Source organism: Arvicola amphibius, chromosome 5, assembly GCF_903992535.2.
Source record: "Arvicola amphibius chromosome 5, mArvAmp1.2, whole genome shotgun sequence".
NCBI classification, from domain to species: domain Eukaryota; kingdom Metazoa; phylum Chordata; class Mammalia; order Rodentia; family Cricetidae; genus Arvicola; species Arvicola amphibius.
Window position 1 is genome coordinate 65413493 of NC_052051.1, and position 288358 is coordinate 65701850.

Genomic DNA, 288358 nt, shown 5'->3' on the forward strand with positions numbered 1-288358 from the left:
ACAATCTCTTGTACGCTGGGTGTAAACACCAGGCTGTCTGGCCCTGTGAGTTTCTGGGGTTCTCCATCTCTGCTTCTCCTCTTGCTGTAGGAGAGATGAGAGATGGAATGATAGCTGTGAACTACCCTGTCCCACTTTACATGGGTCTGGGATCTAAATTCAGGTCCTTATACATCTACTGCCAGTGTGTTATCCACTAAACCATCTTCTTAGCCCTTGAGTCAGATCTCATCAGCTGAAAGACAATAGAAATGCAACCCCGGGGTTCTGTGTAAAAATCCACTATTTTGAATACAACCAGATAATACAAAAAATTTCAAATGTGTCAATGGGAACATATTCCAAGGTTAAATGCAGCCCATAGGCCCCGACACGTGAGCTCTGGCATCATCAATAGTTTTTGTCATCTAGGGCTCACTTATATTGTTTATGATTTCATGGTTTTAGATATGAATTAAATAAACCAAACTTGATTTTGCACGAAAATACATTCATGGGCTGGGCTTGTGTTGTGGGATATTTGTACACTTTGTGAAGATATATTTGCTGTGATTGGTGTATGTTTAGTGTTTTGATTATTATGAGAGGACTTTTTTTGATTCAGTCTATGTGGTGCTCTGTAAGCTTCTTATATCTTCATAGGCATATCTTTCTTTAGGTTGGAAAGGTTTTCTTTATGATTTTGTTAAATATATTTTATGTACTTTTGAGTTGAACTTCTCCTTCTATATCTGTTATTCTTGGGTTTGGTCTTTTCATGGTGTTCCATGTTTCCTGGATATTTTGTGTTAAGCTTTTATTAGATTTAATGTTTTCTTTCCCTGATGAGTCTATTTCCTATATTGTATCTTCAGCACTTGAATTCTCTCTTCCATCTTTTGTATTCTACTGTTTATGTTTGCATTTGTGGTTCCTGATCATTTTCTCATGATTTCTGTTTCTATAATCCCCTCAGCTTGTGTTTTCTTTATTGTCTCTATTTCAGTGTTCAAGTCTTGAATAATTTCTTTTATATGTTTGATTGCTTTTTCTTGGTTTTCTTTACGGGATTTTCTGATGTCTTCCAATCTTTTGTTTGTCTTTGCCTCCATTTCTTTGTTGGAATTTCTCATATCCTCTTTAAGAGTCTCAAACATTCTCCTGAAGTTATTTTTTTAGGTCATTTTCTTCTGCTTTATCTATATTTGGTTGTTCAAGTCTTGCTGTTGTAGGGTCTCTAGACTTTACTGGTGTCATGTTTCTCTTTGGGGTGTTGCATGTGTTCTTACCTTGTCTACTCATCTTTTCCTCTAATTAGTGTGGTTAGGACTGTCTTTGACTCTGGTGATTAATCTTCTAGGTGCCAGTGGATACAAGGCTTAGAGGTTGTTCCTTGTGGTACAGTCAGTGTCACAGCTCTAGTTACCCTGTTGGTCACTGTGTTCCTGGAGGTCACTCAGCATTCTGGAGGTTTGCTCAGCTTCCATGGACTTAGCTGTCTCAGGCCTGCTCTGGTCTAGGTTGCCAGCTCAGACCTGTTTCTGTAAATGTTCCTGGTTTGGATCTGCTCCTGCAGAGGTTTCTGGCTTGGGGTTGGTCCTGCAAAGGTCTCTGGCTCAGGCCTACTCCCCCAGAGGTCCCAGATTCAGGCCTGGACCCGCAAAGGTTTCTGGTTCTTGCCTACTTCCTCAGAGGTCCCAGACCTATGCCCAGACCCACAGAGGTCCTGGCTCATGCCTATTTCCTTGGAGGTCCCAGACTTACTCCTAGACCCACAAGGCTCCTGGCTCAAGTCTACTCCCTCAGAGATCCCAAATTCATGCCTGGACCCATAGCGATCTCTGGCTCTGGCCCACTCACTCAACCGTTGCTTCCCTGTACTTGCGCCTGTGGAGTTCACTGTATCAGGTCTTCTCCAACCGAGGTTGCTGGCTCAGTCCTGCCTCTACAAATGTACCCGGTCTGCATTTGCTCCCCTCACATGGAGCTTGCTGTCTCAGGCCTGCTTCAGCCTAGGTTGCTGGCCCAGTCCTGCTTCTGCAAATGTCTCTTGTCTGCAACTGCTCCTGCTCCTGTGGAGTTCACCTTCCCGGGCCTGCTCTGGCCTGGGTCACTGGCTCAATCCTGCACCTGTGGAGTTAGCTGCCTCAGGCCTGCCCTTGCTGGACATTTAAGTGTTTCTTGCCCATTTGAGATCCCTCTGCTGAGAATTCTATTTATATATGCACCCCATTTTTAATTGGATTATTTATGCAGTGGAGTATTATTCAACTGTTAAAAACAATGGCATCACGAAATTTGCTGGCAAATGGATGGAACTAAAAGAAAACCATCCTGAGGTAACCCAGACCCAGAAAGAAAATATGGTATGTACTCACTTTTAAGTGGATATTAATGTAAATTAAAAGATAATTATGCTACAGTCCACTGACCCAGAGAGGCTAAGTAACAAGAAAGGCCCAAGGAGGGATATAAAAATCTCCCTGGGAAGGGGAAATTGATTTCACAGGTGGGCTGGGGGAAGAGTGGGGTTGGGAGCAAGAGAGATCCAGTTTGGGTTGAGAGAGGGAGAAAATACTGGGAGAAACAGCTGGAATTGGGAGCATTTGGGAGGTAAGGTGGAAACCTAGTGCAATGGAAACTTCATGGATTCTAACAAGAGTAATCCTAGCAAAGACTCCTACTCCTAGTAGTGAGGAACATAGAGCCTGAACTGGCCAGCTTCTGTAACCAGGCAAGGCCTCAAGTGAAAGGACTGGGACACTACCCCAGCCACAAAACCTTTTACCTACAGTTTGTTCTGCCTGCAGAGTATTCTGGGACCAGAGCCTAACAGATTTGTCCTCAAAGAAACCAGAGAGACTTCACCTAGCAGCTGTTGGGAGCAGATGCAGAGTCTCATGCCAATCACTAGGCAAAGTCTGGGGAGTCCTGCAGGGGAGGAGGATAAATTGGAGGAACCAGAGTGCTCAGGGACACTGCAAGAACACAGCCCACAGAATCAACTGCAAAGAACTCAGAAATCAGGGATCCTGCAGTGGTCTGACCCAGGTCCTCTGCATGTATGTTATGACTGAGTAGTTTGGTGTTCTTGTGGGACTCCTAACAGTGGGAGCGGTGACTGTCTCTGACTTTTTTTTTTTTTTTTTTTTTTTTTGGTTTTTCGAGACAGGGTTTCTCTGCAGCTTTAGAGCCTGTCCTGGGGCTAGCTGTCTCTGACTTTTTTGCCTGCTTGTGGGACCCTTTTCCTTCTCCTGAGTTGCATTTGATATGGTGGTATGTGCCTGGTCTTATTGTAGTTTGTTATGCTGTGCTTGGCTGATATCCCTGAAAGCCTGCTCTTTTCTGAGGGGAAGTATGTGTGTGTCAGGGGGGGTGGTCCTGGAATGGGGAGAGAAGGAAGAGGGGGGAAGAGGTGTGGAACTGCCGTTGGATGCAATATATGAGGGGAAAAAATCAAAAAATTATACATTTAATCAAATATTATTTAAAAGTGTTCAGCTTTGCCAAGCTTTGTCCAAATATTATATAGTAGCTAAAACAATCAGGCTAGTGAAACTGACCTTGGTGTCTCTTAATCATATTTGGAGGTCTATACTTATGCAGTCAAGAGGGATCAAGAGAGACAGTCTTTGCTCCTTCTCCTCTGTAGTGGTTTGAGTGGGTATAGCCCCCAAAGGCTCATTCATTTGCTTTAGTCATCAGGGAGTGGCGCTATTTGAGAAGGATTAGGAGGTGTGTCCTTGGTGGAGGAAGTGTGTCACTGGAGGTGGGCTCTGAGATTTCAGGGACCCAAACCAGGTCCGGTCTCCCTCTCATTCTCCTTCCCTTCTTCCCTCCCTTCCTGCCACCCTGTCTGCTTGATACTTTCAGTTTAAGATGTAGAACTCTCAGCTCCTTCTCCAGCACCATGTCTGCTTGTGTACCACCATGCTCCCCTTTATGAGGATAACAAACCTCTGAACCTGGAAGCAAGCCCCAATTAAATGCTTTTTTGTTTTGCTTTGTTTTGTTTTTTCGAGACAGGGTTCTTCTGTAGCCTTGGAGCCTGTGCTGGAACGAGCTCTTGTAGATCAGGCAGGCCTCGAACTCACAGAGATCCACCTGCCTCTGCCTCCCAAGTGCTGGGATTAAAGGCGTATGCCACCACTGCCCGGCTTAAATGCTTTCTTTTAAAAAGTAAATAAATTTAGAAAATTTAAAGGACATGAAATAGAGAGATATTAGGACAGTTAATTATAATAGAACGCAACAAGATTAAAGAGAAAAACATACAAGACACTTGAGAACAATAAGCCCAAATCAGTAGATTAAGGAACTAGAAGGCTTCCTAGAGGTATTCCTGACTTGAGACTTAATAGATGCTTTAAAAACTTTATCTGAGTCTAAAAGATAGCATTGGAGAAGGTAACAAGTGAGTTCTTCCAGGAGGAGGAGAGAGAACTAAGCACAAAAGCAAAGTATAGAAACAGCATGATGGGTGGGTAAATGCCATCTAGTAAAAGTAAGAAGATAAGGATAAGACTAGGGGAAGTGGGTGAGATCAAAACACTGAATTCAATTTCAGGGATTGAGCCCCTTAGTAAAAACCTATGTATCAGAATGGGTAGGAGCAAGGTAAGAGAATGGAGTGCAAAAAAAGGATGATGTATTTTTCAAGCTATAAAAGCTGAGTACTTTTACAGTATCTTGACTCCTCCCCCAGGGAACAAACATGCTAACAATCTTTGCACAGCACTCACCCAGGATCTGTGTTCTGCTGGTGGATGCTGTCCTTAGGGGAAGGGGAAAACAGAATGGGGCCTTGGAAAAGCTGGAAGCAGAGCAGTGTAACATGCTTAGATTTGTTTCTGAGAAGTCACCCGGCTGCCATGAAGATAAACACTAGGGGAATAAGATTAGACACACAGTGACCAAACAGGAAGCTGGTGTGGTAATCTAAGTGAGAAACGACTGGCGTGATAGTCGGAGGGAGAAGTGAGAGCTGAAAAATACTTGGAGGTGGTTTCCTAACTTATCGGCACAGTGGAATCATTCCAGAAGCCTCCAATGAGCCTCGCGATTTCACAGGTCTGAAGTGTGGAGTCTGGCTTGTGGAATCTTCCCGAGACAGTGCTAGTGTGCTGGTATGTGGAAGGAGTCACTGATTTAGCGTATTAAATCAGCAGAGATCAGTTACTAACTAAATGAAGGTGAGAAAGTGTCAAGGCACCAAAGACATATAAATTCCTTCCTCCCAGCAGGGAAAACCCGGCAGAGCTGAGCCATTGACTAAGTTATCAGGACATTGTATGACTGACGGCCCACGGTACACCCAGTGCACATCTGCTGAGTGAATGAGATGGATGAACAGTGCATGTTGCCAGGGGAGACAACTATTTTAGTCTGATATATACTCAACTTGGAGGTATAGGCTTCGTTCATAGATCTCGCGTTGCCTTCTTTCCAAACCTTCCTCTTCTACCCCAACTTGGCCCTTGTTTCCTGGCATATGCCCGTTCTAGGCCCCTCTGAACTCACCTCCCACAAGCTCCATGCTGCTAACCAGTGTTAAATTAATTCTAAAATACAACTTTCATCTAGTCACTGCTGGACTCAAAAATCTTATTTAACTCAACATGCTGCTCAGGTTGACACTGAAAAATATCTTTTGGCTCCGTCTTCCTTTTCTCGTTTCCCTTTCATAGTTCTTACTTAGACTCGTGTAAATCTAGTAAACAGTGTCTCACCAAATTGGATTAGGTCTTCCATGTAATCATTGTTATCCATCCCCGAAGGACCCAGCATTGTTAAGCTTGTTTTTCAGTTGTAAAGTGAGGCTTAGGGGAACTGAAAGCCTGCAAACCTGCAAACCGTATCATCCAGTACAAATGAATCTCCAGTGTTGTCCTGACCCTGGCCATGTCCCTGCAGGAGCTGGTCATAGCTTATAAGATGCCTCTGGGAGGCAGCTATTTGTAAATCTTGCTTGTTCTCCCAAGAGGGAAATGGTGTTCCCCACTGGCCTTACTGGATGTAAGTAACAACCAATGTCTGATTCCCAAAATGAAAGTGAACCACACAGAATAGTAGAATCTAAATAGTAAAAAGAGGTCTACAAGATCAATCATTATAGGGTCTTCATTGGGCAGGTAAGTTGGTGAACATTTCCTCTATTGAATGATATCTAATTAACTTGTTGTGGTTTGACTAAGAATGATCCCTGCAGCTCATAAATTTGAATGCTTGGTCATCAGAGAGTGGCAATTCTTGAGAAGGATTAGGAGGTGTGGCCTTACCAGAGGAAGTATATTACTGGGGGTGGACTAAGATATTTCAAAAGTCCAAGCTAGACCTAGTGTTTCTCCCTCTGCCTGCTGTCTGTGGATCTGGATGTGAAACTCTCTGCTGCTTTTCCAGCACCATGCCTTCCCTGGTTGCTACCATGTTCCCTCCCTTGATGATAATGGCCTAAGCCTCTGAAACTGCAAGTAAGTCCCCAATTAAATGTTTTCTGTTATAAGAGCTGCAGTGTTCATGGTGTCTCTTCACAGAGATTGAACAGTAAGATACACATGCTGGCATTTTTGTCTCAACCTACACTCTTGTGGAATATTAATTGGAGATGTGTTATATTCACTTATGCTGTGGAATATTTGTTTAATGATACAAAAATGTATTGCATTCTTTATGTTGCATGTGACTCTGTAAAGCTGTTAACTCTGCCTGCCTAAAAACACCTGATTGGTCTAATAAAGAGCTGAATGGCTAATAGCTAGGCACGAGAGAGAAAATGGGCAGGGCTGGTGTGCAGAGAGAGTAAATAGGAGGAGACATCCAGGAAGAGGGGATGTGAGAAAAAGAGAAGGAAAAGAGAATGCCAGGGGCCAGCTACCCAGACAGTAAGGAGGAAATAAAGATTTATAAAGAAAGGAGAAAAGGCCAGAGGGGAAATGTAGTTAAAGAGAAATGGGATGATTTAAGTTAAAAAAAAAAAAAAAGCTGGGTAGAAACAAGCCAAGGCCAGGTATTCATAAGTAAGAGTAAATCTCTTTAATTTAATTGGGAGTTGGGTGGTCAGACCCCATACAGGGAAAAAATCCAAAAACTAAATTCTCAAGCCTTGGCTGAGAGTATATGAGTTGTAGGGAGGTGGGAAATGAGTGATCAGTTATGTAAATCTATTAAAACTAACAAAACACCCCACTTCCACACGTATCCTACACTGCCACCAACAAGCAACAGTGTTAGCATCCCTCTGTCTCTGGCTTGCTGGTGGTCGCTGGAACCATGAGAAGGGTAGGGTGGAGAACCTCCTTTTTCCATGTTCATGTGCAGTATGAGAGGGAAAGCTGAAGAAGGCATGAACACGGAGACTCCTAGGAAGAAGATGGAATGGTCCTTGACGACTTCTGAACTGGAGGTAGTGCTTTTTCCTGGTGTGCTGTCTCCTTGATTTAAGGGAAATCCACGACACCACTCCCTGCTCTGAAAGCTTTTCTCAGGCAGATCGCCACTGTCAATAGCAGTAAGTAAATATTTCCTGTACAGTAACTTCATGGGTTTTCTTTTCTTAAGCTAACATAAGAACTTAATTTAAGATACTATTTAAGATAGTATAGTAAGCACACAATATTAGCTATATTCAAAAAGTTTTTGAAAAAAATTAGCTTTTAGTCACAAAGTGTGCTTCATCGGCATACCTGCTCTCTACTGTTATTTACCTGGGCCATGTGTATAAGCAAGTCCACAAAAGTGCAAGCTTTTAACTCCCAATTATAGAACTAGCAAATTTATTTTAATAAATGGCTCCATTTGAGATTTTGGGGGCTATGATGGTGTGTTTTTGCCATCAAAGTTCAAAGTGTATTTTCCCTTGGAATTCTGTTTTCTTTGCAAATGACTAAGAATTTGGAAACTCCAGAACTCTTCAATAATGTGTTATTTGATTCAAGTTGCCTGAAAGACACTTTGCTGTTCAAAGGCTGACCTAAGACCCATCATTGAAAGACTGTGTGCGGAATCACCAGCATTCTAAACCTATTTATTCCTTTACCCCCACACCCAGCCTTCGGAATGATCACATTCTAAGTTTTGTTTAGAAACTTAGGGGGCCTTTGGACCTGCATTTTAGATGAATTGCTTCCTCCTGAGTGTTCATCTTGACCCCTCCCTCCATAAAAGGCTAGCTACGTCCATATATGTTTTCATAACTTGAGCTTCAAGTAAATACCACTTCTCATTCAAGGAAGCAAACTTGAACAGGTCTCAGATTAAATCGGAATTTTAGATCCATCAAAGTGCTAGGAACATGGTACTAGAAGGCATCACTCCTGCACCCAAGCCATGAACAGTAAGTACATGCTCCACTCTTCCATTCGTGCCTCCTGCTGGTGGGAGCCCTTGCCTTCTGGCTTCCTCTAGCAGCTTTCCTTCCTTGCAATCCATCCTAGTTCATTTCTTTGCTAGCCACATGCTAGGCATTTAATAAACACAGATTGAGTAAATAAATCAAAGAACATCATAGTTCAGATTCTGAATCCTTGAAAATGCTATTCAGCTCCATAGCTTCAATAATTACATTAAATTGACAAGGCCTAAGAATCTACCATTATGACATATGCCTTTAATCCCTGCAGTTGGGAGGCAGAAGCAGCAGATCTCTGAGTTCATGGTCAGCCTGGTCTAGTGAGTTCCAGGACAGTCAGGGTTACACAGAGAAATACTATCTCTAAAAACTAACCAAACAAATAAAAAAGAATCTATCATTAAACCAAATTTCTCACCTGCACAATAAACCTGTAGTTCTACAAGTACTTTGATGTTGATGCTCACGTGTAAACAGCAGATCATTCTCACAAAATTATCTCTCTCTTCTTTTCTAAAAATCTAACAAAGGAATTTCTTTAAGAAAGAAAAGTTCAAGTCCTCATGGGCAAAGAGAACAGAGGATACGATGACTAAAAAACATCCAACATCCAAAAGTTTGTTCTTTCTTTCCTTTTTCCTTTCCTTTTCTTTCCATTTTTCAAGACAGGGCTTCTCTGTGTAGCTTTGGAGCCTGTCCTGACATTAGCTCTGTAGACTAAGTTGGCCTCGAACTCACAGAGTCCACTGCCTCTGCCTCCTGAGCACTGGGATTAAAAGTGTGTGTCACCACTGCCTGGCTCCAACAGGTTTTTGAGTGGTAAAAATGTAGATAACATTGTAATAACTGATCTTGGAGAGAGTATGGAAATAGACCTGTCTTATCTGTCTCTGTCTATAATTTCCTTCATGAGTCACTTCATTTCTTTGCAATAGCTTTAGGTGTTCTCCCACTGCTTGCATGTTTATCTCATGAAAACATTCCATGTCCTGGGCACACATATATCTGCGGATGATCAGAAAGATAACTTCTCTGTACACTGTTACTCAGGTAAATAAGAACAGCTTTCCATATTACAGTGAGAAACTTGGAAGCCTGTTCTCCATCATCAGCCTTACTGACAGAGCAAGTTGGTCAGACATGCATCCTCTGGACAGATCACAAATGGAACTTCCATAGTTCCATTTTTACTCATGAAATTGCGGTTGTCTGGCCTTGTAGGACCTAAGCCCTTCGGAGGATGTATGGTGAACTAGGGAGAGACTGCAGGTGTCTGTCCTTGTTAAACCATAGTCCTTCAAGAGCTCAATAGTGACCTATGTTGCCCTAAAGTTCCTTCACTGGCACCTCCCTGCTCTGACTCAAAATAACAACACTTTGTATCAGCTTTTGATGTAAGATTTTAGAATCAGTAAACTGGTTTTGTTTAAGTCCTGAGATTCAGGTGATAAGAAAGGGCTGTTAACTGACTATGTCCAGATATTATTAATCACACTTAAGAAATGTAAAAATAGGGCCGGGCGGTGGTGGCGCACGCCTTTAATCCCAGTACTCAGGAGGCAGAGGCAGACGGATCTCTGTGAGTTCGAGGCCAGCCTGGTCTACAAGAGCTAGTTCCAGGACAGGCTCCAAAGCCACAGAGAAACTCTGTCTCGAAAAAACCAAAAAAAAAAAAAAAAAAAAAAAAAAATGTAAAAATAATACACGTATTCTTTGCCATTTCTTTAGTTCTCTCAATGGTTTAGTTTTCTCCCATCGTAACCTGTAGTGTCCCCTTTAAGAAGTAGGTGGAACCTTCACAGCTGCAGCTACAGTCTGTAAATTAGCTGGTAAGTTTTACTACATATCTTCACAGAATACCTGTGTCCCTGACAATCTGCCTTTGTAGTCTTTTTTTATTACTAACAAGTTGCTAATGTATGTGTGCTTGGGAATTTGTAAGGGCAGAAGAGTAAAGAATAAAAAAGAATAAAGAATATAGAAAAATGAAGAAGAGAAAAAATATAAAATAATTAGAAGAATGAATGGACTGGAATAGAAATTTACAACAGAGAACTGGAATTGGAATTAGAATTGAGAAAGAATTGGAGCTAAGAAATTATAGACAATTAGGACAAGAAAATTAGAATTAAGGCAGAACAATAAAGAGGAATGACTGTAACAGAACACATGTGAGTTCATTCCATAACCCCTTAAACAAGAAATTTTCTAAGTTCCCTTTGCTAAGCTGTAGCCTCTGACCTGAACCCTGTGAGTTTTGTGAGCTAGACTCACAAGCTATCGATATTCTGGATACCTCTAAATTTTTTTCTGTTCTTATTTACCCTCTAAACATTCCTAGATACTGAATTAAATGCTTTTAAAGGGCCAGGAAGATGGCTTGGTTAAGTGATGTACTTACTATACAAATATGAGCATCTGAGTATGGATTCCCAACACTCAAGTAGAAAGCCAGGCAAGATGGCTTGATCCCAGTGGTGGGAAACAGAGACAAGAGAGGGCTGCAAGTCTCACTGGCCTGGCCAGTTCAATTGGTGAGCTTCCAGATCCAATCTCAAAATGATTTGATAAGGTGGAGGATCAATCAATGAGATGGCTGAAAGTAAAGGCATTTGCTGTCAAGGCTGTTGGAGCCAACTCTGGTTTATCCTAGAGTCCACATCATCAAAGGAGAGAAGTGACCTCTACAGGTTGTCCTCTGACCTCCACACTCACATTGGTGGCTGTATATGTGTGTGAGCACACACACATGCACACATGTGCATGTACACACACATATACAAAATTTAAAAATAATAAAATAAAGCCTAAAGAAACCACAAATAATAGTTCAGAATACAGATATCCTTACTCCCATCCCAGGCACTGAGGAGATCATAGCTTATACACTATCTAGAAAGAAAACTGCAAAGTGAGTTTGTGTAATTAGCTATGATACTCACAAACACCTTCCTAGGACAGCCAGGCTTCTACTGCAAATGAACACCCTTAGGAGGAAAGGCTCTTGGGTGTCTGAAGGTCGCCAGCAAAACCTGAAGTCCAGCATCAACCAACAGCCCCCATGCTAGACACTTCTATCCAGCTCTTCCATTATTCCATTTGGGTAGGGAATGGCACTGAGAGCATCAAGTGAGGTAGGATTAACAAATGTTTGAGGAAAATCTCCAAAAACAAAAATACGAGTGGTGAAAGAAGAAAGGTGGTTCCAGAGGAAACAGAAATCGAGAAATAAAAACAATTTTAGCTAATGTCCTTAGAGAGGGTATGTCCACAAAGTAGAATATAAAAGAGAAACAGAAAAAAAAGTCTAGAATTTAAAACAAGGAACCATCAGAATTACTCAAGAATTAGAATGACCAAGCAGTCTTGCACACCAGGGTAGAGGATGGGGCAGTGAAGGCCTGGGTTTTCTTCGACTTTATTAGAGGCTCATGTTTTAGGATCTTTGCTGTCTACTTGATGTCAGCTCCTTTTTACTGCCTAACATCTTCCTTGGGAACCTGATCAAGTTCCTTGTTGATGTTGGTATTGCAAATTTAGCAATATCTACGACAGATTTCTTAAAGACCTCCCTAATTCCCGAATCCATTCCCATTTCATACCATGTAGCTGTTGCCACTTTAATCCAACCATTATGACGCATTTGGTAGATACTGCCAAAATCTCTCAAATGTGTTTTCCTGCTTCTGTGCTTTGTCCCACTACAGGCCAACCTCCCCACAACAGCCAGAATAATCACAGAGTATAGACGAGATCTTGACAACACCTTGCATAATCTTCCAGAGACTTCCCATTACAAACTGAATATAATTAAGCTTCAGTGACTAATAGCTACATAACTTCTTGAAAAATAGTATGATTGATACTAAAGAGTTAGAGCTAATAGCTAATCTTGTCTGCGAAATAGGTTTATAAATGTATCTAAAATGTCTAGGAAGTCAGGTGTAACTATAAGAATATTGCCACCATGGAAAATTATCCATCTTCCATATTCTCTCTAAATGTTTGTTCAAATAGAATGATCAGCCCTCTAAAACTTTTGACCTAATAACTAAATCTTAATTATCTGTCCCAAATCTGTGATGACACAAATACTCTTCAAAGACGTTACTGGTATTTCCTTACCAAGTACTACCATCAACCACCAGAAACTTGACACTACAAATCTAGCAAAAACAGATATATTTCAAATAGAAATCATATTTAAATAAATTTTCATTTCTAGATCATCCCCTGAAAAACAGACATCTAAAACAAATGGAGATTTTGAGAACTTATCAGAAAGTTCTGAGTTTTACTTAACATATAAAGTGGCTAATATTACAAATAATCTAATGTTAAATCCTAATTTCAAAGCTAGCAATCCAATTATAATAAGTATATGAAAAGGATTTTATATAGTGTGACAAAATATTATCAGTGCCTCGACATTATGAAAGTATCAGTCTCAAAGCTACAGCACAAAACAGTATTTTAATTTTCTCTCAAAAACTCCAACCCTTATTTCTGTGTTGTAGAGAAGTCTTTCAGTTAGTTTTTAAAAAAAATATCTGCACAAGGGACCAGTGAGATGACCTGGCTGGTAAAGGCGCTGCTGTGCAAGCCTGGTGACCTGAGTCCAGTCCTTGGGACCCACACAGCTCCCAGTCGTCCTCTCATCCCCACACCCGTGTTGCAGCACATGCATGCCCACAGTATGAACACGCCTACAAAAATAAACAAACGTAAGAAAGAAATGAAAAGCTTAGAAATACCTTCATGGAAAACTGTACTAAAAACCATTAACAGACATTATAAACACTAAAGTTTATTACTCTTGGTTTCTACCCCATTGAAGTAAGCTTTAAAAGTGCTTGTTTGAACAAATTAATCTGATGTTCATAGGTATAAATCACAAGCAAATAACGAGTACAAAAGAACACAAGAAAAACTGTTGGTTTATTGATATTACAGTTAGTTTTAATAAAAAGTAAAATACAATCATTAGATCAACCATAACGACTTATAAAAACCAAAAAGTAAAAACTATCTTTAGCTCTAAGGATTCCATATACAAATTAAAAATTTGGTACCTGTCAATTATCACATCAAATGTTGACTTACTGATTGAGAAGTGCTAAGCAAAACTGTTCTGAGTTTCCTAAGAAGTTCCAGGTAGAAAGGTATGCTATGTCCCCATGCTCTATCTCTGTATCTGGCACAGAGTTCCAAGGCAAAGGCAGCTCTTGGCCTTATGAACTGCCAGAGACGATGATGTGAGTGGCTGGCTCGTCACAGGTCGTTTACTCTTCTTTCCCGTTCCACTCTTAGCTTCTTTTGGAGGAGGCATATGAATTGGTTTCCATGGAATTGGGTTATAAAAAGTTGGTTCTGGGTAGGAATTTCCACTGTAAAAACCTATCATCATTAAAAAATGAGAATAAACAATAAATAAAATTCTTAGATCAAAGAAATCAATTATTTTTAATTGCTAAAAATATTAAAATGGCAACAGGACAAAATATCATTGATAAATCAATATACTAACTTAAAACTTGAAGCCTGAAATGTTTTAAAAGAAATAATATTGTTCTAATATAGTACTGTGTAAACAGAGACTCTGCTTTCATTTTCTGGCCACCCAGACCCGAATAATCACACAGAAACTATATTAATTATCACATTGCTTCACTCAAATGCATTCCTAGCTAGCTCTTACATCTTAAATTAATCCATTTCTATTAATCTGTGTATCACCACAAGGCTGTGGCTTACCAGTAAGGTTCTGACATCTTTCTCCTTCGGCAGCTACATGGCGATTCCTTTACTCTGCCTACCCTCTCTATATATCTCTGTTCAGATTTCCCGCCTGGCTTTACTCTGCTAAGCCACTGGCCAAAACAGCTTTATGCATCAACCAACAAAGGCAACACATACACAGAAGGACACCCCACATCATCACTGTGGCAAACATTAAAAATTGTGAGCATTTGAATAATACTGTGAAAACCTATCTAAATAAAAATATCTACAAAAGTTTTACTATGTAATTTCTTTATAACTCTTAAAACCTTTAGGCAAAGACAAAAAACTTTATGCTTTTAATTCAGGAAATGGCAAATTGTGTGATAGCTTCTATTATCAGATACTAAAGTTTATTTAAAAAAAAAAAAAAAGACTATTTCATATAAGTGCCCACAATAACTCAAGATTCCTACTTAGAACCACTCAGCTTCTGCATTGCTGTCAAATTAGGATTCTGACCACTAGCTGGCATTCATTCTGCTAATGCACGCCAAGTGTTTACAGAATGGTGACATCTGACAGCCCATGATGGGGTGCAGGGAGAACACATTGTGAATTGCCTCAGAGTCCTCCACTCACTGTGGAGACAGAAATTTCTGTACTGTGTAATTTGTAACAATGATATGGACATAAAGAACGGAGACAGGAGAAGCACAGTGTTGGCTGAAAAACAAGCTGCGTGTGAGAATTAAGTTCATTCAAATTCAAAAGCATTGAGATAATAATCCATTATTTTGGTAATTAACTTCTAGTCAATATCTCCATTCTCACTTTACTATCTGGTCATTAGGTTAAAATAATTGCTTATCACCCTTTTTCCAAACAATTTTTTTTTAATTTCAAGGCGTATGTCATGCCAGAGCTCAGTATCCATACTAGATGATCCTGTGACATATAAGAGAGGCATAGCCCTGACAGCAGGAATGTGTCTTTCAGACACTCCCAGTCCACTTTGACTGCAAAGATATGTCAACACATACTTCACCAAGACAGTCAAAACAAAGTCTGCAGTATGTTCTAGTGTGTGAACAAAACAGAATGGGAGTATTTAATAATAAATCACTTAAACAAGTGAAGGCAGCTGTCAGCAAGGTATGAATTTCCAACATGAAGCACAAAGAAAAACATGCATTGCCATTATAATCAGACCAAATCTAAGGGCAAACTGGGTACATTTGGTCATGTGCTGGCTAGTATTCTGCTCTTCAAAACAAATGCACTGGAACTGGAAGCTCTGCTTTAGAGACTGGTAGAAAGAGAAACAGCAAAATGACCCTGGGAACAACCTCAGTTGAGGTTCGATGGTCCAATGAATAAGATAATTTATTTTGGAGTCCTGGGGCCTGAGCGCAGAGTCAGGCATATGCTAAAGTACTGAGCTACACTGCCAAGTGTGAGAATTTTTGTTTGCTAACATTAGAAACCATTGCTTTAAAATGTAGGTTTGTGGCTGGTCAGTAGTGGCACACAACTTTAATCCCAGCACTAGGGTGGATCTCTGTGAGTTTGAGGCCAGCCTAGTCTACAGAGTAAGTTGAAAGACACCCAGAGCTACAAAGAGAAACCTTGTCTTAATCCCGTGACCTCCAAAAAAAAAAAAAAAAAAAAAGTTAAGTTTGCAAACTGTAATGATGGGTGCTGGGAAGACAGGGTTATACAAGCAAAAGAATGAAACCACAACCCCTTTGCACACCTTGAACAAAAAAATAAAACCAAAATGGGCCAAGAGGCTTTAATGTCAAACCTGAAACTTTCAAAACTGCTAAAAGAAAATGCCTACAACACATCAGAGTACAAGCCCAGGCAAGGACTTTCCAAAAATGATGCAGCAACACAGGAAATAATCCCAAGAATCAACTATTGGAATGACACAAAATTAAGACACGTCAGCACAGCACAGGAAGCAATTACCAGAGCGAAGAAACAACAAGCAGAGTGGGGAAGCCTTTGCCAACAACACAGTTTCACATGGAAAATACACAATATTAATCTAAAAAGAATTACAAAATGAAACACCCAAAGAACAAAACATCCCATCAATAAATGGGCTTATGAAACGAAAAGGGCATTCTCTAAGTATAAATAGCCACAGGAATTTGACAGAGCTGCCAGCCAGGCTTGCTAGTATACATCTTAATTACAGCACTTAGGAGGCAGAGGTGGGTCATCTCTGTGAGTTCTAGGCTTACAATGAGACTTTGTCTCAAAAATATAGTTTTTAAGTTCTCAGCATCCTTAGTTTTGAAGCAATTAAGATCACTTTGAGATCTATCTTACCCTAGTCAGAATGGCTGTCATCAAGAAAACAAATGCTGGCAAGGGAGTGGGGAAAGAGGAGCCCTCTGAGGGTGGCAATGTAAACTGATACAATCACTTCAGAAAGTAGACTGGAGGCTTCTAAAAAAGAGAGAGAGACAGAGACAGACAGACAGAGACAGAGACAGAGAAATAGAACTTCCATATGATCCAGCTCTGGAGTATACACCCAAAGGATTTAAAGTCAGCATACCATAGAGATACCTGTACATCCATGTTTATTGTTACATGAATCCCAATAGCTAGGAAATGGAATCAGCTTAGATGCCCCATCAAAAGATGAATGGATAAAGAAAATGTGGTTCATATGCATAATGGAAATTTTATTCCAGCAGAAATAAAAATGAAATCATGACCCTTTGAGGAAAATGGATAAAACTGGAAGTCATGTTAAGTGAAACAAGCTAGACTAGGAAAGGCATTAGCATCTGTAAATCCTTAAATGTGAAGCCTAGATTTAGAACTCTGCAGATGTGCATGCTGTGTACACATCCTAAGAGGTGATCACGAGAGGAAAGGACTACATCTCAAGGGGTGGGAGAAAGACAAAACAATGGAACACTTGTAACAGAAGAAAGAAGGAAACAGGAGCAAGACAGGAAGAAGACCAATGGGAACAGGGTATATATGTGTGAATACCTGTGAGTCCAGAAGGTGAGACAGGAAGACTGGAGTTTGAGGCCAGTCTGGGCAACAAAGGAAGATTGTTTCAAAGAAACATTAAACAAACAAAATGTAAAATCAAGTGTAAGTATGCAGTTTCGTAAATGTTGCCTTTAAGAAATATATTTGTATATTAAATGCAGAGAATAATAAATTTACAACAATTCTTTAGCAACACACAGTTATAGTATTCTAGAAAATACTTTTATACATTTCTATTTCTATCAAAGAAAAAAATTTATACAGCATTTCCTTCTGCAACCATACTTACACAATCCACACAGCATAAAGACTAACCTGTAAGCTTCCCACTGGCATAACCATAGCTCTTTGCAGCTGGACGAGGTTTATTTTTTGCATTTTTCAACCATTCCTTAAACTTCTTTTCTGCTATTTCCTTTTTCTCTTGTAATTCTGCTTGCCGTTGCTTTTCTTTTTCCTTAAAATGACAAGACCAAAGAATTCCCTGGGGTATTCTGTGACTAAATATTCCAGCCAAGTCTTAACTGTTTGTTTGTCTTCCCCGCAGTTGCTTTCTGCCCCAGTGACACACTGGCCATAAAACTGAACTATGTTTCTATAATCAAAGAGCAAAAGTAAACATGATCAAGGAAGGCATTAAAGTGTCTCCCAGTGAACAACAATAAGATATCAAATCCATAAAACAAAACAATGCAAGTCTGTCTTAGAGAAACTTACAGGCAGTAAAACGTCTACTAAAAAACTGTCAAAAATGGTTAAAAACAGTAATAAAAATTTTGAACCTGGCTGATAAATAGCCACAGGCTCATTAATAATTTTCAAGGAATACCACAAATGCATATTCATTTTTGAAGCTTAAACATAAAATAACAGAAGTAAGGCTAATATGTGTATTTTATACTAAAACAGTGTTAACTAATTATACTTGTTTCTAAAGTACACATTTAAATACCGAAGTATGCATTCTGACTAGCCACTTTAATTAATTAAAATACCTTCTCTTTTTTCTTTTTCTCACATTCTTCAGCATTCTTTTTCTTCAACCATTCTTGGTATTTTGCTTTTGCTTTTTCTTGCAAATGTTCTTTCTCCAGTTTCTTTGCTGCTTTTTCTTCCATTTCTTTATTAATTTTTTGTTCCCTTTCTTTCCTTTCCTTCAATAAAAATGAAGGAATTTTAATTGAAGTATTTGTAATTACTTTTATAGAAGGAAGGCTCCTCAGAGCTTGGGACAGTGACTAGTAGGTACTCAAGAAAGACTAGCTGCGCTGGAGAGATGGCTCAGACGTTAACACTGACTGTTCTTCCAGAGGACCTGAGTTCAATTCCCAGCAACCACATAGTGGCTCACTACCATCTATATTGAGATCTGGTGCCCTCTTCTGGGGTGTAGGTACACATGCAGGCAGAACACTGTATATAATAAATAAATAAATAAATCTTTTCTAAAAAAAGAGAAAGACTAGCTGCATTACCACATAAAAGCGACAATCTACTGAATTTTAGCATGGTTTCATTGGCATCCCTTGCACTCTGAATATGAATCACACATGCACACATTTCCTCAATAGTCTGCCAGTGCAAATACTTGTATAAATCATCACTATCAGTGAGTTACAGAGAAAAAAAATCCACATTGCTTGTTTGGCTCCACAATCCCTACATAGATTCAAAGTCAATAGCCAGTTCACACCCGTCATCCCAACATTTAGGAAGCAAGGGTAAGACTAACATGAACTTGTTTTAAGTCTCGGCTACAAAGTTAAGTTCTAGGCCAAGAGAAAGTGAGATAGAGAAAGCAGGGGAGGAAAAGAGAGAAGAGGTTGGCAAATGAAGGCATAAAAGTCAAATATGTTCTACAAGCTTCCACAATTGTTTTATTGAAAACGTTGCTAACACAGACAAATCAAAACAAACAAATAAGCAATCACCAGAGCGAAGAGACAGCCTGCATAAGGAGGAAAAACAAATTTTGCCAACTACATATCAGACGGCTTCAAATCTAGAATCTTTAAAGAAGTGCAAAAGTGAAAAATCAAAGAATAAATCCAATCAATAAATGGGCTGATGAACTCAAAAGACAGTTCTCAACAGAACAAATAAAAGTAGTCAATAAATACTTGAAAACAGTTTTAAGCATCCTTAGCCATTAGGTCAATGAATTAAAACTTATTTGAGATTATCTTATTCTAGTCAAAATGGTGGTCATCAAGAAAACAAATACTGGCAAGGATGTGGGGAAAGATGAACCCTCCCACTCTGATGGTGGTAATGTAAATTAGTACAGCCACTATGGAAATCAGCCTGGAGGGCTCTCAAAACAACTAAAAACACAACTAATATGACCCAGACCTCTAGCTGCTGGGTATATACCCAGAAGACCAAGTTAAAATACCTTAGAGATACTTGTACATTCATGTGTATTGTTTCACTACTCACAATAGCTGGAAAATGGGACTAACTTAGATGTTTGTCAAATCATGAATAGATTAAATGTGGTTCATAGACACAGTGGAAATTTTATTCTGGCATAAAGAAAAATGAAATATAACATTTTCAGGAAGATAGAATTGTAAGTTACAAGCTAGATTTAGAAAGGCGTTTATCACACGACAACTCTTACAACTCTAGATGTAAAGTCAAATAGGTAGGTGTGTGTGTGTGTGTGTGTGTGTGTGTGTGTTTGGTGAAACTAGAAAAGGGATCATGAGGTGGGAGAAATAGTCTACAGGAGGAAGAAGAGAAAGAGCAATGACTACATCTGACATGAAATGGAAGTGGATAATATGAAGAAAGCAAAACAACCGGAATGATGTGGGATTCACCTCTGTATGCTATGAATACCATTGGTAAATAAAGAAACTGCTTTGGACCTATAACAGAGCTATAGGGGAACAGAGCAAGGCAGGGAAAAGTAAACTGAACGCTGGGAGAAAGAAGGCGGAGTCAGAGAGAAGCCATGGAGCCGCCACAAGAGATAGACATGAGCTGTTAGCTGAAGCCTTGCTGGTAGGCCACGAGCCTCACGGTAAAATATAAAATAGTAGAAATGGGTTAATACTAGATTTAAGAGCTAGCAATACACTTAAGTGATTGGCCAAGTGGTGATTAAAATAATATTGTTTCTATGTGATTACTTAGGGGGTCTGGGCAGCCAGGAAATGAATAAGCAGCCTCCTATAACACCAGAGGACAGGCTTAGAAGTAGATGGAGAACAGTTAGGCAATGGGAATAAATTAAAACAAAATGCACTGACTCTACATATGAAAATACTGTCATAAGACCCATTATTTTGTATGCTAGCTTTAAAAATTAAAATAAAAACATAAACCAGGGGCTAGATAGATGGTTTAGAGGTTAAGAGCAGTGGCTGCTCTTTCAAAGATCCTGAGTTCAATTCCCAGCAACCATATGGTAGCTCACAAATGATCTATAATGAGATCTGCTAACCTCTTCCGGCGTGTAGGTATACATGCATGCAAAATACTGTATACACAATAAATAAATAAATAAATCTTAAAAAACAAAAACAAACCATAAACATTAAAATTCAGACCTGGAGTCATTCCTTAGTGGTCAAGAGCACTAGCTATTCCTCAAGAGGACTCAGGTTCAATTTCAGAACCGACATGGTATCACACAACTGTCTGTATAAGTTTTAGGAGATCCAATTCTTTCTGCTGGCATCTGTGGGCCCCAAGCATGCATGTGGTGTACAGACATATATACAGACAGAACACTCATATATATTAATAATATGTGTGTGTATATATTAATTTTTAAAGAACAATTAAATGGTAAAAAGCATTTGAAGCACATATATCAGCCAAGGGACTTGTGCCTGGATAAAAAGTTCCAAAGCCAGAGATTTCTCTCAAAGCCCTATACTGGCATATGCATGTTAAATTACCAGTACTAGAAAAACAAAATCCAGAGACAGGTATGGTAGCACAGATGTGTATAGTTGTAGCTGCTCAGAAGAGGAAGAGAACTGCTTGGGTGCAGGAGTTCAAAGAATACATGGATAATATGATAACCCCATATCAAACAGATATGAAATCCTATTTTTATATCTTTAGAAAGAGGATGAGACTGGGATTAAATCTAGACATTTATGCATGCTAAGTAGAAGCTAGGTCACTGAACAAAATTTTTGCATGAATAACAACTTCTTAATACATTCCAAAAACAGGCAAAAGATACACAAAACAAAACAAAAGTCAACTACAAAAGAGACAGCCAAACAGGGTTACTGACCTGTTTTGCTCCTCTGCATTTCTGTACTGCTGTCATAATTCCAAGCATTATTACATTTAAGGTAGCTGAACTGAAATGAAGTCATAATGGTGGAATCTGTATCCTATAGTATTAGTGTCCTTATACGAAAAGGAAACAATACTGGGATGTACCATGCAAGGAACAAAACACAATTGTTTTTTTCTGCAAACCAAACATTATGAATAGTCAAACCTGTATATCCTTTCTTCTAGATTTTAGCTCCCAAGTTATAAGAAACTTAACTTCTATGTTTAAAAAACACCTAACTAGACTAGTAAGTCTCCCAGTGAGATTAATACAATAAGAAAAAAATGCTAAACACCATTACATTTCTTGATGGCAAAAACAGCAACGGTAAATCACTACACATTTATTAGAGAAGGACTTAAAATAAAAACAACTGATAAGATCAAGGTTGACAAAGGCATAGAACTAGAACTTTCCTATGTCAATAATGAGAACATAAATAATGAGAAAATTAATACAAGCATTTCAGAAAAGTTTGGTGATTTCCATAAAGTTAAAACACAGCTTCCATGCAGCCTAGTAACTGAGCTCTAAAGCATTTGCCTAAGACAAATGGAAACAAACATCAATTTGTGTATGAGTACAAACTGAAAACAGCCCAATTTCCTTTAGCTAGTGGATGAATAAGTAATTTGTGCAATTCCACAGGATATTAGAATAACAGGGATCAAGAATATAAAAAATACTATGATAAAATTAAAAACAAGAAAATTAACTCAAAGGAGGTATACCCTGACTTGCAGAACAGTATTAGTTTGCTGCCCTTTTGCTGGGGTCTCCCTGGGGTCAGGAGCAGGGTGCTGAGTGTAGTGGGCACGGGGAACTTTCCAGAGTGACAGCAGTGCTCTTGTCGCTGACTGTAGTGCTGCTGGGTCGCTTGCACTGGTATATAGGTTTATAAAGTGTCAGAAACTTACAACTGATATGTAATATGGAAATTATAGCCTAAAGATATAAGACTGCAGGAGAGGTTACAGCAATGAGAACTGGACAGGATCAAGTAGATGACAGGCATGCAGAAAAATGACACCGTGAATCCAGAACTCTGAATAAACATGCTAATAACAAGTTTGGAGGTAAGGAATATAAGCATACATACACTTTTTAAAAGTTAGACAGGCTGTCACCAGGACCTAAAGAGAGAGCAGAAAGCCTGTGGACAGCAGAGGAACAGAGCAGGTATTTTCTACCCAGAGAGTGAAGCCCACTAAGGGACTTCAGCATTTTCTAGCACACTGAATCCTACATAACCAGGCACACTAGACAGTTTACAGAAGAAAACAATGAAACTACCTACAACTTTGTGGTTGTGAACTCTACTTCCTTTAACAGCGCCTGCCCCACACAGAAGAAAGGGTGAGCAAACACAGCTGACAGCTTGAAGGACACACTGATAGCACCACCATCAGTCACAGGTCTTGCTGAGCTGCAGCTGCAATTCACACAAAATATCACTTGTGCTGGAGAGTTAAAACTCGTTTTATTTTTAAGTAACCTTACTGTACTGAAAATAAAGTCCTTTCTCACAAAATATGTATTAATGCTAAAAACTAAGTCAAGGAAAAGAACTAGCACAACAACACATATATAAAGTTTCAGATGAGATATGTCCTTTGTTTAAAAAGAACTTAATTTACAGTTATAAGGAACCAACTTTGCTAATGGATTCATAAATTCTGTTGTCTGATTTTCTGATAGAGTACAGTGAAACGACAGAGTGGGCAGCAGGCTAGGGCTGAGTGAGCCTGAAGCTGAGGCAGCAGAGGACCACACACCATGAAATGTAAACACAGGAGCAAATCCGAGATGCCAGACTGGAAAAGAAGCAGGAGAGTGTCTTTCCAAACAGAGGTAAGTGTAGGGAAGGCTGGATAAAGAAACTCAGTAGTTTTAAAAGGAAAAAGGAGTGGGGGAGCAGGAGGAGAAGGAGAAGAAGAAATGAAAAAGAAAAGAGCCATCAATTATTCCTTAACAGGCACAAGTTTGCTATAGAATACTGGTTAAATACAACTTTTCAGGGTTTATTTTTTTTTAACCAGTTCTCAACCTTCTGGAACAGCAATTTTATCAGGACAAGCTTCTTTGTCACCCTACTCCTCACCAAAAAAAAAAGAAAGAATAAAAGGAATTATTTTTTTCCCCTAATTGGATTAGGTCTTCTATCATGACTTAAAACAGCAAGTATGGCAAAACTAGCTTAAAGGAGTTGAATACAAAAGAGGCTGGGTGAGAACACAGCACTTTGCACAGGTAGAACTACTCTGACTGACAGCTGTGAACTTCTAGAGTATCACCTAAGGTTTTGTTCCAGTCACATACTTATGTTGATCTCGGCATTTATTCACAGAGACTATCTTTTGTTATATATATTATATATGGAAGAAGCAAGCAAACAAAATCTACAAATGACTTCTGAAGGAAGGCAAAAATTTGCAGATATACACAACTAGCCAATTCCTTCTGATACTCACACCCACCTGCAGCTATTGGTCCTCTTACACAACTAGGCATGAAAGTTGACAGTAAGGACAGAATTATAATTAAGCATTTTAAATCTATGTCCTACAAATTAAATATTTGTTTCAATTCATAAAAGTAGATTATAATCGGCACCATTATAAATAAAAAACTACAAGACAAATTTACAATAACATTTTATTCATTTATCTCCTCCCCCACCCCATTTGACTGCATGTAAGCTTGCCTGCTGAGGAGTTAACTCAGGGCCTGCATACTCAGGCAAGCATTCTATTATTGAAATAAACCCCCAGCCCCAGTAGCTTAAAACTTTCTGACATATGATCCAACACAAGTGTGTAATAAATTGAAATAGGGGCTAAGAGTACACAGCTCAATGGTTCACTGCTAGCTTAACACAAAGCCCTGGGTTCAATTTTTAGAGCCTATTTTTATTTTAAAAATAATTTTAAAAAATGAAAGGAGAGCTGGGAATGTAACTGTATAGTAGAACACTTGCCTAGCATTCTTGAGGCCCAGGGATTTATACACACATTACATAACACATACACATACAAAAGAAAGAATATAACCATTAGTTTATTGAATAAAAAGCTCATATATCATAAGCAAAGCATTATTATTATTTATATTTTAATGTTATAATTTAATATAATATTTTAAAAATATATTATATTTATCCATTATTAGCTAAATCTAATAATGGATAAAAATAATTCATGTTTTAAAGGATCTTGAAAATAAAAAAGTGAAGGCATGTATATAATATAAAAAAGCTTTTCTGGCCGGGCGGTGGTGGCGCACGCCTTTAATCCCAGCACTCGGGAGGCAGAGGCAGGCGGATCTCTGAGTTCAAGGCCAGCCTGGTCTACAAGAGCTAGTTCCAGGACAGGCTCTAGAAACTACAGGAAAACCCTGTCTCGAAAAACAAAAAAAAAAAAAGCAAAAACAAAAACAAAAAAACAAAAACAACAACAAAAAAAAAACCAAAAAAAAAGCTTTTCTGGCAAATACAGACATACACAGGGAGAATATATAGCAAAGTCACTAACAGGGCTGCAAATTTATCAGATTCATAAGAAAGAATTTTGAGCTGGGAAGTGATGGCACATACCTTTAATCCCAGCACTTGGAAGGCAGAGGCAGGTGGATCTCTGTGAGTTTGAGGTCACCCTGCTCTACAGAGTTCCAGGACAGCCAGAGCTGATACAGAGAGAAATCCTGTCTCTAAAAATCAAGGGGGAAAAAAAGAAAGAAGAAAATAAAAGAAAGGAAAGGGAAAAACAGAATTTCTACCATATCAAAGGAGCGTCCATCTTGATGAGGTACTGTGTACAGCAAGAATGTGCTGATCCCAGAAGCCTTGGTTATTCTAAGAAAATCCCAATGCCAGGTGGGAGAGGCCTTCAAACTGTACAGATAATACCCACCAGAGTAGGATGCTAAGACCCTTTTGCTGAAGACACCACACACTTTGGTTGTAGAAAACAAGCAGCCATACCAGAACTGAGGTGGAAGTGTCCTCCCTGCTGTCTAAGCCTCACAGTGCTAAAAGATGCTCTGCAAGCAACTGGGGGAGCAAAGTCAGAAATGGCCCTCCCAAATGCAAGTCTTTACACGCTACATGTAATTAACTACACGCTACTAACTTGTCAGGTAAAATATGCTTACTAGCTTGGTAGTGACATAACTGTTATCAGGGTAACCAACTTACTTTATACTGTATCTGAGGCTTGCTCGATAAGAGAGCTGTGGACCTGGTCAAAGGCCTATGGCTGCAAAGTTCATAGGCACTGGGGAAGAGCCCATGACTTCTGTCTTATTAAGTGGACATGTTATCAAACTAACTCTTAAATATTTATGCTCATAGTCATATGCTAGTGCTGTCTTCAACCTTCATCCAAAAAGGTTTCTCTTTGTAGCTCACAGCAGTTAAGGCACTACCCACTAGTCAAAATGCTGAGAACAAATGACGTGCTCAGCACTAAACAAGGCAGTCATATATATGTACGGGGAACACTGAGCCAGGGCTGAAAAGGATGTAAGAGGTGAACCATAGTTAGGAGAGCTATGAAATGTCTTATGAGCATAGCACAGCTGTGACATGCATGTACTCACAGCAGCGGTTGCCTGCATACAGTCCATACAAGACTAAACCAGTAATAGATAAGGGTTCATGAGGCCTGTCCCACCCTGCCCCAGGGAATTAAGAGCAGTCAAAGAATGCTGAAAAAGAGGAAATCATTATTTCAACATAGCAACTGGCTAGTTACTCATGCTTCAAAGGATAGTGGCATATTCAAGCCCATTTGAGTGACCCGTGTCAAACCCAGTGGGACAAAACCAAAACCAAAACAAAACAAAAAGACATGAAAGAGGGATGGGAATTTGGTGGGAGGGAGAGCTGGAGAGGGCGGAGAAAGGATAAAAGAGGGGAGAGAGATGAATGTAACGAGAATAGGTTATCATATATAAAACTGTCAAAAAGTAAATAAATTGGAAATAAAAAAGCAAACTCAATAAAGTCTGTTCTATAAGTGCTTAAAAACAAACACAACAATAAAACTAAGGTGTCTAGAAAGATGTCTCAGCAGTTAAGAGATTCTGTTACTATTTCAGAGGGCCAGAGTTCAATTCCCAGCACCTATATCAGCTATATCAGGCAGCTCACAGCCACCTGTCACTCCAGGTTCAAGGGTTCCGATGATCTTTTAGCTATGAGCATGTGTGTGCATGTGCACACAAACACATAGATACACACCACACACACACACACACACACACACACACACACACACAAAAATCAATCTTAAAAAAAAATCCTAAGGAAATGAAAAACAGTAAGAAATGATGCATTCTCAAAATCTCTCAGGGGTATGTATTTATTCCTGGAGGCTAGAAAGCACAGACAAAGCTCTATACTAATACTATAAGACAATGCTCTTGTACACTGTAAAGATTTGTCACTTGTATTGGAGTAATAAAATGCTGATTAGTTAGTAGTCAGGCAGGAAATACAGGCAGGGTGACCAGACTAGGAGAATTCTGTGAAAAGACAAAGACACCGTTGCAGGCCAGACGTAGAGGAAGCAAGATGAAAATGGCTTACTGAGAAAAGACACCAAGCCATGTGGCTAACCATAGATAACAATAATGGGTTAGTTTAAGTTGTAAGAGCTAGTTAGTAATAAGTCTGAGCAATAGGTGAAACAGTTTATAATAAATATAAGCCTCCGTGTGTTTATTTGGAACTGAAATTTCCGTCTACAAGACTAAATTTCTAAAAAATAAATAAATAAATAAATAAATAAATAAATAAATGCTTTATTTCTTTATCTGTGTTTGCTTTCATATAAGCCATTTTTTTTCTCTCAAAATTTTCCGTAAAACTATCCTAAAAGAAGATGGGCTGTGGCTATCTCATGTGCTCTCCAACAGAAGCCAAGCAGAAGCAAATCATAGATAAAAGGGAAGCACACAAGGGAGAAATGCTTAAGGGGAAGTCTGGATCAGAGAGCACAGTGCAGTGTATTAACCAGCCAGGCTGGAGTTCTAAAAATTTCAGAAGACAGAGAGGAGACATGAAAACTAGGGGATGCCATTCAGACTTCAGCAAAAATAATCAGGCAGGGACAGATGACTGTGTTCACTCAGTACTATTTCCGGGTAACTCATCTGCAGTGCTGAGCTGCACCACAATAAAAGATGCTGCAGAATGAGACAGAAGACCTTGAGCTTTGTTCTAGAGCAGGGGAGGGAACAATGATGTTCAAGAGGCAATGAGACTACTCAGAAGCAGTCATAAAAAGGAAATGTTTAGCAACAAGAATTATGATTATGTCTCAGTAACTGAGACAAAAGTAGTAAGAAAAATAAAGAAGCTGGAAGATTCTCTACTGGGATAATCTTCTTGTACACTGTATGAAGATGTCTGTTAAACCTCACCTGCCCAAGACACCTTCTGTTTGTCTTAATAAGAGCTGAATAGCCAATAAGTAGGCAGGAGACGAAGACAGGTGGAACTTCCATGGAGAGATAGGACTTTGGGAAAGAATTGTAGGTGCGGGAGATTTGCCAGATATAGAGGAAGTTGGACATACAGTATTGAGAGGAGAGGTGATGAGCCACATGGCAGAATATAGATTAATATAAAGTTTTTAAGAGTTAGTTGGGAACAAGTCTAAGCTAAGGCCAAGCTTGCATATTTAACAAGAAGTCTCTGTGTCATTATTCAGGAGCTAGTGACACAAAGTCCAACTATAGCTCTATAAAGGGACAATGGTGCCTTGTCTTTGGTTGCTCCAGGTGTTACAACTTAGAAGTACCAGTTTGCAAGTCCAAGACCATGAAATTCCACTAATTCCACTAAAAAACCCGCAGTCATGGCAGGGAGATGTGACTAGTGGAAGTCACAGGAAGAGAAGTAGAAGGCAAAAGGCAGAAGATAAGACACTTGATAAGTGTCTATGAAAATAGGGGGGAAACCCAACAAATCAAAAACAAAAAGCAAAAGATGACTAATCTTAGATAATGGGGGAGGAAGAAAGACATTGTAAAGATGTGAAGTGTGTACATGTATTTGTATTTCTTTTTACCTGTTTATTTTTCTTCTGAACCCATTCCTTGTGCTTTTCTTCAGCGATTATCTTTCTTTTTTCACGTTCTTCCATTTCTTTTCTTTTTTCTATTTGTTGATTTAATTCCTATGGGATTTTATTTCAACAAAGAGCAGCACTTAATAGACATACCCAAATCATATAACTGAAAAAAAGTCTGAGACTAAATTAAACATGAACACAATTTCTCTTATAGAACATATACCATAGTGACAATATTTTAAGTAACTGTAGGATAAAAGAAAACACTGGTACAACACTTAAGTCATTCTGCAGGAAGACAAACAATTGGTTGGGAGCAAAACACTAGTTTCTTAGACTAGCCTTCAGCAAAATTACCCGAATTGAAATCAACTTTCCCATGCATAAATTTTGGCATTAACTGTGAGCTACTGGCAATAGCTCAAGAGAATTATAACTTTCACTTTACAGTTATTTTAAAAAAAACTTAGATTCTTGATGAAAATAAAGGATAAGAATGAAATAATCCTTAAATTTTTAATTCATAGCTACACTAAAGAAATGTAAAGAAGCTATTTACTTTCTTAGAGGAAAAAAAAAAGGAATTTGGAATTTTCTTCATTGATTTTTCAGCTGCTAGGATATAAAACAAAACCATGCTCAGATCTCAGATTATTGAACTGTCACTAAAATTAACGTGTCTGGGCATTTCCTTGGGAGAAAAAAATGAAACTCTGGCCAATAAAATACCATATAACCTGCTACTCGTCAGTTAAATCTATGCATTGGTTAAGAAAACTACTCAAACTAGACTTCTCTTGGACTCTCCATTCAATCACTGTTATCTGTCCTCTCTCTTTAGTTATTAATAATCAGATGCATTTACACACCTTCCATTGGTCTACTCTCTTACCCAGCCTCCCCTTTCCCTGAGACCTACCTCTCTAAGCATATAGACCAATTAGAAGGGCAATTTTCTCCCAGACTAATTCCAGTATCTTAAATGAAGATAAGATGTAGACAGAAACAAAGGTTTTGAACTTCCGAACAAAACCACAAGCTGTCTATCTTTCATGAGTGCTTGTCTAAATTCCACTGGATAAAAGACAGCTGCCTCCTTCACTCCATAACTCTCAACTTTTAAACAATGTCCCTTTAAAAGCAAATTTTTATCTTGGTATTAAGACTTTTTTACTAACTAGCCATTCCTTGATTACTCATGCAATACATTTTTATAGAATGCTTGCTATATAACTAACAAGAACTGGGTGATGGTGGTAGTGTGTGTGTGCGCGCGCACATGTGTGCTCACATAATGCATGTGTGTGAAGTGTGGGCACATGCATGCCACTGCACACATGTGGAGGCCAGAGGACAGCTTTCATGAGTCAGTGTACCCCTTCCACTGTGGGATCTGAGGATCAAACTTAGGTCATCAGGCTGTTAGGCAAGCCCCTTTACCCACTGAGTGAACTCACCAGCCCCACCTTGCTTTTTTAGGTTCCAGCTCTGCTTCCCTAGCACTGGACTGATAAGCACATTCTACCACAAGTGGCTTTTTGTTGGTTTGTTTGAGATAGGGTCACTTTTAAAATCATTTATTTCATTTTATGAGCATTGATTGGTGTTTTGCTTGCATGTATAGCTGTGTTGAGGATGTCAGATTCTCTATAATTGGAGTCACAGACAGTTGTGAGCTGCCTTATAGTACTGGGAATTGAAAACCCTGGTCCTCTGGAATCATAGAGACATCTCTCCAGCCCCCACATGTAATCGGAGACTGTGCTTTGTTTCCTGGCTGCCCAGACCCAAATACTCCCACAAAAACTATATTAATAACAACACTGCTTGGCCAACTGCTTAGGCATATTTCTACCTAGCTCTTATATCTTAAATCTATGAGTGGCCTTTCCTTTTTTTTTCTTTTCTTTTTTTCTTTTGGTTTTTTGATTCTTAGAGATAGCTCTGGCTGTCCTGAAACTCACTCTGTAGACCAAGCTGACCTCAAACTCACAGAGATCTGCCTGCCTTTGCCTCCCAAGTGCTGGGATTAAAGGTGTGCACCACTAGCGCCCAGCACGAATGGCTTTTTAAAGATCTGGGAAATCACACTCAGGCTTGGGTATTTACTTGCACAGTGCACTTTGTGGACAGTGCTATCTCCTCAACCAATAAATTACTCTTAAAAATAAAATCGGGGATGTTATGGAAAATTATCTTTACATAACTATCAAATCTATATGTAAAGACTTGTATCTGCATATGTATTCGTATGCATATACACATGAGTGTGTAAACTATATATTTTCTCCTGTTTTCTGACATAACTCCAGATGGTCTTCCCCTTATAACATGTACTTCAGTAATTTCCTAGTCAGTTTTCCTCAGAATAGTTTTCAAGCCATAATCACTGTCACCAGCCTTTGTCATTGAGAAGTCTAAATCACTCCTTTGCCATGAAGTCTTGCTTCATAGTGTTCAATTTATGCCAGTTTTCTCAAAAAGAAGAAATTGATACCACTCTCTACTTTTCTAAAATCTCCACCCTACCATCTTGCCCTGTAAAGCCATGTCCTCGGAGTTAAAAGCAGTTTCACAGTGTAGATGTACAACTAGGTATGAATGATCATACTTGTATCCTTTTAAAGGTTCTTTGAATAATGAACAATTGCAGAGGGGGTTACTCAGATCTTATACCTGTTTTATAGTTGTCAATTTTCAGTTAATTTAAGGGCTAAAGAAGACCCAGTAATACCTAGAAAATGCTACCACTGACCTACCTAGTGGTCTAATTCCAAAGGATCTGTTTTAATCAATTTATTCTGTACAAATTAAATAATTAAATAGTTAAGCTAACTGTAGGAGCTTACTAATCAAAATCCCCACATTTGGAAGGTGAGGCAGGAAGAACATTGAGTTTGGGGTCAGGCAGGATGATTAGCAAATTTGAGGACAATCTGGGACATAAAAAATACACTGAATATTAAGTAAATATTAAGGCTGACTCATTTACTTTTTAAATATGTCTTGATATTGTAGGAAAATGCACTTATATTAGTAATAAATTCCAGTCCTAACTTTAATACTAACTGAAACTTCAACCAAGTTACTTCTCTATCTTCCTGATTTTTTTAGCTTTAGTAGGGTCGGCCTACATGTTGATATCCCTGGCATGCCCGAAATATAAGATTCAGACAAAAATGCCTTAGTCATGTAAGAGTTAAGTAATAAGGTAGCATGAGAAAGGCCAAATAATTCAAAACATGAAAAGGATTTAATCCTTACAAATAATTATACCCTCTGTATGCTTAATCATTGTGGAGTGGACTTTATATTAATTATCGCCTTTCATACTCAATAACAGCTAACCTGTATTGAGTGCTTTCTATACATTTGGCCATATCCCAACAGCTTGTTCTCCACTTTCACCAGAGCACTGAAGAATATGCTCAAAGTCTAAGTTTTGAATGTAAGACTCAAATGTATTCTATTAACCAGTCCTCTATTGCTAATGTCTGATTTGCAGATGAAGAGCCCAAAGCCAAGAGAATGTAAACAACTTTCCCAAGTTAAAATTTCAGCCTTACCAGGTAAGACTTTCAGTGAAAGGACTGGGACACTAAACCAGTCACAAAACCTCTGACCTAAAATTTGCCCTGTCTATAAGATGTGCTAAGGTAAAGGTGGCCAATGACCAGTTTGAGAGCATACCATGGGAGGAAGCCCATCCCTATACTGCCTGGAGGGCCAGGACCCAGAGCATGGACAGTCCAGAGACCTATGAGAGAACTAAACATGAATAGAAAAAAAAGTCAGTGGCCTGATGCCCAATGGTATTCTGCTGTACTCATAGATTGACGCTTAGTCCAATTGTCATCAGAGCTTCTTCACGCAGCAACTGATGGAAACAGATACAGAGACCCACAGCCAAATGTAAAATGGAGCTCTTTGGGGAATCCTCCTCAATACGGGGAAGAAGGATTGTAGGAGCCAGATGGGTCAAGGAAACTACAAGAAAACCTACCAAATGAACTGACCTGGGCTCACAGGGGTTCACAGAGACTGAAACCAGGGAGCCTGCATGGGGCTGACCTGGAGCCTCTGCATGTGTGTTACAGTTGTGAGGTGTGGTCCTATGCGGGACTCCTAACAGTGGGAGCAAGGGCCAACTCCGACTCTCCGATTGCCTCAGCCAGCCTCAATAGGAGAAAGAGCATAGTCTTACTGCAACTTGATATGCCATGGCTGGCTGATATCCACTGGAGTACTGCCCTTTTCTGAAAAGGAGGATGAATCTATGATAGGGGGCGGTAGGGGTGGGGGAGAGAGAGTAGTGCAGTTGGGATGTAAAAAAAAAAGTTCAGCCTAGTTCTATATGACTCCACAGTTCAGATTTTCTTACTACTTTTCTCTAATTTAAGAAACTTCTTGTTTTATATACTGAGTAAAAATAATTTGAAATAACTCCTTTTTTCTTGACAAGTAATTTGTTGGAGGGTCCAGACAAAGTCATAAATACCTTATTGACCTCTGTTTTACCACAAAGTCATAAATCAGACCGTGAGTCTGATATCAATTCAATGGGTTAAAAACAAGCAAACCCAAAATACATTATCAGCTGTTGCATAAAACTGAGACATTTCGGATACATATGTATATACATATTCATTTTCTGTGTGACAAAAAGAATAGAATTGTTACTATGGGTATTTCTTAAAAACAAAACAAACAAACAAAAAAACCACCACCAACAACAAAAACAAAACCTCCTCCAGGTGACAGTGAACTTCTGATCCTTCCAACTCCACTTCCTAAATACTGGAATTGCAGGTTGAGAAACAGGCATGTGCCATCATCACACCTGCAGAATGTATGCCATTCTGTTAAAGGACCCCAGGGCTTCATGAATGCTAGGCAAGCATTCTACCAATTAAGCTACATCTTCAGACCTGAACAAATATTTTTAAGGGTTACTATGGGTGTGGGTCGGTAGCAGAATCTTTTTTCTAGCACGTACAGGATCCTAGATTTGATTCCCATACTGTGAGGGTAGGGAAAATATGCTAGGCTAAGAAGATAAGACTCTCATCTGGGGTCTCAAAAATACAAATTAATATGCAAAATAAATAAAAAAGCACTAAGATCATGATGGCAATGATACAAATAATACCAGTAAAAACAAAACCAGTCACCTTCACACTTGGTTTCATTTAATCTTTACAAAAGTCCTGTGACAAGTACTATTTCATCCCTTTCGTATAGATGGCGAAACTGAAGTACAGAAGGTTAGAAAACTTAGCTAATGTCAACCAGCAAGTGAAAAAGCCATAACTAGGGCTCTTATTAATCCTTCCTGACACTAAACTATAAGGTCTTTCTTAAGTCCTGTTAACAAGGCAGGGCTTCCCTCACAGAGCGCCCTTCCAGGAACAGATCTACATCCTAGGATACAGAGTAGTCTATAACAGGAATCAGCCAAGTGGATGGGTAGCTGTAACCATTTGAGTTATGCACCTGACTTGTGACTGTCTACCTAGTTAGAAATTTAACACAGAAATAATTAGTTTTAAAACTGATAAGGAATTATTCTAATACTATAAAGGCTTTAGTTTCCATGATTTTGATGTTAACATGTTTACTAACAGATGAAAATAAACTAAAATTTCTACATAGTGAACAAATTTTGATACAATAATACATTCTCTATATTATCAGGAAACTACTTTAAAATGATACTAAAAAATATTAAATAAGGACTGGGAGTTTAACACAAAGGGAAGAGCACTTGGCTAGCATGTTTAAGGCCCTTGCTTAAATTCTCAGAACAAAGAAGTATTTTCAATGATATGGAAATATACTGATATCTAACTGATGGCAGAAAATGCATGTTATAATTTGATTCAGCTACGGCGGTGGTGGCACATAAACCGGGTAGTGGTGGTGAATGCCTTTAATCCCAGCACGTGGGAGGCAGAGGCAAGGGGATATCTGTGAGGCCAACCTGGTCTACAAAGCGAGTTCCAGAAGAGCCAAGGCTGTATTTCACAGAGAAACTCTGTCTCAAAAAATCAAAAAAAAAAAAAAAAATCAAAAAGAAGTTTAATTCTATTTCCTTAAAAATAAGAAGTACTCTTTAATATTCTTTGACATCTATGTTTAGATATGAAGAATTAAGTAAAATAGAAAAAATAGAAAAGTTGAGTGGGCATAGTTGTGCATACTTTTATTTCTTGGACAGTCAGAGCTCTATAATGAAACCTTGTCTCCAAAAAGAAAAAAAAAAGGATAGAAAGTTTGGATAATCAGTTTGGAGAATGTCAAACTACACAAATCTAAAACTAATTTGTTGTTTGAGTCTAGACAGAGTTCAAAAAAAGATTCGCACACAGAAAAATGTCCATGAGCAATGCTGAGAGCAGAGAAACAGGAACACCTAAAACCCAGCAGGTGCCCAGGACACACCCACTTTAGGACGCGCTCTTTGTGAGGGGTAGTTGTCTCTGTTTCAGCTTCTCTGTCATTTCTGTACTCATTATACAGTTAGATTTCTACTAACTAGAATGGACATACACTAAGGTTCCATTTGGATATGCCTGTTTATACACATTAGTACATAGCTTTATATCACTGATTTTATGATTTCAACTAAGAATGGATCAAAACTATACAGAGAAAATTGTGCTCATATCTATTATAGACAGTTTTTCTTATATCAGCCCCTAAATACAGCATAACAACTACTAACACAGTATTTACATTATATTCAATAATATAAACAATCTAGAGATGATTTAAAGTATGAAAAGAGATGTGTATAGGTTACTAATAAGTGTTATGCCATTTTGTATAATGGACTTTCATATCTGTGGATCTGGACATCCTTTACAGTTACCAATGAGTTACTCTTTAATTTACAAAATGAAAATCTGGACTGCTACATGCCATAATATCAGACTATTTATCCACAGGTGCTGAAAAAGGCTCATTTCTTAATGGTACTTAGCTTGTTTTCAGACCCTCTCTTAATGAGAAAATAGTCTTTTTCCCTTTCTCTCTTTCTCTGGTTTTTTGAAACAGGGTTTCTCTGAGCAACAGTCCTGGTTGTCTTGGAGCTCCCTTTGTAGACCAGGCTAGCGTCAAACTCAGAGAGCTCTGCCTGCCTCTGCCTACCAAGTGCTGGAATTAAAGATGTATGTTACTACCACCTGGTGAGAAAATATTATTCCTAGGTAAGATTTATTAAAATTCATATAGTACTCCCCCACACAAAAGCACAGACATTATTTCAAGGACAACAGCATTAACACTGATAAAAGTAGCCAATCTAGGAACTCAGGATTCAGTGACAAGACTGTCATGTAGTTTTACCTCCAGGACTTTCTGTTGTAGTCGGCCACGCTCTTCTTTTTCTTTGCCAACAAACCACATCTCCCACGGTGTCAGGCTGCTTTCCTGTAACTGCATCTGCTTCTGCTCTTGTGTATCCTGGGACCCAGCTTCACAGCTACAAGAGAACAAAGCGCAGCACTCACTTTTTTAGAGTACAATTCACTTAGCTGTACAATGGAAGCAAAATGGGATATGGCTAACCGCTTGATTTTTACAAATCCATATGAATTACACATAATTTCTACTAAAATTATAAAACTCAATCTTTGTGTTAGTTTATCATCAAACTGCCTTTATTTCTAAACCACACTATTTAAGAAGCCACAGGAGTATCCCAAACCTAATCCATCTGTCTCAACTTAGGCAACATTTTATTTTGTTTTTTTAATCTTTAAAAGCAAATTTTTGCCTTAAATTTCTAAAAGTCCTATTTAGACAGCTAATTACTACATGTAATCCTAACCAGACCTTTTCCCTTTTCCTTCCTTAAACCATACAAGGGAAAAAATAATGTGCACACACACTGAGCAAGCATAAGGCAAATGTGCTAACAATCAGGGATTCTATGTATAAGGTAAACAAAAAATTTTAAGATTCTCTTCCAACTTTTTGTAAATTTGAAATTGTTTTAAAATACAAAGTTACAATGAAAATGACAATTCTTTATTACTACCCACTTTTCTGTTTTCTCTAAGTTTTGGTGCTGCAAATTCAACCCAGGGCCTGGAGCGTACTAAGTATGCAGCATGAACTACTACAAAGAAATACACCAAGGTTAATATTATAGTTGATTCCATTTGCCAATTATCTTAGAGCAACCATAACTCCCCAGCCTAGTGGTCTCCTGTCAGTTTACCTTTCCACCATATACATCTACTGTAACTCTTCTGGGCAAGGACATCTAAGCAGAGCAACTTGGCTAGATGCACAAAACTCACAAAATTTAGGGAACGCTTAACAAACTAGACTCCAGTGAGAGACTGCTCAGGATCCAAAGCAGCCCCAAAGACTTTGTTGCTGTTAACTTATTGTTTATGTGTATGTGTTTGTATGTACATGTGAGTGCACATGAGCAGAGTGCCAAGAGAGGCCACTGGATGCCCTGAAGCTGGGTTACAGGCAGTTGTGATTCAGCTGTGAATGCTGGGTACTGAAGTTAGATCCTTTGTAACAGCAATGTGAGCTCTTAACCACTGAGCAATCTCTCCAGCCTCCTTTTTAACTGTGTGTGTGTGTGTGAGAGAGAGAGGGGGGGGGGGGGGAGAGAGAGAGAGAGAGAGAGAGAGAGAGAGAGAGAGAGAGAGAGAGAGAGACTGATGATTAAATATAGTACTTAGGCATTCTGACAGACCCATCTCCTTCACTCCTAAAATCAAGTTTATTATAGACTAGTTCCTTGTCTTTTATATTGTTCCTTCTAGCAAACAATGGCTTTAACAACTGCTTAATATAATTTTTTTCTACCTCATAAATCCAGTTCACTCATCCTGCTATTATTCATTTATTCACACCCTTATAGAATCTGCATTCTGGTAGGAAAGAGGTATCGCTGATGTATTATTTATACACCTCCTGCTTTCTCAGTTTTGCAGAATGACCTTACCTTGTCCTACATCACCAATATCACACATCTTCTTAGTCCCACACTGGCAATATAGCTCTGACTTTTACCTTGGGTTCCAGACATTTTCCAATCACCAGACTATTAAAATCAGTATAAAATAATTTCAGTCATTGGAGCATTCACTCTTCAGTCTCCCAATAAAAGTTCACTTCTCTTAGAACCCTTACCAGCACCCCCACCTAGCTACCAAAGCCAGAAACTCATCCACTTGTTATGTCGTCTCTACAGCCTTCATTATTTTCAAGTCATTCTCTTCTCTAACCCTATAATTGCCCTGAATATAAATGGTCTCTACTCTTTCTTTCAAACCACTCTTAACAGCTATATTCAGGTTCACCCCTTAAACAAACCCTTGTATCATCTCAATGTTCTTTATTGTACTGTATTACCTTTAGCATACAATCCAAACGACTAAGCCCGACACTCATAAATTGGTTCCTTCTCTTGTAGCAAAATGATGCAGGCTTCCAATTTCAGCTTTGCTGAACTGCAGGCTGATAATGTGTTATATCATTGTGTTGTCTATAGCTTTCCCCTAAAAGTGAGATTCCTTTCTGTAGCAAGCTTTCTTGTCATACTATCTTTGGATCACCAGCCCACAAATAACTTGGAGTCTTATTATCTAAGGCTTGGCCTTAGATTAGTTTTTTTCCCAACTAGTTCTTATAATTTAATTAACCCATAATTCTTATCTATGTTTAGCCATGTGGCTTGGTATCTTTTCTCAGTTAGGCATTCTCACCTTGCTCCTCTGTACCTAGCTTGCGACTGCATCTCTGCCTTAACTACTCCTTTGGCTCAGGGCTAAAGTGTGAAAGCAAGCTAAACTTAGGTGCTATCAGCTCATTCGGTTTTTAAATGAGACCCAAATATGCCTAATTCCTCCCGTGTACACTCCGTTAGTTTTCTGGCTCTTTGAAGCTAATGCAAATCTTAGTAGTTGAGCTGTATTCAGATGGCCTTTATTCCTCCTGCCACTCAACTATGACATGCTGCTTGGTTCTTTTAAGTATTATTACAAGGTATTTTTCAAAGCCTTCAAATTGATTTTTTTTATGTGCATTGGTATTTTGTTGCCTACATATATGTCTGCGTGAGGGTGTCGGATCCCCTAGAACTGATGTTACAGAAAGTTGCGAGTTGCCATATGAATGCTGGGAATTGAACCCGGGTCCTCTAGAAGAGCAGGCTGGGCTCTTAACCACTAAGCCATCTCTCTAGCCCCTCAAATTTACTTATAAAATATGTGAAACCCACTCTGTACTGAAAGCTCCCATGAAAAGACTCCTAAAATTCTAATTCAAAGTTCTATCAGGCTAATCAGAGAAGGCCTATTTCCGGTTGCTATCAGCAGTCTGGAGAAGTGGCTTACTTGCTTACTCTATGTGACCACCATCCTCACCAACGTACACTTTTCACCTCTTACCCTTACCAAGTTGTTCATGCATTTGAGTGACTTCATGTGGGTCTACATCGAATCCACTCTCATATGGATGCCTTATACTGAAGGGAGCTGTCTTGCTGCTTATACAAAAAGCCTGAGCACCCTGGCCTGAGATTCTTAGATCTCCCATACTGTCCCTGAGACCCCTTGACATTCAGAAACTTATAAGTACTTCCTGAAGAAAACACAAGGAATATATCCTAAAATGAAGCTGTCTTCAAAAATACTACTGCAAGGACAGGGTCTTTGCTCCCATTTCCACATACCCAAGAACGAGGACATAGGTATAAGGAAAAGTGAACCTGACCGGGGAACCCGAGTCTGGACTGCTTGTAACTGTTTGCCTTTGAGTCAGGCCTAGAAACACATTATCTTCCTCTGCCTTTTAAAAGGTTTGCTTTTATTTATGTGTATATATGTATATATGTAAGTTTATGTGCATCAAGCGCAAGCACGCAGGTGCCAGCAGGGCACCAAATGGTGCCAGATCTCCTGGAACTAAAGTTACAGGTAGTCGTGAACCACCTCAATGAGGTACTTGGAACGGAACCTGGGTCCTCTGCAAGAGCAGTTAGCCCTGTTAACGACTGAGCTCTCTCTCCAGGCTCAAGTCAGACCTTTTATCTGTATTCAGATACATTCCTGTTATTTGTAAATTGATCGATCTGGGCTTTCATTTCGATAGTGAAAGCCTTGTATAGCTCGTTTATCGTCCCTATACCTACACTAATATTTGGCAAGATAGTAAATGTTTGCTGAATTGATCAGTGTAAATAAAAATATTAAGATGGTGTTACACTTGATGAACATACACTATCCCATTAAATGTCCCTGTTCAGTGTTAACCTGTCCCTGCAGAGTAAGAACATTACTGGCTGGTGATCATACTCAGCTCTTTATATAAAAGCACCTAATCATAACCTCGTACCTACTACACATTTTGACAAGCGCTCTGGAGTCAACGATATGTGCTTTGAGGATTTTTAAGACCCTTGGCAGCAAAGTTTTGTGTGCTCGTTTCTATGTACAGTAAGTTTCCATGGAGATTGCAATAATCAGTCTCAGGAAGAGGGACGAAGAATCATGGGAAATCACTGGTCCTTTGTAAGAATTTGCCCAGCACTCCAGTATGGATATGCAGACTTAGAAGGCAGGAGGCGGTGGGGGAAGGGTGGGCGGTAAAGGGTTCTGAGCACCAACTCTAAGGAGTCTTGACAAGGGCTGTGAGGGCCGGGCCTTGAGATTACCTGGAGTGCCCCTGCAACTCCGTTGTTCCTTCCAGGCTCGCCACCTTGGCCTCTGACTCACGGGCATCTTCGTCCACTGCCTCTTCATCCTCCCCTTCACTGTCGTCCTCGCCAAAAGGAAAGCTCTGGTGGCCAAGGGGAGACAACAAGGACAGGGTGGAGTTGCTGCAGCTCAGAGGCGGCGACAAGCACACGGTCAACGCCACCTCCTCCAGTCCTGGGCCCTGGGAGTCCGCTATGAGGTCGGCGACAGAGCTCGAAGAGGCCCGGAAGCCCGGCCTGCACCGGGCCAGGAAGCGTGTGCGCGGGACGGGAGAGACAGACCGCCATGGCCCCGCCGCCCGCATCAGGCCCGCCAAGTTCAAACGGCCCGAGCGGGACCGGAGGCGAGTTCTCCCAGCAGGCACCGCGCGCGGCCGCTGGCCAATCAGCGCCGGTCTGGTCCCGCGTTGTCATAGCAACGATTGGAGACTGCGAAGCGCTTTGTCCCAGCCTGTGGACCAGGACTTCCGCAGTCTGGAGCTCCAAGGATCTCCCTGATAGCGTCAGCTCAGCGCCTACCGGGTCGCCTGCCATGTCCTGGCGTCCTCCTGACTACGGTGTTTGCTGTGGTGCTGTAGGCCATTTGGTTCTCTACACGTGTCGGTGTCACTAAGGCAGATCCTTTTAAAGGAAAAGGCAGAAGCGGGAAGCCATGATTATTCCTCCTCCCTCATAGAAGGTCAAGATCATAAAAACTTAGCAATCGTGATTATCTGTATTTGTTTTGTCTTGACATCAGGATGCATTTTAGGGAAGAAAACTTTATCCGAGACTTGTCTTTGAGCACCGTCTTTCACTGTATTGGCAGCGACTGTCAATGCAGTTTGTCAGGATGTGTGAACTTTCTGGACTTTAAAAGCGTTTGTGTCCACACTCCAGCATGTTCACACCAGAGCAACCTTAAAATCCCTCGTTCTTTTTATAACAAAAATCCACAAAACTGTGCTGCAAGGTATTTTTCTAGGACCTCGGGGCACTCTCCTTTTAAGGATTGGGGATCTAGATGAAGCGCTCGAGGAAACTGGCAGACATTGAAACTGGGCATGTTATTCAAGCTCGGAAAAGTGCACAACAGCTTTGTCTAGCTCCTGATGTATATTACTTTCAGAAACAACATAAGTGAAAAATGAGACTGACACAGCGCACAACTTTAATGCTCAAAGATACAAAATCTGATGAAATTTGTATGTGCAGACTTTTCACAGGGCGTTGAGATATGATAAAAAATATCAGCACGCAAAGGTGAAGCAAAGGCCACAGTGACTACAACATGACATGCTAGCAGGGTCATATAGCCCTGGGGTACAGCACTATTTGTTCAAATTTTCAGAAAAAAAAAGACAGTGACATTGGAAAGAAAATTGTACAGCTAAGGAAAGTGACTTAGTAGAATTATTTTCATTCTTGAGTCATTATGGAGTATTGACATATCTAGTTAATACCTTTCATCAGAAAACACCCTTAGTATCAGTAACTCGAGACACTGACTGCCTTACAGCTTCACAAAGATGGAAGCTTGAGAAACAATCTACTAACAGAAATTACCTAATGGTGTTGGGGAAGGGGAACGAAACTGGCTTTGAACCAGTTTCCCTCTTAATAAGTGTCCTTAAATAAGTTATTTGACCACAATGATTTTAATTCAATCATCTCCAAAATAAACTACCCGACTTCCATATTTTTCTCATTAATTCTCAGCTACCTCAGGACCTGGCATCTATAACGGGAAACCCTCTTAAACCCTGGCAATTTCCCACATTAAACCTCTTGGCGTGAGAATCTTATATACTTTCTTTACCCACTTAATGTTTTATTAAAGTATTCTTGATAGTCTAGGATCTCTGTGCCCAACAAGTGCATTATGCTTTAGCAATACGGGAGCCTTAAAAGCCACAAGGCTGTTACATGGCCTGAGGCTATGGTTGTGTGACTGTAATGTCTATGGTCTCTGTTTACAGTGCTATTTGTTACTTGGGCTGAGAGGCAATAGTCAAGATGGGTAGGAGTATACAAATGCACAAATTAGCTCTCCCCTGAAGTTATAAGGTTCAGACTCAACAATGTCTTCTTCGTATTCATTTATTTTTCACTTTAATCAGCTTCTGTAAAAGTGACTTATGCTTAAAAATATGTAATTATATTACAAAACTAATACCTTTGTCAGTTAGCCTTATGACAGTTCTATGCTATGGCTTCAAAATGTCTTTCTGCACACGCTGAAGTATTAACAAATGAAGTAATATGATGTTTTAGCTTGCCTCAAAGTAATCCCGGAGGCAGAGGGATTGAAGGGGTTTAGTGAATGTGAAGATGCAAGATTTATTGTGTGCTGTGGAAAATTGTCAGAGCTGTAGTGGGTCCTTGGTGAAAGGTGTTGTCGAAGGGTAATTAATTATACTGTGCTTTCTGCTATAGAGGTTTCCAATATTCAGAGTTTAACTCAAACTCACTACTAAATCCAGAATTAGGATGAATGGGACTGGGGTAGGATTTGGTCAGTAAAGGGACTGCCTACCAGGCAAGCATGAGCACCTGAATTCAATTCCCAGCACCCACTTAAAACTGCTGGTATGGCAGCAGAAGCTTGGGCCAGTCAGTCTAGCTAACCAGCCAGTCTAGCCTAATCAGTCAGGCTGACTAACCAGCCAGTCTAGCTTAATCAGTCAGTCTGGCTAACCAGCCAGCCTAGGTTAATCAATCTAGTTAACCAGTCAGTCTAGCTAACAAGCCAGTCTGGCTAACCAGCCAGTCTAGCCTAATCAGTCAGTCTAGCTAACCAGCCAGTCTAGCCTAATCAGTCAGTCTAGCTAACCAGCCAGTCTAGCCTAATCAGTGAGTTTCAAACTAATTAAACCTGTTCCAGTAGAGGTGGGCAGCCTCCCCGAAGACGTCAAACTTTTCTCCAGACAAGAGTACACCTGCATGCACCCACCCTTATAAGATAAAATATAAACACAGAGAGAATTGGGTTTGGGTCTTATGTTTTTTGAGGATTTACTGAAATTCTCTATGATTTGACATTTATCTTCTCATTTGAAAACTGAGGGCTGTCCTAAGCAGCTAGGCAAGTGATTGCATTTAGTACCATGCAGGTTGTTAATCATTTGCCTTTAAATAAAGATCTAATTAATAGTATTATCGTTAACACCATAATGTGTTTGTAATTGTTTTTATTGAGCTATCCATTTTTTTTCTGCTCCCCTCCCTTCCACAATTTGTTTAAAGCTGTACTTTGGATTTGGGATAATGTAGTGAGCAGCTGCGGGCCGCTTCCCACCGCCTGGCTCTCAGACGCCTGGCTAGCTTATGCCCCGAAATAACAACACACAAACTGTATTCATTTAAACACTGCCTGGCCCAAAGTTTCAGCCTCTTATTAGCTAATTCTCACATCTTGCTTTAACCCATATTTAGTAATGTGTGTAGCACTACGAGGTGGTGTCTTACCAGGAAAGATTCAGCATGTCTGACCTGGTGGCTGGCTCCATGGCGTCTGTCCCAGAGAGCAGAGGCATAGAATCTGCCCGAGGCGTCTGCTTCACTCCCAGCATCCTCTTCTGTCTACTCCACCTATCTAAATACTGCCCTATCAAAAAGCCAAGGCAGTTTCTTTATTAACCAATAAGAGTCCTCCATCAGGATAAAACTTTAGTTTCTTCTCAATTTCAATACAGTGTCCTATTATAGACATCATGAAAATTGTGTTTTCAGTAGTTATCACCAACAATTCTTTAGTGTACTCTACTTAAAAACTTTATGTAGCTGCTATTCTCTTTTGTTATATTGTTTTGTTTTGACACACAGTCTCTCAACATAGCCCTGGCTGGCCTTGAACTCACAGAGATCCGCCTGCCTCTGCCTCTGGAGTGCTAGGATTAAAGGTGTGCACCACCATGCCTGACCTATTTCTTAAAAGAACAAAAAACATTTTCAATAACTTGAATTTTAGGAAGAAAGCCTTTAATTGGGATTTCCTTACCAAGTTATGATTTAATATTTATCAGATGTGTAAATATATTTTATTTAAGTTGTAAATAGACGACCTTACAAAATTACAACACACAGTAAATAAATCCCTCCCACATTTTATACAAACTACATGATTTTGATATACAAAGATTCTGTTTTTATTCCACTGACAATGTACAACCAAGAATATTTACAATGTCAAAAAAAGGGGAAAATAAAAACCACACACACACACAAAAACACGTATATAAACCACAATTTAACATTCTGCTACTGGCAGCCACTATAGTTTAGGAGGTAGCTTTAATTAAACAAAATGAACAGAAGCCACATTTCCCAACCTGTGTTCTAAAAATAATTTACATAAGATAAAAATTCATCATATGCACAGTATATACAGTTTAATCATCAAACTGCAATCGAACTTAAGTTTTCGTGTTACCAGGATAACTAACATGGCAGTGAGTTTGCTACTGACTTAACACAGTGTTAAGTCTCCTTACAGGAACACATCAGAAGCCTACAGGTAAGAATCAAATCAATTAAAAGAATTTAAAGACAATGGACAAGCTTTGATCTCCCTGCTCTTAATATGTGTTCTTGTTTAACCAAAGCATCTGAGCTACAAGGTGGGCTTAAAAAAAAGATTACTGGATGGAAAAAATATATAGAAATTTTCATGTAACACCACAGGAGACTCTAGCTCACTACAAAATAAATGTAAGTGCTTTGTGTCATGATTACTACCAATTTCTTCCAATTAAATATAATTACCCAAATTTACTTTCTGTATCATCCAAACTACAGATAACATGTCAACAAAATTGGAAATGTCAGAGCAGCCAGTGGCATTAGGAAGTGTCTATTAATGCGAACGTTACATGGAGCCATCAAACCCCTTGGATACTATTAAAACCTCAGTATCACTTAGTAGTTCGTCATCTCTACTAGGGCCACATAGCAATTTGACTTGCTTTGTCCCAGTACTGTGATTGTAAAACACGAGGGGGGGGGGCATCACTGATTTCACCAAAGTAATATATAATAAACAAAAATAAATGTTCTGCTATTAAAAAAAACTAACAGCTGTTAATATTGTCTTTAAAACATCTTCAGGTTTTAGATTTATAAATCATTCGAGCAGAACCTTTGATTTATGGACACAGAAAACACATGAGGGTAATGCCTGTTGGAACTCTCATAGCTCTAGCTGGGAGACAATCCCTTTTTTGGCCCTGAAGTAAGTCGTCCTGAGATTAATGATGAAACATTAGGTAAAATTAGCAAGACTTTTTCTCAGTTTTATAAATTCACATTTTCAATTAAAAAATATTAACAGCTGTCCTTTATCTTGTGCTTAATTCAGAAACAGGTCGAACTTTGCACCTGATGATTCAGAAAAAACCCTAATTTTATATTGCTATGCCATATATCAAATCATTTTAAAGTTGTATTTATTTCAGAGAGACCACACATCACCGGGGCATGGCAATTCTTTTTTCAACAACATATAATGTAGGCACCCATTCTTCTTCACAAATGTCTGGTTTGAGAAATAAACTGCCACCGTCCTTCCTCCTCTTCTGAGTGACTCCAGGCAGTGATTACAGAAGTGCTTCCCAGATGAAAGATCAAAGACAGACAGCTCTCTCCGCAAGCGCTGCGATTTGGTTGACAGGGGAAATGGTCAGACACAGTAGTTCAGTCTCTGACTCTGGGTAGGTTGTAAGCGTAGCGCACCAGAGGGAAGCCACGACTCTGGTAGAAGCAGGCTCGTCCACAGACCTGCACCTGGTCAGAACTGTCCGAGACAAAGGAATCCTCTTCATCCGCATAGTCAGAGTGGGCTGACTGTGTGCCGCAGTCAGACCAATAGCCCTCCGGTCTTTGGCAAGAGGCCACTGTCAACACAGGACAACTGTGTGATTTTATTAAGTGTTTGCAGGATACTGGTTTTGTCAAGAGAAATGACTCACAGCAGTCGCACACGGTCAGGTTCCCCTGCAAGTGGGAATACATGCCACAGTCATAGTAGAAATCCTGTTCCCCACAGCCACCTTGGCTGCTGATGGAAACCGAAACAGATCCGTGTTTCCTGGTCACGCGCCGTTTCAGTAGCTTCCAGTCTTCCTTAAACTTTGGGTTAAAGAAAACATAGAGGACTGGATTCAGGCAAGCAGGCAAAGGGAAGAATATCAGTGTAACAGACTTCATTATTTCGGGGCTGATCGAGATTGCCGTGATCAATGGTGCAAACGAGAAAAATGCAACAGGGCAGAAAAAGATGCAGTTGGTGAATATCAGCCAAGCCACGTGCTTAATCATGCTAGACTGTGAGTTTTCCGACAGGTCTTCCTTCTCCAAGTTGCAATACAGTTTCGTGTAGATGATGGCCATTAATAAAAATGCTAGTGAGTTTAACAGCACTAAGGTCACGGTAAATCCTAATGATGATGTTTCCCCAGTAGGGAACGGCAAGCACAAGGGAGATGCAGAATACTCCCCTCTGTGGAAAAGGGGGAAGCAGCCTGCTACAGCAGCACCGAGCAGAGCTAAGAGGGCGGCAACCCGGAAGTGTTTAAGGTGACTGCTTTTCCCGTTTTTCATTATTTCCTTTGCAGATAAACTCCTCTCCACGGCTGCCAGCGTTAACAGGAACACGGCGCTCTCAGAGGAGAAGACCGCCAGAGACCCAGCCACCTTGCAGCCACTGCCGGTCTCCCACCAAATGCCAAATTCAGCAAATCGGCCCCAGGACACAGCATCAAGAAAAGTAAGGATGCCAGTATAGATGCCCATGAGTAAGTTGGACACAGAAATCAAGCCTATGAAGAGCGTGGAGGCAGGCAGTGACGAGCAGGACGCAAACACGGTTACAATGACCAGCGTGTTGAAAAGCAAGGCAACCAGGAAAATGAACCACACTGTAAGGCGGATCATCCAGCTCCCCAGGAGATATTCACAGGGCTTGAAAGCACCTAGAAACGAGAAAGAAAGGATACAGTGAAAGACAGTTGGAGACCGCTGTGGACCACATGGTCTGGCTTAGCAATTAAATCCGGAATAAGCCTGCTACCTGCAAAGTCAAAGATCACCACTTCTAAGATATTATAGTCACAGACTAGCTCATTAAAAAAAAAAATAAGCTGCCCTTAATTTTTGAAACTAAATATCTGGTAAAGTCACATGGAGATAACCGAAAGAAATTTTACTTTATGTAAAATTAATACACATAGTGCAATGTCCAGCAAATAAAAGGTACTTGGTACAGATACTGAAATCTGTAATCAGAGGGCTTGTATCTTGCTGTCCTTTCTCTTAGACTGTACAGATTCCATCCTATCCCTTGTGGACCATTGCCTGTTCATAGACTGTGCGGCTTACACAGAAGCAGGCTGAATAGTCTTAATCAGCTGCCAGGTGGATTGTTAACTTCAGTAAACACTGGCTCCCTCTTTTGCTGGTCTCTACATATGTATGCACACATATTTTGCTAACACATTTCTACCTTTCTCTCATGGCTTTCAAAGGCAACCCAGAGAGGAAGATTAAGTTAGGTACAGTTATCCTGATCTTCAAAAAACTGACATTTGAAAGCCTTTAATTGGCTTGACGAAGACTACTCACTAAGCTAGTATAGCTAAGATTAAATCACACAGATATTAATTATTTATAACTAAGCTTGGTTTAAAAACGGACTGTGTTTCAATGAATACTCATTTAGTAGCTGAGCTGTTTGTCCTGTTTTTTTTCCCTTAGCCCTAGCTGTCCTGGAATTTGCCATATAGACTAAGTTAACCTTGGACTCACAGTGCAGCCTGCTTCTGCTTCCCAAATGTGGGAATTACATCATTCTAGATGAACTATTTATCTTAGTTGTTAATTTTCATAAGCTAGTTATATCACAAATAGTGTTTTGTTTAAAAATTCAAAATAAAAAACTTTGACTATGAAGCTGAGCAAAACTATACACCGTAGCTGGTTAAAGGCGTATTTAATTTTCCTGAGCCGTCATAGGAATTTATACATCCAATAAAGTATCTTATTTTTAAACAATATATTTAAAAAATTACATGTGCATTTATTTATCTTGCATCTAGAGTGTATGTATGACATGGTGCAGGCTTGGAGGTAAGAGGACAACTAGCCGTGATTCTGTCCTTCCACCATGTATATCCTGGGGACTGAACTCAGGTCATCAGACTTAGCAGTAAGTCCCCTTACTCCTGAGCCATTTAATCATCCCCATATTAATCATATAAAGTCAATTCTACACAATTTTTTATTTCCATTTAACAGACGCTTTTGAACTTGTGTTGTACCATCCTTAGGAAGTTCTACGAGAGAGTACTTTTTTTGCCTTTATTTCCAAATCAGAACTCAGAGCTCTATAAAAATAAGAGCAGATCTGGGCAAGATGGAGCACCTTTAATCAGCAGAGTAAGGTGATTTCCGAGTTTGTGGCCAGCTTGGTCTACACAGTGAGTTCCAGGCAACCAGAGATATATAGTGAAACCCTACCTCAAACAAAACAAAATAACAAACAGGAAAAACAACAACCACCACCACCAACAACAACACAAGCCAGAAGAGAGCTCTTCTGGCAAGAACACCACCCTTTGGGAACTGCTTCTCAGACGGGTGGGGCTGCTTTCCTAACAATTGGACTCTGTCTTTGGAAGCCTACTGCTTCTTTCAGAAAGCATCTGATTTCACAGAAGGATCTGGAGTTTATTGCAAACTGCTTCTGTCTTAGGGTATCTGTCAGGATCTCTGTGTTTCTATAATTCAGGTAAGGAGAAGTCCATCTTCTTTGGTATATTAGGCAGAATGTGCCACTATAAATCACAACCAAATAAATGGCAGCAGTTTGGTAACTTTCGCAGAACTAATAAGATCAAGGAAGTATCAGAAAGAAAGGCAAATTTGCATTTAAAAAAAATTAAGACAGACTGTGGTGATGGCACATGCCTTTTATCCCAGCACTTGGTAGGCAGAGGCAGGTGGATCTCTGTGAGTGTGAGGCCAGCCTGGTCTAGAGTGAGTTCCAGGGTATCCTGGATTGCTACACAGAGAAATCCTGTCTCTGAAAACAAACAAACAAAGAAATGAAGGAGCAAGGGAGCTACCTCCTCTGGTAGAGTGCCTGCGGCACAGGAACGTGGAGTGGGATCTGTATCCCAACATCCTCATAAAAAGCCTGGCATAGAGGCTCATGTCTGTTACTCCCACACTGGAGGGGGTGGCGGCAGACAGGTGGATCCCTCCGGCTCAGTGGCCAGTTGGTTGAGCCAAGTCAATGTATTCCAGGTTCAGTAAAAGACCCTGACTCAAAAATTATAGTGGGGTAACTCACACACACAGACCTTGAGCATATCCCTGCTGAACCCCGAAGTGACTTACTGAACTAGTTCTCCAAAGAGCATTAGGCTGAGTTAGAAAGATGGCTTTTATCAGGTCACCTAACCCCTCCTCTACCTCCGTCCATCCACAGACATTTAGGTCTATCTACCCAGTGTTACTTAAAGTGAGAAATGACAGCCACATAGGTTGGGCACTACCTGTTGAAGGTGTACAGTGGATAATTATCTGGCTATGTTCTTCATTTTCAGCAGTGCTGGTGACATTTGCTGCATCAGCGGCACCTGAACAGAAAACAAAGTACATCCAACTCAAATGATACACAGTTCAACAGGAACCAACTTCCTGACAATTCTTCTCTGATGTGACTAGTGCAAGATCAGCTTATAGAAGGCTTGATAGCATTCAAGACGCTGGTAAAAAGTATTGGGGGCAGGGAGCCAGGGGGAATGGGGAGGGCACTAGGGTTAGATATCTATCTACAAGATACATTATAAAAATGTATAAAATTGTCAAAGAATACATAAAATATTCTTTTTTTATGAAGGTAACACAGTAAATGCCACTTTCCTCACAGATTTCATTTTGATCCTTTTCAAACTGATTACAATACAAGATAGGCTGATTAATGCCTTAGGGAGTTCTCTGTTTCTCAGAGTGGACACACTTGCCTTTCTCCTTTGTCACACTGTGGTCTTGGAGGCTGTTATCATCCGTGTTTAAATTTGCATAAGAGTCACACCCCCAAAATGCACAACACTGATAAGCATAGGGTACTGATAGAGACCTGGGAAAAGAACCGTAAAACACACACTGAATTCCAGATTCGCAGACAGGACTTAGTCCAGCAAAAATGCTGAGCCCAGCCAAGGCACCAGACACACCTGGCACATGCCTTCAGTTGGCTATGGACCCTCCCCAGACCAGTTTCCTCACCTGTGAAAAGAGTTCTGGCAAACCTTAAGAACGCAGCTGAGAGGTCCCCCTTTTATGAGTTGTTTCTTAATATCCGGATGCAAATCAAGCCATAAGCTAAAATTTCACAGCCATGCAGCAATTTAAATATCTCAGTGATCCTTTTATTCATGTCTGAACCATGCCCAGTGTGTCGTAGGAAATGAAGAATTTATTTAAAATCAATACCCCAGGTCATCTGTTACTTTACTCATATACATGAAGTGAACGTATTCTCTGTTTGTACAAGAATATGCTCAAGCCCTTTGTGTGCTGCGTCTAAGGAGCCCAAAAATGTGCAGTCTCTAGGACAGGTGATGGCCCTGTGCCAGTTTTCCTGTCAGGTCGCACATAGGACATTTCAGTATCTTGTTGCTGATGACAAGTCCATTTAAAAAAAGGAAATCTGACCGGCATTATCTGAGAGTGTCCAGAGCTTAATTCATGCCTTTGACAACGATGGGACACTGCTCTCATGTTCTATTTTCCCCAAATTTGCAAGGGTAGAGGTAGTAGAGGTAGAAAATACTCCTAAGTTAACAACCTACCAGAAAAACCTGGAAACCACAGGGGGAGAGAAAACTAGGAGGCTCAGTAATTTGGGGCCTACCATAACTAAAAGAAGGAAGAGTGGGCACAAACAAACACACCTGAGATTAGCAAAGTCTCTTGCTGCCAGGGCGCCTTTCAGCTTGAAGTTGCCCACAAGCTTTAGCTGATTGAGTCCATTCAGGCCTTCCGTAGGAAACGAAGTTAACTCATTGAAACTTACATCCCTGAAATACGAAAGATACTTCACGTTAACCCTCCAAGACACAAGCCACATGCAAACCTCTCCATCAGGTTGCCAAGACAGCTCAGCTGATGGGGCGCTGTGAAGCCTGGCAACCCGAGTTCAATAATAAAAGAAAAATCTGTGCATATATATTAACACTGTAAATAGATATTTATGATATATAATTTTATCTTACTTAGGTATAATACTATAAAACTATTATTTATATCTTAGATAACTAAAGTGAAGCTTAGATGTGTTAAAAACATAGACCTAGCATAGGCCTTGACATTTAAGAAGCTGTGACTATACCATCACAGCTTAGCATTCAGATAACGAAAGAACTAAATAAATATTTGACCTGACCACAGGTTTGATAGGCCGTTCACTCCTCGTGATAGTACTGCACAGGCTATTCATTTACTCACAGGTTAGTAATCGTCCCAAGCTTCGCGAAAGCTCTGCTGTGAATCTCACTGATTAGGTTTCTGCTCAGATCTCTGCAACGAAGAGCAACATGTTAACTATTTCAAAAAAAAAAAAAAACCGCTCCAAACTCTAGGCAGTTACTCAGACTACACTTTATAACCTGGGGCAGCAACACAGCATCCCTTAACCAGATCTTCCATCTTGTCTAACAACCCTTTGTAAATGTTTACAGTCTCTTTCACAACAGCCTTCTTAGAATGTGTTTCCTGTCTCATTAATTGTACCTGGCATCCCTCTCGAACCAGTTGTGAATTTTCTCACTTTATCATCCTGGTACCAGTTCCAAAACAGTGTGATATGGTATCACCTTTGATACTATTAACCAGGCAGGAAAAGCCCAAGTCCTGACAAAGCTTTAAAAAAAAAAAAAAATGGGCTTCATATTGTTTGCCTTCCCGAGGCCTAGTTGTGAGGCCGCAAGAGAAGACTAATAATCAATAAGCAAACAAGAGCACTCAAAAGAGCTTCCGATATCATTCTTTCTCAAAGCAGGAAATAAAACTCCTATCAGTGTTAGAGCCAGCCTTGCTTCACAGGGCACACCCTGAAAACTTCTGATACCACAGCACTAACAAGCCAGGAAATAGTGCCACATTTAAATCAGACCTTATCGTCAATTGAAAGACTGAGTAAGTGTGTAACACATGCCCTGCATAACAAAAACCCATGAAAAGAGCAGCTTTTGGTTGTTGTCTACAAGTGCTCTAAAAGTGATGGCAGATCGAAGCTGGTCCTATACACTGAAAAATGAACTCAGTATTCTGTGTAAAAGGCAGATACAATGCCACCAAGCCACAACTCCAGCCTGTTTTTCTTCTTAAAGGGAACCCACTAGAAAAGCACATTCAATATGTGCAATTTCTCCTTAGTGCCAATTTTTCAAATCTTTTCTGTATTTAAAAATTGTGCATTAACTGAGAACATTATATTTTCTGTCCTTAGCCACCTCTATATTCCCAGGCTTAGTAGAGCGCCAGGCACAAATATGCCCTTAAATTTAGGTAAGTTTTTAAATGGGTACATCTGCTGTGAATGTACTATATTTAACAAGACAGGTACTCCGGAACAGGGCCAGCAAACTTCTCTTTGCCGAATGCCAAAGAGTAGATCTTTTCATCTTCTGGATGACATGGTTTCTTCTGCTACTGCTCAATTGTGCCTCAGCATGAGAAAAGCAGCTCCAGTCAACACTTCAGCAAGAGGCCTGGCTATGTTTCCACGATATTCCTGACTACAGGAGGCAAGCTGCAGATAGCACACGGGCTGGGGTCAGCCTTCCCTTGCACTAATGAAGCACCAAACCTCACTGTAACTTGAACAAACAAGTTCCTACTTTGAAATTAGAAACATTTCATGCCTGAGGACCAATATCATAAATGAGCTATGAGGAAAAGTACATTCTTTATAAAGTATCACAAGGTAAAGTCTAAATGTTGTTTACAAGATATCTAACATATTTTATGTGTTATTAATAACATGGAAATCATTGTGACAGTTTTCATTGTCAACATGACACAATATGGAATACTCAGACAAGAGTGTCAATGAGGGATTGTCTACATCAGGTTAGCCTCTGGGTGTATTCATAGGGCATTCTCTTGATTCAATAATTGAGGTGTGAAGAACCACTCACTGTGGGTGGCACCATATCCTGGGTAGAGGATCCTGGACTATAGAGTGGAGGAGACTAGCAGGTCAAGTATTTATTAGCATCTCTGTCCTGGACTGTGAGGTCACATGACCCAGACTGTTATGTCACATGACTTGGGCTGTGGATGTCATGTGATGTGGACTGTGGTGTCATGTGGCCTGGACTGTTATGTCATGACCTGAACTGTGATGTCATATGACCTAGAATGTGAGGTCATATGGCCCAGACTGTGACATCATGTGACTAGCTCTTTCAGTCCCTGCCACCTTGACTTCCCTGTAGTAACCACAACCTGGAATTTTTAGCCAAAGAAACCTTTCCTTCCCTTTGTCAGGGTAGTTTACCTAACAGAGCAGAAGGAAACCTAAGACAATCATGAAATGTAAATTTATAGCTTGACAAAGCTTTTGTCTTTAACAATCACAGAAAAACTTACAGAATCCTTAGGGATGATAGGCCTTGAAAAGTGTTTTCCTTTATCAGGTAAATTTGATTACGTTGCAATGAACTAAAACAAGGAAAGAAAGAATGGGGAAAGAGAGGGAAGGTAGGGATTAATAAACAAGAAGGAAAAATTCTATGTTGAAAAATAATGTTCTCTGTGGTTTTTTGCCTTTAAATTTTAATATTTATATATAACACTGACCTTGCAATTTCTTTATCTAGAAAATGAAAAAGTTAGACTAACTGATATTACGTCTCAAGTTATACTGAGAGTTAACTGGTACCCTATCTAAATTCCCACCAATCTTATTCAGATATGAGAGAAGAAAGATGGCTAGTGAGAAAAGATTTGAGAACTTGTATAACAAGTAGCATAGGAAGAAAAAGGAGAGCAAAAGAAGAGTAAACAGACTAGAAGAGGAAGGGGTGAAAGGGGAAAGGGGAAGGGAGGAAGGGGAGGAAGGAAAGGGAGAGGAGGGAAGAGGAAAGGGAAAGGAGGGGGGGAGAGGGGAGGAGAGGGGAAGAAAGGAGAGAGGAGAAGAGAGAAGGGAGAAAAGGGAAGGGAGAAGATAGGAGAGAAGGGGAAGGGAGAGGAGGGAAGAGGAGGGTGAGGGGTGAGAGGAGAGAAGGGTGAGAGGGGGAAGAGGAGAGGAGGGGAGAAGAGAGGAGAGAAGGGAGGGGAGGGGAAGGGAGGAGAGGAGAAGAGAGGACAGAAGGGAGGGGAGGGGAGGAGAAGAGAGGAGAGGGGAGAGGAGAAGAGAGGAGGAGAAGGGTGAGAGGGGGGAGAGGAGAGAGGAGTGGAGAAGAGAGGAGAGGAGAAGAAAGGAGAAGAGAGGAGAGAAGGGTGAGGAGAGGAGAGGAGAGGAGAGGAGAGGAGAGGAGGGGAGGGGAGGGGAGGGGAGGGGAGGGGAGGGGAGGAGAGGAGAGGAGAGAGAGAAGGGTGAGGAGAGGAAAGGAGAGGGGAGGGGAGGAGAAGGGAGAGGAGGGGAGGAGAAGGGAGGGGAGGGGAGGGGATATCTTCCAGGTAACAGAAAAAAAACCCATTGTTACAAATCATAAAAGAAATGTTCACTGCAGTACCACATCAGACACATGACATTTTATTTACAGGAACACTCGACTATTAAACTTCTGATTTCTTGTAACAATTCATTATTTGAACTGACTAGTGACCTAACAGTATACCACAGCAAAATAGAGTAAGTCAAAAGCCAACTTACATTTCTTCCAAAGCATGACAACCATTGAAACTTGGAAGGTCTCTTATGTTGTTGTAAGACAAGTCCCTAAAAACAACAGAACAATTTAATGCCATTATTAAAACACTACATTAAAAGTGCTGTGCCTAGAAGCATTGAAATCAACCCTAAGGTCTTCCAGAGAGGGTAGCCGGGCAAGAAAAACCAGCTTGGTTTTCCCAGATGCTTGCAGGCCTCTACCACAAACTTGAAATTTATAAAGTTAAAGAACGTAGTGCTGAATGTAGACAATATAAAATATGCTAAGCTATATTAAGTTCTGCAATATACATGCAACATAACAGGTGTGTAAAGGTGTGTTGAGTAGTAAAGCAACAGATTTCTAGAAAAGTTATATTTTTCCAGTACATTTTTATGTCATATGCTGTTCTTTAATTAAAATGCTTTGCTGCATCTTTTAGATCATTTATGTGAAATTATGTCAGAGTAGTTAACGTTTGGTGCCACTGGGTTTTCTGTCCCTCGCGGTCATCATGTGTTAGATTGAGAATTAAGTTAGAGAATCTGCTATAACATGTAATTACTCAGTCATCTGTCATTTATTTTGTTACCTCCTTTAAGTACATACAAATCAGGATCCAACTGTTTGTTGGGGTGAGAGTTTTACACCTTTGCTTTTAACTTCTAGGTCAGCTTACACATCTGTGAAGGCTACAATTAGTTCCTTCCTGACTCAATGCTTCAGGATCTGCTTAGTTACGGATGAGAAAGAAAATGTGTGCGCATGTGCCCGGGGGTGACGCCCAAGTGGAAACCAGAACAACTAGTCTTCTAGTTTACCTGGCTCCAAATAAAGTAACCAAACAATTCATACATAATAACATAATGCACAATCCTAAAATCAAAATTCAGATGCATACTCACTGTGCTGTGAAATAGTAAACTCCTCACTTACATGAAAGGAACCAACAATAAATAATCAAGCATGAAGCCATCTTATGAACATAGTTCATTCAAAATAAGTGAGCGTCTGTAAGGCACATAAAAGGGAGGCCTACGGAGAAGGAGAGAATCACCCAACTCACAGAGTTCTCAGCATCTTTTGGTTCTGGCACAGATTATCAGGTATGCTGCTTATCTTTGTCCCGGTCAAGGTTCTGTGGAAAAACAATTGTCCATCTAAGAGACAGTTCAAGTCAGGACAGTAAATGAAACGTTTCTCTCATATACAATAAGTGAACGATGGTACTCCAATACATAGGTGCCTGTGCACCCCGCTGCCTAATTACCAACTGAAGGTAGGCAAGGGGAAGGTGAACTAACTCTCAACACATCTTCACAGAAATGAAAAAGAGCTGTGGCCCAGTGTTAACACTGTCCAGGTAACAGGCTTGATTTCCTCCAACTTGTCATTTCTGCTCACACCTAGCACATTTGAAAGTACCCTGAACCCAACTGCAAATCACATTTCTACCTTTTCCTTCTGTCAGGCAGTTCCGCACTCTGAAATATTCTTGCTCTTTCCTTTGCTTCTTTTCCCACTTGTAGTCGATCACCAGCTATTTCTTCTAATAGAGTATGCTACTATCTGACCTTGCCTCTCCTTTCTTTTTGCTGCTATGTAGATCAAGGGTGAAATATTTCAATATTTCAGAAAGCAAGCAGTAAAAGAATCTGATCATGCCCTTTGTTCTAGAAAAACTCCAATATGGACTGAATGCCTAGAGCACAGTTGACTGGTGTTATCTAGTCCCTGGGCTTTGGCCATGACATCATTGTTCTACACCTTATCTCCTTACTGTACACTCTCCTCACTCCACGTGGTCCAGTATTCCCAACATGCACAAACTACCGTAAGGACCAAATTGGAACTCTTTCTCGGTGCTTCCCAACTTCTTTTATTCCCTACATGAAAATCTTAACACTAAAATAGTGCACCAGAGTAAAGCTTCTACAGATAATAGCCCTGGGCAAATGCCCAAGGTGGCTATCTGGTAGGCTGAGGGCAAAATCTCAAATGTACCTATACGCCATTCACAGGGCACTGACTAGGAATCTTGTTTGTAGCCAGATGTTCAGAAGCTCAAGATTTGGACATTTTAAAGTCTTGTCCCAAATCATTTTCCAAATGTCTTATCCTACATCCCATTCCATTATAAACATGTGATTCTTATCTATATTTAATCATCTGTATGCTGCCTTAGTATGTTTTTTGTATTTGTAGTCTAATTATGAAAATTTAATTCTGAAAGACTTGACATTATTAATTTTCATATACTGCAACTCTTCCATGGTGGTTTTGTATTTTCTGTTTTGTTTTGTTTTTGGTCCTACTTTTGAATTTCTGAAGTTCTGCTTCTAATGAGCCATTTAGTTGCGACTTCTTATTCTCAGTAACCTTTTCAGATCTGTCCATAATGGATGGAAGCTGCACTCTGCCTGAGCTACACAACGTCAAGCCTAATACACTCATCTTGACAGTCACAAAAGTTTGTAAGAATGGCCATAAATCCACTGCCACCACTAAAAAAGCCACTGGCTCTCTGCTAGGACACTGGACTACAATGACATCTTTCCATGACCCGGCTTTAAAGCACCCCACATACAGACTCTCCAGATGGCCCGTTCCGGTCAGATTGGGGAACCACTGCACCAGGCTTGCACCACGAATGACTCTAAGAAATTGGAGAGAGAGAGAAAAAAAAAATTAATTTAAAACAAACTTTGCTTTCATAGTATTTTCATTTTGCAATCTCGAAATTACATAAATTACATAAACATATATAACTGGTTTTATCTCTTGGAGGTTCTTAAACATGTAAAAATTTGGTGAAGTACTCACATAAATAAGAATACTGTTATGTTGTTAAAAGTTATCCTTTAAAATGCCACATAGAGGGCAGGGAAAAGGTATTTGCTTTATGAAGCTACAACAATGCTAATTCTTGCTTTTTATTTAACAAGCTGCATAAATATTCAGGTGTGTTTTTAAACTTGCATAATACTTACAAGGAATGCAGTTCAGACAGGTTGTGAAATGCTGAATTCCCCACAAAAGACAGCGGATTATCATACAAATGGCTGTGAAAATATCCAAAAGAGGCAATGTTTTCATATGCTGATGAGCACTCTGAGATTAAATCTATGTCCCCTGCGTCCATATATCAGAAAGACCTAGTTTTTTACTTTTGATGCTAATGTCTGGCATTTCTAGACATAGCTGTGCGTGATTATATATTCAAAGAAACTTTCAAAAATACTTACATAGTTCTTAACAGTGGATTACCACCAAATGCGCCATCGGGGATAACAGAAATAGAATTGCTGTGGAATCCCCTAGAAGGACAGGAGAAAAACACTTAGAAACCAGTTAAAACCGGAGTGCCCACTGCTGTTCAGCATCACATAAAACAGAACGGATAATGCTAACATAAACATCGTTCAAACTGAGAAACCTGCATTTTGAATTCCAGGTCATCATTTACTTCATTCTTAAACCCTCTCTTCAGCCTGGTATCTTATTGGTCTCCTGTTGCTTCACCATCAAAGAACTTTATAGCATGAATATCTATGGTGAAATAAGCCCCAAATCTCCATCACAGAGGCCTGCATTTTACCTCTGCATTAGGACTTTTCAACTCGTGACAGTCTCTGCTGTGCCATATACATTCCTATCTCCGTTCAAGACAAACCCAGCCTCCAGATGCTCTCTCATCCATTCCCGTCTCCATTCAAGACAAACCCAGCCTCCAGATGCTCTCTCATCCATTCCCGTCTCCGTTCAAGACAAACCCAGCCTCCAGACGCTCACATCCCTTTCACGTCTTTAAGTTTTCCCACCCTTCAGGTCTGGTCAAATTCCTTTCTTTCGGTGATTTATCTTTCAAGGACCCCAGGCTTCAGTGAGATCTCTCTGTGGAATGATCTGTCTTATTTGTTCCCACCTGACTTCTCTATGGAAACAGTTATGTGCTGATATTTAGGTCCCGCCTTTCTGGTGAGGCTGAGACTGCAAGGTCATCCAGGCAGCCTGTACCTCTCGCTTTTTAGTTTCTGTAGCCTCCATCCCTGAACAGTAATCTATGCTCACAACCATTTGTGCTGGCTAATACTGTCTGATTTGTGGCCTGGCTGTGTATGTATCTGTGTGTGTTATAGATCTAGGTAACGAGAGAAGGATCTGCTCCAAGACCTAATTACTAGAGCACTGAATGGTGAGTTCCAGCATGCTCAGCATAAGGAGAAAAGCCACACTTACAGCTCTTTCAGGCTGGGAAGGGCTTTAATAGCCTGAGGAAATTCATCCAAATTATTATAATTCAAGTCCCTAGGGAAAAAAAAATAAGAGAGATATACAAGAATAGTGATTAGCTGTTATAATTCATAAGACATTCTGGTATAAATGCATGTTAAATGATCACAACCCATAGTTGGCAATCTTTCTTTCATAACTACAATGTCATTTAAAACCATATAGGAGCTTAATTTAATTTACAGATATTTAGAAAATATTAAACAGGAAAAGTTATCTTTGTGTTTTTAAGTTAACACATTCACAAGCTCAGGGAATTGTCACATCATATGCCACGGAGGACTGACCACAAGAATCTTGTGTCATTTCTTGGAAAATTTGCCATCAAGTAGAATTTATTGAGTATCCATGTAAGAGTATGAACTGAGGCTTCCCTTGGAGTAGACAGCAGATCCCTGCAGTTCTGGTATAAGTAGTTGAAATGAGAAGCCATTGGAAAGACCAGCATTGTTCCCATGCAGGTCATGAATTACTGACAATGGTATATTCAGTAGGGAGAGATTAAGCCACAGTGGTTTATAACAAAACAGGTCTAGTTCTGAGAGTAATTAAATTTTAATTTCTCATAACATAAAGAACATGATGGCATTTGGTGACTGTGAATGATTTCAGAATGAGAGAGAAAAGAAATTGAGAGCCCAGCTCCTTTGAAATCTATTGTTTTCCTTTTCTACATAGAAAGAAAAATGGCAAATAAAAGTTGAATTGACTTGAGGAGATTTAATTTTAATATAATTTGAACAGCATGCATGGACTAGCTTTTATTACTACTTAGGTAAGTACACTTAGCAGAGGAGACCTGAGTTTAGAGATCTCTTCCTCCATTTTCTCAAATATCCACTGGTGCTTATTATGTGTTTTGACAGGAAGGTTGATTAAGGTCCTATGAAACTTGAAGTCTTCTCAATAGCTCACAGTTAACTAGAAAATTCAGGATATAGGTAATAATGCAACTAATATAAACTAAAACAAGAAAAAACAGTCTATTCTCAATTACACATAGTTATCCAAGGTCTGTTAGTTTAAGACTGGAACAACGTGCAGCCCAAATAGCCAGAAATCCCTCTTCAGCTAGAGGAAACACAGAATCATGCAATATTTTAAGATATTATTTTGTCACATGTCAGCATTTGAAAGCAGAGATGCTGTTCCAACCCAGTTTAAAGAATTAGCTAGGTTACTAAAATCATGGAGATTTTAAAGTCAACAATAGCAAACGATCCCAAATAGAATTGGGTTTTAGAAATGTCAAAGTTCGCCGGGCGGTGGTGGCGCACGCCTTTAATCCCAGCACTCGGGAGGCAGAGGCAGGCGGATCTCTGTGAGTTCGAGGCCAGCCTGGTCTACAAGAGCTAGTTCCAGGACAGGCTCTAAAAAAGCTGCAGAGAAACCCTGTCTAGAAAAACCAAAAAAAAAAAAAAAAAAAAAAAAAAAAGAAATGTCAAAGTTCCCAAACTGTCACCAATTTAACAAAATTAACATTTTTGAAAAGTATAAATCTTTAGGGGAGGGTTTGAAGTTCACATTTAAGTATCAGTTTTGAATCATAAATTGAAATTATTTTTTTCACAAGTGGGTTATTAGATGGTGAAAACTGAATTGTTAATTGAAGCGAATTAATAATGAGCGATTCTCAACAAGGTTCTCCCTTTAACTGCGGTAGGCTTAAGACCATACTATCCCAATCACACTGTGATTGTACAAAATGTAAATGTACTCACAATGTTTCCAGGTTATCTAGTCCATCAAAACAGTGTTGACTGAGGCTTTTAATTTTATTATTATGAAGATGCCTATGGGGAAAAAAAAACACCAAAATGACATTCACATCTCTCAAATGCAGCCGCTATAAGCTTAATGTGTCTAACTTGGTACGGCTGAAAGCAGAGGTATAGCTAAACATTTCCACACTCAATTATAGAAAGCTGGCAGTGGCCTACTACTTAGACACCCTGAACACAGAATAGCAACATTTGGGGAAAGCTAATGCAGAAAATGGCGACACATTGACGATTACTTGATTTTGGTTCATATCAAAATAAAACTTTTGGTTAGCTGCTTTTTCATATGAAACAGAGCACTGGTGCATTCTCTGATGTAAGAAGGCAGTATTATGGACTTTGCATCACTAAGGAAGGAAATAGATTCTAAAAAGAAATGAAACTGTCAAGAACAAAAAGGGGCAGAGGTGCTGCATGCCTGTAATCTCAGCACAGGCAGGTGGATCTCTGCAAGTTCAAGGCCAGCCTGGTCTACAGATCAAGTTCCAGCACAGCCAGGGCTTTTACACAGAGCAACCCTATTTTGAAAAACAAAAAAAGAGAAAAAAAGAAAAAAGAAAGAAAAGAAAGAAGGAATGAGACTGTATTATGTCTACTGAGCTTTGGAAGATAAAAGATTTTATACCTTTCAAGAACTTTCTGAGCAGAAAAGATGGAAAAATAAAAAACATCCTTTGAACTCATTTCTCTGAGCATTTCAAAACAGTTTCCCTTCTTTTACTATTGAATAAACCAATGCACTATTAGGATAGAAACAAAGGTTTTACAAAATTATAAAAAAGTACTTGATGAATGATCCATTATTTTTACAAGATGAATACAAGTGGCTACTTATTTTTAAAAGACTCAACATCTTTGACTAGATATTATTCAAGAAGTTAGCATGTTTGAGCTTATCAAAGGCTACTCCCCCAAATACTAACTGCCCACGAGCAGGACCACTGGGCCACTTTTATAACTTGTCACAAGAAATCCATCTTGCCCCCCAATTAACATAAATATGCAGTAATAAAAGGGTGGGCCACATACAGAACCACCAGGCTGGAAAGGTTGGTGAATGCAAAGTCAGGAATGCTTGAGATGTTGTTGAGAGCCAAGGTCAGCGCCTGAAGAGTTGGCAGATTGCTGAGAGGACGCACAGGCACTTCCGTCAAGCTGTTGTCGTCCAGCCACAGATGCCGTAGCTGAACAAGTCCTTCAAAACTGTCCTCGGGGACTGAGGTAATATGGTTGGCATCTAAGCGTCTGAGAAACAGAAACATCCACAGTGAATAATGGAAGGAGTCAATCCAAAGAGCAAAGCTCTAGAGCTTCCAAGCAGAAAGAAGTTATAAAACTAGCCAGAGCCATATTGACCTCTCTTTATTCAACAGTAATAGAAGTCTGGACAAACAACAACAAATGGAAAACTTCCAATGCCAGTACATCGGAGTTCTTTCCTGGCTAACTTCATTACAGAAGGGTGTCCTTAAAACTCACCAAGCTCACGCTGGGGTTTATGTTTCAGAGTACACCTACCTGAGATACAGAAATAAGGCTAAAGAGATGGTCTGGCAGTCAATGTGTGTGCCCACACACATACCCCACATGAAAAAAAGATACACGGAAAACAAAAAATGAGGCTAAACAAATAATCTACTTTACCTCCAATGTTACAGTACAGCCAACATTTTAGACTGAATTTAACTACTACTCTGATTTGATACCAAAAGGAAAAATAAGAAAATATTTACAATTTTTTAAATAGCAACTAAACCATTTCAGTAGATTCTCAACTCCCTTACCAGATCAGCTAAAACATGTCCTATTGGTAAAGCAAACTTCTCTAAATATTTAAATAAATATTTAAATATTTAACTTCTCTAAATATTTAAATATTTAAGCTTGCCAAAGCTAAGTTCCTCACAAAGGGTCAGATTGTTCACAGGAAAAATAAGTCCAATCAACGCTACTGTGGCTTTAAGGTTTCATCTTTTTCAGAAAATTCTGGAATTAAGGGGCACCTTATTAACAGGATTATTTAGTGTTTAAGTCTCCATCTAAAACCCTGGAAAGTAAATCCCATGTATTTCTTTCTGTTGCCATAACCAAGTATAATTGTTATAATCACTTTTCAATATAAAGCAGCCTGGTGTTAGCAGGATGAGGAACTGTACAAGCCAGGAAATCCCAGGCTTCCTCATAATCTCTTGCTGATGTTTATCACATGCATTCCTGCCTCATAGCCTTGGACCTCTCGGTGAAAGTTAGGGAAGAGGAAAAAAATTGATAAGAACTCAGAATGGCATTTTTTTTTTTCAGAATTGGCATCTGGCAACTTTAAAGTTCAAAACTTCTGTGTTTTAAAGAGATTTCCCCGCCTTCTGTTCTTTTTTTCCTGCTCCAACTTACTGGTCTACCTACCACTCCCAGCTACCTGCTCTCAGCCCCAACACATTTTCTCTCCTGAGGCCTGTTAGCAAGGGCTAATGACCATGGGTCTTTGTGGATATCTAATGGACATTTTCTTCTGATAGCATCAACACTGAAAAGAGATCTTAAAAAAACTGCACAGCTGCCTTATGACTCCACTAGCCATAAAAATCTTTAGGTTTATATGTTCCTTGTGTATTTCTAGAGCTTACCCATGAAGAGAGACTAGCATCTTCAACATAACAGACTGGCAATGTACGAGACACACAGCTGTTTAGTTGGCCAGCTGTTACTTACGCCTTAACGAATAGATAAGAAAGTGTTCAAACACACAGATACAAGTCACAACCTCCGAGAATCTATTTCTTGAAGAGACTCTAATCATAATCGTACAGATTCACCACACGATGTAACTGAATTACACCTGTAGATGATCTGATTTGCTGCAACTCACTCTACATTCAAATTGAGCATCTTGTTAGACATAAAGGATTTGGGAACGGCATAGGGCATTCCTTTTGGGAGACGCTGAGAGTAATAAATTACCAAGTGAACACTGCTGAAAAAGTGTAGCGAAGTAAACAGTAGGATGGGGATTAAAAACTGATGGACACTGGGAGCAGAAGGAGCCACCAAAAATGTACATGGTCCAGATAATCATCTTTTAAAAGATGATATTTCAACTGGAGCCTAATGAATTAGCAAGGGCACGAAGAAGCAGTAGTTGAGCAGAAAGCGTTTCAGGCAAATGTACATGGTCTAGATAATCATCTTTTAAAAGATGATATTTCAACTGGAGCCTAATGAATTAGCAAGGGCAAGAAGAAGCAGTAGTTGGGCAGGAAGCGTTTCAGTCAAAGATTAAGGCCAACAGGAACAAGCTTGGTGAGACCACACAGCTCCAGAAGGTCAGAGTGCTGGGAACACAGGAGTGGACGGTCCAGGGAAACACACCTGTGACTGTAAACAGGTCCAGACTCCACAGGCCTCACAGGCCAAGAAAGAAAGTTGGATTGTATTTTGTTTACAAATTAAAATTCTTCCCCAGTTTCTCAGTGTCACAGCAGTTTAAGAGTTCAAATAGCTCATTTTTATCGCTGATGCTCATTTGTATTTCTATTTAATAATGCCTGGAGGCACTTGCAAGAGCCAACAATACTCCACATTGGTGTATTCTTGTAATTGGTGGACTCTTGTAAAATAAAGGACTCAAAGAGTTTAATCTTTGTACTCAATGCATGTGGGCATCAGCGACACACATATAACTGTGAAGACTAATACTGGGATCAAAGCTTTAAGGAAAAATTTTAAATATGGTTTTGTGTAACTTGCGGGTAGACCACTTGGCAAGTGTTTGAAAGGCTCTGGGTTCAAACCCTAACACTATAACCAAAACAGAGAAATGGGGCTGTGTCCCAGTGACGTACACTATTAACAACCCTCATCACAGACCAAGAATCAGTACAATGGACTGTTACAGGATGCTAAGCAGCACCCAATCTCACACAGCGAGAAATTATAGGAGCTTCTGCCGTATGTTCTACCATCAGAACTCCATACAGTATTGTGTATATTAACTTTTAAATCTTATAAACAATAACAAAAACCCTTTTTAAAAGGTTAGCTATATATTCACCATATTTTATCTTGAAAATGTTTATTATTAATTCTCAGGAATGCATTTTAGCCCTAAAACTCAAACTCACATCTTTTAAATTTTTTGCCTTAAATAAAATTATAGTGATAAAATATTGCATATAGTTCTGTAAGGAGCTGGGCAGATTCCACACACTTCTAACACCTTGTCTGACCATCTTGTAGGATCTGACCAAAGCCCAAAGGATGTGGGTCAGTGACAGGCAGGAGCACACTCCGAGTCTGACTGCCTGGATGATCATGCCAGTGGCCTTTCATTCAAACTTTAATCTCACACCAGGAGCCCAACGTCAGGACTTGTGGGTTCACTAGATTTCTACGTTCCTGTTTCCAATGTTGCCACACTGAATAAATCTCCTTTTTCTGCTTCCCATTATTGACTCTTAATTGGACTATCAAGGACAAATGACTGAGTCCGGCTTAGAGCACAGCTTGTGACCCCATGTTCTACAACTGTTCCAGTGCTGAAAAATTTGCGATCAGCAAATATTCTATGTAATCAAAAGCTCTCTTCCCTAACCTCTCAGCAGAGCAAAGAGGATAGTCATAGCATACTTTTGAAGTGTTTAAGAAATTCAAGGACATTTACTATTTGAGATCCTTTAATATTCAACATAAATGTGATGTGAAGGAAAACTACCATAGGGCTCATTCTGAGCCCCATTTTGATATTCTACTCTGTTAATGAGTCTGTGAGAGGCTGCTCCACTATCTTTTTATTAACACCTACATTCACCCTGACTTTACAGTCACCATCAAGCACACACTTATCTCAAACGCCTTCTGGTCAATTGCAACGCCTAATGAACTTTGTTCCTTTTAAGGTCTGTGGCGAAACCACAAGGAATTCCTTACTGTAATTCGGGTCTGAAGATCAGATTTGAAAACTGACTCAAGTACTGATAAGGCTGTTTTACACCAGGGTAGGATTTCAATGATATCTCACTTGACCACAAAACCCACTGTGCTAACAAACCCAAGAACACTTCTTAAATACAGCATGCCCGCCTGATGCAGAGTTCCTCCTATAGTTTCTGTTACATATGAAAGCAGACCAGAACACACACACACACACACACACACACACACACACACCATGTATGCCTTAGTTGCAAGAGCTTACTTAGCCAATCTCTGTATTTTTCTGTAAAATTTTGAATATTTCTATAGAAGCAACTCATTCTGACTCATTTTGAGTCAAATGTGCTCTGGTAAGCAACAAATCCTTCTATTCCAGAACTTCCTACTTTTGTAAAGTGAGCTACTTAATACACATAATCTTAACTTCTATTTGAACTAGAACTTAAATGGCCAACACCCAGGATACTACTCCTTGTTTGTGACAGATATGATTTAAAGTTTAATTTTTACAACGTATGTTTTATTAGTAGGTTTCTACTCTAACACTCACTTCACACTGATTACTAGAATCTCTGCTAAGAAATTCAGCTTAATTAGGACTCTAAACAGGTTTGTCTGGCTCTGAATCCCCTCTGTGCCTTTACTAGCTGTGTGCTGTTAGGGGAGCTACTTGAAATTCTCGCTGCAGTCATTTGCTCATTACTTATCAAAAATGCCACTGTAAGAAAAGTATTTAGAATCCATTTAAAAGCCAAGTTCTTTGTATGTAAAGAATGTAAGAAAGCAAAAAGTGGTATTTGAAAAAGCATTCAAAGTTAATTTCAAAGTTAATGACTGCTCACAGAAAAAAATCCAAGAATTCAAACTCTAAATATGTATAAAACCAAAATTTCATCAAAAATTAAAAAAAAAAAAAACAGGAAAAGAAGGCAGTTCAGATTGCCAAGTTATACCCAATAAGTACTTCGAGCCCACAGGTCAGACACTAAACTCAATGTATACCAGTTACTGCTGCCTAAACCAGAATCATAGTGACTATTAGGATACAAGACACCAGTACTCCTGCACTCATTTAACCTGGTTTCGAAGGGCATCTGAAGCCATGTACACACTGATAGTAGTATACTTACAGATGTTCCCCAAGCCTCTGAGTCAAGAAAGAAAGTAACCTGAAGAATCACCGTATGCCTCACCATGGCCTATCCTAATAACAGCAACTGGCCATCCCTGTTGTCAAACCAGGGAAGAGGAGAAATCGCCTCTGGTCTTGGGGCTCCAGTTTTACTCTATAGCAACTATCACGGCTTTCCAATGACCCAAGAAAGAAGAAAACAAAACACTACTTACAAAGACTGCAAAGCACTCAGTCCGTGAATGGCTTCACTGGGTACTGTTTTCAACTGGTTATTCTGGAGTGTTCTGAAACAAAATTATTGGTTTATAATTAATAAGCCATTGTTACTATTTTTCTTTTCATATAAGAATATGACCCATTTTTTTCCCTAAAAAATATTTCTAATGGCATCAGAAGTGGGGTGTGTGGGATAGAAAGCATCCAAGGCAAGAAAATTGTAAGATGTCAAAAAGCATTTGCTCTAAACACCAAAATGAAATTTATGCAGCTATCTTAGGCCATCTCTTAAAACTACTCAGCAGTTCCCATTTCCAGGGCTTGTTTCATTCCTGGGTGCCTAGTTAATGTTCACTATGATATATGATTTCTAACACCTTCTCACACTGGAAGAAAGCAGAGCCCAGAAAACTGGGCATTGGCCAGAGAAAGGCAGTTTTTGCAAGGAAAGCAGACATTGGGCCTTTGGGGAGCACCAGCAATGTCTTCAGGGCCCGCAGGATAGGTAGAAACATAATTACACCTCAGTCATTGTAAAGCTGGGAGAAAAGGGGCAGGGAGCTCTATGGAAAAAACAAATCTTTTCCATTTTTACCTAAAGTTACTCTTTGTCACGCTGATGACTATTTAACATGAATCATAACCACTGAATAACAGAAGTAACAGGATCACCTAAAAAACCGAGTCAGGGAGGCCTGGTGACTTTGCCCAGAGCAGTGGTGGCACGGGAGGGAAAGTGGTGGCTGTCAACGCTCCAGGCTCATGCATGGCCAGAAATTTCCCTTCTGATCTCTGTCTTCATAAAAAATGAGCACTTCAATTTCTTTGGCTCTAAAATGCTTTTAAAATGCAAAGTGCTTATCTCTCTCTCTCTCCCTTTAGGGCTGACTAATTCAAAAACCCCTGTAGCAGCCATAAAGTAAGTCGAAAGAAATCCCACCAATAAAGCTTAAATATGGTTTCCATTCAATACATTAGCAGCATACAAAGTACGTGATGCCCGGGAGATCAGAATACTCACTATTTAGATTTTAACCTTTATTATCTAGACCCAAGTTTGCCCAGACCAACCTCCAGCCTGCTCCACTACCCATTGGCCATGCCTTAAATCTTTTAATCCACAACAAAAGAAAGTGTGCTTAACCTAGCTCCAAGCATGTTGACTACGCAGGAAAGAAAATACACAGTCAGCTGCAAAGTTCGAAAACCGCATACTTACAGGACTTTGAGCTCCTTCAGCCCAGACAAGGCTTTTGGGTGGATAAAAGAAAGGTCGTTGCCAGCCAGTTGTCTAGAAAAGAAAAGTAACAAGAGAAAAAAAAATAGTAATTCAAAGTTAAAATTCAGAATCCACAGTAACCTAACTGTGATTAAAACTCTATACTAAACATTTCTCAAGATGAAATAACATTAAATAGGGACTTAAACTTTTGCTAAAGCAGTCCCAAGACTTCCAATGAATTAAGTATCTCTAGAATTTTTTTTTAAACTACCAATACAGTAATTTAAGTAGGCACATTTTTTATTCTGGTGAGGTCAAGCAAGCCAAAACATATTAAGCCAAATGAAGTTTGCTATTCAGGGTCACTGTGCAGTGTTTTCTGAGGGCCTCCTGAACACAGACTACTAGTCAGCAGGCAGGGGTGTTTACAGAGTGGGCCAAACCAGTCTGTCAAGGAAGAAAGCTTTCAGGAGGCAAGTCAGCCTGTTATCTCCACAGACATCCAGGACATGGTACTCCAGACAAAAAGGAAGTGTTGTTGGGAGCCTAGATTTCAAATAAAGGCCAAGAAATGCACACTTCAAGAAACATTTTCCAGAAAAAGAAATGTGAAATAGACATTTAAGCGGGGGTAAAGTGAAAAAAAGGATAGGAATTCCTTGGGTTCATTCCTCATTTTCCTCCCGTTTCCTCAGGCCTATAGCACAAAACTTTCAAAAGGGGGTGGGGGGGAAATAGGAAAGAAACTCATATCAAATCACCTGCCAACAGGTGACCTAGAAAACTGTTGGTAAATATGTACAACTAACTGGCAGTCGTGTGTCCCTGTCGTGGGGCAGAGTACTCAACACCTCTTGGTTCTAACCAGGGTTAGTCTTTAAAGTAGCTGAATTCTATAAATGATTTTTTCCCAATTTATTTATTTTTATTCCATGTGCATTGGTATTTTGCCTGCACGCATGTCTGTGTAAGGGTGTCAGATTCCCTGGAGGTAGAGTTACAGGCAGTTGTGAGCTGCCATATGGGTTCTGGGAACAGGTCCTCTCGAAGAACAGCCAGTGTGCTCCTAACCACTGGGCCACCTCTCCAGCCCCAATTTTCTTTCTAAATAGTCTTTCCATGTATTTAAAGGAAGCTTTAACTACTCTCCTATTTACAATTTAGTTTCAATTAATTTTTAATTGAATAAAATTTATAATTTCTCCTTTTAAAGGATCTATTTCCAGTCAGACAGCACATTCCTGTATTCAGGAGGCTGAGAGAGTATAATCTCAAGTTCAAAAAATATACAGTGAGACTCTTTCTCAAAAATAAGAAAACAGGAGCTGGACAGATGGGTCAGTTATTAAAAGCACTGGATGTTCTTCCAGAGGACCCAGGTTCAAGTCCCAGCACCCACATGGTAATTTTCAACTATGCATGACTTTAGTTCCAGGGGATCAGATGCCCTTGTCTGACGTCCACCAGGAAGACATGTGGTATACATACATACAGACAAAACACTTATGCACATTAAAATAAAGTATCTAAAAGAAAAACATTAACTCCTTCTGTTCTCTACAGTCACTCTGTAAGCACCCTACTTCCCTGGGCCTTGTTTAGGTTATTCATTCCCAATCAAGTTCTAGTTGCTACTGAGTGCCAAACACTCAACGTCTTTCTCTCTTCCTAATCGGCTACACTTACCTTGGTTTTAGGGACACAGGGAAAACATCTTTTCTAACTAAAATTCAAAGTTAACAAAGGCCTGAAGTTCTACCATACAGCCTTGTTTACTGCTAAGGTTCTGTACCACTTGAAGCGCAAACAGCGTGAGAAAACCTGACTCTACCTGAGCTCTGGTCCACAGCAGACTTATGTTCTGAAGATGGGCATGGTGAAATGACTCAGAAATTCCACAGAAATACATGATAAATAACTTCATTCAGAGAAAAATGTAACAGCGCAGGATTCTCAGTTCAGTTACAAGTTTAACACGGGGTCTAGACCCTGCCCCTCACCATGCCCTTCTGTTCTGGTAACTGTACTTACTACATGGTCTCTGGGGCTTCTCATGGTTTGCATCTCACATGCACTCCACACCATCAGCCTTTTAAATGTCATCTAAAATGGTGTCACGGCCTAAAGAATCTGAGCAGGCAAAGCCAACCAGCTGCTTCACCAAGTGAGAAGTGACTTTAACTATGCTTACTTTGCAAACATTAGCAAAACTTGAGCTATATTTTATAAATGCCTAAATTAAAAAACAACAGCACTTAAGCTCAATGCATCACAAGTAGTCAACAATAACTGTGTAGGTGTTCGTGATTTTTCAAAAAAAAAACTTTCTTTGCTTTACTTCTATGCTGGGCCAATGAGATCTCTTCTCTTGCATTTCCTCAGTGGGGCTTCAGAACCATTTCTGGTGGGCAGCTACCTAATCTGTGAGTTGTTGTTTGCTCAAAACAATGCTTTAAGGGGCTGGGGAGATGGCTTCAACGTTAAGAGCTTGCACTGCTCTTGCAGAGAATCTTAGTTCAATTTCTAGCCCTCACTGGTATCTCACAACCTCCTGTGACTTCAGCTTAGGGGAGCCTTACACCTCTGACCTCCACAGGTACCTGCAATTCATGTGCCGCACCCATATTGAGACACATGCCTGTATGCATAGCTAGAGAGAATAGAAACAAATCTTTTAAAAATTCACTGTATATTAGTTTGCCTTTTAAGAGCATCATGGCCATTCACCACGGAGAATTGGTATACAAAAGAAAACGGTTTTATGCCCTTTTCCATGCAACCATTTCAAAATATTTCTCCTCTTATTTCCAAACTAGTCAGCTTCATGTAAACCCTTCACCTTGTAAGCTCATTGCCGTTCTTTAAATACCCAATGGTAGTGCTTCTTTTCTTGGCCTGCAGAAAAAATCCAGCACAAAAATAAATGTTGTTACAGGCTACCTTCTGGCTCTTGATTGCACACGAGTCTCACGGGCCAAGTACAAATGCTGCTCAGAATGGAGTACACATCCCTCCCTTTCATTATCGCCTATGAATATGCTGCAGCATTAGCTACAAACATCTCAGCTAGGAGGTCACTAGCTGTAGTGTTCTCGGATGGCCCCTCATAGCATCAGAGATGTAGCTGAGAGCTTGCCTAACAGGGGCAAGGCCTTGGGTTTAATCTCCACGATAGCCAGCAGAACAAATAAAAGGCAGGGAAGTTCTCTGCAAACACTCCTTGTGCCAATACACAGCTTCCTGTGGCCCACCTCTGTGCAAGCCCCACATGAGCAATGAAAGGGTTTGCTCCACTCGGGCTCCCTCATTAACCTCAACTAAGGGTGCTCACAACTGTAACACACAATACTTAAAAGACCACATTTTCAAGGCTCAAATTGTACCCTAAGAGCCTTAAGTTGCAGTAGCCATCTTTCCCTGAATGCCTCAAATAGTCCCTGTAACCTGGCTCCTCCCAGCTGTCCTTAAAACCTGTGTTAAAAGCTAGCATCTGCCAAAAAAAGACATTCTATAAACACAGTGAGCTTTCCAGAATCCTTCACCCCTTGTCACTGACATTAGGTTTTACCATCCTAATATCCTTGGGCCTTCCTTGAGGAATTTACCATTCTGTGTCATGCCCACGAGAAAGAGTGCTTTATTAAGTAACCAAGGAAGTGGCAAAACACAGAACACCTGATTATCTTAACTTGTCAACAAAGAAGGCTGTTTAACCACATTAGTCAAAATATTTGCTTCCTTTCTCCGAAATCTCTGCCTCTTTATAAACTATGGGAATACTAAAATAACCTGGCTTCCAAAAGCATTCCGCTTCTCCTCGACTTGTCGTTAATAGAAATGACACAAAGAGCTCTGAGCGTGAGGCTTATCCTGAAACACAAGCCAACGATCTGGAGAACTGAAATAAACACAACGAGTGTGCAGGGGATGGGAGACAAGGCCGCACAGGAGGGCAGGCTACTAGACAACTTTGTTTATGGGGGGGGGAGGGGACACCACGTGTAGCCTTCAGGAAGGCATCTTCCTGAAGTTTGCTGAGCTGCTGTGTAAAGGAAGGGCACACCGCCCGCTTCGACAGTCCCACCCTCCAGAATCTTTTCGCAGACCACTCAGTATTCAGTCTTACGTGCCAACACTTCTCGGAGCAGCACATCTTGGAGGTGCTTCATGTCTCAAAGAGCAGATCCAGTAAAAAGCAAAGTGAATATAAATGATAGGCCTAGGGCTGAGTCCCCAAATCCTTAAGAAGCAAACACCTAAGGTCTTAGCAGATGCAGGGGTCAAAACAGATGGTGTACACAGGCCACCTTTCAGTTATCAGAGTGCAACAACAACCCGGCTTTTCTAAAGCACCCAAGAAGCTAGGTGACTTGGCAAAAATCGCACAGCTACAAAGTGGAGGAGCCAGCATTCTAGTGCTGGACTCACATCTCGCAATGTTTATCAACTTGTTCCTGACCTCAGGTGCTTCTGCGGTGTCACCAAAAGATTAGGAACTCATTCTCAGAGGAGAGGTGGAGCGCTATGGACTTGGGCAAGCTAAACAGCTTTGTTTGAGCATCAACAGCTCTCAGGTGGCAGCCAAAGCGGACAAGCTCTGCCAATGCATTAGGAGCACTGAGCTGCAATTATGGGGGGATTTCCCGGCAGACTTCTCGCAGCCAGAAATGCCCAGAGGGAAGGAAGTGGGAAAGGGACCCCTTGCACTGGGACTCTTCCTGGAACTATGCAGTTTAGAGCAGTCTATTATCATTTTTGTTTGTTTTAGTAATTTTCAAGTAAAAAAATGAGGCAGCTGATACTCAGGAAGAATTAAAACCAGTGATGTTTTCTTTAGCAAAGACCAGCTATTTCCCATTCCATGCCTGGGTTTGTACCTCTGTCTCACAGACAACAGTTCTCTTTAGAAGCAACTTGGGGGTGGGGGGGAGAGCTGGCTGCATATCTCAGAAAGCCTCAATTCACTAAACAATGACATTCATAAATTTTATCCCACAGGAAATATCTTTATTATCCACGTACTCTTCGAATGCTATGAATTTCTAAGGAAATCTCAAGGTGAGAGCCGAGGGCAGATGTGGTATATAATTTTATGGAAACCCATGCTTACAGTCCCAGGCATCATGGCTCCCACCTGTACGCCAGTAGCTTCTAGTTACCAAGATAGTGAGGATCGCTCTACAAGGTCTCAACCCATGAACTACTCACAATCTTTCTGTTGTACGACTTTAGGCTCTCATTGCTTTTTACCTGGATTATTGCCATGAGCTTCCACAAGATTTCTGCCTCACCCGACTTAATTACAATACTGGGAGGGAGCTGCTGAGATGGCCGCAGTTAAGGGCATCTGTCGCTCTTTCAGAGGGCCTGGGTTCAGGTCCCAGCACCCACACGGTGGCTCACAAACATCCATCCATAGCTCATTACAGGGGATCGGACTCCATCTCTGGCTTTCTTTAGCACTATGCAAACATGTGGTGCATATATATCCAAATGCATAAAATAACTATTTTTAAACTATATAATACTATGAACTCTAAATCTTTAAATATACAATTCTGATAAATTTCTCAAAGCCTCATTTTCCCCCGGCTGAGTTTTCTGGACCTTCAATATAGCTCTCTCCTTTTGCACCTTAATCCAGTATTCTTACTTCCTATAGTTTCCCACTGACTGTTACACATCCAAACATGCCAGGTTTTCCTATGGAGCTCACCACTCACACCATTTTCTTCACCTGTAATTCCCCCATGTCCCAACCTTAGCCAACTGAAATCATGCTGACTGCCTGAGTTGAGTATTAGCAACATGAAACCCTATGACATCACCTTCCTTTGGTTCCAAAGAGTCTTAAATAAAACTTTCTCACCGGTGCCTCTTAGCTTACCTCTAGTTACTGTTACCTCCCCCACCTTCCTCTGCGGCATTATGAGGCTCCTTATGAGTGGGGACTAAATCACATTCATTTTGTATTCTTGCATGAGACAATGCACGCGGTAGGTATGTTGTAATACCTCAACTAAGGCCCAATATAAGACTCTGAGAATCTAATACTGGTACTTAAATAAACTGGAGAGCTACCTGATTATATTTCCTATTCCTCTTTTGTTTCTACTCCTTTACTCTCCTTCATACGCTTCACAGAAAAGACGTACTTGGCTAGCCTTGAAGGGAGCAGGTGCCACTACAACTATCATCTGTCTTAACACATGCGGCAAATGCTAAGAGGAGCTTCAAATTGGAAAGAGTGGTCCGCAGGTCAACAGTAGTATCTCAACTCACTGTACTGTGTACACAAACACGAAGAATTGAAACAAGTCCGACAGCACTTCAAATAGTGAGCTCAAACAGTCTACCTCAGGGCAGGTTTTATTTACCCTGCTTACTACAAGAGTCCCAGCAGCAAAGAAAGCAAGGGGAGAGAGGGAGAGAGAGGGGGGGTGGAGAAGGAGAGGGAGAGAGAGACAGAGAGAGAGAGAGAGAGAGAGAGAGAGAGAGAGAGAGAGAGAGAGAGAAGAGGGAGAGGGAGAGGGAGAGGGAGAGGGAGAGGGAGAGGGAGAGGGAGAGGGAGAGGGAGACATCAGGCCACTAGGCTTATGCTCTCCCAATACACCTGGAGCCATTTCATGAAACAGGGGCCAAGTGATGCAGTTGTGAATGTCCTTATGAATCTGTTTTGTGCTTATTACTCATAAGCACCATGAGTTCATATTAGAAACTTCTTAGAGGGGGCACAAGAGTTTTCCACAATGGCATCTACTCTTAATGAATATACTACATAAAACTTCCATTTGCCAGAAGGGAGAGGACAGAAATACTGAAGGTTAAATATGGGTAATGGGTCGGTGAAGGATAGGACTAAGCAAGCCACATGTCAGGAGTGAATGTAGGCCAAAGGGCTGATACCTTCATGGAGTGCACCGAAGTGTCTGGGATTTCTTCACTTGGAAAGCAACTGAAACAGACAGTTGGAGCTATGAAGATAGCTTGGCAGTTAATGGAACCCACATGACCGCTCACACCTTGTAACTCCAGTTAATCCAATGCTTCTTTGACCATGGCAGGTTCTTCCACACGTGAACGGATACACACTCAGGCAATACACATACACATATTTTTTTTTTTAAAGAAAAGGAAGGAAGCAACTGTGAAACACAGAGTAAACCAACTGGAGTTATCTGCACAAAAGCACTGCTTTAGGGCCATTATATAAATTTCATGGTGGCTAGAATTCGAGTCAGGAATTAGGAGAATAAAGACTACAATCTGCACAATGACTAGACATTGACTAGGTGGAGGGGAGTGTAGCTGAGGGCTTCTAGCAGCTGCTCTGAGGCGACATGGGGTGAAGAAGGGACAGTGATACCACAGCAACTGTGGAGGGGAGGCAGGAAACGTGTTCGCTGCACAAACAAGAGTTCCAAAGACAGCTCTTCTCATGTCATGGTGAGGCTGAGAAGCAGGCCGCAGAGCCTGCCAGCCACTCATGCCCCTAGTCTTCATTTTGCAGCGATTACAAGGTGGCCTGTGGTTGTGCTCCTGTTACCCCTCACCAAGAGCACCACAGTACTGCCCCATGGTGTCACTCACTCTTCTGCCCTCAGCAATGTCTTCCCTCCTCCTCACTGCCATGCCCTCCACACCACCTTTGAAGCTGAACAAAAGGAAGCATTACAGCTCACACTCAAACGTGTCCAGGCTGCCTCCCCTGTAATGCCATTGATTCCCTCAAGTGGGCAGATGGCCAGTGTCAGTCATACCGCTTACAAAGGACAATAGACCAAGCCATCGGCCTGAGATGCTTCCTGTAGAGAAGACCGTTCTTAGTCAAGACTGAACTAGGCAAGCATGGCCACCAGGAAACGTTTGACGGGAGGCGCGTGTCGTTCTTCTAAACATTATTTGAAAACAGGATGTAAAATGCTAGTGACCATTTTCAACAGCAAGGAACATTTCTATTATTAATCCTGTGTCATATATGAATTTGCTTGTGAAGGTCTAACTGTGTTTTTAGAACTACGGGGCTTCTGTGAAAAATAAACCCTTGAGGGATTTGCTGGCTCCCATTTAGGCTATCTGGTATTAGAAAAAAAAAAAGCTGAAGACTCATTTACCCCTTTGCATTTTCATTATTTGATTATAGTGGTCCTTAATATACCTCAGGAATTTATCACCAGTGGCTCCTTTTTTAAAAAATGGAGAACATGAGCTTCTGTCCCTGACATGCCCAGCCCAGTATCCTACAATGCCACTAAATAACCCAAGTCCTAGAAAACAATGTAAATCCCAGAAGCTGAACACTAACTGCTCTTTGGTGTTTTCTACCACTAACTTCAAGACAGCCACAAGAAAGAAATACTTTTGTAGTGGACAAAAAGGCCAGTAATTAAGCAACATTCTTTCTAGATCCCTTGGGACCTTCTTGCTAAACCTCATTTGATACAGTACATCAGAGTATTCCGAAGTCCACTAACCACGCCTGGTTTGCTCCCCTATTGCCTTTTCTTCTTTACCCACCCCAATCCCAGTGCTGGGGCTTAAACCCAGGGCTTCAGGCATGCTGAGTGACAGCTCTACCTCTAGCTGTCATCCCCATTTTTCACATCTTAGGAAGGATTTCAGATCTTCATGCAACTATTAAAAACATGTATACATAATATGCATAGATGAATATATATACATACATATATATAAGCTAGAGGTGGTGCATATGTATATAAAATATGTGAATAGAAAGTATATGTGCATTTGTGTATATGTACATATAAGCTGGAAGTGGTGGTGCACACCACTAGCCATTGAGAGGCTGAGGCAAAAGAATAACAAGTTTGAGATGGTCTTGGAGGAAACAAGTACTCTGTAGGGCATCCTGGGTTCTGTAATGAAGCCCTATCTTAAAAAGCAAGAAAACAAGCAAAGCATTGTAAAGATGCAGTTTTAAGAACACACATATATATTTAGATCCTTTTCATGAAGGATTGCTTATGTTTTTAAAACAGTTTGTCTTTGCAAGAAGGAAGAAATTTTCTCTCATTCTCTCTCTGTCACACACACACACACACACAAATACACAGAGAGAGAGGGAGGGAGGGAGGGAGAGAGGGAGGGAGGAAAGGAGGGAGGGAGGGAGCTAAATACTAAAGTAATCTATAACAAAAACAATTACATCCCTGCTAAAACTTGGTATGAAGGCCGTCTAATACTCTTCCACATACTAACGAAGTTTACTTAACTAAAATGTAAGCTTCACCTGTACCACATTGGCCTCTTGTGTCCCCCACTTCCCCAGAGGAAGCACAGCAGACTAGTGTAGAGGTAAGTCAGTAAGAACTGTGGCAATGGTCGTGGTTCCGAGCACAGCTCTTCTAGCCATGTAATCATTTGTCTTTTGATGATAAGCACATATGACACTCAGCCACGTGAGGAAATAACCCACGCTTGAACACTATGCATATCCCTAGCACCAAGCAGCAGGTTCCTACTGCTTTTCTACCACCGGAGAGCAAAGGAAGCGCTGTTTTTTCTCAGTTTCTCATCTCATTTAAGTAACAATAAGTCCATCAATCATGAACTTCAGCAGAATTAAATTTCTTGCATCAATAAATCCAAAATGAGAAGAAATTCTTTTCCTTAACATCTCCTCCAATTTTAAGTTTAAAAAAAAAATATGATTCCTGAGCCAAGAAGATGACTCAGAGTATAAAAGCACTTGCTGCTAAAACTGATGCCCTGAGTTCAACCCCTGGATCCCATGGCGGTAGGAGAGAACTGATCCCAAGTGTAGGCCTCTGACCTCCAAATGGAAGCCATGATGTGCACACCCAATACTTGCACATATAGATCACACACTCATGTACACAGTAATAATAAGTGAATAAAGCTTAATTTTAAAATACAGTTATTGTCACTATGAGTCATACAGAAGTAAGAGGGCACAGTACATACTAACTTCCTGACTTACCTGGGTCACAAAATGGCAAGACACAAAAAGCTAAGTGATAAGCAGTGGAATACCAGGGCAGGTTGGGAAAGGAAGGCAGGGAATGCTTTACAAAGCACAGAGAGCTCAGAAAGAACTGCATCAAATGGCTCAGATCTACAGCCTTCCTCTACTGTAAGAGTGCATCTCCTACTATTTAAATAGGAATTGAGTTCTGCTGCTGGCAGTCAAAAGTTTGCTTTAACTAATTGCATTGCCAATAAACATTCTTCTTTTCTTACCTAGTAACAGAATCCTGTCTTGAGTCCAAGTGTCAAAGCTCTTTGCCAGCATTCCCTGTTAAAACCCAAGTTACTAAGTACTGGCCAATGAAATGTCACAGGTCCTGTATGATATGTTCAAGGTGGCTTCTTAAAAGAAATGGCCTAGTGGGATATGACCACTGCCCCCTCCTTCCTCCCTCCTACTCTGAGAGGTGAATGTTGATGGCTCCAGCTCCAGCCATGATCTGGACGTGAACACTATAAACACAGGACTGCAGACTAGAGTACTAAGGTCTGCAACTCTGCTAATGTTGTGATTCTCAACAGCAGCTCCTGGTTGCTAGGCTGCACATTTCAGATGCATGCAAATAACAGAAAGCATTAGGTCTTTAAGTCTCTGTTACTTGGAACTTTCCACTACAGTCAAAGATATTTCCAATTCAAGAAATTTAGGGAAAGAGCATGCCAGGCTGTAACAAAAACAGCACAGTTAAAGACAGTAAGTAAATTAAAGGCTAGGGAGATGGCTCTGTGGTTGAAGTGCACTTGCTGCTCTCATAGGGAACCTGAATTTGGTTCCCAGCACTCACATCAGGTGGCTCACAACTCCAGTTCCAACTGACCTGATGCCATCTTCTGGGGTGTGTGTGTGTGTGTGTGTGTGTGTGTGTGTGTGTGTTTGCGCGCACGCAAATATATTAAGTAACATATTTTAAAGGACAGTACCTTAAATACACAAAAACTAGGTAAAGAGTTTCTAAAATTATTTACAATAGATAAGCACAGGAACATTGGGAAATTTGTTACATAAAATGTGAAGCATTAACATGAAAATATACTGTATATTCATTAGTAGTAAAACCTAGATCTATCAGAAAAATGAGCATAAATGAGTAAAATGAGTAAAATTCTATTTTTAAAAGAAGTATAATCCAGGTGGTGGTGGTGTACACCTTTAATCCTAGGACTGGGGAGGCAGAGGCAGGCGGATCTCTGTGAGTTCGAGGCCAGCCTGGTCTACAAGAGCTAGTTCCAGGACAGGCTTCAAAAACTACAGAGAAACCCTGTCTCAAAATGCCAAAAAAATAGGAATATATTGAAAACATATAGGATACATAACAAAAAAACAACAAAAATCTCTCAGGGATGAGATAATGATGAGTTAGTCTTCCTTTCTTTTCTGTATCTTTCTATAGTTCCATGTTTTAAACACTGAGTTCCTATTAATTTTATAATCAGCTTCGAAAATCTAGCTTTGGCCAAAATGTTTCATGCTTTATAGTTTTATAACCATATATGTCTTCAATTCACATTTGCAATGCCTCCCACATGACCATCTTCAAAATACAGATAGCGCCCACAGTAACTGTTGGTGAACAGAGAAGGTAAAATACAAGTGCTGAGCCAAAGTTCCTATAAGTGAATACAGTATTAATAAACAAAATTCTGAATAAGAATGGCTCATGTAAGAGTAGACAATGAATAAAAGAAATGGTTCAGCTTATTACCTTGTTGGGAAACTTAATCATGTTACTAGAAAATCAAATTTTTTTGTTTTCTTGTAACCCCTATTATATTCAGACAAAGAACAAATAACCATCACTGATTAAAATACATAAAGGAACCAACTAACTGCTTTTATGTGCTTCTCTACAACTTCCATATCCAATGTCACTTTACCAGTGAACTGCTTGGAATTGACATTTGATTTCTTCTACCTCTCTATTAATTTCTGATTTACTGTACCCAAAGTCAGACAACATCACATTGTCTTCACCTCTACTCATGGACTACAAAGCACTTACAACAAAGTTACAGATGTATTTTAGTGGAACTAGCTAAATTGATACCATTTCCTATTTAAATGGAATAGTCTCTGACAATACTTTGTTCATTTCAGATAGATACATTAAGGACACATTGCCTGCAGTTGGGTTTTAAAAGGCTCCTCTCTGCCCAGGGTATCTTCCTGCTCACTTTGGGGGACCACGTCTACAGTCTAAGTAGTTCTATTAGGGATCACTGATGAATCAGGTTAGACCACACCATCAAGCTTTAAGAACGGGCAAGGGAGGAAGACTGCCAAGTCAAGACCTCCCAGGCCTCTGCTTAGAGCAGCAGGAGATCCTTCCGATATTCATGTGGGATTATAGGATGCGGAGACTCAGCTGGGACTACTGACTGAGTTACAGTCCCCACTCGATGAAGACAGGATATTTACAACAGGAAAGGAACCGAAAACACAGAAGTAGAGAATCAAAACTAAACCACAGAGCACATTTGAAAATTCTAATAACATTTAAGCCTCAAGCTCCAAAGCTAGCTGAAGCAACTCCATCTTTAGACATTTCTGTTCTCCAAGAAACAATTCTCTACTGTGCTTCAATTGTGCTTGTGTCTTAAACCCAGTGACCTCTGCTAAGATACAGATCGTATAAAAGCTTTATCCACTTGCCAAAACCTAGAAGCTATCTGCTAATAGTTCCCCAAAACCTGTCACTTAGAGAACTTCTTTCCCCAAATGGCACTGTTCCCTCTCTACTGAAACAACTGTAAAGCTAATTAAGGCGACTGAAATCATTTTCTCAGTGTCCAGCTATAGGCATCTCTCTTGAGTCCTTGTTTCATTGTAGAGACTTCTCCTTCCACAACTCTTGGGGAAGAGTTCTGCCCCAGTTCTCACCTGGCACTTGTCTTCTTCCCACACCTTGTGTCAAGTGTTTCCCAAGGAGTTGTCTTTGGCCCTCTTCCCTTCCCTTTCTTCTGCCCTCTATCCCTTGGCAAGCTTTCGCAATCTCAAGTTTCCATTAATCACCTCAACATAAAAGACTCTCAACTCTACACCCATGAATCTCTATTCTGGCTTCCATTCACCGATTTCCATAGGCCCCTATCTATAGTCTATGTAACTCAATGTGCTTCCTTCAAATTAAATTAGATATTTTCTCTTCTGGAACAATTTCTTTTCATGTTGTGTCTAATTCTAATAACTCCTGGAAATACTAAAATGAAGTACTACTGTTACTGGCATAGCTCACATATTCCTAACTCTATTTTGCCTCTCATCTGCCCTAATACAGATTTACACAACACACACACCACACAAACCACCCACCCACTCACTCACTCACTCATTCACTCACTTTTTAGATAGGGTCCTCTCTATACAGCCCTAGCTGGCCCAGAACTCACAGTGTAGAACAAGCTATCTGTGAATTCACAGAAATCTACATGTACCTATATCCTGGCTAAAGGCATATACCTCCATGCTAAACACAAATTATGGTAAGTCTCACCTACACGTTTACAGTTAGGTAGCTCCATTATCTCCTATCTTCCCGATCTCTCTCAATTCTAACCTCTCTGCTATGAAATTACATTGACAGGAGACCCTACCTGATTGAACTAGTCCCTGGCTCAAAACAAAAACAAAAAAACACAATGGTCACTCAAAAACCCCTATGTCTGGCTCAAGTAGACAGTCCCCAGTCTAGCTCCAAATGCTTCTCTAAATTTCCCTTCCACGGCTGCTTTCAGCAATCCAGCACTACTTCCCCTAACGTTATGCTACCTATAACAGTCCCCGTTTCTTGACTTGAGTTTCTTTGCGTATCTCCTCATAAATAACTCCCAGCATCACTCAAGGGTCCCCAGAAATGCCAGCTCTTTGATGAGGTCTTTTCTTTAATCTTTCTTGCTAAATGTAATTTCCCTTTTCCTTTGAACTCTCCTAGCTGGAGTACACTATTCCTTTCCCTTGAAGCCAAGAATCTCATTTAACTCACTGCTGAACTCTGCTTAGCTGACATTGGGTTACTGAATTAGTGAGTGGTGTACCAAGTCTTTCTTTGGCCTTCCCACTTGTACAGGAGTCAGTCTTATTACCCATAGCAGGTCCCACTACTAATGAATTCTGTCACCTGGCAAGGTGCTTCTGTGAGGAACAGTTCAACCTCCTCAAAGAGTTTTATGGGTTAAAACAAAAGCAAGAGAACATTTTGTTATTGTTGTTGTTTTGTTTTGTTTTGTTTTTGAGACAGGGTTCTCTGTGTAATATCCCTAGCTGTCCTGGAACTAGCTCTTGTAGACCAGGCTGGTCTTGAATTCAGAGATTCGCCTGCCTCTGCTTCCCCAGTGCTGGGATTAAAGGTGTGCACACCACCGCCTTCTCAAAGGACATAGTATAACTATTAGGTCCCAATCAGTGCAATCTCCCTTCCCAGATTCACTTTCTAGTCTCAGAGTTCTCCAAATGACCCCTTATAGAAAACACTAAGGATCAGTCAGGTAATGAGGCTTCCTGACTGCCAGGGTGGTGATTTCAAGAATGGTCCTCCCACTGGAGTGGGCGTGGACTCCAGCAAAGGGGAACAAAGGAGTGCTGCTCAGGAAGGGAATCTATTGCCAGGCAACAGAGGACAGCTTTTGTTTTATCTGGGATGTCCCGCAGTCAACAAGGCTTATCTGGAACGTTCTATCAAGGGAGTGAATGTGAAGTGAGTCACAAGCAGTTTAGAAGCAAAGGTAAGTTCTTTTGAGTACAATAACAGAAGAGAACACTAGCCAGTCACTAACTCCACTGTGAACCACACAGTGAGATAATTTGACAATAATTCACTTGATATTTCTTAAACTATTTTTTTCATAATTTCAACCTGAATTCATCTATAAAAATAACTAAAATTGTTCAATCTTGGCAAAAGGCAATTACTGCAGGATAAAATAGAAATAATAGCAGGCTACATGGACTGAGAGCTTATTATATGCTAAAAACTTAACTAGTGCTCGCTATGAGTAAAAAGAACATATTTTCAAGGGTTACAGATGAGAACATGGATGCTTCATATGGTGAATCTGGTGAACAAGGTGAAAATCTTGCTGTGGTCAAATACTCTGTATTTGATTACCCATCCTTGTTGGAACTGCTCACCCCTTTTATAAAGTAATGGCTCCAATTAGTATTGAATGAATTAAACAAAACAAGTAACAGTGAACCGGGACTCAAAGTCCTGCCTTCACTTTAGTATCATGAAGCCTTCAGAGTCGAAAAATTTGGAAACAATAGAATTATCTTGGTCACAGAGTGTATTCAATAGTAACTGACTGAGTGCCATTGTAACTGCTCTTGCTACAGCCCCATAATATCTCCAGGGATGCTTCCTGGACAGCTTGTGGAAAAGGAGTTGGCATTCTTCCTCTTGTTTCTAACTGAATCCTTTTCACAATTCTACATTTCAACCGTTCCCCAAATGGCTACCAATGTCCTGACAAGTCCACGGCAACCAGAAGCATTTGTAGCTTTATAAATGGTATCAGGTGATACAGATCCTGATACTGCTGCATGAACGCTTCCCCAGAATCCCAGCTTTATTTGAATATTGCTAAAAGACACACCAACCTACTCCAGTTCCTCCTTCCAAGCAAAACTACCTTCGTCAGGGCTGGAGAGATGGCTCAGAGGTTAAGAGCACTGACTGCTCTGCCAGAGGTCCTGTTCCCAGCAACCACATGGTGGCTCAAAACCATCTGTAATGAGATCTGGAACTGTCTCCTGGAAAGTGTATATATAATAAATAAATAAAAATATAGAGAGAAATAGAAAGAGGGTTGTTGGAAACAATCAAAAATGATTTATTAAAAAAATAATTTGGAGACTTCATCTCCAAATTTTTCAATAAAGACAGACATGTTTTCAGTAACTATTGAAACTTCCCTACTTCACAGGTGCATTCTTTTACACGTCGTTCCATATTCCTTTTAAAGGAGTTCTTTAAGGATTCTCATTTTAAAGACTATAAAGATGAGACACAAAAATCAAGACAGTCCTGAGAACCTTGCATGGACTATGTCTAGGGGAGAATAGTACTGAGTAACAATCTTTATGAGCCATAAAGCTTTCAAAAGCAGATTAAATGTGAAAATAACTGAAAACAACATTACTTAATATATCTAATCCACATAGAAAAAGGTTGGATGGAATAGTTCTTTAAGAGTAAGTCAACATTCTTCAGTGACCAAGGAAGAACGGGCTTTGGAGGCCAGACTTTGGGGCCTAGAACAATGAAACATCAGACTCACGAACGTGAAAAAGACCCAGAGCCCTTTCAGCTCAGCCTTTAGAAACCTCACCTTCGTGTTGTTGAGCATGGACTTACACACAGTGAAAGCTTTATATGTGTGCCATTAACCACTGTATCTTTATAAAACGGAACTCTTTAGGTCCCAAGCAGACTGGCTGCTAGTGTCTCTAGTCTTAGTAACTGGCATCTAAACATTCTAGTCTCTCCTGATAAACCTATCAAACCAAACTCCTTTGGGAAGCATTTAACACGCACAGCTTGGCTCAAACCATTTCAGGACACGGGCAAAGTCTGAGAAATGTTTTTAGAATCATCACGCAATCCTGTCATAATAAGTCACTTCACATATCCCGATTCTTCTGAAATGTCTGCCCCCATACCAATCGACAGTCTAGGAAGTTCTTACCCATCTTCCTCTAGCTAGTCCCTACACCTACTAAACTCAAGGGAGATGATCATAGGAAGCAAAAAAGCTTTCCACATTCTACAGCCTCTCTAGAGCCTCCAGTAAGTCCAGCGCTTTCGGCTTCCACTCATCCTATACAACTCCTTTAGCACAATGCACAGACCATTAGCTTCATCTCACGCTGGAAACTAGATCAGCTTTGTCCAACAGAATCTCCCGCAAGGATAGAAATTATCTGTGTCTGCTTAGATGGTAGTCACTAAGCAAAGCTAACTTCTGATACTAAAATGTGGTCATTCGGCGGCTCTGCAGAAGAACATTTGTGTGGCATGATTGAAGCCTTGGGTTCAGGCACCAGCATTACAAAAAATAAGAAATAACTTGTATGAAATGTGGCTAGATCAGCTAAGGAGCTGAATTTTTTTTTTACTTTCATTCCTATCTTAATTTAAATGGCTACATATTTCTACTTGGTATGGTATCAACAATGTAACTCTAGGGATAACATTGGCTCCCCCACAGAACTATGCGGGTGTCTATATTCCTAACAAGCACAATGACTGGCAAGTAACAGGACTTGATGTCTGTTGCAAGATTAAGTAGATGTGTAGATATCTATGAGCATCTCTTCTGCATTGTTGGGCAGCGAATCTAAGCTTTCCAGATCTCTACATGAAATTTGGCCAAACCTTGACATATGTTATAAAGAACACCTCATTAGCTCACATGGAAAACCCCAGGCAAGCCACTCATCTCTACCTAGGGCACTCAGCTTCACCATCGCTCTTAAACCACTTCCAGATGACTTTTGAACAAATGGTTATGCTGTTTATGAAACATTACAGTAGTCAAGGCCGCATCACTTCGGAATGTTAAAATCAACTACATTGTTTTAAAAAGCAAAAAATCAAGGTTTTGAGTGTATATAGTAACCTTGAAAATAAACTCCCTTGAATGCCTAAATTATTGCCAGAGGATTAAAGCTATTTTGAAATATTCTTTGTAAATAACTTCCAGCTCTAACTGAATTTTTTTTTGAAATCGTATACAGTATTGAGGGTGGGTATAACAGCTTGATTTGATAGGCTTCATTCCTGTGATAGTGGCATAGACAGAGAACATGACCTAGCTGCAAAAGAACTACCAATCAAACTCAATTTGGCTCCAATTAAAGCTCTTAGTTGATAGAGCTCATGAGGCTCACAAACGCTTGGTCAATCGAGATTTTAAGAAATCCAACATGTGACATTTCACGAAGCAGAGATCAGCCAGGTTCCCACTCCAAAAATCCTTAAAAGTTTAACTGGGAATTGCAGGCATCAGGAGAGGGAGTCTGCACACAGCAGCCCCCTCCAGAGTGCGAGAAGCCTCTCCGTTTCCCGTCTGGAGCATCATTCATCCCACGGGGGCTACACAAAGGCTGAGCAACCACTTGGTCATTTCCTCTCATTGTGCATTCACTTCTGTAAAGAGATACTAACCCTCAAGTGTAAAACTACATGTGAGAAAAAAGAAAGCAGACCAGTACCTTAAAGACTGATTTTAGTGGTGAAAATAGAGACTTCAAATGCAATTAGCTCAAGCATTAAAGGCAATTAATATTCACTCCATAAAAAGGCATAAATAAAACGCACCACACACACCATACCCGTAAATCCTTGTACCTGAACGTAATTTGTTCCTTATGCCCTTTAAAAATACTAAAACACTAGCTAACATGTATGTAATATTCTGTATCATACACCATAATAAACATTCAATATATATATATTGTATGCACTGCAACAATACAAATGGGGAATTGTTATTAATCACACCTTATAGTCAAAGACACCGAGAAAGTCTAAGTAATTTGACCCAGTTTTCAATCTTGGGACAAATGATCTCTGTTCAGCTTTTGATGTGAAAGCATTAGGTTCCACTAAGCAGTGTGGGAAGAAAAACACTCTCTTCAATTTTATTAAGTCTTTAAACTGCTATTTCAATGAGCTAGGAATACAATCTGGGTGTTACTCGCCTTGAACTCTGTGTTGTCAGGGAGGGGCTGAGTTCAGGGAGGCAGCGTCACTGGCGGGCTCTAGTGAGAGAGTGCAGGACATGATGTATTGCAGGAACTCATATCCCTCAGGCCTGGGTCTTTTTCAGCTCTTCATATCAAACTGCAACCTTTCTACCACCACTTAATGTGTGAACTGGGGCTTATATTAACTGACTCAAATCTAATTTTACTTTCCACCAGGATTCCAAAAATATAATGTATAGGCTCCTATTCTTTTAAAAACTAAAGGTGCATTCTTTTTATTACGGACATAATAAAAGCATATGGAAAGCACGATCAAAGGAAAGGTTAAAAACACATCAAAAATTTGCAACTAGGAGACATGGTGGGCTACTGTCACACACTTTCGCCCCCAAAAGGTCATGTGCAAATGGCCAAGGAGATCTATTATCAGTTTCCTGCTTGCTGTCCACTTGCTGTCAAAGTGGCTTGCTGCATCAAGACCCTGGAACACCTTGTGTTATTTCTCCCAGTTTAGTTACCCATACAGCAACTCCTCTGGCAACAATGTAATTATGCAGGAGCCATGTTATCTCAGGATCACACTGCAATTAGCTTGTGTCACTGCAGCAATCATGGTTATAATAATTGCAGGGGGGGAAATGTCTTATGGAGGTAGCAGTTTTTAGTTTTGGCTTTCAAAAATAACTTCGGTAATTATACTGCTTTAAAAAGCAAGTTTGTTCTCTCCCAACTCCCAACCATAACTGCTCTGGACAAAGTGCATTGAAAGTAAGCTCTGAGACATTCTCAGACAGGAAACATTAGGCTCTCTCCACAGAAAGAGCTTCTAAAAATGAGTACAAAACACATGGATACGCAATGCTCAAAGTAGTACTTACAGTTCCTCTAGAAAAGGGAAGTTCTTAAACGCATCTTCTGGTAACTGGGTGATATTGTTCATACTAATATCCCTGCAAAACATGAAGTTAGGAAAATGGTTAACTAGTGGTCGTCATCAACTGTCTAAGCCAACAGAAAACGAACTACCTGCTGTTATTTTGTACAGATGCTAGAAAAAATGAGCATAGAAGACCGAAAGGAAGACTCATAATCTGATTTTAGAATCCAATATTTAACTGAGAAACATATACCAATTCTGGAATTTCCCCCTTTAAACTTAAAAAAAAAAAAGTTTCAAACTCCCTAGAACAAGTGGGCTAGTGTAGGTTCCCCAGGGCCTTGGCTGGGAAAGGTAGTCAAAGCCCTATACTTGGATCAAAATAAGCAAACACACACTGCAGGACTAGGTTACATAGATCTGCCAATGGAAACGGCTTCCAAATTACAATCAAGGACAGGGCAAACAAGCCCTAGCTCCATCCTAGTCAGATGTTCTTTAACAGCTCTGAAAGTCCTCCAGGGAAGAGTTGTCAGGGGATTTCATTTCCAGCCTATGAACAGATGCCAGCTAGAGACAAGTGCATACACGATAGGTATGTAGTCAGTTTAGAAAGGAGGGAACTCACTCAACAGTGTAGCTCAACAATTAACCGGTTCTAACAGCTAAAGCATCCTTTATTAATCATTCCCCGCTCCCCTGGCAGCTGCCTTGGAATTGACTTTCTCTTCCATACTCCACTTGATATCAACACTGTGAAAGACTTAGTAACAGCCTTCTGAGGGAAAGTCCTGGCATGCACTGGGCCGGCTGAGCAACTCCCTCAGTTTCTTCCGTCTCTTATCTGGAGGTAAAGGCAGTGACTGAACCCCTTGGGTCCCTCTAATGCCAAAATCACCATCAAGTTCAAGCACGAGAAAGTTCCCCTGATGGATTGTCAGGATGGTAGGAAGAGGTATTAGAAAAACCATGTATAATATAAGGTAGAGCTGCCATCACTTCACCCAGATAAAAACCCTTCAAAGTAAGATACTTTCAGCTCCCTGGTACAGACACTTTCAGCTCCCCGGCACAGGTGTCACTGGCCCACCTTTCCTCTAGCCAAGATTGACACATGGGAATCACTTTCTTCCTAGCCTTTCCCAAGTCAGGTGAGGAAAGCATCTTGGACTGGGAATGACAGGAACAACAGCAGGAACAAACCCAGCAGGAACAGAAGCCGCATAAAAGGAGCACATCATCTCGGTATAAAATTGCACCTACAATCACCCTTTGCTAAACAGAAAACCGAGGCTTACTGTGGGGTAGAATGACCTCCCTGACGCCAACAAGAAGAAGAAAATGCACACTCTATGACCTTAACTGTCAACTCATCTTCCCTGGGTTAGGACTTAATTCTATAACTCCCCTCACTGCTAACCAAGACAGAAAGCAAAGCCTGAATCCTACCAAGGTTAAAAACGAGGAAAGAAGGAGCCGCTGAGGAACCTCTGTGACCGAGCATATTTAAAATGGGTAAGGTCCCAGGTTCACGCCTCAGCACCAAAAGGAATAGGGTAGGGGAGGGGGTGATGCTCTCAAGATCTTGGCATAATCATCAACGAATCTTAGGCAGTGTACTCTGCTTAAAACTGAATAGAAAGAGAACTATAAATAGGTCACCAGTTGAGGAGTCCATGTTCCCATTGAAATTTCCCTTTAAGTAGATCTACTACCACACAGGCTCACAAGCATCCCCAATTTTTATCACTGAAAACAACTCAAATACAACTAAAGATAATGTAGAAGAAATTGTATCCTTCTCAAGGAAGTATTGTATTTTAAACCCAGCTCCCAAAACTATCTACAATAGCAATCAACAGGGAGGAAGGGGGAAGAAGCCTTTCCCCAAAACACTTCAGCAAGAAGCTGTCTCAGTGGCAAAGAGCATGTGGTGCTCTTCCAGAGGTCCCCAGTTCAGTTCCCAATATCCACACAGCATTCCACAACCCTCTGTAACTCCACTTCTAGGGGATCCAATGCCCTCTTCTGGCCTCTAAAGGAATCAAGTATACAAAAGGTACACAGGTATATATGCAGGCAAAACATCTATTCATAGAAAATTAAAAAATTTTTAAATAATCATTTGGTAATAATCATTTGGAGAAATACCATCAAAATATGGGACAGAAAAGGCAGGCCCAACCCTGGTTCCTTATACCCAACCAGTTTATCCTGGGCCTCTCTGCTCAACAGTAAAATGAAGGCATTGAGCTAGTCAGTTTGGGCAGCATCCTGATCTTTATTATAATATTATATATTATATAAAATTATATTATTTTATGTTTTACCTCTTGCTGTAAGTTTATTTATCATGCAGGAGCACTTTTTATTGACAATATACTAGTCTCACTTATGGAACTTTTTCTGAACAGTTTATTGTGATGTACAACATAAAGGCTATATATTACTGTTCCTTTAGAAAAACCACCCAATGACTTTGGCTGGAAACACATGAACCTTAATCACCAAATCCATTTTCTCTTTTCTTTTCCCCCAAAACCATTCTTAAAAATACATACAAATTTTAATTTGAAAGACAAAGCAATAGTCCCATACTTGTAAACTGATTCCGTAAAGTCACACTTTTTTTTAATGCTTTTTAGCTAATCTAATAAAAGGAGAAAAGGGGAATAAATTATTGATTTATTACTTTACACAGAGGCACCCCAAACTAAGATGGGAGTACCAACTCAGGTGAGTCCCACAGTATCGGTAAAACTGACAAACTGCTTCATCAGAAAAGGTCTGGAGTGAGCCAATTACCTTCATGTCAGCGGTGGGGGGCACGCAATGTAATTAGGAACCATTTACTCCAACACGCTTCTCTGCGTTCAGCATTTTATAACACACTTCTTCTCACTTTCCCTCTCAGAGTAACAAGACACAACAGGTAGTTTGCTGGGAGCTGTCAAGGCAATCAGTGAGACTCGGGGTTTACGAACTCGTGTATGTTACACACATGGGAGGATTGCTTCTAAGTCCTTGGTCAGGAACAAGACTCCCAATATTTTAAGAGATTTTTTTTTTCACACTCACCCTAGCAAGAGGCTCTTTATAAATGTTTTCTCTCATACTGTCTGAGCTACATTTAGAAAATAATAGTTAGGAATGAAGTAAAAAGAGGCGAAAGGGGTAGACTACAAGATACTATCTCCAGAGCAGCCTGGAATTCTGTGGTTACCGAGTATAAAGTGGGTGGGTACCCATTTAAAATAATGAGAGCTAATGGCGATAAACAACCTACAGACAGCACGAAGAGTGGATTCTAGACCTGACGTCACCAACACCGGCAAGAGAACCCAAGGTGTACAGACTACAAAAATAAGAGATTAGAAGGTGTGCTGGCTGATGAGTTGTCTCTAACAATTCACAAATGGAAGCCCTGGCCAGTAATTACAAATATATGAACTTCATATAAAATACATAAGAAAAAGCTACGTAGAAATCTTCAACTAAGGCTGAAGAGATGGATCAGTGATTAAGAGCACTGGGAGCCCTTCCAGAGAACCTGAGTTCCATGTCCAGCACTCACGTGGTTTATAACCATCTATAACTCTAGTTGCAGGGGACACGACCCTCTTCCAGCCTCCGCAGTCACCCAGCATGTATGTGGTGTGTTGACACACATGCAGGGAAAACACCTCCACACACAAAATTACAAATAAATAAATAATATTTTAAGAATTGTAAAGAAAGAAATCTTCAGCTACAAAACACCCAGACACTCTCACAAGTCAGTCAGTAACTTTTAATTTCCTTGAGCAGCTCAGACTACTAGCAAGCTACTTGTTACCGAACCTAGCGGTTCGCCACTCTAGATTCCTACCCCAAAATAAATGCAGCGGAGAAAACAGAACAAAAGTCATACCAGGTCAGCACTAGTCACAAACATCACTGAAGGGCAATTTCAGTGGAACAGAAGGCACCAGAGCCAGGCTGCTGGTTAGAAATACACTGGCTTCCAAGGCCAAAAGCCTGGGATTCACCCATACTGTACTTGCTGTGTGACCTTTGGCAGGCTGTTGAGATTTTGACATCTGGCTACTTCATTACTAAGATGAAGGCAGTAATCAGGGTAATGTAGACGCTGTGAAAAGCCAGAAGATGTCAAGTCAGACCCATCATCTGTTCTGGCTCTTTCTAGAGGTCCTCTGAAGGCAGCAGGCTGAGACTAAAAGGAGGGTGAAGCAGCACATGGTTAGTGCCCCCTCCCAGGAAGAAACCCCTCACAGAAGTGAATTAAAAAACTCTAGAGAGTAACACCTAGAACGGAGAGTTGATCACAAAGGTTCAACAAAACTCCAAACTTCAGATCAAACACTTCACTGAAAACCAAAATTCTGACTGCCACACCTTCAGAAGAAATTATATTTTGAAAAGAAACAATTTCAGTAGGACAAAGACAAGATCCTCTCTCAAAAAGATTAGGATGACTTCAAGCAGCTTGGTGAGAACACTAGAGACAGGATTGTAAAACGTAGTCTGGCAGGATGGAAGGAAAATCTTTTCTATACATCTTTTGTTTTCATAACAGACAGAACACAAATCTACACTGTCCACCCACACAGCTCAACGCTCCCAACTTTTCACCACAGAGATGAGACGCACAACAGCACAGCATTTCACTAAAAAAAACACACCTGAACTTCCAACCACCAGCGGTCACAGATTTCATCATTACTGTTTAAAGAGTGCAACTGTTTTCATTGAAACTGACAAAGCTCCCCGTGGTTAAAACCCTCATCTTTATTTTCCCATCCCATAAATGTTGAAGCATCTACACTGTAGAAATCATTTTTCCACATTCCACCTTTTAACGCCTCTGTAAGTGCTTCACAGGGCACTTAACCTGTTTGTTGGTGGCCTGTTTGTGTATACACTGCTGTGGCCTCTGCCACTGTGTCCTCAAAGGGTCTGGGACTTCGGCCTCAGCATTATTTAATTTTAAACAGACTATGTGTTATCTAAATTTGAATGGACATCCTATTTGCATTCCTTAAAACTCCTTTGCTACTGTCATATTGTTGACTATGAACCTCAAAACTCTTGATAGTTTTGAAAAAAAAGTCGCTAAACCACAAACAGGATCTATGGAACCCAGTTTTTCAATGTGTTTTAGTTGGGGGAGGGGGTGCACAAAACAAATAATAACAGAACCGGTTGATGGTGTCTCTTAACTAATAGTATGTGTTGATTATGATAAACTAATAGTCTCCCAATAGCTTTTCCAGGGTCTCTGGTAATCAAGCAGAAATAAGAGGCCAAAATTTCTAGATAACAAATGTCTACAGTATGACCCCAAACTAAAAGTAACTTTGAAAACTTCTTCATAGGCCATAGACCAGTAAAATGGCTTTAGCAACTGAAGACCCCTGCCATGTACATATTGGGCTTGAGTTAAATCTCTGGGACCCACATAAAGGGAGAAGGAGAGAACCAAACTCACAAAGTTGTCCCTGACCTCAACACACAGACACACACATGCACAATATAAATAATAAACATTCTAATTATTTTAAAATGCCTTCAGTTTAAATATTTGGAAAGAAAGCGTTTGTCATGAAAACACTCACATAGCAACAATTTCCTATTAAAGTTAACCAAATTTAATTATCTTTCTGACACTATTTGATATTAACAGGCAAATAAGCTTTCTCCCCTAATAACAAAAGTAACCTATGTTTTTTTAAAAAAAATATAAAATATAAATAAAACCATCCACACTATCAACACCCACATATAAATAACCAATGCCATATTTTATGGGTATCATGACAGATTTTTTTCTAAAAGTTATCACATAGTTTTAAGCATGTTTATCTCTTGGTATCTATTTTCATTTGCAAAATGAATGTTTCCGAAAAAAATACCTTTCAGGGTCTGTAAACACTAAGGCTTAACATACATCGATTTTCTGTTTGTTTTTTTTTCCCCCTGCAGCCTATATAAACTACAGGCCACAGAATGGGCACACTACTGAAAGCCAACAGAATTAAGAGGTTCACTAATGGTTTTCTTTACAATTAAAAAAAAGAAAGAAAGAAAAAGAAAAGGGAAAAGTTTGTTCACTATACTGGTACAAAGTTCCTACTAAGTACACATGTGCAGACACCTAGGATGGTAAAGCTGTCATATCAAATAATATGTTGACAGTTTTTACTGTAAAATCCATCATCCCACTCTGTTCTTTACTTGCAATTATATAAGCTATAATTTAAACATTTAACTAAACTTAACTTTAAAAACTTGCATTATTGGGTCGGGAAGCTACCTTACGAGGTAGTGCTTGCTGCACAGACATGAGGCCCTGTGCTCAATCCCCATAACCCAGCTTTAAAACTTCAGTATAAGATGCAGTTTCCTTGGGAGAGAACTTGCCTACCATGCACAAAGCCCTGGGTTTGATTCCCAGCACCATAAGACTGCAAACCAGTACTTCAGAAGTACAGGTAGGAGAATCAGTAATCAAGGGTTATCTTTGGCTACACAGTGAGTTCAAGGTCAGCCTACAATACATGAAATTCCATATGGACAAAACAACACAAAACTAACAACAACAACAACAAAAAAAAACAGCAATAAAAAGACTATTGATTTTAAAAAAAAAGAAGCCGCTGAGTGTGGTAATCCCTCACTTGTAATCCCAGTGCTGAGACAGCACCAACAGAAGGATCCCTGGGCTTTTTGACAAGCAAACCGAGATTACTTGGAGAACTCCAGGTCAATGAGAGACCCTGCCTGAAAATCTGAAGTTGATGATTCCTGAGGAACAGAGCCCAAGGCTGATGCCTGACATCAATTTGCATCTACATACACATACACCCACATGGACATGTAGCCTCATGTATGCAACAATACCATCCCTGCATCCATGAAGAATTAGTGCACCTCTATAGACTTCTGTCCTGTTTTATCTGGCACTTCTAGGACCCTACCAGATATCAACGCAGACATGCTTCTAAGGCCTGTGCAGCATTTCTACTGCAAACAGCTTTGGGCCGTGGTATAAGAGGCTTCTGCGCTGTCCAGCCTCTTCCCCGATGTTCCAAGAACACTCATTTCTCTGTAGTCTTTGTATCTTTGGAATACCCCCCACAATCACCACTGACACTTATAAATAAGTGCTAATTGTCAGAGAGAAAAATTAGTCATTTTCTACTCTAGACCCCTGAATGTCCCACGTATAAGATCTTTCTCCCAGCTCATGCTTGAGAAAATGCCAGGTGCAAACACTGCAAATATGTCAATCTTCTCATCATAGAGGAAAAAGGGTTAAGGGTTAATTTATTTTATCATCACTTATCTTGGGTTAAAACCTCCATTTTAATACTTTTTAGAATATTTTCATTGAATGCTGCAAAAGCCTGTCTCAAAAAAAAAAAACAAAAAAAAATTGAATTGCCATTATTAATATATTAAGATGCACAAAAATACCAAGGAGTCATATTAGTAAAACATGAGGAACATGAGTATCTCCTTCCTTGAGGTCTTGCCAAGGTCCTACAGACACACAACAAAGAAAAAAAAATTCTCAAAATCGGTGATGGAAAACAAACCCAACTTTAAAATAGAAAAAAATAATCTTTGAACAGATACTTTCATCAAGGAAGATCTGCAAACAGTGAGCAAGCGCATGAAAAATTACATACCATTAATTACTAGGAAAATGCAAAATGCGATACCACAGAGCTATCGGAATTTTACAGAGCGGTAGCAGCCATGACAAATGCTGATTAGGCTGCAGAGGAACTGTAACTCCAAACACTTACTGAGCTATTGCCAAAGGCACAGCTGCTTTAGAAAACAGCTTGGTATCTTCTTATAAGGCTGAACATATACTTATGATCAAACTGTGCAGCAATTCTAGGTTTGAATAATATCACTGCCAAAAAAAAAAAAAAACTGGAAATGACTCAAATACCTTTGTACCGGTGAAAGCCATGTGAATCCCATGTGTGGGTATTCAGTGGAATGTGATCTAGTAATAAGATGGGACAAACTAGGGATGCATGCAATGATGCGGAGGAATCTCAAACACATTACACAAATACAAGAAGTTATGAAGACTGAAAAGAGATCAGTAGTGTCAACAGGTGACATCTCTGCCTAAATCATTCATTCTATCCCTAAAGGCCTTCTCTCCCATCTCTATAAAAAACCAAAAATGTGATTTACACACTGGCTTGAGAATCAAGAACCTGGGTTCTTTGGTTCTGGGTCAATTACTTTGCTCGTTGTTGTTTTTCTGCTATCAACTTGCATGAGGACATTTAGCTAATCTTACTCATTCTCCTTACTGAGCAACTACTGTGTTTGTGTCTGTGTTCGGAGACACACAAAACATAGACTTACCCTTAAAAGCATCACAAAGCAGTACAAAGAAACGACAGAATGAGAGGAAATTACCAAATTAGATCAAACACTCTAAGAAACCCTCAATGAATTCTGGCTGTCCACTACAAAGCTGAGGTGTTGGGGTAGACAGCTTGCTCCAAATGAGTAGAGCATTTGCTGCTCTTGCAGAGGATCTAGTTCAGTTCCCAGGACCTATATCAAGGGACTCAAACCATTGCTAAATCCTGTTCAAGGTGATCTTACACCCTCTTCTGGCCTCCATGGCACCAGAGATGCACATGGCACAGATAAAATCACACACACACACACACACACACACACACACACGCATGCACGCACACACACATATTGAAACCAGAAAGGAAAGAAGTGTTACTTCATAGAGAGCTCTTGTTTAGACTTGTGGTCTCACTTATTGGGTTGATGATGTTTCAGTAAAGACAATGTGCATGCTGAATGCATGGGCTAATTCTTCGTTAATTAAGACACTTGCTGGCCACTACATCATTTGCCATTCCTGACACACCAGTCCAGTGTAGGCAGAAATCCTCCCAAACTTTCTAAGTTGGCGGCACAGGAGAAGGAATGAAATTTATTTAGCTAGTGATAAATACCATTGTTTAAAAGAAACACAGTGAATAGCCACCACTGGAGTTAAATATACCTACATATAAACTTAACTATTGATATATGAAAATTACTTATGTCTGTATTTTATAGAGCTATAAATAATATGCATACATATATAATGCATATTGTCACAATGTAAACCATAGTCCACACTGAGTTTCTTTGCTTTTTTTTTAATGCTACTGAACTAAGTAACTGGTAGGAGGTGTGTGAGGATATTTTCTAGGAGGAAGGAGTAATATAAAAAAATCATGGCCAAATGAGATAAAATCAGAGTTGCTGAAGGTACAGAACAATCAAAGAATGAGAGAATTCCAAGTAACACATTGAAAAAATATGATAATCAGGAAATGTGAACATTGTGGCAGGATAGCTACAGATCATAAGAGCAGTGACCACAGTAAGCAGAGGTACAGCCCGAGGCATCTTAAATGACCTTTAGAAATCACAACTTTAATCACCTGAAAAGCTGCTGGCATTTAAGCATGCCCAGTTTGCTACAAAAAATCATATATAGGGCAATGAGACAAGAGCTGGAAAGGCGGCTTCGGGCTCTCTGAATTTCAGCTTTCTCCACTGGGAAACACTTCGTACTCAGTAACTTCTGAGGCTAGAGCTATCATTATGACTCCCACTTTAGCCTTCCTGATCCTGCACATTCCATGCATTAGTTGAAAATAAGAAACCTTCAGATTCGTACTTTTCCTCTCTGTATGTGTGGGCTCCTTTGCTTGTGTGAGCAGGTTGTCTGAATGAATAGACAAACACACCCCCTTTAAAATTGTAAGAGTTCAGCAATTAGGAACGACGCATGACTTCATTCCACACATAATATTTTATGCTGTAATTGTTTATGCTCCTGATGAAGCAACAGAGCCCAGGAGACACTTAGGGTGTGTTCTTCAGGGAGGCACAAGCCTGTAAGTTAGGGAAGACAGTGAACCCCATGTTAGTCTGCAAATATCACACCACAAAGAAGAGGCATGTGTGGCTTAAAAGGCATGTTCCTAAAGGAGCAACTAAAAATAAATAATAAAACTGGTGAGGTGAGTTCAATACTTCCTAACAGTAGAAGTTCAGCTCCTTCTTGGTTAGTTTTCTGTGTTTCTGTGTGGGATATACTCTAAAGAGAAAAACATAATGTTCTAATACTGGAGAATGTTTATTATACTGAAGCATGGATGCCGGAAACAGAAGAACCTTAGTTTCTACATGATCAAGTATTCTACCAGCTGGCATCATAAAAAGCAGTAAAGAGTTAAAACTATGATTTCTTTTTTCTGCTACTGAACGGGTGTTTTCAGGCATTCTTTGGGTGTCAACAGCTGTTCTGGTAACCCTACGATGACAAAACAGTGTTCATTACCAGCCAAGACACACAGACAAAATGCTATTTCAATAGACTATTTAACATCAACAAGAAGTATTGTAAGGATTACCGTCTGGGCAGATTGGAAACACTCAATTACTTCATCCTCGCAGACAAAATGCACTATTCATAAGGAAAGCAACCCAACAGCATGTATTATGGTAAATATTCTAATTAACTAAATGGTTCATGCTTTATTATGGCTCATTATTTATTATACTTATTAACAGGGCTGATAGGAAAACATTACTTCATGGTTCTTGCCTTCAAACATGCATACCCACCCCCCCCCACACACACACAAAAAAAATCTATTTAGAGGTGTAGTTCTAAACTTCAGCTCACAACCAATTAACGAGTTGTGAAATCATCTTAATGTTCAGAGCCAACTTTTGAAAATGGAAATAGGAAAAAAAAAACAGAGCAAACAAAATAAAGGTAAGAACGGTTTCCAGAGACCTTGTTTTAGCATGCATGGGTGTCTCTCTCTCTCCAACTGCAAAGTGAAAGCTGCGGCCTAGGCCTCAACATCTCATGTAGACTCTCCGACAAAGTCCAAATCAAGAGCTCAAGAAAATGGCTGTTCAGATCCAGCCGTGCTGATTCCCCCTTGAAACTGAGTCAAAACTGCAGCTGGGTTCCCAGCATACAGAGTTGCTCCAGTTGATGAGTTAATCTTTTAATGCCTCCCCATTGCAGGACAATGCTAAAATGGGCTGAACCATCTAGAGTCTGGGGTATTGCAAAGACTTCAATACATCGTTACTTTCAGGTGCTTCCACAGAACTGGCAATAAACTCAGCCAGCTACATTTTCATCCTGCTACCCTGGGCTGTGCCCAGGTTGTTAGAATTACATGAAAACATCTTGCTGGTGGGTCTTCCCTCCCCCCTCACTTACTGGTCATAAATGGTGGTAGACAGCATTGACAAAAATCACTCCTAATTAAGGTAATAATTTTTGATGTTAAAAAAACAAAAAGAAAGAGAACCTCCCCCTTTCCTCTTTCCCTCCTTCCCTCCCCCACTCCAGTCCCTAATCCAAAGGGGAACTACTAAATAAGTGACCTGGGCAACAGCTCTAATTTCCAAAACTCTGAGACCCTAACCTCATTCTTGAGGGGCAGGAAAATTATCCCAAAGGATGAATCAGGCAGTAACCTGAAGGTCAGAGGCCAACAGGTATGGTTTAAGCCTAAAATCACGGGATTTCACCACCCCATAATGCAGGCAGTGGAGCAATCACTTCCTTTGGGCCACGAAGAGTCAAGACACCCCTCCCAACAACCCCCTTCTCCCCATCCTCTCTCCTCTTCCCAGATAGTTTTTGTTGGTTTTGGTGTCCATTTCCCAAAACTTGTCCCATCCTTTCAACAATTACTCAAAACTGGAACTGAGAGGACACTTTCTGTTAGCTAGACTACAGGCACACACTGATAATGCTAAGTTATAAAAACTCACTCAAATAATTTCTTTGAGAATTACTTACAACTCTTTAAAATCACTCGGGATTTATCCAGGATGAAAGAGGCCCTGAATTTCTGGAAACAAAAGTTCTAAAAGCTGGGTCTGCAAAATGACTCAGCTGCTAAAGGAGCTTGCTGCCAATACAGAGCCAGCTCCTGGGATCTGTCAGCTGACCTCTATGAACGTACGATGACACACACATGCACATAAATAAATGTAATTTTTTAAAGTTCTCAAAGCTGGCTTATGATATCCCTGGGTTGCTCTGTTTGTGACAATTAAGTTGTAAATGTTACCATATACAACAAAAAGTTATTTTTTACTTTTACAATGAATATGGGTTCAATATTTCTATTGCTTCATCAGGACAAAAAACTATGTGCTGCCATAAAATTTGGTTAGCAAGAAGCTATTCCTTCCCTCGCTCCATCCCCCCGCCCTTCTCTCTCTGTTTCCCTGACTCTCTCACTGTTTTCTGTCCAAAGAAAGACTACTCAGGGTTGTTACTTTATACTTTAGTGAGAGTTATTGCTTTACCCAAGAAAGTCTCTAGATTCTGTAGTAGACTGGGAAATAAATTTCTGCAAGGAAAACCATACCTAAGCCTACCAGCTCACAAAACCCAAAGGACCACCTCTGATGTGTGTGCCATACACTAACACCAACTTCAATATAACTAAAGGATGTTGAACTTAGAGCATCCATTCAGATAACCAGAATGAAAATACATTTCAGTCAACCTGGTACAATCCTGGCTTGTATTTACTGTCCCAGAATAAATATTAATGCCCCCCTTTTCACTCAAAAGTATCTAGACTGAAAAATAAACTGACCATCCTAACAACAGCAATAGGTATAGCCGAATGATGGGGGATGGGCTGTGATGGAAAGAGTTCAAAGTTTTGATTTGGGTCACACTGGGAAAAGGCTTAAATAAGACTAGCTCCTCTTATGTATGATAATATGACAGTAACTAGAGTTTGATAACCAGCAATCGAGTGTCTGTAGAATTTCTCAGATCTTTCCTTAAGATCTATGTTTGCTATTTCATACCATGGCTCTAGCACAGTCAGTGGTTATAGTATCTGTGGAGTGAATGACAATGGACAATCCATCAAATACTTCACATACTGATCTGACAAAATACTCAGTACTTCTAAAAAAAATTTCAAGCTTGACCCTTCTCCAATGCTGCATAGAAGGTCAAAGGCATGGTTGCAGAAAGAAAAGAAAAGTTTGCAAAAAAACAAATCAGTAGGTATAGAAAACATTCTCATAGAGGCTGGAGAGATAGCTCAGTGGTTAAGAGCACTGACTACTCTTCCAGAGGACCAGGGTTCAATTCCCAGCACTCACATGGCAGCTAACAACTGTCTGTAACTTCAGGATCTGAAACCCTCACACAGACATACATGCAGACAAAACATCAATGCAGATAAAATAAATAAATTATATAAAAAAGAAAGAACAAACATCCACCTAAGTGATGCTGGATCTCCGGCTACACAGACACTAAGATCACACCACTGAAGTGGATGGCAAGACCATCAGTACCTGACTTCTTCCCTGCTGCCTGCTGCTAACAGTTAAATAATCTTGCATGCAAACAAATTTGGGAACAAGCAAGAAAGAGTAACGCTTTCATTTAAATATAAGTTACAGGATTTAAAAATAACTTGGGAGGAATTAATGCAAACCTGGATTTCAGTAAAACTAATTTTACTGCCTCAAAATTTCAAAATACAGGCTTTGCCCTATAAATAGCACATCACAGAACCACTGAACTAGAAAGCATAGTGGTTAAGGGTTTCTCCCAGAAGTCAGGCCAAAAGTCTGTCCGCACACTGGCTATACAACCCTGTCCAAACCCTGTAATCTTTGTCTCTCATTCCCTACTTGGATAAACAGAAATGACAATTCAGACTTCAGAACTTCACTGGGAGGACAGAAGGCTTTACCTGGGGCCAAAAGTCACCTCTGATAATGTGTCCTGCCACCATTCAGTCACTATCTAACCATCTCATTTTAATAACAAGGTAACCAAGTACCAGAGCATTAAGTAATTAATTACAGGATCAAGATGAGAATCTAAATGACAAATCTCAGGAATCTTCTAACTGCGCTTAGCTGGAGTATTGGTTTTTTGTTTGTTCATTTTATAGAAGTATCTTAGAACTATGATCCAGAATGTGAAAAGCAAGCAAACAATTTCTCTCAGAAACAATGTACTTAAACTCTTGAAATCTGGACCCTACCTCCTGTTTCCTTGGTAACACTACAAAGGTAAACATCAGTTTTGCCCCTCCTTAGGCCTCCTCATCAAAAGAACAGAATACCTCTGTCCCTGGATAGAGATAGGATCTATACTAAAGATTAGGACAAACCATTGTCTCCTCTCCGTAAGAGTTAATTCAACTGGGCCTATCAGTTAACTGATCAAGAGGCCACCCCTTAGGAAGCTGACTCACCTAAGCCAGAGGAAGATGGGAGGAATAATTATTCCCTCAATGAGATAGTCTCAGAAACATGTTCTCTATGCAGCCCGTAGGCTCAGAGCCTCTGCCATGGGACCTGCTTATTTTACTTCTGTCCCTTTTCTCTATGCTGACCAAAATTCTAAGCATGCTTTCCCTGGGTTTTCTCATTCTTTCTCCAAAGCACCCTTTCCAATGTTCTACTACATGCCAACTTTGTAGGACTCTAATTCAAAACTTAAGGCTTTCTCTTTTCTTCTCCTTCCTCTCCCGTGTCCATGCGCTGCTGATTCTCAGCCTGTCTGCCCTATTGCTTTTTTCCTTCTGAATCCATTTCTAAATTCTATTATTAACAAAACTAAAAAACGTAGCCTGTTTCCCAGTAACAAATTATTATTATTATTATGTACAACGAATATGCGCTAATAAAAAATGCTTTAAAAAGTGCCAGCCTGACTCTAAGAAGGAGTCAGCTAAAACATAGTTAACAGATACAGTTTTACAAAATAACACAAACACATCAAAATAAATGGGAACAGGAAATCTCTTGTTTAAATACTGCCTCTCCCTACACATTATATTTAAAATGAGACAAAATTTCTACTAAAGAATTCTGTTTTTTTTTTTTTTAATGGGTTAATGTGTTGGTGGCGGTGTATTCAGTTTTAATTAAAGAATTTCTTTGAGTTGCTGATCAGCAAATCCTATTACCATGGCAACTTCCTTCTGATCTGGATGTGAGGACAGCACTTGTATTCCCAAGGGTGGGCAGCAAGGTATAGGCAGTGAGGGAAGGCAGATCCAGAGGACAGGACCATTCAGGAACAGCTTAGGAGATAGGCAAACAAGTCAAGAACAAGATACAAAGATAGCAGCTTCAGATCAGAAGTCAGGTGATCTGTGTAATAATGGGTTTGGGGACGGGAAAAGGCGTTGAGGTGTACTGTGTAGTCTGCTTTGCACAGAGCTCCCCACACTCTTTACTTCAGCTGGACTTACACACTGACATTCCCCGGCTGGCTCACACTGAGCACTGTTAGAAGCAGCAATCCCCCAAAAGTGATTGCAGCACAAATGCCAGTGAGATTATTCACGAGGTCACAAGGAATTCCCTTTATCAGAGAGCCCCTGGGGGAAAAGTTCTCTCTGACCTCCATTCCAAGAATAGCTGCGTTTCTTCTGCACAGCTTGTCCCATTCTCTGGACAGAGTGGAATGACAGAAATGGATCCTCCTTCCCTCTTCCATCAGCCACTAAAATTCTGTTCACAAACGCATGCACTAGGTGGGTGCTTCGGTTAATTCCGATTTCTGATTTATCTGTAGAAGGTGTCTCTGGTCCTCTCTTTCATTTACTTTGTATTTTACCGTAACAAAGTGTTGTGAATTCATTTCAGAAGCAAGAGGTAGTAGTCTTTTGAGAACTCTCCCATGTGTCTGTCACATATAAGCCAACAAATGTACAAACATGTGTTGTATGTATAAGCATGTATGAGTAACTGAAAAGTCAAGAAGGTTAGGGATGTATGAATGAGGTCTGAGGTTTGGTCTTCACCATCAAAAATTGGTAAATGATTAACATCTGAAAATAAGGAAGCTGGGTATGGTAGCACACACCTTAATCCCAACAACCAGGAAGCTGACGCAGAGAGATAGATTTCTGAGTTTGAGGCTAGCCTGGTCTACAGAGTGAGTTCCTGGCCAGCTAGGGCTGTTAAAACAGAGAAACCCTGTTTTAAGGAGGGGAAAGAAAAAGAAACTAGAAAAGAGGGAGGAGAAGAAAAGGAAAGGGAGGAGAAGGCTGAGTGGAAAGTTCAGTTTTAAGTGTTGATAATAAAGTCCTGAACCGCCAGGCGGCAGTAGCACATGCCTTTAATCCCAGTACTCGGGAGGCAGAGTCAGGTGGATCTCTGTGAGTTCAAGGCCAGCCTGGTCTACAGAGCTAGTTCCTAAGACAGTTAGGGCTGTTACACAGAAAAACCCTGTCTTGAAAAACCAAAATAAAATAAAATCCTAAACCACCAGACTAGCACATGGGACAGAAAAAGATGCATTGATGGATGGATATATGGAAAGACTGATAGGCAGACAGACAGAGACCTAAAGATAGATTGGTGAACCAGAGACCTTGCAGTATAGAAGTTGGAAGAAAATTATGGTGAACCCTGAAGATGGCCCAGGGTTTCTCAAAATAATCTGTTACCCTACAGAGAGACAACAGGAAAGGAAATGAGTTGGTCGCTGAGTCTTATAACATTATTAACTAGGAAGCAGATTTCAATTCAAGCCAAGAACTGAACAGCAATGTCAGAGAGCAGCTGATAAGGAGGGCTATGTACTGAATTAAGTGGAAAAAATAAAATAGCTGACAAAACATTCTAGACATTGAAGTGCAGAAGAGAAAGGGGAGACAGCAAGCATGAATGATTAGAATGGGTGGGGGGAGAGACCACAAAAGAAGAGATTTAAGTAGAGAAAATGCTGCACTGACGAAGGCAGCCAAGAAATTGGTAAATACAACAGCCACAGGATTTGGTAATAGGATCATTTGTCAATATGATTATCCCAGCATGAACCTCATGTATATTAACCATGACTAGGATCCCCCACACACACATACCTTCTTTTGGCTCTAGAATAGAACAAAGGAAAAAATAGAATTTCCTGAGGTAAACTGGGCAAGATTTAAAAGAGCAAAGGAAAAAGAAACACACAGTTTAAAGAGGATGTGTGTAAACATGTAAAGAAGAGACCGCCTGAGGTGGAACTGACTGGGCGAGAATCCCAAGAAACAGGAAGGGGGCACCCACTAGGTGACTGCTTTACTTACAAAGGACACACTGATCAGGGGAGCTAGCTCCAACATCAGCGAACCACTGGGACTAAGAACTGACCACACCTCCGTGCTACAAACAGACAGAGCCCCATTTGGCATCTGCTCCGCCTTTCAGCTCCGGATAATTTATTCTAGGCTCACTCTCACACCGAATCTTTTCCTCTCACTCCTACATCACAACTAGCTATTTTTTTCCTAGTGTGTTTTCCCAGCTCCTTCTCAGCTGCAGTAATTAATTCGAATACACCATCACTTAACTGCCAATCAAAGCGCCATCGAGATCTAAGAAGAACAATAGTATGCCTATATGCACAGTCTATTAATTTAAATTACCAGTTTAGTCACTACATGCCAACAATTAAGCAATGACACACACACAGATTATACTCCCCAATATAGCTAAATCAGGGAGCTCAGAGAACAAGTTGTCCTGGCCAGCCGAGCTTTCCAGATAGCTGAAGGTTTGCCTGCAGGCGACAGAGGAGAAAGCAATGACACAAGTTAAGTTTTGATGATGAATGTTTTTCCAAACTGTTCTCTGCACTCATCTCCTTTAAAACAACACATATAAAGTGTAATTTAACCTTTCATGGGCTTTTATTATGAGCATTCACTGCAGTGATAAAACGCTGGATACAAGGCAGATGCATTCTTTTGGCTCACCTCTTTATGTTTCTCCGCCTCACCTCTACCATCTGAACACACACCCTCCTCCTTCCCCAGTCCCTCTGGACTCCTACTACAGTCTCCTGTCTGGTCTTCACATTCCCACACTTGCTATCCCTCTCCCATCCAACCTACACGTAGCTGCCAAAACAGTCTTACCAAAAACAAAACAAAAAACAAACAAACAACAAAAAATCAAAACAAAGCAAGCCATAGCATTCCAGCCTTGAAGCTCCATTTGCTTTCCATCAAGCCCTTCGAGCTTGCTCCTGTATCTTCCCAACACCATCCCACACCATACCCGCAGCCCTAACTCAGGTCGGCTTCCTCTGTGGCTAATGCTCAGACCCTTTCCTCCCCCAGCCTTAGATCTCATTACTTGCCTGCATTGCTCATCCCTCACTCCTTCTACAGCAGTCTCATCCTTCGCCTTCTTCCTTAGTCCCTTTAAAGTGACCTCCATTTCCGTCTATCTTATTATCCAGCCCATTTCCTCTCTGCATATCATTTAAATTACCCTCCCTTGCTTTTATTTGGGTAGAAGAAAACTTCTAGGGATGGAAAGATAGCTCAATCAGTAAAGTGAACAAATAGGAGGAACTGAGTTTGTATTCCCAGCACCTAGGTACAAACCAAGCATGGAGGTGTCATCCCACCAGTGGGTGGAGGAAACAGGAAGATCCTCGGGGCTTGTTGGACAGTCAGTCTAGCCAAATCCATGAGCTCATGGCTCAGTGAAAGACCCTGCCTCAAAAAAAAGGTAAAGAATAATAGAAGACAGCTACTGTTGATCTGTTGTCTCACACACACACACACACACACACACACACACACAGAGAGAGAGAGAGAGAGAGAGAGAGAGAGAGAGAGAGAGAGAGAGAGAGAGAGAAACAACTCTCATGTACTCATGTAGCAAGCACATTCTGTAAGCCAGCACTAACAATTCAGAAAGAACTTCTCAAAGATTGCTTTAATCCACCTGGGATTTGATAGAAAAGCAAATTAGGGGCATTTACAAGTTCAAGTTCAGGTGGTTCTGAGGGACTATACTCAAATGTCAGAGCCCTTTGGGTTATCACCTTCCATGTAATGGTCTTGGCATTTATAGCGGTAAAGCTCTAGTCTGTCTGCATCACTGCAGGTGTCTAACTCCTAGCCAGAATGCAGTGAACTGGAGGTGTGGGGTGGGCTTATTCCTGTCAAGCCGCTGAACTTTCATGCTGCATCATTCTGCAAAGGGATTTTCTCACATGGCATGGCCGGCTCTTCCTGTTGGTTGGCTGGTTTGTTTTGTTCTGGTGATATCTTGGCTCGCTGTTTCTCTTCCACATTTCTCATCTTAAGGATAAAATAATTGCACATATAAGATGAATAATCCTCAGAAGACTATATAGACACTAAGGATCTTTCCATCTCAGGCAGAACTAACTTAATGAAGGAAAACCCTGGCTTTGCTTCAAGGTTGCTATGTTCACATTCAAACTCCATTTCAGATCAGCTCTGTGTGTGGTATCACTCACTACCAGGGGACCTCAAGAATGCTGGTCAAACACTCTATCACTGAGACACATTCCCTAGGGGCGGCTACATTGGTCATTAAGAAATGGACTAAGCTCAGTGCCTGCAATGCATCTCCAAAATAATGAAACATGCTGTTGATTTTACAAGCTTGCTCTGACAAGAAGTAAAACAACTTGTGTCAATTACCTGGACAATGTTGTCATACAGTAAGGGCTTCTGTGCACTCTGATGGTAACTTAGGTCTTAGGCAAATTGGAGGCCCAGGTGGCCCAGGATTGATGGAGGAGGGTCATCTATTTATGTGCTACTTTTATTGGTTAATAAAGAAACTGCCTTGGCCCTTTAATAGGACAGAAAATTACGTAGGCGGAGTAGACAGAACAGAATTGTGGGAGAAAGAAAGCAGAGTCAGGCAGATGCCTCAGGCAGACGCCATAGCTCTCCTCTCCGAGATGGACGCAGGCTAAGATCCTTCCCTGTAAGCCACCACCTCGTGGTGCTACACCAATTACTCAGTATGGGTTAAAGCAAGATATGAGAATTAGCCAATAAGAGGCTGAAACTAATGGGCCAGGCAGTGTTTAAATGAATACAGTTTCCATGTAGTTATTTCGGGTAAAGCTAGCTGGGAGCCGGTTCGCAGCCCGCAGCTCCATCTACACAGGATGAACCATCTGGCTACAGCTGAGCACTGCTACTCAGTTCCAGACAAAGAATTAAAAAGTCAAACAGCAGGCAAGAGCACCAATTCTATGGAAGATACAGTGTAATTTTACAGTTCCCCAAGGTTTCCTAAACATTCTGATAATCTTTTTCTTGTAAATCCCCTCTTTTCTCAGCCCTCACTCTGATCTTGCTTTGAAAATGCTCAAAACAAAACAATATTAGTTAAAAAAAAATAATAAGACATTTTCTGTGAGATAGTGTAGCAGACAGGAGAGCAGGGAGCTGGCTGACTTCAAAACAAAGTATCCAAGCTGAGAATGCCTAACATCTAACACAGTAACAATACAGAAAACAGTCTATTTCTGCTCTTCGAATGACATAAACAAGAAAATGAAAACAAACAAACAAACAAACATGACACAACAGTTAACACAAAACACAGCCTTTTCAGAGGTACACAGAGCTTAAAAACAGGCAAATTTACTAGTAGTGCCCTTGAATGCCACCCCTTATGGCATTCGTCAGCCTAAGATCTTTAAGTAGTTCCCTCCAGTTGCTGGAGTCACAGGAAATTCCTCCTTACACCCCTAGAAGAACATGAGCTTCTTTAGCAGCTAACTCTGATGGGGCCTTGGTTTTCCTCCCATGTCCCCTTCAACTGATATGCTCTGGTTAGGTCCTCCCACAACAGCTGGTTTCTTCCCCATGTTCTGAGCCACTAGACCAGAGTCACACAAAACACCAGGCTGCTCTGCAAACTGTTGGCAGCCAACAGTGAACCAAACAGAAACACTGAGTGCCCCTGTCACCCCAGTCTGGTCAAGGCATTTTATGTGTTAAAAAGAAAAATGCTAGGATTTCTACTCTATGTATTTTCTTTCCTCCATTTCATTTTCTCTAAAAAGTAATCCTTACCATATTTTACAAGCATATTAAATAATACTGAGTCAGATAGATATTCTTCAAAAAGATCTGACCCATCACATTATTTTTGGTAGTAACCCAGACATCTCACACCGAGCACACTTTCTCACTTCTCACCCACCTGCTCAACTTGGTGCACATCTTTTCCCCAGTGTTTATAAACAGCAGCTACTGCATCACTGCAGCTACTGAGAAGTTATTCACAATACTAAACAGGAAAATTATTCACCTTCTGTTCGTGCAAACCCTTTGTATTAAAGGGACCCATTTCCTTTCCTCCCAGTATGCCTGACGATGTGGTACACAACAGAGACAGGACCTAACTGTGGTTCAGCTTCTGACTTAAAATGGGACTTCAACATGGAATGTGGCTTCCAAGGGCCATAGCCAACATGGGGCATGTGGCCTGAGGCGAGTCCCTTAACTCTTCTGAGCAGCAAGCTTGTCTTCTGGGACGTGAGGTATGCAAAGCCTTTCCAACTCTAAAATTAAATGATGGCTGTTGTTCTTAGAAAGGCTCTCAGGTTCTCCATGGGCAAATTGGGAAACATCTGTTCTACCACAAGTCTGGGAAATAGGAAAGCAGCTTCTAAACAAGAGCTCTCTGTGCACTTCAAACACTGCTGCTTCTACTCTGCCTCTATAAGGCACCTATGGGGTGAATGCATGACCTTAATATAGAGATTCCAAATTCTACTTGTATGACAGAAGACTCAACAGTGAGAGGCATCAATGTCCAAAGTGGGATAAGGGCACTGATACAGAGGATCTGCCCTGGAAAAGACTGAGATTGAAGAGGAGGCTTCAGAACTCAGCTATAGGAAAGAGAATAGTATCTTCCTGACTGTGGATCTGTTAATTAGGTACCATGAGCAGAGATGACACACAGCAAAGAAGTAACAGCTCCAGAGTGGCTGACATGTGCTCGCTGTTCATATCTGGATATTCTTTTATTTCTTTAGTTGGCCTTTCATTGAGACAAAGTCTCACTAGGTAGCTAAGGATTGGCCTTGAACTCTTGATTTTCCTGTCTCCACCTTCTAAGTGCTAGAATTTACAGGCTTGAGCCACCATGCCTGTAACATGCATGTAATATGCAAAGCTGGAATTTGAACCAAGTCCTCATGAATAATGGACAAGCATTCTACAAATTGAACAACACGAAGTCTTTTTTTTAAAAACTAATACTTTGATCTTTCTCAAAAGAAAATAACAACAAATGGAATAGAAATCTATGTTATTCCTATTATACTGAGCTGTAAGACCAATTATATCACAAATATAACAGAAAAGAACATCATTAATGTCTGTCCAGTTTATGTATATTGTTTAGTAAGGAAAGCCGAAGCCTTCCTAGTAGCTTCAACAGCATCATTTTCCAAGGACTGTGGAGAAGGGGTTCCTATCGTCCATCTCTTTCCTAAAGCTTCCATTCGTTACATCAATGCAATGCTCACTCCCATCCACAAAATCCCATACATTCAGCAAGACCGAAATCAGACTATGGGGGCTGGAGAGATGGATCAGTGCTTAAGAGCACTGACTGCTCTTCCAGAGGACTCGGTTTCAATTCCCAGCACGCATAAGGCAACTCACAGCTGTCTGCTACTCTAAGATCTGATACCTTTACAGAGACATATATGCAGACAAAACACCAACACACATAAAATAAAAATAAGTATGAAAAACAAATCAGATGGCTATCTTTGTAACATGTGAAAAACAACCCCATGAAACCCTTTTTAGAGGGGAGATGGTGCAAAATGACCCTCAAAACTTTCTGAAATTAAAGATGGGGGCCAGGGGTACAGTTCAAGGGTACAGCCCTTGCCCAAGCATGCTTGAGGCCCTAGATTCAGTCTCTCTCACACATGCATGCAGACACACACACACACTTTTCAGAAATAGATGATTAAAAGTAGACTTTCTTTAAAAAATCCAAACGTTATCCCCATTTACATCATATAAACCATCACATCGTCAGCTAGGAACCCACACCATTATACTAAATGACCCTCAGCATACTTAAAACATTAAAACCCAGAGACCATGATGTGACACTAGACACAACCTTCTCTAGCCCACTAAAGGATGGCATTCTAATAACATTGCCTCTTTAGATAATACTTATGAGGCCACGTGCCACTGCTAACCAATAACACTACTAGCAATAATAAAAGGAGCTGGTACTCAAGCACAGGCACTGTGGCAAGCAATACACATACATCAACCTCACCTCAACCTTACGAGGCCCCACTGCTCCTCCCTTGATGGAGGAGGGTCATCTGTCCATGTGTTACTTTCATTTGTTAATAAAGAAACTGCCTTGGCCCTTTAATAGGACAGAAAATTAGGTAGGTGGAGTAGACAGAACAGAATTGTGGGAGAAAGAAAAGCAGAGTCAGGCAGATGCTTCAGGCAGTCGCCATGCCTCTCCTCTCTGAGACAGACACAGGTTAAGATCTCTCCTGGTAAGCTACCATTTTGTGGTGCTACACACATTAATAGAAATGGGTTAAACAAGATGTGAGAATTAGCCAATAAGAGGCTAAAACTAATGGGCCAGGCAGTGTTTAAATGAATACAGTTTCCGTGTAATTATTTTGGGTAAAGCTAGCCAGGTGGCAGGAAGCAGCCCTCCGCCATTCCATCTACACTCCCTTTGCACAGAACTGCCCAGAGATGCCAAGCAAGATTTGAACATCACACCAGTCATTTGCTGAATGTTGCTTCCGCATGGCACCATGATGCCAAAAGGATAACAAAAACAAACAAAAGCCAGGCACAAGCAATCAACTTAACTGTTCCAAAACCATCACGTATCCAGAAGATTTGCCCTATTAACAATGGGAGTTTCATTTGGTGTGGTAGAAATAAAAGCTATTTATATAACTACAATATATATTCCATAGTTCTTCTACTATAGTTTTTCATTATCTACATAGAAGAAAGAAATGAGGAGCTGATAAAAATAAAATCATGATGGCAGTACAGAGATCTTCTTAGAGCCCTGCTATTTTTACAGTGACCTTTTATCAAATGGTAATGAGAACAGTTACTGGGCCACTCGTTCCTGTCACGGTGTTCATTCTATTTGCTCATGATATTTCTGCATACCCATCACAGGCCTATCAGTCACTCTAGGCTTAGACATTATATGTCTGCAGCACCAGGCTGCTTTTTACTTTGACATAGGATAATATTTACAAAACAACCCAGAGACTATTTTCAGGAGAGAGATGGTACTTAACACCTAAAAAGATATAATCTTAGAAATAAAAGATGAAGGGTGGAGGTGCAGCTTACCTAGCTGCGCCTAGTCAGTCTCTGGCCTGCGTGGGTGAGGAGAGAATGAAGGAGGACTGTGGATAAAGAAACCTGCATCGGGATCTCTGTGACCTCAAGGCCAGCCTGGTCTACATGGTAAGCTCTATGACAGTCAGAGCTACATACTGAGATCCTGTTTCGAGAAAAAAAAATAAAAAATAAAAATAAATGCATGCATTTGCCTTTTTGCTATTAACCAATTTTAATTCCAAACAACTCCTTCCTCCCCATTTTATTTCAGTCTTTCTGTTGTTTTCCACCCAACATTTAGGTAGCATCATGACCCATAAAAACGGGATGGGTCTAAAATTTGAAGGCTGTCATGCTAAACAGCTTGACCCAGAACACAAACCACCACTTATGTGGCCACGCTAGGACAACCAATGTAAACATGTATGTTACTCCAAATACACACAAATTTGTTCTTATTTTAAAACTTAGATCGTATCGTAGCAATTTCTTCCTTAAAAATAGCCAAGAAGTCCACTGCTTAAGATTTCTTTAAAAAATAAATTACTGTTTTGAAAAGAAATCATACTTATCCATGCATGGCAGATAGATCAATGATATGCTATTTCCTACAATTAAAAAAATTGTAAATGCTGCCTAAAAACAATCATTAAAAGCATTGTTATCTCCATAATATTCTCTTTGTAAATAGTAAATTGGGGGAGTCTATTTTTACTAATCATACCTAGTCAGAGATTTAATAAGAGCAGCACCAGCTCTCTTCTGGCTATGTTAGACCATGAAAGAAAGCAGTCGTGTCTGGGAAGTTGGTCCATCATCTCTTTTAAAGGACTGGAAAGGTGTGTGTAAGCATGTCTGCCTGCCCCTCCTCTCTCCCTCCCTTCTTCCCTTCCTCCCTCCCACCGTCTTCCCTTCCTTTCTTGCCTCTCTCTCTCTCTCTCTCTCTCTCTCTCTCTCTCTCTCTCTCTCTCTCTCTCTCTCTCTCTCTCTCTCTGCATGTGTGCATGTTAAAAAAGCTAGATATTATCTCTATCAAGTCTTCCCCACTGATGTGGGTCAATTTCTCTTAATGAGTCTCAATAACACACACACACACACACACACGGGGGGGGGGCAGATAGACAGATAGACAGACATGCCATATACTTAATCTAATATTTCTCTTTCTCAGGAGAACCCAGACTATCATAGAACCATACAACAATGAATTATCCAGCCCCAAAATGTCAATGCCAATACTGAAAAACTCTGAAGTCTGAGAATCTTAGCATTTCCACAGTGGGGCCATAATATAAGATGTATTACTTACTTATACGGTCCATAGGCATCAAGGATATTCAGACTAGCACACAACCATCTCCACTCTACATCCACAGAGCTTTCTGTCTTGCCAAAGTGGATGTCTACACCTGTTTAACAATTACTTCCCTATTCCCTATTGTGGCCAACCAACAACAGCCACCATTCTACTTTCTCTGTGTATGAATTTTACTACTGTAAGAACTATATACAAGTGAAACCATAACATACATATTCTTTTGTAACTAGTCTACTTTACTGAAGCAGTAACTTTGAGGTTTGTCCATGTCAAAGTGAAAGAAAGGATTTCTCTCCTGAGACTGAGTGATATCTCATTACATACACACCACACTTTACCATTATGAATGTTTACCATTCATCTGTCATGGTATTTGGGGTTTATCTATCTATTTACTATTAAGGATAATGCAGCCATGATGAGACTATACAAATGTTTCTTAAAGATTCTGCCTTCAGTTCTTCAACCTGGAGACTCCATTTTAACTTCCTGAGGAACCATTACACTGCTCTCCACTGGCGTTACACACCCTCAAGTTTGCTTCTGACTGACAAAACTCCCAATACCAGAATTTTCTCCTGTCTGCTGTCCTCTGAACCTTCCCTCCTGCACCTGTGCCCTGTCACAAAGCGCACAGCAAACAAACCCCTGAAAAACTGCAGGAAATGGTATTTTTATGTCAATAGTTACCTTTTCACGTCCCTTGAGGTACAATCTCTCTAATTCATCTTAAGCAAGATAGGCGGGAACGGAGAAGCCCAGAGAACGTGAGAAGAAACACACCTGCCTGCCCAGCAGGTGACCCTTCTTCAATAACCCTGCACAATAACCCTGCAAGTCACAATGACTCCCACCTATGAAACCTGAGAGACATAATCCCCACATCTCTTGGGTTTTCTACGGGCACCTGTCTGTAGTCTTCTGAGTGTCCTCCTGTGTTGGAGATCGGTTATCAACACAGACTGTTTCAGACACAGGCACCGGTTGTATAGGGTACAGAACTACTATAGAACAGACTGTTGAGTTCAAGGTAGGGCACTAGCAGTTTATTTTGAGGAAGATACCGTTTTGCATACTTATGCAGAAGGAAATAGTGCAGTTCAATATATTCAAAGGAAGTTTGCATTTCAGTAAAGTTTCTGTAACATTATTCCCCGAGAGACCCTTGGGCTTTGACAATAAATGGTGACTTTTCCAGAACTGTCTGGAAAGGCAACAAGGTAATATTCCACACATGTAGAATTCCATAAACAGTAGTCTTCGTGGCTGGGGTGAGCTCAGAAGTACTGCATCTGCTTAGCATGTGATAGACACTTAGTTCACAACCTAGCACCCCTGGTGGAGTGAGGGAGCACAAACTCCACCCTCGTGACTAACAGCACCAAGATTACCTGGGAATTTATGAGAAATGTGAATTCCTGAGCACTACTGCAGCTTTGCTACCCTGCAAGCTGTTGGGGGTTGGGCCTGGGAATCTGTGTTCCACGCAGCCCTCCTGGTAATTCTGTGCACAATGAACTGCACACTAGAGAAGTCCTGCCCAGATATCACAGAACACTTTATGTCCATATTGCTTGGGTTTCACAGACAAGCCAGGCACAGAGTCCTTTCAGACACGCTGGTGGAATCTGAACTCAGGATCTCAAATACACAAAGGAAGTGCGCTCTACCATGCTGTACCTCCAATGCTAACGTCCCTTTTACACACAAAGACCCTAAGGTCAGAGCAGTTGCCTCTGAAACAAGAACAAGAGGCTCAGGGAAGTTTGTTTGATTGGTTTTTGTTTTATGGGTATGCATGTTTTGACTGTAGCATGTCTGTATGTATGTAGCATGTTTGTGCCTGATGCTCAAGGAGGCCAGACAAGGGCACTGGAACCCTGGAACAGAAGTTACAAATAGTTGTGAGCAGTCAGGTAGGTTCTGGGAATCAAATCTGAGTCCTCCAGAGGAGAAGCATGGCTCTTAACAACTGAGCCATCTCTCCACTCCCCAAGAAGCTAGTTTCAGTATGCATCATGTAGAAGAATGCTGGGGAATCACTGGGCCAAAGAAAGTACCATGATCTGGGCAGAAGTCACACAGCGTCAGCATGAAGCACAAGCCAGAACATACAAGCGGCCTATGTCCACCAGTTAAGCTCCTGAAGCCACGAGTGCCTGTGGCAGGCACTTCTGCGCTCCCAACCCCTTTTACCCAAGAATTTCTTACATGATCTCATGGGCACACAAATCAAACATTTGTTGATAATAACTCATAATTCATTTAATACCAATCCTTTTGGTGTACAGTTCTGCCAGTTATTAAAGACTAAATTTGTATGCTAGCAAGATAAGTGCGTTTTCCACTTAAAGATTAAATCTTTGCTAAATATTTGATACTGTAGGACATAGAGCACCTTCAACGTTGTTTTTTTTACAATTGATTAATATTTTAATTTTATAATTATCAATACTGAGATAAGCATGTAGTCCGAAATAGCATAAGTATATTTAGGGACATCAGAAACTGCTGGAAGTTCTATCCCAATGCTAAGACAAAATTCATTTAACGATTTTTCTTTAGTGAAACTCCATTTATCAATACAAACAGCAAGTTTTTGTTTTGTTTTGTTTGTTTTTGAGACGTGGCTGATCTAGAACTCACTTTGCAGACCAGGCTGGCTTTGAACTTGCAGAGATCTGCCTGCCTCTGCCTCCAGAGTGCTGGGATTTAAGGTGTGGTGGTATACCACCATGCCCAGCTCACAAGAAGCAGTTCTTACTTAAGATCAAAATTCTGCCTAATATAGCATAATTCAAAGACACACTAATATAATGTTTACACCATGGTCGATGGCAGTAGGAAAATTTGAGGTCTTGGTTTACAGAATTAACCCAGTATGTTTCTGTAAGAGTTGACATATTTGTACATATAGTAAAGTCACTACAACTCATACCAAGCAACAGTCTCACACCTGAGCCAAGGTGTTTTAGATAGTGTTCTTTATGCTACACGGCGAAAACCCATGGTTATAGCGATGGTGTGCAAATATCTTGAATACATCGCACAGTTGATTTTGAATTAATGTTTGATTGTCACCTATCCAGAAATCATTTACAGCTGACAAAATTTTTGTGACTTCTACATTCGGTTATGTGATCTGATACGGTCACACAGTTTAAGAAGCAGGGCAGTAAGGCATTTCACAAAACAGCGGCAGAGATCACCTAAAAGTCATTATATAAAAAGTGGGCTTCGAAAGAAAACAGAGTAAGAAGGTTAAGAATACTGGTGAGGAAAAGTAAAGAATAACAGCAGGCTTTAATCTGACCAGAGAAAAAATAGAAGTGTAAGGATTCATAAATTGACAGTTTAATAAGGTTGAAAACTATGAATTTAGAATAATAAAGAGATTAAAAAAAAAGAAAAAAGTCAGAAGTAGTTGGCAGTTACAAGTTTTATGCATTCCAAATGTGGCCATGGGGATAAACGTCTGGAGCAGGCTTGAAGTAGAACTCCTAAGAGACAAGAGTGTTGGAAGGTTTGTCTAGATGAGGTAAATGATAGGATCTACTGTAGGAGACATGACAGCAACAATGATTGGACCATGAGTCTGGCTTTAAAGTGAATGCCAGAGAAACTAGCTGATGACAGTGTGGGTGAGGAACTGGCGGGCCGGACTACAGAAGGAGCAGGGACCAGAAGATAGAATCCTGAGGACCAGCAGGCAGAAAGGGGGAGGGGCAAGAACACCAATGCTTGGTTATTCTCTTAACAGTGCAGGGAGATGAGCGACCTCAATCCAGGAACTTACAAGGAAAACTGTCCTCCAGACTGAGGATGTTAGAAAGCGCATCAGCCTGAGGAAGAGTGTCAGAGGACACACAAGCAAGATGTGGGACAGAGAAGCAAGGGAATGAACCCAAGGAGAAGAACACAAAGCTCAGTTCCAGGCCCTTTTATATATTTTTTAAAAGTCTACAGAAAGAAGACATGTTCTCTAGTCTTAAATGAACTTCAATGTTTATTCAAATGACAGTCAGGCCCATGAAACTGCACAACCAAGCTTCTTATCTTGCCGTAAAAATGTACTGTGTTTGTTTTAAAGCTTTAGGGACTGTTACTCTTTGGGTTTGAAATGTTTCCCAAGAGCTCCTGTATCTGAACACTGGTTCTCTGCTGGTGGTGCTGTCTGGAGAGGTTGAGATCTCCGCAGAAGTGGCACCTAGTTGGAGGAGGTGGGTTGTTAGGGATGGGCCTGTGATGGTCACAGTCCAAACTAGCTGCTTCCACTTTCCAATTAAGGATTAAGCAAAGACACTACCTCCTGCTCCTACAAACCAGGCTGAGCTGCTCTCGCAAGCATGCCATCCCCACCATGACAGACTGAAATGTCCTGAAACCATGAGCCAAAATAAGTTGCTTGAAATGTCCTGAAACCATGAGCCAAAATAAGTTGCTTCGGTTCCGTATTTTGTCACAATGATGAGTAAAGTAAACACAGACCACACTTTCTATCCGTGCAGTGATAGCAACAGGGAGCTTAAGAATCACTTAGGATGTACTCATCTTCAGAAGACAACTGAAGAGTGAGTACAGTTGATTTGTTGCTGCTAATAAGTACAGAAAGGCCCAAGAAAGACTACAGCAGCCTCTCAAATGGCTTTGGAGAACTGGTCCCAGAAGCAAGACAGGAATACACATGTCCTTCTCTGAGTACACAGAACCATGCTGATTTTGTTTCTGGTGGAGCTGCTTTTAGATCACCCTTGGAAACTAAAAAGGCTTAGAGTTTTTACTAAAGGGAACCATGACTGTCTACAGCCCTCAAAGCTATTGCATGCTCACAGCCCGAAAACATATTAAAATGAAATCTGCCCTGACAATCCTCATGCCCTGAGCCCAGTTGCAACTCTTACTATATACTCATTAATAGCAAAGACACAAGGGAGAGCTCCCCAGGCTCATTTACCATTGAATGCTAAGCCGGAACTCTGCACTAATGGTAGGTGGTCTCTGGGACTCATCTGTCCCACCTAAGTAGTCTGTATATCAGAGTGGCTTGAAGCTTACTCAAGACCCATTCAATCTCCCACTAATTGCTTCCTAACTTTAATAAATTATGAGCGCTCATTAAAACAGGAAAAGGCTGAAGGAGCTACAAATGTACGGAGTAAAAAACAGATTTTTACCATTGAATCCTTACATTAAAAAAGATGCTAACATATGCACACGTGTATCATACACAGCATATATGCTATTTTTACAGAGAACTACAGGACAGTTCGACAAACTCACCCTTCCATGGTAAATTCCAGGGCATATTCATAACAAGAGTCAGACAGGCTTTGTTTTCAGTCACATAGTTCTATAAAAATAAACTGTCATCACAACATCCCTGCAGTAGTAAAAGGCCATATTTGCCTGCAGTTAAATCCAACAGCAGCTGCTCTATGGAAAAAGAGGGCCCAATAATTGGCTTCTTTCACCTCTGTTAATCACGAACAAAAGTGTCATTCAGTTTCAAAATGGACAAAATGCTCCAATGGATGGTCAGCTAGCTGAGCCAATGGGGTGGAATAACAATAACCCTGTAGCATTTTCCTTTTTCCTTTTGTTTGGTCTTTCAAAGCCCTTAATTAAGACCTGCACAAAGCACCCCTCCAGGCTTTTCTCAATGAGGCATTACATGCCTGTTTTCTAGTATTTAAAGAAAAAAAATGGCAGGGATTTTCTGAAACACATTAAACAGAATACACAATTTCCATTTATTTGCAACTGAAATACTGTTAAATTTTTAGAGCTTAAATATTATCATAAGTAACAAAGCAAGTTCTTTTTATTTCGGGCTTGGTCTGGAGGGTGAAAGAAGGGTTGGTTAGAAGCAGTGGGAGAGCAGGGTCAGGGGCTAGCGAGGGGAGTGCCAACCCCAAAGTATTGTTCAGCCATTTCTCCAGAAATAAAAACTGCGAGCAGCCATAATTTAGAAAGATCTAGAGCTGTCTTCTCAACATTTCAATGACTTAACACACACGAATGGAAAGAAATAGGAAGATATATGAGACAGTCTTCCAGCAAACAACCAGATGACTGACATAAGGGGCTTCAAGCTGGAATCAAAGCCTCTTCTTAGAAACTCATTCCTTTAAAAAAGGTTACATAAAGTATTTTGAGAATTAAAAATGCTCTATAAGAATAGTGTATGAGTCTATAATTGATTTCTTTTTCTATCCTAGCCTGAACAAAGACTCATCTAATTATGGTGGATAAGAATCAGAATGTCTAAGCTTTAAAAATATCCATGGCCTAATTCACTTTTCATTATCCAATTTTCTTTTTGCACAGATTTAAAAAAAGGGCTGTTGTGTACGTTTTTAAATGCTCTGAAATATAATCTTTCCGGGTTGTAGGCTGTTCTGAAAATACCTACTCCTGCCCATAATTTGCCACCACCCGCCCCCCAATATCCTGAATGACAGCTTAATGTGACAGCTTTCTTGCCACAATTCACCAAAGGGGAGTGGCAGGTAGAGTTCTCAGAGAACAAACACCTAACAAAGCCATCATTCTGGGGAGTTACTTTCAATCTGTCAATCTAATCCGTCAAGTGGAATGTGCCCCGCTATTCTCTTGTAAATGTGCTTATTTCAAACAAGGCAGAACCTGGCAGCTGCCCTGCAGAAGACTAAATGACCCAGCTCAAATGTCACCTCAGCTGGGAAGGCTTCCCAGTCCCAAAGCAGAGTGAGTTCCTCGGCCTCCTCTTGTTCCCACAGACCTCGGTCCATGATTCTGTATGGTGCTCTCACACAGATTCTTCTTGTACTCATTTTGTCTTCTTCATTGGTAACCACATGACTAATGGACACTTGCGAGCTAGTGTCAGGGAAAAGGGCACAGGCCCTAGAATCAGAGAGAATGAGTTCAACTCCTGGTTAAAAACTATAAAACATGGCCTTGGATATATACTACTAATGTATTTAGCTAATTAGATGTTTTATAACAGTGGCTCGCTTTAAAAGGGCATAAAGACCTCTCCAATACAGTCGAGATGATCAAGTGAACTAACAAGGTTGCGCTCTGAGCTTAAGGCCTGGCACATATGAAGACCCTGGCTCCAATTAAACCAGGAAGCTCCGTCTTTACTTTTCCCCTTGTCTGCCCTTGAACACAGCAACACGCCCGAAAGAACACCAAGCACATACTTGTTGATGGTATAAACTCTGACTCAGCGGGTTAACTTACAAAATTTCTCAAGTAAAAGACAATTTCCAAATGTCATACTTCTGTGCCCTTCAATTTCTTCAACATAGGTCAGTATACATGTTACATGAGAGAGAAAAATAAGAGCAACAAAGAGCTAACGTCAGGAAGCAAGCAAGAGCTAAAGACCCCAAGTAAGAGCTGATTCAAGCTCATGGATGATTAAAGCTAAGGACCTAGCCAAATGTTGACTGTAGTGACGGCTACGATTACATTTTCGCTCTAGCTCACGTGCATATTCCTCAAGAGTGTATCAAATCTTCTTTTTTGTTTTGTTTTGTTTTGTTTTGTTTTGTTTAGGATAACCAAGGCTCATTTTCTTCTCCAAAGAAAAACAGCAAACTTTCTTTGCAAGTGTTGAGGCTCTAACTCAAGGCTTCATGAAAGCTAAGCAGGCGCTTTACAGGCAGCTGCTAGTGTTGGAGTTAATGGACCTCGATGGCCTGTATCCTCTTCCTCATCTTCCCACTGGTGCTGCACCACACATGTGCTCCAGACCTACATCCTGCGGTTCTGTGATGACCGTCACTGTTCCCTGTAGTGCTTACAAGAGTCAAAGCACTGGTATTAAGAAATTCAAGAGTTTGGGACATGAACAAAAAGTAAAGCAAAAATCACTGTTTTCTTAATGCGTCTTTCAAAGACCTTACCATTAAATACAGGAACATTTGATTATATGTAGCAATTCCGCTACGCCCTAATTTAATGAAATCATTACTACACTCAGACCATCATTACATTAAAATAAATCATTTGGAGTTTTGTTAACTAAAAAGAAACTGCAGAAACAAAGTGAACTTGCTGTGCAATTTATCCATTGTGCAACTCATTTCATGAATCTGATTTAAGTATTAAAACCATAAATACATATTTGCATTTGAAAACTCCAGCATTGCATGCTGTTTTTCAAGGAGACTAAGAAAGCAATAGTGAACCAACCACTGTCCCAAGGCCCCTGAGGACAGGGGACTTACTTTTCCTCTACTCTCTAAACAAGTCAGAGACCAACATATGACTTTTCTCACTCAAACTCAAATAAAAGGAAAGCCATCGCCATGTGAATGTTTTTCTTTCCAGGGATAAACAAGGAAAGGAACTCACCTAGCTGATGATATCTGACCAGCATAAGTAATTAAGTTGTTAACAGGTCAAACTGTTTACAATCTTCTTCTAAGACAGGGTTCTCAGCATGTGGGTCACAACCCCTTTAGGCCCGAATGACCTTTTCACATGGGTCACCCATGACCATCAGAAAACACAGATGCTTCCATTACGATTCATAACAGTAGCAAAGTTACAGTTATAAAGTAGCAAAGAAAATAATTTTATGGTTGGGGGGGGGGGTCACCACAACATGAGAACTGTATTAAAGGGTCGCAGCATTAGGAAGGTTGAAAGCCACTGACCCAAGAAGAAGATGGCTCTGCCATCTTAACACTGTCCAGACAGTTCTCACAACTGTCAAACGATCACTGCTTACTTAAATTCAAAAACAAACAAAAACTCATGACAGCATCAGAACAATCTATTTCAACCATGGGTGAAATGTCTCGTTGATGAGGGAGTTGGTACTTGCCATACTACTTAAAGAATTCAAGGGCTGGCCAGATGGCTCAGCTAGAAAATGCAACCTGAATTTAAACCCTGGAACTCACAGGGTGGAAGGAGAACCTACAAGCCATCCTCTGACCTCTGCACAAGTGTATCACATAGGCAGCCACACATACCATCAAGCATTCAACAGGTGTGAAATGTGATTCAAGTAACAGACATCTGTAGGCTGGGCATGTTAAGCACATTAAAATTACTTTTGAAGGGTCCAATAGTACTCCCATTATCCTCAGATTCATTGCTGTGATTTCCGTTATCCATTGTCAACCACGGTCCGAAATCATTAAGTGGATAGTTCTTAGAAGAAAACAACTTGCCCTTACATTTAAGTTCTTTGGCCACTCATGGTAGAACGATAAACCCTCCTGTTACCCTGACCCATCCTGTCCAAGACATAAGGATCATCCCACTGTCCATAGGAGTCACACCCTTTTTGGTCACATAATAGATAGGTAATGAGCCTGACCTCTACAAAACAATGGCTTATGCTTCAACTCACATACACACCTCTCCTACCAAGTGCTAGGTCTGTATGAAAAGCTAAAAGCTCCTGATTTAATATGCATAAGGAGAAACAATCACATGCTATGGTAAGAATGAATCTATCTGTGAAATTATAACAAACCAAAGAAGAAATTCATTCAGTTTTTGCTGTCAGCTATCCAACTGCAAAAGTTAAAGCCACAATGCCATGATGGGGGCCTGGCTAAAGAGAAAAGGCACTAAACGTGTGTAGGTTCACATCGCAGTGTGTGTGTAAATGTGCGTGTACCCTACTATATCTTCAGAGGTCCCTGCTCTGCTTCCTCTTCAACCCATAAATGGAATAATCTGTAAAGATGTGTCTCTGGTCAAGGCCTCTTCTGATAGGTTTAATAAGAAGCTGAACGGCCAATAGCTAGGCAGGAGAGGATAGGTGCAACTTCCAGGCAGAGGAACTGGGACTAGGAATCTAGGCCAGGATTTGGCCAGCAGATTCGGAGCAAGTCCCATGTGCTATACTGGAGAAAGGTAAAACCCACATGGCAGAATGTAGATTAACAGAAGGAGCTTAATTTGAGCTAGAAGAGCTAGTTGGGAAAAGCCTAAGCTAAAGGCCAAGCTTTCATAATCAATAAGAAGTCTCCGTGTCGGTATTTGCAGGCTGGAGGTCCCCATGACAAAGTACAACTACACTTTATCATGTACATCTCTTCAAGAACGCGGTCCTGACATTTCTCAAGTTAGCAAAAGGAAGCTGGGTGTGGTGGTGCATATCTTTAATCTCAAGAGTTGGAAGGCAGAAGTAGGCAAATCTGTGAATTGGAGGCCAGCTTGGTCTACAAGGTGAGTTCCAGGACAGCTAGGGCTGTTATACAGAGAAACCCTGTCCTGGAAATAAAAAAAAGTTAGCAAATGAGTTGGTTATCCAAAAACTCAAAAACTAATGATTTAAGGTTATACTATCTTGTTTGTATAGAAATTGAAAAGCAGAATCTTGCTACATAAAACATCCTCAAACACTGCTCAATTAAGTCTGACAAATTCTGTATTCAGCTTTGTAATGGAGTAGATATAACCTAGCCAGGAAAAGAAGCAATCAATCATCTCTTCCTTTTTAACAATTTCACATACAGAAGATTCATTCTTATAGATCTCAACATCTTTAGTATATTATTTTTCTTTATTAAGTAAAAAACTTCTCAGGGGAGCATATACCCAAAGGAGGCACACTCACACCACAAAGACATTTGCTCAACTATGTTCATAGCACCATTCATTATTCATAATAGCCAGAACCTGGAAACACTCTAGAGGCCCCTCAACCAAAGAATGGATAAAGAAAATGTGGGACACTTACACAATGGAGTACTACTCAGCAGTGAAAAACATAAGTGCATATTAGACACAACGCAAAGGATAACCAGCCTACAATCCACAACCCCAGAGAAGCTAGAAACCTCATCCAGAAATATATAGAAACAGATGCAAAGATCCACAACTAACCACTGGGCCAAATTCCTGGAGTACAACTGAAGAGAGGGAGGAGCGATATGAACAAAAAGTTCAAGACCATGATGGGGAAACCCACAGAATCAGGTGACCTGAGCTAATGGGAGCTCACTGACTCTGTACTGACAACTGGGGAACCTGCATGGGACTGAACTAGGCCCCCTGAATGCAGGTGACAATGGTGTGGCTTGGGCAGTGTGTGGAGCCTCTGGCAGTAGGACCAGGATCTAACCCTAAATCATAAACCAAGTTTGTGGAGCCCATTATCTATGGAGAGATACCTGGCTCTGCCTAGGCAGGAAGGGAGGTGGTGGTTTGGTCCTATCTCAAGAAGGTGATGGGACAGACTTAGTTGACTTCCCAGGGGAGGCCTTACCCTCTCTGAGGAGCAGATGGGGGGTGAGTAGAAGATGGGGAGAGCAGGAGGAGAGGAAGGGGGGAACTAAAATTGATATGCAAAATAAAAATAAGTAAAACAAAAACTTTTAGCTTTTCATTTAAACACAGCACTTTGCATTGTTTCTATTAAGAGCATACCACCATTGTTCCACCCTACCTTCACCCCATAGAAAATGGATTGCTTAATATCCTTGAAGGAAACTGCAGTGGCAGAGGCCTTGTAACTAAAACTATACTGAAAAAATAAAACCTAAAATGTAGTATTTAACCACCCTTACAACCTGTTTACAGAGACATGGCTACTACTACTTGAAACAGAGTTTTGGGTAGAATGAAGAGGTTTTTTTTGTTGTTTTGTTTTGTTTTTAAGAAAGAATACTTTTAATTTTTCCTGGCAGAATACTTTCCTGGCGGAAAATACACTTTCAATCCACAAACTTCAACGCTGAGACTCAAACAGAATTGGAATTAAAGTCATAGCCATACAAAATTATTTTCAGAAAACAAATTATCTCTTCTCCATTCCTTGCTTTCAGGCCATAAATGTAACAACTATATTTTAGAACTAAGCAAAATGAAAACTACCTCTTTGGTAACCCTAAATATAACCTTAAATATAAACCTCTTTGCTGTTCATAAAATAACATCCAATGAATGGGATACCATATAATGATCTTGTCTCTACCATATAACTAGGATTTCACGTTATGGCCTTACAAAAATAGTTCTTACAAATACTAAAAGTTTTCACATTCAAACTGAAGAGTTTTGTGAGTCTAAAAGCTGTTTTAAAGAATCTAGTTTTATGTCCAGAGTTGGCAATAATTTCTTACTTAAAATTAGGAAATAACAAATTTTCTAATCAAGGCCTTCGGGAACTGTCTGGTGCTATTTAGCCATGAAAAGCACCTTGAGACATTCCTGGCAGACACTGCTACCCTCAGGAACACCCACCCACCAGCCATCACTTAAGAACCAAGGCCTCAGTCACTATGTCAAGGGTAGAAATTATGATAAAGACAGCTCTGGACACTGCTGGGCTTGGAACTGCTCACTGAGCAGTCACGTTCTTCCAAACAAACTAAACATTTAAGAGGCTAAAGGGCAGTGGAGGCAATTATTGGAGGAAATTTCTAACTAAGCCAGAAAGGAATAATTAAGTCTTTGCATGGTAAATCACATCACTGGGGTTAGCAATGAAGTAATCAAGTGTAAATAGTGACAAAAGCCCATCCGTAGGACTCGTGAAAGGGAACTGAGGGTGTGGGTAATCTGGACTATTGTTGCTTAAATATCACAAAAATTAGTGCTTAAAACTTCATTCATTCATCCTATCTCTTTACAAATGTGTACCTTTGGTGGTAGGCAAAAAAAAAAAAAATGGTTAATCTAGCAATTAAGGCAAATATCCTGAGACATCAGAAACAAAACTGCTACTAATTCACAGGCAGAGAGACCCACAGTGCCTAGACTGGGTGCTCAGTAATGAAGCATTGCCGTTAGTAAAGAGAAAGTGAATGGGTGCTCCATCCAGAAGACAAGACTGTGGCCATTTAAATGGTAGACCTAACGTGGACTTAAAGTGTTATAATTCTTCTGTTTCAGAACACATAAATGTACATGCACAAACGTACACATACACACACACACACAAAAGACAGAAACAGACATAAAGAGAGTCACACAGAGACACACAAAGGCAGGAAGTTGGGGAGAAAGAGGGAAGCCACTTACACAACAGCTGCTCAGTAACAAATCAACTTCAGCGATGCTCTCAGGGAGCAAAACAATGTTGACCCTGAAGCCAAAGGTACAGAGCCTTTGGCTCCACAGCCACACATTTGTTGCCTCACTTCAGAGTGTGTATCCTACTCCCACCTAAACGGTGAAATTAAGACTAAGACTCCAGGACTCTAAACGGTGTATCTCTTACCACTCTTGTTTGAAATACATTAAGGCTCACTAGAAGACGCTAAAATACTGCAGGAGTCCCTATAAATCTTTCACCTTGCTCTTGCCAATGAGAATTTTACACATCCATAATGCAGTAGCTAAACTGGGAAGTCTACTTTGGTATAATATATTTCCTAAACTAGGGGCTTAACAAGGTTTGACTAGTTTTATATGCCGTATGTTTTTTTTTTCTTTTTGCGGTACTAGGGACCCAGATGGGCCTCCATGACATACGTCAAACAAGTGTTCTACCACTGAACTCTAACCCCAAGCTTTTAAAACAATTTTTGCTTTGCTTTTTTTTTTTGTTTGTTTGTTTTTGTTTTTCAAGATAGGAACTCACTAAGTAGTTCAGGCTGGCCCCCTGCCTCCACAGTGCTGGGATTAAAGGCATGTGTCACTACTGCTTGACTTCAATTATTGCTTTTTATATTGAGACGTGGTCTATCTAAATTGCCCAGGCTGGTCTTGAACTCACTATGTTGCACAGCAGGCCTCAAGCTGGCCATCTTTTTCGTATTAGTCTCCTGAGTAGCTAGGATAATGGGCCTGCCCCACAGCAGAGCTAGAGACGCTCATTTCTTAACTCACATGTATACTCACAATACTGCCGTGTCCATCATCAAGAGGGGCTGCCCCACCCCCATCACACCATCACACCATCTCTTCCCTAACTGTAGCTGCCATGGATTTGCTCTCCATCGCTACACTTTTGTCCTTCATCCCTCGAACATCTAACCTCCTGCTCTTGAGATCCACCTATGTGCTTGCATGCATCGGTTCCTTCGCTCCTGTCTGATGCTCTTCCACTAGTTTTCCCTCTTACACTGATTTGTATTCCTTACATATTTAAATCAAATTGTTGCTGCAGCATGAAGAATAACTTTTCTTTCCTTAAAACAGAAAAAGGAGAATTGTTCAATGTCACCACATTGGAGGAGGAACAAGGAGGTCCCGTGACTCCGCACATCAACTCTGGCATCGTAACATGAGGCTGGGATTTCCGGAGAGGCCACAGCTGAGCACAGCTAGCCAGGGGAGGTCCCATCACTCTCCTTAGGTCCAGAGCCTCCAGCCAGATGGTCTGGGAGAAAAGGTCCCCTCTGGCTGGCACCTGGCCTCAGCAAGAGTCCTAGGGATATTTAGGGAGAAACTTCATAATATATTGCTTTTCTAGTGTTGAAGATGGACTCATATTCCCAGAGATGTTGGCTGATCATCTTTACTTCTTGCAAACCTACTTTGACAAACCTAAATAGAAACTTCCTTCATCCTGCTTTATTTTGGACAATATTTAATATTACCAGATCTTATAAGATTTGCTTTGTTTCATGACCTTTGTCTAACTACCTCCTTCCTTATCCAGCAGGTAAGTGATATGAGTGTGGTGGGGGCATGATCAGGCATCATTCAATCCTGTATCCCCAGCACCAAATACGACAGACATATCACAAACATGCTGAAGCAATTACTTTTCTAAGCACTAACTTGTTATCTGAGTAACTCTCCTTCTAGTTGGAGAACACTAATGCCATTCTATAAATACTGTTCTCAAAGCTCAATTATCTTCTCATTCTCTCTCCCAGTTAAATCATCTGTTGCCGCCCAACGGTGGTGGTGCACGCCTTTAATCCCAACACGTGGGAGGCAGAGGCACGTGGATATCTGTGAGTTTGAGGCCAGCCTGGTCTACAGAGTGAGTTTTAGGACAGCTAGGGCTTCTTCACAGAGAAACCCCGTCTCAAAAAAATCAAAAGGAAGGAAGGAAGGAAGGAAGGAAGGAAGGAAGGAAGGAAGGAAGGAAGGAAGGAAGGAAAGAAAGAAAGAAAGAAAGAAAGAAAGAAAGAAAGAAAGAAAGAAAGAAAGAAAGAAAGAATCTGTTGCCTATGAGACCAAGCGTACCAGGCCCATAAAGGCTGGACAGACAAGGGGGAAGCATCACCATCTGGCAGCACAAGCTGTATCAACATAAGTCAGAAAGTCTTCCTGGATGCTTGAGATTTACCAGGTCTAAAGAGGATGGACGCCTTTTCTGACATTGCTGTTTCTGCTTCTGCTCTTGACTGTTCTGATGGTTGGGAGCGGTTCTGGGACAGCTGGTAGAAAATCGTTTCTTCCCTCTGGCAGAAATCTGAGCCAGATCAACTACTTCTTTTTCCCCAGTTTTCCTACTTCTCCCTCCATCATTCCCTCCCTTTTTGTTTATTTTTTGAGATAGTATCTTACTACACACACACACACACACACACATATATGTTTGGAATATATATATGTATATATATATATATATATATATATATGTATGCATTCTAAACGACCTTGAACTCACACCCTTCTGTCTCTACTTCCCAAGTGTTTGGATTTATATCTGCCAGGCCCAGCTCCAGCTCAGACATACCTCTTCTTTAGAAGTGCACTCAGAAGGAAGGGAAGTTCCAGAAGTACCAACAAAAATGTGGCAATATAATTTATGTAATTGAAAGTTTTAGTAAAGAAAAAATATCAAGTCCACAAACAGGTAGGTATGAACATATACCCTCGGTGTGTGTGTGTGTGTGTGTGAGAGAGAGAGAGAGAGAGAGAGAGACAGAGACAGAGAGAGAGAGAGAGAGAGAGAGAGAGACTGAGACTTAGAGAGACTTTTCCCCACGGACCTTCATCATTTGGGGGTAAGGCTTAGAACAAGGGAAGGTTTAGATTCTCTGTGCCACACACCCTTCACACCCCTTCACAATCTCCAGCCTAAGTGGCTTTGGACATTTTAAGCAGTGAACCAAATAAAATCCTCTCCAGAAGTAATTCCTGCTCTATGAAATGAACACTTCCAACTATCTAAGATGCATAAGGTGGGCGACTGGTTATCTGCAAGAAAGCACAGAAGGGCAGTGTTATAAAACTTACTCAACCAAATAACCCTGGCTTTTTTTTTTTCCCTTTTCTTTGAGGGAAGGATTGAGTCTCTATAGCCATGCTGGCTTTAGTACTCCAGGTAATCTCCAGGGTCACCTACCAAGTGCTGGGACTGGAGGCACAAACCATCCCTGGCTGTACTCTGATCTAGAAAGCCAAACCCAACACCTCCTCTGCAAACCCCCACTCCTTAACTGCAACAACAGCTCTCACACAAGCACACCCACTAGGTTTCTCCTTTTCTACGATGACCGAGAGCATCGTAGGAGAGAGTGTAACTGGAAGATGTCACACGTGAAGCACTGCACGCACCGCCTGGCACTCGGTAACATTCGTCCCAAGCAAGTGAATAACAAGAGGATGGTGAGGATTTCTCTGAAAGGCCAGAGAGACCACAAAGCTCTTCCTGGCAATGCCATGTAAGCGAAGGGAAAAGGGGAAACACTTCCAGAAGGAAAACAAAACAAAACGACCTTTATAATCAGCAAGCAAATGGCTCTCCAGGATGGCGCTGGCAATCATCAGAACACTGCAATTATGGCCACAGACTCACTCATGAATAGCCCTGCTGCTAAAGGAAAAAGTGTGCATAGATCCAAGCGGGAACTCATGAAGTCTGTAAAATATTAACAGCTTAATAAACATCAGCTCACACTATCAACAAACACAGTGTTCGAGTCAACTAAAGAGTACCAACTAAATTAATACCAAGCTGAGTAAATGAAATGCCTTGGGGGGAAAAAACGGCTCATGGGTGATTCACTTTTATGCTGGCCTCCCTATAAAAACATCTTCCACAGGAAGGGCAGGAAATTCCAGGGAGTGAAAGGGGGCAGCTATATGGAAACCATCACACTGCGCACTTGGTTTTCTAATCTTCCTCAAGGCTTTGCTTTAAAGGAGCACATTAAGAGACTTGCTCCTTGAGAAACAGAAAGGCGAGCCTGCTAGCAGATCTGATCCTCCTATTCCATATCCATGCCAAGAGAGAGGAAGCTAGCCCCAGTCTGCCACTGATAGATGATCCTGGCTGGCCCTATTAACTGAGGTGGGGCTTTCTGCTGGTGTGCCCATCAAAGTTCTTCGTTCTTTCAAGTTTTGTTTCTTTTGTTAGCCTACACTCTGGTACAAAGTAACCGATTTCATTATGACATTTTCATACACATATGTATTGTACCTTGATTGTATTCACCTTTCCCCTCTGATGTAATGTCTTTTAAGTGCAGACCAATAACAAGCAGGAGTTATAGTGGGGGGGGGGAGTGAAGGAGACTAACAGTTTCCCCCTAAAACGTCTGCTATAAATAAAAACTTCGTTTTACACCCAGAGTGCACAGACTTTAACATTAGCTGCTCCAATTAGGTCAGTCTCACACAAACAGAGATGTGTGGCTATACATGTGCTTTAGAGCGTGTTGTATTTTCAATCCTGAGTTTCTCTTTTCCTCTAATAATCTAAAATTCCCCCGCCATTCTTTTTTCACTTTTCTGTGTGTGTGTGTGTGCGCGTGTGCATGTGTGTGTGTGTGTGTGTGTGTGTGTGCGTACACACACCACCATGTGTCATGGCTCACGTGTGAACACCCAGGGATAACTTGCAGGAAGGACTTGGCTCTCTCCTTCCACCATGTGGTTCAATGGATGGAACTCAGGCTCTATGTAAGGTAAGGTGTCTGCCTGCCTCTGCCTCCCGAGTGCTGGGATTATAGGCGTGCGCCACCACCGCCCGGCAGCCCTGATTTTTTTCGCTCTTTTCCCTTATGATGAACTCTCAAATACCCAAGCAAACAATACAGATGAGCAAACTGAAGAACAAAACACCTGAGTTTCCAGACAAACCATCACCCACTAAGTGTGGGTGTTTGAGAAAGTTACCGAATCCTTGGCAATCTTACTTTGCTTAGCCATATAACAGGAACCCAGAAATGGACCTAAATACTTATAGAAATTATAACTAGCATGCATAATATGTCTAATATAGAAGACAGATCCAGAAATTCCTCACCAAATTTCTATTTTAAAAAAAAATCATGTTTTTCAAACACATATATCCAAACAATCCAAAGACTTTACTTTTGGTGGAACATTTTACAACAGGTCGCTTCTGCAGGTGTCTTCAGGGTATCAGGGTAAATGCCATGGATGTAAGGGATGCTACACAATGTTCTTTTAGAACTACAAACTTCTAAACAAAACCAATTTTTAACAGGTTCAGCTAATGCTGGATACTAAACTAACTAGGCTTAAATAAATAATAAATGGCAGCCTTGTCATAGTTTGAAGACATTCAAATTGAGACTAACATGTTCTTACAAATCTACACTTAACTTACCCTCGACTCGAGACCTATGTACTGCTAGGGGTGGGGCTCAGTCATGCTTGGGATCCTCACACTCAGGAGGCTGACGTTGGAGGAATTTTTTCCAATTCAAGGCCAGCCTATGCTACATAGCGAGTTCCAAGCCAACCAGAGCTATATATCAAGACTCTATCTCAAAATTGTGTGTCCTAAATAACAAATTGGGCTCTAAAAAAAAATGAGGGTCAATTTTAACACAGGGATGAGTTTTTTCCTCATTATAAATTCATAATTACACACTAAAAAGGGAAATTGAGTAGACTCATTTGTGAAGTGCAGAGAACAAAATTTTAAAAGTTTTATTACTCAGGGTCTAGAGAAATGAATGCCTCAGCAGCTCAGAACACTTGCAGAGACTTGAGTTCAGTTCCCAGCACCTCCACGGTGACTCATATGCATCTGTGGTAACAGTGTCAGAAGACCCAACACCCTCTTCTGAGCTCCCCGGGTACCAGGCAGGCAGGCACGTCATGCACATATAAATATTCAGGCAAAACACGCATACACATAAAATGAATAAATAAATATGTATCTTAATTTAAATTTAGCCCTCCAAGGTAAAAAAAAAAAATTAGAGAAAAGCTTACCAAGAACTATAAACGAGCTGGGTGGTGGTGCACGCTTTTAATCCCAGCACTTGGGAGGCAGAAGCAGGAAGATTTCTGTGAGTTGGAGGCCACCCTGGGATACAAAATGAGTTCTAGGACAGCCAAGGCTGTTGCAAAGAGAAATGCTGTCTCAAAAAATTTAAAAATTAAAAAAAAAACTACAAAAGGATAGGACTGCCTTAATAGTAGAGCACACTGCTGAGTGTGTGCAAGACCTTGGGTTAAAAGCTACAAAAGAGATAACTCCTACAGAAGAAAGCGTGAAAGACATTAATTTCTATGAGCTAAATTGTTATGCAGCTTACACTCAGTTATGATGCCAGGAGCCATGAGAAATAACTTTTAGATAAAATGTACAGATAAATTTAAATATTTGGTTTTATGTGGCATTAAACAATCAGCAGGAGATGACATCCCTTAGATAAATCATGACCATTTGTCAAAGCCAGTCCACATGCAGGGGAAACAAAGGAGCTAGAAATTCAGGCTGGGGTATCTTAGGGATTGGAAAAGAGCTGATGACATGGGCGTCATCGTTGCCTTCAGCAAAGCAATGAATCATCACATTGGGGGATATCTTGGGCTTTCTTTCATTATTTATTTACTTATCGTTCTATTACTGAGTACCATTTCAAGCAGAGGGGGTACTAAGGGCAAGTTCTGAATACAAAATAAAGCCTAGTAAATCCAGAAATTAGCCTACCCTTTCTTTTCCATACTCTTGGCTCCTGTTTAGCCGGTCAATGAGCCTCTTTACCCTGTAGGTCCAGAGAGCACGAAGCAAAGCCCTTCATGCTAGCAGAAGGCTGGTAGTGTGAAGAAGAAAACCCTTAATGGCCCATGCAGCAGTGTTTGGCTAGCACAAGGATGATCAATTGATCTCTTTCTTTGGACTGACAAGAAGATAAACATACACACAGTTAGCCCTCCAGGCATGGTCTACGGGGAATTAAGCATCCCACTCCCTTTACACATCACATCAAATCTGGAAAGACAGCACCCAAATGCCGTGTGTGTGTGTGTGTGTGTGTGTGTGTGTGTGTGAACATTTCACTCTCTTTCATGAAGTAGATGATTCAGTGGGCATCCATGAAAGCAGACAATACAACTACAGTCAAATCGATATTAGAAACTGACTTGGTCAAAACATAGAATTTCCTTTTCACACAAGTATCCGGGCTTTGCAAGCATGGCTTGCTTACTAGTAGCAGAGCCCATTATTAGTACGAAGTATACCAACCTATCATGAAGATGGAAGCACTCTGTTGCGTGCCCTCACAAGCCCAGATTGTTTGTAAAGGGCAGGAATGAAATATTCCATATGTTTTCTTTGTCAGTGGCAAGCCTATTGAAAGCCAGACCATACTAGTCTCCCTGCTGAGGGATTGGATTGAGCTATTCATGTGTAACCAGGCAAATGTCAAGATGGCAATGGCAAAAACATCTCAAACTTTTTTTTTTTTTTTTTAAAGAAAGCAACCCAGGGTAGAAAATGCAAACTGCACTTGAACCACTCAGCCAGTTTAAACAGGTCGTGGGCACTGCAGCCACCATTAGCTGCTGCTCTGGCTTATGAGTCATTTCAAAGCAGGACTTAATCAAAGCGTCAAATTTTTTAAATTTTTCTGAAAAAAAAATCAAAAGCAAAAAATAATGCCAGGGACAAGGACACAATTTAGCAGCCAAGCTTGTGCTGAGTGCACACACATAGCCCTTACTTTAAATCCCAGTACCAAAAATGAGTGAAAAAAACTATACAGCATTTTAGAAATGACATATCTTTAAAAAGAATGTCATTCCTAAAATTACTTAAGAGAGTGAGTGTATCTTTATCTACAAAGCAATACATATATGTGTATGTATATATATGTAATACATACATGTATGTAATGTATGTATGTATATGTATGTGTGTGTGTATATATATATATAGCCAGTAACCAGTTTTTTTTTTAAAAAAAAAAAAAGAACTTTTCAAAATAAGACTGCAGCTAAAAGGTGAATTCTGAGTTACTCTTAGCCATCTCAAACATTAAGTGAACAAACGAATCTGAGAGACTATAGTTGAGAGAATTCCTGAAGAATTGAGTTTGCTCTGTGAAAATCCTCAGTGTTGCAAAGTCTGGCTATATTGAGCAAGGTCACCTGCTGTTTGCAGAAAGATACTTTGTTTCTCTATTGAGACAGCACCCTGCTATTTGATCACCCATGTCAGAAAAGCAGCATCAAGTCCCAGAGATCAAGGTTAAAAAGTCCTATTTCCTCTGGGTTCCCTCCTCCAAAGAGCGCCATCTCCCCACCATCACAGACCTTCCTGTTAGAAGGTAAGCAGCCTTACCTGTATGACAGCAGCATCATTATAAAACACACCTACTAATGTTTCTTCCCTGGGACATTGTTAGAAACATGGTAGTTAAGCAGACTTTTTCACCAGCCCAGTGGCTCACCTATGAAATCTAAAACCAGCTTTGAGACTGATACCCACCCAAAGAGCCAAAGGAGAAGAATACAGAATCTTAAATCACAAACTAATGGTACACATGTGCAGCTACCCATTAACTCCCACAAAGAAATGACAATACACGGGATCCTCACTCTGTGTCAAAGAGACCAGGATAAAGTAAAGACCAAGTAAAGACTGGAAGTAAGACAACCTCCCTCTTTTTCCAGATGGGAAGTCTGAAGCCCCAAGTTATGAACTGATATGCTTGACCTCTTGATCCCTTTGCAACCCAAAAACTTAAAAAGCGAAAATCTGTTCGTGACAGCATGCCTAGGAAGACTGGAACCCTACAGTTACAAAAAGACTCGCCTTTAGTCACACCACTCGGGAAGCAGAGGCAGGCGGATCTCTGTGAGTTCTAGACCAGTCTGGTCTACAACAGCTAGTTCCAGGACAGGCTCCAAAGCTACAGAGACACCCAGCCTTGAAACCCACCCCCCCAAAAAAAGGCAGATGATATGACTATGGACCACGACCAAAGAGAACTGAAAACCAACAAGGTAAATGTTCTTTTTAAGAAAATACTAGAGCCAAGTATGTTGGCACACACCTCTGGTCCAAGCACTTGAAAAACAGAGGCAGACAGGCCTCTACGAGGTCAAGGCGGGCCTGGTGTACACAGGGATTTCCAGGCCAGCCAGGGCTAATTAGATGAGAGGGACAGAAGAACCCATCTCAAAAAGAAAATGGAAAAAGGAAAAGGAAACATTGGGGATTGAGGAGACGGTTCAATGGATAAAGCACTCGTACTGCAACATGAAATGCAAGGCAGAAAACAGGGAAACCCCTAGAAGCTCACAGACCAAGTAGCCTGATATACAAGGCAGAAAACAAGAAATCCTATTTTAAATGAGGTAGAAGGCAAGAATGAACCTTAAGGTTGTTTTCTACCCCCACAAACATGCTGTAGCACATCTGTGCTTTCGTAAATGCACATTTACATACACATCACACACACACAGAGAAATTAAAATTAGGAAAAATCCATCAAAATAGGTCAGCAAAAGTATTGGAGAAAGGATAAAAACATAAGCTAGGTTGCTAAATGTCAGTGAATGCCAAATGTATCCTATTAAAACCATGGTACCAAGCCAGGCAGTGGTGGCACATGCCTTTAATCCCAGCACTCAGGAGGCAGAGGCAAGTGGATCTCTGTGAGTTTGAGGCCAGCCTGGTCTACAAGAGGTAGTTCCAGGACAGGCTTCAAAAACTACAGAGAAACCCTGTCTCTAAATAAACAAACAAACAAACAAACAAACAAAAATAAAAACTATGGTACCAAAATATGTTAAATAAACCGAATTCATTTAATATCTGCTTCCTATGATCTAACCCACATTGTACCAAGAAGTCTGTGAACATTTCCATTATATGAGGTAAGAGAGCTCAATGAAGAGCCAAAGAACAACTGTGACACTTAGAAAATACAAATACTAAATACAACCAGCAAGTCAAGCAAAAGGCTGAAGAGCACAGGACAAAAACCTCACGTCCAGAGCTGGCACTACTTATTTTTCCTCTCCTCTAACTACGGGATAGATGATGACACACTAGGAGATGCTTGCCGAGGTATACCTGTTTCCAGAGATGCTGCCCTCTCCTTCTGTGGAGAATTCTCCTGCACACACAGGGAGGGTGCCAATCTAGAAGCTAAGAGTAACTATGTGCTTCCATGCTCCTAAAAGTCGGTGGTGGGTCAAGCCTTCATGAGGTATATACTTTATTCCAAAGCTTTTGCTCACACAGAGTACCCCTAAGAGAACCAGCAAAAACCCAGAAGTTCATGTGTCATGGACCAATCCCTCGAGTTTCACAGAAGAGACTGCCAACGTGGAAGCACAGCTCCCACTTGGCTCCTTCAAAACCAAAACCCTGAAGAGAGTGAGGATGTTGAAATTCATCCCCCTTAGTTTAGAAACAACTCTAGTCTAGTTACTTGGGAGAGGTCTATATGTCATCACTTGTACTAAATTATTCTGTGGTCTATGCTGATCACTATACCATGAAATCTAATGTACAAGGAGAATGAAAAAGTTAGACTTGAATCAGTTCTAGACACATCCCTTAACCATGCCTAGAACCACTCCAAAGTAAAGGAGCCAAATGTTTGCCAAACTTCAGTCCATTTTCTGGAGAAGGAAAATGTCCCTAAATAGAGCTTTGAAAACACAGGGGTGTGAACATACCTGGCATTTTTCTAAGGATTATACATTATGATTCAAATAATGTATCAAAAATGCTTTGTAGTCAGAGCATAATATCTCATTCCTTCAATGGCCAATATTAAAAACAAAAACAAAACAAAACAAAAAACATACTTTATTCTTCTAATATAAAACAAAATCACTCCGAAGGCTGGAGGAAGAGTCACAAGTTCAAGAGTTCAAGGCCGACTTCAGCTACACTGTAAGATCTTAACTTTGTCTCAAAAAATAAAGAAGCAAACAAAGTAGGAAAAAAACAGCTAAGAGAGCTCACACCACAGCCCTTTGCTTATCTTGATTCAGAATATGTAAATACGAATTTCATATGAAGGACTGAGAGTCACTGAGTATCTTGCCATCTATTAAATTTGTATCTCCCACGTCTCATTACTAGCAGACACAACACTAGCTCAGAAGCTAACCATACACACAGCTGCCTCTTAAAATATCTTCAGCCAGCATTCCCTTAGGAGATATTTTCATATTGTATGGCACAATATGCAACCACAGGTGCATGATTCAGTGTTTGGTTTGTCCATAAGACCTTTCAATACAAAAAGTTTAAGAAATGCATGTAGGCATATACTTAACATATTTAAACATTCATTTCTTGGGCCCAGACTGGTAAAAGAGCACTTCCCAAACCTTAAACCACTTGCACCTAAAGAAGCAAAATAACAGTAAATGAATAAACAAAAAATAAGAAACTTGATCCCAAATATGGTGGTGTAGGAGGACCAAGCGGTTGTGCCTTTATGACAACTAAAAAATACCTTAATGTGAAGACATGTTTTACAAACTTAAACAACCCAAACATTGGAAAGTTTAATTGCCAAACCATGGCACACAATACCTTAGCACTTTTAAGAATCTTGCAAAATAAGAGCCCGCCCCCAAAGCTTAGTAACATTTGTCTCTGAATGAACACAGTGCATACTGCACACAAGTATACAGCACTACTTAAAAGAGGTATTTGATCTTGCTACAGTCTTTAGGAAGTTGAAACACCATTAAACAACTACAAACTATAAAATCAAGGTCTCTTTCCCTCTAAGACTGGTTTTTAACTCAGTCTAGGAACCCGCTCACTTTCAAACAATAGACTGATACTGACCTGCAGTTTGACCATCAGGTGCTTAAAGATACAAAAGAAATGTCAAGAAGGCAGGCAGACAAATTAGCCATTGTGTAAAAGTGCTGATTGACTGCCTGCCCTAGAAGTTTCTTCTTCACTGGCAGTATTTAAAATTGGAGCATTTTATCACCTTCAGTCAAGCTATTACAAAAACTATACTTCACTAAGCAGAAGTAGTCAAAAAATAAGAAGCAAATAATAATAATAATAACAATAACCAAACGAACTAAAAAACAAAACTTTCTTTTCTATATATTGAAAATAAACTTTGATACTGCCAAACATGGGCCATCCATGACTTCTGAGGAACAGCCTAGATAATATACCTATAAACCTAAAACTTTTAACACCTACTTTTACAGAAGGAAAGAGCAATGATATTGACCATGAATACAGATGTTGGCTTATTCAAATTTTTCAAAGTTGAAGGCATATTTAGTGGGATTTAACTTTTAAGCTATTATATTAACAACCCAATAAAGTATTTTTGTTGACATGAATGGTTCCCAGGTACAGGAACCAATGCTGTGGCTTTTCAATAACTGCACTACATGCTGATGGAGACAAAAGTAAGAGTTGGCCTCAGATTCTAGGATTCATCAAATGATCCTTACAATTTTATGTTCTACACACACACACACACACACACACACGAGAATAGAATAAGCTCAATCAAGGAGACCAGAAGCTAAAATCCAAACTGGCAGGCTGTCAGTACTTTCTACCATTAAAAAGACGACTAAAATACAAATCTGAGAGACAGACTGACAAAGGCAGAGGCCAAGAAAATGCCTAAACTTGCCTGGATCCACCTACTAAGACAGATCTTTGATCTTTTCTGAGAGATTAAGCTGTCAAATGTTACGTTACAATCCTAACGCTAAGAGCCAAGTACTTGGACAGTAAATACTTGTGACACCAAAACTGGCACAGCCGCCAGCTAAGCTGGAAATTGTGAACTCGTATTGGTTACAGCAAGTCTTAGGAGGTACAGAAAAAGTAAATCCCTGGTATAAATTCTCAGCACTGTCCAGGCAACAGCTAACACATCCCCTCTTGGGGAGACATGGATGCCCTGTTCCATGGAAGTGCTCCAGTCGAATCTACTGTGTAGGTGACTAGCTTGAGAAATGTATAAAAATTAAAATTTGGAGCTAATGGGTATTGCTTTGTGGTAGAGTGCTTACCTAGCATATGCAAGGCCCTAAAGTCCCCAGTACACTGAAAATTATTTACAATAAATAGAAAGAAAACCCTTGTCAATAAGAGTTGTTGCTGGGAGCTAGAGAGATGGCTCAGCGGTTAAGAGGATTGCCTGCTCTTTCAAAGGTCCTGAGTTCAATTCCCAGCAACCACATGGTGGCTCACAACCATCTGTAATGAGGTCTGGTGCCCTCTTCTGGCCTGCAGGAATACAAGCAGACAGAATCCTGTATACTTAATAAATAAATATTTTTAAAAAAAAAAAAGAGTTGTTGCAGTCTCTGTTTGTCCAGACTGTAGAAATTAGGGCCCTTAAGGGGTAAGCACATGACTCACTCAAGGTCACTCCAGTGAATTATTGACAGATCTGGAACTCAGCTCCTCATGCTTCTCACAGAATGCTCTTTCCTCTGGTGTAGTTCACTAGTTTGTAAAACAAAGGATCCAAACTGAAAGATATTCCTGTATTGACCTTGTTTTGAGCAGAAAAATAACACATCTCTAACAGGGAAATTTGCAGAGAATTAGGAAATCTAAAAAGATATCAAAATTTACTACTAATAGAGTATTAACATCAGATACTGATTACTGATTTGGCCTGTGATGGAGTACACAGTAGATATTGGAAGTCAGAAAAAGAAAATACTTCCAACTGCTGTCTGTAAAGGAAGCTGTGTGGTATACTGAAGAACACGCATCTTGGAGAAAAATCTGAGATGATACCAATAAAAGGAGAAGAAAAAGCAAATGGCTCTTTAAAATGTACTTCAAAGCCCTCAGGTAACCGTCAGTTCCATAAGAAAGGCTTGATAAAGCTGCCCAGGTACAGACTACGCTCGCTGTGAAGGTTTGAGCTATGACTAATTACATGGAAGGGAGGACATTGAGCAACTTTCTGTAAAGTATCCAAATTAGTGGAACAGAGGGATTTTCGTTTCCAAGTGTTAAGCCATACACACAGGAAACAATCAGGGCCATTCTAGCCTAGCAGAGCACCCTTGCTACTCATGAATTCTACAACAAGTCTCCATGGCAAGTTTCCTCACACACACTTCTAAACACAGACAAGAACTCCTCCAAGTGAGGGGTAATCAAAAGGCTTCCGCAGCTTCAATTGGAAGAATGTTCCGCTGCTCCTGAGATCTTCACAGGAGGTCATCCTAACATTATGGCCACTCCACCATCCTCAAGTTGAGTAAGAATTACATAAAATCGACAACATTGGACAGAGAATAAGCAGCTTAGATCTAGGTAATCTAGGGAATGCAGTTACTATATTTTTTTCAGATAAGGAAATTGTCACATACTCAAAACGATTGTGGAATGACTTGCCCAAGGCCACACAATTACTCAGTGTAAGCTAAGTGGTGATCAAAAGCTCATATCCACTCTCTTCCAGGAAGCCAAAAGAAAAAAAAAGACTATATCGCTTAAACTTAAGTGACAGGAATAATTTGGACATAAAAATTTGTGTCCCAAATCTATAGTTTTCAAACTTCACTGCAGAAACACAGGAACCAGAAAACACACATTGAAAATTCCCCTCCACACCATCAACGCTACTTCATTCCTCTCCCCAAGCCTGGAATGTGGGTGATTAAGACTGACTTTCTCGCCACACTCGGAGGGATAACCTTGAACCCTTTCATAAAATAAAACGGAATTTGAGTATTAGTAAGATTATTTAACTGCGATAGGCCCACATACATTGTGGTATAAGGACTCAAAATAGTTGTTCAGAAATACAATCACTAAAAATGGTATCAATGCAGGAGCCCCATCAAGGATTCTGGGGATTTCATCTGGTTCTGTCCCCCAAGTCTTATAAGGTAGCCTTCAGCAGGAAATAGTTTGACAGAACAAGTTTAAACCAACCTAAAGTAGGAACAGCGGGTATGTAATCTCTGGGGCCTTCTGAGTTCTGGACAAAAGGCTAAATGCAGAGAAATCCAAGCATGTCAAACTCCCATGGGATTGGTGTCTGGATTCGAAGCGCTTTAATGTGGCCCTATGTGCTCATTTATTCACTCCAGAATTTTTAATTTCCTCCTGTGCACCAGACTCTGTGGACTGAGCCAAATAAAATCCCCATTCTCTGATGGTCCTGTGGTCTCCAAGGTGAGCTGTGCACCCACCTTAGGGGTAGGTGTTACTTGACAAGCTACTAAGGAATAAACAAGAACTCTGAGAACTACAGTCACCATCTTAAGGCTTCTGTTTTTCTGTTTGTAATTTCACAAATGACAAGATCCAGAAATTAGGAATATGTAAACAATGGCATAGAGACTGTAGACCTAGTCTCTTAGTGTACACTGTTCATGGACGTGGCAATGGTGCCTCAGAATGGAAGCCCTTGACTATCCTAAGTTATCCTTAGGATAGCCAACAGAGTACAGAGCTTAGGCATCAACCCCTAACTTTACAGAGGCAGCTGGTTTCCTCACATGTTAAAAGCAAATACACTGTCCTTCAAAATCCTTTAAGATAGAGTGGTTATATATTTATATACTATACACTATATATATATAAATATATTAATATATTTATTAATATATATATATGGCATTGATATACATATATGCCATATATATATGGCATTAATACTTCTGAGCGTGAAGCAGAGGGACTGGGGAAAATGAGTTCTCAGCATGTGTAATAACTCTATGGATTGACCATGGTTGACCACTGCAGCTGTTCAGAAACAATGTTATCTGTCCACAACACAAGCTATGCACAGTTACTCCCTAGGGCGGCTCCACGTTGAAGATAAGGTGTTTCCTTGTCTCCAGTGAAATGTTCAGGTTGTAAGATGCTCTCTGGAAGAGCATGTTCCCAGAGAACATGACATTACTCTCTGGTTTTAGGTACTGTGGTACAACAGGTCCTTTTCCTTATGGGACAAATCTTGTTAACGTTTGGGGAATGTGCTAAACAAAGTCTTCACCAAATCAGTTAAACAGTGAAATCCTAGTTTTTCGCAAATGTTATTCTAATATAAAGCTTTCTAAATGGTTCGGGTAAAGTCACCTCCCCTCTCTTTCTGCCTGAATTCTCTTCACGTTTCAAAAGGGTTCGAGAGAGTACAAGCCTACCTCCTCTACCAAAAAGTCTTCCTCACTTCCCAACCCTGCTCAAATTTTGCCACTTAATATACCCCTGTGAGCAAAACGCTGCATGCTTCAAACTTAACTCTTGGGGTGAAAAGTTACATATCGTTTTGAAAGAAAAGGTCTTTCGATGCATAGGTAACACCTGAGACTGACACAAAAAATAAGACTAGGGTGAAATACTCCCCCGAGTTGCAAAGCCACAGGCCTCAAGGCTCATTATCCCCAACCTACAGGGCCAGCGAATACCTTGTCACCACCCACCTGGAAATACAGCAATGTCCTGGCTTGCCTGAAAGGGAGTTTTCCCTTCACAAGATTTGCTATTCCTTTAAAGCTGTGTCTAAGAGGTCTTTTTCGGTAGCTCGTAGGTAAAAAGGAAGTTTCCTTTGCCCGAGGGCCTCTTGGCCCCTTCCTTTCCAGCAGTTCTCCCCCTGCTCCTGATTTAATCGTGCAATAGGCCACACAACTCGACAGGAGGAGGATGGAAGGGACACACAAGCAACCCTTCGCTCAATTCCCCCATTTTTTTTTCTCTATCGCTGGCATTTGCCAACACCACCTCTAACACCTAGTTCAGATTCCTCCTCTTTCCTGAGATGTTGAAAGCGCTCGGGGTCTCTGAGGAACCTGGGGGTCAGAACCATTTGTGTGACTCTTCCTGACCTCAGGCAGCTCGATGAAAGGCTCTGCCGGTCAAGACACAGGCAGAAAAAGGTTGCCCACCTCTCGCAACATTCTCTAGCTTAGGTCAGCATTCCTTCTTTAAAACTCTTTATGCAGTAAGAATATTCCCGCCGAGAAAAAGCTGAATCTCCCCTCCTCCCTTGTGCCCGGCGTGTGGTAGCGAGTCCCGAGTGGATCTGGGCTAGGGTGCCACACTGCACAACAGGACAGGGCCAAACTGGAAAGCGATTCACCTTCTAAGATACAGGTGTTTCTTCTCTCCGCCTGTGGGAACCCTGGGGGGATCCAGGTGCTTCCCCATGGAACGTGCCTCGCTGGCAAAGGCAGGCCAAGTTCTAGGCGCCCTCATCCGTGGCCAAAGTTTTGCCAGCCGAACAGGGAGCCGCATGGGGGAAGAGATCGCGTGAAAGGCTGCCAAGGACAAGCGTTTCCAGCGTCCTCCCTCCTTCTTGGCCCTAGATACATTTTTGAGATGGGGGTGGGGGTGTGATTGTGCCCAAAAAGTCTGGGAAAGAGAAAGCTCCTCGAGGCTCAGATCCGGACTGGCCAAGTCTGGAAAGGCCACCGTTCGGGAAAGGGTGCCAATGCCCCCACACACATCCACAGGTGATCGGTGCACCCTGGACCCTAGAGCGCTGGGGGTTGGGAGGCTGGGGTCTAGCCCTGACTCCGCCCCGCTGCGCCCCGCGAGTCCCCCAGCCCGTAGCCCGGTCGCCCGTACTCACAGCGCTTGGGTGAAGGCGCTGAGCCCCTCCGGCACGGCCGTCAGCCCCTTCCCGGAGCAGTCCACCCGACGGTCACCGTCGCAGCTGCAGGGCGCAGCGCAGAGAGGCGGCGCCGCGCCGCTGGGCCCGGCCGAGCCAAGCAGCCCGAGGGCGAGGAAGCAGAGCAGCCTCAGCGGGCCCGGCATTGCTGCGGCCGCCGCCCGCGCCCGCCTCTCCCGCGCGCCTCTCGCTCGGCTCGCCTCGGCTGCCCTCCGCCGTCCCCCGGGGCAGCCGGCCTGCCGGGCTCGGCCCGGCAACGTCCCTTGGCGGTCCGCGTGCGCTAGCTCCCTTCAGCAGTCCGCCGCCGCAGCGCAAGGACGCAGCGCTCCGCAGTTGCTCCCTTCCCGCTGCTCCATGGACGCGCACGGGCAGCCCCGCGGCTCGGTGGCTCAGGCCAGCCGGCCCGGCCCAGAGCAGCTACCGGGGCCGCGCGCTGCCATCGCCGCCGCCTCCTGTCCCGGGCCTCCACCAGACACACGGCTCCTCAAGGTTGCCGAGCGCAGCCTCCAGCCATGCCGGCCCGACGCCCCAGCCCCCGCCCCGGCTCTCACAAACACCCCGGCTGTCGGCGATCTCCCCGCCGCGGCTCCCGCTCTGCGTCCTTTTCCCTTCTAGGGTTGCACGCTCGCCTCCGGAGCCCCGGGCCGCCGGGTTATGCAAATCACTTAGGTACATGCAAAACTAACCCTGCTCCCGGAGCGCCATTGGTCAGCGGAGGTCTCGAGCTCATTACTATGCAGACAGGGGAGTCACTATTGGTCAGGAGTAGAGGGGCGTGTCTCTCTGGAGTGAGTGACAAGGTAGTGCTGGTGTTGGTGCTGCTGGTGGTGGTGGTGGTGGTTGGTGGGGAAGGTTCAAGTGAAAAGCCCTGACTAGGCTGTGTCTGCGTTTCAGGTTGTGGATTGAAGGTAGACGTCTCGGAAGACAAGGAGTCGGCTGGTTCCCTCCCCCACCCGGTCTTTTTCTTCCCTCTGCAGAAATTGGATCTCCTAAATTAGATGACCTGAAAAGTAAAACTCTGCCTCCAGCTTCAGTCGTTTCAAATGACTCTCCGCTGTTCCTAAGGGCAAGGGCATTGAGAGCTTTGCAAACAGGGGAAAGAAAAGAGCGAGCGAGATTTCAAAAAGGAGGGGGAAACATTTCTTTCTCTCTGACCCAAATTTCTGAGTTTTCAACGGTGCACTAAATTAAACAGTATATCCCCTCCCGTTTCTTACTTCGCCTCTGAGATCTTAGTACCCGTTTTCATTCACACTTGGGAGCTAAATTAGCGGTTAATCATCCATGACACAAATCAAACTTCTTCCTCTCTTTACAACCCTAAAACACAAGGATTTTGAAGAGTTCTAGAAGGTGACGATTCCGAGCACTGGAACAAAACGTTCAAGTGTCAATTGACTGCCCTCGAGACACTAAAGACAACTTGTGTGCTAATTATCAGCATTCCTTCCTTTTTCTGGGCTTTTATTTCCCTTATGGCCTAATACCCCCCCTAATCATTATACGAAAAATGCAGCTTTGTCAGTGTGTCCTTTCTCCCTTTCTGCTATGCCTTTGGGTTGTTTACTCAATATTGTAGACGCTTTTAATTAACTTGCAAAGTTATAGCAAGGAGAGTATTAAAATACCTGTATGGTATAGAGTTAACTAGACATCTCAGGCAAATAAAAAAAGAAAATATAAATAAGTTAATGAAGACCTAGACAATATCTTAAATGAAAACAATTCCACCATCTTTGGATCCAAGAACTTAGGGTAAATAATAATAATAGTAATAAAGCCAGATTGGATCCATATACTATAAACTTATGTTAGTGAATCAGTAAATACAAGTAAGTTTTAAGAATGATTATTTTCTCACTACAACATTGAAAAAAAACTTTTAAAAAAAGATGAGTGGTCTCCTGGTTTTATTGACAAGGGCATCAGAACCTCTCAGGTATCATGAAATGCCCTTGGCCTAAGATCATCACAGACCAACTCCCAGCTCCTGAATCCTGCCTGGTCTGGTTTTCAGAAACCTCCTCCAACTTATTTTTTGTTTTTTGTTTTTTCCTTTTTGTTATTTCCAGGAGCTTTCATGAATGAAAATGAAAAAAAAAATGTAGTTAGTTTTAATTGGTACTTTGAAGTCGTCTCTTTCTTAAAAAAAAAAAAAAAAAAAAAAAGCTGAAAGGTGACACAATTTCTCCTCCTAAGGTACACTTTCTGCTGTATTAAAATAACTATAGATTTTATGGTTGATTTCATTTCTAAGGAGTATTTATGTGCATTATGGGGTCTTGCTATGTAACCCAGACTGACTTCAATTCACCATCCCTCTGCCTCAGCCTCATGGGTAGTGGAATAAAAGTATGATAATACTATTATTAATATAATTAATTATTATATTATATTTATGACATGCAACGTATTACATTATGTAGCATGATTACTATAAATATAATAATAGTATTGCAGACTCATTTTCATGCTCTGCCTCTGTCGCTCTGTCTGTCTGTCTCTTTCTCTAAAGAGGTTTTTCCCAGTGGCTTCAGAGATGGCCAGTACTAAGAGCACTTGTTTTTGCAGAGGACAGGAGTTCTGTTCCCAGAACCCACATGGTGGTTCACAACTGCCAGTGTCTCAACATACAGGGAATCTGACATTCTCCTGGCCTCTGTGAGCACCAGGCATGCATGTGTATGTGGAACACACATGTGCATGAGCATTGGCATGCACGTGTATGTGGTACATAGTATACATGCAGGCAAAACACATACACATCAAATAAAAATAAAGTGTTTTTCAATTTCAGTAGTCATAAGAAGCACATGCACAGAATAATTTCGTGTGCCTGGACAGGGGCTAGACTGGCATTCTAAAGGTCACGAAATGAAAAAGACACCGGTGGCTCATGACAATTTTCAAGAACTTTGTTTGCTATGGTTGGCAACTTAAGTGAAATAGAGATTCAGATTTTCGAAAAGGGAGAGGTATAGATTTAATTAAGGAATAAATTTTTATTGTTTATAAAATGAGAAAAATAAATTGTAAAAAAAAGATTCATGTTTGCAGCTTAGCCAAAAAGACAAAGATCACAAAGGTCTTTGGCAGTAAAGTGAAAAAAAATCTATTAAAAGGTTCATATCCCACGGACTGGAGAGGTCGCTCAGCAGTTAAGAACACTGGCTGCTCTTCCAGAGGTCCTGAGTTCAATTCCCAGCAATTACACGGTGACTCACAACCATCCACAGTGGGATCGGATGCCCTCTTCTGGCATAAAGGTGTACATGCAGATAGAGCACTCATACATAAAATAAATATCTTAAAAAAATTCTTCTTCCTATTGTTATTACATTATGTGAGCTTTGCTAAGAATAAATCGATCTTTTGGTTCTCGCCTCTTGGACAAGTTGTCCTGCTACAGCATAAAAGCAGAATGAACTAAAGAAACACAAACTTCAGTGCACTGTCCCAAATACCTAGAGAAAAATGGTCAACTTTTACCTAAGTTACAGGCACCAGGAAGATATTGGTAACCCAAGTACAGGTTTGGTGCAAGCAAAAACATCACCTCACCAGTCTCTGCTGACGATGGGGTCTTTTCTTGTGACCACAGGTGGCTACATTTGTAGCACCCACAGGTGAGGTGGTTACATTTGTAGCACCCACAGGTGAGGTAGGGACTGCAGCTTGGGAAGTGGTTATGATAACACACACTGTAATTAGACACCTAGAGAAGCTGAAGCTGGAGAATCATAAAGTCAAACCCAGCTTGGGCTACACAGGGATACGGTCTTAAAAGGAAAGAAAAAAAATGTGTGACCTGGTCGCTGCACCCTGAGGACAGTTTGTGGGGTTCTGGGAGTGAAGGGGCAGCCCATCTGGTGATACTTACCCAGTGCAAAGGGCACGGGATGGACTGGTAAACAAGCTGGACTTTGACCACATCACCCCATTATCCTGACTCTCTTATAAAAAGGACCTGAACCATATACCTAGATGCTGTACATGATAGGTAAGGGTCCAAAGTACCCAATGAAGAAAAAACAAAACAAAACAAAAAATCAACTTAGAACAGTCAGGGATCTCAGTCAGTGCTGAAATGATTAACAGGTTAAAAATCCTCACCTATACAGAATTTCATGTTTTATGAAATATCTCTGACTTGACAACAAGTGGGAATTTACAGGAAGCTGCTTGTGAGATGAAATGTTACAAATAAGGTTGAAATTCTCTTTGTCTTTCCACCCAGCCATTCTTTGCTTCTTCCTCTCCCTGCAAAGTAAGCATTTTTCTAAATATCATTGTTAATTCCCATGCATAGCTACACGGGCTTCATTGTATCCCTAAACAATGTACAGTGTTGCCTTGAGAAATATCACTCAATACTTTCTGCAACTAGTTCTGTTTTGCATTCAACTTACGAGTTTTCTCCAGATTCCTGAAGTTAATGGCTAGTCTTAATTTTCATTGTTATATTATGTTCCACTGAAAGAATTTTCCTCAGGGACTGAGAATTTAACTCAGTTCAGTAAACATCAGTAAATGTCCTGATACTAAGTATTTTGTGTGTGTGTGTGTAGTGTGTTTAAAGGTATCTCTGTCACAATTCTTCATGTCAGTATTGCAACTCAAAAGCAATCACATATAATAGCAAGCAAGCAGTTATGGGTGTGTTTATTTCAGTAAGATTTTCTTTGAGCATATATCTACACACACACACACACACACATATACACATTCATATGTATGTATACACACACACACACACACACACACACACACACACAGAGTGAGACATGGTCAAAGTCCTGGCTGTCCTGGAGCTAGCTCACTTATATAGACCAGTTTGGTCTCAAGACTCACAGAGATTCTCCTGGCCCTGCCTCCCAAGTGCTTGGATTACAGGTGTGTGTCACCACACCCAACTATTATTCCTTTTCAATATACAAAAGCAGTGGGTTTTATTATGACATTTTCATGCATATCCATCACTGGATTTGTTCTTATTCGTCTTACTCCTTCCTTGTCCTCGCTCGTATCTTCCTCTGCTCCCTTTCTCCGTCAGAAGCTCCCCTTCTGATTACCCAGCTCATCACACGTGTTTCGTTTATCTCATTTCCTCTTCCCCGTGTCATGCACTGTCACTTCAGATCTCTTGCTTCCTTCCTACAGTCCCCTTCCTACTTTCACCCCCCCCCCCCACACACACACTTTAAATCTGTAGTTTACATATGAGAGGAAACGGGGGAATTTGTCTTTCAGAGTCCGGCTTCTTTTGCTTAACAATGATTTCCAGTTCCATTCATTTTCCTGCAAATGCCACGGTTTCATTTTCCTCTAGGACCGAATAAATATGCATATGAGCCACATGTTTTCTGTCCATTCATCTCTTTTTTTTAAAAAAGATTTATTTATTTATTATGTATACAACATTCTGCCTCGATGTATGCCCGCACACCAGAAGAGGGCACCAGATCTCAGTACAGATGGTTGTGAGCCACCATGTGGTTGCTGGGAATTGAACTCAGGACCTCTGGAAGAGCAGCCAGTGCTCTTAACCTCTGAGCCATCTCTCCAGCCCTGTCCATTCATCTCTTGATGGACATGTAGTCTGGTTTCATTTCTTTGCTAATGTGTGCAAACATCTCTGTGGTGTGCTCACTGACTCCTTCAGGTATGTCTCCTGACATACTATAGGACACATAGCAAACAGTTCTATTGTCATTTTTAAGATTTCATTAAATAATTAATTATTATCAGTGTGTGTGTGTGTGTGTGTGTGTGTGTGTGTGTGCGTGTGTGTGTATTCATGATGGGGGGTGGCGGTAGGCAGGATGCCTTGTTGTGCATGTGTAGCTCAAAGGACCAGTTTGTTGAGTCCGTTCTTTCCATCCAGATTTCATGGTTTCCAAGGATCTGATTCAAGTCCCCAGCCTTGCATGGCATGCAGCTTTTCCTGTTTAGCTATCTTGCTGGCCTCTGTCTTCGGGTTTTTTGAAATGCCCTCACACTAACTTCCACAGTGGCTGCACCAGTTTACATTCCCACTATCATTATATAAGGATTCCTCTTTCTCTACATCTCAATCAGTATTTATGGCTGGTTATGGATGGTCACTCTACATCTCGATCAGTATTTATGGCTGGTTATGGATGGTCACTCTACATCTCGATCAGTATTTATGGCTGGTTATGGATGGTCACTCTACATCTTGATCAGTATTTATGGTTGGTTATGGATGGTCACACAGACTTGGGTGAGATGACAGTTTGGAACTGTTTCAACTTGTAATTTTATGACAGGTAAGAATGTTGAACACTTTCAGATATTTATTGGGCATTTGTATTTTTCTTTTGAGAACTATCTGTTCCATTCATCGGCCCATTTGTTGATTGGATGGTCAGCTCTTCTGGTGTTTTATCGTCACATTTATGCGGTCTAGACGCTAATTCTTGTAGGATGTGTGGTTGGCAGAGATACCCTCATTCTATAGGCAGTCTCCTTGCTTTGGAGACTGTTTTACTGTGCAGAAGCTTTCACATTCCACACAGCTCCCAGGGCGGTGGTGGCACACACCTTTAATCTCCTTTACTTGGAGGCAGGGGCAAGTGGATCTCTGTGAGTTCGAGGCCAGTTTGGTCTACAGAGTGAGTTCCACAACAACCAGGGCTACACAACGAAAACCTGTCTTAAAAAACCAAAACAAGCAAAGAATGTAATTGTAATTTTTTTTTGGATGGGGATTGCATTGCTTTTCTGCACCCCTTCCAGTGTTAGTCATTTTTATAATACAGATTCTGCCACCCATGATCATGGGAGATCTCGTTTTAAAATGAGCTCTTTATTCCTTTCATTGTTATCTTAAAATTTCCGAAGTAGATTTCTTCCACCTCCTTGGTTAGGTGTATTCCTAGCTATTTTGCTTTTCTTAAAGTTATTATTTTAATTTTTCTGATTTCTTTCTTGGAAAATTCATTATTGTTATTTATTTTATTTTTATTTTTTTATTTTATTTTTTCAAAGGCTCCTGGTTTCTGTGTATTCACTGTGTCCTTTTCCTTTGCTGAAAGTATGTGTCAGATTTGAAAACTGTCTTGTCAAGCTGCTAGAGCTTTGTAACTATAAGATCATATTGTGTGCAAACAGAGAAAATAATTTGTGCCTTTCTTTTTAAATTTGTCTTATCCCTTTTTTTCCATTCTCTTGTCTTAAAGCTCTAGTTAATATCTCAAGCACTATTTGTGCTCTTATACTAAATTGCATAAGAACAGTGAGAATGGGAACCTTTGCCTCATTCACAATCTTTTTTTTTTGATCTTTTTTTTAATTAAAGATTTCCATCTCCTTCCCTCCTCCTCCCCCTTCCCTCCCCTCCCTTCCACCCATACCCCCTCTCCACCCCTCTCCAAGACAAAGAGCCATCAGGGTTCCCTTCACTATGTTAAGTCCAAGGTCCTCCCAGCTCCCCCTAAGTCCAGGAAGGTGAGCAACCAAACTGACAAGGCTCACAGTGAGCCTGTCCATGCTGTAGAGTTCATGTTCATTGCCTTTGTCCTTGGTTTCTCAGTCCTCCTCCACCGTCAGCCACATTCAGAGAGTCCGGTTTGGTCCCCTGTTCCATCAGTCCCATTCCAACTGGACTTGGTGGTCTCCCGTTAGATCTGTCCCACCGTCTCAATGGGTAAACGCACTCCTCACGGTCCTGACTTCCTTGTTCATGATCTCCCTCCTTTTGCTCCTCATCAGGACCTTGGGAGCTCAGTCCGGTGCTCCTATGTGGGGCTCTGTCATTTTCTCCATCCAATGCCAGGTGAAGGTTCTATGGTGATATGCAAGATATTCATGAGTATGGCAATAGGATCTGTACATTTCTGGCACCCTCTCCTCAGCTGCCCAAGGACCTAGCTGGGGGCATCTTCCTGGACACCTGGGAACCCCTCTAGAGTCAAGTCTCTGCCAACCCTAGAATGGCTCCCTTAAGTAAGATATATAATTCCTTGTTCCCATATCCACCCTTCCTATATCCCAACCATCCTATTCCCCCAAGCTCTTCCCAATCTTAAAGAAAATTAGATAAAACTTCAGTTTATCTCTACTTGGTAGTGAGACAGGTTTGTTGTACAGACCTTTTATTAAGTTGAGACATGTCCCTTGTATTTCTAGTTTCTTTAGGGATTTTATCATAATCAAATGAATTTTGTTAAGGATCTTTTCTACACCTATTGAGACAATAAGGTGATTGGTCCCTTTAAGAAGTATATTTATCAGCTTGGAAATGGTGAACTAACCTTGCAACCCTGAGATGAAACCATCCTGGGTACGGTGTATGATCATGCATTCGTGTTTGTAAGAATTTTATCTTGAAAGCTTGTGTCTGTATTCAATAACAGGGTTGGTTGATTTTTGTTATCTCCTTACCTGGGCTTGGTGTCAGGGCAATACTGGCTTTGTAGAATGAATATGGTAGTATCTCTTCCTTTTCTGTTTTGTGGAACAGTGTGAGGAATACAGGATTAACTCTTCCTTCAAGGTTTGGGAGAATTTATTGGTAAATTCACTCAGTCCTGGACTTTAATTTCTGGGGATAATTTTTATAATTGCTTTGATATTTTTGCTTTGCTATGGTTTTATTTAAATTGATTGTACACTTTTGATTTAATTTTGGTCATCATGTGCCTTTATAGTTATTCATCTTTTCTAAATCTTCCAGTGTTTTAGAATATGTGTTTTCTAAGTATCTTTATCTTGGGGACTTCAGTGGAGTCTGTAATACACCTGTTTTTTTTAATCAATAATTATATTCATTTGGGTTCTTCTTCCTCTCTTTTGTTTTGATTTGCAGGGGGTTGCCAGTATTGTTTATCTTTTCAAGGAACCCACATTTTGTTTGATTGACTATATGCATTGCTCTTTTAGTCTCCACTTCATTAATTTCTGCCTTAATTTTTGTTTTTTGTGTTGCTTGCTGCTTTGAAGTTTGCTTTATTCTTGTTTGTCTTAGACCTTGAGGTGCACAATTAAGTTATTTGGGACCTTGCTGATTTTGTAATGTGAGCAACCCTTATTATTTTCCCGCTTCATGTTTTTGACAGTTAACCACATCACAAAGAGATTCTCAATTTCCTTGATGAATTTTTCTTCCCACATTTCTCACTTTTTCATCTAAATCGCTGGTTTTTCTCATTCAGTTTTCTGACTTTCTCTTCAGTGTTGCTGACTTTGCTGTCCAGTGCCTGTACTAAATCATCTGATTATTTCTTACTTTTCTGATCATTTTTATTAGTAAATTTGAAATATTCATCCAATATTTTATCTATTGTAATATTTGTGAGGTCAGTAGTTGAAGAATTTAGTTTTTTGGAGGTCATGTATTAGTGAGCTTTGGTAGCTGTAATAAAATAGCGTGGTCAAAGGAAACTTAAGGGAGGAAAGTTTCTTTGGCCTCTGGTTCCACGCGGAGATTCTAGACTGGTGGGGGAGGCATGAGAGCAGAAAGCTGATCAACTACTTTATCCACGTGTAGGAAACAGAACGGGCAGACTAAAGGTAGGTAGAGGCTATAAACTCTGAAAGTCTAACCCCATGTATAGACTTCCTCCTGCCACGCTCCAAGTCTATATCCTCTCTAAACAGCGCCACCAGCTGGGGATCCAGTGTCCAACTACATGAGCTTGTTGGGAACATTTATCATTCAAATCACCACAGACTATATTGGCTTTTTCGTACTTCTTGTTTCTGTAAACATGATTTGTACACCTTTTAAGGATTATTATTATTATTTTTTTGAGCTGCCTACTTTTGCGAACTCTTAGCTAGAGGGTGCCTCCCACTTGCTTTGGGAGTGTAAGCAGCAAGCACATCCCAGAGACAAGTACAGAGGATCTATCTGCATACTCTCAAGGCATCTCAAGTATTAATCTCCCTGTTGGAGGGATGCAGCTGTGGCTGTCCAATAAACCACCGAAGTGTCCAAGTTTTTCAGGCTTTACAGAAGTGGATTGTGGGTAGGATAGATCCGGCGGTTGATTGACCAGCTGAGCTCTGACGTGGAGCTGCCAAACTCCAAGGTGAGTTTGGGCTGCTGAGATCTGCTCCTGGCAGGTGAGGCTGGGACCGCCTCTCCCTGTGTGCTTCTCTGCCTGAGCTGGGTGTCCTGCCGCCTACATTTTTCTACTTGTATTATCTGGCCATCTTGCTGTCTGCAACTGCCTTCCAGGGCTGTCTGTCACTCTGGGAATGCGTTAGATTAAGTTCAAGCTCCCGGCCCTGTGTTTATTTCCTCTTCAGGTGACCACAGTAGCTCAGCTAAAGATAATTAGTATTTATTACTAAATAATAAATTCTCTCTCAAGGCAGTGCCGGACCCTTGCCCACATATAGAATGATAAGACGGCGTTCCGTCTGAGGAATGAACCATTGTTTCATAAAAACCCGCACTGTGTTTGAGGTTTGTGAGGGCTGTGAACTTGTCCCAAAGGAAAGACTCTTTTTACCAGGGCCACTTGACTAACCTTTAGCAATCTTCCCCTCCACCCTAACCTCTGGGAGCCACAGAGAGAGCTGTCTTCACCCTGGTTTTTCTGTGAGTTGTCCGTGTTTTTCTGTCTTGGTGAATTTCTGGAACTAGATCTCTCTCTGGAATAATCACCACCCCCCACCCCAGTTTCACGCGGAGACCAGCTTGGTCTTAAATTCACTATGTAGTGTAGAACAACCTTGAGGTTTTTTTCTATCTTTTTTTCATGAGACAGGGTCTCTCCATGTAGCTCTTACTGGCCTGGAACTTGCTATATAGACCAGGCCTGCTACAGACTCAGAGACCCATCTGCTTCTGCCTCCTGAGTGCTAAAATTAAAGGCATGGTCCATTATACCTGGAAACCTTGAACTCTACATCCTCCTGCCTTCACTTCCCAAGTGTTAGTTTGTAGCTGTGGGCTGGGGCTCACCATGTCTGGAAGGAGAGCCTTTTCCCCGTTTTGGTTCTCCTCCTTCACTGGTCATCTTACCTAGAAGATCAGCATCATTATTTTTAGATAAAATAAGTGTTGAGTTAGTTGTGGCTCACAGGCCCCAACTGGGTTCCCAGCCCAGTTCTGGAAGGTGCAGCAGATCCTTCATTTGAACTCTTCTTATCTTTGGGAGCCAATTTATGGGAGATTATGTAACGTTTAGAAGGCTATGCCTCAAAGGTATCCATCTCTTCTGGTGAGCCGAGATCAAACAATGAAAATATGATGTCTAGGCAAACTTGTACTAAAGATTATATTGGAAAACAACCCCCAAATAAACCACTATAAGCTTCAAAGGGTCTCTTTTTCTGGCATGAATGACTGAGGGGTATTCTGAACACTGGAATTCATGTCACCTTTTATCCAAAATATACTCCAAATGTTTCTTAGCTGATGTAACCTCATGGCCGGTATGAAATGACTATTGAGTTTAAGTAAAAGTACAGGTGCCAAACATCATCTGAAGTTATATGCTAAATATGTATACTAAAATATATGACTGTGTATATCTATAGATACTAGACACAAATGCATACAAAAGCATGTTAAGCCACGATCAATTAAGAGAATACTGAAAATTTCAAGTCTAGTAGTTAAGGCTGCAAGATAATGACTATTCGCTGCCCTGACCACAGTGAACAGTGCCTATGCCCTGACTCTCTATGTCTGCGTGTGGGGCTTTGGAACAGAAATGCGCCCACGTCGGGGTCCTGAAGCCTGCAGTGCAGTCATGGTCTTATGTAAGCTGCTTTAGCATACTCGCCCTTTCCTCCTGTGCTTTAGTCTCCATAAAGTGTATTATGCAGGAGAAACTGTGTCAAATTTGGAGACAGGATTTAAAATAGCATAGAATAAACGATAATGTAAGATTATTAACAAGTTTCAAATATCTTTTAAACTACATGTGACCAAATTTGGTCCTCTGGCTCTCCTGGCTGGTGTGGGGCAATGCCTGGGGTGGCTGATATATCAGTAAGTGCCACCTGCATGTGCCTCTTGTGCAGGGTGTGCAGGCTGGAGGTGAAGCACTGGCAGGCTGGCTGAAGGCCATTCTGGGAGCCAGTCCATTTCATATATCATCAATCACTTACTCTCCTCGCCTGGTTAGACAACTCCAGATAAAACGCCCTTTTTAGCAGGTCAGTAGTGGTGCACGCCTTTAATCCCAGCACACGGGAGTCAGAAGCAGGCCTATCTCTGAGTTGGAGGCCAGCCTGGTCTAGTTCCAGGACAGCCAGGGCTACACAGAAACATCTTGTCTCAAAACACCAAAAAAAAAAAAAAAAAAAAAAAGTGGCTCAGCTGCTGGTGGAGTCTGCGTTGAACTCTGTGGCACAGGTTACCACTAGGGCTCGTACAGAGGCCCTGGATCTGGCTTGTGGCTTGGGTGGAGTCAGGGGGACCATGCCACAGCAGGGCCCATACAGATATGGCTGGCCTGTGCTATTACTACCCTGGGTGTCATCCGGGTTTAGGCTGCCACTGAGGGCTATATCTAGGTCCGTGGCCCAGGATCCAGATTAACACTCATGACTCCGGTTGCCACTGAGCACCATGAAGAAGTCCAGAGTCAAACCAGCAACCTGCGTCTGGGTTGGTGACCAAGGACCAGGATGCAGCCATAGCTGAGTGGCCTACACTACTACTCAATGATATGGTGACAGTTGGGCCAGAGCTGCAGCTGAGGGCCATGTCAGGGTCCATGGCCCCACCTTAGCCAGGATCTGTGCTGATGTCCGATGCTCCTGATACCATCAAAGGCCATGAAGATATACAAGATCAAGGGCCAAGCTAGTGCCTCAGGGCCATCCTGCCGCTAAAGGCAGTGGCGATGTCCGGACCCAGTTGGCGTCCATGGTCCTACTGCGGCTGGGGGTCTGATCTGAAGTATGGGTCCTGCACTGCCACCAATGATCATATAGAGGCATAGTGTTGAGGCCGGCAACCTGAGTCCTTGGTGGTATCTGACTACCACAGGACTGCTGGAACCATTCCCACCCAAGTGGCCATTCCCTCTATCCAGAGCCAGGATGTCGGCCTGTCCTAACTGCTGCCAAGGGTCATATCTGGGTCTGTGATCCAGCTACAACTGTGGTCTGTGATAATTTCTGTGGCCAGCAGTACCTCAGGAGGCCTTAGGAATAATGCGAGATGAATTCAGAGGGCTACACTGAGCCAGTCCTGCCCTTCACTGTCCTGGAGAGACTAGCCTTACCTTCTTGCTGTCCACTACAGCAGGAGAGCTGGCCCCTGCACTTGAAAGGCCCCCACCCCTCACCACAGGCGAGGATGAACCTACCCTGAGAACATGCATGTAGGGGAGCTGACTCCACCACTGAGGCAGGTGGCCCCAGTGGTTCCATCTGACTGGCCTGACACCCAGGCCCACAACTGAGCCTTGGCTTGGCCTACCTTACCATCCACCATATCTAGGTCTTTTTGGAGCTCTGGAAAAAACTGGTCCTGTGGAACGATACCTGCAAGATCTCCAAGACACAGGATACCCCAGAAGAGCTCCAGCAAACATCCAGTGAGGATGGTGTGCCAAAACCCACAGGCCTTGAGCCAGACCAGGGACTCATTGCCATGTACAGTTGTCATTCGAGCCGATGGGACACAGGGGTATACTATATGACACACTGAAGCCTCTGATGCCATCAGGATGGGTGAAGAGGTGATGGAGAGTCAGGGGAGGAGAAGCAGGATTTTTTCTGTTTCGGGTACGTTTTTTTTTGTTGTTATTGTTTTTTTTTTTTTGTTTTTTGTTCTTGTTTTTGTTTGCTTGCTTGCTTACTTTATTTTGTTTTCTTTCATGGGTGCAGGAAATGCAACAGGGATGAGAAGGGACTATGGGGGACCAGGAGGTGAATAGAATTGGGGTGCAAGATGTGAAACCCCCAAAGATTCAATAAAGAAGGTAAAAAAAAAACCCAAAAAGGTTCCATTTTGATACTTTCAAGAGCCACAGTGAGAGACACCACTTCCTAAACCGTTTTAGAGCTGATCTTCTCTAGATAATCTTTCCCTTCAGTTCCAATACATAAGGAGAATGAGCTTCCAGGGCATAGTGTCTGGACTGTACATGAAACACATGTGGGTCCCGAGTCTAGAGCATTTAAGCTAGTAATGAGACACACAGGCCAAGAATGATGTGCATAGGACCTTGGCATTAAGAGAAGGGTAAGGGGGGGGGGGTCAGGACAGGAGCCTAGGACAGTTATCACCTGGTCATGCTGAGATCGTGTGAAGACCAAAATGCCAACCTTGTTTCATCATCAGACTGGAGTAATTTCTTTCTCTTCTTCCTTTGCCTTCCCTTCCCTTCCTCCTCTTCCTTATTTTTTTCTTCTTTCCAAAGAGAATTCTAATTTTTTAAAACATTAACTGACTTTGGGATTGGGTGGTATGTGTGTGCTACACTACTGTGCATGTGTGAAGGACAATGGATCAGTGGGCAACCTGTGGGAGTCAGCTCTCTCCTCCCACCGCGTATGTGGGTCCTCAGCCTTGGTGGCAAGCACCATTACCTGCTGTTCCGTGTGCAAAGTCTAAATTGGGTACTTTTCAGAATTCTAAACAAGCTTTCAATGCTTTAGAAAGGCCTTAGCACGAGACAATTATTTCACAGAAGCACAAGTAACTCGTGCACACAGGAAAAGCAGCCTTTGGGCGAGACGATTGATCGCTGAAGTGGTGACATGTCCTCAGACTTACCCTGTCCACATAAACATGGATGGGAAGAAATCTAAAGGCGGAAGCCCTACCCAAGCAGGAGTTCTGAATAGAGATTGGAGAGAGGACTTCACACTAAGAATTGTCTTTCTTTTTCTAGCCTGGGTACTAAATTTTTTACAGGTATAAGACAGGTACAAAAGCTGGGGGTGTGGCTCAGAGGCAGAGCCTGATAGACAAGTCTGAGTCCTGGTCCTTAGCATTGGGACAAGGAGAGTGACAGTGAGAATCATCATCAAGTTTAAAAGTTGTCTTCAAAGTAACTTTTGAAATAAAACATCTAGAGGCAATGCTTTCATTTTTAAAATTTCTTCTAATGATTTATTTGTTATGTGTATTCATGTTTTGCCTGCTGGGTTCTCTTGGTAACCAGAAAAGGGTGTTAGATCCCCTGTACTGGAGTTATAGATGGTAGTGAGCCACCATGGGAATGCTGGGAACCGAACCTGGGTCCTCTGGAAGTGCAGCAAGAGCTCTTAACTGCTGAGCCATCACTCCAGGCCAAGCACACTACCAACTATAAATAGTAATTCTGATTAACTTGGAAAGATGGTGAAGTGAAAACAAAACAAAACCTTCCTCTTCCCCACAGACAAAAACAAAACAAGGATTCAGCCCCCGCTACAGGCTATTTGGACGGCATCAGGATGGAGTTGTTGGGAGCTATGGCTCAGCATGTGCAGAATTGGTCCCCAGTTCCTCAGAGAGTAAGTTCTAACCATTCTGTTTTGCTTTTGAAGTGACAAAATACTTGTGTGTTTATGTTCTATTGGTGTCTCTGGACCAAGGCTGACTTTGCCCATTCCTCTGCTTGGCCAAACCTGTTAAAGTCACTTTGAAGAACAACCGAGAAAACTAAAAATTCATGTGAAGCAGGAGAATGGGAGATGCTGAGGTGATAGGGAAACACATTACAGCAGCTTTGCTCGTTCACTCTTTTTAGTCTGAAATAACGCACATTATTTATTATTTTCAGAATCCTTAAAAGCTTTTATTCATTTAGGTGCATTTGTGTGTGTGTGTGTGTGTGTGTGTGTGTGTGTGTGTGTGTATGGGCATGCACATACTATTATTTACAGAGAAGGTCTAAAGGCAGCTGGCCAGACTCTTCATACAACATGAGAGTCTCTGTGATCTAACTTAGGTCAAGGTGTTGGCAAGAAGGCACCTTTACCTTCTGGTCCACCTCTCTGACTTTGGATTCTTTTAGGAGGACCTACTCTTCTGTATCTACGCCTCATGATCCATTCTACTAAGGACTAAGAGTTTTGATTGACACAGGACTGTCTACATAGAAATCACCCTGGAAGATTTTGAAAATAGAATCCACAGAGAACTACTTCCATTGTTTCGGTTAGAGTAGATTTGAGATGGACCCTGGATTGTCAATGTTTAAAACGTCCTGATTCTGATGTAACCTCATGCCCAAATGTATGACTTTCTGCTAGACAGCTAAAAAGACTCAAAGTCAAAGATAATTTCCGTTCAATTAACACTGTTCACAATTACAAAACCATTACTATGTACACTCCACCAAGACTGTAGATATTCCCTCCCATTGAAATTTCCTACAGGTTTGATTACTTTTAGGGTATTACTAGGAAGAGTTCTTTGTCTACATTTGAAAAGTTCCGATCTTTAAAAAAAAAGTTTTCAATTTTAGCACGTTTCAATCACAAATTTCCTTAGTTTGTAAGAACTAAATTCTAAAATAGAAGCAATGGCTCTTTGGTGCCACCTTGTGGCAATGTAAGAGATGGCCATCCCTAAATCATCCCTAAACTGTGAAGACAATGCTGACTAGTTCCCTACTTACAGAAGGTAGTGAAACATACATACCACACTGGATTGACTTTATTCGGCAAAAAGTTCCCGGAATCCTCTCTTCTAAGATATTTTTATGAAGGTTACCATCACTAGTGGGAAGTATAGCTGCAGAAGTTACAAACGTTAGTATTTCCCTTGAGAGAAGACCCTACTAGCTGTGACTTTGATCAAGTCAATCTTTCTGTGCCTCAGTTTCCTGAGGCATCTACGGACATCATGCATCTTAAAGAGGTAAAATGAAGCAGCTAGTATACCATGTAGGAATCACATCATTCATGCTCATTAAAAACAGGCAAACAAACAAAAGAACGAGGGAGGGTTTCTACTATTCTGCTACCATCTCTAAAATGCTAAGACGGGAAACTTCAAGGACACAAGGGGCCCTAATGTCTGGGTGACATGATTTTACAAAAGGTAGTAACAGCCTCTCCCCCGTAAATGTCTGCATTTTCAACTGCATACAAAATTACATACATGCATGGTTGTGCATGCCTCTACTCCCAGCACTTGGGAGGCTGATGTAAGATCTCAAAACCAACCGCTACCACCACCAAAACCCCAAAATCTGCTACTGCCTCCTTAACCTCATCAGATTCAAAGGAAATATGCATATTATGAAATAATCAGATACTTTGCACTTTAATGTTCCATGTCTACAACAAAGGTTTGAAACTGTATTGTACTGGGGACTCAGCTCGGTGCTAGAATATTTACACAGTATGTACAAGATTCAGTTAACTCTGCAGAAAGAAGAGAAAAACATATATTTTATCTCTAGACAGTCAACGTTTTACTGTATTTATTTGCCTAGCAGTTGGATCTTATTTTTACCTTAATGGTCACCTGTGCTCCTTCTGCAGGGACCACTCCCTCCATAGTGAGGAGCTGAGGTCTAGAGAGAACCATCTATGGGCCCTGGTCTACAGAAGCTGGCTAATAGTGAGGGCTTAAAGTATGTATAGACCTGCTATCCTTTAGCCGAATGTGAACTGGAGCCAGGCATGGTGGCTCATGCAGTACTCTCTGGCTATGAATTGGTCAGCTTAGGCTCCAGTGTGACATCACTTCAACACAAACAACCCACCCTCAAATGTGGAGTGGTCAGTAGGAGTAGGTAGAGGGAACTGCAGAATGAGAGGAACTAAGGATGGGTTATGCAGAACTCCCTAGGTCATATTCAAACACCGGGATTTGGCCCTCAGCATTAGGAGACTTTAAGGCTACTGAAGTGTTGGTCTGCTTGCACTGATGCTTTTCATCAGGTGGATGAATCTTGGGGGCCCGAACAGACGAAATATCTCTGGCCAAAGACAAACTCTCATTGTAACTGGAGAAAGGGCTGCTGTAGAACCTTCCCTCAGACTAGAGACACTGCCAGCTCTAGGCCTTTAACTGAGAAAGATTATGCCATGCTGATAAGAGACTCAAATAAGGAAAGCTATGCTCTGTGAAATGGGAGCGCCCAGGCAGCCACCAGGAGGAAAAGGTCCAGACATAGCTGCAAGGTGGGTAAGAAGGCATCTCCACCACAGAAAGTAAGTATGGGCAAGCCTCTAGCTCTCAAGAGTCAGGCATCAAATCCTCTTCCTCAAGATTTCTACTGAAATCTTTATTGTACTAGGAAGAAGCCGCATTGAATCCTGGTTCAGTGCTGGATCCTGGAGATGAGGCCACCACAGGGTGTATTCTCTTATGGATAAAGGTGCTTCCAGACAAAGGATTATAAACTGGTTGAATGAATGTGAGTTCAAGATCGGGGCTGGCTGCTTCTGCATGCTGAGGGACATCTATAGACAACACCCTCCTTGCTTCTGGTGTGGGTCTACCGGCAAACTTGTACATTTACAACAGCAGAGGCTCCCTGATCCCTGCCTTGTGTTTGTGTGGCGTGGTGCCTGTGCTCCAATCTCCCAGAAGAGGATTTGCACTGCCTTGAATTAGCACCCATGTTCACCCTACCACTTTGGGAAAGACCTATCTTCTCCTAAGGTAGGGATTGGGATTCCACAGCTTTTTCTGGAGGGACATAAGACAGCCCATTACGTGGTACGACATGAAGTTAAAGGTCAAGTCACAGTTACAATGAAACTCTAGGCTTTCAGGATAAAAAAAAAAAAAAAAAAAGCCAGAAACAATTTTCGTGTTTTCAGATCAATCACATGCCTCACAGATTTTATTTCATCCTGGCTGCCTGGTCATATTTTTTTCATAGAAAAATTTTGGGGGGTGGATGTCTGGAGTTCAAATCCAGGGCTTCAAGTATGATAGGTGGTCACTCTACCTCTGAGCTATATAGCATTACCCTACTACCCCTACCCCATGCTTTTATTACCCATGCAACCTCTTGTCCATAAAGCCAGAGCTAGGTTGCTTTCCTTACAAACTGCCTTCTCATTTCATAAGTATTGTAACTGAATTTATTTTCTAACAATTCACATTGACATATCCCTCAAAATGCCACTAATTTTAAAATTTGGCAATTTACTTTAAAAACCTCATTTTGTCTGTCTATTTGCCCATATATATATATATATATATATATATATATATATATATGGGCAATGGGCACAACTTACAACTTACAAGTACAACTCACAGTACAACTTACAAGAGTGCTTACAAGAGTGCTTCTCTCAAGTACGGGGGCTTGAATTCGGGCCATCAAGTCTGGTGGCATTTATCTTGACTTGCTGAGCCATCTTACTGCTCCAACTACTTCCTTCAGCTAACAGGATCCTAGAGCTACTTAAACATATGGGGACTACATGACTAGTACTTGTAGGCATCCTTCAAGGAGCTTCAAGACAATGAGAGAGCAAGACACACTGACTGCAGATGACAGATGAGACGAAGCTCTGCAGGGCATTCGAACTGGACAGAAAAGTACCTTGTCTAAGGTTCACGGTATGGAGACAAAGTAGGATTTAAAGAGAAGAGCTGGGTATCGGCCTATGCCGTCAACCACATCACACCACCTCTTACAATAACGGAAGAGAAACTTTTGTTTAGTTCTATTTTATGAAAGGCAAACAAACTGCAGAAATCTGAAGTTTTATTTCAGGAACCACCACGAATTTTGCTCTTACTCTAAAGGTTATTTTACACAGTGTTCAGAAATACATCTATTTGTGGTTGTATCAGTTTTGTCAAATGCAAAGGACAAGCATGACTCATACAAATATATTTTAAATAAGCCTTGAATCAGAATTCAATTGCTAAATGACTCATCTATTGGAAAAGTACTGTTTCACATTCCAAATTATTTTCTCAAACTAAAAAGAGTACAAGTGTATCAAACCTTTGCCAGTATTTTTTTTTTTTTTTTTTTTTTTGGTTTTTCGAGACAGGGTTTCTCTGCATCTTTAGAGCCTGTCCTGGAACTAGCTCTTGTAGACCAGGCTGGTCTCGAACTCACAGAGATCCGCCTGCCTCTGCCTCCCGAGTGCTGGGATTAAAGGCGTGCGCCACCACAGCCCGGCCTTTGCCAGTATTTTTAAAAACCATGTCCAGTTACAAATTAGTTTAAAACTTCTTTAAAATTAATAATCAAGTGATGTTCCCTATTATGTAACTATTATCACTTCAACAACCTTTGAAGAAACATTACTCGTAAATTTTGGATAATTAAAAACTATAAAATGAGATTGTTGCCAGAAGAGAAACGACTGTAAGTTAAAAATGCAGACATTTATTTAGGAGGTACAATCACTAGAGTCCTTATATGTCAATGATCATTCCACATCATAATCACATGTATTCTTTTAAGTCTACACCAAGTCATGCTGGCAATGCTTTCCAGGTAAGCCATAACAATATCTCCTATTAGATTCTATTCATTTTAATTGTAAACAAAGTACTTGAACAAAATACCTTAAAATTTTACAACAGGAAGACTATCTTAAACACTAAACCATCAAGCTTTAGACACGGCTACAACAATGGAGGGCACAGTGAAGGGCGAAGGAGCTGCTTGGAGACAGCACAGAATCATCACTCAGTGGTTTCACATCTGAAAATTTTACACATGCTCTTTCAAACAACCTCAAAGTTTTCTTTCTTTTTTTTTTTTAAAAGGTAAACGGGGCAGAAGGAAATAACACTGAATTTTACAATAAAATTATTGGTAGGTTTCACTTTAAAAAAGAAAAAAGGAAGGCCAGCCTGGTTTACACAGTGAATTCCAGGACAGCTAGGGATATGTTGAGACCTCCAAAAAGGTCAACTGTAATTGTTTTGTAAATAAGGAAAGCCCCAAATATCTTTGAAGTCCATAAAGAGGTACTAAAAAATACAATCAACCATTACTTAGCTTCTGATTAAATGTACTTCCAGAGTCTGGTATAATCGGAAATTCCATGAGCAAGTGCTTCTCAAAGGTGGGTTTCCATTATAACTACACAGAATGAGCTTCTAAAGACAACTGGGGGTAGACTTGGTCAAAACACATGATATAAAATTGTTAACCAACAAAGAAATGATTTTGACTTAGCTGTTTTCGGAAGGGACCTAGGTATCAGTAAGTTCTAAGCTCTGCAGGGCATTCTAACATGCAGCTAAGGTTGAGAACCACCAAGTCAACTAAGTCTGAACTATTTAAGAAAATAAATGGAAGACTGGGGCAAAGGGAAATTTGCATTGTAAGTTACAAATGAAACAAACACTATTATATATTTACTGCTTGCTTGGTCTTATTCACAAACCATTCATTTATTAGATGATGCTCCTTTACTTTCTTGTTACACAAGAAGACTACTGTACATCTGCCACGGCATTTTCCTATGGTCAATATTTAAAATCCTGAGCTACGAGAATTGTATCAATGAAAGCAAGCTATTGCTACTCATGCTCAATCGTACCAAGCAAAGCTATGCATTTGGCTCCTTTAAGTTACTTTTAAGAATTATAAATAGGTATCAGCCCACAGAAAGAACAGATTGTGAATTACTGCAGAAAAGCTTACTCGACAAACTAAAAAAAGGAAAAAAAAACTGTAACTTGGCTGAAATTCTGCAATTGCTGAACATGAACCAGGAAGCTGTAGTTCTAACAGAACGCTGACGGACGCGTCCTCAAGAGCCACTGCAGCCGGAGCAGCTGGGCTGAGACAAGGTCCCGGGTGTACTTGCCCTGGGGAGTCCGAATACGAGCACAGTGTATTACTGTTCTATGTGCACCAACTGTAATACAGAGTTTACAACAAATACCTCTAATAATCTTACAATTAAATTAAAATATGTCATACTCTTCTATACTACTTTGGTGTCAACATTTTAAAAACATATCAGCTAATTTTGAAAATATACAATTCAACATGATCCTATCAATATCAAGCACATTTTGTAGTGGACTAAAGACATTCAACCATGCGCAATCCAGTGTTCAATTCCTAAATGATAAATAACAATGCTGATTGACTTTTACTCTGAAAACTGCAGATCTCTTGTAAGACTGACAGTGCTCACAAACATGCAAAACCACGTATACACTTCCATTCTTCCTGAAGGAATGTTACAAAATGCCCATTTTTTTAAAAAAATAAAGATAATAAAGTCGTAATTATGATAAGTTACTGCATTTCAACTCATTAGTTTCTTAACGTTGTCACTTAAACCCTTTACAAATGTTCCTATAGTCTGCGACTGAAAATGAATCAACTTTGAATTCAGCTTTTAGAAGACTTAGTCACAATCCCATGATAGCTGCCTTTTAGTAAAATAGTGACATCCAGTGGACAAATGGTAAAAAGCTTGTTCAAACTCCCACTGCTATTTGGATCGTAAAGATATGAAGCACTCTGCACTCCACTCATTGTGAGACTTAAGAAGCTGCCTGTTTCTATATCTTAAACAAACCTTATCTTCCCTTCCTGTCTTGAATCGGTACTGAAGCTGGGTCAGTAATTATGTTGGGCTCTTCAGGCCCCACACTTGGAAGTTATTACTTTGTCTTGCTTCTGTTTCTCTCAACACGAACTAAGTGACTCATCTCTAGGCATGGAAGAACTGAAATATGAGAAATATATTTAAATACAAATGAATAGCATAAAAATTTGAAAGTTGACATCTGAGCTGGTTTGGATTTATAATTTATGACATAGTGCTAAATATAAATAAGGGATTTAGTCATTAATGCTAAAAATCAAATTATATCCTCTAACCTCCCTGCTTAAATATTATGAAAGAATACATATTTCAGCAATGATTGCTTCAGTGTTTAAAAACTTACTTTTAAAAATCAGTATAAATGAATACATATACACTGTTTAAATAAAAGTATAAAGGTTCCACGATAGCTATGATTTACCACTGATTACAGATATTTTATGTATGTTCTAAGTACAAAATGCAGCAGCAATGCCAACACTCAGTGTCATAAACCGCTGAAGGCAAGATTGCTGGGTTTAATTTCTTGGAAAACTGAAAAGAAATTTCACAAAGAAATTGCAATAAGCAAAAGGAAATATTGGAGAACTGTTATTTGTAAATAAGTTGCCAAATGAAGAAACCTCTTTTTAAAAAAAGAGTAAGAATGTAAAAGTTCATTTTAATATTAAAAAAGCATTCTTAAAAATCTATAACAACTTTGTGACAAACTCTGCATTTGAAAAAGGCCTGTAAAAACAGCAGGACAGAACTGCCCTCATCACCTTTTACTTTTTCTCGTGAGAAAAAAAGTGTATGCTTCTCTACAACCGTAAGTGATGCTAAAATAGGCATTTATAAAATGGCAAGAAGATTTCACGGAAGTTTCTGGTGTTTTATAATCATTGGCATTGAGGCCATCAGTAGGTCACAAGTAAAACTTTTCTAGCTAAAAGCAAAGAGGAACATAAAGTTTTTAAATGATTAGGTTTGTTGTCTGCGTTTTGCTGATCTCATTTTTTCAAAGCGTGATTCCATTTCTTCCAAGACCTTTGGCGTATACCGTACCACTAATTTAACCTTCCCTTGGGCTGCTTTTAGTAGTTCCACAGCTTTCTCATGATGCTCTCCTTCAACACTCTGGAAAAGTGCATACACATAAAACAATTAACAGGTAATCCAACAATTAATAAGTTCATAAGTAATCCAACCTGTAAAAAATGTTTAAAACATAATTAAACATTGTTAATTCATTTCAGCATTACAAAAATAACACTCTTACTCCATGAGTTTTAGTCACTGTGAAGTCCTATGAGACACATTTCTGCACTCTAGAAATACACACCTCGTTACTGCAGCAGGGCAGCAGCAGATCAAGTAACTGCCATTCCACAAGTAAAATGCCAGCTTATTTCTAACCTAACACACAGCTTTAGCTCCTCGAAAGCACTGCTGACTTACACTGGAGCTGCTCTATAACTCACACTTACAACTCTGGGCTGGAATTCAACTCAGTGGTCAAGCGGTTGCCTGGTATTATGAGTTAAGTGTTCACCCACTGAAAACCTCCATTATCACTAGTGACCAAAACAACCACACAACACTGCATGGAGCAGTAGCACCTGGGCTTCTCTCAAGGGATTTTAAAACTCAGTCTAGGAAGCTCTCCCCTTTTACCTTCTGATTTGATTGCTCCAGTGCACCCCCAAGTGGCTATATCACATTATTACAAAGAGCAAATATAAATAGATTTATCTTTACCACTCCATTAACAGAAAGTAGCTGATCGCCTCGCTTGAGGCCCCCATGTCTGTCAGCAATTCCACCTGGAATTATCCGTGAGATATAGATTGGTGAGTTTTGTTCTTTGCCTCCCATGATATTGAATCCAAGGCCTTCTTCTGTTTTGGGTAACTCAACAACTCTGGGGTGGGAGTGCCCTTCACTGGCAGCAAATGCAGCAACAGTAGCCTGAAAGAAATATACACATTTAAGAACAAACATTTTTGAGGGGTTGGAGTTTGAACCCAGGGACTCAGATATGCTAAGCACGAGCATCATTCTACATCTCTATTCAAGCCACTTTTGAACCACACAACTTTTCATTTGTGAGCTTCCACAACTTCACTGTAAGTCAAAAAGTTTGCAGGAGATAACTGAAAATATAAATACTCAGAGATCATGCAGGAAGTAAGCTTCAGATCACACTAGCTCCTCCAGATCTCAGAAACATGCGGCTGCAGGTGCACAGTGCTGGTCAAGAAGGCATGCGACAGATGTGTAGATATTAACTGGGAAGCACTGCTTGAGGATGCCAACAGCCCTGAGCTGGTTCCTTCAGGGGCCCCTGCGCAAGACACAACCTACCTACATAAATGTGTCCTTCTAGGAAGTCATTTTGGCTGCTATATTGTTTGAATCAATTACTATATAACAAAAACTTCAAGAAATAACTCAACATTTAAAAAAGATGCATATAACCCATATGAATGCTTTTTGTTGCTTTAGCTAAAGTATCTAGCTACAACTAAAAAGAAAATGATATAGAAGAGATATAACTATGTCTGATTATATTCTAACACAGGTTTACATTCTGTTTCCTTTCCCATTTAAAGGCACCATTTCCATTATGGATCCTGAATGGAAAATCAAAAATGAGGAGGAGGGAGGGTAAAGACATTGAGACTTACTGAATGCCAACTACTATCTCAGAAGCACTAAAAGAGACCCGAATCTACAAACAACCAAGACTCGCAAGCTCTGAGGGCTGTAAGTCAGAGGGAACCAATTTCTTTCGGGGGTGAAGGCATAAAACAGGCTAGCTTCAAACTCTTCATCTTCACTCATTAGCCTAAAGTGCTGGGATTGCAAATATGTTGACAAAACTTGCAAAAAAAAAAAAAAGTTTCTTTTCTGAGACATGGTCTAATTTAGCCCAGGCTGGCCCCAAGCATGTTACAGACCCAATAACCTTAAATTTCTGCTCCTCCTATCCCACCTCCCAAATGATGGTATTATAGGTATACACTACCACACCCGGTTTTATGTGGTGTTAAGGATGGAGGGAGCTCAAAGCCTTATGCATGCTAGGCAGACACTCTATAAACTGAACTAGACCCACACACCTTCCCAAACCCCAAGTATCTATAGATTTAGCAACTTTGACCAAAGGAAACCTAGACGTTTAAATACTCATACTTAATGAAAACTCCAGTACTTCCCTTTGTGAACCAGTAATTAGCAATACAAAATAGCCTGCTATTAAGTACTTGTAATATATGTTAACGTATTCTAAGTACATAAGATACACATCTTGTTGGGGAATATTATTTTAAGGTGTGTTACTTTATGCTGTGGAACATTTTGTTTACTGATGAAAAGATGAGTTGTTTTTGTTTATGATGCAATTTTTTAACTCTGTGAAGCCGTGTTACTGTGCCTGTCTAAAATACCTGATAGTTCTAATTAAGAGTTGAATGGCCAATAGTGAAGCAGAGGCAAGGAGACGTGGGATTGGCATAGAGAGAGTATAAATAGGAGGAGAAATGAGGAAGAGGAGCAAGAAAGAGAGAACAAGGAAAGAAAGATGTCAGGGGCCAGCCAGCCATGGAGTAAGATATAAAGTGAAAGTAAGATATATAGAAGTAAGAAAAGGAAAAAGTCCAGAGACAAAAGGTAGTCAGGATAATTTAAGAGTTAGAAAAGCTGGAAAGAAACAAAATAAGCTAAGGCTGGGGATTAATAAGTTAGAATAAGTCTCTGTGTGTGATTTATTTGGGAGCTGGGTAGTGCCTCACCCCCAAAAGCCAAGAGCTAAAGAGAAAAGAGCAAAAACACATAACATCTAGCTCAATGTCTGAGTTATTTGAGGAAAATAACATCGGTACAAAAACAACCCCCCCCCCCCCAAACATATCATGGACAGCCCCGAGGAGGTGGCCTAAGACCAACTAACACTGTCCAATATGTGCAGGGCACATATTGTCAAGGGAAAATCCAAGTGCAATGTGAGGCTTACCTAGAGCCCCCAGGATTATTGTTCACGTACTGCTGTATGGGGTAAGGAAAGCAGTCTACCTTTATGCTTCTTTATCAACAACGAAGTCATCTTCATTGATTATAATCACAAATCTGTATAATGTACTGAATACAATTATATAAGGTATGCTATACATCTTATTGTATTCTCAGTATATTGCCCAAATAGTATCACAAAATCTTATAAAGCCAACAAAACACTCCTATTTCTAGTACGTGAGAAGTATAGCATAGTTTGGAATATATGCTAGTTTTAAAAGATACTATATCTTATAATTGCATGTTAAATCTTCAATCATGACTTCTGTACTTTATATACACATACATACACATACATACATATACGCACACATATACAGACAGCTTGTATGTCTCTGTGTGAGCATGTGCTGGCTCCCTGGACAGTGAGCATCCAGGATATTCACCTCTTTATTCCTCCAGCACTAGGGTTATAGACACTGTTATTCCAAGCATTTACTTGGAAGTTGGGGATCCGTACTTATGCCCTATTACTTGTATAAGAAGCACTTTACCCACTAAGCTACCTCCCAGGCCATGTTCTAGTTCTGTGTTTTGGAGCCCCACTTTTGATACCTTTGCAGTTGCATTAGCTCTCACTTCAGGGCTGCTACTGATGTCCACAGTTTCATAAACATGTTCATACACCTGCAAAACACAAAGTTTTCATATTTAAGTTCTGGGATATGTTTGAGTTCTAGAGAAGCTAACAAATATGTTAAAATTTCCCAAAGACATTTTTGTAAAATGTAAATGCTTTCCTATTTGGCATTTAAAAACAAAACAAAACAAAACAAAACAAAACAAGGGGCTGGAGAGATAGCTCAGAGGTTAAGAGCATCGCCTGCTCTTCCAAAGGTCCTGAGTTCAATTCCCAGTCAACCACATGGCAGCTCACAACCATCTGTAATGGGGTCTGGTGCCCTCTTCTGGCCTGCGGTCATATACACAGACAGAATATTGTATACATAATAAACAAACAAACAAAAACAAAACAAAAAACCCAACTTTTTTTAGTGGTGGTACTAGGAGTTAAACCCAGGATTTCATACACGTTAGGCACATACAAAATCTGTGACTGAATTTTACCACTGAGCTATACGCCCAGCTAAAAATTCCAAAAAATGAGAGACAAGACCAGTTCTAATTTTCTTTTTCCAGGCAGGCTGATCTATAACTCACGTGTAGGTCAGGCTGTGATGTGTCTCATGGGCCTTCTCATGCCTCACCCTCCTGAGTGTTGAGATTACAGGCTTGAGCCACCATGTCCAGCTCTAGTTCATTTTCTATTGTATTTCTGAATTCAGATTTCAGTGTATTTCTGTAGCTAATGAACTCAAAATCTAAGCAAATATCAACCATGTTAACTTACCTCCCTCACAGCATTGCAGAACTCACTCTGAAGGACTCTTTGCAAAGCCTGAAGTTTCTGTGGTGGCACCTCTCCACTCCTTTGTAGTTTTTCCAACAATTCAATTGCTCTGCAGATATCTACAGGAAAACAAAACACAAGTAGTAATTCTTGCTAAGAACTCTCTCATTCCCTTAGAACATTGTAGCTGCTAAGATTAATGCAAAGGCTAGCCAGGTGTGGTGCCCAATACGAATAATCCTCACTACAGAAGCTGAGGCAGGGTGATCATTATCTGTTAAAGACCAGTTTGGGTTTCAATACTGCCTCAAGAACAAAGCAAAGAACCCCTAACCCCCAATTCCCCAAAAGACAAAGAATATATAATAAAAAAGAAAAATCTTTAATCAGAAAAGTTAACAGTATTATCATTCATTATTTAGTCAATAAAAATTTACCTAATCATCTCATTGGTAACCAAAGCAGCCAACCAGTACAAGAGACCGTGTGCTAGTGACTTCGCTGTTAACTTCCGGAAGGAAAACATGATACATATGTAATACAGACTGTTCATTGACACATGGAAATGCAATTAGTTGTGAGGATCACTAACACTGTTTTAATTCAGACATGTCCAGATATAGTTTACAAAACAGAGAGAAAAACTAGCTTTGTCAACCTGATCCTAGTGCTTGTGTGTAACCTTGGGTAAGTTTCCCAGATTGTTTTGCAGTCTTTCACTGTAAAACATCAATAACAGTACCTCATATGGGAAAAAGAAAAGGAAATAAAAAGGCTCAAAGCGCATATACGCCACACTGGTATGGACTAATCTTAAGAAATATTAAGGGGAGACGGGCGGTGGTGGCACATGCCTCTAATCTCAGCACTAGGGAGGCAGAGACAGGTTGTAGCTCTGTGAGTTTGAGTCCAACCCGGTCTACAGAGTGAGTTCCAGCAGACTCCAAAGCTACAGAGACCCCTGCTTGAAAAATCAATCAATAAACAGACAGACAAATACTAAAAGATCAGGAGTTCAGCAGTTAAGAGCAAATCCCAGATTCCCAGTACCCACTTGGGCATCTCACAATTACCTAAAACTTCACTTCTAGGGATCTGACAACCTTGTCTGGTCTCTTACCACCATCTAACACACACAACTTAGAAAGAAAAAAACTGAAAAAGAAAAAAAAGAATTACACACATACACACACAAATTAGGTTACTGTGATTGGGAAATGTCCAAATGCGTTTTATGAACAAAGAACTTTTGAAGATGAAGATTCATGTTATAACACTATTTATATCATGACCTCTGTTCTGATCCCCAAGGTTTTTCTGAACCCATGCCTAAATGTATTACTAACACTAATTAACCAAAATTTCAGTAAATTTTAATCTTGTTCATTTACCTCCAAAGATTAGAATTCCTACTAGTCTACATATTCTAGTCCTTAAACACTTTTGACTTAGTGGGGGAAGTTTTGGATTCCATGTTACACTAAAGAACCAGATATTTACTTCATAGACTTAGGACTTTTCTTTGTACTTGCAGATGAAAAGGTCCAAATAAACTGAGCAGGGTAGCAAAGCGTTGATTCAGTTCTGGATAATAAAAGCTTAAACTGTTTTGAATCAAGCAGACTACCTCTGCTTTGATTTGCCACCTCCAGAGTGGCTAGGAAATGTTGTTTCAGGAGTTGCTGGTTTACAAAGTTACGATTTATTATCCACACTAAAATCCTGTAAGTAGGCCTGGAAATGTAGCTCAGTGGTAGAGTGCTCACCTACCATGAGCAATGCCCTCAACTTAATAGCCAACGTGGTGGAAAGAAGGAAAGTGGACGGGAGAAGGAGTAGAGAGAAAAAAAATCCAGCTAATTAACACTCGGAAGCAAGCTAAACTCTATTAAATCTAAACTGTACCAAAAAGCTCACAGAGTTTGTGCTCTGGTGAATTATATTTTGATGAGTTAGAAGACAGACAGGAATTTACTCATAGGTGCTGGTTTACTGTGAACTCTTGAGAGTTATCTGCCAGGTCTGTTAGATTCCTCAATCAAAATCTGACTTGATGATGTCATCTGATTTGCTGACCCTGTTAACTGGCCTTCATCTCCACTAACATTTTGAGTTTTCTACTGTATAACTAAAAACTTTGCAACCGCAAACACCAAATGCCAGAGGATCAGGGTCCACATTTTGTGCTTCATTTAAAAATACCAAGAATGCCAACTTGTTAGAAACCTCCAATTACTCTGCTTAAGGCAACAGATTTGTTCCTATCACAAGGCACACTGACATTATGCTCGAGAAGAAAATGTCACAGCTGTAAGCCTACCTCAAGTCTTTCCCAAGCTACCCTCGGTCACAGAATGCCGCTTTAATTAAAGCCCTGATAGGCTGGAGAGAAACAAGTCCGCGGAGAGCGGCTCTTTTAAGTGCACCAACTTTAAAATTATTTCCTTCTTGGGCAATATTAATATAGAGACTGCAAATGCAAATACTAATATATGCAAAGTGTCAAACTCCATTCCATGCTTTGTTTGCCAACAGTACTCAAAACGGCCAACAGGCTCTTCCTGAGTACTCTAACTTGCAGTTGTAAAAATCTAACGATTTGGGCAGGGCAGAGTGCAATGTTGGAAATCTGCAACTGGCCACCGGTAGAGTACTTCCACAGCAGGTTTTCTTTTTCTTGACTGCTCTAAGAAGCTATCAACCAACCAGGTTGGCAACTGTAGGGATTCTAAGGAAGGACTAGTATCGCACTTAGGAGTGATTTACAACTAACTACTACTCCACCTAGTTACGTAATCTTCGCAAGACCAAGCCAGTCGGATTGTTTTTAAAGCATCCCCTCCGTGACGGGAAGGAATATAAAAGCCAAGAAATACCAACTCAAGGCCCAGGAGGCTGTGGTCAAAGTAATGAAGGCGTCTGTGTTGAAATGCGGGCGAGCGAGTTTATGCGGGAACGTGCCTGTGTCTGCCAAGTGTCTGAACGCGGGCGAGAGGGCACACGAATTCGTTCACGCACGGGGGGCAACGAAGGTAGACAGTCTCGAACAGCGAGTGAGGCTCTCGCTTTTAGGGTTTATAAAGCGGAAAGCCGCATCTGCAGTGACCCAGGGAGTGTCCGTGCCTGCCGTCGTGAGCAGGTCGTCAGGACCGAGCTGCGCCCACCGTCGGGGTGAACGGAGTGGGTCTGGCGAGCTTTCAAACCGCGGCCAGCGCCTCCCGCGAGCAGCGGCCGGCACGAAGGCCGGGGAGGCGCTCCGGGTGTCAGCTCCCCGGCCACCTCGCTTCCGCTCCGACCCGCAAAGCGCCCCGTGAGTCCCCACCCGCTCCACCCACCGCGGTCGCGGGAGCCGCCGCACTCACCCCTTTCCAGCCGGACAGGTTCGCCCAGCGCGGCCATCTTCTCTTCGACGATGCGGACCCACAGGAAGTGACGACACAGAGGCCGCGGTGGGCGGGGCCGGGAAGCCGGAAGGGTGAGGAGCGTTAGTAACGCGAGAGCCCGAAGGATGCGGGTACCCTACTCGGAGCTGTGGCGGCTGAGGGTTTGCCGTCGAGGCGTTGCTCGCCGTTCGTTCTGTGCTCGCCCACTTCCAACCATCTGAGGTTGAAAAGAACCGATCTTCCGAATTGTCCCCTGCCTCGGGGAAGCCATGTCTTTAGTTACAGGCCCTGCTTGGTCCGCGGCAGCCAGCCTCTGACCTTGGACTTGCACACTGACCATCTCTCTACCGGTTTCTCCATGTCCAAGACTCATATATATATATATATATATATATATATATATATAATAGTAATCCACAGTTCGACACTTTCCCACATGTCTGTTTGAGCAGAAGGGTAGACAATACATAGTAATTGGCTCGGAGAGAAGATGCTTCTATGCATCACAAAGTAACGCTTTTAGTTGACCAAAGTCTTTTGTAAATGAAGTATGAAGCTTATATGTTGTTTTGTAGGCCCAATTTCTAATTTGTAAAAACTTTTTGTACGTGTAGGTGTTTTGCCTGCGTAAATGTCTGTGCATCATTTACATGCCTGGTGCCTGTGGAGGCCACAAGAGGGCATTGGCTCTCCTAAAACTGGTATTAAAGATGGTCGTGAGTTGTCATGTGGGTGTTGAGACTCTAACCCCAGACTGGCTGGAAGAGCAGCCAGTACTCCTAATGGTTGTGCCATCCCTCGAGCTCCTCATAGGGCCACTTTGAAAATTTTGTGACCCCCAGATTTTTTAGTTCCTAATTTAAGTGAGATAATTTTCATGAAATTTGGATTTGACTAGAAAATCCCTTGATCTGTGTTAAGTTCTCAACACCTCCAGAACAGGATTGGTTTAATACCTCACTGACGGTCAGGGATCTACTCCGTCTGTTCAACTACAGTCTTCTACATATTATTAGGTAGAGCCAGTTCAGACTTTCGTGTAAGACTTAATTGAATTCTACCACTGGGTAGTGGTCGTCAAGCTTCCTCATGCTCGGAGCAAATTATGTAGGTTTTTTTATGCTGATAAGAACTATTCTTATGAACTGGGGTTACACATTAACTTTTCCTCTCCCTATGCTGTTTTTCAATGCCTGAGAATCAAACCCACAGACTTTTATGTGCTACAAAGGCTCATCTGATGTAGCTTGTCTGAGCTACATCTTCTGTCCTCTGCTCCATTGAAGTAGTCTTTTCCCATGTCTTTGATAATTGTGACATAATCATAAAATTCCAGAATTCCAGGTTTAAATAGAAGACCATAAAGATTTCTAGAGGATAAAAAGTCATCCTCTAATGACTAGTAATCAGAATAGGATGCACTTTTCATTAACATCCCTGGAAGAACTCTGCAAGCTATACAATTTGATAGAAAAGTAACTACCAAACTAGATTTCCCTATTTGTTTTATAGAGCTTCCATAGCAAAGTATAACAAGTGGAATGTCTTAAGACAGCAGATAGTTGTCTCACGTTTCTAAAATGAAGGCACTGTATTCCTTCTGAATCTACAGGAACCCTTCCTTGTTCCTTAATGGTTTTCTAGAAGTTTCCTGGCAGTCTTTGGTGTTCCTGACTCTCAATTGTGTTGCTCCAATCTTTGTTTTGTTGTCACGTGGCATTCTATCATTTCATCAGAGCATTTGCTGGTAAGAAGAACAGTTATATTGGATCAGGGGCCTACTCCAACCCAATATGCTGCCATCATAATCATAACTAGTTACTTAAGCAGGAGACCTGCTTCCAAATACATTCTGATTCTTAAGTACGTGTTTTTTTAAAGGGGAGGAGTCAATTTATTATACTTATGAAATTATCAGAAGTAAAGGTATACTAAAAGATGTCTTAGGGCCATGGGTGTAGCCCAGCATTTGAGCATTTGTCTAGTGTGCAAAACACCCTGGGTTTGATCCACAATTTCATATTAAACATCTACACTCTAAAAAATTACTTTCCATGCGTAATTTCTCAAAAGCAACTAGCAAATATACCCCCCATTAGAATTAGGAAGTTAGGCTGCAGCTATAGTTCAGGGGTAGAGCCTAGCCCATACCTGGCTCTTGAGTCCAACCATCAGAAAAACAGAGAAACAATGAAGATGATTCTAGAATGCTTGTTTTATTAGTATCTCAAGAGAAACAGAGCCAACAGAATGTGTATACTCACATGGGTGTACGTACATGGAAACACACACATTTATTATGAGAGATTGATTCAAGTGATCATGAAAGGTAAGAAGCCTCATGATCTGTGGCCTACAAGAGATGGGGAAATACAGAAAACAAGATGGTCATAGTTTCAGTACAAAGTCAAAGGTTAAAAAAAGCAGAAACGTTAACGATGTAACTCCTAGTTTGTGGTTGGGGACCTGATGCTCAGAATCACTGCTCCAAAGGCAGAAGGTGTATAACCCGTTTTAACCTGAGAGAATGCTGCCCTTGTCTGTTCTTTTGTCGTATCTAGGCCCTCAAAGGATAGATTAGATAATGCCTACCCACATTGCTGATGGTGACCTTTTCTCAATTTATCAAGCAAATGCTAAGCACTTTCACAAACACTCTGGCCCCATCCAAAAATAATGCTTTATCAGCTATCTGGCTATCCTTTTGTTGTTTTAAGACAGGGTCTCTCTGTAGCCCTTTCTGTCTCAAAACTTGCTATATAAACCAGGCTGGCCTCCATCTTACAGAGGTCCACTTGCTTATGTCTCTAGGATTCTGGGATCAAAGGCTTGTGCTATTATCCCCAGTCTGAGCATCTGATATTTCAGTTAAGTTGATATTTCAGGTTAACCATTGACAGTTTTCTATTGAGTTTAGGGGAAAGGCTGCAGCCTCTGTGAGCAACAGGCCTTACTCCAAAGTAGGGGTGAGGCAGATTATCTGACCTGGCCTTACCGGTAGCTCAGGTGGAGTGGGTCAGGATCCCAGTTTACCTACAGCAGCATTTTTCCCCAGGAAGAAGCCATATTCATTTAAAGTGTCACGATCATGAAACTCAACTGCGAAAAACTCAAGTTGGATAACTGCCAGGCGCTGCTGGAGCTGGAGATGAAATCAGGCCTCAAGTCAAATCTCCATGAGCTCAAAATCAAGATCGCCAAGCAAATCAAACTTGATGGTTGCTTGGAAAGTGATCCTAATTGTTGTTCCAGTTTCTCAACTGAAATGTTCCCAGAAAATCCAAGTCCAGTTAGTGTGTGAACTGGGGACAAGTTTACTAGGAAGCATGTATTCTTTATTGCTCTGGGGAGAATTCTGCCTAAGCCAGCTCAATAAAACCATGCAAAAAATAAATAAACCAATATGTCCCAGAAGCCAAACACTGACTTTTGTGCATGATGCAGCCTTGAGGATTTGGTCTTCTCAAGTGAAACTTTGAGCAAGACGATCCACTGAAACTGGGTGGCAGTTGGCTCATTTAGACACAGTGTGTCAGAACAGCGGAGCACAAGGTCAAACTTTTCTTCAGTAATGGAATTTGAGGCTCTCCTGATTCTCATGGGCACCAGGCATGTATATGATACACATACATACATAGAGGCAGAGCAGTCATACAAATCTGCAAACCCCAAACAACAGTTATGGCTCTTCTTTCTGAGTCTTCAAAGTGCTAGGATGATATGAACATGCCACCACAACCCTGACTAGATGTATTTTAATAAAACGAAAATAATGAAAAACAAAAGCAATACTATTGAGTAAGGTAAAACGATATATTTTACTTTGGAATCTAAGTTGTTTTAGTTTCATGTTTTCAAATAGAAATAGTCACTCTTGGTTACAGATATTATGAAAATGTATAGGAGACCTACGTTACAAACACTGAATGGTTGGGGAGTGCAGACAATAGGGCCAATAAGAGGGCTGGTGGGCGTGTAACTTAATGGTACTTGTCACCAAACCTGAAGACCTGAGTTCAGTCCCTGGAATGTACAGTGTAAGGAAGAACTGACTCGCAAATGTTATTTCTGGCCCCCACACATATACCATGGTACATGCCCTTCCCCCAATAAATAAATGAAAAGAGGAACAATAGAAAAGAAACAGAGATTTCAAGGGCTTAAAGATTAGATTTTTTTCATTGTTAGATTTATAAAACCACTATTTGGCATTTGAATCTCACTGAACTTTAGGTGGTCTGTGGATTTGCCACCCTTGATTTCAGTTCAGTTATCTGTGCCTGACAGAGGTGATTACACAGGACTAAGTTCATGCCTGGACAGAACATCTTCTCTTAGATATGTCTAGTGCATGGCGCACAATGTATTTGACTTGTCTGGTTAACACTATAACATTTATAACTCCTAATTCTGTAGGAGTAGCATCCCCAAATTATGGAAAAGTAGTAGCCTACATATCAAGGGCTCTCTTTTCCAGTCAAAACTGGACCACCGTGGGATTGTGTAGTCTTGAGAATAGTATAGTCTCACTTTTGGTGAGTTTTCTCATTTATCACAAACATTTAAAAAGACCTGAAAATTACTTGATGATATATACATAATGTATAGCAAATAATACAAATATTTATGTAAATATACATTCTTTAAAACTTTCAGAATTTAATAAATCAGAATCTCTAGGAAAGTCTCTTGTAATATACATTTTTCTTATATGTGTACTTATTACTATATAGGTGCTGAGAATTAAACCCAGTCCTTATACATGCTAATAATTCTGGAATCAACATTTTTCAAATTCAGTGGTTCTGACACATTCAGAGTAATTCAGTGAACTCTTTTGGGGGCTCAAAAAATTATTCCTGGGGCCTTTTCCAACTAAAATTATTTTTTTCATTACAAAAGCACAGAGGCAAAGTTATCAAGAGAATTTACTAGAATCATAAAAAGAATATTCTTGTATAGAGGGCAACAAGCCCAATTGATTTTAGAATTAGTCTTATAGTATTTGAGGCACAGGTAAAGAAGAAAAAAGTTCTAGGAACTGCTTCTGAGTGGGATAGGTATGATTCAAGATGACAACCCATTTGTCCTTAACACGCAAAATGAGAGAACCCGCTGTTGTGCAAAGAAAGATCCCTTCCGAATGGGTAGCTCCATCACAGCTGTATCTGGAGAGAACAGAAGGCGTGGGTCAGTGTCTTGTATCTCAGAGGCAATTCTGAGCCTGAATGAAAGATCAGCTTCAGCTCTTATGCCTCTGCTGGGTTAGGAAGTCACCCACCCTGCCTTCTAAGCATGACTTTTTCTTCCCACGGAAGAGATGCTCTTCTCCAGTTGCCTCTCCCTGTCACTTCCTGCCTCAGAGATGTAAGGGGACTTTAAAGTTAGACTGAGAAGTCTGCATCTAGGCAAATCTAGTGAAAATTAAATTATGCAAATTTAGTTTTTGAATAACAAACAAGAGTCCTAAGCAACCAGGCAATCAGAACTTTTTTTTACTTTAAGAGATTGTAATCGCATCTGTAAAGCAAAAGGAGAGTAGGTAGGTAAACCTGGGGGCAGGAGGCTGTCTAGGAAAAGAGGGAAAACAGGAATATGATGGGGCAAGATGCTCTAATGGTTTACTATTTTATTGCCTGTAGATCTGTACAGAAATAGTCATTACTATATAAAATAAGAATTGTGGAGGGCTATATCTTTTAAAGGTTTTTGGTAGAGCAATTAAATTCTCAACTTACTGTATTTTCCCCCAGCAGAGTTTATATGGTATTTATTCCTTAGAAAAGTAAAACGTTGGGCAAATATCATATTTTACTTAATGTGAATGTCATGGTCAAATGCAAAATAGTTGGCATTTAAAATGAATTAAGTGTGCTGAGAATGTAGCTCAGTTTGCCTGGCAGGCAAGAAGCCCCGGATTCCCCAGTGCCACATAAACCAACTGTGTTGTTCCGTGCACTTAGTTTCAACACTTGGGGTTAGAAGCAAGATCAGAAATCAAAGTTATCTTTGGTTACATATTGAGTTTGAGGCCATCCCGGACTACAGGAACCCTTCTCTCTAAACAAGCAGATAAACAAAAATTAGTTAATATACCACAGTACGTGGTCTAATCAATCAAACGTGAAAGTGTGGAGAAGTCGCTTTACCCTTTGAAGGGAAATTGTTGTTAGAGATCTGGATTCTCACTCAGAGTTTCAGAGATCTAAGGTAATCTCTGCTTCTCTTGTTCGATGGATTTCAGAGTAGACTAAAGTGTGAGAGTTGACTGTTTAATGTCAATTGTTTCGTCATCACTCTCAAGTGCATATAAGACACAGCTTGATGTATTTTTCTGGCATCCTCCTGACGCACCCTTGCCCTAAATAAATCTGTTTGCCAGGCTCTTGTCGCTTAAATTAGCCATCTCAAACTCTTGGTCCTGCCAACACAGGCGAACGTGCCAATGTTCTCAGCATCTCCTGGCACATGAGCTGTTGCCGTTTCTTTGGCTCTCTATGAGTACCTGGGGCCATCATACCTCCTTTGCAAGTCTGATGGATTTGTCTATGAGTAAGAATTCAGGATTGGTTGGACTTGCTCTGGGGTCTCTCCAGGGTGTGTGTCCTTCGCAAAGTATTTTCAGTTACACAATGTATATTATTCAGAATTTATCATGCGCATACTTGCAGACTGGCAGAGCCACCTGCCAGAGATGAGAACCTTTTAAGTTGTTGTCAAACGTCATAAAATATGTTCCATGATTAATTTTGTGGGTACAGACTGGTTTTTGCACAGAGTCCAAAATTTGGGATATGTCACAGTGACTAAATGGCACTGGCATGCTGAGTGAATTTGGAATTTGTTTTGTCAAGTGTGGGAGCAGGCACGCAGATGGGCTTTGATCCAGTGGTGCTGCTTGGAATTCTCATTATGGCAATGATGTCACTTGTCACGTGGAGCCGGTGATAATCCTGCTAAATTATGAAAAAGGCATGGCAAGAGAAAGAACTTAGCTTGGAAAATTTTCCCTATTAGTTGACTTTGACTTAAAGGACATCAGCTTTGTTTTCCAGGCCTTTAAAACATACTTAGTAGAAATATATGCTGGGGAGGAAACCCTGCAAACTTGAAGAAGGACCTACCTCATATGAGTACCTTCTCTTTTCACAGAAGATGAAACAAAACAAAGTTTAGATTAGATCAAGAAAAACACCTTTCTATACTATCTAATAAAGGCCAAGGAATTTTGCTTCATAAAAAAAGCTTTGTCTGTTCAACATAACAGCAACTGTGCCGGGCAAGGGAAGAATGCAAACACAACTTTTATATGACTATGAAGTACAGCATATTTCTCACCAAGTCGGCACATCACACTTCAGCGTTTAAAAATATGCTCACGATGCAGCTAACAGTGTGCCTAGAGGGAAATTGATAGTTTTAAGTACCTATATTTAAAAAAAACAAAAACAAAGCAAGATCTCTTGACAACCACATGCTAAAACCAAACTAAACAGAAGGAAAAGGATGACAAAGGTTTGAGCAGATGTAAAGGTAAATACAGACAACACAGAACAGAAAACCAAGCAGAAATCAGAGCAGTGGGAAAACCGAAGCCAATATTTGATCTCTCCTTCCTTTCTTTTCTTTTCATTCTTCTTTCTTTTTTCTTTCCTTCCTTGCACTTCCTTCCTTCCTTTCTTTTGTCTTTTTCTTCTCTTTTTCTTTCTTTAACAGATTCTCACCATGTAGCCCTTGCTGGCTTGGAACTATATGGATCAGGTTGACTCCACCTCCCAAATACTAGGACTAAAGACCCATGCAACCACACTTGGCCTGCATTATTTGATTTTGTGAAAAGACCAGCTCAATGGAAATTCTGTAGCAAGGTTGATCAAAAAAAAGGAATATCAAAATTAGGAATAAAAGAGGTGGCATAGCATTACTATCAACCTGTAGGAATACAAAGTAACATAAGGAATGCTCAACTTTGCTGTCTGTCTCCAGACATGCGCATAGCACTACATATACTATATATAGCCATATATAATGCAAATTGTTACCTTTCTGAGAGATCCAATTCTAAATATTCATGCCACAGGTTTACAATGTAGATTTTTTTATCTGAAAATTGCCAAACATGGCATGAATGTTTCTATTTTCTCAAACCTATAAAAATTTTGGGGACATATTTCTGTTTAAAAGTTCTGGTATAGCATTTAGCATAACATATATTTTCAAATTCCAGTTTTATGTTTGTGAGTCAAGATTAGGTAAAACTTCATACATACGCCAGAGTGAAAAACAATGTGCCTTTCACATGAGAAACAAATCTAGATATAAGTTACATGGTACACCTATGATAGCCCCACCAAGCCATTGTGGGGGGGGAGTCCCAGCCACTGCTATTTGTATCGTGGTGCTAGGCTATGGTTTCCATAGTCAAGTGCACTCATGATCTGTCCTAACTGCTGGAGCTCCAGCCACCACATATGGATTGTACAGTAGGAAAACAAAAACTAAGGCATCACCCATGAATAAAAAGTTCCTCCCCTGGCGAATCAATGGTCTTTTTTTTTTGTTTTGTTCTTCCGGTGTGTTGAAATGAGCATCCTACTGCATGACTCTGGCTGGCCTGGAACTTGCTGTACATGTATGTCTCTGCTGATTTCAAATGTGAGGTGCCCTTGCCTCAACCTTCCCATGCTAGAACTGCAGATAGGTACCACCACGGTTGTTGTGAGCCAGCAGGTTTTAAGCATCCTTTTTTTTTTTTTTTGAGATTCCACACCATATTTTAACCTTTCTTTCATCCATCAGGACTTTGTTACATGCCTCTGTCTACTGCCAAGAGACTAGAAAATAAACATACGTCTCTGTCTGTCTATGTGTATTTGTATTGTATGTATTATGTTACATGTTGATGTGAAAAATATCTCACAGAAGCACTTAGGGGAGGGAGGATTTGCTCCAGCTCATGGTTTCACAGGGAAACATAGTGGAGTTCATGGCAGGGCAGGGCATATCTGGGCTCTTATGTCACAGTGCAGTATACAATGCAGTCCATGGCTGGGCTCCTATCGATACAGTGGGTGGGTGGGCTCCTATGTCTTCACATTGCAGGATACAGTACAGTGCATGGCTGGGCTCCTATGGCTTTACAGTGCAGGATACAGTGTAATGTGTGGGTGGCTCCTATGTCTTCACAGTGCTGGATACAGTGCAGTGTGATGCTGGGCTCCTATATCTTCACAGTGTGGGATATAGTGCAGTGTGATGCTGGGTTCCTATGTCTTCACAGTGCAGGATATAGAGCATAGGTCAGAAATAATAACCTTTAAAGACAGACAATATAGAGCATAGGCCAGAAATAACCTTTAAAGACTGTCTGCCTCCCAACGACTTACTCTTTCCCTCTAGGCCCCAACTTCTGAAGGTCCCACAACTTCCCCAAATAGTGCCACTCGTCAGGTACTGGATATTCAAATACACAAGCCCCGAAGGATGGTTTCCCTCCAGACCATGGCTATTTGCTTATCTTCATCTTGGTGACTGACCTCACAGTCTCGTGCATGCTTAGTGCATACCTTACACTGACCTCACATCCAGTTCCAAAGTCTTTTGTTAGGGCTGGAGAGATGGCTCAGAGGTTAAGAGCATTGCCTCCTCTTCCAAAGGTCCTGAGTTCAATTCCCAGCAACCACATGGTGGCTCACAATCATCTGTAATGGGGTCTGTTGCCCTCCTCTGGCCTGCAGGCATACACACAGACAGAATATTGTATACATAATAAATAAATAAAATTTAAAAAAAAGTCTTTTATTTTTAACAGCATGGAGCACAGCTATGAAATCACAGTTCTGACTACAAAGAACAAGCAGAAATGAATATTGTTATAAACTTCTTGTGAGCTTTCCCCAACACATCACAGTCTTTAAAACACCCAAAAATGCAGTCTCTGGAGCGTTCTAGTCAACTGGTTCTCCCGACCAATCACCATCATAGTATTTAGCCAGCCAACTCTAAAGTATTCACTGCTCAGGAGGAGAGAACTGTCTGATGGAGTTCTGTTCTCAAGGAACTTTCAACCCATTTGGGCAGATGAGAATCCCTAGGATGTTTCCACTTACGGGTTTGGAGTTTATTCCTCCTATAATCTGAAGCGCTACATAAACTTCAGACTCATTTAGTTTGCAAACAGACTCACTAAATTCAAGAAATCCATATCACTATGTTAACCTAAACCCTGTTTGAAAGTTAATATTTACTTAGGGAACAAAAGTTGCAGTTGGCTATGGTGCACACCTATAACCTAAAGACTAGAGAGGATAGGGCAAGAGAATTAGGAATTTGAGGATAGCCTAAGTTACATGGCAAGATGCCGTCTCAAGAAAAAAAACAAAGAAAATAGAAGTCCCACATGTGAAAATTAAAACAAGGAAGTAAGTGCCTTCACGTCTCTTTTTTCTTCCTGTAACTTTCCAGGTATAGAGAAAAATCTTAGCAGTACCAGAATAATTTTTAGCTACGCAGTCTTTCCACTCATCCAGTCAATTAAATGGTTAGCCAGAAGACAAGCAGACTGAGAAAACAGCTTGATAATTAAACGTAGCAAGTATGTCTTAATTACTCAGTGTGGTGAGGTACTGTGCAGGGCACTAGGGAGACTAGTCTCTCAAACAGCTTATACAGACACTTGTGGTGGGGGGTACTGGGACACGGGACAAAAGAGAGATGGTGCTAAACGTCTTTATTGGTGTCCTTGCTATTTTTTGTGGATTTGGCGGCAAGAATTTTGATAGAGATGCAAAGTGGTGTTGGATGGAGTAGGGAGAAATGACTTATCAGAGGAAGGAACCAGGGCAAGTCAGCGAGCAGAGGTGATCACTGGGCAGTAACCCCAGCTCCTCACAGTCCTGCTGTGCCGAACTGCATGCCACTCCAAACAGGCTGCACTTGTCCACCTTCTCACACACCTTTCATTTTGAGTGATTCTTTTTTTTTCCTCTAGCAAACTTTTGCTCATCCTTTAAGACTAGTATCAGAGCCTGGGGTACAGTTCAGTGTTGGAATCCTTGCCTCAAATGCATGAGGCCCTGCCCTTCATTTTCAGCATCACTGACATAACTAAATAAATAAATGTATTTCCAAATGTTTTGTTCTCTGGTACATGTAATAAAGATCACCAATATTGTACTGTGTTTGCTCAAGTGTTTATGTTCCTTGACCAGAGAAAACCCCACTGTGTGTGTGTACACATGTGTACTTGTGTTTGTATATGCATATGTATTTATTTGTGGGTATTCATGTATAACTGTGTGTTTGTGTGTATTCATGTATGTATGTATGTATCTGTGAGTATGTGTTTATGCATATATGTTTGTGTATGTGAGTGAGTCTGTGCGTGTAATTGCATTTTATTCATCTCTCATTCTTCAGCAGATAGCAAACATTACCTAGGCTTATTTTCTAGGCTAAGTGGTTGCCAGTTGAGTGAAGTGTGGGTAGAGGGAGTGAGTAGCAGAGGGGAGTACTGTGCCCATAGAGTCTTTGTTAGGTGGTTGTTAAAACAATATTTTCATCCTTTATAATTTTATGTTTTGAACTTCATCTCCTAGCTTAACTATTTCCTTCTGATAGATGATATGCTATCAGGAAGAACAAAAGGAATATGGCTTCAAGCCTTGGACGAATAAGCTAAAATCATGTTTTAATATGCCTTTTAGAGTACTTCCCTGTTATTAATTTAACATTGACCTGCTTATTATGATCCCATTATCAAGGAAACAATTATAAAAATCATTAAGAGCTTCTACAGATCTCAGCCACTGACTCATCTTGCTAGTTCTCAATGAACTTGACCTGAACTTCCCTCATTCATAATATTAGGTAAAATTTTATTTTTTCTAAATGTTACTGAGCATTTCTGCTTGGGCTGATTTTTTTGTGTTTTATTGTCATTAATGCAAAGAAAGCTCTATGAAGAAACAGCTGCACTCTTGGGGCTGTGCCAGATATGGGTTAAAGACCCTTTTGAAAACATTCTGCTCCATAGGAACTAAACAGTACTCTACCCCAGCAATTCTCAAACTTGTAAGTCTTTCAATTGAACCCTGAAACGTATAACCATACCTGAATCTTTAGGCTGAAGTAAGGCTTTCCTGGCATCAGAAACCTACACTTTGGATAAAGATAGCTTACCCTTTCTGCTTGTCATTTTATCTTGTGTTAGCCTCAGGAACTTAAACTTCTTCACAAATGGACAAACTGCCTTAGATAGTGACTCTCAGTTCTTCTAGCATAAGGTTGGAAGTGAGAGCCACTTATCTTGGGTTCAAGAAGCAGTAAATCAGACACCAAAGTTTCAAAGGGCCCCAAAGTTCTGGTGAATTCTGGTATAACCTTCACCTCTTTTCTTCCCCACCACAAAGAGCCTCAACAATCTGCCCAACAGGTAGGTGATCAAGGACAATTCTAACACTTCCTTTCTTATTCCAACTTGCCCGGCCATTCTTAAAGCCTAAATCTTTGTGATTAATTCTCTTTACTGACCACATTCCTCCTTTTTCCTCTCCTATCCATTTCTATGTCCTGAAATCTATCTGAGGCAAAAGCCATGTGGTTTTAACCTTCTTTATGAGTGTCCATTACACATTATTATTCTAAATGAAGCCTGGTCCTTCCAGAGTCTTGTTTTCTTGCATCCTAGCCAAGTGGTATTTTGTGTGTGTGTGTGTGTGTGTGTGTGTGTGTGTGTTTCCCCCACATATTACTTTGTGGTAAATAAATAACACTACCATTATTTCAGCCCCTTTTCCTAAAAATAAAGTATGACTTTGTAAATTTAGTGAAATAGAAGCTGTTGATGGTATGTACATAAATTTGGGGTGAAATTTTGGACATTGTTTCTTTTTCAGCACTCCAACCAGAGCAAGTTTTCATCTCCCTTGAGGAATTTCGGTGTGGAAGCAATGACATCACGACTAACTCTCTTTCCTATTGTAAACATCATCTCCTTTGGGGTCATTTCTCATATTCTATGACGAGTTAAGCCTCCAGTTGACCCTCACCCATTCCAACAACACATCTATCCCAATGCTTCATGATTTCCACCTCCATGTAGACCAGAGGATCTTAGCCTTCACAATGCTATGACCCTTTAATGTAGTTCCTCGTGTTGTGGTGACACCCTACTGTAAATTATTTCATTGCTCCTTCATAATTTTGTTACCGTTATGATCTGTAATGTAAATATTTGTTACGCAGGATATCTGATCTACAACTCCCAAGGGGTCTCCATTCACAGACTGAGAATCGCTGATCTTTTTTAATAGTCTTTTTAATACTCTGGCTTCTGAGCACTTGGATCTGTTCCTCTGTAATGATCTCATGCCTTCCTAACCTTAGCCACTCATTCCCATAGGATGATCCATTTATATACTCTCCTGACACAGACATGGATGCCTGTCCATAATATCAGCCACTGGTATTCTTTTCCAGGACCACCACCCAGTTCCAGCTCCCTAAAAGTTCCTTGGCTCACCATATTTTCATTGTCCTTCATATTCCACATATCGTCATTACATCCTATCCATCCAAGGTCTCAGTTCATGATGAAGCAGGCTTTATACACTCTGGCAATTTTCACATGCCCTTCTTTCCTTTGCAGAATTCCTTTCCAGTTATTTATAATTGTCTTCCTACTTTGCACCTCTCTCTGGTTATTCCTTGACTGAAGAAAAGTACCCAACTTTATTTTGTAGTCTCATTTTAAAGTCATAAACCACAACATTCAAGGGTTCCTAGAAATTCTGATGAATTTCTTCACTCTATTCACTCGTCACTACACAATTTCAACATTTTTCCCTCCTTCCCTCCCTCCCTCCCTCCCTCCCTCCCTCCCTCCCTCCCTCCCTCCCTCCCTCCTTCCTTTCCCTTCCTTCCTTCCTTCCTTCCTTCCTTCCTTCCTTCCTTCCTTCCTTCCTTCTTTCTTTCTTTCTTTCTTTCTTTCTGAAACAGGGTCTCCCTGTATAATAGCTCTGGCTGTCCTGGAACTTGCCTTGTAGACCAGGCTGGCCTCGAACTCATAGAAATTCATCAGCTTCTCTTCCTGAGTTTTGGGATTAAAATCATGTACCACTATCACCTGGATCAATATTTTTCTTTCCCAAACTTTCAGCACATTCTCCTTCACTCTCTGTTGAAATCTTCCATTCCTATTTTACTGAAAGCATAAAAAATTAGAAGAGACCTTCTACATGAGACCTATATCCTTTCTGACCTCTGCCTGAACCTTTGCCATATGTTGTATGCTTTCTCAGTGGTGTGTGTGTGTGTGTCCATGATCATATGTAAAACCCACTCCTTATCTTTAACACCAGGTTTTCAGACCTCAAGCCTTCTCAAGGGTTAGAAGTACTACTTTAGCACTTTCAGAAACAAGAGCTTCTCTGTTTTTGATTCTTAATTTTATTTCCATTAGCATATAAGTACTGTACCTCTCATATTAAAATGTTTTCCATCAATTCATATTGCCTTCAAAACAAGACTTCTTCACAGTGTGGTCCATATACGGATAGTATTCATTTCTTCTACCCATTCCCTTTGAGCTACTTAATAAGACTTACCTAAAGCATTTCACTCAAACACCTCTGACCTGGGTTATTAGTCAATTGAAAGTCCCTCTTCCCAGGTGATTGTGGGTTGTATAAAGTTAACAATAAGAACTAATCAGCACACATAACAAGGCCCTGCAGCTGGCAAGGACTCTGAGGAGACAAAGATCAGTGTGTTCAGAGGTAGAGTGGAGAGAGGATGTTCCGTGTTGCCAGAACTAGTCATCCATTCTTAGTCATTATCTCATATGAAACAAATGAGTTTTTCTTCCTTGTCATGCTTACACCGTTTGACTTCTGGGATGTCATCTACTTGAGTCTTCTCTCATTTCAATGGATAGTTTTCCAGTCTCTTAAAATAGTTCTCCTTTGTCTCTCTGGAGTCTTAATTTTGGAAGACTCAAAGGGCTGTGTCCTCATCCCTCTTCTGCTTTCTGGCTATACTCACTTATTGTATGATCTCATTCTGTCTCATGGTTCTATGCTCTCTATATTAGTACTAGCTAGTGAACTACAATACAAGCTTTCATTACACTCATCCATTGCTGGTGGGAATGCAAACTTGTGCAACCACTTTGGAAAACAGTGTGGCGGTTTCTCAGGAAATTCGGGATCAACCTACCCCAGGACCCAGCAATTCCACTCTTGGGAATATACCCAAGAGATGCCCTATCATATTACAAAAGCATTTGTTCAACTATGTTCATAGCAGCATTATTTGTAATATCCAGAACCTGCAAACAACCTAGATGCCCATCAGTGGAAAGCAATGACATCTTGAATTTTGCATACTAACGGATGGAAATAGAAAACACTATCCTGAGTGAGGTAACCCAGGCCCAAAAAGATGAACATGGGATAGCCATAAATAAAGGACATCGAGCCTATAATTCGTGATCCTAGAGAAGCTAAATAAGAAGGTGAACCCAAAGAAAAACATATAGTTATCCTCCTGGATATTGGAAGTATAGTTTTCAATTTTCTAATACATTTTAAAAAGTATAACAAGGCCAGCAAGCAGACTTTGTGGGCAAAGGTGCTTGTTTCTAAGCATCATGACTTGAGTTTGATCACACATTCACAATGGCACACTTACAATAAATAAACAAAATAATTAAATGAAAAGGGACAAATTAGATCAATTTTAGTAGCACTTTAAAGCAACTCTGTATACTGAAAGACTCAACATTTCAACATGTGATCGATATAAAATATTTAATGATATGTTTCCCATTCTTTGTTCTTTGAAATCAAATATTTCCATTTATGGCTTATCTCAATTAGAAAAGCTTACAGAAGTCTTTGGTAGCTATGTGTGACTGGAATGGACAGCATAGATCTCTAAGGTAGACCCTGGCTTTTACTGAATCAAAGTGAAACTGTTGTAAAGTTTGGAGGAGGGAAATGATATGATTAACTTAAATTTTTATTTATTTTTGCTCTGTGTATAGATTGCTTCCTTACAGGTATGTGAACCATGTGCATGACTGGTGCCTGTGGATCCCAGAAAAGGACATTGGATCTCTTAGAACTGGAGTCACTGTTGGTTGTGAACAACCATGTGGATTCTGGGAATTGAACCCAGGACTTTCTCTCTGTAGGAACAGCAAGTGCTTTTGAGTATGGAGCCATGCCTCCAGCCGCAGCCAGTCTTACATTTAAAAGGCCACCATGGACATGTTGTTGAAAGCAAACTGAGAGGGAGCAAGGAGGGAGCAGTGAGACCGTTAAGTAGGTGAATGTTGTGAAGTGTGATGGGAGGGAGGTGGTGCTGAAGGCCGGGAGAAGGGATTCTGCTATGAGAAAAAAAATGAGTAGGATTTCTAGATAGAATCTTTTATTCATTCTTCAGTTGAGGGTGTCTAGGTTGTTTCTAGGTTCTGGCTATTATGAATATAGCCACAATGAACATAGTTGAACAAGTGTCCTTGTGATAGGTTGGAGTGTCCTTTGGGTAAATGCCCAAGAACGGGTCTTGAGACAGATCAATTCCCTATTTTCTGAGGAACTACCATATTGATTTCCAAAGTGGCTATACAAGTTGGCAATCCCACCGGAAATGGAGGACTCTTCCCCTTGGCCCATATCCTTGCCAGCATGAGCTGTCACTTGTGTTATTGGTCTTAGCTATTCTGAGAGGTGTAAGATGGAATCTCAAAGAAGTTTTGATTTGCATTTCCCTGATGGCTAAGGATGTCGGACATTTCTTTAAGAGCTTCTCAATCATTTGAGATTTCTCTGTTGAGAATTCTCTGTTTAGATCTGTACTGCATTCTTAAATGATATTACTTGGTTTGTTGATATTTAGTTTCTTAAGTTCTTTTTATATTTTGAATATTAGCCCTCAATCAGATGTAGAGTTGGTGAAAATATTTTTCCATTCTGTAGGTCATCATTTGGTCTTATTGACAGTATCCTTTGCCTTGTAGAAGATTTTCTGTTTCATGAGGTCCCACTTATTAATTGTTGATCTTAGTGCCTGCACTATAAGTGTTCTGTTTAGGAAGTTGTTTCCTGTTCCCATGCATTCAAGGTTGTTCCCCACTTTATCTTCTATCCAATTCAGTGTATCTGGGTTTATGTTGAGGTCTTCGATCCACTTGGACTTGAGTTTTGTGCAAGATGAATAAATATGGGTTTATTTGACTCCTTCTACATGCAGATATCCAGTTTAATTAACACCATTTGTTGAAGATGCTGTCTTTTTCCCATTGTATATTTCTGGCTTCTTTATCAAAAATCAGGTGTCCGTAGGTGTGTGAATTTATGTCTGGATCTTCAATTCAATTCCACTGATCAATGTGTCTGTTTTTATGTCAACACCAAGCAGTTTTTATTACTATAACTCTGTAATACAACTTGAAATCGGGGATGGTGATGCTCCAGCAGCTCTTTTATATTCAGGATCGTTTTAGCTATCATATTTCTTTTTCCATATGAAGTTGAGAATTCTCCAAGATCGGTAAAGAACTGTGTTGGAATTTTCATGGTGCTTATTTATTTGGCTTATTTGCTTAATATGACCTCAAGTTGTATCCATTTTTTTAAAAAGGAAAATGACATAATTTAGTTCTTCTTTATGGTTGATTGAAACTCTGTTGTGTGTTTATGCTACATTTTCTTTATCTAATAATCTGCCAACAAATCCTGGGTTGATTTCATCACTTGGTTGCTGTAAATTGTACCACAGTAAATATTCATGTTTACATTATCTCTGATATGTTGAGCTAGAGTATTTTAGATATAGAAGGAGAAATGGTATAACTGGGCAATGGAATATGCCCATCTTGAAAATGCAGTCATAGCCTCTTCAATTAAAATCATTTGCCTCATGGGTTGGGGAGAGAGGTTCCCTTTTACCCCTTGCCCCTCACCACTTGCAACAGATGAGGAAGTCGACCCTCACCCTTACCAGCTGCAGCACTCAGGAAAGCAGTCTCTGCTCGCCTCACCTGGGCAGCATCTTAGAGCTGACCTTGTAGGTGGAGGCCTTGAGGATGTGAAAGAGGGATATCTGGCCACACCCCCTCATCTGCATGTGGTGGTGAGGGTGAGAGAAAGATGCCCTCTCTGCTGGCACCTGCCACTGTTGGCCTTGGGAAAGTGGGCCCTGCACCTCGCCTGGGCAGCACAACAGAGCTGATCCTATTGACAGGGGTGCAGGTGGACTGCCGAGAGTGAGAGCATAGGAGATCTGGCTCCGCCCTTCATCTGTCATATGATGGTGTGGGCTGCGGAAAGATTTCCCTCCCCCCCCCCCGTCCCCACAAGTGGCCTCCACACCTTACCTAGGCAACACAGTAGAGCTGTCCTGATGGTCTAGGTGTGGGAATGTTGATCCTGAGGTTGTAAACGCAGGAGATCTGGCTCCACCCGGAGCTTACCCTGGTAGTGAGTACTGTGGAGAGCTGAAAGGCTGACCAACCCTGCCACTACACAGGCCCAGAACCCAGAATATGAGTTGACCCACCCCAACATCCACTCCATCCACAATGTATGAGAACTCTTGAAGGGGCCGGTCCTGCAGACCCAAAGCTGCAGGATCTCCATGACACCGAGCAACAACAGGATAACCAAGAGGAGTTCCAGAGAGGGCCCAGCATCAATAGTGTAGCACAAACCAGAGGCCTCGAACTAGACCAATGACTTTGAAATGAACACTTGCAAGCAAAGCTGTATGGACAAAAGGGTTTACTGCGTGACTCACTGTGTTGCACTACAGCTTCCATGATGAGATTTTCCTTTTTATTCTATTATTTTTTTCTCTTAAATTTTATTTTATTCAGGGAGGCACTGCAAGGGTCTAGTGGATAGGAAGGGATGGGAAATGAATGGGATCATGGGATCGAGGTGTATGATGTAAAAGACCCAAAGAATAAATAAAAAGAAAGTTTTAAATAAAAAAAGAGAAGAAATCAATTGCCTCTCTGGTTCCAGTAATTTGGGGATGTAAAGGGTAGTTTCTAAGGGTAGAAGTGGACAGGAAACAAACAGCAAGCCTAGGGCTTAGTATTACAGTAACAAATAAGATAGAGGACGGAGAAGTAAATAGAAGCAGGGCTGGGATGGGGACAAGAAAGATGAGGAAGGAGACAGGTAGCTTTAACTAAAGACTGGATGAACACAGAGATATGAAAAGCTTTGAAAACTCCATCAAAACAAAATGAAAATAACAAGAAGGGGTAGTGGTGAGGACAGAACGGGGAAATCTGTTTCACTAAGATGAAATTGGGTATTAAATAGGGGAAGAGTAAAACTGCTTCAAAGTGGACAGCGGAGCAAAATCTACAGGTACCGTTAACCCCACAGATTCGAGAAGAAAGACTACCAACCCGTGTAATAGTACTTTCTCATTGGGAACACCAGCTGGCAAATAATGACACAGGCTTATTATTAATTATGAAAGCTTGACCTAAGCTTAGGCTTTTTCCTAACTAGCTCTTACAGCTTAATTAACCTGATTCTAATAATTAGCATTCTATCACGTGACTGTGTTACCTTTCCTCTGTCCTGTATATCTGATTTGTACCGCATCCTGTTGGCATCTCCGATGTGCCTAGATTCATCCCTCTGATTTCCCCTCTCTCTGCCTGGAAGTCCCGCCTCTCCTTTCCTGCCTAGCTATTAGCCATTCAGCTTTTATTACATCAACCACAGGTATACAGCTTCACATAGTGTACAAATATCCCACAACAGACCCAAACCATAGCCAAATTAGTTAAAGCAAGATTTTTTTTTTTATTTGTGTATATGGGCTGTCTTTCCCTAAGGCAGGGTTCAAGAGATCCACATTGGATGAGGGGAAGATGCGGTTTTCATAGCTCAGGGGTAGGGGGGTTTCCCAGTGGGGGATTTAGCAGGCAAATAAGCAGGGGTTACAGAAGCAGAACATAGCATAACAAGGTGGTTATCAACCTTCTGAAACAAAGGCATGGTTGCCATTTTCTGAAACAGGCAGCACAGAGCTATTTGTAGTTAAGGTTACAGGTGGGGCACAGCCCAATCCTTGAGAAACAGTTTTAACCATCAACAGACATGAGCCTAATTTGTCTTTACTGTAAGATGGCTTTCTAGCGCCAGATAGAGGCAGGCTAGTCTATCAGCAGCTCCTCTCCTGGCCCTGCTTGGTGCACCTGTATTTATGAGACCACCTCAATCTGTACTTTAGATCCCATTTCCACCTTGTGAAATATTGCATGGTTCTGACACATGGTTTCCCCCCTTCTAGCTAGAGCAGTGGTTCTCAACCTTCCTAATGCTGAGACGCTTTAATACAGTTCCTCATGTTGTGGTGACCCCCACCATAAAATTATTTTGTTGCTATTTCATAACTATAATTTTGCTACTGTTCTGAGTCATAATGGAAATATGTGATGTACAGGATATCTTATATGCGACGCCTTCAAGGCCAAAACCCACAGGTTGAGAACTGCTGAGCTAGAGGTATTCTATAGGTCAGATATTAGCATATGGTACTTGATTCTAAAAGTGTGCCCTGGAAGGAAGGACTGTTGGCTATAGCTGCCAACTCAGCAGGGCTGGATTTAAAATGGTGATTGTTACTGCTCTGGTCAAGGGTCCAGAAGAGAGAATTTTCCTGGCACTGTCCCTTCATTTACCTTTGCAACTGTCACAGGGAACTATGGGTTCTCTCTCTCTCTCCCCCTTTCTCTTCTCAAAATTAATGAAAGTATAATGTGAATTTTTCGAGGCTCTTTCTTTATCTACACCCGTGGTTCCAGGCACTCACTCATACTGGCTCAGCCTCTGCTTTGCTCTCCGAGTTTCCTTTCTTTCAGTGCGACTGAAACTGTTTTTCCACTGTCATCTACCTTGTAGGCTATCTTCTCTCTGATAATCTCGGATAAACCTGGAGATTCTAGGAGTTCATGCATAGATGTTATCTGCCATCTTTAGGAATCCTTATCATTTATAGTTCTTGTGCAAAGCATATTTTCTGTCCCTTTCTTAAAACACAACAAATGTTTGTTGGTGTAGGGCAATGCCTGGTTTACTGGTGGGAGAGTAGGGAAGGTGGAGCCTGCTGAAAGAAGGGAGGCGAGTAGAGACACCAGTTTTGAGTCAGCCGAGGACAGGTTTGGCCTACTTTTTATTTTGGCCTTGGGCTGGTCTGGTTCCACTGAACAATGATGCTGTTCGCATGTGTGGGAATGGCTGAAATGGTTTGATCATGAAGGGACCTTAATCTATCATCCAAAGCCTTCATTAAAGGGAAATTTCTGATGGGTTTTATGCAAAGTCATGCCTACAGGAATTTGCCACCAAGTGCCTCACCACTGTCTGCCTGTACTGAGGCTACAAGTCCAAGCACACACGAGATGGTATGCTGAACTCAAAATTGCTGGCTAGGACAGATGTCCTCAAGCCTAATTCCAGGCTGGCAGAGGGTTAGGTTTAGGGATAGGTCTGTGCTATTGCTGCCTGTGCTGGACCCGAGTCTGATTCTGTCTGGAAAGTCTGTGGATCAGGGAGATGGCATTTGACCACAAGAAAACAATTTAGGTATTGGGCAGTTTTTCAGATCTTAGAGCCTTGCTTTTTTTTCTTTAAGTTTTTACAGTCACTGAAAGCCATCACTCAGCACCAGCCTTTAGATTAGAGATCTTTACCTACAAATAATGATCCTCTGGAGACTGCCACACTCGGCATCTGAACAGAGCCAACAGGAATGGTTACAAATTTGTCATCAATTACTGTATGTAATTAGATTAGAGCAGGGACACAGGCTCTTTGCTTTGTTGTTGTTTTAATATCTGGACTGTATTTTTTTAGCATACTGTTTTAGCTTCCTAATTAGGATAGGGAGATTTGGGATGGTACCCACTGTGTTATTTAATCATACTTTCCCTGGGTAAGGGAGGAGAGGAAAAGATTTTCCTTTTTCTATCAACAATTGCTTTCATTTCTACATTGAGAGGGTGGAAACTCGTTCCTCCCTCATTCCCCTTAGGCAGTGAGTTCGTGGTTGAAAAATCACACAGTTGTTGATTTTGACTTTGGGTTTCTCTACTCTGTTTTTCCCCTTCCATTATACCGCCTAGCATAATGTATGAATCTTTCTGGGCAGCACTTCCTAAGGGTGGGGCAGGAAAGACAGCCTATTGAAGCTGTCTTATTTTAAGCTTTGAGTAATCTGCTTTTACGTTCACCAAAGTCAAGTCAGTGGCATATTATCTTTTGTTCTTGCTCCTGACATGTACTTAACATTTAAACGGTGTGAGAATGAATCACATTGCATACGTTTCTTTAATCAGCTATGAAATATCCCAGGCTCAGGCCCAGGAACCGAAGGAAGATGGCATGTTGCCATGTGTTATCTACTTTCTGGGCTGCAAACACACTCCATTTTTCATGTATGGCTTGGAAGGCTCCTGCCATTTCTAACGTTCTGATGTCATTCTTGCCCATCGTCTCCTTTCTGTTGGTGGGAAGTTAACAATTCCTCTTTCCCCAGTCGCTAGCTTTTTTTTTTTTTTCTGCTGTTTGGCCAAAGTAAAATGGAAAGGATTAGAAACACCTGTCTTAGACTGGGGTTTTAGTTCAGCAGTATGCAAAGCAAATAAATAAAGCAAATAAGTAAGCAAACTCTGCCTTGCCAATGTAATGGAATAGGCTTAATAAGGATGAAATGAGATAGTGACTTTTATTTTTGTCACTATAGGCTATTATCATTATCTTTTATTTTGCCTTATCCTTAGCTGGTCATGTGGTTTATGTAGGAGGAGGGCCCGCTTGTTTGTCCTGACTGCCCAGAACTGAAATAATCACAGAAACCATATTCATTAAAACACTGCTTGGCCCATTAGCTCTAGCTTCTTATTGGCTAACTCATATATTTATTTAACTGATTTCTATTAATCCGTATATCGCCATGTGACAGTGGCTTACCAGGAAAAATTCCCAGCATCTGTCTCTGGCGGCTCCATGGCGGCTCCATGGCGGTTCTCTGACTCTGCTTTCTTCCTCACAGAATTCAGCTCCTTCTTTCCCACCTATCTAAGTTCTGCCCTATCAACAGGCCAAGGCAGTTTCTTTATTCATTAATGAAAGCAACACAGACAGAAGGACCTCCCACACCAGGTTTATCCTGCTTTTCACATTTGTTTCAAGTTAAAGGGATTTACTGCTCCCGATAAACTAAAGATCATTTCAAAACCCCAAGAAAATGATGGAAATTAATCAGTATAAGAATGCTTTCTTGTTGGGCGGTGGTGGCACGTGGTGGCCTTTAATCCCAGCACTCGGGAGGCAGAGAGGCAGGTGGATCTCTGTGAGTTCAAGGCCAACCTGGTCTACAAGAGCTAGTTCCAGGACATCTAGAACTGTTACACAGGGAAACTCTGTTTCGAACCCCCCACCCCCAAAAGAATGCTTTCTTGGTAGTTCACACCATTATTATATATATTGTTTATGCATATTTTTATTTGGATATGTGTTGAATTCCACTGCTCTAGGACTAAAACACAATATAATATGTACTTTGGCGAACAAACATTTCTATCCAAGTGGCTACCACTCAAAATTTGATTTCCCCTTAATTTTTCACACAAGAAGGGGGTAACCACACATTTCATTCGAATTTGACAGCAACAGGAATTTTAAACATTGCTTTGCAAAGAGCTGCTGTGATGTCAAAATACTTTTATGAGGTGGAACTCTGAGACTTCTAGCATATTCTGTGTTTTTGCTGTTCCTGCCAAGGAAAGAAGATAAACAAACTAGAAATAGAGGACATAAACTCTCTAAAACCACAGAATTTCTGTCTAAACTATACTCGTTCCTTTCCCCCACTTTTCTTCATTTATACATTCAATATAGTTTCTACATACTTTAAAACAAATAGTCCACCTATGTTTTCTTTTCACAGTGGCTTTTAATTTTTTGAATGTACATTTGTTTGTAGTTTGTATATGTGTTTACATGTGTACAAATATGTGTGCAGGTGCATATGCATGTGTATATACACACATGGGAAAATCAGAAGTTGTGCTGGGTATCTCCTTTCGTTGCTTTCTGCCTTATATTTGGAGGCAGAGTTTCTTACTGGAGCCAAGAGCTCATTTAGAAAGTCTAGTTGACTAGTTTGCTCTGGGGATTGCATCCTAAGAGTTGGGTTATAGTTGGGCCACTACACTATCTCAAGCATTTATGGGATGCCGAAGATTCAAATACTGTTTCTTAGGCAAGCATGACAAGCCCCTTAGCTATGGATCCATCCTGTAGCCCTATTTTGAGTTTGATAGGTGTTCATTCTGTATCATCATTAGGGCTGCCTACTTAAAGATGTCTTTGCAGAATCTGCATAGGAGAATGCAAAGGGACCATTCATCCCATGCTGGGATTCATAGTAGACTCTTCACACATACCATCTTATTTAAAATATTTCTGTTTAATTGTCATTTTATTGATAAGTAAGCTAAGATTAAAGGTTCATCACCAGGATTTAAGTATTTAGTTTATTGTAAGTTCTGTTCTACAGTATTTCTATTTTTGAAATGCTCCCTCAACCCTCCCTCTTCCCCAACAGGTTCTAATGTAGCCAGGCTGGCTTTCTGACTTACTGTGTAAACTAGCACGATCCTGCTACTATCTGATTGTCCTGCCACCATCTCCTAAGTGCTGGGACTATGGGATACACCAGCACATTCAGATATAAGCACTGTTGAGGGTCAACCTTGCGAACTCATACCAGGGACTCCTGCTCCCAATGGAGCCATTTCCCTAACATCTGCTTTTGGACTTTTAAGAAAGGCTTGTACGAGTGTTTGCATGTATATGTACACTGTATTTGGTGTATACAGAGGTCAGAAGAGGGCATTGCTTACTCTGGAATTGGAGCTGAAAATGGTTGTGAGCCACCATGTGGGTACTGGGAACAGAACTCAGTCCTCTGTAAAAGTATAGCAAGTGGCCTTAACCACTGAGTCATATCTCCAGCCCCTAGTAAGTTTTGAAATTATTAGTCCTTACAAAGTTAGAGTTGTTTCCCTTCCCTATGACATATTTCACTATCTTTACTTAAAAAGGAAGTATCTATCTTCAAAGTCATTAAGGTATTCACAGACAGTCTTGACCTATGATGGTTCTACTTTCAGTTTTCAATTTCACAAAGGTGTGGAAGTGATACACCTGCCCACAAACCAAACATCAGAGCACACAGTGTGATCATTTCCATACGGCAGAGATAAGTAAGCCTCAAGATGCTGAGCAGAGACAGCGAGCCATAGCCCCCATCTGGTCACAGGATCAGAAGGCTGAACAAACAGGTGATACTGTGTGTATAAGATAATGTTGATAAGCACTAGTGTTTAATAGGACAGGTGAGGTCCATGCTGATAGTGTCTGTAGGATGTAGTATTGATAAGCACTGGTGATTAGTAGGACTGGTGTAGTAAACACAGTTTGACTGAAAATATTTTCAACTTACACTGTGTTTATTGGAATTACAACCTCATTGTAAGTCAAGTATTTGTACTTGAAAAATTAAATATAAATTTTCAAAAAGCTAAAATGTGAACAATTTACTAATAGATTTACTCAGATATAAGATAATATATTGCATTAGTGCTAATGTACACACAGTATTATGCAGATTTAAACATTTTCTTAGTTATGACTTACAGTAAAATGCTTCAAATTGTTCTGTGTAACCATAACAGAGCACACAAACACTTGTTCTTTTTCAAAGGATTTTCTGGATAAAAGGTACCTTGGCAACTGGGAAACAATGAGTATGCAACATTGAAGAAAGTTCACTGAGAAAATTCAGAGACAGTTCTGTGGTCTTCAGCTTTGTCAGTAAAACTCTATCCATGCATGTAAATGCCTCTTCTTGGTGAGAAGTTGTTATAAGTTGTAGAAGATAAGCCTCTGAGAGGATTTCAAACTTCCTTTTAGGTAGAGATGGCTTTTTTTTTTCAGACAAATACAAGCCATTGCAAATAAAATGCTCTTGTAAGCACAGTACACTTACCTCCTAGGAGACTTACTAATAATATTAATAGCAATAAGCTAAAAGGTAGGGAAGCAAATGAACCTTTTAAATTGTATGTTTTTAAAGGGGAATAAACAGTTATTCATTGGACGAAATCTTTGCAATTACATCATCTCATTTTTAACTTATGACAACTGTTGAAATTATCCAATGTCAAAGTTGTCATTCAAACCCAGATTGTTCTAACATTTTTTACCGTATTGTTAGCTCCTCACTGAGAGAACAATTTCCAGGGTTTATTTCCCAACAAAGAGTTATAAAATGCATGATAACAAGTACCTTTTCAATGCAGAAAACCAAACAGTTCTTATTAATAGGGGACTGGTGGAAGTTCTGGGTTAAGATCAGAGAACCTTTCACATGTACATTTTATTTCCTTCTGTTGCCACCAGCTGGAGCTACTGCATAAAACCAAATCACATTGAGTTCAGGAGCCAATTCTGAAATAGGAAGTCAAGACCATCTTTGTCGCCAAACAAACAAGTTTGTTTGTCCCCAAACAAACAAGTTTCTGGATATTATTCACTGAGGGCTGATTATACTGCTGAGCATGAAATGATCACAGCCTTCTTTGTTTTAGAGAATGAAATCATGTTTTAGAGAACAGTGAGGACAAAGATAAGTTTTTTTTTTTTAAGTGAAATGTACTAGCCTACTAGGGAATGAAAATTAACTTTGATGGGCAGTAGATAGTACTCATGCATGGAGGCAATTCTGCTTGGAAATCAAAGCAAGGGAACCTGCTTTTGAAAAGTGCCTTTGAAGTTGATCAGAGTCTTTGCAGCAGGAAGAGGAATGATGAACATATGTTCTTGTAGAACTCCTGTCTCATGTGGACCAAGATCAATGGTCAAATAAGAATGAGAAACAGCCTGGTGTGGTGGTGCACATCTTTAATCTCAGCACTCAGGAGGCGGAGGCAGATGGATCAGTGAGTTCGAGATCAATCTAATCTACAGAGCTAGTACGGAACAGCCAAGGCTACACAAAAATCCTTGCGAAAAAATAAAATAAATTAAAAAAGAAAGAGAGAGAGGTATTCTGAAATCCAAACTTTCTACTGTTTATGCCTGATCATGTTTTCTTCAGAGGACTGGGTTCAGTTCCCAGTACCGACATGGTAAATGAGTCACAATCTCCTGAAGTTTCAATGCCAGGGGATTCAATGTCCTCTTCTGACCTACATGGGCTCATTCATGCATGTCATACACATACATACACTTAGGCACACAATATAACAATATGTAATATAAAAATAAAGTAAAAACTATTGGAAAGCACAAATACATAAAACTTGGAGCTAAATGGTCAGTTGCCTATTTATAATATTTAATATGTGAATTCAGATGAACATAGATAATAATAGTTACACATTTAGAGAAGCATATTTAGCAATATTTTTGAGCTTATTTATGTCTTCTACTCACATTTAATAAGAAAGTTAACTCCTTTCTTGTAAGGAACACTTTTTGAGTATTTAACAGCTGACTGAACCACTTATTTACTGTTTAACATAGTACTTTTTGGATATATCTGATCTAGCACAGGAAACTTTATGCCTAACATAAATAACTCACTTATGTAACAACAGGGTTTTCTCTTTTAGTTCTGGGGATAAATACCAGGGTTTTGTTCATGCTAAGCAAATGCTTTGTACAGAAAAATCTGTGACATAAGTTGTTTTCTTTTGTTGTTGTTTTTATTGTGTTTGTTTGAGACAGGGTTTCTCTGTGTAACAGTTTTGGCTGTCTGGGAACTCACTTTGTAGACCAGGCTGGCATTGAACTCACAGAGATCTACCTGCCTCTATCTCCCAGTGCTGGGATTAAATGCATGTGCCTCCATTGCCTTGACAATACAAGAAGTTTTTAAAAAATACCCATCCTGTAAGTATATAGTTGTGACTATTATATTATATCATATTATATTGTGCCAAGGAGATGGCTCAGTTGGTAAATTCCTTACTGAGCAAGTATGAGAACCCGATTTCAGATTCTAACACCATATAAAAGCAAGGGGCATCACGGCATGCCCTGGTAATTCCAGCACTGAGTGGAGTTCTGGGTGACACCACTCTCGAGGAGAGGTGAGCAAACACCTACTCTCCTCAAGTGGAAAACGGATGGCAGACCAAAGTAACACTACCACCCAAGTCCAAGTTGTGACTCAATGAGTGTATGGGGATTACTTACGGGAATGTGAGTGGGGATAAAGTACCAGAGCACGGATGACTCAAAGGCAGTTATCTGTGAAAGGCCTATCCAGAATGAGGGATGACTCAATGAGTCTGGAATCTTTGAACTCTGTGCATGACTTGCAGGCAGCTCAACATGTCAAAGAGTTTCTTCTAGGCAGTTTTACTGGTCTTCGTCTTCCATGATGGTTTGAGTCTCTTCATTGGCTCTTACTGCTTTTATAAACTTGAAGAGGGAGAACACTTGAATATCTGGTCAGTTTCAGGGACTTCCTGGGACTTTTGAATTTCTGAGTCTTAAAAAAAAAATCTCACTTTAGAATTTTCTGAGTTAAAATAGCTTTCTCCTAGATGGGATTTTTCAACTTGGAGTAAAATACTATACAACAGGAGAAACAGGTAGATCTTGGAAGCTCCCTGGCCAGCCATACTAGCTGAAACAACAAGACTCGGGTTTAGGGCGAAACCCTGTTTAAAAGAAAATAATAATGTTGGGCGTGATAAAGGGAGACAATTAACACTGACTCCTGATGAGATCACCTGTACACATGTGCATACAATGCATACATCTCTCTCTCTCTCTCTCTCTCTCTCTCACACACACACACACACACATGCACACGTATGGATACATACAAACACCCTTCCTTCCTTCCTTCCTTCCTTCCTTCCTTCCTTCCTTCCTTCCTTCCTTCCTTCCAATTTTGCTTTTAATGAGAGGATCTCGTGTAACCTAGGTTGCTTCAAACTTGCTATGTAGCTGAGGATATCCTTACACTTCTAATCTTCATGCCCCCTCCTCCCAAGTTCTGGGATTACAGGGATGAACCACCATGCCTGGCTTCTGTGGTGCTGGTGACTGAGCTCAGGAGTTCATGCCTCCCGGGCAAGCATTTAGCAACGAATCGCATCTTCAGACCGTTTATTTCTCATTTAATACTTTTTTTATTTGATATTTTCTACAAATTGGACACTCAGATTAGCACTGATTTAGTTAACAGGTTTTCTCTGAATAATAATACATTGTTTAAAATAAAGGTATTACTAGAGATCGCAGGATTTTGTAATCTCTTTATAAGACCATATCAGAATGTAATGAATTCAAATCCCCTCCCTTTCCCTGGTGCTTGTAATCAAACCCAGGGTCTGTACATGCTTGGCAATCATTCTAGCACTGAATTATAAAGCAGCAGATAATTTCGTTTTTTCTGAGGGTTATTTTGGGAGAAAACGTTGTTTCAAACATATAACATGTGTAACATGCATATATTCTGAGATGCCTTGCGGCATGCTAGAGACACCTTCCTGTCAGTGGTATCAGAGGGTGGATTTTTGGTAACAAAAGATAGCTAACAAGTGTTACAAGGGCCAGTGTCAATAGTAAAAAAAAAAATCTGTATTTATAATTGTATTTATTTTTTTATTTATTTTTTATTTTTTTTATGTTTATCTTAAGGGTTTTTTTTCTTTCTCATGGTTTATTTTTTTATATTTAAAAATTTCCATCTCCTTCCCTCCTCCTCCCCCTCCCTCCGCTCCTCCTCCCCCTTCCCGCCCCTCCTTCTCCCCCTTCCCTCCCCTTCCCTCCACCCATACCTCCCCTCCCTCCCTCTCAAGGCCAAGGAGCCATCAGGGTTCCCCACTCTATGCTAAGTCCAAGGTCCTCCCAACTCCCCCCAGGTCCAGGAAGGTGATCGACCAAGCTGAGAAGGCTCCCACAGAGCCCGTCCATGCAGAAGAATCAGAGCCCAGCGCCAGTGTCCTTTGCTTCTCAGTCAGCCCCCGCTGTTGGCCACATTCAGAGAGACGGGTTTGGTCGCATGATCCATCAGTCCCATTCCAACTGGAGTTGGTGATCTCCCTTTAGTTCTGTCCCACCGTCTCCATGAGTGAACGCACCCCTCACGTTCCTGACTTTCTTTCTCATGTTCTCCCTCCTTCTGCTCCTCATCAGGACCTTGGGAGCTCAGTCCAGTGCTCCAATGTGGGGCTCTGTCATTTTCTTCATCTATCGTCAGGTGGAGGTTCTATGGTGATATGCAAGAAATTCATCAGTATGGCTATAGGAACTGGCCTTTTCAGGCTCCCTCTCCTCAGCTGCCCAAGGAACTAACTGGGGGCGTCTCCCTGGAAACCTGGGAACCCCTCTAGGGTCAAGTCTCTTGACAACCCTCAGGTAGCTCCTTAAATTAAGATATATGCTTCCCTGCTCCCATATCCACCCTTCCTATATCCCGAGCATCCTATTCCTCCGAGCTCCCCCCATTCTCCCCTTCACATTTTTCTCTCCCCATCTTCCCTTGGCCCAGTCTCGCCCAACCCTCAAGTTCCCAATTTTGCCTGGCGATCGTGTCTACTTCCAATATCCAGGAGGATTACTATATCTTTTTTTGGGAGTTCACCTTCTTATTATCTTCTCAAGGATCCCAAATTTATAGGCTCAATGTCCTTTAATTATGGCTAGAAACCGATTATGAGTGAGTACATCCCATGTTCATCTTTTTGGGTCTGGGTTACCTCACTCAGAATAGTGTTTTCTATTTCCATCCATTTGCCTGCAAAATTCAAGATGTCATTGTTTTTTACCGCTGAGTAGTATTCTAGCATGTATATATTCCAAGAGATGCCCAATCATACAACAAAAGCATATGCTCATCTATGTTCATAGCAGCATTATTTGTAATAGCCAGATCCTGGAAACAACCTAGATGCCCTTCAGTGGAAGAATGGATGAAGAAACTGTGGAATATATACATGCTAGAATAATATAATTGTATTTATTTTTTTATATTGCCGTGGGTATTTTTTTGCCTGATTTTCCCTCATAAATTAGTTGGCCCTTTTCACAACCCATGAATGTATCAATTCTGTTTGTGAATCACTTGTTACAAAGTTCTGGAGAAGGGCAGATTCTCAGCTGACGTTAGAAGGGTGGTAAATTGACAGGTAGTCCCAGGAGGAAGCCCCAGGAAAAGGTAGAGACCTGGGGGATATAAGTTCTTTCTCCCTTCTCTTATTCTGTTTTCTCCCCTCCTCCCCCTTTGTAGTCTCAGTATTTACTACTGTGGGACTATTATGGGTATTTTAAAACATACACAGAACAACCTGAAAGGGTGGAAATCAGAATTACCAGAGAACATCTCATACCTTAATGTTTGACCATCTTTCCTATGGCACAAAGAGTCCAAACCTCCCAGAAGGCCATCAGTCCACTGCTTGTCAGCTTGATGGGATTTAGACAAACCCTGGAAACATATCTTTGGGCCTGTTTTTGAGGGATTATAAGGTTAGGTTAGTTGGAGTAGAAAGAGTCATTTATTATTATTTTTTTAATGTGTGAAGAAGAGTTCCATAGGTGGGGCTTTAGGACTGAATAAAGCAGAGAAACAGCAAGCTGAGCACTAGAATCCATCTGTCCTGCTTCCTGCAAATGCAATGTGACTGTCCACCTCAGACCCCTGCTACCATGATGGAGACCAGACTGTTGAATTATAAGACAAAAAAATCTTCCTTTCTTAAGCTGCGTTGAAGTTAGACATTTTAACCAAGCAACAACACAAGTCACTAATACAGCCTCTGTGTGCCTCATCCTGAAAACGGGAGGAGTTGTAGCCTATTAGAAAACAGGAGTTGGAAAACATCTGTGTAGTGTGTTCTTTTTTTCTTTGTATGTCCTCGCCACACACCCAGGTCACTCTAAAACCCAGAGGAAGAAGCTCTGCATCCTGCTGGGATGGGATATTCTTGGTAACAGCACATCTCATCTCTGAATTGAACGTGAGTGCTGGGAAAAAGTGTATCGGTTAACACTTCAGTCCTTCAGTGGAATTCAGATCTTCTGCAACAAAGCCTGCGGCTTTTAGTTCTCATCTCTGCATTTCCCCTTACGGAGACAAGCTTCTGTATATTCTCTCTTCTGTCGGGAAAGAGAATCTGCTTAGCCTGTAGGTGCTTATGAGTTGAGAAGATGATAAGAGAGCGCATTTCTAGTGCAGAGATAACGAACTAGGATCCTTCTCTGTGCACCTACCAGTAAATGTCAGAGACGTCAGGGATGTCGTGGTACTTTGTTTTTAATCTACTAAAGAGTGCCTGAAGATCAGAATGCAGAGCTAAGCCAATAGAGGCCAGGGAGTAGTTAGTTAGTTCAAGGCCACCCTGGGTTACACAAGACTGAATATACCTAAAGAGAAACAGAGCTCAAACAAAGGTGATTCCAGAACTTGGGATTCCATGCCTTTCTTTAATCCCAGCATTGGGAAGGTGGAGACAGGAGTGATATGGCTGGGCAGACAGAGGAATATAAGGCAGTAGGAGACAGAAGCTCAGTGCACTCTGAGGGTTGGTGGAGACACATGCAGTCTTAAACAGTCTGAGGACATGATTGCCCCATCAATCTGAGCATTTGTAGAGGTAAAAGAACTCTCTAGTGGCTGGCACTTTGCTTCTTTGATCTCCAGCATTAACATCTACATCTAACTCTGGGGTTTTATTATTAATACCAATTAGAATTTGTGCTATGCTGGTTGTGGTGATGCGTGCTAGCAGGAATTGCAGAAGGGGGCAGAGGCAGGAGGATCATGAGTTCAAGGCCAGCCTGGGCTACACATTTTAAAAGCCAGGTGGTGGTGGCACACACCTTTAATCCTAGCACTTGGGAGGCAGAGGCAGGTAGATCTCTGTGAGTTTGAGGCCAGCCTGGTCTACAAGAGTCAGTTCCAGGACAGGTTTCAAAACTACAGAGAAACCCTGTCTTGAAAAACAACAACAACAACAACAACAACAACAAAAAACAAAAACAACAAAAACAAAACAAAACAAAAGTTCTATCTATTCTTTGGTTGAGGGGCATCTACATTATTTCCAGGTTCTGGCTAATACAAATAATGCTGCTATGAACATAGTTGAACAAATGTTCTTATAGAATGATTGAGCATCCTTTGGGTATATGCCCAAGAGTGGTATTGCTGGGTCCTGAGGTAGGTTGACTCCCAATTTTCTGAGAAACTGCCATACTGATTTCCAAAATGGTTGTACAAGTTTACATTCCCAACAGCAATGGAGGAGTGTTCGCCTTACTCCATATCCTCTCCAGCATAAACTATTATTGGTGCTTTGATCTTAACCATTCTGACTAGTGTAAGATGGTATCTCAGAGTTGTTTTGATTTGCATTTCTCTGTTAACTAAGAATGTTAAACATTTCCTTAAGTGTCTTTTGGCCATTTGAGATTCTTCTGTTCTTTGTTTAGTTCTGTACCCCATTTTTAACTGGTTTATTTAGAATTTTGATGTCTAAATTTTTGAGTTCATTATATATTTTGGAGATCAGCCTCCTGTCTGATATGGGGTTGGTGAGAATCTTTTCCCATTCAGTAGACTGCCTTTTTGTATTATTGACTGTGCCTTTTGCTTTACAGAAGCTTCTCAGTTTCAGGAGGTCCCATTTATTTATTGTTGCTCTCAGTGTCTGTGCTACTGAAGTTTTATATTTAAGAAGTGGTCCCCTGTACTTCTGCATTGAAAGCTACTTCCCAAGTTCTCTTTATCAGGTTTAATGTGGCCAGATTTACATGAAGGTCTTTAATCCACTTGGACTTAAGTTTTGTGCATAGGAATAGATATGGATCTATTTTCATTCTTCTACAAGTTGTCATCCAGCTATGCTAGCTCCATTTGTTGAAGATGCTTTCATTTTCCCATTCTATAATTTTAGTTTCTTTGTCAAAAATCAGGTATTTATAGGTGTGTGGATTAATATCTGTACCTTTGATTTGGTTCGATTGGTCAGCCTCTCTGGTTTTATGCCAATACCAAGTTGTTTTCATTACTGTAGCACTATAATAGAGCTTTATGTCAGGGATGGTGATAAGTTGGCAAATTTTTACTTTAAATTATTTCTCCATAGTTGTCTCAACTGGGGAGCATAAAATCCCATCATTGGGTTACATTTTGTTGAGTCATCAGCCAAAGGAATCTCATAGAAACCCCCAAACATACGCACTTTACTGAAGACATGGGAGAAGTTAAACTGTTGTTAAACTATAAACTTTACCCTTACTCCTAATGACTCTCTACCGTTCAAAGTACTGGAATGTGCTCTGCACGCTGCCAGAGGAGAAGGTAATCATCTGTATCACTCACTACAAATTCTACATCCTATAGCAGTGACCTGACTGCACAATACAAGATGCACTGGTTCAACAGTGGTACAGATGTTACAAGAATAACCAACCACTTAAAAAAAACAGGATTTAAGGCCCACTCCATGAGATGGAATCCGTACCTGACATTACTAAAGTGATCAAAGTTCTAAGACAAGATTAAAAGTGAGCCTAGAGTAATACCTACGAGTATTGTTTTGCTAAGAGAACATAACAGTAATAACTCCTGAGTGATATACTGCTATGAGCGTTGATCAGTGCCTCACCCAGCCTTCATCAGAAAATCTTCTTGCTAGAGATAGGAATTAACTCAGAGACCCACAACTGTACAATGTGCAGAGAGTGAGAGACTTTGGGACATTCATTCCCAAATGGGATGTCTTCATCTAAGCCTTCCCCTCAGGAATCTGGAAACTATGTTGAGAAGGCAGAAATGCAGTAAGAGCCAGAGGTGGTGTACAACTGCAACCAAGCAGCATCTTCCGGACACAATAGGATAGATAAACATGAGCTCCCAGAGATTGAGACAGATGGATTCCCATCACTGAGAGGTGGAAATAGACATGGGGTTCCACCTTAACCAAAAAGCAATCTGCTACTGATACCTGTTGACAAAGGAAAAAAAATCAGTTTTCTTCAGTGGAGTCTTAGTAGGTATATCACTCACATTCCAGGGCAGGCCTGGTGTCTAGAAGCAGTTGGTCAACACAAAATCTACTCAATTGTATTTTTGTGGCCTTTTGTTTCATTTTGCGTTGTTTAACATGTTTTACTTTACTGGTGTTTTGCTTGTTTATTGGCTAGTTTTAGGTCAACAAGCTAAACTCATCAGAGCAGGGAGTCTCAACTGAGAAAATGCTTTCATAAGACCCAGTTGCAAGGATTTTCTTAATTAGTGATTAATGGGGGAAGGGTCCAGCCCATTGTGTTTGGTTCTGGGTTCTATAAGAAAGCAGGCTGAACAACCCATGGGAAGCAGGCCAGTAAGCAGAACCTCTCCCTGGCCTCTATATCAGCTCCTGTCTCCAGCTTTTGGTCCTTTTTGATTCCTGTCCCGACTTCCTTTAATGATGGACTATGATGTGGAAGTGTAAACCAAATAAACAAATCCTTTCCTCTCCTTCTTGTTTTTGGTCATGGTATTTTAACACAGCAATAGAAACCTTAACTGAGATAACTTGTTTGTTTTGAAGCTTGTTTTGTATTTTTTGTTTTGTTTTGTTTTTTTTCAAAACAGGGTTTCTCCGTAGTTTTGAGACCTGTCCCGGAACTAGCTCTTGTAGGCCAGGCTGGCCTCAAAATCACAGAGATCCACCTGCTGCTGCCTCCCAAGTGCTGGGAATAAAGGTGTGCGCCACCACCGCCCGGTTGTTTTGTATTTTTTTTTAATAAGAGAGAAAGAACATAAAAGTGGGTGGATAGGGAGGTGGTAAAGATCTAGAAGGAGTTGGGGGAGGGAAAATATACTGTATGAAAAATTTATCTTTTCTTCTTCTTCTTCTTCTTCTTCTTCTTCTTCTTCTTCTTCTTCTTCTTCTTCTTCTTCTTCTTCTTCTTCTTCTCCTTCTCCTCCTCCTCCTCTTCCTCCTCCTCTTCTCCACCACTTCCTCCTCCTTCTCTTCCCAAGACAAGGTTTCTCTGTATCATTTTTGTTTTGGCTGTCCTGGAATTCCCTCTGTAGACCAGGTTGTCCTGGAATCCTGGAACTCACAGAGATCTGCATGCCTCTGCCTTCCAAGTGCTGAGATGAAAGGCATGTACTACCACCAGGCCCCCTCCCCCATGCAAAAATATTTTCAATAACAGATTAAAACAAAAAACCTCATTGTCCATATTGTACTCCAACTAAATGTTAGCCTCCCGTGTTGGTACCCAGACACCAGAGGATTATAAAATTCCCAGGTGATTCCCAATATGCAGTATAGGTCATGAAACACTGCTTTAGACTAGAACCTTACAACCTATTTTCCAGACCTTCAGCACAGCAAGTGGAGAAAAAAGAATACAAAGTAGAAAGGGAGAGCTAAGACCAGGACTAATTGCTGACTCTTACAGTTGGAAATATCTCTTCTATCTAAGCCTCGATCTTTTGTTTTATAAAGTGAAGAAAACAGACAATTTTTAGCCATCAGTGATACTGTGAAGATCAGATCCAGTAAAGAATGTGAAATAACCAACCACTCAGCGATTCTCCATTTTTCTACTTCCCCCCAAAGCTCATTCAAGTATTACACCATCTTTCTCTATTTTTATACTGTGTTCTCTTACATACATAGTTTCCATTCTTGATCTCAAGTGGAGTTAGAAACAGAACTCCAGACGTTTTCACTAATGAAATATGGTCTGGAAACTGGGGCTATGTTCTCAAGACAATGTCCTGCTGCTGCTGTTGCTATGTTCAGGCTTCCGAACCCCAGAGTTATGGATCTGCCAGTTTGCTAAATGTTTACTCAGAAGGGCTATTTTGCTTCAAGAGAACATTTTAGCTCTTACTATTCACCTTCTGTATTCCTCCATCTTGCTCTCCGAGTTCCCCTGAATGTGCCCCCAAGCACCTCTTGTTTAGTCCCATTCAGCAAATTTAGGAAAGTTCGGGTATGTGTTTCTTATTCGGCGAGTGCTGAGTTCACTGCAACCCAGGCCCACTAGAGAACAAATAAACCCCACACTATCCACACCCACGCCCCTGACTGACACTTTGTACTTGTTAGAACGGAATCTTCTAATATTAGGAATGGTAGCATGAGGATCGTTTCATAACCACGAACACAGCAGAAACTATCATGAGATTACGCATGACTCATTGTCAGAGGAACACTTGAATCACCTTGATCAACTCCCACGTTGGTCAAATGGGGCACCTTCTGTGCCAGACTTGCACTATGTCATTCATCTTCCCTCTCATTGATTGTTATTGCTGAGTTTGTCTTGACCACACTGATTTATTTTTAAGCCTCTCATAATTCCTTTCTCACTGAGTAATGTATTGTTTTTGTACGCATCACTCTCTTATTTCCTATATATTTACGTGAAGACAGAATGGAGAACAAATATTATTTCTATCTTAGTGACATCAGGCCTGACACACTGCAGGTTGTAGTATGTATATATGTATGTTAATATATAAATATATACGTTAAATGTATTGTATATCTTTATCCATGAACAAGGACTGTTCCTAAGAAGGTAAAGAAATATTCATACCTTTTCCTTGGAATTCTGTGATTGAATAATTTTTCTCGATGATATAGCCACATATGAGGGGTGCAGAAAATGAAGAATGAGGGGGAAAGAGAAGGGATGAACAAAGGAGAAAATGAAAGAGGGGATATTGCACATTACATAGGATTCTGCCTTCTGGAGATACAAAAACGAATGAAGCTAGTTAATGTACTTGTTCTCGTGGCATTGATGTGAAACAGAACAACAGAACAGGAAATAGGTAAGTGCACTATAAATGCTGGATGTTGATAAATTCTATAAAGATAAAATAGGAGAACAGGGTCTCAGGTGGACAGTGGGTTGTGGGAATGTTAAGCAAGTCCCTGAGGTAGAGACAAGATGGAGACATCTCAGAAAGTCAGGCATGAGCAGGACAAGTGAGGACGGAGCAGAAGAGTCCCTTCCTATTGGTAGACAAGTTTGGGAGAGAGCTACAATTTTTAAAAAAATTTTATATGATAGAGACAGAGCCCCACACTGGAGCACCGGACTCAGCTCCCAAGGTCCAAATGAGGAGCAGAAGGAGGGAGAACATGAGCAAGGAAGTCAGGACCACGAGAGGTGCACCCACCCACTGAGATGGTGGGGCTGATCTAATGGGAGCTCACCAAGGCCAGCTGGACTGGGACTGAAAAAGCATGGGATAAAACCGGACTCACTGAACATGGTGGACAATGAGGGCTGCTGAGAAGCCAAGGACAATGGCATTGGGTTTTGATCCTACTGCATGTACTGGCTTTGGGGGGGGGGCCTAGCCTGTTTGGATGCTCACCTTCCTAGACCTGGATGGAGGCGGGGAGGACCTTGGACTTCCCAAAGGGCAGGGAACCCTTACTGCTCTTAGGACTGGAGAAGGAGGGGAAAGGGATTGGGGGAGGGGGAAGGAAATGGGAGGTGGGGAGGAGGCAGAAATTTTTAATAAAAATAAATTAATTAAAAAAAAGAAAAAAATATATGTATGGATGCCTTGCTGGAACGTATATATGTGCATCATTTGCATGGCTGGTATCCAGAGAACCTAGAAAAAAGAATTCAGTCTCTTGGAACTGGAGTTACAGATGGTTGCTACCCACCATGTGTGTGGTAGGAACTGAACTGATCCTGGGTCTCCTGAGAGACCAGTGAGGTACTCTGTATCAGAGCTGATTTTTAAAATTGATATGAAAAGATTGTACAGCATGAGGATGATGCTTAAAATACTGCATTGTATAGCTGCAGCTTGCTGAGAGGGTGAATCCTAAATTTTAATACAAGCCAACAGAAACTTTATAGAGGTAACCATTAAACATTTATAGGGGTTTGTCGCTTATATCTCAATATAATTATTGAGAACTTAAAAAAATAGCTTGGAAAAGCAAAGGGACCTAAATCTCCTGAGCAATCTGGAGGAAAGCTTGACGAATAAGCACATAAAAGACCTTTTAGCCATTCAGGGAAGAAGAATTAGAGTAGAATATATACTATCAGGGGATACTGGTAAGAATGCAGAAAAGGAACTAGAGAGTGGACGGCCTGGGGACTCTAGCCCTGGGCCAGGATACAGCAACAGTAACAGCTCCACTCTGGAGCAGGACTCAGCCAGGAGCTACCCAGGACTCTACGCGGGCAGGCTGGCGGCGACTCAGCAACAGCTCACTGCTTTGCTGTGTGGCTGATGTTTGCAGAACTCAGCCGCTGAAGCGCTCAGGAGAGAGGGCCCAACATCTCACCTGAGCAACACAATAGAGCTGACCATGTTCTCAGGGGCATGGTTGAGAATGGGAGAACTGGTCACACCCCTCTCTTCTGCCATATGGTAGCGTGGGTGAGGGAAAGACGTCCTTTTCTCCTTACCCCTTGACACCTGAGGCAGATGGGGGACCTGACACAACCCCTCACCAGCTGAAGCACTTGGGAGGATGGGTCTTGAACCTTGCCTGGGCAGTACAGTAGAGTTGACCCAGTAGATAGGAGCACAAGTGAGCTAGCCCTGAGGGCGTGAGATGGGCATAGCTGGTACTGTCTCTCTCATCTGTGGCGTGGTGGTGGGGGTGAGGGAAAGGGAGTCAACCCATTGACCAGCTTCAACACCCGGGAGAGCAGGCCCTATAATTCCTCTGTGTAGCGAAGAAGAGTTGACTCAATGAGGGTACAGGGGAGACCTAGCCCCACCCCTCATCTGCCATAGGGCAGCAAGGGTAGGGGAGAGACACCCTCCACCAAATCAACTCCTCAGGCAAGTGGGAGAGCTGGTCCTGAGGTCATTAAGAGTTGAAAAACTGCCCTTGTCCCACTACCACCTGCAACACTCGGGAGAGCAGGCCCTTGCACCTTGCTTCGTGGTGCACATGCATACATACAGGCAAATTACTCATATACAAAAAATAAAATAAATCTATAAAAATGTTTAAAAAGAATGAAGAGCGATTGGATCAAAGTACAACAGCTCCTCTAGCTGACACTCGGGTAGTGTTCCTAGCAGGGTTAGGTTAATGAGTTCTTTGGTATTTGCTTCAAAGAAGCAAGAGCTTATGTTTACCTAAAGGCTTGCCATATACACATATGCTGATTTTATTAACAACCACCAAGAAGCGGAAATACCAAAACGTTCTTCGATAGGTGAATATGTGAACGGTGCTACGTCTGTGAGGTGGGTATCTCGGCAGTCACAGAACACATTGTAGAGAAAATAACTCAAACGTCTCTGAAATGTGAAGACAAAACCAGATGAAAGGTGTTTTACATTTGTGTAAATGCGTTCTCCACAGAAACAGTGATGCTAAGGGGCAGATGGGCCATTTCCAGAAGTTAGGGGTATGAACAGATTAAGGCCTTCTAAAACTTGGTTGCTTTTATCTCCTAGACCGTCTTTACTTAGTTATTGTTCTGAGAGGAGGAAATGGAGATGAAATATCAGAGGAAAGGAGGGGGATGCATTTTGTACTTATAAATTTGTAAAATTAACCATATAAATAAGATTTTTGTATTTATTTTCCCTTGCTGTGAGTTGAGGGATTTATAAGTAGTGAAGATGTTATGTTTGATGTACTTGGATTATTAAACAAGATATTTTGCAAACATCAGGTTTCACTTTTCTATTAGTAATTGAGAACGTGGCTCTCTATTTTGTAAGAAAGGGTCAAATAACCAACCAAAACTTTCAGATGCAAATTGTTTTTGTCTTTTGTAGATGGGTCTTCATGCAACTTAAACTGGCGTGGCTTATTCCTTGGAGTGGTATTACAGAGATACCCAGAAATGTACCACACTGGCAGAACTTGAACAGCATTTGGTAGAATATAGGACTTAAGTGACATTTACATCTCATATGTTGAGTATTTTCAGTGGTGATATTTGCCATATACATGTCTAGAACTCAGTCAGGTCAGGAATTACACTTAGAAAACCCAAAGTATAGATGAGATTACCCAGGAAAAGCAGGAAACAAGAGGTGAAGACAGGAACTCAGGCTTACCAATCTTTATAGGGAAAATGAAGTCATCATGCAGTTGCAGAAGGAGGAAAAACATAGCATCCGAGGACAGAAAGTTCAGCAAGAAAAGATGTCAGTGACCTCCAACACCAGGCAGAAGCTGTAGTTGAAGCTTGAAGTAACCACGTGTTTGACAGTGAGTAGGCCATTGGTGTCCAAAAGCATATTAGAGTTGATGTGGGAGCAAACCTAGAAGGACACAGCTTTGAAATGAATGAAAAGAAAGAACAATCTTCATAACATCATGACTTGTTTGTATTGGATTCTTAAGGGAGGCTTTGGTAGGAACTTTCCTCTTACTTCAGACTATTAAACCAACCTGGACCAGTGTTCCTTTCTTAATTCCTCACTTCTTCCTTTCCCTCCCTTTCCCCATCCTTCCTCCCTTTGTGCCTTTCTTCCTGCATTGTGTGGTTGTTCATTTGTAACTTGGTCATATGTATCCCAAGAATGGCCTTGAATTCCTGATCCTCTTGCCTCTGCCTTCCAAGTGCTGGAGTTAAAATTATGAGTCACCATACCAGGCCTAAACTAGAATTCCAGTGAAAGTTTGTGTTCATGATTAAAAAAATTGAAGTAGTTATATATATTTAAGGTCGAAATGGAACATTTTTTTTCTGTGTAAGACTCAGAATTTGTAGGTTGGCTCATCATTAGTTGAGGGCTTACAGTGGTAGAGACAGTGAAAAAAACACAAAAGCGTAGAGAAAATAGACAGCAACTGTGTTTACCTTAACCTCCGGAATTGAAGAATGGAGAAACAGATCAAGAGGGAGGAGATTTGGTCAAAGTTAAGCCAAATTTGCTTTACTTTTCTTCCACAGTCTTATTTTGATAGTTACCGAACCTTTTCTTTTACACAAACCACCTTCTATGACCAGCATAACACACACACAGACGGGACTCAAGATCTCATATCATTCCTTTCTCCAAAGAGATTTGTGTGGTTGCCTAAACCAGGCATTTTCGATAGAGGTAGAGATGAATAGATAGACAGACAGACAGACAGACAGAGAAGAGAAGAGAAGAGAAGAGAAGAGAAGAGAAGAGAAGAATAATTAAGCAAATTCAGTGTGTGGAGCAAAACTGTGGTCCCAATAGGTGCATTCACTGTTCCAAACAGGAAGAAACAGTATAAGAAGATAGACTGATTTTCGAGTATAATCAAAAAACCTATGTTATATTACTCAAGCAGGCTGGACTTTGTCTGAAAGTATACTAAGAATTTTGGTAGATTTTTTGATGGGAGGTGTAGACATACAGGTGGCTGAACAAATCGATTCTTCCTTTATCTGGAGAGTATCTTTCTAGAATTTTCTCTTAAGACTCCTGTGGTTTACTCCAGAAAGACTGTTCCTCTAGCCTTGTTTCAGAAGTGTCTAAGGGAACGGGCAGTAGCAAAATTTGGTTGAAATTTGCATGAAAGGTGAGGAGAGGGGATGGCTGTAAGTGTATGTTTAGGTTTTGAAGCATAGTTTGCCCATTACATGTGGGAGCTCTCGTTAGATGGATGCCTGCTTGAGTTAACTCATTTCCGTGTCAGGCCCTCACATGAATGTTTTGATTTCTCCTAGCTTCAGCCTCCCCCTCTCCCTGGAAGACAGATGATTTTTAAATATTGGAGATTGATACATAGAGTGTGCTCACCTTATAAATACAAGATTTGTTCTGGGGAGATGGATTAGTGGGTAAAAAACTTGCTGCACAAGCATTCAGACCTGAATTCAGACTCTTAACGCTCATGCAAAAAGCTAAATGCAGAGTTCCCTGTAATCCCAGTGCCAAGACTTCACTAGAGGATCCTGGTGGCTCCCTGATCTGCCAGTCTAGCCAACTGCTGGGCTCAAAAATCAGGTGGGGAGAAATGGAGGAAGACAGTTGATGTTAGCCCCTGGTTTCCATACTCAAATGTATGGTTGTGAATACCAGTACATGGGCACTCAGACACACACACACACACACACACACACACACACACACACACACACACATTAATCAAACATTAGGCTTTATTTTTATATCATTAGGAGTGTGGATGTTGCTTGTAGGAAACGGCCCAAGACCATACAAGCCAACATGTCACATAAATAGTTCCTGCCTTTTGTAAATTGATCTTTATGTAGTTTAAGCTGGCACAGCTAGGCCCCTCAGTGAGAATTGCAGGGATGTTTAGAGTTGAATGTGCAGGACTGAACTCAAATAGGATACACAGTGAGACAATAGCAAAGACATAAATGAAAGGGCACAGTGTCCTGGGGGGCAGGTGTGGGGGCGGGATGGAGGCTTTAGTTATCAAGTGGCATCAGGGTGCACAGCTGACTGGGACTGAGGGAGGAGGGGAGACGGCAGAGCACTTTATGCTGGAAAGAGAGAGCAGCATGAGTAAGCTGCCGATCGGATTTCTTTAGGATGACGAGGGGATTGTGATGCCATGAGAGATTACTGAAGCTTAGGAAGAGGAAACTGTAGAATCTCCTCTTCCTGTCACTGAGAATTTATGATGTTGGGCACACATCTCAGGTGCTTATTCATTCATTCTTTTTTTTTTTCAAAATCATTTTCAAATAAAGATGACAAAATAGGTGGGAAATGTTGTTTGCTGTGGCTTTACTCCAGAATGCCAAAGGAAAGAGGCCATGTGCAGGAAGTCAGTTTATAATGTCTGCTCTCACCCCTGCAGCCTGGACATGGAGCAAGCAGCTGCATGTGCGCAGACACATGCAAGCTGAAGATATCCATGCAACTCATTTCTGGGACTCACAGTGGCACCTTTCACAGGGTTTCTGTTCTGGCCATTATGTTTTTGTATAGAGTTTTATAGGTTTGTAATTCAGTTGATATTTCTTTGAAAATAAAATCCTTGTGTATGTCAAGAAGCACACGAATATGTCCCAGTGGCTCTCAGCTCTGGCAGCACTGTAAAGTCAACTGTAGAACAACAGCAGCAGCAACAACAACAAAATCTGAAGTGAGCCTTAGCCCCCTGAGGATTTCTATTAGGATCTCCAGGTGTAATTTTCCTCAGTTCGCTCTGCAACAATGGTTCTCAGCTTCCCTAATGCTGAGACCCTTGAATACAGTTCCTCATGCTGTGGTGACCCCCAAGTAGAAAATTATTTTGTTGCTACTTCATAACTGTAATTTTGCTACTGTTATGAATTGTAATGTAAACAGTTGATATACAGAGGGTCTTAGGTGACCTTTGTGAAAGGGTCATTCAACTGCAAAAGGGCTCACGACCCACAGGTTGAGAACTGTTGATCTAAAAGAATTGATGATTTATAAAAAACAAAAAAGCAAACAACAACAACAACAACAACAACAAACAAAGTTAGAAGCTTTGTGTGGTGGCTCACACATCTAAACTCAACACACAGGAAGCTGATGCAGTAGGATTGCTAGGAGTCACTTTGGACCACATAATGAGTTCTGGGCCAGCCTGTGTTGCAGCATGAGCTGTTTTTTCAAAGAATAAAACAAAACAACAACATCAATTTGGGAATATAATTTTTGAGCCTTCCAAAAGGAATGTTGATTTAATGAATCTTTTGTACACAATTTTTTTAAAAAAAAGATTTATTTTTTAAGACTTTCTTTTCAAATGTTTCATATATATTTGTTTTTATTTGTTTTGGGGGAATTTTATATATGAGTCCTGCATTTACAACACCCCCTCCTCCTGCTTCCCTCTAACTACTCTCACTCCCACTCAAACTCAACTCATGGGCTCTTATTATTAAATTTTATTGTTTATATATATGTATGCATGTATATGTAATTTATAATCTTTTAGACAAGATTTCATGTAGTCAAGGCTGGCTTCAAACTCACTATGTGTAGCTAACGATGACCTTGAACTTCTCATCTTTCTGCCTTCTATTCCCAGATGCCAACTTTATGATCTTATGGCACCTGTGTTCTTGTTGTGTAGAGGTTTTTGAAGTGTTGGATATTGACCCCAAGGATTTTTTTTCATGCTAGGCAAGCACTCTTCCAGCTGAACCATGTCAAAACATTGTAAACTCTGATCTAGAATGTTGGCGGAGGCTGCTAGTTCGTTCCTGACTGCCCAGATACAAAATAATTACACAGAAACTGTATTAATTAAATTACTGCTTGGCCAATAGCTTAAGTGTCTTTCTAGTTAGCTCTTATATCTTAAATTAGCCCATTTTTATTAATCTGTGCATCACCATGAGACTCATAGTTTACCAGTAAAGTTGTCTGTCTCCTTCAGTGGTGGAGGCTACATGGCATCTTCCTGACCCCCCTACTTTCTTCTCTATCTCTGCTTGGAATTCCCTCCTTATTCTATTCTGTCCTGTGATAGGCCTAAGCAGCTGCTTTATTCATTAACTAAACATATTCAAAGCATACAGAGGGGAATTCCACCTCATCAGCATATCTATCCTGAGGAATAGAAAGAAGAGATTATAAATGCGTATAATAATTTATCAGTCCCAAGTCATGTAATTTTTAACAGTAAAAATTATAAATATTCTAATTGTGGAATAAACAGACAGTTCTTTTGGTTGTGGCCAATCCATTTAATAGACTACTTTGCAGTCATTAAAAATAATGGTAGTGAAATATTAATGTATATGACATGTAAGCACTCAACCCCTAAAGAGAAAAAACTTTATTCAAATATAGTGAGATATACTTTAAAAAAATACATTTGAATAGAAAAATACTAGAGAAATATATTCCATAACAGAAAACTTACTGTAGTGTAGTAGCAGAGAAAACATGATGGTTTTTATATTTTTCTTATACTTAGTATCATTTTCCAGAGTTTCTATAGTAAGCATGAATTACTTGCACAAAGAGAGATTAAAAGCAGCTATAGAAATCAAAGGGGGATTCATATTGAAACATTATTCCATGGAACTGCTTGCTTCATACAATTAAAGTAATTGGCATTTTTCATTTGACATTTTCATTTTGAACATGGTACATGTGTGACTCTATATTCGACAAATAAAGCAGCCTCCTAGAAATACATTTGATTTTTATGTGGAGGTAATCATAGGCAAGTCCGAGCTTAATGTATAAGATTTCGATTTAGGGATTGGAGACTGTAGCAACTGGCTTAATTTGGCAGACATAGGAATTGGCTTCTGGGATTGGCTTCTGTATTTGTTCTGGGTTAATAAGCCACTCTCTCCCTCAGTGCTTTATAATCAAGAGCAGCTGCTGTGGGCTTCTCTCCCGCTACTTTCAACTCTCTATCTCTTGAAGTTAAATTGATCTCTGGAATGGAAGACTCAGTGGAATAAATGAAAGATTGCCTGGAAAGCTTGCATAATTTTTCTTTAAAACATATAATGTAAGTGTTGTGTGGTAGACACAGGCTCTTGCAACCTGGCGAGATCACATTTACATTTTTCTAAAAACTTTCTTTCTCATTTGCTACTGTATTTGGAGAACATGATGATAGTGAGTGACTGGGAAGTTGACAGCAACAGTGGCAGAGAAATGCAGACCCTTCCTTCTTTCTGCAAAGTGACTGAGTCCACATCAGTCAAGAAGTTGCATGTGAGTTCCTACTGGCTGCCCTGTTGCAAACCCACTGTTGTTTGTCCTGGTAGATAAAGTATGATTCATTCTAATAACTTAACGGGCTAAAAGGAAAGGGGAATAAAATAATGTATACAAATACATTTCTAAGATGTGTTATGTATGCTTAGGCAGTTTCTCCTGAACTGAACGGAACCAGAAAACCCCCACGGTGCTTTGTATCTAGGGGGAAGTTACCTGGGAAGAACCCTTATGCACCGCTGGTGGGGATGTAGATTGGTGCACTCACTGCAGGAATCAGCATGGAGCTCCTTTAAAAATATTGAAAATAGAATTACCATTTCATGATGGTTAATACTGGTTGTCAACCTGACAGAACGTAGGATCATTGAGGAGACATACCTCTAGGCAAATCTATGAGGAAGTCTTGAAATTGAGTTGAGGTGGAAAAGACTAACCCCAAAGTACTTGGCACCATGCCATGGACTGAGGTACTGGAGCTCAATGAGAGGGAGAAAGGGAGGACCAGTGTTCATTTCTGCTCCCTGATTGTAGACTTGATGCGACCAGATCCTCCTACTACCTGTGATGTCGCCACCATGATAGACTGTACCCTCCAACTGTGAGTCCAACCCCCTTCTTTCCTTTAGCTTTTTAAAAAAATATCACGACAATAAGAAAAGTAAGCAATGTACATATGACCCAGCCCTACTACTCTTGAATATATACCTGAAGGATTCTAAACTTACCACAGAGACAACTTGAAGAGTCACAGTGAAATCTAACTGTCCATAGCTGCTGCCATCCCTAATAGTGGTGCTTGGGTAAATTTGGAAAGAACAGACTCCAGCTCTTCTTTTTCCTCCACTGGGGCTGAGAATCAAACTCTAAAGACACCAAATATTTTTCCCATATAATGTGTGTTATTGTTTTTGAGACATAGCCTCACTATGTAGCTCTGGCTGCTAGGCAACTTCATATATAGAGCAGGCTGGCCTCAAACTCATAGAGGCAATAAAAGGTAAAACACAACACATTGTACTTACCACCAAAACTCATCCATTTTCTGGAAGAGACATAGCCTTTGTATGATATTTGTCCATTTTCTGGAAGAGATATAGTCTTTGTGTGATATTTCATCTTCTCCTGATGTGTATAACTGAAATTTTACAACATAAAAGTAATATTTGATTTGGTCATGGTGCTATAGCATTTGGAGGGCATTTTGTATCTTTTTGGTTGTAAGAATAATGCAACAACTTATCATTCACATTAGATGGGATATTTCAAAATAACCCATACCATAACACCCCTAGAAATTTCACTAAATAAAAGGTACTTGAATATGTATATGAAATACACTACAAGTTTAGAAAGTTGCTGTTGGTCATTAAGTCAAATTGGCATAATTTCTGTGGGTCAGTGTGATATCTTGTCGAAGGAAAGGGCAATGCTAAATACTCGGATGAATGGTGAGACTGGTGGCTCTTGTCAGTGTTAGAGCCTAAAGGTTGTGAACCAGGACCACTGAAGTGCAAGGGAAAGGGAAGATGGATATCCAAACTAAATGGAAAGGATAATATTTCCATCTTATTGTTCCTCTATTTTGACCCTAGTGGATCAGATCCCACAGAGTGAGGGAGAGTCCATCACAGGGATCCTTTTCTTAAAATTACTTTTCTACCTAGACCATTTCCCAGATAATGAAGTTTGCACCCATTTATCTAAGAATACTGAGTATGAAGGGTAGGATCCAAACTTTGCTAAGCTTAGTGATCTCCCTCTTGGGCCTTTAAAACAATATTGTCTTTCAGAATATAGCTTGAAAGAAGACAGATTCTGCTTCAAAACTCACAGGTTGAGGAGAAGAGATCCCATGAAGTACTCACTGCTGAGAATAAAGAAGCAGAAAACAAATTAAAGAGAAAGGTGACGGCCAATCTTGGCTATAAAATAACGTGATCAGCCTGGGATGATGGTAGTCCACATGGGGAGAAAGGAGTAAATGTGAAGGGGACATAAAGTAATATTTGACACATTTGTGTCGAGTAGATTTCTCTGTTTACCTTTAAATGGAGTGGATATCCTGTAGCACTATTCCTAGAATTTGGCAAGTATCAGCATACATGAGTTCTTGCTAACCATACACTTATTAGTGAACATATAGATTACCAAGAAAAAGGTCCCTAGATGCACATAAGCCTTAATGAATCAGTACTGATTATCATTTCTAGGCCAATTTTATATTTTTGTTCAGTTGTGATGGGAGTTGTTTTAAAGGCACATTAAAATATCCAGTAAAGGGACGTGTTTGTAGCACACATTAATAAACATCATTAATTCTTTTTTTGAAAGGCATACTCCTCCTCAATATATATACTTTCAAACCTCCCCTTGTTACTCTAAAGGATATTAGCATTACCTAGAAATAGATGCACATGCATTAAACTACAATAAATTTTATATGCACTTAAGGACACATTAGTTCGATCTAGTTGTAGTTATCCATAATGTACTGACTATCTATATGCATAGGTTATGGTATCATCCCTCAAGAGTTTCTGGCTTCCCAAAGGAAACAACCTATGAATTTTGTGATCAATGCAAGGACTAAAGATTTTTATTGTTAATTCATATTCAGTATTCACAGTGGCCTGTGAATAAAAGTGCTATAACTTAAAATACTGCCGTTGGTAGACACATAATTCTCTTAACTATTATTGTTGAACAAAAACTACACATTCATTTTGTGAAGATCTTGACCAATAAAATATTTTCTCCCTTTGGCTTTCAAATGATGAAGAGGTGAGATTATCATCATTATTATTAATACCATTATTATTTTGGCCATATGAGATTACTCAAAGAATATAATATGTCCAGAATGGATGCTGTAAATCTGGGGAGCAGCCTCTGTGTCTCATTTACAATGAAACCACAAGAGAAAATGATTATAGAAGGAAGTTGTGGTTTGCACTTTAAAATGCCTTCACTGTGAGACAACACAGGAGGATGTGCCATTAAAAGAGTTTATCCATGATTTGTATTTTTGATGTTTCAAAAGGGCAGCCCATTATCTGAGGTTAAGTCAGTCAGTTTACTCCATAGTGTATTCTAAAAAGAAATAGCTTCTTTTTTTTTTTTTCTTTCTCATGGTTTATTTTTTTTTTTTATATTTAAAAATTTCCATCTCCTTCCCTCCTCCTCCCCCTCCCTCCGCTCCTCCTCCCCCTTCCCGCACCTCCTTCTCCCCCTTCCCTCCCCTTCCCTCCACCCATACCTCCCCTCCCTCCCTCTCAAGGCCAAGGAGCCATCAGGGTTCCCCACTCTATGCTAAGTCCAAGGTCCTCCTAACTCCCCCCAGGTCCAGGAAGGTGATCGACCAAGCTGAGAAGGCTCCCACAGAGCCCGTCCATGCAGAAGAATCAGAGCCCAGCGCCAATGTCCTTTGCTTCTCAGTCAGCCCCCGCTGTTGGCCACATTCATGCGACCAAACCCGTCTCTCTGAAATAGCTTCTTTTTATTCCTAGTAACCTCTGTCATTGAGATAGGGAAGAACTGGTGACCAGTTTTCTATCACTATAACCTTGGCGTTCCTTTCCTTCCTCAACAGCATATGGAAATTAAAAGGTGCAATGAAAGTATCATAATGGCCTCTATCTGGACTGTTTTTGGGTTCTTGGAGCCTTATTCAAAGAACTGAAAAATGCACACAGTGGCAAAGGGATTATATTTAGTGACAGCAAAATTGCAGGTCAGGGCCGGGCGGTGGTGGCGCACGCCTTTAATCCCAGCACTCGGGAGGCAGAGGCAGGCGGATCTCTGTGAGTTCGAGGCCAGCCTGGTCTACAAGAGCTAGTCCCAGGACAGGCTCTAGAAACTACAGGGAAACCCTGTCTCGAAAAACCACAAAAAAAGTGCAGGTCAGTGTAGCAAGAGAGCTGGCAGTTCTGAGTGAGATACACTCAAGAGTCCCTGGTTACTACCAAGGGCTTCCTTTGGTGGGTTTAGGAAGGGAAGAAGTTGGTTGTTAGGTGAGCAGCCTTTTGTTTTGATAGGTAGGCTTTAGTTACTTAAGCATTAGTTCATTGCACACATCCTTTCCCATGGTGCATCTGCTTTTGTCAATTATTCACATGCATAAGATGGTATGCTAGTTGAACTTTGGTTGCTGTGACAAACAGCATGACCAAAAGCAACCTGGGGAGACCAGAGCTTATTTCAGCTGGTACTTTGTAGTCCATTATGGATGGAAGTCAAGGCAGGAACTGTTTTTAATTCCAGGATATATCTGGCTACTAATGTGGAGTGACTAATGATTGCTAAGGAGCTTAGGTTGGAGGGAGCTGGCTGCTTTGTTTGGAGAGGGGCATGCACACAACTCTGTGCAGGTGGGTACTGGGTTGCTAAGGGTTTTTGCTGAGAAAAAAACCTATACACAATTCAAGGCAAATGCAGTCCTTGGTTGCTAAGTTATCCCTAGGTTTGCCTGCCTCAAAAGGGATTAATTGAAATGACAGTCAAAAACACTCAGTCAGTATTGAAAGATGAGCACGTTGCTGTAATTTTGCTATTTACTTTCTCACGACATTACTAGAGAGTATAATTTTAACAATGGGAACTGAATTTGAAATGAAGCCATAAAACTGGGGAGTGTGACCAGCAATTGGCTTCAAAATAGCAGCAGACAAGGTAAGTGAGCCACAGAAATGATAGGTGGTGAGAAGACTTGAACAAATGCAGGAGAAAAGTGCGAGCAACCAGCGACAGTGATGTTTTCACACAACCGTGACTTTCCTTGACATGATGTGTACCCGCCCCACATGCTTTGCTGGAGGATCTTGAGTTTCTGTAGCAACCATTGTGATTTTGACCGGGAGGAATAGAAACATCCATGGAAAACAAGGGACCACTGCTCTGCTTCATAACGTGAAGTTTGGAGACAAAGCTGGTATTACGGGGGCTCAGCGATGTCTTCAGGAGCATATCATCTCACCTGTTGTGTTTGCTTAGTGACATTTTGCCTTTGCCTAAGGCTTGTTCCCCCACAGTTTCCACGTTGCCTTTAACCGTTCCATTTGTCAGCCTTATTTCCTAGGAGGGATATCTCCTAAACTCTTCTGACCTTTGCCAGAGTGGGTAAATTTTTTCCTTTAGGTTTGCTACAGTCTTCTCCAGCCTCAATCACAGTGTTCTCTGTTTTTTTTTTTCTTTCTTTCTTTTTTCATGTGTCAAATCCCCTGGTGCTTGCATTTCTTGAGAGTGTGTGTTTTTAATTTTCTTGGTTTACTTGTTTACTTGAGTGGAGTAAATTATTCAATAGCTCACTGAGATTGGGTATGCGGAAAGTAGTTTTGGGGGTGGGAAACTTCGAATAGTTGAAAATGTAATTTGATTGTTTATGTGATTGGTAGTTGGGCTTGTTGGAGGCTATAGTTTGAAATTAATGCTCATCCAGCATTGTGAAAGAATTACTCTGTAATCTCTCAACTTTTTCTAATAATATAGAGAAATTCGGTGCCATTTTGAATTTTTGATCTTTATTATGCAATATGGCTTTCCCTCCCTTTATTCTTTGACCCCCTCCCATTATAAACTTCATGATGGTATGCCATAAACTGGACAGAGTATGGAACAACAGCAATTTATTTCTCATGGATCTGGAAGCTGGAGCATCGAAGATTGAGATGCTAGAAGACTCACTCTCCAGTAAAGGGCTTTCTGCTTCATAGAAAGAGCCTTTGCAGCCTTATTTGCCGGAGGGAGATGGCTACTTCACCAGGGTCTTTTTAAGAAGAATGTCAACATCCATGAGAGCAAAACTTTTATGACCTTTGAATCTTCCAAAGGCCTCTATTTCCTAAAATCATTTAGGAAATTTGCCTTGGTGATTAGATTTCAGCACATAGTTTTTGAGGGAGCTAAAAACATTCAGGTGGTAGCAATACTTTAATGGTCTTTTTGTTATTATTATATGTTTTTGGCAATACTGTGAATCAAACCTAGCCTCATGTATTTTAATGATTTTATTAATTGTTTGGCTCTCACTACTTCCCTTCAATATGAAAATTTATGATCTCAATTTTTTGGGTTTGATAGCATTATTTCATGACTTTTTCCTCCTGTTTTTCTTTAATTTAAAAAATTTTTATTCAATTGTTGATCCTTTGTTGCTATATGCTTCAACTACCTGTGTTCACTTTTTTCTTCTCATATTTTGTTCAATTTTAGGAAAATTCCTTGATTTATCTGTTTAATTTTTCACTATGGGAGCTTTTTTCCTATCTATCTATCTATCTATCTATCTATCTATCTATCTATCTATCTATCTATCTATCTATCTATCTATCATCTATCTATCTATCTATCTATCTATCTATCTATCTATCTATCTATCTATCTATCATCTATCTATCTATCATCTATCTATCTATCATCTATCTATCTATCTATCTATCTATCTATCTATCTATCTATCTATCTATCATCTTTTATTCTTCTCTCATATAATGCATCCAGATAGAAGTTTCCCCTCCCTCCACTTCTCCCAGTGCTCCCCCATCTCTCCTCTCCCCAGCACCCACTTTTCCTCTGTTTTTCTTCAGAACAGAGCAGGCCTGGGAGCTCTTTTCTCAATCTTTACTCCTCATAAGTAACATTTGGTTTTGTGTTATGGATGTAGATGGCATCTCATCTGGGTTTTTTTTTTTGGTGTTTTCTTATATCATACATGTCTTCTTATTTGCTTTTGTATTTTCTTGGGAGTATTTCACTTGAAAGCCTTCTTTAGTGGTCTGATGACCCTGTGTAGTCAAATCTTAACAACAGGCCACCCAGGTGCTAACTGGAAACTGCCTGTGATTGGGTCCTGTGAACTGTGAGTCCCACTGTCATGTGTGATCTGCCTGAGTAGATTTATTGGTTCAAACTTTGACAATATGGTCTTTTTTCAAGGGCTAGCTACATCATTGAGAAGAGATCTCCAGTTACCTGAATGAATGGTATAATTCTGACTGCTTACACCTTGAGAACCTGATTTATATAAGGCTCTCAGTTTTGAGTATGTGGAATTTCATTCAGTGTATTTGTCCTCATTTTGACTTGGTGTCTCTACCCAGACATTCTGAACCCTTCCAGAGAGTAACTTGCTCTTGTTGGGTGAGAGGTAATTCCTCCATTTGAGTAGGGGTTTGAGTATCTGTTTCTTTGTTTGTTTTCTTTTTCTTGATTTTATTTGCATTTAGAATTAAACTTTTTATTATTCGAGAATTTCATGCATGAGTACTGTATTTACTTTAACAAAGTCTTTTTCATGAGCCTATTATTACTCCTATGACTAGTGTCTATTTCCTGAACCTTTGAACATTCTTGTGAAAAGGAGTCACTAATGGCTCCTAGTGGCTTATATTTAGCTTTTTTGATTCTGTAAATCAGTTCCCTTTTGAGTGCTTTATGACTTTCAAAATGTTGTTGGGTTCTTTATTTTTTGTTATTATTTTTTCCTTAAAAGGAAGCTTCCTTGCTCTCTTAGTGGGCTCTTTAAAGTACTAGTGATAAGCAGAGGCCAAATTAATCTGTTGCCTTTATTGAGAAGCTATTTGATTGTCTCTTTTTATAACTAAAGGTATTTTTTTCCTAGAAATTTTCTCACTATATTTATCCTTCTGTCTCACTGACCAGGATGGGACTATTTGCTAATGCTTAAATTGTCATTGTCATTAAATTTGCTTAAAAAAGTCATTGTCAAGTAGAATAAGGTCATTTTGATTAGCTTGGACAAATTCCCATTTATTCTTGGCAGTGAGGAGAAGTCTCTTCAATGAGAACATAGACATACACAGGATGAACAAGCAGAGAACAGATATCCATCCAAAATTCTGAACAATGGATAAATAGCATGATTACTACCAGTCAAGATGTACACGCTACCAACTAGAACAAAGAAAACCATACGAGTACCCAAGTAGAATCTGATTATTCAAGAAGACAGAAAGAATGGGTCCCCAACTACTCCTGCAAAAGTCTTGGTTCTTAGTACCTAAATGGCAATTATAAAATGGGAAATATAAAACTACATTGGAAAGTGGAACAAATCACACCATAGGAATCATCAAAATTCTTCTAAATTTCACTCAAAACATGATTACTTTGTTTAACAAATCTTTTTCTTAGAGTTGATTTGCCTATTAGAACTGAAGTTCATTATAGGTCAGAGACTATACAAATTACAGAGTTAAACACATGTTACAGGTCTGGCATAAGAGAAGTCCTTAGGGGAAAACACCCTTTGAAACCTTAAGAGTAAACTTTAAGGGGAAGATTATGCCTCAGTGGTATTTGTAACTAATTGGCTTTATCGTCTATGCCGGGTGGTGACTGATGATGGCTGCCTACATGGGCAGAGTGAGTGAAACCCAGGTTGGGTTGGGATCAGCTGGAAAGAACTCTATGCTCATTTTGCAGAGTCTGTGTGGTAATGGGAAGTGGTGGCACTTGGGTCATACCTTTCTTCTTTTCTCTTAGATCATTCCTCATTTGGGCTGAGGCTCTAATGGGAATAACTCAGTTGGATATTTCCAGCCTGCAAATGAATCTCAGACGAGGAGAAAATTCTTCTTCACGGGGGTGATAGCCTCAGCCCAGGAAGAGTAGCCTTGAGGAAGAATTGGCAGGGATTTCCCTAAGTTTAGAGTCAGAAGGAGAAGTAAATTTTGTTGAGCTTTATATTAAAGGAGAAAGCAGTTCAAAGTTATCTCATTATTCTGAGACATGAACTCTTTTTTTTTTAAAAAAGTATTCTATTTGATATAATTGGTTTGTTGCCTACATATGTGCCTGTGTGAGTGTGTCAGATCCCCTAGAAATGCAGTTACAGTTGTGATCTGCCATATGGGTACTGGAAATTGAACCTGAGCTTTTTGGAAGAGAAGTCAATGCTCTTAACCACTAAGCAATCTCTCCAGCACCAAAACACAAACTCTTAAAAATATCCCCAGTGCTCCTGCAGATAGCAGTTTATTCCCTGGGAACGAGGTACAACTCAGTGATATAATACTTATCTAGCTGGCTCAAAGCTCTGGATTCAATTGCAAAAACAAGACAAAGAATACCAAAACAGAAAAACAAACACAATCCATCAATTATAAATTTAGGGAGGGAGAGAACTGCTAGTCTTGAGTAACACAGTTTCCAGGAGCTGAGAGGTGACAAATTATTACAGGAAAGGAATGCAGATCAGATCATTGATCCCTACTGTACAGAGGAAAAAATATAAAAAAACAGGTTGAATGGGAGTTTTGTGCAGAGTATGGGAAGGCCCCTGTAGTGGCTCTAGATACAGTACTCTGTATCATTCAAAGTTCTCCCTATATCCTGTATATTCTCTGGTCACTCATTGGGTTATATATAGTTGATATCTCGTGCTCTTTTTCTAATGAACAAATTTCATTTTCAGAGAGAGTAAAGTAACCCCAAAGTACACAGCCAGGTAGAAGTCAATCTAGAACCCAGAAAAGATCCCTTTTTCTACTATGCTCTAATGCTCTTAAGGTCAACAAAACAAAAACCTCTCTAATATAAAGGATGCCTGTGGTATACTAGGTGAAGAAAGGTGGGTACAGGTCAGAGAAAGTATAAGATTTCCTTTTCATTTGGATAATCTGCAGTGACAGAGATTGGACCTAGGGACTCCTGTGTGCTCAGCAAACATTCTACCATTAAGCTATGTCTCTACCCTGAAACTGGTCTAAGTAAAGGGAATGAGCTCTTGCAAGTTGAGAGAGAGAGAGAGAGAGAGAGAGAGAGAGAGAGAGAGAGAGAGAGAGAGACAGAGACAGACAGAGAGACAGACAGAGAGACAGAAAGAGACAGAGAGACAGAGAGAGAGACAGAGAGACAGAGAGAGACAGACAGAGAGACAGACAGAGAGAGAGAGACAGAGACAGAGACAGAGAGACAGAGAGACAGAAAGAGACAGAGAGAGAGACAGAGAGAGACAGAGAGACAGAGACAGAGAGACAGAGAGACACACACAGAGAAAGAGACAGACAGAGAGAGAGAGAGAGAGAGAGAGAGAGAGAGAGAGAATGACAGTTCCCAAGAAGCAGACCAGAAATAACAGACCTAGAAAAGTAACATGGATACTGGTATGCGACAACACTGCTAAACATAGGGGGTGGACCAGCAAAGGGCTAGCTTTCTATTTCTCTAGCCAGACTTTCTCACCATATATCAGCAAATTCCCTATAAAACAAGTTCAGCGCCTATTCTCATCTGTTGTTTTTTATTGCTACCAATTGTGGATATCCTTTGAACCTACTTGGGAAAGGGTGTCATGGAATTAGTTTAACTATGCAAATAGCTGTGCTCACCTCATGAGTAGAGGTAATGTTTAGAAGAACAGAACTCAATTCTGTTGTGACAGATTTGTGTTGCCACTCCGAGAACACCAATGGAGTTGGACCTTGGTTTGGAGGGAGGAGTCCATGTTCAGCTAGCTACAATGGATCATAGAATCTTCTGGTCAACTCAGAGGAGGTAGAGAAATATAGAGAGGAAGAAGGAGGGTCTTAGAAAAGATTCAATGAAAAATGTGGAGAGTAGGGTCAGCTGATCATTCCTCTGATATACTTTGGGTTTATCATCAGGTTTTTAATCTCAATTTCTGACTCGCCAATTTTTGTTAACACTAGAACAATTAAGGGAAACAGGTTACAATTCATTCCAATATACTCGTCAATTGATGGTGCTTTTAACTCTTATTCATGTTGTTCTTCAACTCTTGTCTCATTAGCTTGTGCTATAAATGCAGCTGCACCACCCTTTTATGGCTGAATTACTCTGGATTAAAAGTTTCTGCTCTTGAAGTATCATCTACTTATTCTTGAGTGTTTCTTGGGTATGGAATAGACCTCCTGGGTCTTGACCCTGCTTGGTTCCCCTGATAGCTTACTCTTCTTCTGTGCTCATTACTGTTCATTTGTACCTGTTGGGAGTTCACTACTACTTCCCCACAACTCAGATACCCACTGTTAATTTAGTCCACTCCCATTAATGTTAGCACTGCTACTTCTGACTTCAGCAGTAGGCACTTGGAACAGTGATGTGGCCTGAGGTTGGAAGTTAGTCTTGTCAGTGCTCCAGTGTTGACATCTTTTCCACCATCATCTTCCATATGTGTGTATCCACAGCTACACCCATGTACTGTGTATTATATTTGTGGAAAGCAAAGCTTTACTCTTGCTATCCATTGTCTAGATTTTTCCTTGGAATAAGGAATCTCACTCTTAGCAACAAAAGTTCTCTGAGAATTCCATATCTAGAATTTCAGTCCAAATGGTCCAACAGGAAGAAAGGAAGTCCTTCATTCTTTTGGTCCAAGGGCATCAAACTAACTCTGGGGATAAATCCATTGCTGACTTTATTTTTTAAACAAGATGTCCTTGGAACAAGTCACATATATTTATTTACGTATTGCTTATAGATGCTTTCACACAACAGTGGCAGAGCTGGGAGACCATAATAGAGCTAAGGACTTACACAGCTGTGTACCTCAAATACTAGTGGAGCCCACACAGATAACTTTTACTGTACACATTAGTCTATAAAACCATGTAGGGAATTGTTTGAAACCAAGGAATATGATCAGATTTATATTTGTTGTTGTTGTCTGAGACAGGATCTCACAATGTAGTCCAGGCTAGTCTAGAACTTCTGACCCTCTTGTCTTAACCACATGGAATGGATCACTGCCATGAATCAATACCTTTGGGTAGGCTTTCACTTTTAAAATTTCACCAGCTTTAGTGGTAATAGTACAATTAGCATGAAGTGGTAAAATTTAAGGTAGAAAGAAAACACGAGATGTGTTTCTGAAATTTAGGTAATTGTGATAGTGGCTTAAACCCAAGTTAAAATCGAGAGAGGTCATGAACTTGGTGATATTGAGAAGGCCAAACTGCTCAAGAATTTCGTGGTTTTCCAAAACTTTAGGTGCTATCAACAAAAATGAATTATTTTCCTTATTTCTAGGCTCTCCTGGCTCCTAGAACTTTCTCTGGGTCTTCTCCTTATCCTTCCTAAAGAAAAGAATGTTATTTTCCTACTTTTCCTCCTTATGCCCATGTATATCCTGGCTGTCCTTCTGAGGCAGTTGGAAGGCTTCATCATCAGGATATCATACCTCCTACCTTTATCTACATATAGAGGATGCGGTTTCCCTGGCCTTACCTTCTCACGCTGTACACTGCTGCCTCCATGGGATTCTCTAAATTCTGTCAGGATAATTTTTCCCAGTATAATATTTTTATTATTTGGGATTTCACATAATGCACCCCTATCACACCACTTCCTAGTCCTTCCAGGTCCACCTCAACCTTTGTGACCCACCTCCCTCCCTCCCAAAAAGAAGAAAAAACAAAACTTGGGTTGCCCATATACTCTGGAGTACGGTCAAACTTGCAGTGGCCAGCCTCTTAAGGAAAACTGACTCCTTCCCACTCACTCCTACCAGAAGCTGTCCACTGTGGAAAGCTACACTGCAGAATTCTTACCACAATTTTGGCATCTTGGAGCACATTCTCTTTGGATGGATACCTTGCTTAGCCTAGAATTACTGGGGAGGGCCTTGGTCTTGCCTCAAAGTGAAGTGTCAAATTTTGTTGATTCCCCATGGAAGCCTTACCCTTTCTGAGGAGTGGATGGAGTGGAGAAGGGTGGTGAGGGGGGTGAAGGGTGGGGCGTGAAGAGGGGAGGAGTGGGTATGGGGATAACTATGTAAAATGAGAAAAGATTGAATTAAAAAAATTCTTAATAAAAGAGAAAAAAGTTCTCTTTAATGGCTTTCTGTCTAGGCTGTTACTTCTTTGGGGGTGGGGTGGGGTGATGGTAGGGGCTGATACAGAAGCCTTCTGTGTCCCTCCTTCTCAGCTGTGAGTCTTCAGTCATCGATACCACTGAAAAGGTAGCCGTTTTGCCCATTATAGTCAGTGAGAGCATGGATCATGGACTTCCACATGGTTTCTGCTGACAGCGCAGACCACGGAAAGCCACATGACCTCTGGCATCAGCACAGGCCACGGATACCATCGGGCCCTTGGCAGCAGCACAGGCTATGGACATTAACATGGCTTTAGGTGGCAGCCCAGATCACAGACATTTGCCTGGCCTTCGTTGGTAACCCGGACCACAGATATCCACAAGGCCTCCAGCTGCAACAAGACCCCCGATCCTAACCTGGTCCTCAGTGGCAGCACAAACCACGGATATCAGCATGGGCTCAGGTGGCAGCATGGGTTGCTCACATCGACATGGCCCCTAGTGACGGCAGCACAGCAAAATAAAACTGCCAGCAGTTGAGTATGTAGGCTACAAATTTAACTTCTCATGGTTTATTTCTTTTCAGTATGTGTTGGGCCATCTCATAGTGGCAAAGGAAGAACAACTTCATAACCTATATCATTGTATAAATATATATAACCTATGATATATATATATATATATATATATATATATATATATATATATACACAAATGTATATTCTTCCACTATCCTTTTGGGACAGGGTCTCATTATGCTCCTGGCTGGCCTGGAACTCACTATGTAGACCAGGCTGGACCCAAACTCACAGAACTACATTTGCTGTCTCTGCCTCTGGAGTATTGGGATTAAAGGTATGTACCATCATGCCTACCAGATTCAATATATATATTTAAGTGCCCAGTCTGTGCTTTTTTTTTTAATAAAAAAATTGTATTTACTTAGAAGCATTCAGAATGTCAACAAAACAGCTGCAATTTTTTTTTGCAATTACAGAGTGGTATTCAGTTAACAGAACAACAATTATCTTCGTATAAGCTGCATCAGAGACAACTGAAGATGAAAAAAAAAACGAAAACAAAAACAAAAAAAAAACCCCAAAAAACTACCGTCCCCATATATAACTAATTTGTGCTGTGCACCAACAAGAACCTGCTTTAAATTTCCATGCCAATTTACAACCCCCAGACTGTACCAGGCAAGGTTAGTGTGCTTTTTATTTACGTATCTCAACAGACTGGCACATTTTTATTTAGTTAGTTTTTATGGCTGTTTTTAACATTTTATATGTATGAATGTTTTACCTGCATGTATGTCTGTATACTACAGTGTGAGCCTGGCATCCACAGAGGTTGAAAAAGGTGCACCATTTCCTGGAGCTGGAGTTACAGTTTGTTGACATTTTGTTGACTACGTGGGTGCTGAGAATTGAACCCAGGTCCTCTGGAAGGGCAACCAGTACTCTTGACCACTAAGCCATCTCTCCAGTCGAATACATTTCTGATGTAGAAAGACATGATGACTCTCTTTTCCCTCTTTTGGAGTTCTATTTCTGTTTATTCTCAATTTTATAGTTTTAGTCCAGAAAGCTACTGTTTGTGGGACCTTCCCAGTGGATCCCTCCACTCAGTTGCTGTGCAAGATTTTAAAACTGTCCTTCTGATTCTCATTTGGACCTTGGGAGCTCAGTCCAGTGCTCCAAAGGTCCAAATGAGGAGCAGAAGGAGAGAGAACATGAGCAAGGAAGTCAGGACCGCTAGGGGTGTGCCCACCCACTGTGACGGTGGGGCCAATCTAATGGGAGCTCACCAAGGCCAGCTGGACTGGGACTGATGGAGCATGTGATCAAACCGTACTCTCTGAACGTGGCTGACAAGGAGGGATGACTGAGAAGCCAAGGACAATGGCACTCGGTTTTGACTCTTCTGCATGTACTGGCTTTGTGGGAACCCGGTCTGTTTGGAGGCTCACCTTCCTAGACCTGGATGGAGGGGGGAGGACCTTGAACTTCTCACAGGGCAGGGAACCCTGACTGCTCTTTGGACTGGAGAGAGAAGGGGAGGGGGGATTGAGGGAGGGGGAGGGAAATGGGAGGAGGTAATAATTTGTAATAATAATGATAATGATGATGAAAGGTAGATGCCCAAACAGGTTGCAGCTGCTGTAGAAATCAGGATCATAGTTGCTCAAAATGCTAGAAATTGATCTATCATATCATCCAGCTATGCTACCCTTGGACATAAATCTAAAGGACTCTATATCCTGCTATAAAGATACTTGCTCATATATGTGCATTGCTTTCTATTCATAATAGCCAGGAAAGGGACACAGCCTTGATATCTATGAACTGGTGAGTGGAAAATGAAAATGTGATGTGGATAACAAAAAATGTGATGCATGTACACAATGGAATACGACTCAGTTGTTAAGAAAAATAAAATTATATAATTTGCAGTTAAAAAAAGATTTAAAAACTGAACCCGTCTAAAACCCGAATCATTTATTTCCACGCAGCTTTTCTTTTCTCTTCTTGTGTTCCTTGTGTTGAGTGGCCCCATCACTCAGTCCCGTCACATGAGCGAAAGCCATAACAGTGACCGTGCAAGGTCATCCTGTTTGCACTTTGACCCCTAGCAGGTTTCCCCCGCTTAATGGCTATTCCATGATAACATTAACTCTAGAGGACACATTGAGCCCATACACAAAGCCCTTCGTAAACACATTTAAAAACTTATTTTATAAACATTTCTCCTTCCTTGGTTTAGTCTTGTTATATCTCACAGCGACTAGCCCTGTCTCTCTGCTCAGTTCCTGTTCTAATTTTTCATGGTCAGTGATCAAACAGCAAGTAAACAAATGGAAACCCATTCCCCATAACTGTCCTCTGGGGAAATGTAAATTAAGGTTACAAGTTCTGTTATCACACACATAGTCAAACAATCAAAATATAAAGACTGTGTTCTAATGCCGATGACACGGCATGGAAAATGTGTTAGCCCTTTGAAAAGCAGATTGACAGTTTCTTTTTCAAGTTCAACATGAAGAGCGTGTCATGTAACGAATATCTCCAATAAGTGTTTTCCTTGAAGAAATGAAAAGCCATGTATCTTAAGAGAATTTCTTTATGGAGATGAAATATTTGTAAATTCTGATGCTATATCCCATTTGGTCACACCAGTTACAAAAATAATCACACACAACACTCAAAACTATTTTGTAGAAGTCTTGGGAAAAACTTGGGAATGTATTGCACCAGCGTCAGCTTTTTGTTCTGAAAATACTTGGCCTCAGATGCTCTTATTAGGAGAACTGAGATAGACAGAGACTATCTGTACTATTTGTGCATTTTCTGGTGAGTCTAAAACTGTTTCAAAATTAGAAGTTATAATTGTTAGAAACAAATTAGTTATACCAAACTTAAGAATGTTCCAGTCTTAAGCCTGCCAGCTTTCAAAACCAGTGCTCACAAAAAAATGATCCTTTTACAATTTCAGATATGTTCACAGCACATTCTAGCTACATTCACCACCACAGCCCCTCTTATCCTCGCCTAGGCCCCACTGGCTCCAGTCTCGTCTCCTTCCCATTATGATGCCATTTTGTCTTTATTTTGTGACCACTGGGTTTAACCAGGGCCTTCTGGTTGAGCATGGATGTGGTGCTATGCGACTCACCATTATCAGTACCAGTGGTCTTCAGTGTTGCAGAGCATGGGTAACAATGCATGAGAAGAATTCTTACGTTGGCAGGCACACATAAAGGAATCTGTAGCTACTCAAATTTCATTTTGTTTCCTTAGACCCTAGAAAGAAAAACAAAAATTAGAAAATAGTTCATCGAATTGATGATGGCATTTGGAGTAGGATTTTTTCTAATAGATTATATTTTAAGTATCTTTTTTTTTAAATGGGAAAACTAACAAATTGTTTATTTATATTTCAATCCCCAGAGCTAAAACTGGGTAGTAACAGAGTCTGTAAGTGACATCATCAAAACTGAACAGATTCAAAATGAGTAAAAGTAAATCTTCAGGCAGGATTGACAGAGCCCCTCCACACATGTCTATCACCAAAGAGGATGCTGGATTCTGGGAGGGTCAAGGAACCTACTGACTCAACCTGGACCACTGATTTCCAGTTTCCAACTAATGAGCAAAGATCTGATTTTGTTTACTATATCGGAGAAAAACGTCCTAGATATTTTACTTTTAATGCCAACGTTTAAAAGCGTCATAAAGTTAACTGAACATTAGAAAAATGAAACAACCTATCAGAAATCTTTACAGGAAGAGGGACAATCCAAAGTGCTACTTTCTTTAGTGAACTCATAGTTCCAAGTAAATGGGGGGGGGGAAGGTTAAAAAAAACCACTTTTTTTCCCTAAAAGTTTTTTTTTCTAGAAGAAGCTCAGCCAGAGGTGTGAAATCTCTACTCAAATTGTATATGTGAATGGATAATTTTATACAATGTCATACTAATGCACTTGAATTGCTCCTGCATTTGTGGCAGTGTGCCTAATAGTAACAGTTTGCAAATGGAGAGCAGCCAGTGACTGGAGCAGTCCATAGAGTGCTACAGTGTCAGGCATAACACGGCCTCTCTCTTCACATTGCAGCTTCTCTTGGGGTGCATTGGACTGACTGCCTCTCCAGTAAAATCAGTTTTTTTATATTGAAGATCTTTAAAACACCCTTGTGAATTCCCCCCTGAATCATATCAGCCATAGTCTTGCATGTAACACTAAGTAAACTTTTGATGTATAAGTTGTTGACAGGCATATAAATTTAAATAATAATCCATTACTGACTCTCAGGAATTCTTGGTCTCAAACCTCTTTACTTTTCCCTGTTCTTTTTATCCTCAGCAAGGATATTTATCCTTGAGGGAGATGCTCCCCTAAAATGGCCTTTCCCAATACTGTTATACTAACTTCTCGTAGAGGAACTTTCATCACTCATTCCTAAATCTTTCAATACGGAATTGATGATCATAGATTGCTTGAAATTTTATACATGAAATAGCTCTCTCTGTCCGAACTCACCTGACTGAGGCTTGGTGTTAGGTTTCTAGAAGATGGTGAGAGCTGCAGTTTGATGGGAAAGGGACAGTGGCTGCACAGTCAGATAAAGGGGAAGACAGGCTACTGTAGGTTTTGCATATCAACTCTTCAAACACAATCATACATTTATTGTAGAGTGGCATTAGGATACATCATTAACTCCTCTTGCTGGATTTCACTTCTGCACTTAGACCTCACCTTATTCTACCTGTTTTTGCTTTGGCATTCCTTTAGATAACGTTTTATGTCTCAGAATCTGTTTCCTACTATTTAGTTGAATTTAGACCTTAAGGGAAACCATCATGTTTAAAAGAAGCCCTTAAAAGCTGGAGCCTATATATGTTTATAGTACTTTTCTCATTCTAATGTTTCATTAGTGTTAGGGCATTCTTGATTTATCTAAAACAATTAAGTGAAACAAAGTGTGAAAGTACAAATATTGAGAGAGCATAAGGGGTTGTTTTTTGAAAAAAAATCCTAAAAACGTTAACTGTGAAATACATAAAAAAACATTCTATTTGCCAGGGTTAAGGTCATGGGAAATGTGTCTCTCTACATTTGTGAAGTATAATGTCATAGAAAATCACACTGCATGAAGCAATGGAGCAAAAAGCACAGCAACAATGCACAGTTACATCATCTGCCAAGCACGTATATTACAATTACTTGAAAGCAATCATCAAAATATCCTGGGTTCCACCAAAATGTTATGATTAAACATTCACAACAAAGGCTGTGCCCAGGAGGCTCCGCTTTTGTTCTGAGTAGGATTTCTTTGAAGAAAATGGAATGTGATTGTAATAAGAAGCCCTGGCTGGCGCTGTCTTTTCTACTCATTAGGCTGCTGTAATGTGCAAGAAGCAGTAGGGTGGAGGGAGATGCGAGAGGCTCCCTCCCACAGAATACCCTGGGGCTTGACAGGGGATGAAGGGATGACAGGTGCAGAGGAGACGTAAGGAGTCCTCTGTCAGATAGGTCCTGTGGAGTTGGAATCTTAACCTTCAGGGCAGGGCTCTCCGGAGGGCACACTTGATCACAGTCAGAAGTCCCGGTGATACATTGTTCCCGGGAAAATTCAGACAAGGCAATTACAGGAAAGAGCAGGAAGCCACTTCCGTCTTCCAATCAGATTTTCAATATTTAACCATCACTTCCTAAGTACAGGGGGCTGGTGAATTATGCAGCATCCACAAGACTGTCCAGGGAGATGTGTTTCTAATAATGGATTTTTGCATCACTAATGAATAGGCCTCTTCATCTTGCTGCTCATCTCTCTTCTCGGTGGCTACCTTTTGCCTCATTTGCATCTTACCTGGAAATATGCCTTTATTTATAAGGACCATGAGAAACAGGAGTGATCCTCTTTTATTATGATGTTCTTATGCATGCCCAGACTTCGTGATCCTATATTAATTAAAAAATTTGTGTCTGGACATTTTACTCTCATTTATATGCAGGGCTTCAAGTGGCTTCCAAACAATAAACAATCAAATCCAAATATGTCCTTCTCCCAGAAGTGAAATGACTGACTTGACTTGCGAAAAGCTGAAGGTGACAAAGAGGTAGAAGGCATAATTGAGATGAATCAGGTAAGAATTGTGGGCTCTGAGCATTTTTCATTACAGCTCTGCAGTTGCTGGTTGGCTAGGAACGAGTTCTCTTATTTAGGCAGCTTTGAGGGAGTAGGGAGGTCTCTCGTATTTAGCACATTTAGGCTGCAGGGCCAAAGGTGGCAGTCCTTTCTCTCAAACAGGGAAAAACTCATTTGTGTTGAAAGACTGCCTGGTCTTTGCCTTTGTGCAAGCACCAATGAGCTTGAAGGATTTCTAATCACCCTTGGCATTAAGGATGTCATAACAAACTCCACCTCCAAGGCTTCAGAGCCAGGGAAGGAATGACTTACTCCCTTCTGCTTGCATTCTCATGCATTTTTTTTTATTTTCTCATTCTCCTTTATTCCATAAACACCTAGTTACAAGTTGCACAAATCATTTATTTTTATAAAGGCAGAGAAGGGTATAGGAAAGTGTCTTTTTGTGATGTGGGGTGGGAGAAGGGAGGAAGAGTTGGGAACTAGTCTGCTCCCTCCACAGCCCTCATAGGACTATGGCATCTGCAGTGGGGCTCTGAAGAGGTGGGCAAGGGTCCAGGGGAGCTGAGGGATGGTGATCCCTAAACCCAGAGCTTGCACCCCAAAACTTTCAATGTGTGGCAGGGGCTCAAGGAAGATGAGGCGGCTTGGAGATGGAGCAGTAAAATGAAAACTCAAGTTAGTGGAGTCAAGGTGGGTGGGATCATCATGGTGAGGGGAGAAAAGACGGAAAAAGGAGGTGGGGGCAGTAAAAGGTTCTCCCTGAGACCCCCAGGGAGAGGTGGGGGCCAGCTTGCCTGTTAATTTAATATTAAATTGGGATGAAGTTGGGAAGGACGTTATTTCACTGGATGATCTCTCAGCCTCTCAGCCTGTACAAGAGAGACTGAGAGCCTGGGGCCTTCACCAGTCATAGCGACGGGACTGTCGGGAGGGGGAGTCCTCGGGTTCCTGGATAGCCAGGCGGGGAGGCCCCTCGCCCCTTCGTCCTCCACCCGCAGATGCCTCATGCCGTCGAAACTCCAGAGGATGCTGCTGCCTGAATCGGGATGTCTCCCTTCGCCATTCATCATCAAAGGCCGCGGCCTCACTTTCATCCAGGTTGATATAGTCCTGCCGTTCTTCCTGGTCCCCTGTGCGGTGATTTCGGGAGCGCTGGAGGATGTGAGCCCTGTCCCGAATGTGATGGCCAATGGACATCTGCTCTAGACCACTGTCTGAGTCCCGGACAGTCCTCCTTGTCTCTCGGATCCCGCCTGGAGCAGAGCGCATCTCAGATGTCTCCTGGTAAACTTTCGGGGCTCCATCCCCAGTGTTGGAGTAGGAGATGACGGTGGAGGAAGAAAAGGTCTGGCAGTTGCCTCCCGCGGCCATGTGTTCCATGTTCCCAATCATGTCGTTCATCATCCCAAACATGTCCATGAAGCCACCAGACATTCCCAACATCCCAAAGGGAGAGACAGCCCCAGCCTGCATCCTGCGGCTGGCGGGCCTGGTTGCTGGCATATTACCATCTGTGATGCTAAGAAAGGGGCTATAGCCAAAGCCACCTGACAACATGCGGCTCATGTGCTGGCAGTGAATGGCGAAGGGGTCCATCAGGAACATGGGATCTTCAGGCTCCACGTCCCTCATGAAGCGGAACATCCTGATCTCAGCTCCAGGGGGCTCCACGCGGTCCCCGACTCGGGCTCAGCGGCCCATCCGGCCGGCCTCTTCTCGGGGCGCTGCAGGAGCAGGGTCGTGGCCCGGGACGCAGGGATTGGTCCGCGCGGGAGCTTCTCGCCTCCCGCACCGCCTCCTGCCTCAGCTACCACCTCCGTACCCCCGCCCTCGGCCCGCGGAGCCGAACCTCGGCCAGACCAGGACGGAAGTCCATTCTCATGCCTTTATTGAGTGGTGTCTGGAGAAAGCAAATGAGTCTTATCCCTCCCCCTGCTCCCTTCTTTCCTTCCTTTTTTCCTTTCTGAGCAGGAGCTTCTGTATGTTTGCCATCTAATATATGGGCTTTGTTCTAAGTTCTGAGAAAAAAAATCACACTAATAAGTAAGTAAACAAACAAAAAGCAAATACATGCATACATAGTTTCTGTCTGAAGGATGATTTTAAAATTTATTAACGAACACAAAAAAGTAAACAGGCAATTATGATCTAGTGTAATGAGTAGAATAGTATCTTGTGGTGGGTTTATATTCACTAGGTCATTCCCCAAATCATCCCTTGAGTTGGGATCTCTGGAACTATATTATTCCTATTTTTTTAATTTTATTTTTTATTATGTATACAATATTCTGTCTGTGTATGTGCCTGCAGGCCAGAAGAGGGCACCAGACCTCATTACAGATGGTTGTGAGCCACCATGTGGTTGCTGGGAATTGAACTCAGGACCTTTGGAAGAGCAGGCAATGCTCTTAACCACTGAGCCATCTCTCCAGCGCCTATTATTCCTATTTTAATGAACAAGCTCGAGGGTTGGTCTGTTTTGCAGTTTTGTCAGGTTATAAAGCATAAAGCTAGGGTAAGAACACTGGCTTCTGGTTTGAATCCAGTCTGTGTAGCAGACTTACTCACTACAGAGATGCTAATTAGTGGCATGGTGGTGAGAACTTGCACCTAATACAGAGTCAGAATGCCAAGATACTGATCAGGAAGGTTTCATATGGGGAGTTGCACCTACTTTGAGGATTAAAGAATCGTCAGTAGTGGAAGCAACAAAGAATGAGGAATTAAATACACTTAGATCTGAAACCAGGCTGTCCTTACTTCTTAGTGTAAATGAAGTGTTTAATTGTTCAGCTTCAACTGTGTCGGGAGCTGGCACAGTGGGTAGAAGTGCTTGCAGCGCACACCTGACGACCTGAATCTGGATCCCCTGAACCCAACAAAAAGCTGGCTGCAATAGCGTGCATCTGTAATCCCAGTGAACTCTTACAGCAAGATGGGAAACAGAAATGGGAAAATCATGCTGAAGCTCATGGGCTAGCTAGCCTGGAATATGCAGCTGCAGTATAATGTCAGCAACAAAACAGCCCACCTCAGAACAAGGTGAACTCCTAAAAACCATCCTCTGATCACCATGTATGTGCTACTCACATATGTCTATATATATATATATACACACATATAAACACCATACACAAGAACACACAGAAACATACCTCTCCTCTCACACGAACAAATGAACTAGCATATGTAAAACTTCTAGCAAGGAATTTGGCAGCAAGGAGACATTCAGCAGAAATTAATTTTCTATGTGCTAAGCATATCACTGTGGGAACCGTAGACTGTGTGATCTGCATGAATCTGAAAGTTACAGGATAATAGGTTTAAAGTGAGAGTTTAGATTACTTATTCCAATGTAAATTAGTATAACCCTAAAATTTCCTTGGTTATTTTTGGGTATTTCATTTATCTACTTACTGAACAACTCATTCAGCTATTACTGGATGCATTTTAAGATAAATATTCCTGGAGCAAAAAAGATGTTTGGCTACGTCTCAGAAATAACAGAGCCTGCTAGGAACATTTATCAAAACAACTCAATTAAACAGACAGACAGACAGACAGTCAGACAAACAGACACATGAAGTAGGGGGGAAGGGAGAAGAATTAAACCATAATCAAGTTGTTAATTGTTTCTTAAATCCATGGCTATTAGAATATTTTTTAAAAACTGTATACTTTACAAACAATAGGATCACTTCTAGATGTATGACTCCCTGCCCCCTTCCATACCATTTAATTAAACATTAGGTACTGTTGACACAAACTGATTCAATTGGTTTAGGATAAATGGACATGCCACTGGTACCTTAGGATGAGTTCTCCTGAGCAAATTTCATTATCTTTCTCATTAACCTTCTTTTTCTCCTGTGTGTCATTTGTGTTAATGACATCATGTCTTCTTAATTACTCAGGCTGAAAGCTTAGTCCAGTCTGTCTCCTCCTTGTATCAAATCAGCAGTTGAACCTCGGTAGGCAGAACTCTGTGACGTGCACCAAGATTTCCTGCCTCTCTTGAACAGCAATCCCCATGTAACCACTTTCCTTCAGAGTGTAAGACATATGAACTGAAAGATGTCACCCCACTGAAATTATATTATACGACAAAGGCAAAGAGATTTTGAAGATGAAGTTAAGGTCCCTGATCTTTTATTTCTGTACTAGTCAAAGGTGGTTATCTTCGGAGGCCCTCCTCTTCAGATTGAACCCTTTTAAAGAAGACTTTAAATTCTCCCAAGCCTAGAGACTCAAAGCAGCAGGCTGTCTTGTTCTTGTATTGGGAAAATGAACAACAATATGATGAAAAGAGGGAGCACGTGACAAGGACTTCCAAAAGACCCCTAGGCTATTAGAGGTGCTCCCATCAGAGGGTTATCAAGACAATGGAGAGATTAGTTATGTTTGCATGTCAACTGAAGCCCCCAGAAGAAAAGTAATACCTATGTTGGATATTCTTACGAAGCTGATTGACTGACTAGATGTTCATGGTTGTGGAGTTAGAATGTAGATGCAGAGTCAAAATTATTTTGGCCGATCTTTAACTTCCTCGACAGCTATGTAATATGCAGCCCCGTAGCTGCCCTAACATCCTTTCAGCTGTCATGTACAGCCTCTGGGATGGGTTAGTGTAGCAGAACAGTAGTGTTTTTTTTTTTTGTTTGTTTGTTTTTTTTCTTGGTTTTTCGAGACAGGGTTTCTCTGCAGCTTTTTTAGAGCCTGTCCTGGAACTAGCTCTTGTAGACCAGGCTGGCCTCGAACTCACAGAGATCCGCCTGCCTCTGCCTCCCGAGTGCTGGGATTAAAGGCGTGCGCCACCACTGCCCGGCTAGAACAGTAGTGTTTAACAGCCCCAAAGGTCAGAATGTCACCAGACTATGGCTCAGAACTACAACTGAGATTGCCCTGATTGGTACATCTGCGACAGTCACCCCAATTTTGACTTTTGTTCTGTGATGACAGTAAGTTCGTGTAACTATTTCACTATCAGAAAATGGTGTTTTGGACAACACGAATCTGTTTGGGGCCATATCACTCACATATGGCTCAGAAAAAGTGATGTCTTTTTCTTTTGGGGATGATAGCTATATATTGTGTCATTGACCATAAATAAATGAATATTGCCAATACTTTGGATAAGCATGGAAGGAGATTTGTTCTCAGAAATTCTCTAGGTAAAGTGTAGTCAAATCGGTACCTCATATGTAGCCCAGGAATGCGTTGAACAGACCTGATGCATAGTTAAACATGTTTAGACTCAACACCCACAGAAACTAACCAGTTTATTCCCTTTCTTCCTGCTCTCCTCTCTTTTTTCCTCCCTTCTTCCCTCTTTTTTCTATCTATCTCGTGTTCCTTCTTCCTTTTTTTTTCCTGATATCCAGTAACTTTAATATCATTAAAGGGATTTATTTCTGTTTATAGATCCATCTTTTAAAATTTTTTTGCGTTTTTAATTAATTAATTTATTTATTAAAAATTTCCACCTCCTCCCATCCCCCCATTTCCCTCCCACTCCCCTTCTCCCCCTCCCTCTCCAGTCCTAAGAGAAGTCAGAGTGCCCTGCCTGTGAGAAGTCCAAGGTCCTCCCCTCTCTATCCAGATCTAGGAAGGTGTGCATCCAAACAGACTAGGCTCCCAAAAAGCCAGTACATGCAGTAGGATCAAAACCCAGTGTCATTAACATTGGCTTCTCAGTCAGCTCTCACCGTCAGCCACATTCAGAGAGTCCGGTTTTGATGCGGCGAAGATTGGAAATAACCAAAAATAGTCCTTTTATAATTATTCAAGTTTAATAAAAAGGGAGATAAGGGAACTTACAGAACCAAGGGTCCAGCGGAGTGAGCGCGGGGCAAACGAACGGGGCGCCTTCCGGCTCCCCAATCCTATTTAAGGGGCATGGCTACCCCGCTGGAGCAGCCACGCCCCTGAACGCAGGGATTGGGCCAGCTGCCCCAACATCTCCCCTTTTTTGTCTAAATAAGACAGATTCAGAAACCAAATACAACTATATACAATGGGAACTGATCATATAAAATTACAAAAAGTAAACAATATCAGGCGAGAAGTATATAACGAAGAATTTTTCTAATCACTCTACTTTGAGAAGTCTAAATAATCTAGAAGGTAGCTACCATTATCTAATCTTCAACCCCATCAAAGATCTGAGAAGGAGAGTAAAATTACCAAAGCAACCAGGAAGCACAAACGAGAAACTTCCAAAATGTGCAACAGAAGACAGAGACAATTGACTACCTGGGCAACCACACGAAGTCTTGATAGCAATGTTGAGGCAACCAACTTTGGCTGAGGCCTGAAAAAACCTGACATACCATTATACAATGGCAAGGAACCTTTAGTAGAACTATCCTATCCTGTCTTGGCAAGATAAGACAATTCTGTTTTATCCACTTATGGATATTTTGTACTTTAGTCAGTAATGGAGGTATGGGCTTTTCTTTGCCCCAAGGCCAGTTCTGCCAAGTAGAAGACAAACTCCCAGTGGAGTGTCTTTGGTGCTCAATGTTCTCTCGGGAGTAGAGCATTGTTGCCAGGAGTGATTGTGTCTCAAAAATACAAAACTGTAGGTTAGATTAAAGGCCATGTTCTACAGTTCTTCAAAGAGGTTGAAGATTATGCTATCTATACTAAATACAACCTCTATGTGTCTAAAAAACCTGATTGTCCTAAATATAAATATGACCAACATATAATTCTCAACACTTATGTAACTGTATGACTAATAGAATAGACGACTGTGCAAAAAATGAAGACAATGATTTCCAAATGTAAACAGGGTCCTTACATAAATAATATCTGAGGTAGAAATGTACAGTGCAATATGGTAAACAATGTCATTACATAAATAATATCAGAGGTAGAGATGTACATTGCAATATAGTAAACAATGTCAATATAACAATTGTTTCAAACAGAGGTGGTATCATACTCTCATATAATGTTCAATATATCAATATACAAGAATCAACACTCATATAGTTTTTTTTTTAAAAAAAAAGAAAAACAATAACTCACAAAAATCAATTATTCCTTCAGATCACCAGTTAATCCCTCCCTCCCCCCCCCCCCCTTTTTTTTTAATACATATAGATATACACATAAATTATACCCCTGAGTCCATATAAAGCCTTCCACAACCCGACCACCCTATACCAGCCGCCAATTAGTGTCCCTAAATCTGAGGGTAAACTTTATTGGGAGGGGGGGGGCGTCGTCATCCAAGATTGCTTCCAGCTGACATAGGGGCGACTTTTCTTCCCAGGGGTTCCTGTGAAAGCAAATGATGGTAGAATACCCAGGGTAACATTTCGTCTAGGAAAAATGTGTCCAGCCTCTGAATTTTTTTTTTTTTGAAAAATGAGGCCAGAACGTTGTCAAAAATGTGCACCATTCAAAAGTGTTCTGTGCAATTGGTACCAAAAAACAGGCCAAATATTAGCGCTACTAAAACATGACGTCATAATAACTAGTTGGAGTTGATGTTGCGGGGCCCCGTCTTCATCCTGGAAACTGCAAAGATTACTGAAGAAAAAAAATTTTTGTCGTTTGTTGTGAGAGAGATAAGCATTATCTACAAGGACACATACAGACGTATACGTGCATATCTTCAATGAAAGGTGCATTAAAAACAACCATAGATATGAATGAAGGCAAAGAAGGCAAATATATTGGTACCATTATCAACATTATTGTTATTAATATTCTGTCTCATAATATTACTCCTAACCTGAGACAGAAACTCTGAGAAATCTCTTATAAACAAGCTTGGAATTGGAGAGGGACTGGGCCAGAGTCCAACTCCAAGAAACCAGCTCTGAATATCTATGAAGAAATGCATATTGACACACATACAAAAATTGTTTTCTATACTCACCGAGCTTACCCAATGTTAATGCTGATCCTTGTTGGGTTGCAATTGGCTCCAATTCATCAATATTCAAGGTATGCAGGGTCCCTCAGGTCCTTTGAAGGTGAGTGTCTTCCTGTGGGGATAAGAAAAAAACCCTGCCCCCGTACTATATGTTTCTTACCATCAGTATGGTCACCATCCTTGTGCATGAATTGTTATTTTTCTTTTCCAAGGGGGTTCTCCTCTTCAAACCGAACCTTTATTAATTTTGATGGTACCAACGATTTTTCTTCTCCTGTGGAGACAAGAGCAAAACCCCTTCCCCAACGCAGCACATCCCCTGGCTTCCATTGTGAGGTTAGCACATCCTTGAAATAAACTGGTTGATTTAATTCAACAGACTTTTCCATTATCCAATGTCTCTCTGCAGCCGTTGTCCCCTTTTCATTAGCGTTGAGAAAATTCAAAGTTAGTAAAGCATTATGTAATCTATTTCTGGGGGTATTCTCCACCCCCTTTTGCTTGTTTAACATTTCCTTTATCGTCCTATTTGATCTTTCAATGACTGCTTGACCTGTAGGATTGTAGGGTATGCCTGTAACATGCTTAATATTGTAATAGGCAAAAAACCGTTTCATTTTTCTAGAGACATAAGCTGGACCATTATCCGTCTTTATTTGCGCAGGTATACCCATGATGGCCATGACTTCTAATAAGTGAGTGATTACTGAATCGGCCTTTTCTGAGCTTAAAGCAGTTGCCCATTGGAATCCTGAATAAGTGTCAATGGTATGATGTACATATTTTAATTTTCCAAATTCTGCAAAATGGAACACATCCATCTGCCAAATTTCATTCCTTTTGGTGCCCTTTGGATTAGTCCCTGCAGGCAGTGGTGCTTGGTTATAGAAAGAGCAAGTAGGGCATTTCTTTACAATCTCCTTAGCTTGTTGCCATGTAATAGAAAACTCTTTTTTCAAGCCTTTGCTATTGACATGATGCTTTTCATGAAATTCGGAAGCCTGCAGCACACTACCAATCAATAGCTGATCAATATCTGCATTGCCACGTGCTAAAGGACCTGGCAGACCCGTATGGGATCGGATGTGTGTTATATACATAGGGCAAAGTCTGTTCCTGATCATTTCTTGTACCTGGATAAACAATGAGGTTAGCTCAGTATCATCAGGTATGAATTCGGCAGTTTCAATATGTAAAATAACTCTTTCTGCATATTGTGAGTCAGTAACAATGTTAAGAGGTTCCTTAAAATCCCTTAGCACCATAAGAATGGCAAATAACTCTGCCTTTTGGACAGAATCATAAGGACTTTGTTCCACCTTACTCAAGTCTTCTGATTTGTAGCCTGCCTTCCCTGATTTATTAGCATCAGTATAAAACGTGCGGGCTCCAGTTATCGGAGCATCACGGACAATTCGAGGAAGAATCCAAGAAGTTCTCTTTATAAAGTTAAGCCTTTTGCTTTTTGGATAGTTGTTATTAATTTCTCCTAAAAAATTAGCACAAGCTCTTTGCCATGGTTCATTATCTTCCCACAATTTTCGTATCTCATCAGCGGTGAAAGGCACTATGATTTCTGCTGGGTCTATGCCTGCTAGTTGGCGAAGTCTCAATTTACCTTTTATGATTAGTTCAGAAACCTTTTCCACATAGGTTTTTAATTTCTTACTTGGCTTATGAGGTAGAAAGAGCCACTCTAAAATAATATCATCTCTTTGCATTAGAATTCCTGTAGGAGAAATTTTTGAAGGCAATATAACGAGAATACTACTGAGTTCTGGATTCACCCTATCCACATGTGCTTCTTGCAATCTTTCTTCAATCATTGTCAGTTCTTTTTCTGCTTCAGCTGTTAATTCTCTGGGACTGTTTAGGTCTCTTTCTCCATCTAAGGTTTTGTTTAAGTGAACTATCATATCAGGTGTTATCCCAACAGCCGGTCGAAGGCTGGAAATGTCTCCCAACAACCTTTGAAAGTCATTAAGAGTATGCAGCTGATCTCTCCTAATTTGTGCCTTTTGTGTCTTAATTTTTTGCAAACCTATTCTATAACCTAGATAATCAACAGAATCTCCTCTCTGAATTTTCTCGGGAGCAATCTGTAATCCCCATTTAGGTAGAACTGTTTTTACCACTTCAAACAGTTTCTCTAAGGTATCCATGTCTGAGTCAGACAATAATATGTCGTCGACATAATGATAAACAACGGATTTGGGAAACATCTTGCGTATTATTTGTAATGGTTGATTCACAAAGTATTGGCACAGGGTAGGAGAGTTCAACATGCCCTGTGGGAGGACGGTCCACTGGTATCTCTTGGTAGGTTGAGAGTTATTATAAGTAGGTACAGTGAAGGCAAACTTTTCTCTATCCTTTTCTTGTAAAGGTATTGTGAAGAAACAGTCCTTCAAATCAATAACTATGAGAGGCCATCCTTTTGGTAATAGAGAAGGCAAAGGAAGTCCAGATTGCAGAGAGCCCATAGGTTGAATAATCCTGTTTATAGCTCTGAGATCCGTCACCATTCTCCATTTACCAGATTTTTTCTTAACCACAAATACAGGAGAATTCCAAGGGCTGGTAGATTCTTCTATATGTCGAGCATCCAATTGCTCTTGTACTAGCTGTTCTAAAGCTTGTAACTTTTCCTCAGATAAAGGCCATTGTTTTGTCCATATCGGTTTCTCAGTCAACCATTTTAGAGGTAGGGCCGTTGGTGGTTCTGGAGGGGCATCCATTGGTTTGTGTTCTTGTACAGCCCGAATGGCTGGTTTTCGCCATCTGTAATACCTTTTGATGTTTTCCTCAGAAATATATGCTCTAGAGGCAGCAGGAATGTTAATTTGAGTATTCCATTGCTGCAATAGGTCACGACCCCATAAATTTACTGCAATATTAGCTACATATGGCCTTAATTTTCCTATCTGTCCCTCAGGACCGATGCATTCGACCCATCTAGTGCTTTGCCTTACTCGAGATAGGGTCCCAATTCCCAAAAGTCGAACATTTACATCCTGTAGTGGCCAATACGGATGCCAAGATTCTGGAGTAATGATACTAACATCCGCTCCTGTGTCCAGCAGGCCAGTAATGAAAATGCCATTTACACACACTCTTAACTTTGGTCTTTGATCACTTATAGAAGTTTGCCAAAATACACGTAATTCATCTCTTGGGCTATTTTCGCTTCCAACAGCAGACATGGGGATTTCTAATTGTCCTGACAAGGCATGTTCTCCGTTGTAACGGGAAATGACTGGACCACATTCGCCATGGGGGCCTGCGAGAGGCCCCCCATGGCGTTTCCCGCCTGCAACGGATTTCCTTGCCTATCTCTTGATGATTTGCATTCGCTGTCCCAATGTCTGCCTTTCCCACATCTCCTACATAACCCTGAAGGCTGAGGCCTTCTATTCCTGTTATTCCTGGCAAAGGCATTATTATTATTATTATTTCTGTAAGTCCTTTGTCTGCAATTCCGTTTCATATGTCCTATTCTGCCACAATTAAAACATTTGGAATTCTGATATCTTCTTGTACCGTTGGCAATGGCATCTTCTACCCACTTATCGGCGTGATGGGCGTGATGGGCGTGATGGGCGTGAAGCTCATTCGATTCAATATTCATTGTATGTAAGACCCATTCCTCCAGGGGTGCTGATCTGATCTTTAGGGGCGTCAATACCCTTTTGCACTCTACATTGGCATTCTCATAAGCCAAGGACTCAATTATTACCTGCCTTGCCTCTGGGTCAGATATCCCTATGTGTACAGCTTTAGTTAGTCTATGTAAAAAGTCCACAAATGGTTCTCTCGGATCTTGTTTAACTCTGATATATGATTCCGTTCTCTGTCTTGGGTCTTGAACCCTGTCCCAAGCCTTCAAGGCTGCGGTAGTACATATGGATAGAGTGTGTTCATCATAATTAGCTTGTTCTAGAGGATCAGAATAAAGTCCTTCACCCATAATTTGATCTAGGGTGATGTCAACTCCCTTTGATCTTTCCTGCTGTTCTAAAAGCCTGGCCTCTTGTCTAAACATGCACTTCCAGCTCAACTGATGACCGTTCTCTAAAACAGCTGAGACTAGGTCCAACCAGTCCCTAGGGGTTGGGTTAATTGTAAGGGACCAAGACTTTAGCATCTCCTTAACAAAGGAGCTATGCATCCCAAAATTCATAACAGCTTGTTTAATTTCTTTCAGATCATTCATACGGATAGGTTCCCATGTATATTCCTTGGTGATCTTAGGGTTTTTAGAACCAGTCACCTTTTCTGTAGTTATTACTGGGAAAATAGGTAGAGTTCTATTGAAGCTATCCCGGAGAGTTCTATTCGATGGGGTTGGGACTTTCTTTTGTACTATTCGCTCCTGTTCATGAGAGTCCATAAGTTCCTCGATCTTTTCAAATCTATTTACCATTGCCTTCTGCAATGCCTCAATCTCTTGCCCAGTATTATGTTCCAAGGCTTTCATAGAGGATTCAAGGGTATGAAGTTTGTCCAATACCGATAACGTCTCATCCTTGGACAGAATTTTCATGGCATGAATGGTGCCATCTTGTATTGAAATTCTGTCCAGCAATCTTTCATAGCTCTTTGATAAAGTCTTGTTAATACATTTAACGGTTCGAATCTCCTCAGATAATGTTTCAGTTCCTACCGACAGAGATTGTAACTTATGATTCAGATCCGTAGTTCCTGACTCCATACCTTGCATTTTTCTCTCAAGCGATAAAGTCATCTCCGAGAGAGATCTGTTATTCCTTTCCTCATGAAATTCAAACTTCTCCTCGAAAGTTCCAAATTTCTCAAGTAACAAAGCCATCTCAGAGGAAAGTCTCTTATCCCTTTCCTCGAGAGCTGCAACCATCTTTTCAAGCTGTTTATTAGTGTTTTCCAAACCATTTATGTCCTTGTTTAGTTTTTTAGCTCCTGCCTGTAAGGACTCTATCTCCTTTTTATTTCCCAACCACGTTGTAATGAAACAAACAAAAATAAAGAAGATACCAAACCCTGTAAATATCCAGCCAAGGGAAACCACATCTGTATCGCTCAAAAATTCAGTCATCGTGTAGTTGAACAAGTTATAGAATCCGTTAATAGTGATATTGTCGGACATTGTCAATCCGAACGGTTGATTTTTAATCAAATGAAAAATTACCTGTAATTACCGTTGTCTGCCACTAGATGGCGTAGGGCCCCGAGTTTCACGTGTTGTAGGAAACCAAAGATGGCGTTCCGCGCAGAGCACCGTAGCTGTGGAAGCAGCGGCGAAGTGGCGGGGCGGGGCTTCGGTTCCCTGCAAGAACTTCACAAACGATTTGGCGGGCGACTTGGCCCTGAGGTGTGGGGAGGGGGAGTGCAGCGGGGCGCGAGAGCGGTGCGCAGCGCGGGGCGCAGAGCCGAGGGAAGCCGAGGGGCCGGATCGCGCGCGGGCGCCCTCGGACGGCTTTCAATGGCGGGTGTCTGTACCTGGCTACTGGGACGCACGGTAAGCGCAGGAGGGAGCTGCGGATTCTGGTCCCCGCTGCGCGGAGCGGAGCGACCAGTGAGGACGGGCAAACAGCTTCTGGACTGAGCAAAGCAGCCGGCCCGGCACAGTAAAGGATACTGCGTTGCTCCGAATGGAGGCGTGGGAATAATAATAATTAAAAAAAAATGCGTTCTCCGGCTCAATCAGCTTAATTAAAGTTGAGCCGGATCCACCCGCCCGCAGCGCGCGGAGCAGCCCGTGAGACCGGGCAAACAGCTCCCGGGCAGCAGGCCTGGTTTCAGGCGCGGTTTCGTCTGGGAGGGAGGGGGGAGCGCGGGCTCCGGCCGGGCCGCGGGGCCAAAGCGAGTCGCGGTTTGACCCACGAGGTTTTTAAGTGGATTTAGCACCACGTTGGAGCGCCAGATGATGCGGCGAAGATTGGAAATAACCAAAAATAGTCCTTTTATAATTATTCAAGTTTAATAAAAAGGGAGATAAGGGAACTTACAGAACCAAGGGTCCAGCGGAGTGAGCGCGGGGCAAACGAACGGGGCGCCTTCCGGCTCCCCAATCCTATTTAAGGGGCATGGCTACCCCGCTGGAGCAGCCACGCCCCTGAACGCAGGGATTGGGCCAGCTGCCCCAACACGGTTTGATCACATGCTCGTTCAGTCCCTTGGTGAGCTCCCATTAGATCAGTCACACGGTCTCCGTGGGTGGACACACCCTCGCCATCCTGACTTCCTTGCTCATGTTCTCCCTCCTTCTGCTCTTCATCTGGGCCTTGGGAGCTAGTCCAGTACTCCAATGTGGGTCTCTTTCTATCTCCATCCATCGCCAGATGAAGGTTCTATGGTGATATGCAAGATATTCATCAGTGTTAGATCCATCTTTTAATAAGGATAATAATTTGTCCAATCTATCAAGAGCATACAGGCAGTCCCATTAACATTTTTCAGCCTGGTGCTTCTATATTTCATTAATCCCAGGACTGAGTTCGAAGAGAAGATGCATTTCTGAGTGAAAAAAAAACCTGCCTGGTTTACAGAAACAAGGTGCAGGACAACAGGAGATTCAACATGAAAAAGTCATAACAAAGAAGAAATGAAAAAAGAAAAAAGAGAGGGGGGGTGTTTCCAACGTAATCCTAAGACATAATTTGTAAAGAGCTTCAATGTACATACTGAACCATGCTGTAAATACGGAGTATAGAAAATTCAGCAATGTCTCTGTAGGTACCAGCTCTTGGGAAATAGAGACAGGGGGATCAGGCATTCAAGGTCATCCTCAACCAGATGATGAGTTCAAGGCCAGCTTGGTCTATATGAGAATCTGGCAGAAAGGAAGAAAGCGACTTTCTAGAGTTTACAATTACAGAAATTAAATACCAAGGAAATAAGCCTGCCAATCAACAAATTGGCAAATGACCAGAACAGGCACTTTGAGAAGAAGGCTTCCTTCTTTGTTTCTGCCAGATTCTCATGTAGACCAAGCTGGCTTCAGACTCATCATGTGACTGAGGATGCCAGATCCTCCAGCCTCTGCTCCCAAGAGCTGGACTTATGGACGTGTACGATCACAGTGGGTTGATGTGGTCCTGTTGACAGAATCGTGTTTTATGTTTGGAAAGCACATTCCCTAACAAGCTATACCTCCAATCCATTTCTACCTCTCTAAGAAACACACAGGCACTCGATTTTATCTTATGAAATGTAGTTTTGACTGTGTCTGCCTCTTAGAAATATGTTCTTTGATTTCTATGTTCTCTACAATTAAGGGAATGTAGTTTATTGTGGAAAGGATTTTTTTTGATTTATGGAGTTATTGATTTATATTTAAATTCTAATACTTACCTGGCATTTTAAACTTGCTCAGCTTACAAAACATCTTCAAGTTTCCGTTTGTAAAGCGGTGGTAATAATTTTTTCTTCCTAACAGGGCGATTGTGATAGTTAGATGAAGTAGCATGTGCAAAGATTATGTGCTCAGTAAATGATGGCTATTAGATTAGCTACAGTTAATTGAATTAATTAAATTCAGCAGTCACTGTCATGTGGCTGATGAAGTCTGCCTACTTTTCTGATCTACATAGACAAATGTAACATTTCCTTTTTCTTCTTTTCTGCCTCTTTCAGTGATTGGAGCCTAAATAGGCTTTCTCTGGTACTTTGAACTTTTTCATTCTCTGTCTGAAGCCCTTCTCCTGGCCATGCTGATGACCTCCATGCTGGCTTCATTCAAATGCGGGGCTTTCCTCCCCTCTTTATGTCCTCACTTTAGGAAGCATTTGAGGTTTACAGCTTGCCTGCCTTGTTTTTCTCTTAAATTTTAACACAATTGTCTAGGAGCTAAAAATAAAAAAAAAAAATTAACAAACTTCAACTTCCATTTTCAGGAGCTCAAAGCTACTGATATTCCTCAATAGTTTTTTTCTGCTTCACTCTGCAAATCTTAGAATGAACCATGCCAGCCTATCATTGAACTTGAAATTCTTGGTTACATAGTACTCAACCTACTTTTTGTGTCTGCATGCTTATTTTCTTTTATCAAATCACAGGGTTTTTCTTCCCTTCCATTTTATACCTGTCATAATTACATTAGCCTTTTAAAAGTAAGTCCCTCCGAGACCACCCATCAGAATATGGCTGCCTTCCAGCTAGAACCCATAAACATCACTGTACTAGGTATTCAGGCTCGAGCCTCTTCAGTTTTGTCAGAGGCCTCTTCTGACTTGTATCATCTAAGTCTTTACCTTTTTGTAGAAACCTGCATAAGACCAATCTAGCTCCCTGAAAGCAAGAGACAGTGGGTAGCCTGGGCAGTTGTTGAAGCCACTCCAGTGGGACCAGGAGAAAATCCTAATCAATGATCTGCCTTTTTGCAGGCTATTTCTTATGAAGAGAACCTTGCTCAGCCTAGACAAGAAGGGGAGGGCCTTAACATGATGATGTGACAGATTTCATTGACCCCCCCTCAATGGGAGGCCTTACCCTCTCCGAGGAGCAAATAGGGGGTGGGGTGAGGGGAAGGTGGGGGAAGTGGGAGGGGAAGGGGGGAACTGAAGTTAGTATGTAAAAAATAGCATTAAAAATAAAACAAACAGGTATCTAGGGATAATAATAAAATAAAATATAGTAAGATAAAACAAAAACAAACAAATTAGAATAGTACAAAACAGGAAGAAGAGCCCAAAAGAAGGCTCAAGAAACAGGTATGGACTCAACAACACACTCATTCTTATATTTAGGAATCCCACAAAAACACAAAACTGGAAAGGAAACAATGACATATGCTCATAAACTGTAGAGTAAATATAAATAAATAAATATATAAATAAAAGTAAAAGCAAATAAGAAATTTTAAGAAGCCCTAACAATACATTATGAATCAAGGAACCTCTAAAGATGCCATTGAATTCATTTTCTGTTGCCGATTTACTGCAGGGCATGCAGCCTACCCTTAAGAGGAGTTGTGTAGGTGTTGTTTTCAGGAACAGGGCCTTGCTGCCATTTTGTGGAGAGCCACCTATAACCTTTGCGGCAGTTGCTCGTTTGGAGTTTTCATGAGACCCCTTTGACTAACAACTTGATTAAATGTAACCCATTCCTGGTACTAAAGTTTAATTTGATACAGAGAGATATCCAGTAGTGGCTCTGCCTACCCTGTTATTTGGTGATTTCATTTAGATTGCTTTCGTGTATGTATGTAATTTATAAAGGGAACCAATTTTTTTTAATTTTGGTTTTTTTTTGAGATAGTACTTCTCTGTGTAATCCTGTCTGTCCAGAAACTCTCTCTGTAGACCAGGCTGGCTTTTAACTCAGAGATCTGCCTACCTCTGCCTCCTGAGTACTGGGATTAAAAGTGCGTATCAGCATCACCCTTTGAAGCAAAAATTTAATAGATAATCTCTATCAGTGGTTGGCCAGCCTTAAGACCATCTTATTTGTTTTGAATAATTAAATATTCCACGTGAGGATGCATCAAAATAAACCATGTATGCTTTATAAAGCACAATAAAATCTATACATATTTAAATTGTTAACTTATTTAAAGAAGCATATTTCTACCTTCATATATGCTTATCAGAGTAATTTCACAACTTCATCTTTGTATCAATGTCCGTTACCTATGATGGCTAAGAGAGAACTCCTGGTCTCCAGGTCTTGATATTTGAGTTCTTATAAAGGACTAACCATGCTTTTCTTTACTTTCTTCTAAACCATTGCTTGATGCAAACTCATTTTTGCCTAGATTCCTCATCTCCTTTCTACTGAAGACCATTCTTTACATGTAGACTTCAAATAGAATGGCTTCACCAATTACCCCTGACTGGATTAGAATTTGCAGGCTGACTTTGAAATCTCACAGTCTTCTTGCTTCTGCCTCCGGAGTCTTGAGTTTACAGGTATGCACCACCAGGCCTAGGCTTCTCCTTTTTAATCTGGTAATTTTGCATAATAGCTTTCAAAGACCCTGTGAGTAATCAAAGTGCAGCTCAAATCCTTGTCTTTACAAATGTAACTTCAGGGACTGGGGAGATGGTTCAGTGGTTAAAGTACTAGAGTTCAGATCCGCTAAATCCATGTACGTGCCAGGTATGTGAGCTATCTGCCTGGAACTCCAGCTGAGGAAGGTGGAGATGGGGGACTGCCAGAGCAAGCCGGTTCAGAACAATAGCTGTGTTGGTGAGCTCTGGACTTTATTGGAGATCTTCACTCAAAGGAAAATGTGGATGAATGAGTGTGGAAGATTCTCAAGCAAGTCCTGGCCTCCAAGTGTGCACAACCACAGATATGCAAACACACACTCACATACACATTACACACAAGAATAGAAGAAGAAAAAATATAATTTCATTTCTTTCTGTTCACTAGCCTTTAAGACTCTATTCTTAAACATGGTGATTGTCTTTGGTATTCACTCTTTGTCACTTCTCTTATTTTATCTTTTATTCATGTTAAATCAGAGACTAATTTTTTCACAAATCCCCTACTTTCCTTTTCTTGACTGCTGGGGCCCAAGAAATGACATATATGATGATGATGATGATGATGATGTGTGTGTGTGTGCTTAAAATGCGTACTGTTTGCTAAATCAGTGCTAGGTATTTTCGATACACATTCTTACATCTCCCAAGAAGTAGGTGTGATAAATACCTAGAGAATTTCCCCACTTTGTGGCACTGTGTATTGAGCCTGGAGCCTAGCGCATACTAGAAAAGTGCTCTACCTTTAAGACATAACCCTAGCTGAAATTTTCCTACTAAAAAATTAAACAAATAAGCTTCAAGAGGTTGACTAACTTTCCCAAGAAGTTTCTGCTGTCGTTATTTTCCTTACTTTATTGGGAACTTCAAGACTTAAGGACATGCTGGGTGGTGGTGTGTGCACACCTTTAATCCCAGCACTTGGGAAGCAGAGGTAGGTAGAGCTCTGTGAGTTCAAGGTTAGCCTGGTCTACAGAGCTAGTTCCAGGGCAGAGAAACCCTCTGTGTGGTCTCAAAAAACCAAAAAAGGGCAAAAGATATTAAATATTTTGCTTAGTGTTAGGATCTTCTAGGGCTTACACTAAGGCTTTAGACTATGCTTCTTAAGCCTGTAGTCTGAGTACTTTCTTTTCTGTGTTATAGCATACTACTTTAAAAAAATTTGATATCTTAAAATATTCAATACATATCAGCTCCTGTCCTGTATTTCCTTTCCTTATTACAGGTTCCAGGACGATATGGCAACCATTCAATCCTTCCTTGTTGGTCAGAGGTGGTCCAGAATAGCATTCTCTTTCTTATCTCATCTATTATTTTAGAGATAACCTAGTCATAAAAAAACCAGTTTTAAACTAATTTCTGGTATGTTGCAAAGGAGTTCTAGTAGCTGCCAAGCTGCAGTTTCATGGGAATGTAGTGCTTATATTTGTGCCTATATCATGGAGGAGGTGGTCCACTGTTTTAGTGCATAATAGTTCCCCCAGTCTCTGTAGGGAATCGGATGCATAGATTCTGGGCAATAGACTCAGATATTATAATGGTGGGCTCTGTTTACAAAACAATGAGGAATCATTAACATTGGAAAAATTACCACAACTTTGGTATAGGAGGTCCTTTTGTCTATATATTGTTTTCATTGGTTAATGAATAAAGAAACTGGCTTGGCCTGATAGGGCAAAACTTAGGTTGGTGTAGAAGACAGCATTGAATTCTGGGAGGAAGAAAACAGAGGAGAGAGACACCATGGAGCCGCCAGAATCAGCCATGCCGAATATTTCCTAGTAAGCCAATGCCACGTGGTGATACATAGATTAATAGAAAAGGGCTAAATCAAGCTGTAAGGGTTAGCCAATAAGATGTTAGAGCTAATAGGCCAAGCAGTGATTTAATGAACACAGTTTCTATGTGGTTATTTTGGGACTAAGCTAACCAGGCAAATGGAATGAACAAGTGGGTCCTCACCCTGCTACACAACTTTTGCAAGAAAAAGTTGATTATAATTTTAATTTCTTATATATTTTTTCCTGGTATTTTTTTTCTTTACAATCATCAATTTGGCTGGTTAACCCCAGTAAGCTCATCTAATGGTTAAATATCTTCCACGCTAGTTTTTTTAAATTTATTTATTTTTAATTAAAAATTTCCACCTCCTCCCCTCCTCCCATTTCCCTCTCCCTCCCCCCATCCGCTTCCCCCTCCCTCTCCAGTCCAAAGAGCAGTCAAGGTTCCCTGCTCTGTGGGAAGTCTAAGGTCCCCCCCCCCATCCAGGTCTAGGAAGGTGAGCATTCAAACAGACTAGGCTCCCACAAAGCCAGTACATGCACTTGGATCAAAACCCAGTGCCATTGTCCTTGGCTTCTCAGCAGCCCTCCTTGTCAGCCACATTCAGAGAGTCCGGTTTGATCATATGCTATATCAGTCCCAGTCTAGCTGGCCTTGGTGAGCTCCCAGTAGATCAGCCCCACTGTCTCAGTGGGTGGGAGCACCCCGCTTGGTCCTGACTTCCTTGCTCATGTTCTCCCTCCTTCTGCTCCTCATTTGGACCTTGGGAGCTCAGTCCAGTGCTTCAGTGTGGCTCTCTGTCTCTAGCTTCATCCATCGCCAGATGAAGGTTCTATGGTGATATGCAAGATATTCATCAGTATGGCTATAAGATAGGGCCATTTCAGGCTCCCTCTTCTCAGCTGCCCAAGGATCTAGCTGCGGACATATCCATAGACACCTGGGAACACCTCTAGAGTCGAGACTCTTGCCAACCCTAAAATGGCTCCCTTATTAAGATATATACTTCCCTGCTCCCATATCCACCCTTCCTCCATCCCAACTGTCCCATTCCCCCATGTTAGTTTTTTTTTTTAATGGACTGAACCAGAACTCTCACAAACAAGTGACTTTTTATGCCATGGAGACACAACTATAGCTCTAAATCAACTTTTTTTCCTTTTTGTTCAAATCCAGTTTTGACATAACCAATAACTTTAATTTTGATTTTAATGTTACTAAACTTGGAAGAAATATATTACTATTAGTAGCACTGATACGTTTACCTTTTTATTCTTCATTTATATTCTTAGAAAATAGCTACAAAGTGATTTAATACTCAAATAATTGCATGAACACTATAGTAAGGGCAAAAGTGTCTCCTTTGCTGAACCTAGAAAGTTCAGGTCAAGCAACAGCAATGTCACCGAAAGCAGATTGATATGCATAATTAAAAGTTGATATGCTTTTGGGAAAAAGTTTATATGTCTAACTACATCCCATGAAAAAAGTTTAGGGCTATCAATATGTAATTATGAATACACTATGAATATATATTATGGCTGATTATATATCTTAGGAAGGCATCAACTACCTATAACATATTTTTGATTAAATAATACTTAACATGTTTCATAACTGTTACATTTCTCCCTTATTTTGTCCTCAGTTAGTTGTATTTCTTATGCTTCCTCTGTTCAGTGAAGGGTTTTCACTAAGATTCCAATTTACCAATTACTGGATTCCCCCAAACACCTGTTTTTAGTAATCTACCTCTTTGTAGAAGAGATTCCCTTTACGGTTATATTCTTGATATGATTTTTATCAAATGGCAGGAAAATGTCACTGTTTCTTATATTAAAACATCAAGCCTACCTTTGTTATTTATTTTAGTCAACAGAAGCTTCTGCTCATTTGTAAAGAGCCGAGTTTGTTATCTGCCATCATCAAAAGAAAATGTTTATTGGCACCAATTAGAAATCTATTGAAATTGGCTTATGAAATTTGGAATTTATTTTTAAAGGAATATGTTCTTTAGATCCTAGGCTAGGAAGTGAAAGTGGGATTTTTGATGCTCTGCAGGGAAACTTGGTAAACTGAGAGCTGAGATTCTTGCTCATTTTTCTATGGACTTATAGGCTACTATTAGTAATCTAGTGAGTAAGTCCCTGACATCTGTGGTAGACATAAGAATGAGTCATTCTCAGAATGAGGAGGCCAAGGATTCTATAAGATGCTGAATAAATATTGATTGAGTAGATGAATGTGTAAATCACTGAGTGTGCTGAATTTACAAGTTGATATTATCCATGTGTGATTATTTCTCTACAAGGTGTAATTTTTCCGTTTAATACACAAGCATCTTCTAAAGCCAAGTAACACTAGTTTAAGACAATTAGACTGTTTGTTAGACTTTTTTGAAAACAAGGACTCCTGATTTGGAAAGTTATTTTTAAAAGCATACTTGAACAGTTTGAATTAATTGAAGACATGAATTGAGAAAATCTTTGAAAGAGTAGTCTCCACTTAAACATTTTTATACAAATTGCAATTCTTCCCAGATGCCAGAAATGTAATGTTAAAAGTTAAAGCGGCTTTGTGGTAAGAACAATCAATAAACAGTTGGAAGAAACGGAAGCTCCTTGACAAAGCTATTTTATAGCAAAGCACCCCTGGCTGCTGTCATGGACTGTTTAACCCGTTCCCTACTGGCCAGATCTGTTCTTTCGGACTCTTGGCCCCTGCATTAGCTTTTCTTCCACCATCGTAGGCTATCCTTTTTTGTCCCCACCCAAACTCATTTGATTCCTATGCCAGCAACTCCAGTTTGGTTGTCTAGTGTTATCCTTTATTATGACACGGCATCAGCATGTTCAAATACTGACGTGTTACTCTAAGGCAGGCTTTAGCTCCACTTTGCACACTGGTATGAACATTTGCTTTTCTATAGTGAAGATTCATGCAGCATTAATCAATTTGCTCCAAGCATGTATCTTCTATCTGTTCCACAGGGATTCCACAATTTACTATTTTCAGCATCCACGTTAGAGTTAGTTCATAGTTTCTCGCTTACATTAGAAAAATATTCTGTAGCAAGACAAAGAACTGATTGTGCTTGCGCTAGAGTCACAGGTGCACACCAGGGTTTTCCTGAGTGTCTCGAAACTGTTGCTTCTCTAATCATCCATGATTTGGGCACTTAGAAAAGAAAGCGATTTGTTTCTCTGTTAGGATTAATTTTTTTCTCCATGTTTTGAAATACACTTTGCTAATTGTAGCAAATGAACCACTTAAAGAATAGATCTGACATAGGTCTATTGGAACTCTCTTTAAAAGCAAACAAATACCCTCACAAGGCTTTTAAGGCATTTTGATATTTTACACTTGCTTGCCAAGGGCATTTTTCTTTCTGAAATAAGGAATTAATAACATTGTCAAAAGCCTGGTTTTGTCCTTATTTATGAATAACTACCAGTTTAATTGCCTTTACATTAAGAGAGCACTCAGGTTTTATGCTTTCTCTAGACATCCTGGCTACTAGGAACAAGATGCACAACAATTTTGTGTTGTAGAACAGCCTCAGTAGTTAAGTCTTTTTAACATATCAGATTCATATTTCAAAACCACAGGTAATACTTTCAGTGTATATTTATACTTGTAGAGTATCTGAATCGGCGAGCCTGACTTCTCTGACCCCTCCGCCCAAATCAAAGTCAGTGCTTCTCTCTGCTATGACTACATGTCTGAGCATTTGGAGAACTTTAAAAGTATATGCTTTCCCCTGTCTCCAGGAATTTTAGTTCAAGGATCCAGTGTGCACTTCATGACCTTAAGCGCAGGCATTTCCCAAAGTGGCTGTGATTCTGATGAGTAGGCAGGGCTGAGGAAACGCAGGTGAGACCCAAGGCCCTCATTTCCCATCTGAGAATACGGAGGCTCTCTAATGTCAGCTGTCACTGTGGGCTAACAATCCAAATATCCCTGTGAGCTGCTAGATGTTTTTTGAAAGGGCTCTGTGAAAGTGACATCAGCTTCCTTATTTAGAATTGATCATAATTTATATGGTTTCCAACAGATGTCTTCATTTCTTGAATTATCCTTTCACGTCACGGGTCCTCCAAGGCACTTGCTGCCAAAAAGCCGGCAGGTATGTCTCTTTTTCTGTTCTCCAGGTATTGCAGCATATTTTGGCTTCTTCTTGCCAGAACTTTTGTCAGTTTATTCATTTATTTTTGTTCATCTAATTTTGTCTTCTAGCAGTTTAGAATTTATGGACTGAGTCCCTTAAGACCCCACAACACCTAAAATATTTCTCTCACATTCACACTTGAGTAGTATTTAGCTAAGGTTCAGCATATGATAGCCTGAAGTACAAATCCAGCAGGCTATCCATTTATGTAAATAAAGTTTATTGGAATATAACTGTGCCTATTCATTTACATATTATTTATGGCTGTCTTCAGGGAAAGCATTGATACTAAGCATTTTTTTTAACAGAGATGGTATGACCCACAGAACCAAAATTATTTACCATCTGGTCTTTACTAAAAAATATGACTTCTAGTTTATATATTTTAAAATGCTTGGATCAAAAGATATTTCTTGTAGTTATGACTCCTCTATCTTCTGATGTAAAATGATGCTGTATAGATATCGAGGGTCAATGGAACTCTTATTTACGTTTCTGTTGTCTACCTTAGAGACTTGATAATTTTGCTCTCATGTCTAAATGACTTTTTTTGTTAGTCTAAAATCAAGCAACTTCTAGGTTTTATCTTGGTCACAATTGTTCTTTATCAATTTCCCTTGGCATACTATGTATTTGATTTTGTTATTAGTGTTTATTTTAAAATCCCATCTAAATTACATACAGAACGGGATGCATATAACCCAAGGAAGACAATATCCATGCATTCATTCAACTTTGATGACCTTCTCTAGTGTAGTGTCATATGCTTACAATCCCAGAACTTAAAAGGCAGGAGGATGTCGAATTTGAAGTTGGCCTGGGCTCCATACTGAAGATTTATCTCAAAAACTCTTATTTTGATCGATTTTAACTCTATTTTCTGTATACCATATAGTCGTCTTAGCAATATCTATTCATCTTCTGATTCCTATATCTCTTTCTTGAGATTATTAAAAGTTTTGTCAGCCTTAGAAACATATACATGTAGGTAACACTGAATGGATCCAGCAGATTATGTTCATTATGTAAATTCATTTGTGTGTATATATAACAGCAATGATTAAAGAAGAGAAGGCTGTGAATTTGGGAAAGGAGGCCGAAATGGGTGGGAAGAAATGATGTAACTATATTTTAATTAAAGATATATTTAAAATGTAAAAATTTAATTAAGTTACTGGATTATATGGCAATGTACTTGATCCCAATTTCATTTGCCTGACAGCAGTAGCTCTGTTTGAAAGAGTTCATTCTTCACTTGCCGTTTGTTTTACTTTTATATCCTTCCTCTGTTTTCGTGTAATAGCTTTATGCAATTTGTGTGTTGGCTCCTCTTTCCTCACTATTTATCTTGGGTTAAGTTCTTTCTGACTAACTGTCTTTAAGATACAGGGCAAGGTTACACTCATAGATGTAAAGACATCTCTCTGGTTCACCGCTACAGTTCTCTGCATCAGGCACCTCTGTCCTCTCACACTGTGGTATGGCTCTACAACGGGTCCCTAGTTTTCAAACACAGAATCCGTGTTTTTAATTACATCCTGCTGGTTCTTGCAGGGTGACTTTAAAGAAGAAAGGAATACAGATATATTTATTCAAATGAGAAGGCTTTCTTTGTGTCTCTGGGACACCGCTGACAACTTCCAGGGAGGTGTCCTATACCTGGGACTAAGCTTTTTATTTAGCATCCTATGACTTCTGTAATGAATATAAACCTCTGCATATGGTAACTCTAATTAAACTAATATATATGTATGTGTACGGATATATGTATGTATAGATATACATATGTATATATATATGAAACATAAAATAGATTTTCATATGACTTATCCACACACCCATGGTGTTATTTATCCCTCTTTCAATCTTCATTTTCCTCTCTTCCCCTCCCCACTTGACCCTTCCTCCCATTATTCAGATTTTCCCTTCATAGCCTCTGAAAGGCTATTGCCATTGCTCTTGATTGCCAGTCAGGACTTCATGCTAACAAAAACCTCACAATTGATCCAAATACAGAGACTGTGGAGTGCTCAACCACAAACTCAACAGCTATATTACACCACTTCTCCAAGGCCCAAGGACCACCACGGAGGAGGGGGAATAACGATTATAATAGGTTTGAAAAGATTGGAGCAAAAATATGCCATGTGTGCTGTATTTATAAACCCATAAGCAGTTGTGATTGCCTGAACAAGATGTGCACATGATCAATCCAGTCAACATTCTACATGGAGTGGGAAGAGATTCATGAGTCTCTACCACTAACTGAGGAACTATGAATAGTTGGTGGAGAGTCAATTTTCTTGAAGAGTATGATTCCTGGTAAGTCAACTATTTTCCAGTTAATGGCCCTATATGCAGAAGTATATAGATATCACAAATTGAATTTGATGAGTTATTTAAGAAAAGAGGACACAAAATTGAGGGAGGAATGGATATGGGGAGACTAAGAGGAAGCTATTGGGGATAAGCATAAGAAAAATACATGGTTTGAAATTCTCAAATAATTCCCAAATATAACTAATAATTGTCGAGTCTGTATGAAGGTCAGGAAAATGGACTTTATTCCATAAATGATATTGAACTATTCATAAACATATATAAAAGTATTAAAAGTTTTTTTCTTTATTTTTTATGTGACGTAAAATAAATCCCTGAGAAACTAGAGTACATTATTTTGGCTAAAATTATACTTGGTATATGTTAAGCTTAATTCTTAAGAAATTAACATTGATTGTATTTATATCAAAAGAAGCATGACATGAGAAATAGCACCTGTTGCTATCAGTTAGCTGAGTGCTGTATTTTAAACCATGAGAAACAGTTAGTGGTCAGAGTACAAAAAAAAAAACCAAGCAGGGCTAAAGTGACTTATATGTAAGTATAATGCTATAAACTTGAATACATTGTACTTTTGATTGAAGTGGAAAAACGAGGATGGGCCAGTATCTATGGAAGCTCACAAGGACCCATTATGAGGCTGTCACCGGGGCTCATCAATTTTTTCTTCAATTTCTTATATCCACCTATCTTCTTCATTTCCTCTGCTTTCCCTCCAATTTAGACTCAACATTTCATGTCTTGGCTTTTGTAATGGTCTTCCAATTAATCAACATGACTAGCCTTTGATAAGTTAAGTAGACAACACATAAAAACACCAGGCCAATATTTCTAAAGCAACACTCTTCTCTATTAGTTCTTCATTTTTCTTCCGTCTAATATTACCCATTATCCAGAATGGTGTTTTTTTAAAACCATGCCATAGGACCAATTATAGAAAGCTCTAGAAATATGCATTGTGTTTGTTTCCATTTACTCATCACATTTTTAGTCCTTAGTACAATACCTAAGTCAGAAAAAGTGTCACATAAACATTTGCTGAATGAATGAACAAGACTCCTTTGGTCTGGAAGAATGGAACTTGAAAGAACAAGAGTATGGATTCTGGGCTCTTTATTCTCTTACAAATTAGCAGCTGGCTTGATATTATGTTGATGTTCTCATGTAACTTTTGTTTGAAAATATTTTAGTCTTCTTGCCTAAGGGTTGAAAATCCAACAAACTAGATGTTTTATTGCCTACACTAAAATTAAAAATCTCAAATTAGGGGCTGAGAGTTTGGTTCAAAAGTATATTTGCCTTATATGTGTGAGGTCTTGGATTTACTCCTGTAAGCCACAAAACATATGAACAAACAATCAAAATTCCAAGTTAATTTTTGAAAGGCAATTGCTGCTACTTCCCAAAATGTAGAAGATTACATTATGTTTTGGCATAGCAATCCTCCTCTAACCCTCATGAGGATCTGTGGGCTTCCATGTGTGTTCATATTGTCCCAGTCCACAGAATCAGGATTAACTCTAGCCTGGCCAGCTGTACATTTTGACATTCAGGCAAGTGTTGTTTTATTTAGGATGAGCAAGGGCCTGGTCCAGTCCGCTGCTCATATTCATTCGTTCCATGGATTCAAAACTTTTTTATTTTAAACCAGAAGCTAATACTAGCAACCTGACAATTTCTGTAGCTAAAGCTAACATAAATTCTTCATGATTAGGTTCCCAATATTTAGGTTAAAGTAGGCTAGTGTAGACAAGGCAAACAAACAGATAGGAGAGATGACGACTGTAGAAACATCTTAGTAGCATTTGAATCCCATATTCTATGTGTTTTTAAATTCTACATATTTCTTAGACTCTCAAAGGTGTGCATTTCTATGGCTTCCAAAAGTTTGATATCCTAAACCAAGAAGGAAACTTGTGTCTGGGTGGGTCACAGTGAGGAGGCTATTGCTATTATAAATGTATTTAATGTAAATGTCAGGTGCACTACATAGATTACAGGTGCTACCAGCCCAGTTGGTTGTGGAGGGACCTGTTTAAGGGAGCGGTCAACCAATGGTTACTGGAGAGACTCATAACTATTCAAATTCCCGGAAATACATGACTATTGCTATGGTATAGTGGCCCAATCTTTATTCATAGATGAAGGAAAATAACAAGACTATTTATTACTCCCTACAAAGCTCATGGAAAAGATGACAGAATTTAATAGCCAGAGGAAGGGATAGAGAGTTGTGAGCTATTTCTTGTGAACTGAAACAATGTCTCCTTTAGAAGCTCACAAGACTCGGAAAGTTAGTAAAACTTTCTAAACTGAAGGAGTAAAAGAAAGTTACAAAGCTCAGAAAAATCCCTGACACTTGCAGGATTCACAAGGCTCCACCTTAAGTTTAGAAAAGCAGTCAATAGTTGCTGAGGGGAGAGTAATCTCTGAACTACTAGGCCATCCAATGTAAGTACTCCGGGAATGAGCTTTTTTTTTTCTGAATTGTCACTCCTGATGAGATGGGCTTTTGGGTAATATTGCAACCTTGGAATCAGCACTTGCCTGTAAGTAAACCCTCACCAATATTCCGATACGTAACTCCAAGAAACTTACTGGTTCTCCAAGCTATCCTTGAGCGGAATTGTTTCTTTGGTCTGTCATCAGTGCCTTATCTAAAATGAGTGGGTGTTTGTTTGCATTTCCTTAGGAAAAGTACCGCAGCCACATAAAAGTCTTTTAGGCTGAGTCAAGATGAAGCAAAGTGGAGTTAAGAAAGGGGTTTTTAAAGGTTTGTTTTTATTGTGTGTGTGTGTGTGTGTGTGTGTGTGTGTGTGTGTGTGTGCGAATATACGACCCATGTATGTGAACTCCTGTGGAAGCCAGAGGATGGTGTAGGACACCCTGAAGCTAGAATTCTGGGTGATTGTGAGCTGCTTGATGTGGGTACTGGGAACCGAACTTAGGTGCTCAGAAGAGCAGCAAGCACTTTTGTCCACAGAGTGACCTTTCAAGCTTTTGGAAGAGGGGCTTGATCACAGGCATTGAGAGATGGAGAGAGGGAAAGAGGGGGTGGGGAGGGAAGGAAGGAGGGAGGGAGGGTGATGCCCAGGGAAAACACAGTGCACACCTGAGTGAGCATAAGCTTGGGTGTCTCCAGAAATTTCTGCTTAGTTGTCGTAGTAGCCACACTTATGACTTTGGTGGTGTTTGGAGAACATACGTGTTGAAACCCATTACCAAATGTGATAGTTGAAAAAGCTAGAGCTTTTAGGGAATGATTAAGTACCGAGAACTCAGCTGTCACAAAAGGTCAGTGTGATCTTAAAAAAAGAAGCCTGCAAGCCCCCTTGCATCCCCTGTCACATGAGGCAGGCAGCACCCACCAAGCAGAGAACCAGCCTTTAGCAGGCACTACGTTTTCTGGTACCTTCCTGGCCTCTACATCTGTGACAAATTTGTTGTCTATAAATTGTGTAACCTTAGTTATTTTGTTATAGCAGCCCAAATGAACCAAAATATCAACACTCATTCCCTTAACACAAATTTCCTGAGTGCTTACTGTGTACCAGAGAGGAATCCAAATTATGTCTCTCCAAGCTCTGCTTCTTTATTAAGCCTCTCCCCGCCTGATGAGTTCTCAGGAAGTCCACTCCCTGTGAGTTCCTAGAGTCCTCATCCCTCACTGTCTTTTCCATTTGCTCAGTACTGCTTTGTCTTCTACCGGACCACTGGTTTATGAAGTAACTTCCGTGTGAAACCATTCTGTAAAATAAGGGGGTCTCAAGTGAGCAGCTGGATGAGAAAGTTCCCATGGGACCTCCCTCAGACTCAAAGGCTACTGCCGACTAAAAGATAATTTTCTTTTTTAAAAAAATTATTTCTCTTACTTTTGAGATTATAATAAAATTACATCATTTCTCCCTCCCTTTCCTCTCTCCAAACCCTCCTACATACCCTTCCTTGCTTTCTTTCAAATTAATTGTTGTTATAATTAATTAATAATATGTGTGTATAATACATATATGTGTGTACATGATTATTCCTAAATACAATCAGCTCAGTCTGTATAATATGACTTGTATGTATGTTTTCAGGGTTGATTATTTTTGGTATTAGAAACTGGTGTCCCCTTCCTTGGGGGAGACTATTTTTCCTGCTCTCAGGCTTTCCTTAGTCGCCTGCAGTTCTTCCTTTAGGGCTGCAGCCCCATGGGCTCTCTCCTGTCCAGTTTGGCAGGTGTATTGTTGTTGTTCTTGTTCAGCTCATGTGTAGGCAGTCATATTGGTGAGACTTTATGGATGGAGTTAACTTTGCTAGGAGACACAGTCTCACAGTAAACTTCCCGATCCTCTGGCCTTTAAACTCTTTTTGCCTCCTCTTCTGCAATGTTCACTGAGCCTTAGGTGTAGGAGTTGATTTGTAGATGTGTCCTCTAGGACTGGGATCCACAACTCTGAAGTTTTTTTTTTTTTTTTTGGCTTTGGATTTTTGAAATTATCTCTGTCAGTTGCAAAGAGAAATTTTCTTGATAGCTGTGGACTACATTTATCTGTAGGAATAAAAATAAATAGATAAAAATAAGGAAAATGAAAAAAATTGTCATCTTTGTGCAGGGACCGTACTGATCTCTGCATTTCTGTGTTCAGTTTTTGAATGTGTGCTGCCAAAGTGAGCACTGTGGTTTTCTTTTTATGGGGCCCTTAGGAGAAAACCTTTTTCAGAATCAGTAGCACAAGAGTCTCTGAATGTCTATGAAGCTTTCATCCCATTGCCCCATGTACCACACACCTGACTAGTTAATAACTGAAGCTTTTATCCCACTGCCCCGTGTACCACACACCTGACTAGTTAATAACTGAAGCTTTTATCCCACTGTCCCGTGTACCACACACCTGACTGGTTTATAGCTGATGCTTGTATCCCACTGCCCCATGTACCACACACTTGACTAGTTTATAGCTGATGCTTTTATCCCACTGCCCCATGTATCACACACTTAACTAGTTTTCTCTTTTCATATTTGTTGCTAAGGTGACAATCTTGCATCCTCTTAGAAAGTGTGTAACATTTTGTGTTGGATGTCACTACTTTTGGCTTCCAGGTCATTTATATTGCAAAAACTCACACTTCTTTTGTCTAATTGGAGTTTCTTAGCATTTTAATCTGAATGCCTGACAGTTAGGCACATAATTCTTAGTTGCCTCACACACATTCTAAACATTACTTGTCATTTCTCACACACACCCACAACCGCCCCCCCCCCCCCACACATTCACACACACACCAACACAATCTTCTGGGTTGCTGAATTTATTTAAAAATACATTTTTTCTTAATTTTATTTATTATTAATATTGTTGTAGTTACTGGTGTGTGTGTGTGTGTGTGTGTGTGTGAGAGAGAGAGAGAGAGAGAGAGAGAGAGAGTCGGGGGTGACTTTGTGGAATACTCTCTCTCCTTACACTTTTATGTGGGCTCTGGAGACCAAATTTGGGTAATCAAGCTTGTAAGGCAGTTGTCTCTTTTACTTACTGACCCATCTTCCCTCCACCTCCTGGGTTTTGAGATAGGCTTTCTATAATGAAGGACTAGATAGAACCTGGATCTAGTATAAAACCAAAGAATACTGTCCTGAAAAACAAAAGTAGTGATAAAATAATTTCTAATGATATTCTGCTAATTCTCATATTCTGCTCTACTCATAGATCAGTGCCTTGCTCTGCCACCACAAGAGAAATGTCTTCCTGCATCAGAGGGGAAGAAATAAAGAGAACCATAGTCAGGCATTTCTAGAGTGAGAGGCCTTGGAACACTTTTCCCTAAATTCCTCCCACAGAACTCAGGAAACCCCATAGAAGAGGAGGAAGAAAGAATGTAAGAGCTAGAAGGACAGCAAGAAAACAGGCCTCTAAGTCAATATGAGAAAATTCATATGAACTCACAGAGACTGAAGCAGTAAGCACAGGGCAGACAGGTATCTGTGCTAGGCTCTCGGCATATAGATATTATAGCTTCCAGTTTAATGTTTTGGTGAGACTCCTGAGTGTGTGAATGCATAGGTCTCTGTTTCTTGTGACTTCTCTTGGGAACTTTTCCTTCTGTTTCTTTGTCTTGTTCAACCATATATTTCATTTTGCTTACTTTATTAATATTTCTTAGAAGCCCGTTCTTTCCTAAGGAGAGACAGAAAGAGAGTGGATCCAGGTGGTAGGGGAGGTGGGGAGGAACTGGGAAGAGTAGAGGGAGGGAAAACCATAATCAGGAAGCATTATGTGAGAAAAGATTCTATTTCCAGTAAGAGAGGGGAAAAAAGGTTTACCTGGAACTCACTGTGTAATCTGTGATTTTTTTTTTTTTTCTGCTCTGGTCTCATGCAGGAATTAAAGGCATGCATGACAATACTCACCTTGGTGTAATTTTCATAAAAACATAAAATTTGTCATTTTCGCCAAGAGTAGAGTTCAAATACATTTACATTTCTGGGCATCTGTCCCCACTGTTGATTTCCAAAACTTTGATCTCTTCAAACTAAATCTCCATGCTTATGAAATACAAATTCCACACTTCTTTTTTCCTCTAGCCTTTTACAGCCACCATTCAACTTTCTGTCTCTGTGAATTTAAATATTGGCACAGACAGACAGGGAGCAAGGGGGTCCATAATCATCCTTGTGTGGCTGGTTGACTTCCCTCAGAGTCATGTCCTCAAGTTTCCTCCATGGTATACCTCCTCTTAATGAGTGAATAGCATCCTAGGGTGGATGTACCACATTTTAGTCCCTCCGTCCGATCTTCCTTCATGTTGTCACTTTGGCTCCCTGCTTGCCGTGAACAATCTTTTTTTTTTCTGAACCAGGTGCAGCGTGCAAAGGATTTCTATTTTTCATGTGCAGGAAGCCCGTCGCTCTCTCCTGTGCGGAGCGGGTTTCTGGCTCACTGATGCTGGCACGAATAACACTGCGGGCAAGGAGAATGTGACGATGAGACAGGGATATGCTTGGACCTTGCTGGGGATGATGTCATGGGTCCTCTTATCTGAATGTTCTAGGCTCCTGCATTCATTCTGATTCCTCAAATATCTCTTGTGTGATTGTCTTTGGAATAGCATTGTCAACATACATTACCGAAAAAGTGTTGACATGTGCTCCGTTGGGAAGAGGTGAGCAGGCAGAGGAACTGGGAGTTCTCTTCTCCCTCTTCTCATTTCTACCTAACTGCTGATCTCAGTGGATACAACACTCTGTGCTCAGTGTGAGATCACAGTGGATGAAAGCGTAAGGCTGTTGTAATGCTAAGACGTTTCCCAACATTCAAATTCACCGAGAAATGCTTTTAGGCCTTTAAAAATAGAGATACAATTCAGTGATCTTTTAGGAAAAACCTCTAAACACCCTAAAAAGAAATTCTTTGGAAAGAACCTATAAATATAGTGAGGTTATCCCAGGAAACGCGGCTGCGTGAGCTCAGTGAATTCTTTCCTGCAGCAATTAAAGGGCATTTAAATCTCTCTGAACCCCAACTCAGCAGGCCTAGGAAATTCACCCTATTGATTGAAGGCATTAACTGCAAAGGCTCTTGGGAAAGGGTTGTCTGAGAGGGCAACAGGATTAGCATGGCTCATCAGTGCAAATTTCCTTACTGAAGATGAAAAATAGAAAGGATTTAGAAGCAGGATCAGAGGCAATTAATCCATCTAGTTCACGTTGGGGTGATCCATTGCCCACTCCATGCTTGAGAAGGAGGGGGACATGAGCCTGTGCTGGATCTGCCATGAGACAGAGCTCACACCTCAGTCATTTTCTCCCATACTCAAGCAGGACACTCTGACTTGGGACAGCCTAGTCACAATGAAATCTTACTAGTCTGAGACCCAAACATCATTGAATATGATCATCACTCTTGGTTTGTGATGTGACTGAATTTATGTAGAATCCTGAGTGTTTGGCTAGTATACCATAGCTGGGAATTGGCAACAAGAGAATTGCAAATTGGACTGAGTGGTTTTCATGACATAGGAGCGGCTCCTCTACTAAGGGAAACTTTTGGAAGAGGTAGGGTTTCAAGTAGAGGCAGGCAGAAGCTCTACAAAGAGGATGTGGCCAGTGGAAAAATACTAAGAGAGCGCTGAGTGATGTTTAAATACAGACCAGAAGAGAGTCAAGTGTGCCGAGACATACCCTGCTTGAATCCCCAATCCCTGGCATCTTACCCATCCAGATGACATGGGCATTACTGAACTCTGGGCAAGCAGTTAGGAAAACCTAGTCTTTTTTTCTAGTTCTGTCACCATCAGAACATCATTTAAGTTCTCTACCTCAGTTTCTCCATCTATAAAATGAAATTAAGAGTCTAGTTTTTCTACCTCCCAGGACTATATCAATAAAGAGCTTTCAAGGACACATATCCACAATGCAAACTCTGCCTCCCTTTCATTTTCGTTTCCTGCCTGTTCTCCTTGCACTATGTAAAAGTTTGTTTATACTCTTTATCTGTAATCATGATGTTAAAGTGATTACATTTTCTTCTTTTTGAGATATGGTGTGGAATGGCTATTTTCTTAAAATTAATTTCTTTTGAGAGTTTCTACCCCCTCCCACTTTAACTACTTCTGTCCCCCCAATTTCATTTCAAACTCATGATTTCGTATTCTTTAATTGTTGTTGTTGTTGCTGTGTGATGGTGAGTTGACTTGGTGTTGGCGGAATGTGTGTCTATTTAATATACACAAACCTGTAGTAGGTGGAGTGGGCCTGCTTTTTGTCCCAGCCTCCCTGCAAGCTTACACTCGAAATAATCACACAAAAATTGTATTCATTTAAACACTGCCTGGCCCATTATCTCCAGCCTCTTATTGGCTAATTCTCACATATTAGTTTAACCCATCTCCACTAATGCATATCGCCACGTGACTGTGGCTTACCAGCATGAGTCTAACCTGCGTCCGTCTCAGGCAGAAGAACCATGGCATCTGACTGTCCTCTGCTTTCTTCCTCCCAAAATTCTGTTCTGTCTTCCCCACCTATCTGAGTTCCACCCTATCAACTAGGCCAAGGCAGTTTCTTTAATAACCAATGAAAGCAACACAAATACAGAAGGGCCTCCTACACCACAAACCTAATATTTGATGGATTTCTATGACTATTTTCATCTTGAAGAAATATAGTAGGGAAATTATACACAGAATGTATTATGAAGAAAATATATCACAGATTACATTGTAGAAAATGTTTTATTATTGATCTAGACATCAGCATATACTCTTTTAAGATGCTATGTTTCTCTAATAGGGATGTCTTCAACTCTCACCCATGTCTAAAGGAAGGAAGATGTCAGCAGAGTGTTTGCTCACGGAGTTCCTGCTCAGCGTCACCAAAACGTTTGCTTTCTACTGAGGTTCAGTGTGTTAATTAGATCAGGCACACCACAATGCAAGCTTTCCTTTCATTTCTGTCTCTTTTAAATTGATTTTGTTATTTGACAATTTCATATGTGTATGTAATGCTTTCCGATTAGCCTCTCCACTCACCTTCTCTCACCTCAGTTCTGTCCCTTATCAACCCCACTTCTCCATCCTCTTGCTCAGATTTATGACTTTTGGTTTTGTTTTAAGACCCCTTTTTTTAAAATCAGGGCCATCTGTGTGACCACCGGAGTAGAATACTACACTGGAGCTTGGGGTTGTCATTAGTAAATACATAAAGGCAATCATTTCCCGCTCCCTAAGTATTGCATACAATAAGTATTTTAAATTATTTTTTCCACAGGGAGATATAAGCCACACCCCAAGTCCCTCCTCCATCTGTGCTTGACTTTTGATGTCCCGTTCATGTGCGGATCCCGTGCAGTCATCCATAGCTGCTGTGAGTTGACTGTCCAACGACTGTGTCTTGCTCAGGCAACTTTGTTAAGTATTTTTCCGACCTTTTAGTTCTTATATTCTTGCCTCCCCATCTTCTACAATGTTCCCTGGGACCTACAGTGAATGAATGGTATAGGTATGTTCTCATATTTAAATTACCATGTACAGAATCATCCTCATGCTCTGATTTGTAACCTCTGTTCTGAACAGAACCGAGAAGGTGAGGCCAGCCTGCCCTTGTTTCATAGATAGTGAAATGGTACTCATGAAGTCGATATGGTTTGACAGGTAGTCGATGCTAACGTTTGACACTCCTGGGGTGAGTTCACAGCTCACCAAGAATTCGAGGCCTAAGTTATTGGTCCTGGGCTAGTAACTTAAAATTTCTGAGATCTAGTTCCTTAGTTTATAAAGTAGGAGGAATATTAGCAGCTGCAAAACAGTATCCTAACAATAATAATTATATTAAATTATACAGCCCGAAGCATATAGCTTGGCTCTTGTTGTTATTGATAAACCTTACTCCCATACTTATTTATCTGAGTAAAGGTGCAGGCCAATCTTGCCCAAGAGAAAATATTTTATGCTTTGGGGAAAGGAAGATTTATAAAACCCATAGTCTGTTTTGTGACTTACAGAGAAGTGAATATATTCATGGACTTAGCAGGTAAGTAAAAATACTGTACTGAAAGGGTGGTTGTGTCTCTTTGCACTTGACCTATTATGAAGCTGTCAGGGATAATCTACTTGGTTTTTATCCTAATCAGAATTCAGGCCCTGCTTGGGAATCATGATTCATGAGCTGTCTCTGAACCCAACAATTGGTAAACTGGGTATCAATAAGATTTTATTAAAACTTGTCTTATCCCTGCCCCCAACTCCTTACCATAAACCCACACACCACAAAGGGATAGACACCTTACAATTGGCTTTTGCTTGTATGGAATAAATGGTAATATTTGTCCTTCATTAAACGCTGCTTTAAAGGTGGAAAGAAAGATTCCACTTCAATGACTGCAATCAATGCCACGTATTCAGAATCGTCGCCCCTGGCTATGCCCTGGTTCCTACTGCACCTGAGGTTGGATGTATGAATTTGCCAGTGTAGGGTGCTCAGAGACAGATGTTCACACATCATCATACTTATTTATTTGTGTGCCTGGTCAGCTTTACATCAAGATCCTCCATGACCTTTGTCCCCCTCACCTTTGCTTTCTGTCCCACTCTGCCTCTACCATCCTGATGCCTCTCTGCAACGAGCAAGTAAATCTAGGTTTGCCTCAGGATTTCTGCACTTGCTGCCCTATCTGTAGAAAATTCTTTATACGACTTATTCCTACCATAATACGGGTGTTATGTTTGAATATGAAATGTCCCCCATAGGTTCACATGATTGAACACAGTCCTCAGCTGCTGCCACTCTTTGAGAAGGTCATGCAGAGCCTTACTGAAGGAAGTGGGTCACTGCGGGCAGGCTTTGAGACTCCACAGCTATAGGCCAGCCCCACTTCCTCTTCATTCTTCTCTGCTTCCTAAGTGCAAATATAATGTAGCCAGTCAGCTTCATGCTCCTGTCTGCTGTCTGTCTTTCCTACATTGATGGACTGTATTCCCTTGGAACTGTAAAATAACCCCCTTCTTCCTCAAGTTTCATTTGTTAAAGCATCGTTCCTCTCTAAACATCTGGCATCTAGTATTTTTTGACATTTCTTTTTATTGTTTTTTCTCTATAACTTCTTCCATGAGTACTGTACTTAGATCATTTTCACTCACACTTCTCTTAAGTCCATTTCGTGTTGCTCATGTATGTGTTTAGGGATGACCACTTGGAATTGGATAACCTATCAGAGAGGTCATCCCAGGTGAAGACTCTGTCTCTTAGCTTCTATTAATTGCCAGAAGCTCTTGTTTGGTTACTTTATAAAAGCAACAAAAAAGTAACTAGAGCTAAGCAACTAAGGTATTTTGGTCTCAGTCAAATCCATCTCCTTAGAGAATTATTTCCTTGTTGTTATGCTGAAATAGCATTCTTCAGATGTTCATTATATTATGCAATATATATATATATATATATATGTAACATAATTCTTTATGAACTCTTTGGGAATTTTACATCAATGTCGCCCAACCCTCCCTAGCCCCTCCATATCTGTCCCCAGCCATGCACCATCCTCCCCAAAATGCAATATTAATTCAAAGCAAAACAAAACAAACAAGAAAACCACCTTGCTCCTCCATCTTTCCAATCTCTCCAATACCTCTAATCCTGTCCCAGTGACATTGGGGGTTGTGGTGCATCACACAGCACACTGCCTTATCCAATAGCTCCACCCACAAATATTTATTGCAATGAATCATTGGTCTGGCTCAAAACCTCAGTCCTCTGGAACACCATTATCACTGGACCCTCACCGAAATTCATCTCAGATATCCTGTCATTGCCCCAGTCATAGGGATACTGTGGCTATCATTCCACAGGACCAACCCCTTCACATACTTCTTCAGGTCACAGATTGGGTAGATCGTAGGATGGGCCAACCCAAAGCCCGGAATGTTGGTTGGGGTGGTAACTGAGCTGGTCAGTTTGGGCCACTGTATTGCTTTTATAGTACTTATCACTATGTTTCAAAGCTTTTACCTTGTGAAAGTGACTGAGTGATAGCAGGGCTGGGCAGTTATATCAAGATTTATAACTTATATTTCCTAAGAGAAGGAAACATGCCATACCATCCAAAACCACAGAGGGAGAGACAGGATTGGATAGAAGGCAGAGGTAGATTCAAGGACTTCTAGGCTAAAGCTTTTAATGGAGAATGTGTGGAAATGTAAAGTGGAGCAACAGGAACACTTTGATATTGACAAATTTTCATAATTGCATAGGCTATATGCTCGGAAGTTGGTCTCTGATTGTTTTGTATGTGCCCAGGAATGATTTAGAGCACAGGAAATACTGGTTTAGTTGTAAGATAAAGGGAGTAGCTATAGCTGTATAAATATACTTGGGACTGATGTATGAAAAGAATATTGCTGAGCCCTTTGTTATTTCAGAACATTGGGTTGTCTTGAGTGACAGTCTTTTTCTAGATGGAAAGTATCCTTGTAGATTTCCACAGGCTTCCACATTTTTTACATTGAGCATGTATGACTTTCTAAATAAGAAAAAATATTCTCAAAGAAATTAGTATTTTGGTTTTATTTTATTCTGCCTTGAACATTAGAATATGCCAATAGATTAACAGACCTAATAAAGGAGCCTAAATTCTGCAGTTGCTCATTATTTATTGATGTTTCAGAGGATATTCATGTTTCTAAGTTATTCTTCACAAAACATATTTAGTTTTGGTTAACTCTAAGAGGGTATATTACTGTGTCATGCAGAAAATAACCTGGTATAATCTCCGTACTCCCAGACCGGTGTCAGCCCGCCCAATATTTCTCATTGACGTCCTTAAAAATGACATCACTTTTTCATTGATGTCACTGAACCAGGAAGATGAAAAGCTTCTGCAAAATAACTGTTTCTATTGCAAAGGTTTAAAACTTTAGAGATTGAAAGGTTAAAGTTAAAAATATGTATTTTAATTTGAACAACAGATGGCCTTGGAGTGACTGCAAGGCTGAATTAACTCTCGAGCCTCTATGGCTGTTTATGGAAGGGAAAAATAAAAAAGACAACCAAAGCCCTTAAAAAGCCCACACTGGAACACCCAGCTCAACTGCTAGTGACATCAGCAGAATCTCTCTGCTCAGTAAGTCCTCAATTTGGCTTCATAGCATCTGTTATCTCCCAGAGAGAATAATCTATGAAATTATACTGCACAGTTTTACTAATGAGCATTTCCAGTTACCAGGGGCTTAACTTCAGAGCTGTCACATCCCCAAAGCCTCCATGTAATGGAGGGATCTTCCTTTTGATGTCCACAGTGAATCTGTGTCTTGTCTTAGATTGAGCTCTATGGGAAAAGAGTGAGATAAAACCGTAAGGAAATTTGGAAGGCAAAACTGGGCAGAAAATGACCTAGAAGGCAATTCCAACTTGGGCCTCTGGGGAGCTCTGTTGATAAGGTACTTCAGAGTTCTTCCAAATTTAGACATAGACGCCTCCTGGGTATTTACATCCAAAAATGGACTGCCATTGGACATAGGTTGTTGCATGAGAGACTATTACCTTTGTGCATAGTTTCTTTGGTCTTAAGACAGTTTGAAATGAGAGGTTCAACCAATATCCCAAAGTCTGAGGGATGATCTGTTAAGGGGATATGAAGCAAGCAAACCTAGTCTCTCTCTACTCTACCTTATACATCCAGACTACACCTGGGAGTTTATCATCCAAATCCTTCCACCTCCACGTAGCACTTTAATTCATGTTTTTGTCCTCAGCCTTGGCCAAACTTCCTTCCTGCATTATGGCATTTTTGAGATAAGCCTTAGCAACCTGGGTTTCAGGAATTCATTTTTCCTATTATCCTAACACCGCTAATAATGCTGATAAGACCTGTCCATGGAAATGAAAGAGGTAAAAAAAGTCTAACAGGAAGAATGAATGAATGCCATCTGCGGAGGAAAGAGCAAGCACTAATAAGCATGGAGCAGAATGGCTAGAGAAGATCAGAGCATGTCCTAGTGAAGGGTGCTGTGTCCTGTGCTGCACAGTCTGATGTTTGATTTGGCGTCATTCTGCCTTCCTTCCATAACGCAAGCAGAACACTTCGGAATCATCCTTGACTCATCCCTTTCTTCCAGACCACACAGTCTGTTGTTAAATCCACACAGTTCTCACAGAGCTAAACTTCATCACTTTCTCTGCCCATCTTCTAAGGCATTTCTTCTCTAGATTACTTAGATCTTAATTTGTCTCATTGCTCTTGCCCTCCATAGCCGATTCTCGACAAACAGAAAAGGTGATCTTGTTACGCTATTGTAAATCATCTTACTTAATACAGAATAAAATGTGGAATCCTTGCTATGTTAATATTCTGCCTAGCTGGTCCCTCTCTGCCTTTCCTCATGTTCATTGTCACTCTATGTCCCCCTCTTTCTGACATTTCAGCAATCCAGGCATGTTCATATTTCCATTTTGAAGTCATTCATTTTTCTTCCTCCTAGGATGATGACACCTTAAGACTGAGCCAGTTTCAGTGCTTCTTCCATGGCTTTGCTTTTAAAAAATCTTTTATTAGTGAGGAATCTACTTTACATAAATTCTTAGCTCTTAATCTCAACATTGCATGGCCACTGATCAAGTCTTATTTTTCTCATTAGTACTATTTTTCTACTATATACTAGTATACACGTAACCTACTCTTTCTCTTCCCTTTATAAAACAGCCTACTCTGTCCTGTTATATATGGTGCATGAGAGGTGTCTCAATAATTGCTGAATGATTAGGTCAGGGGACATGGTCATGTGGGATAGCAGATTTATCTTAGCAACTAGGAAATATTTTTAAGTTTGGAGTACATTTAGTAGACAGCTTTTTAAATTTTATTGAACAATTATCCACATTTAAAAATATAATTAGCTTCATGTGCTAACTTAAGCAACTTCAAATCTTCCAAATGACCTCTGCTTGTGTATCTAGTGTTTAGTTTTCTTATTGTGTTTTCTTCTTAATGAACTTTTAGTTTTCAATGTCTTTGATTTCAGAGGTTGCAGCCACTGACCTAATATATTACAGTAACCAGAAAGCCAAATGGTCCCCTGATCAAGTAGAGAGCATAAGAGGACTAGTATTCTAGCATCACCAATAGCCAGTTAAGTATATGGAAAAGGAACTGTTATGGGCTGTTATTACATCAAATTCTCAATATGATTGGATTGTGTTTGTATCACTTCTATTTTATAACCAAGGAATATATGGGAATGTTATCTGTTCAAGATCAAATGACATATCAACTACGGATCCAGAACTGATTTCAGGTCTTTGGTTTAAACTATTATGTCCTATCTAACATACTGAGCAAGTGAACTACTTATTCCATCTGAGCCAGCATGATTTTATATATGTATATATGAATTCTATATACCACAAAATAATTTTACACAGAATAATTATCTATAGGATAATAAGTGATTTAAAAAGTGAATCAATGCCAAACAAATTCAGGACAAATTTTCAAAGTTTACAAGCCATCTGAAATTTCTGAGTTTCAGTTTTCTTATCTGTAAGATGAGAATAATAGTAATAGCTCCCAATGACAGGGTTGCTGTGAGCTTTTCTGGAACAACCGAAGTAAAGCACTTACCTACTCTACTACCTAGTATGTAATATGAACCTAGAACTGATTCTTTTGTTGTTTGCTAAGGATGAATATTTATGTCCCCTCAAATTCCTATGTTAAGATTCTCTTCTTGAAGGGTGATGGTGTTGGAGATAATAGTAGCCTTCCAAAGATTGTGAGACATCAGATTAGTAACTTAGTTACTCTAAGTCTCCTCTTCCACCATGTGATGACTCAGCAAGAAGTTACCAGGTATGAGGCAGAAATCAACCTATCAAACATCAAATATGCCTTCATCTTTGATTTTCTTTCAAGAAATAAATTTATATTGTTTATTACCTATGTAATTTACAATGTTTGTAATAATTGCCCAATGGGCCAATATGTTTTATTATGATATTAAGAATGTAAGCGGCTCATATCACTGGACACACATCACTATTCAGGAAGCTCTGGGCCATTTGGACAGGCAAGAGCAAAAATTCGGAGGCTGCGAGGGAAACTTCCACTGCTGTATAGTACTGGAGATGCGGGGTAGTGACACTGAGAAAGCCTTTAACAATACACTGGAAATCAAACTGTGAGCAAAGCCAGTCATTTTAGCATAGATGAAGCTCAGAATGGCTTGGGCATTTGGCTTCTGTAACCGGAAGGCTTTCAGCCTGGGCTGCTATCTTTTTAGGCAGAACATTATCTGGATTAGATTCCATGGCTGTAAACTGATCACTGCATCTCTACATGCTGTCAGGCATCTGAGTTCAAGCAATTGAGCTATTTTAATCAGATTATCAATTTGGCCCTTTTCTATAATTTTCTCTCTGCAGTATTCCATTCAGAGATTCTTTGGAGAGAAGTGTCCTCAGGAAATAGTGGAACTTCAAAAAGCCTCTTTCTTGTTTCCTGAGGCCAAGATGCTAAAATGAACAAGATTTCTGCTGTGCAGAGCTGCCTATGAGCCCCAGCATTTGCTATGGAAACATGCCGAAAGGTGCCATAATATCAGTGGGAAGGTTGCTTAATTACATGAATTCTGTTTTGAATGAACAATTCAACAAGCATGTTCATAACTTGTCTGGAGAGGCAGAACCAAGGATGGTTGTATGGCCAGTTTTAGGGGTAATAATATAATATCATAATAATTACAATGGTAATATAATATAAGGATTAAAGGATTGGAACAAAGTTGGGAAATTGCATAGACCTTTTTTTCAAACACCAGATCTTTGACTTACTAATCTTGACAACTTACTGAAATAGCTTACCATTTCTACACTTTCTGTTTGTGCATGCATGTGTTTGTGTGTGTGTGTGTGTGTGTGTACTGCACGTTGTATATGTGTGTGGTGTATATGTGTGTGGTGTGTGCGTTGTCAATGCCTGAGTATGTGGCTATGTACACTCATGCAAGCCTTGGACACTAAACAGAGCCCAGAGAGAGATGTTAAGTGTGCTCTCTACCATTCTCTTGCTTATTCCCTTGAGACAGTGTCTCATACCGAACCAGAAGCTCATTTTGTCCAGGCTGGTTAGTCGCAATGCTGGGATTATAAGTATATTCAGCCATGACAGCCTTTTTACATGGAGGCTGGGAATTCAAACCCAGGTCCTAAGAGTTGTTGAATTTTTACTCACTCAGCTATTTCCCCAGCTGCCAGATTTTTCTTTTACGTGAGGGTAGTAATGCTTGTCTGTGGCAAAAGAATCTGGCAGATTTGCTTATTCACAAATGTTAACTCCTCAAAGGTCTTGAAGCTTTAGCTTGTTTTGTAGATATGGTAGGTAGGTTTTGAAGTTTAACAGTTACACAGTACTGCAGATTTCCTCTTCAGAAATTTGTCTATCAGGTGGTACTCTTCAGTCTTGGGCTGAATTCTAAAATTAAGTAGACAAAAGAGTGAACTCATTGAACCCATTCTGTAAGTCTGAAAAAAAAGCCACAGCTCCCTGTAATCCATGAATGCTTACATGCATGACTAGAAGAATAAGTGTAAGAAGGCCTAGGAGTATGCTGCCAAACAAGATCTACACAGCTTTTCTCATGGAGTTCTTACAGCAATTGCATGAAGAGCTTGTGGTTGAGATGATCTGAGTGTCACGCCATCATGGTAATCAAAGAAATGTTCTTACATTGCAAACTGAGGGAGAAGATTCTGGATGGACCTGAAGGGAAAATGGTGCATTGTAAGTTCATCTCTGAGCATGTTAGTCTCTGCTTAGGACTGAAAATTTCCATTACTATATTAAATTTTATAACTAGATATTTATTTATGGTTTTTAATTTCAATTATCAAGCTCATCAGTCTCTTCCTTTTGGTTTACGTATTTTGCATATTGCCTGAGAAGTATTTCTATAGGTCAGGGTTTAAAATGTATCCTTTAGTTTTCAATGTTTTAAAATTTTGTCTCAATATTATTTTGTACGTGGTGTGAGATAGAAAAGTAATTTTATTTTTCTCATTACCATTAGTCTTTGTAGAAACAACTTGTGTCAAGTACCTACATGTTACTTACTATGACCAAACTTTTGATCATGGGCATTTGGGGGTGGCAGTATACATGCAAAAGTAATTTTATCCCCTATCAGTGCATGCCAGAGCCTGTGGTAGGAATTTTTAGGGGAAGATGTCCTTTCCCTATTCTTCTTTTCCTTAGACTTATTTGCAGTCAAACTGATACAGACTGTTTTTCTTTTGACTATAAATTTATTGCTTAATGAGGATGCTAACATTTGGGGTGCCTGTTTTATTTACTCTTTTATTTTACTTTATTCTTTTTCCATACTAGCTTCATACATAACATATGGCCCAGTAAAATTAAGTCTTTATGTTCACCAGGAATAAGAGATTTCAGCACCATTATTTAGCTTTATTATTGATTTTGACCTTAAGGACTTGAAATTTCCTCTGCTAGGGGAACTGAAGTTTGAAATTCATGGTAGTTTTCTGTGCACTAAAATATATTTAAAAGTTTTAGGGATGATAAAATGGCCTAGCAGCTAAAAGTGTTTGTAACCATCCTGATGTCCTGAACTTGAGTCCCATGATTTCCATGGTAGAAGTTGAGAACTGACTTCCATTGTTCTGACTTTTAAAGGCATGCTGTGGTCACACACACACACACACACACACACACTGTAACAAAACAATAAATCTTTTAATTCAAACTTATAGGTTTCTATACCAGGAACATAAATGATAAAACCTAGTCTTTTTAACTTTAAATTTAAAGGCTTTTTTTTACTCTTTGATCCAAGTAAAAGCAACCTTGCTGTATTATAGAGCATGGCAGGAATCTTGCTTTAGTTTTGTCTATAGCCATTTACTGCTTATAAATGATTCATAGAATGTAAGTTTTATAATGCAAATTCTCAATATGTACTAGTGAAATGAGCACCAGAACAAATATAAAGTGTACTCCTATCTTGAAGAATCTACTCAACAGAATTATTAAAAAATTACCAATTATAGAGAAACAATTGTATATCCAGACAAAAAGGAATTTATATACCCAAAAAGTTATGGCCAGAGATAAACCACTTTGTGATACATTTTATTCAAGCATTCAAAAATATGAAGCTATAAAACAATATTAGAAGTTTTAAGTAAAAAACTCATTAACAATGGAAAACGTCATCTCATCATCATCATCATCATCATCATCATCATCATCATTGCTCATAAGCATACCCCAAACCAGGAAAGCACAGAATGATTTAATTTAAACCCTGAAAGTAATTAACTTCCAACTCTGGTGGCTTAACTCAGCAAAGATGTCTTTAAACTGATGAAACAATATGACATTTCAAGACAATCACAAATTAAGGCAGTTCATGAGCACCAAGACAGCAGTGCAGCAAAGTGTAAAAGAATACAAAGACAGGGAAGAAAGAAAGTCTTATTAAGACAACAAGGAAAAACCAATTTTTTTCTTTTTTTAAAATTTATTTTCATTTTATATACCAACCCCAGTTCTCCCTCTCTCCCTTTCTCCCACCCCTCTACCTCTGCCTCATCCCACTCCATCCATTTCTCAGATGGGGTAAGGCATCTTTTTGGGAGTCAACTAAGTCTGGTATATCAAGTTGAGGCAGGTCTATGCTCCTGCCCCCTGTATCAAGGCTGAGCAAGGTGTCTTACCATAGGGAATGGGCTCCTATGGTAAGTCCTGGTCTCATGGCCAGCCCACCCTCCCTCCAACAGATTGAGCCACATAACCATCACCCTTGTTCAGAGGGCCTAGTTTGGTCCTATGCAGGTTCCCCAGCTGTCAGTCCAGAGTCCATGAGCTCCCACTAGCTTGGGTCAGTTGTTTCTGTGGGTTTGCCA

The 288358-nt window shown here is 40.6% G+C and overlaps 4 protein-coding genes across 4 annotated transcripts; all 4 read right to left on the bottom strand.

Annotated features, from left to right (window-relative positions):
• Positions 1-13243: 13243 nt before the first annotated feature.
• Ccdc34 (coiled-coil domain containing 34) lies at positions 13244-40521 on the bottom strand. Its single transcript, XM_038331154.1, has 6 exons — positions 40137-40521; positions 35801-35936; positions 28451-28558; positions 18067-18225; positions 17387-17528; positions 13244-13723 (listed from the first exon to the last, which is right to left on the bottom strand). Exons 1-6 carry the CDS (start codon positions 40481-40483, stop codon positions 13509-13511), a joined length of 1107 nt encoding a protein of 368 aa, XP_038187082.1. The 5' UTR covers positions 40484-40521; the 3' UTR covers positions 13244-13508.
• A 3595-nt stretch (positions 40522-44116) lies between these two features.
• On the bottom strand, positions 44117-145060 carry Lgr4 (leucine rich repeat containing G protein-coupled receptor 4). Its single transcript, XM_038330801.1, has 18 exons — positions 144409-145060; positions 88206-88277; positions 68613-68684; positions 67390-67461; positions 62143-62358; positions 61054-61125; positions 59279-59347; positions 58285-58356; positions 58030-58101; positions 57627-57695; positions 56106-56177; positions 55042-55107; positions 53814-53885; positions 51666-51737; positions 51113-51238; positions 50180-50295; positions 49709-49792; positions 44117-47125 (listed from the first exon to the last, which is right to left on the bottom strand). The coding sequence occupies exons 1-18, from the start codon at positions 144591-144593 to the stop codon at positions 45849-45851; spliced, it is 2856 nt and encodes a 951-aa protein (XP_038186729.1). The 5' UTR covers positions 144594-145060; the 3' UTR covers positions 44117-45848.
• A 20613-nt stretch (positions 145061-165673) lies between these two features.
• Lin7c (lin-7 homolog C, crumbs cell polarity complex component) lies at positions 165674-175723 on the bottom strand. The gene is made up of 5 exons (XM_038331104.1): positions 175657-175723; positions 172295-172413; positions 171499-171570; positions 168628-168837; positions 165674-168006 (listed from the first exon to the last, which is right to left on the bottom strand). The coding sequence occupies exons 1-5, from the start codon at positions 175691-175693 to the stop codon at positions 167851-167853; spliced, it is 594 nt and encodes a 197-aa protein (XP_038187032.1). The 5' UTR covers positions 175694-175723; the 3' UTR covers positions 165674-167850.
• Positions 175724-242204: 66481 nt separating this feature from the next.
• On the bottom strand, positions 242205-243640 carry LOC119814909 (myeloid leukemia factor 2-like). The gene has a single exon (XM_038331000.2). It carries the CDS (start codon positions 243468-243470, stop codon positions 242727-242729), a length of 744 nt encoding a protein of 247 aa, XP_038186928.1. The 5' UTR covers positions 243471-243640; the 3' UTR covers positions 242205-242726.
• Between the last annotated feature and the right edge of the window lie 44718 nt (positions 243641-288358).

Bases quoted from the DNA above. Each gene is read 5' to 3' on its own strand.
- Lgr4 (XM_038330801.1), bottom strand. From the start codon at position 144,593: ATGCCGGGCCCGCTGAGGCTGCTCTGCTTCCTCGCCCTCGGGCTGCTT. The intron at 61,126-62,142 runs GTATGTGGCCCA...TTTTCCCCATAG, and splicing joins CTTTCCAGCCTGGTGGTTCT to GCATCTTCATAATAATAAAA. The intron at 51,738-53,813 runs GTAAGTTTTTCT...TCTTCGTTGCAG, and splicing joins CTATCATCCCTAAGGATTCT to AGATCTGAGCAGAAACCTAA.
- LOC119814909 (XM_038331000.2), bottom strand. From the start codon at position 243,470: ATGTTCCGCTTCATGAGGGACGTGGAGCCTGAAGATCCCATGTTCCTG.
- Lin7c (XM_038331104.1), bottom strand. From the start codon at position 175,693: ATGGCCGCGCTGGGCGAACCTGTCCGGCTGGAAAGGG. The intron at 172,414-175,656 runs GTGAGTGCGGCG...GTTTTCCTGTAG, and splicing joins ACCTGTCCGGCTGGAAAGGG to ATATCTGCAGAGCAATTGAA. The intron at 168,838-171,498 runs GTATCAAAAGTG...TATTTCTTTCAG, and splicing joins GAGCTAATGCAACTGCAAAG to GCTACTGTTGCTGCATTTGC.
- Ccdc34 (XM_038331154.1), bottom strand. From the start codon at position 40,483: ATGCGGGCGGCGGGGCCATGGCGGTCTGTCTCTCCCGTCCCGCGCACA. The intron at 18,226-28,450 runs GTAAAAAGAAAT...TTTTTATTGAAG, and splicing joins TTCAGAAGAAAAATAAACAG to GAAAGGAAAGAAAGGGAACA. The intron at 17,529-18,066 runs GTATTTTAATTA...TGTCATTTTAAG, and splicing joins AGAAAAAGAAAAAAGAGAAG to GAAAAAGAAAAGCAACGGCA.